A 284357-nucleotide genomic window follows, 5' to 3' on the forward strand; every position below is an offset into this window, starting at 1 on the left:
AATACAACATACTGTTACTATTGTTATTTTGTAGGCTTACTGGCTTACGTGGAGCAAGTGCATTTTTTTCCATTTTTTAAAATTACGATGCCGTTACCATGTAAAATTTTTAAAATTTTAGAAACGATAAATAGAAAATATTTAAAGTTAAATTAGGTTTATTAAATCTGACGACCAGGGAAATCGAGTGAAACGCCAGATATGATTAGTGGACTAACTAGTACGCAGGGAAACTAATCGTGTACGGAACATGTCTTGTAGGCGTTGGGCATTTTGTACTGTCCATGTGTCGTTGATCTTCCATTCCACTTCTTTACTAATTGCTCATTTCGTAACTACAAAATGCTCAATATATTAGACATATAAAGCACGATAAATTATTAAGTACAAAGGATAAGATGACAGATAGTCTTACAGATATTGAAACATTATCCAATAAAATGTCGCGAGCAGAGGGTGGCTTTGTCTGGGTTGAAACTACTATCAGTGTGATTGATTTTGCTAATCAGTCAAGCTTTCCTATTATCGTTCGTCCATTTCGGAGGTAAAAAATGAAAGGATAGCCTTCTGTTTCTTGATTTGCATGTTGGACATCCGACAACGGCACAATAACTACCAGACATTTTGCAACAAAAAGCAGATTGCTAATAAATTCAAGTTACAAAAGCATTATTTTCAACCTACCGGAAGTATTACACACTTCTTCGTGGCTTAGAAATCATGTGATCAAGTTGTATATCTAACTTCACTATCTTGATTTCTGCTGCATTGTGAACAGAATTAGTTGCTGTTATTGATATGTGTATGATGTTAAATCGTAATAATCCTTTCTTTTGCTACGGTATATATAATGAATAAAGTCGTAAGGCTAGATGTGGAACAGTTAAAAATAGTTTTTTCTTTAAAATAATTTTTGTAGTAAAATGTGTGTGTGTTTTCTTATAGCAAGAGCCACATCGGGCTATCTGTTGAGCCCGCCAAGGGGAATCCAACCCCTGATTTTAGCGTTGTAAATTCGTAGCCTTACCGCTGTTGTAATAATGAAAAGAAATAAAAAACTTCAGTGTGTCTATTTCTTTTGTATATCTATATAATAAATTGCTTACACTTTACATGACTGTTTGATCTTGTTCATTTTCAAGACCATTTTTCAAGGTTAGGACTTTATAATTCTCTCCAGCCTTTTCTTTTTTATCTCCAAAGAGAACCAATCACAGGCTGAGAAAATAATCTTCAAGTACAGTATTAAGAACCAATAAGAATAGTGCAAACTTAAATTAAAATCACTTATAATAAGAAAATAGCAACTGACTTACATAAAAATTTAGTGTTATTTAATTTATTAAATATCACGATATGTTGAAAGTATTTCTTCCTCCAAAGACCATGTGTATAGCCCAGCTATCCAGCTAAGCAACTTCAGACACAAACGTAATATTATCACTCCTACCTTGTCACATAACGTCTCAGCAGAAATTATTGACATGTACCACATCTATCACTGTTTGTTTTTTAATTTCGCGCAATCCTACACGAGAGTTATCTGGACTAGCCGTCCCTAATTTAGTAGTGAAAGACAAGAAGGGAGGCAGCTAGTCATCACCACCTACCGCCAACTCTTGGACTACTCTTTAACCAACGAATAGTGGGATTGAGAGTAACATTAGAACGCACCCACGGCTGAAAGGGCGAGCATGTTTGGTGTGACGGAGATTTGGACCCTCGAACCCCAGATTAAAAATCGAGCGCCCTAACCACCTGGACATGCCGGGCCGTCCATTTGTCTATTTCATGAAGAGGTATTATTGAAGCGGCTCTGAGGTACGTGGATATTCATCGATATATCATGCAAACTATAAAGTATTATGCTAATTAATTACATCATATAACCTAAACATTACGGTTTAAACGCCAAAAGAATGTACAGCGCTCAAAACTAGATGACGTAAGTGTTGTCATAAAGCTTAAAACTAAAATTTATTTATTCATTTTCATTTACCATCAGTAGATAAGACTAGTGGAAGTATGCTTGGTATAAAAAAATTTGTTCAAAAAAGTAATGATAAAACAGAAAAAAATTCACTAAAACCTAATAAAAACGTACGAATTATAACATTAACCTGTAATTTAAACATATTTTTTTAAAATTCGCTAAAGAGTTTTGAAATGCCTACATTAAGCTAAGTATGTGCATAAACTAAGGTTTTAATTATTAAATACATACTTTAGACAATAATATAAGGTCATCAAGGAAGGCTCGAACACCTGATGTTTGCTTTGTAAGTGTCTAAATCGGTTGAAAATTAGTTTTCATATAAAGAGAAAACTGTCATATTCAAAACTGCAAATCCCTGACTTGCTTGATTCCATTTTGTCTATTACTTGAGGCATAATTCGCACAACTGGCCCTATTATTGCTCTATTATCACTTCCATATGCTTCTTGACCTTAATGCTATAAATATAAAAATTGTAGTTAAATTATATTCGTTTGATAAATGTAGGCATTCTTGGTTTGTATTTTCTACATTAATAACTGATTTGGGTAAAACACACGAAATGTCTGTTTCGCCCGCTAATGACATTTTAAATGTTTTTAAACACAGCCACATTCCTAAAGTGATGAATTACCGCGGGTTATTTAAGTGACCACCTGGCACTTCCGTAGAGTAAAAAAGGAACTCCTACTTTCTTGAAAAGTCTCATTACGATAGATGGAGAAACGTTCTTTAACTCCATTGGACTTCAAGCTGATGATTGATTTTTGCCATTTCTAGTCTCTTCTTTTTATGTTCTTCAGCAGCACCTCTATCTATTTACGTCACGCGGTGTCTTGGAAAGTAATAGCTAATTGCAGAACACTGTATCCTAAGTTTCCAAGAATTGGTAGACACTATGAATAAAACTTTTCATTGAAATATGGGTTAGATATATAATAGGGTGTGCCATAACTTAAACAATACCCATTATGAATTTATGTAGTGCATAAATTGTTCAGAACTTTGGCCATTTTGAGAAGGATACAAACCTTCCTTGTTTTCGTTACCTTTCTACCTTATCTAAAGGCATACGTACAGAATAGTAATTTTTAAAGAAATAAAAACGAGCATTAATTATCATAATTATTATGTTGAGAAGCAAAATGTAGGTTTTTAAGCGTACACTATTGGTCGAAGCTACTGTCAGTCAATATGTTTTAATTATTTATTCAGAATAAATGACGTTCTTTCGATATTTTTTCAACATATAAATAAATTTCTCCTCTTTCATATCCAAGCGTACATTTTTTAAGCTCGTGAACGACCAACCGTCTGAAATGCGTCTTCACTGAAGTCTATGTAAGACTTCAAATTGTTATTATGAGTTCTAAAAACTATTACACTTGATTAATACACGTGCTGTAGAAAGTATAATTATTTCACGAATAAAATTAAAAGTGAATTTGTTTGTTTGTTCTTGAATTTCGCGCAAAGCTACACGGGTGCTATCTGCGCTAGCCTTCCCTAATTTAGTAATGTAACTGATTTCTTATGACTTATATTTGGATTCCATTCAGCGTGGAAACAGAACAGTTACTCCCATTGAGTTATGTGTCGTCTTATCTCATGTTGCACTGGATGCGGTCGTAACGTCAAAAATTATCGTCAGCTGTATTTTCTTTTTGTTTGCTAAATAATTAGATTCAATCCGAAATTAATTCCAGTTATTCCAGTTAACAAACTTTTTCTTACTTTAGTTGGTTGAATGAATATATTGGAAATTTGATGTATATACAAACGTTTCTTAAACATTCTTGTCTATGATCGATGATTATTTGTTTGTTTGTTTTTAATTTCGCGCAAAGCTACGCGAGGAGTATCTGCGCTAACCGTCCTTAATTTAGCAGTGTAAGAATAGAGGGACGTCAACTAGTCATCACCACCCACCACTAACTCTTGGGCTACTCTTTTACCAACGAATAGTGGTATTGACTGTAGCGTTATAACGCCACCACAGTTGAAAGAGCGAGCATGTTTAGTGTGACAGAGATTCGAACTCACGACACTCAAATTGCGAGTCGAGCGCCTTAGCTACCTAACCATGCCGGGTCAAAAGTGAACGCATTTCTTACAATGGCCTTCAAATTATCCTACCCGTAATAACAGTCTAATAAAATAACTTAAAGACAGAAAATGTAAAAACAAAAGTACTTAACCCGCAAAGACTCTTAAAGTAGTAATTTAATTGTGGATATAAAAACTACTTAATATAACAAAAACAAGACTGTTCCACACAAAGCTACTAACTAAGCCTTTTCACAAATAGAATATACATTGTTTCTCCCTATGATTCTAACATACTGAAATTGAAAAAAAAAGGATTTTGTAGCAGTTCTATTTGTTCAGTTATTTTTATACTATTATGAAGATTTATGCACGTTTCCTAAATAAAGAAAAATGTGTATTTATACTTGAAAACATGTAGTACAGATGGAAACAAAACAGCGAATAGGTCATTGTGTCGTTAAATATTTAATACATTGTACAGTAATCTTCATACTGTAAGTTAAGCAAATGAATGTTTAGCAGCAATTTAAGAAATTCGGAACGTGTGCTACATATATATATATATATATAAATGATTTTAAGACTATAAGCGTTGTACAGTTTTGAATGAAATCTAAATACACATTGATCGATACCCGCTGCAAGTTTTACTGAAGACGAAAAAATAGTAATAATTATAATTAAACGTGTGATTTCAAGGAAGGAAGTTCATATCGTAGGAAGGATTTTATGCAAATACGTTTCCAAAAATCTTGACTGTCAAGGATATGTGAAAAAGCAAGTTCTCAAATGTGAAATTTATTACTTTTTGAAAATAAAAATTAACTTGTGCCTACTTCTCACACCTTAGTTAATATAACTGGTATTAACTCTAACTAAACGTACTAGTTAAGGTAGCAAATACTGTTAGAAACAGAAAGTAAAAAAAAAAAAAAAAACACGAGGAAATACGAATAGAGAATTGGAGTCGTTCATTCTAAAGTGGCACTTTATCGCATGGCGACTAAACGACAAGCTGGTTTAGGTATAACTGCGTCTGAGTTTGTATTAATGACCAGAAGGAAGAGTGAAAACCAAAAGCACCCTCCACTGCAAGGTTTTATCTGACTCATCACTTTTTAAAACGAAAAATGGGATTGAATCTAATTTTTATAACACATCCATAACTAAAAGTGTATATTGTGATTTTGATTCCACATCTCAGTACATTAACCTCTGAGCAGCACCTGGTCCAAATATATATTTTTAGAGTATCAAAGGATAACTCTCTGGACGTAAGGATCAACTGAAACAGGTGTCTGATATTATTTTATAATAGTTGATTTGCGTTGTTAAAACATAATATTGCATATTCTGATTATCTTTTAATTGTTTTAAACAGTTTCACAGTATAAAAAATAAAGTTTAAGATAAATCTTAGAGTGGAAATCATTTTAGTCTTTTGTCACTCTAAAAGATGTTTTCCTTTTTACCTTGACCAAATTTAAGCATTTCAGAAGTTTAACTTGAATTCATCTATTTATATGAAGATGTTTTTAAAATGCAAACTCTATGTTACCAGGACGATAATACAAGTTGTACTATCTACACGACTAAAATATATATGCTTTCGACTTATAATAATTGTGCCACGGTTGTGGATCTACAGTATTTGTTAACAAACCATGCAACGATTAAGTTTGACAAATTGACAAATTTGACAAGTTGTTAGCATGATCGTAAAAATCGTTAAGATAGATATTTTAGCATTAAGACAACTGATTATCGTATAATCACAATTGTGAGTGCCTTAACTAAGCTTGGCTATTGAATATTTCAACTATTTTAAAATAGATTGAGATATTATTCCATATAAAGACGCCGTAGCTGATAAAAAACTCTCATAGATGAAAACGAATAAAAACTATTACATTGTGATTTAAGTATATCTTATTATGTTATTTAATTAGTATACACACATAAGATGTATGAAACATTTCACGTTTCCTACAAGACTTATATCACTCGTTGGCACATCGTTATTTATTTAATTTTTAACTTGTTAATACTACTAACACATACATCAGCAAGAATGACACTTTTTTTTTTAGAAATTAATACATCAGCGGATAGAAGATTAATTGTTTGTTTATTCTGAATTTCGCGCAATGCTACACGAGGGTTATCTGGGATAGCCGTCCCTAATTTAGGAGTGAAAGACCAGAGGGAAGGCAGTTAGTCATCAACACTCACAGCCAACTCGTGGGTTAAAGATGAGAATTAAAAAAAAGAATGACTTGAAGTCCTTCCTATCAAAGGCTTTCTTTGATTAACATCTCAATGATTAATTAACAAACTATAATATATATGATGTTATGAAGCAACAGTTTTGTGATTGGTATATAACTAAAGCTGTATAATGTAATTTTGAAGGCGTGATGAATTATCACCTAACGAACGTTTACTAAAATAAACGTGAACCAACTCACTTCCTTTAGCATTATACTGTTGTTTTTTTTAAATTTACCCATATCCATTGGTTTGATGTCAAATTCCTCAACTAATCTAAATATATTCTCTGTTTAAGTTTGTGACGGTTTTTATTCTTTATATTTCTGTTTAAGTTCGTAACCATTTTGTTGTTTTTTTTATATTCGTCTTTGATCGCTACTTTTATTTTATATCATTCTTGGCTTTAGGATATCTTGTAAGCGTTTGAGATTTGCTAAATCACTAGCTATGATAACCTGTAATAAAGTTTTTTTTATGAATACATTCCTAGTTGTGCTTATAACGGATAGGTGTAGTTTTGGCTTGGCTGAAACTTACCCTTCTGCTTTTGTCGTTGAAAGGGGTAAATGATATTACAGGGGCAGCGGCGTGACCCTATCCATATGTGAGGAATGTAAAATAAAACAAACAGGAATATCTCTCTTTTTTTTTAACTAAGCTTACATTTTGCTGTTTCTTAGAGATTTATTAGTTTGTTTAGTTTTATTTGTTACTTGTTTTATATAAAATTATAATCCAAAGGTCCTTACCTTGGTTGGGATATAGAAAGTTGATCTTATAAGAATTCGTTTTCAAAGGCAAAATATTTTAAATTTAGTTTTTGGAAGCTACTTAGAAAAGTTTAGTGTGAGAATAACACTTAAAATTACTTTATGTTTGTTGATAATTCTCTAAAAATTGGTTTTAAATAAAACATTAAATAAAAACTCTTCATGCCGTTTGAAAATATCAAACTAACTTAAGCCATTTTTCTGTTTTTAAATTGTTTTCATTATTTCCAACTCCATAAAAATTTATTTTAAGACATATTAAAAACCTAGGTATGCCAATGACCATACCAAGACACTTGATTTGAAATTTATATTTATGCCTTGTTTAAAACTAAGCATAATTTTCATTAAAAATTATAACAAGAATATAAGTGATGTAAGCCATGAAGTAGAATTCTAATTTAGTTCAAGCTGTTACATTAGAGAAACGGAATAAATCTTAATGAAAGTTTATTTTAGAACAAAAAGTACAATATTTTGAACTCAAACCGAATATGATAATATTTCAACAATCATCTGTAGAATAAAAATGAAAATGGTCTTGAATAAACGCTTGAAAAACCATTTTCAAATGTGTCACTTAAGGTGTCGTTCAGGTTGAAAGTGAACAACAGAAATTTCTTTTAAAAATTCCACATTAAAATTACAACAATTTTGTACTGAAATTTAATTATTTCATATGATTCTGCTCCACACACATGATCCTTATAGTATTTTATTTCTTGATAAGTATTACATTTTGTCTTTTGAGCCTCTTCACAATATATTCAGTTTCGCGTTTTACAGTTTTCTTCTATATTGTGCAGTTAAAATGTTTCAGTATGTTCATAGTAAAAGATGTCATGTTTATTACAACGCCCGGCATGGTTAGCTGGTTAGAGCCCTCAGATCGCAATATGAAGGTCGTGAGTTGGAATCCGCGTCATGCCAAACATGTTCGCCCTTTCAGCCGTGGGGGCGTTTTAATGTTATGGTCAGTTTTACCATTCGTTTGTAGAATTGGCGGTGGGTGGTGATGACTAGCTACTTTCCTTATAGTCTTACGCTACCAAAATAGGGACGGTTAGCGCAGATAGCCCTAGTGTAGCTTTGCTCAAAATGCAAAAAACAAACAAATGTTTATTAAGTATACAACTAACGAGTACAGTTTCTTATATATTTTAATTCTTACTTTTCAGAAAAAAAAGAATATATTTTGAACTTCATAAGCCTAGCAAAACATATACTTTATTGAAATGTATTAAAATAAAGCCTTATCCAATATAAAACAGCTCAACCAGTGTTGCATTATTATTACAAAATGTTTAAAACTAAAGCATAATAACAACAATTATAATATCACATACAATATATAACTTTCTATTTTTGATATGTATCACAATAAGTTTCTAGAATTATTAAATTAACTGGAGATAAGAAAATAACAGAGAGGGTTTTTCTTTTCTTATGATTTCACCAAGAAACTGTAATTGGTTCAATAAGATCTTCAGAAACCGGGTACATAAAATAGAGCGTATCTTTCTTAATTAAATGCCCCCCGTTAGTACAGCGGTAAGTCTACGAATTTGTAACGTTAATATCAGGGGTTCGATTCCCCTCGGTGGGCTCAGCAGATATCCCAACGTGGCGTTGCTATACGAAAACACCCACACAGCGTTCTTAATTAAGTTATTTACAGTAAAAGATTAGTGTTTCTCAAAGTATTGAAAAAAATTGCAGTAGGTTCATTGACCTTACTTTATGAATTTAGTTTACGTTAGTTTTTAACCCACGTAAAACGAATAAATGATATGAAACAGAGACTTAGCATCATATCAATAAGCTAGCTATGAGGAAATGTGTTTTTACGTTAGTCTGTCATGTTCCAAAAAGTTGGTAGAGTAGACGACGTAAAACTTTTTCTGAGTTGTGGTCAAAATTTTGGTAATCGCTGCAAGTGTCAATCATTAATATCACGTACAGAGCATGAAATTAAAATGCTTTTCTGTATAGTGTTTGGTGGTAAAATTGATTCATAGCACTTTAACAGGCGTTAGACTTAAAATTGCCTGTAATTTTAGGTAAGTTAAATTTTAAGCTAATGTAAATTTTATTTGACTTCAGTGTTTGTTGATATTTACCTCAATATTTTATGAAAAAGAAAACACTCATGAAATATTAATGGTATGTTGATTCTAATTTCACGGTAATCGTTTCTGAAATCTGAAACGTACAAATCAAAGATCTCTAAAGTATAAATGAATGGGTAACAACAAAATGGTGTGGTAAAATAACTGGATTTTAAGGTGATCAATTTCACCTTTCTTCCAAAAACAACCGAGTACTTTTTAAAAGCAACTTACTCAGCCATATTTAAAGCTAAACGTTTATTCGTTGCACTTGTTAACAAAGGTCCTCTTCCGTATTACTTTGAGCCACCTTTAAAAAATCGGATTTACCCGTTGGTGAGAAGTCATTTGTAATACTTTTTGCCAATTCCTTATTCTAAGGTTAGTTATGGGCTTATTCATAAAGCTTGACATTTTGAAAATAGTCTTAAGGGTTGTAACTAAGAATTAATTATAAGTAAAATTGCAACACCACAAAGTGTCTGTAATTACACATAAATCATGAAACTTATTTCCATATGTTTGTTCATTTTAACAAGACTCTCACGGTATTTGTTTATGTAATATATTTTTTGGCAGTGTTTTCTTACAAAAAGTAAGTCACTGCTCATTATGAATATTTTAAACAGAACAATTAAATTATAGAAGGTTTACGTTTTGAAAGATTAAATCCGTTACGGTTACCAAAACAAATTCTCAAATCTACGCTGCAATCTTCACTCTTTTATGTACAAAACAACCATGATAAACTGTGGATAACGTTCTAACAATTCTCTTCTTCATGAAGCACATTCTACTTTAGAAAAATTACAACCATAGAAGTAAGTACTCAGTATTTTTATTAAACCATTTATGTTATAGTTTAGAAAAAAGTTTGTACAGTTTCATATATATGTTCGGAATTCAAGTTTAAAATAAATCAATAATATTCAGATACATTTAGGTTGTATATGTATATATTACTTTAAGTTTATTTTGACTTTAACACCATAAAATATTTTTTATGCAGTATATTCTTATCTTGGACTTTGTAGCAATATTCTGATATCTGATCAATTAAAGTCGACTAGTTACATTGTAAGGCATTAGATGTTTTTTTCTAGTCATTAAGCCTCACAGACACTAAGAACTTCACAAAGATGAATGAGATCCACGCCCTTCTTGTACTCTTAATTTAACCAAGTATGTTTGTTGTTGTTTTTTTGTCAAGAATTGCCTTGAAAGAAGAGGGAAGAAGTTTCATGCTATCATTTCTGTAAGGTAACATCTTCCTCATTTAATTTTCCGCAATTAACATTCATTTTCTATTGTTAGATATACAAGCTCTTTCCTACCGTTTCTATGTTTGTTTGGCTACCGAAACAATGGTATTTGATCACTAGTAGCCTTATGAAATGATATTTCATATTGAAGCAAGACTAACTTTTACACAAATATCTGAAAGCCCGTGAAAGGAAAAAAGAGTTACAAAACTCTAAAGTAAATAAGAGACTATATGAAAAGAAAATATGAGCCATCATCACAGTTTAAAGAACTTTTTATTAAAACTATTTCATGAAACTGTGTGCGGTTCACGATTCTGATAATTATTTAATATTTAACACGCTTCACTAGTTTGGTCAACCAAAAGCCAAATTTATATAGCAATACAGAGTGTATATTTAAGTGGACATTATTTAATACAGAACACCCATAAATGAGCCTTATTTTACACAGAGCATTCATGAATGCATATTGTTTAATATGGAAAACTCATGAGTCAGAATTGACTAACATAGAACAGTCAAGAATCTTTATCGTTTAACATATGGAAAAGCATTTTCTGGAACTTGAATATATGTACTGTGTCTATATTTATTTTGTTTTTAAATGTTTCTTAATCTATTGATACTTAACATAAAAGTGAAAAATTCAAGTGTTTTTATATTTATTATGTGAAAAGCTATTTTTATCGAAATACTCTCTACAAGTTTTTCGTAATATTAAGCAAAAAAAAAAAAAGAATTATGATAGTAGTTTCTTAGTTTAACAACTGTGAATATTTTCTGAGGTGGGTAACAGCTAAATAATAACGAAGTGAGTAACAATGCAAGGAAATGTTTTTCTAATAATCCAACTAATGACGCAGTTATACAATAATTGTTAAAAAAAATTCCTCATTTATTTAAGAAATATACACGAATTCTTCTAAATAATTTAATTAAGAATATTAGCATTAGTTAGAGATAATGCACAAAATTTTTCTTTTTCTTTATGCTATGGACAGTTTAAATAACATATCAGTACTTAATACATCAAACAAAACTAGTACTATTAGCTATTACATGTTAATGTTTTAGTGATTAAGATTATGATTTCTGTAGTTCTAAATGAAAATCATGTCACTTTGATTTATTTTGTACTCGGTTATGGTTAAACTATTAATATTATATAGATCAACAACCACATTTTGTTTATTTTGCTAATTATCACAGTTTCAGCCAGTTTTTTTGGTATATTATATTACATTATTTTCTTTTTAATAGTAAATAATGATTTATGGCTGCATGTATCTAAACCTTTATGGGTTATCTATAATAATAAGTAAAAGGCAACTAAATTATATGTTTATGATAATTAATTAACAGCAGACAATATTTGTATCAATGTTCGTGAAATAACAAAACCGGATGTCTAAATTCTAAGCGAAATATATTATTAGCACTTAACAATAAAGGAAACTTTAACAATAAATTTTGTTCAGCATTAACAAGGTTTTCTCCAACACCCCACTGGTCTTGGTGCTCGAGTACCATGGGTGTCTCGACAAAGTTGTCATCTTCGTGTGACGAACCGGCCGAGTTAGTTTGTGGCTTTCATTAAAAGTTCGTTGATCAACTGTGTACCCGCTAACACTGTATTATATGGTTTAGACTCTAGCCCAGCATTTGCTAATCATATTTAGTCAGAGTAACGCTTGAGTCACACGTGAACATTTGTGGGAGGAGAAACTTTAAATGCAATCTCATGAGAGAATGGTGAAGCCCAGTACCATCTGAGGGCCAGCAGAGTGATTCACGCTACCTCAAGGGGCCTCTAAACTGCTGTGCCCTTAATCCCACAAGTTCAGACATCTTTGAAAGAAACAAAACGTTAACAGGATATCAACCTGCCCGACTGATTAGTAAACCATTAATAACCGTTCATGAGTATTTTCTAGAAAAACATACATTAACCTCCTCTGTAGACTCCTCACGCACATACGAAATTTAGCGTATATTCTTCTGTGATTCTGTGATAAAATGACACGAAACTTAAAAAAAGTCGTTTTTTTATTAGAAAAAGATACTCAACAGCCTAGCATGAAAAAGAAACTAAAACGCCAAAGTTTCGATTAGTTTGCAATTTCTGTAATAACAACTGTTTTATCTTCGTAGAGTTTCGTTAATTTTCTTTAATTTTGTTTTTGCACTTCTCTAGAATGTTTTTGTTGACGTTTCATGTACGTGAATGTATTGACATTCAATATGTCTGTCGTCTATCCTAGTTGCACTTACAACGTCAAAGAAACCTCATGAATCAGTTTGGAGAAATTGTTTTAGTTACTGATTGAGATTTATTTACGAACTAGGTATAATACCTCTCAATTTCCACTTATGTGAAAGTCAAAACAAAAACAGAATAACAGCCTCTACTCTAATTCATGATTGAGTCATTATACGTTTTTTACATAGTTTAAGAGTACCTAAACAAAACCGACGTTGGATTAAGACGCACAACAAAACAAGTATTTTTATTAGTAGCTTAAAACAAATTATTTTTATATTTTAAGATCAGTTTTCAATTATTAATACAACTGTCAGAAACGACTTTTGTGATCTTCAGAGGAAATTAACATCACAAAAATAGAGAACGTTTTATATTACTACGCTTCAAGATTACTTAAATAGTATGTATCTAATATGTTGTCATGGCAATCATCTACAAAGGATTCATTATATTGTTGTATAGTTTGCATATTACTTGCAGTTATTACTTTTATATACAAAAACATACTAAATTTTCCTTATTGTCTTTCCAACTCCATTCTAATATTTTTAGGTCATCTTAAACATAGTTTCTTATGACTTATATTTGGATTCCATTTAGCTTGTAAAAACAGTTACCCCCATTAAGTTTTGTGTCGTCTTATCTCATGTTGCACTGGTTGCGGTCGTGACGTCAAAAATTATCTTCAACTGTACTTTCGTTTCGTTTGCTAAATTAATTAGGCTCAATTCAAGGTTAATTCCAGTTATTCCAATGAACAAACGTTTTCTTACTTTGGTTGGTTGAATTAATATATTAGAAATTTGATACATATATATATGTAAGCTTTTCTTTAAAATTCGTTTGTATGAACGATGATTATTTGTTTGTTTCTTTTTGAATTTCGTGCAAAGCTACATGAGGACTATCTGTGCAAGCCGTCCCTAATTTAGTAGCGTAAGGCTAGAGAGAAGGCAGCTAGTCATCACCACTCACTGCCAACTCTTGGGCTACTCTTTTACCAACGAATAGTGGGATTGACAGTCACATTATAACGCCCAACGGCTGAAAGGACGAGCATGTTTGGTGCGACTGGGATTCAAACCCGCGACCCTCAGATTACGAGTCGAACGCCTTAACCCACCTGGCCATGCCGGGCCAAGGACCGAAAGTGTCTCTGTGACAGGTTTACACTAAATGATCTGGAATTCGTCATAAACCAAACATATATGTGTTAAACATGTTGCCTTGTGTCACATTTCGCAACTGCAGAGATGTGTCTCTACGCAAACAATTGTAAATCTTTCTCATAAAGTGTTATTGCCCCTTTGTAGTTTTATCTGTGAGAAATCATATAAACCGTTGAATAATATCCCTAAATTTTATACGAATATTATTTTGTGGGGAAAACTATGGAAAACTGTTTTAAGCCAAAATATGAAGAGGTTATGGTACTTAAGCCCTTTTCTATCGTTTAAAACAAAAGCGAAAGTAATTCTGTTCAGATAATTATAAAAAATGTTCTTTTATTCTGAAGCTCGATGACAAGCTAAAAACTAATTGTTTGTATATAGCTTTTCCTGTGAGAATGAAATATATGTCAAAACAAAGTTAATTTTACATTGGTTTAAATCGAAAGTTCTGAATTTGTGAAAGTTACTTTGTATCATACGTTGCGTCTATAAAAATGTAATAAACTAGAAATGATCAAGAATAAATCCCAATGGTGTTCAATTCACTGAACATACGTGACTGAAATTACAGTCTTTTGGTGTTTATCTTTCTCCTGTATCTGTTAAAGTAGCATACAAATTGCAGTATGCTTTTTGGTTACATTATTGTCTTTCTTTTTTAACCGTTAATACTCGTGTCGTCGTTAACATTTTTAAAAATTTTGCTGCTGTTTTTAAAACTAATTCGTAGGCTTACATAAGCTTACATAGATATTTTTACTTCCTTCATTTGAATTAAGTTAATTTAAGCATCCATATCACCTTAGCTACATGGATAAAACTGGAAAATCATAATTAAAAAAAAAAAGAGATGCAGCCTAAGTTGTCGTCTAAGGAATAATGTTTTTTTTTTTGTTGGAGACGCTTTTGTCTGGTACGTCATCTCAGGAGCGACACAGAATATATGAACATTCAACACTAATATTGTGAAAAAGCTTTATTTAAAGACTCAAACTTTCATATTTGATCATGAAACAAAACATTCAAGTGACTGTTGTAAAAGTTAGAGAGTTTCAAACCTCTTATGTTCTACCATAGTCTAACTGTCGACTGAAACAAGAAGTTAGGATACGAAGATAAATTATTTTGTTACTATTTTAGTTCTGACCATATCTTATCATTTTAACAAGAATTCTTTCTTTGTATAAGAGGTCGAGATCTAAAAAGTAGATTTCTTGTCATGCATTTTTTAGTTTTCTATCAATATCGGTAATTTAACATCTAAAAGAAACCCCCATTTTAATGCTCTCACATGTTACTATATTTTATATTGTTGAGGTGAAGTCCAAAAACTGACAGTGAAAAAATACAAATGAACTTGTCAAGACTGAATAGAGTTAGTTAATGCTAAAAGCTAAAATTCAGAGTAATGAATCTAATGAATACAAATGAGGTTCACGGTTAGAAATAAGTTTCATGCTTAGTTTGTGCGAGGGGGTCCAACAGGGTGAGTCATAATGCATTCAAGAACGAAAAGTACAGAATGGTATGGAAATAGTGGACGTTGCAACCCTGGTGAAGGGTACAGTGTTGAATATATTACCACTTCATTTACGATCGTTCTGGCTCTCATTATTAGTACGGTATGAGGCTCTAGCTAAACATTTATCGATTCTAACGAGGTTTTTTTTTCTCTCTTAACATTTAGAGTGTTAATCCGTACAAAAAAACATAGTTAGGCGATAGACGAACTGGACCACCCCTCTCATAAATCAAGATTAAATTTAAATACCAAAATGATATTTATTTAATTCCAACTTAACGTTTACGTGTTCTCCCTGTACCAAAAGTTTCATGCTTTAAATGTAGGAAAGATTTAATGTTTTTTAAAGAACACTATTCAAAGTATGAGTCACAGACAAACTATTTTTAGTGACTTGTTTATTTTTGTTTATTTTTGAATTTCGCGAAAAGCTACAATAGGGCTAACTGCTCTAGCCGTCCCTAATTTAGTAGTTTAAGACTAGAGGGAAGGATGCTAGTCATTATTATACGGTATCTTATGAAAAAAGGCAATCTCTAAACGTTTTATTTTGCTCTCTTTTTGGCTTCTTCACTTAGATTAGATAGATCTTTCATAAGAAACTCTGAGCCGATTCATTAAAATACGTCGGACATGTCTTATTTAAATCAACATGCTTAAAAAGATAAGCTCTCTCGTAGTTCTTTCGTAAGATTGCTGATTTATAATGCTAAAAATCGAGTTTCAATACCCGTATTGAGCATAACATAGATACTCCATTGTGCAACTTTGTACTTAATTACAAAGAACCAAAATTAAAGGGTAAAGGTTATCTTGAAATAACCCATTTATCGTTTTTACTCCACTAGACTGAGAATAGGCAACAAATTTTATATGGCATTAAACAGGAGTTAATTGATATCGATATTCAGTCTAATCGATTTAAACATTTCATTGAAAAGTATTAATATAAAAATTAGTTGTTAGGTTTCGTTGTTAAGTACAAACGTTCACAATGGATTAGATGTGTTGCTCTCGTTGCAGAGAGCAAACCTTGATCTTTAGCTTCATAATGAATTAAGTTGATTGCTGAGCTGTAAAAAAAATACGTTAATATTTGTCATTTTACTTCTTTTCAGACTGAAAGTAACTAAAAGAAACAGGCCATTCTACTAGTTAATATGTGTTATTTCACAGACGACTCAGAGGTAAGTCTGGAGCTTATAACGACAAAAATCGGGTTTCGATACCCGTGATGGGCAGAACATAGATACCCTGTTCTGTAGTTTTCTGTTTAACAGCAAACAAGCAAACAAGAATCATTATGCGGATCAGTGGTATATTTCTGGACTTATGATGCTGAAGTTCAGGGTTCTGTTTTCGACGGTGGTTGATTCTGTTAGCCCTGTGTGTAACTTTGCACTGGAAGAACAAAAACAATATATTGTGTGTACATTCAAAGAACACGAGCTTTAAAGAAAAGCTTAAAATCTCACAGTATTTCGCTTGCTTACACGTAATGAAAGAGTTGCTAAGAATACTTCACGATAGAGTTTACATTATGTTCTTAGACTGCATCTTCCTTACTTGTGAAATTCGTGTCACTTATACTAGCTGGTTGCTTTAAGTGCTTACCTCATCAGAATATTACAGGTAGGACACTGCCTCACTTATTTAATCAATTATCTTTCTGGTTCTTGAAGCATAAAATTTAGTCAGACAAGTAGTTCTTCACAATCTGTGGATTCGAAGTAATCGTTTTAGCTGAACGTAAGAAGTCGGACCGCCCGAGGAGACAAATAGCATTCTCCTGTGTCGTTATAACACGTGGTGACGCGGAAAAGGTGATTCATGTGAAAACTCTTTGATCAGCACCATGTCGTGATATGTTACCGTAATTTCCCTACAGAGCTTCTAAAGCCAGGCACCGTTATTTGAGATCTCTTCGAATAAAACTTAGATACTTATGTACGCATCGAGAGAGAACTTGAAAACTCACGAGATCCGGTTATTCTGCCTTTTCTTAAGAAGGTGAAAGACGAAGTGTTGAACGAAAGATTTATGTGTCTTGCCTGTGGCGTAGTAACGTTTTAGAAAGAGGTTCTTTTATTTTATTTTCAGACTAATTCGACTTGAAATTATATTCGAACAGTGAATCTATACTCTAAGATGATATTTAGACATTTGAAATTTATCAACTGTTATTACGTTGGCGGCGAAATTAATAAGCGTTATTAATTTTTTTTTCTTGCCTAGTAGATGTAAATTGAATCATGACATAGTAAAACGAGAAAATCGGTTAGTTAGATGAAAGTTCCATTTGAGAAAACATCTTATATCTGTTGCTTACCAAGCCATTCCTTACGCGGGTATTTCTTCATTCATATATGTACATGAAAGCTTCAATATAAGCAAACATTTTTGAAATAGTAAATCAAATAAATTTATTGAGGTAACAGTATTACAGTTAAGATAGCAGGATTATGAAAATAAGCCAGATGTGTATCTGTTTCACTAGAACTGCAGATATTTAATAGCGGAGATCTGAAGTATTCATGATGCGACTTCTTTGTCAAAACTGTTTCTTTTCAGAGACGTCACGTAAGTCCTTAAGATTTTTTAAAACAAGTATAACAAGAAACCTTTATATTGGCTGTATTTTGTAAGGCGTTATACAAGTTTCTTAATATTTATTCAGTCGCTACTGTTGACGCATCATATTTATACATGCACAATTATAAAACGTACTTTGACTTTTAGGTTCCGTTTCACCAACATTTAAGAACAATTTAAATAGTAGCCTCAACATTGCCACCTGTTAGGGTCAATGCATTTATCCTTTGTTTTGGTTATTAATAATATCCAATGATATTACTGCTTTGCGTGTAACACTTGTACTTCTATAGTTCCTAATTTTCCGATGCTTTTCTATTTATATGTCTGTACGTCAGTTCTCCTATTTGTATATCTAGATAACACTTTCTTTCTTCAGTTTCTAAAAGCAAATATCTAACTAAGACCTCTGCTTTTCTATTGTACACGAGTGTTAGATCTATTAAATACGTAGTCTCAAATAGATTTTGATTTTGTGACTAACCAGCTGTGAGAATTCTGAATCTGTTGTATTTTGAGGTGTTACTATAATACTTTGTGTGCACGCCGCCTGACAAAGCACTAGCACAATGCCGTTTTTATTACGAGCTGAATGGCTTAAGAGAATCATAATAGCTACGTCTCGGTGTTTTCAATTCAGCGATAGGATGTTACGTTATAAAAATAAAAAGCATTTGTCTGCCATTATCGTTTGTCACAGAAAGAACAAAATGAACTATCAAAGGTTGAAATGCTGCTCACGGTTTAGTTTTATATAACTAATCCATAATGTTGTCAATATAAAAATCCAGAAGTAGTTTGTTCTAAATTGTTCCTGTAATGATAATAAGACACTAGTTTTGTTTTTCTGATAATAAGACACTAGTTTTGTTTTTCTGATAATAAGACACTAGTTTTGTTTTTCTGTTGTTGTTTTGTTTTAGATTATAACTAACAACTTTTGTTTTCCAATTTCATTTGTACCTAATTGTACCTAAAGGTATATCTCGATAATTATATTTTTTCTAACGTTGATCATTAAAACTTGATTTGCTAATTCTCGCGTAATAGTCCAATCTATTCAAACTTCTCTCATGTAATTATAAATAAAAACTGGTCTTAAAACTAATATCATACTTCTAATTTTAAATCATCATCTTAAAACAATACCTTTGTCAATACTCTTTTTTTCTATTTCTGCTATTGATAATCATAACGTGTGAATGGTGTGTGTAGGTTAAGAAATGTTATCTTCACTAAAGAACTTAACCGTATTAGTTAATTATTATACAGTGAAAGCAACTGTACAGGCTCTGTTAGTTTGGACGTACGCATAAGGATATTAGAATGGTTACTGAGCCTCTAGTCCTGGGCCCGGCATGGCCAAGCGTGTTAAGGCGTTCGACTAGTAATCTGAGGGTCGCGGTTCGAATCCCGGTCGCACCAAACATGCGCGCCCTCCTAGCCGTGGGGACGTTATAATTTGAGGGTCAATCCCACTATTCGTTGGTAAGAGAGTAGCCCAAGAGTTGGCGGTGGGTGGTGATAACTAACTGCCTTCCCTCTACTTTTACACTGCTAAATAAGGACGGCTAGCACAGATAGCCCTCGAGTAGCTTTGTGCGAAATTCAAAACAAACACACTAGGAACAAAATCCAGAGATCTGTATATTATATTTTTATCTAAATGCAATACAGATATAACAACACATTTTGTATGCATTTTACATATTTGATTGAAGTGTATAAGTGTGATTCAAGGCCTAGAATGGCCAGGTGGATTAAGGCATTCGACTTGTAATCTGAGTGTCGCAGGTTCGAATCCCCATCGCACCAAACATGCTCGCCCTTTAAGCTGTGGCGGTGTTACAATGTGACGGTCAATCCTACTATTCGTTGGTAAAAGAGTAGCCCAAGAGTTGGCGCTGGGTGGTGATGACTAGCTGCCTCCCCTCTAGTTTTACGCTGCTAAATTAGAACGGCTAGCGCAGATAGCCCTCGAGTAGCTTTGCGCGAAATTCAAAAACAAAAAACAAGCCTCTTGTTCCCAGCTGCTACAACAGTAAGTCTATGGATTTACAACACTAAAATCAGGGGTGCGGTTCCCCTCGGGGTGAACTCAGCAGATAGCCCGATGTGTTATAAACACACACACACACTGAGCCTCTATTATAACTCTCTGATTTAAAAGTTTACGTTATTATTATCTCAAAAAATGTCAGCCTAAGATTACTGTGTATTAAAGAAGGTAAAAATGAATGACCATAACCAATAAATAAAGAATTCTACAGTTTTTTAAATACCATAAAAGGTACATAATTTAAAATCCTGGACTTTAAAGGTAAATTATATATTTTGTTAGAAGGCTTCAATGTTGTCATCTCTCTTCTAAATACTAGAATGCTACGGGAAACAGAACTAAACGATGTTCGTATTAAACTAATAGATATACTTAACGAGTACAATGTTTGTGGACTGATATAAAATTATCATGCTATCTTGCTCATACATGTTAAGATAAACTGTAAAATTAAACATGTTTTATAATCATGTACAACCCAAACAAAGAACACTTTTTAGTGGATGATATTAGAATTAGCATTAGTTACTTCTGCACTCGTTGTTATTAAGAATAATGGATACACCATGTTGAAAAAGCCTTAGTTTTTGGATGATGTATATCATAATAAAATGAATTAATTTCAAAAAAACAACTGAAAACGTAGCAGCTATTAATACCTTGTGAATTAACATCAGTAGTTTAAATATGTGTATGTAATATGTTTTCATGATGTTTATGAACATAGTTATGAGAGATGTAGAATAAAATATGTCATCAACATAGATCCATCTAATGTTTCGCTCAATACGTGCCTCATCAAGATTCTCATACAATACCTGGCGCAATTATTCGTATCACCAGCAACTTCCACATTCAGATTTCCCAACTGTTTTTCATTACATGTGCTGTTTTCTTCACAATTATTCTTTTAATCGTAAGTTGCAAACATCATGTATTACCTAGAAGCATCTTAATTATTTCTCAACTCACTTATAGCATCGAAAGATCAGAACTGGCTTCTATAATGATTATTTCTCTAACAAGTGTCGCAATGTCAGAAATGTTTTTTTTGTGTGTTTGTATGTGTGTGGTGTCGTATGGTGACAATTTTTACTCTACCATTTATCATTGTACATGATTCCTTCTAGTTAGTAATCTTACTCTGAAAGTTACAGAATGTTATTTAAAAGACAAAGTAAATGTATCCTGCACGACGTGCTGCTAATAAAGACTTGCAAGAATTATATTACAAGTTTATTAAATGAACGTACTAGCAACGTACGAGTTGACAACCATTAATTAATAAACATATTCTGAAAATGTTCAAATACCAGCCTTGTTTTGTAATGTTTGTCGAAACGTTCATTTACAGATTTTTCTAAATAACGAATTTAATAAGAAATTAAACATGCATGTGAATTAGTTTATGCAAAGGGAATATCACTATAAACCTTAATATTATGATAACTATATTAATAATAAAATCACTTAGTTTCGTATTTTTTTCCTTTTTGATATCTTCTTTATTTTATACTTATTTCCATTCATTACGAGAGACTAAATATATTGATGAAGGACTTAGGTTATTGATAAAATTGTATCTACTAGAAGTTTACAGCAAAAAAAGTGTTTTATTTCGTTAGATTTAGCCAGCCTAACTAAGTTTTAAAACTGATAGTGAATACATTAAATCACCAACACATAAACCAAACAAGTATAACTGCGTTAATCTTTGTCTCTTATCAATCTAATCCGTCTCATTTATAGATATATTAGTAAAACTGTACTGATAGAATCTGATTTCAAAACGACCAAGGAATCTCGACACGAATTTTTGTTGGTCCCGTAGACTCACAGAAAACTTGATGGCTTATAACGCTAAAATTCGATACTTTTGGTGAATGCCCATTGTGAAGTTTTGTGCTTGAACAAAAAAAATAATTAAAATATTAGTCTAAAATAGCAACAATTATTTCCGAGCTGCTAATCTTGCTGTCAGTTGACAATTTTAAAAAATAAAGTTATTACTTTTTGATTGGAAATGATTTTAATCATGTCTACGTTTAAGTTTGTTTGTTTTGAATTTCGCGCAATGCTACTTGAGGGCTATATTCGCCAGCCGTCCCTAACTTAGCAGTGTAAGACTAGAGGGAAGGCAGCTAGTCATCACTACCTACCGCCAACTCTTGAGCTACTCTTTTACCAACGAATAGTGGGATTGACAATCACACGACTGAAAGGGCGAGCATGTTTGGTGCGACCGAAATTCAAACCCGCGACCCTCAGGTTAGGAGTCAAATGCCTTAACCAACCTGGCCATGCCGGGCGTCTACACTTAGGAAAAACTTTCAGTAGAAAATAAATGCTGTCTATTTTTACTTTTGACACGAGGGGCTAACTTTTACGGTATTTATTACTTTTGTAAAACCATGCATATTTCTTTGTTCCCGATATGATAAAATTACGACTTGTTACCATCCTGTGAGTCGAAATTCGTGATCATGGTGTAAAAGTTTGATTAGAATTAGTCGCAAAACTCTTGATCAGAACGTAAAATTTTAAGTAAAATTAGTCGAAAAACGCTTGTTTGTTTTTACTTAAGCTCATAGCTATGCCATGAGCTAACTGTGCTGTAATCAACACGGGTGTTGAAACTTGTTTTTATTGTTATAAGCCTTTGGACATACCACTGAGTTAAAAGGACGAAAAGAATTTGGTCATAACGTGGAGCTTTGATTAGAATCACGAAAAATAACTGTGTAAGTACAACGTTAAATTTTATTTGATCAATCGTTTAGTTTTGAAGTCGTAAATGAAAGTTCTCAGGTGGGCGAGTGTTAAATTATAATGCTAAAATCTGAGGTTCGATTCCATTGTGATGAAAGAAAGGTGCATTATATAGCTTTCCACTAAAAATAAGCAATAACGGCATATTTAAAATAAATATATGGAGTTTTGTGTTTTTCTTGTCCTCTTAATGCAAAGTAGAATAATGTAGTATGAATTTTCTTAGCTACAGATGATTAAGGTTTTACTTGGACATCATTTATTCAAAAGGTTTTAGGCGGAACACTTTTACTCCAGTTTCTTGGATCGTTGAGATTTCCTCTCTATTACTTTATCATAAATTTTAATGTTCTTCTAGGCGTAACCTACATACGTTTTCCATATCAGATCAAGAAAGCTGAACAGGGGCTTTCGTTTGGCAAAAGAAGTATTAAGAATTGTTCTTTTACTGCTGAGCAACTAAAAGAAAGATCCCGCCCACACTGTCTCAGGTCTTAAAGTGAAAGCTTTGATCTCAAACGATGAGCCGTCTTTAATCCCACCGAGGTTTGCCCGGAATCGCCTATCTCGCTCAGGGCAAACAGTGGCCAGGCTCCACTAATGGGGAAGTTCTAGAGATGTCATGGCCAGCTTTAGTTGTTTGTGAACGACGATGACAAGATTGTTTCCTCTTGCCTCCAGAGGGAGTGACAGCCAGTACATTGGTATATCTTCTTCTTTGGTGTTTAACCGGTTTCTGAGAAGATAAAAAAAGCCCTGTTTACCCGTCAAGTCCTGATAGAAATTCAAAGATTTACTGAAATTACTGTAAACTTTCACCAAATATCAAGGCTGGGTGAAGGATGAGAAAAACTGACATTATTGTGAACTTTTGGACAACAGTTACTACCTGCCGTGAGTAAAAACCTATTTGTTTTCAAATTATTACATGATTCTTTAGTTATTACAGTTTATTGTTAATTAGAAATCCTGATGAAGTCGTTATAAAAAACTGGACAAAATTTCAGTTGTGTTATAGCAAAGAGTAATAATTTTAACTTTGATTCACTATTTTTGTTTAAACATGGTTAATGCAAAGAGTTTTAGAAAAGTTGTTCTGTAATATACTGAAGTTTGAAAAAATGACTGATTGTTCTTAGAATCAGATAATAATTTATATTTTTAAACCTTATTGGCTTCAATGCTTGATTATTCTAACTCTAATAGTAAAATAAAACCACTTTAAGACACAACGTTAAAATAGGAACAACTTTATTTTCGTAGCTCTTCGTCAGGTTTAATATGAAAAAAACGAAAACATTATTCTAAAATTCAAGTAATAATTTACATTAATAAGCACTGTTGCTTTCTAAACCAGTACTACAGGAGAGAGGAAGAAGAAGTATTTGTTTACAGAATCTGTTGTTTACAGCAAAACGTATTTAATTGTTTTAAGCGTCAATCAGTGTATATTTTTTTTGTCTTACAGCATTTGAACCGATATTCACGAATTATTGTTAAACTCAATGTCCTTTTATATTATTTTAGGTACACACTTTTTTGTAAAATAAAGGAAATTTCTATAAATCTAAAACTTCAGACGTTTTCAATTTTATGTTCACTATTATTATCAAAATTTTTGGTACATATTTTGATATAACTGTTTACAGAAACTGAGAAAAAGATTGAAGAACAATCAGTTTACACAAGTGTAGCAGCGTCATATTTTTAATTGGAGACAGTGCCTTTCAGTTGGGCTTTATCTCCAGGAAACCCTAAACACACTTTATTTGTTTACATGAGTTTGGTTAATAAAGGCTATTAGAAAATATCCGTAACACATTTTTTTATGTTAGGGAGAAATATTTTTGAGTACTTGGGTCGTAACAGCAATCGTCTTTTTAAAATGTAATTAACGAACGGTGAACCTTAAAAACTTAAAATAACAAACATTGTCATAATGATTGTTATATGCTTTGACAACTAAATTAAAACAGGAGATAGTTTTTTTATATCTCTGAGCTAGCAATCGTCAATTGTCGGCTAATAGTTCAGTCATAGCTGTCAAAATAATGTTTAGACATCTTATATGTCAGAAATAGCATTCCATATTACACGTAGATAAAAATGTATTTTTAGGTAATTTTGAAATATCATTGATACGTCTCAAAAATTATACATCATGCCTATTAATTAATTAATTAAGCTATGCGCCTGTATACTTTTACTTTAACATGTTAGTATTATCGGAATTTTCTTGCCAAGATTATTGTTAATACGTATCTAACAATACCGAAACTGTTCAACTGGAAATAGTTCTGACTCCAGCCAGTGGCTCAGTTTGAGAAATTATATTACAAAAACCTGATTTCGATAACTATGATGGGGAAAGCAAACTTTGGGCCAAGCTGATTGTGTAATTATTGCAGGTTATGGAAAATGTAATGCTTAGACTTTGCAGTATTTCTATGTATTTGTCAGACGTAAATCAGGTAACTTGTTTAGAATTTTGGAAAGCTAGAATCACTAGATCTGTTACATAAAACAGCATCGCATTTGTTTTTACCGTGTATTCTTCCACTGCTTATTCATTAAAAGTTATCAAGGGCTTGAAAGATTTACATTTACTTCAAACTTGACTATTTTTAGTTAAAACCAAAGACCGTTGCGACTCAATATTAAATGCCATATAAATGCACTGGGTTAAGAGAAGATGGTTTGGTTTTGTTGAATTTCGAGCAAAGCTACACGAAGGTTATATGTACTAGCCGTCTCTAATTACTAGTGTAAGACTAGAGGAAAGGCAGCTAGTCATCACCACCCACCGCCAACTCTTGGTCTACTCTTTTACCAACGAATAGTAGGATTGACCGTAACATTATAACGCTCCCGCGGCTGAAATGTCGAAGATGCTTGGTGTGACTGGGATTTGAACCCGCGACCCTTGGATCACGAGTCGAGTGCCTAACAAAAAATGATTTGAAAAAATATTACGTCAAACATTTACTAGTCTTGAGTAAAACTGGAAATCATAACGACATTTTATATTAGCATTTGCTACCGTAAATTTAAAATAATCCTATATAACGTAAAAGTAATAAAAGTACCATCTTTTCAGTTTATTCAAACGTATAAGATGCAGTGATATAAAATAAATTTTAGGTTAAATATCCTTGAATAACTTATACTTACCTGTTTAGTTTACTGTAAAATAATGAACAGTGAAATATGCTCTCTGTTTTTTTTCTTTCTTGAAAGTAGAGTTTTATGAGAGTTTCGCTTTGTGTTATTCAGTTTTGGTTCTTTCTGTCGAAAGTGAAAATAATACGTTTATTCGGTTACTCAGCCTCGTTTTCCGGTAATTTAGAGTGATGTTCTTAGTCGTAAAAATGATCTAAGAAGTAAGACATCTATCTTACATTCTTCACAAGCTCACACACAGTCAAAGTTACTGGTTATAATAAGAAAAAACTTGAAAGTGTATATCGCAGACTAACAGATCATTTCTTATGTTTACCGCGTGAGGTCGCTAATATGTAGTGTCTGCCAAGCCTATATAGTCGAGACGTTGAAGCTGTCGATTCTGTATGGTAAGATCGTCAGCAGAAGCGAGTAGGAGAAGTTGACGCTTGCTCCGGCAGTCTGTTACGATATCTAAACGCTAGATGCTTATATAAAGTATTCAGCTATATCTATCATTTTGAGTTAGAACATCTTATTATCTTATAGGCAACTTGATTTTTGTATATATATTGTAGTACTTCATTCTCCAAATTTTTGCTAGAACTATTTATGAATAATACCGTAACTACTGCAATACAACTCATGTTCATTGTAACGAAGACAACGAGAATCATTCTGAACATTAGAATGAAATTATATCTTATGAAATATATTTAATGCTCTGGGCGTCAAACTAAACGGAACACTGACCTCTGTAGTTCGGGGTGACATTTCATAGATTGTTGTGAAGACATTAAGTACCAGCACATCGGAACACGTAGCGCAGAACACTGAATTGAGAATGACTACTATACATCAGTTGTCACTTGTCTTCTATGTCGTTATGGTCAACTGTATAATGAACTCATCTGGAATGTTCGACCTGTTTCTTCAACCTCAAGAGCTTAAGAAGCTAGTAGGTCAGTAATACCAGTTTAATGTTGTTGTTTAGTTTATTTCAGAACTATGGAATGAGTTTCATCCAGACGTGGTAGTTAAGAGTCAATATTTGGAATCGCTATCACATATCTTTAGATTTCACAAAGATCTGTGTTAGCAGTTCCACCATTTCTGTAAACAAATACAAGTAGGCGAAGGTCATTTCATTGCGCTACTCTGAAACGATTATTATTAAACGTTAGAAACATTTGTTTGATTTTCATTTGTTACATTTATACTTATTGAATATTTCTCTTATGTCAACAGTTGATTGGTTTTTATAAGGTATAATTATTGGTATTCGTTTTGAGAAAATTCCAAAAAATAAGATTTCAGGTTTTCTCAATTTTTATTACACTTAGAGCATTTACGGTTCAGAAGAATTTAAAACAAAAGCAGGTATGACATTTCGTTCACTTGTACGATAATTCTCAAATATAAAGACTTTAACGGAAAAGTAGGATTGTGTGTTTGATAATATTTGCTTTGTTCATTTGTTTGGGAAATTTCTTGCAAAGATACTAGAGATAGTTAGCTAATTATAAAAGCGTCTTTAATTTAGAAGGGATAGACTAGAAGTAAGGTATATTTGGACCACTACCTACCGCTAACTCTTGTGTTATTCTAATCGAACTGTGTGATTAACCAAACCATTATAGCTTGCCCACAACGGAATGGGCAAACATATTCGAACTCATAGGTTTGAAGTCGAGCGTCCTAATCACCAGCTCATGCCAGGTCATCTTTCTCAAATGTAAAATCATTGGACCAAATAATTATGGGATTATACTTATTATCTCCCTCTAGTGATACAGTGTTATGTCTGCGGACTTACAACACCAGAAACCGGGTATCAATACCTGTAGTACACAGAGCACAGATAGCCCATTCTGTGGATTTGGGCTTAGCTAAAAAAAAAAAAACATATGTCTTCTAGTTTAGATTCACATTGCTTTTGAAATTGTTGTTTATTACTATTTTGTACGGATTTTATTTCATTGCAAACATTTCTCTTAATTCTTACACTATTTTAACGCAATTTGTTCACCGTGACGTTTCGCATACACATGTATAATGTTTTACTTTCTAACAGTTACATAATCTACATGTATGTTTCGAAATAAAACAATACCAAATAAATTATATTTTAATCAGTTATTGTTTGTTTTTTCATATAGCAAAGCCACATCGGGCTATCTGCTGAGCCCACCGAGGGGAATCGACCCCCTGATTTTAGCGGTGTAAATCCGGAGATATACCGCTGTACTAGCGAGGAGCTAATCAGTTATTAAGCTGAGTATATCAAAACGTATTTGTAACATTAATTAAGCAAAAGGCACGTATCATGTTCACCATAAGACTAAGGACCAGCCACGCTATTCTTCATAATCTGAAAGCTAATTATGGCGTTTCGTTACATTTCACGTTTTCTTTATTTCTAAGCAGTACCTTTCATCAGAAGCTTAATAACGTTTGTTTTTTTGTTTTTTCCAAAGCAACCTAATTGAAAATTTCTTTTAAGGAATATTGTTCTCAGGATGTATAGGCAATTTTATTTCAAAGTTTTGAAACAGAAATTGCTAAGTAATAAAACGGAAAATCTGGTATAATTTTACAGTAATATAATTTCTGAAGAATATAACACGATTTTACATAACACATAATTTTACAGGTGAGTGGGTTTCATTCTTGAAAGAAGTGGATTGTAAAAACAAATATATTCATAGTTTATAAGACTGCATTGCCCTTTACAAATGTGAACAAATTATTATTTTCCTAACTAGTTAATTTTTAGTGATGTTATAGAAATATAAGCATAAATATTCATCATTTAATTAAGCGGAATATTTTTTTTGTTTTACAGAAGAGCTGGATAACTGTAATTATTAACAAAAAGTATTTTTTTCTTTCTGTTTAATAACGGCTTAAGTTTTATAATTTAGGATGACTGATAGCTCACATAAAAACATATGTCTGAAAATATTCATATTAACCAAGTATTTTCACTGAACAATAATCGCAGAAGTTTAATAATATATATAAAAAACCGTTTAATAATGATGAGTTATTGGATGAAAATTGATGGCACTAATAAACAGTTTAAAATATTCCTTTATTAGTTGATAATCAGTTACATAATTTGCATGAATAATTCTTATTAATAAAATATCAGTATAGCGTTTACAACTAATTTATTTATAAGATCAAAATCATTACATAAGATGAAAATTGTTTCACTTGACTTTTCCTGTATCAAAATGGTTTGTTTTGTTTGTTTTTAATTTAGTGCGAAACTACAGGAGTTTTTTTTTTTTTGCGCTAGCCGTCCCTAATTTAGCAGTGTAAGACTAGAGGAAAGGCAGGTAGTCATCATCACCCACCGCCAACTCTTGGGTTACTCTTTTACCAACGAATAGTGGGATTGATCGTACATTATAATGCCCCTACGATTGAAAGGACAAGCATGTTTAGAGTGAAAGGGATTCGACTTAGCGACACTCATATTACGAGTCTAGTGCCTTAACCACCTGGCTATACCAAGCCTATCAAAATGGAAGAGAGACAATAGGGTTTCATATATTTGAGTGTGACGAACATGCAGTAAACGTTATTTATAACTTTATCTAAATATTTATTTGTAGTAATATCTATCTGAAAAATAGGTACATATATTCAAATATGTTTATATGTAACAGAAAATGTATCGTATTTGTGTTTATCAGTAACACATAGTAGCTTATGTTTGGTTTATCATACATATATATATCGGGTGGACAAGAAAAAGTGGTCTCGCTTGAAAATGTTGTTAATTTGTTATATCCTTTATTATATAACAGAAAAATATATAAAACTATATATTTTTAAAATGCACTCGCTCGACGAGATCTGTTCAAATATGATCTCAAATCCCAATTTTAACACTGGATTTCGGAAATAATACCTGTACTTTTCATGATTTTAGTTACATATTCTCATAATAGTTTTGTGCACCTGCTGTAGTTTATCAGATTTTCTTATTCTGATTGGCCTACAAAATGATCAAACAAATTTCTCTGCAATAGTCGAACCTAAACATGAAACTGAAAATAACACGAACCAGTTTCACAACTTAATATTTAATCGGAATTCCGTTGGAGTTCCATACTCCTTCATATCGACGTGGCACGTTTTCAATGCGTTAGTTCCAATATCCATATGTGATTGACTACCATCCTTCTTTAAGTAATTGACAAAGTTCATCTTTCGTGCTTGGCTTGCGAGCTTTCTTTAATCGGTTTAACTAAACCTGTAAATTTTCAATCGGGTTGACATTAGTTCGTTTCGTATGAAATGGCCGATTGTGTAGTTAAGAATCTAAATGCCATATTTTTAACAAACACCAATGTTATTAATCAAAATAGACTCCATTTGCTGCAGTAGACTTCTCCTAACGGAATACTAATGAAAATATCCTGTCTGTATAAAACTTCGTTGTTTTGGAGACAACAAACTCTTCAAAGGCTTCGACAATAGCTTCCTGATTCTTAAAATTTTGTTCCGGAGAAACGGCTCCAAGTACCGGAAAAGGTGATAATCAGTTGGAGATAGGCAGGTAAGTATGGTGGATACTCCAAAGTTTCATATTTCAATTCTCTCAATTTTGAAATGGTGATTTTTGAGATATGAGGTTTGGCGTTATCTTGCAGCAGAATCGGTTCATGCTTGTTCACCAATGATGGCTATTTTGTGGTTAATTTTCGATGCATTTCATCAATTTGTAAGCAGTAAGATCGTGCTGTAATTGTTTCACCTGGTTACAGAAAGGAATAATGAATTATCCGCTATGCAGGCCACCATACTGTCACCATAACCTATTTTGAATTCAAACAGGTTTCGGAGCATGTCTTAGAGATTCACCTGCATCTAACCACTGTTTCGATCTATTCTGGTTGTCATATAGGATTCACTTCTCGCCGCAGGTAGCGATTTGCTTCAAAAGTGACTCCCTCTTGTTCCTAACTTGTTTCTGCCAACCAATCAATTTATGCGGTACCAATTTGTCCACTTTTTAACCTTTCCTATTGCAGCCAAGTGACGAGAAACAATTGCAATGCTGCAAGTGTTCGTACTGTCGTTTGTGGATTAGTTACCACATTATCTCTTAATCTTTTTTTCATTCGCAACAGATTGAGGCCTTCCGCGAGGTTCATATCACCAGAACAAAATTTCTGAAACCAAAGCCGAACATTCCGTTGAAAAGTAGTCCCTTGTTCAAATGCCAAATTGATGTTAAAAGTGGCCTCGGCTGCATTTATCTCAATTTGAAATAATATAAAAAAGTAGTCTCAATTCTATTTAAGACATCATCTTATATAGTGTTCCAAAGAAACACAAATACAGTTATAATACAACTTAACGTGACATATGAGAAGCATAGCACACTGTCGTCAATTACTGTATCCAACTTATCATAATCGCAGTTATTCTTCAACTAAGCGAAAGTCTGCCATTTCATATGAAACAACCCAACATCACGTGATTGACTTGACCATTCCATAAAATCAGTTCTCTTATTTCTAATATATTTTGTTATCTTTTTTATTTTCTGCTCGATCTCGTTTAATACGCAAATTTGCTATAAAAAGGGAATATATTAAATTTTCTTGTGAAATGGTAATTGACTTTATATAAGCAATTTTGAACAGTAATAATCATGTAAAGAAATAAAACCGTGTGACTTACATTTTTAATGTCTTAAGATTCTAATTCAAATAAATAAAAAACAGATACATCATTTCGAAACACATCTGTAAACCTCCACTTTTGTTATCCAGGAAAATATTCAGGGTATTGAAGAAGGGTCCTCTTAAACCACGTGAGATGTAAACAGTTTTCAACAATGTTTAGATGTTGTTCTCTAAGTACAAGTTATAGTTATATAACTAAAGTGGTACTTTAATGTTTTTGTAGCCTGAATACCAAAGCTATGATGAAACCATTTTAGTAGTGATGATATTTTTCGTATAACTATAAATCTAAATTTAAGTGATCATCAGTCTTATAATTTTATTTTTTTTAGGTTTTTGGAACGTATTTCAGGTTATTATCATAATGCAGAGTAAATAATAAACCTGTTTCGATCACTTACAGACACAAAAAATACTTTTTAACCTTCATCAGTCCTGTTTATTTCTGACCACTAAAATGAGCGTGGAACGCCATATCCTGGATTCTAACAGGAAATGTAGTTAAACTAAAATATGTTTTACTCACTACAGATGTAGAGTTTTGATGCACGTTTCGTGCTTATTCTTCCAAGACATGTAGGAATATAATTATCTAGAATGTATTTGCTTTTTTTTAGTTACGGGTTCGAATCTCCGTCGTACCAAACATACTCGCCATTTCAGATGTTGGGGCGTTATAATGTGATAACCAATCCCACCATTCGTTGGTAAAAGAGTAGCCCAAGAGTTGGCGGTGGGTGGTGATGACTAACTGCCTTCGATCTAGTCTTACACTGCTAAATTAGGAACGGCTAGCGCAGACGGCTCTTGAGTAGCTTTGCGCGAAATTCAAAACAAACCAAACTTTTCTTATTAGCATGAAAGCGTTGGTATATTTACATGTTATTCAATGTTGTTCACGACCTTTCTAAAAGGTAACATGGATAACAGACAAAAGTTACTATGTCGTGATCAAATCATAGAGCATAAAAAACGATAAAACGGCGCAAGAATTAAAAAGGAAGTAAACTTTGATAACTTATGGCGATATTAACTAGTTATCCATAAACTTTCTATTTTATTTTTTCTGAATTAAAGTAATTTTGCAAGTTTTCACTTTTTTGGTAAATTCATAATGTCTTTTTTTAATCAAAAGTTACTGTATGATCTATAAAGTGTTGAGTTGATATATTAATATCATTTAAGGTACGTAGGTACATCTACGTATGAAATTATTAATCATTTCCATTATTCTCTTTGCTTCATACGTACTGGACAAATATTTGGTATAGATTATACTGACTGAATTACGCCATTCTAATTATTGACATTAGTTCGGCAGTAATCCGGTGATAATGTAAGGTACACTATGATAACACTGATATATCTGATCAGCTTATCATACACGATGTGAAAGTTACTGAAAAATCGTTAAATATATAAAGGAGAAGTTTATGAGAGTCGACCCACGATCTCGTGTCGCAATCTGGTGCTTGAGTGCAGATATTGGATCATAAGAACGGGAGGCTGGTGGGGTGGAGAGGTAAACCAATTACTCTACTGATATTACGATAATTTGTGACTAATATAGAGCACGCCATCTGAGAAGGAAACCAGCCTTATGAATAGAATATGTTCTGGTGTTAAGCGTTAGTAGTTGTGCCCTTGTTGAATAATGAGTTAGTGTTTTCGATGAAACAAATCTTTTAAAAATTACAAGCATTTTGTTTTGTCGAGTCTATTTGGTTTGGCACATCCTTTTACTGTAATTAGGCATTGCACTTAACTTTGATGAAATCCCTCTGTGCAATAGACAAGGTCATGGTGTAACGTTATCAGTAGTTCGTAGTTATTATTAAATAATTTCAAGTGTATTTCACATTTTCTTTGAAATAAAGCTACATAAACAACATAACAAAAGCGTGATTCAATTTCCAATGACACGTACGAGATACGCATCAAGAGTACATACAGGTCTTTATACACCAAGTAAAACTAATTTGTAGTCTTCCACTACAGGAGAAACAACTAAAGCAAATATTAAACTTATAAGAACTCCGGAAGAAGGTTGTAATGATACACTTTTTTTTACACATAAAGTGCATAATAAGCCCGGCATGGCCAGGTGGTTAAGGCACTCGACTTGTACTCCGAGGGTCGCGAGTTCGAATCCCCATCACACCAAATATGTTCGCCCTTTCAGCCGTGGGGGCTTTATAATGTGACGGTCAATCTCACTATTCATTGGTAAAAGAGTAGCTCAAGAGTTGGTGGTGGGTGATGATGATTAGTTGCTTCTCTCTAGTCTTACTCTGCTAAATTAGGGACGGCTAGCAAAGATAGCCCTCGTGTAGCTTTGAGCGAAATTCAAAAACAAACAAGGTGCATAATTCGTTCTAACTTTTTATAAAAAATGATTCAACTCACATGATTGGATTACATTTTAGTCATGCACCGACATGGAAACAATTTAAACTGAACTTTATGAATAAATGACCATTTGGAAGCTGTAAATTTTGTTTTTCCTGCTATATAGTTCTATTACTTTGTGTAGCACGTGCCTCTAAGGGATTTTTTTTTTTACGTAGCAATTTTGGATAAAATTGAAGTTCTACGTTACATTTAAGTCGGTTTGCGTATATATTATTTAAATACTTTAGCAAACTCCTTTGTATATAACATACGCTAAAGTAAAATAATAATAATAAAGGCAACGTTTGTTTAGAATGTATTGAATACAATTTGTATATATCTCAGAACGGCTGGTATGGGTATTAACACTTTTATTGATAAGCAGAAAACAACGTTTCGACCTCCCTAGGTCATCTTCAGGTTAACCTGAAATTAATACCCATACCAGTCATTCTGAGATACGTTTTTATTCCACGTGGATTTTTTTCAGAATGAATACAATTTACTAACTGTGTATACTTAAATGCAAAATAATATTATATTTCTTTAGAGATGGAAGAGATTTGCTTTCAACTGACGGAGATACAGAATGTAGAAAATTCGTGTGTTTAAATATTTTCTGCAGCATAGTTACAGTAAACCTGCTACACTTATATGTCTATGTATAATAGAAGATAAATGTTCACGTGCCTTTCATTACGTTGATGAACTACAAGCACATTTAATTCTACACTTGCGTGCACCTAAGTGCACGAATTTTATAACAACGTAGACCTTAACAGCTCTAATTTCGTTTGAATTTAGAATAACAACATTAACGATATTTATTAACGCATTATTCTGTATTTATTTTCCAGTTGCATAAAAATAAAGAATGATATATCAAAACAAAAGTTTTTATTTATAAATAAATCTTCCAAAGGTAAACAACCAAGTGGTGCAAATGTTCTTGATTGTTTAACGCAATGTTTTTTAATATACATTTACGTCTGACACTCATCTTTTATAAAACCTTTAGATTTATCACTTCATAAAATTCCTATAAAAGTTGTCATAATATATCTTATGTTTGTCTTTCTTGTCTGTGAACAACTTCATGTAAAATACCTTTGATATCTACACATGAGGTTTATAGCTTGATTTTCAGGAAGTGGTTGGTTCTATTACATTCTTTTAAAGTAGAGTGTTATTTGCCACAGGGGTAATGTTGAACGGTGTCACTTGGAGCGTCTAACTATTAAGAAGCCAAAACAAGTATAGATAAGTCGACAATGATTTGATATCAAGAAACACATTGTTCATAACTTCATTTATTTCGTCAAAAGATATTCTGATGATCCACCTTCTTACCGTCTTCAATCATAAAAAAGCACGGATTGTTTGGGTTTTTTTCAAATTGTGTACACATGTTTTCTGATGTATGTTCGCAATTGATTATTAGTGTACTTTTGAAAGTTTAAAACTGCCATTACTTCACAATTATAAAGCACTAGAAACTTTTTAATGTCTTTAATTTTTAAGTTTTCTATTAAATGTTTGTTTGTGGTTGAGACGAATATTTGTTTTATTTTAACTGTAAATGCCTTTGGTTTCTTTGTGCTATATTTTTGAGGATAATGAAACGAGAATGCAAGTGTTTAAAACTTGGAAAAGACAGACTAAACGGGCTACAGTTACGACAGTTTTATTTTTCTAACACGATGGTTAATTTATGACATGAGTTGCCGTTGGAAGCAGTGGAAGTCTGCACTCTACAGAGGTTTACAGAAGAATCTATAATTTCCTCAAAACTAAAGTGTAGGTTTAAATATTTACTTTTTTCAAGAGTGGATGTCCAAGTATAAACTTGAAAGATCAAATTGTCCCTTGTTATCAGTAACATGCCATGTTACTAGTTTGTGCATCCTGTACAAACTCTGCAAAGTTCTACGCAACTTCAATTTATCTCGATGAAATTGTAAAAAGTTACAAATAGTAAACTCAAATAGACTTTTGTGTGTATAAGTGGGAAGAGCATTGAGGTTGTACAGCTTAATAAACTGTGTTTTCAAATCGAAATAATATTTGCCATAGTAAAGTGGCTAAATAAGTTTTTTATTTGGATTTTAACTTAGTCAAATGTTTGGAAGTAAAGACTGTTTTATAATCTGAACCAAAAGAACCTATTACTTTTATAAAAACCTCACGAAAATACGGTGAAACGAGAGAAGAGATAAAGCCCATCTCTAGTGGTACAGCAGTATGTCTCCAGACTCATACCGCTAGAAACCGGGTTTCGATATTCATAGTGGGTGATGCACAGATAACCCACTGTATTCAAACAGAGATAATACATTATGGAACGTTTATTTCACATTGTCGTTTTCAATTTAAATTATTCTTTGATCGGAAATTATGTTTGTACGTAAATATTAAGAAAAATCTGATAATATGAAAGAAATTAGTTTACGTTTTATATAATTATTACGAATTATCGCATTATTTTACATTTTATTCCAAATTTGTTTCATTTCACTGGAAGCGGGCTTTATAATGCCTCTTACCTTATAAAGTAAATTATCAAGTAATGTATTCCTTTATGAATTCATCGGAATTAAAGCTTTAAAAAAATGTGTAATTTTCAGTACAAATTTTCTCAAGAAAACTACTACGAAATAACATATTACCGGTTACAGCACTAGCGTCAGAATTTATATTAATAACGTAATACTAAAATATTAATTTCATTCGTGTTTACATTTGATTATTTATTAAATCTTTGCTTTTTCTTAAACTTCAAAATGAAAGTCACATTGTAAGAGTTTTATGCGTAGCCTAAAATTATTTATTTCAAAATAAAAAGAAGTGAAAGCGATGTAAAATCAATATCTTTCGCACCTAGTAGCTCACTGATAAATCTGAAGGGTTACAGTGCTAAAAAACCGAGTTTTATATTTGTGATGGGCATAGCATAAATAGCCCATTTTGTTGCTTTGTGCTTAACAACAAAGTAACAAAAATCAGTGTATTTCTTTGTTTATTTGTTATCATACATAAGGTAAAGGATTACGTTATGCAGAAAATCTATGTGTCATCACAAGTTTTCTTACTTTCTGGAACATAAAAAGGACATTGTAAAGCCATCAAATCCAGTTATCACACTAGAATAATAAAACACGATAAGGGCAAACAGTATCAAATTACCTAGCACTCAGTGTTCAAATTGTTGTGAATCATCTTGGAGAATATAAAACAACAAATACACCGCGTTGTATAGGCAAATAATAAATGTTGTAGATAAAATGTTCCATGGTTCTCAAAGGATTGTATCACACACATTTAAAGTCTATATTAAGATTGTAACATTCTGTGAACTATGACATTTATGCATTGGTAACTAGTCTGAGATTTTTATTCAAGAACATTTTACTTATTTGACCAAAGCAGTTTGTTTCATAAATAATGAGTGATAAATACATTTTTTTAACTATTTCACTGTCATTTTCATAGGTAGGTAATTCTGCCAATGCGAAGTTTAATTGTATACACCGAATTAAAATCAAAAAGACACATTTAAGTATTTATTTGAATCTTGAAGTAAAATAAAATTTTATATTTGGTACATTATCACGCACGGTCAATATCACTCTTTTTAAGGTTATAGCAAAGGTTATATAGCATGTTCGATATTTGTGCCTATAAAAATGAAATAGATACGGCAACAATGTAATCACAAAGACACTGTTGGAGACGTTTATGAGCATGAAACATTTTTTTTCATTTTTTTAAGATTGCACTAAACATAATATACTGAAAACAAATCAGTTAATGAACTGCAGCACGCTCATAGCCCATTCAGTTTTCATCAATATTTTTAGTAGATATTTTAAAAACACTGGTTAGTCATCGGTAATTTAAAAAAAACAAAAACTTACAAACATCTTTATAGACACGTCAGCTGCAGATAACAAATTAGATTTATTTGCGTAGACAAAATGTTTATTCTTTATCAATAGTAAATTTACTTTTTTAAAGTAAAATAATTATAACGTCAGGTTGCTAGAGCACTCAACTCATAATCGGAGGTTCGAACTCCCGTCACACGAAATATGCTTCCTCACGGTTAATCCCACTATTCCTTGGTAATATATTAGCTCAAGCATTAGCGATGAGCGGTGATGACTAGCTGCCTTCCCTCTAGTCTTGCACTGAAAAATTAGCGAAGGCTAGTCAAATAGCTCTCGTTTTGCTTTGCACTAAATTCCAAAAACAAACAAACTTACTAAACTTAAACTTCTAAAGCATCCATTAATGGTATAGTATTAACTGTAGCTTTGTGTTGATAATAAAAAAACACAGGATTTAACTAAACACCTACCACAAAGTAAATTTCATTAAAGCAACTGATATTCAGAAACTTTTCCAGCGAAAGTTTATGCATTTAAATAATTTTTGCCCCACGATTGGGTCAACGGTAATTTACAGATTTACAACGTTAAAATCCGTGGCTAGATTCCCCTTGATGGACACAAAAGATAGCTCAATACGGTTTTGCTCTACAACAAACAAAGTTTTTTTTTAATTGAAGGAAGACGGAATCCCAATTAGGATGACTTTAAAAACATAAACCTTTTTTGTGTTTAGTTCTCAATTACAAACATTGATTGTGATTTAGATAAACGTCTGTTCTTAAGATAAAGGTTTTATCTTAGGTTTCTACAGTTTCATAAAAACTATTACTTTGTTTTTGATTAAGATCGGAAGTAGGTCATACAGAACTGCAAGATGAACTGAGATTATAACAATGTCTGTTTATAATTTTTGCTCAAAACTACACAATGACCACCACTAATTTAGATAAGATAGATACGAACGAAGTAAATTAGTTAACAGCACCCTTTACTACCACTATGACTGAACCGTGAGATATGATCGTATTTCTGTGTTCCTGTGTGTGCCACAGGATTAAACGAGTCTTGAAACTTCGGATTCACAACCCAAACACGTTAACAATCAGACAACTCCCGACCTCTATAAAAATATTAACTTTGTTCTTAACTAATATGTAGTCATGCAAAATATTAGCAATAGTAACGAAAATAAAGTCTAATTTTGAAAATCTAATCAAGACATTTTTAAAGTACGGTATGAACATTTCTAAGAAAACTTCTATGGCCAATAAACTTACCTTTTTTTCTTTATAAAGATGATTTTTTTCTATTAAACTCAATAATAAGTTCTTTGTTCAGCATGACGTCCAAAACCTTTAATAATAACAAAGTAAGTAAATACGTTCCCTTGAATCTTAAAATTTTTCTATGAACATTAAGTATCCGTCATTTGTTTGTTCGTTCTTGATTTTCGTGCAAAGCTACTCGAGAGCTATCTGCGCTAGTCGTTCCTAATTTAGCAGTATAAAACTAGAGGGAAAGCAGCTAGTCATCACCATCCAACTCTTGGGCTACTCTTTTACCACCAACTAGTGGGATTGACCGTTTTTTTAACGACCCCACGGCTGAAAGGGCGAACATGTTTGGTGCGATGAAGATTCGAGCCCGTGACCCTCAGATTACGAGTCGAGCGCTCTAACCAACTGGCCATGCGTGGCCTTATCCGTTCTTAGATACATAATTATTACTTTCTAACTTCCTATAAGTCTATTTGACATGTTCCTAATTGTTTAAACTGAGAAGATACAGTCATATTTTAGGAGTTTTCGAATAAAAATTAAAATGTTAGTGCAAGGTTGCAATGAATTTATATATTAACTTAATTTGGAAAAGTAGTTGCAGGAATGCTTAAATCATCATTGGCGATGTTTTCTCTCTTTTTTTTCAATATTCATAACTTCTAATTAAAAGGAAGTTGGCGAAGGTAAGATTTTGATTAAAATGTTTCAAATATCTTATTGTTATTACGCCTATTCATTATTATTATTAGTGTGTTATATTATTATTTTATTTGAAAAAAATAATTTATAGTATAATCTTTGCATATGGATTTGTAGCTAAGCTAAATCTCTTAAGCTGGTTGAGCCTCGCGATTTGAGGTTATGAACAAAAATATCTCTAACAGAGAGCTCATCAAACTGTTTGTTTGTTTTGGAATTTCGCACAAAGCTACTCGAGGGCTATCCGTCTCTCATTTAGTAGTGTAAGACTAGAGGGAAGGTAGCTAGTCATCACCATCCACCACCAACTCTTAGGCTACTCTTTTACCAACGAATAGTGGGATTGACCGTAACATTATAACGCCCCCACGGCTGGGAGGGCGAGCATGTTTGGCGCGATTGGGCGCGAACCCGCGACTCTTAGATTACGAAGCGCACACTTTAACGCGCTAGGCCATGCTCATCACACTGATGAAATAATGCATTCGAGTTTCTAAAAATAAGAATATAAAAACTATATACATATATTTAATTAGCTACAAAATATCAGTTTTTAGTTATGATCTATATAATTAACGTACTTTTATCCGAAGTTGATAATATAGATCAGAAATAGAACGTAATGTATAAATTACTGAAATCTATATTATACGAAGCAAACTAACAAGAAACGCTTGACTTTACAGGTCAACATATAAAAAATTGTGGAAAAATCAGTTAGGTGTGCACATATAATCGATATGTTTAGTCATAATAACAGTAACATTTCACGAGATTCGACTAACTTAAGAAATTTATATATTTTTCCATATACTAAAATAACAGTGGAAAATAGCCGCCACTAAGTGTAAAATATATAACACTAATAGTAATGATACAAATAAATCTAACTTTAAAAATTAATTAAATTAGTTACAAAGTACATGAAACTCAATTGTATGCTTCTAAGCTTCCAAGTACACTAAACCTGAGTGTACTTACGTTTATTTGGAGCATTACCGTGGTATCAACAAATAAATAGATCCGACTTACAAAAAATAAAATCAAATATGATGAACACAATAACAGCTCCTTATACGAAAATTTAGACCGAAATTATTTCAATACATGTTTAAAATTATGCTTTAGAATACATCGAAACTATTTATCATGATAAAGAACAAACAAAATTAGAAGTATCTATACAACTTAGTGTACAAAAGCGGTTTAATGCTATCAAGCAGCAGTTAATAAGGTTTCTACCATTTAAATATTACTTGCATATTCTTTTTTTATTTTACGGAAGGGGTGATAAAGTTTATATGAAAACATTATCACAAAACAGCTCCATTCTAGTAGAAATAACATGGAAACAATTGGACAGCCGAAGATAAACAAAAAAATAATAATTATTCGGAGACCGTCTGTTACGGAGCAGAAATTCTTTATTATCTGTTATTTTCTGATAATCCATCTAAAGGACGGAGTTCAAGCGGAAAATCCGTTTATTCCGGATATGTTGATACGCGGACGTCCTTCCGTCATTGGACTTTGTCTGTGATAATCATTACTGGTAAATAATGTTGACGTCTAGATATATGACATGACAGTTGTCTAGTGTTTATCTTTACAATACTTCACTAGCCTAGTTCAACGGAAATAAATACTAAAATATATATATATAATTTCGAAGGTTCAAAAACGATATAGAATCAGACATTTGCACAGATTAAAAGCAAAATACTATCAGTTATTTCTTATTTATGTAATGATTTCTGGGCTATTGTATACATGGTTTTCGAAATTTGATATTTGTTTTCAAGAAAGAATTACACAGTTTTTATCTTATCAAAAATACTTTTTTTCTGAAACAAAATGTGTGTGTCTACGTTTCTTTATGTTTTGTTTTAAAAATTAAACATACACAATGGGTAATCTACCCTATATCCACTGTGGAGGAATCGCACCTCAGATTTTACTATTGTAAGTTCTTACGGTTACCGCTGACCCATCGGGGGACACTTTATTTCAAAGCAATGCGTATAATAAACCATTTACATACAAGTGTATCTAAATAAAACTAAAATACTTGATGAGGAGAGACTTACGTGCAACAAAAATGTATCCTAGAGCGGCTGGTATGGGTATTAACATTTTTATTGATAAGCAGAGAACAACGTTTCGACCTTCCTCGGTCATCTTCAGGTTAACAAAGAGAGTTTTGAGAAACAAAACTGAAGCAATTTATATCGGCATTATGTTTAGCGTGTTGAATAAACACTAAATATTTTTGTTGCTTAAAAAACACAGAGTTAACAACGATTTTTACAGTAAATTTAGAAGTGTTTTCTATGGTATTTTCCAAGCTTTTTTGTTTTATGATAAATAAATAACACACTGTAGCTTACTACTAATTACTGAGTTTGGTTGATTTATAAGGTATAAGTATGCTTCGTGATGTCCTTTTAATTTTTGGCATGGCCAAGCGTGTTAAGGCGTGCGACTCGTAATCTGAGAGTCACGGGTTCGCATCCCCGTCGCGCCAAACATGCTCGCCCTTTCAGCCGTGGGGTGTTATAAGTTACGATCAATCCCACTATTCGTTTGTAAAAGAGTAGCCCAAGAGTCGGCGGTGGGTGATGATGACTAGCTGTCTTCCCTCTAGTCTTACACTACTAATTTAGGGATGGATAGCCCTCGAGTAGCTTTGCGCGAAATTCAAAACAAACAAACAAACTTCTCTGTTTCTTCTTTTCTGCATTTAAGTTTCGGATTGAAATCTCTCTGTCAACTCCTATCATCATTAATAATAGTTGCAAGCTTTTATGTTAATCAGTAAATATTAAACGAGCTAAAATTAAATTTTTGCTTTTCTCCATCTCTTCACTCTCACAGGACCGTAATCCATATATTATTTTGTCTCTTTTAAAAAAATGTTATTTTTTCGGACAAGATCTTAAATCTTAACGTTTAATTTACTTATAATTAACTTGCTAGGCGAATTAGTCATCATTTATTTTTGCCCTTAATGTTCTTTTTTATGAATTAAAATTTCATTGTTCCCAGAATTCTATCCAATTTTTTTAGAATCACTGAATAGTTGTTGTTCTTGAATTAAGCACAAAGTTACACAATGGGCTGTCTGTGCTCTGCCAATCACGAGTATCGAAACCTGATATCTAACGTTGTAAGTCCGTAGATATGCCGCTGTTTCACCAGGGGACCACTGAATAGTAAATTTTGTTTCTCCATAGTATGTCGCTAGTCACTGAATAAAGTTCTCACTCTCCAATCTTTAACGATTTTGAATTGAACTCAAACTTGGACTAGGATAGTTTTATTAACAGCAATTAATTCATTTTGCAAAATATGAATTATGAAAATAAACAATCATCAACTAATAAATGTATCTTCCAAAAGTGCCCAGTTTCATGTGAATAGATTATAAAATGAATCTATTGTAACAATGTAAAGTCCTTTTGACAAACGCAAATGACCAGAAGAGTAAATTCTGATACAGTTTACCTGTAAACATTAAAAGACAGCTGTTATCGACAACTTTAAGCCTAGGTCCGTTAAGAGATGTGTTTGACAATGCTATTTAATTATTCTGGGAACTGAACCTGCTTGTTACTAGACAATCTGTCGCTGAAGTGTGAAAATGAAGTATTGACTGGGAACTGAATGACTGGCTTACAAAAACATATATGAAAATAAAAAAGAATATGAATTAATATCAAGCCGAATATAGACGTGATAAATGTTATTAAACAAATGATTAACAACAGACGAATGGAAATTATAAGTAAAATATGTATCTTATAAAATATTATAATTTATTTCGGACGAGTCTCGATTTATTATGTTACGTACGTTAAGTATTATTATTTCAAATAGCCTGAAATTTTAATTTTAATTCAGAAGTTAATTGAATATCGATATGTATCACATCTATGATACTTTTCAACAAGATTAATACACACAATTTTCTTTCTTAACACAAATATATACAAACAACAACATCATTTATAATAACCACCCATCGCCAACTCTTGAGCTACTTTTTTACCAACGAATAGTGGGATTGACTGTAACTTTATAACGCCTCCACGGCTGAAGGGGCGAGGATGTTTGCTGCGATGGGAATCGAACCCGTGACCCTCGGATTACAATTCGAGTGCCTTAATCACCTGGCCTTGCCGGACCGTAAGTCTAGGATTTTACAATACTAAAATCAGGGATTCGATTCCCCTCGGTAGACACAGCAGACAGCCCGATGTGGCTTTCCTATCAGATAACGTTCACACTTTTCTAACGCTACAATTATGAAATATGAGTAAATGTTAAACTATGTGCATACAAAATTAATAGCTCATATTTGTGAAAACCTGCGTTCTAAACTTTTATAACTAAAAGTCTTCTCTTTAAGGAAACATTTTTATGTATTTTTAAAACTTTTAAATACTAATCAAGTTATCGATTTTTGTGCTTGATAAAAATGATTTTAAAAGAAAAGTCTGGAAATTAAATAAAAACCTTTCTGTATCAGCCTTAAACAATTTATATTAATCTTGAATATAATAAAATAGTTTGGGTATCAGAAATCTTTATATATTTATTTTTAATCAGGTTGGTATGTTCTGGTAATATAATTAATATTTTGTTTTTAAGTTACTTATATCAACTAATAAAGTTTTGACTTCAAACTAAAGTAAATAAACCTCAGTTTAAATATTTTTTTCCCAAAAACATACGTAACCCGCTGGTACAGCTGCAAGTCTACGAATTTTCAACCCTAAAACCAGGGGGTTCCATATCCCCTGGTGAACTCTACACAGGAGTGGTATTTTGGTAGTTCTCTCTTCTATCATGATATATTCTATCGTCTTGAGTGCTTAGTTTCTAGTCTTAATTTTTGTCCCTCTTTTGCTTAGAGACAGAAAGAGAGAGTGGAGATGGAATAAAAAGAATGAACAGAATGTATAATAATATTAAATTCAACTTTACTATAAACTTGAAGATCTACCAGTATTTAACTTGGGTTGGGTTGGCTCCATAATTAGTTTGTCTGAGAAGATGGTTTCCAAGCTCAAGCCCTGAAGATGCAAAAGACGCTTTCAACTATGAGCGCGTTTTAATAGTAACCGTCTGTTATTAGAGTAGCAGATCCGGAATAAAACCGTCGGATCCTTCTGACTTGTTACCCTCTCTGTGGCCAGTGGTTCAAAATTAGAAATGGCCATGTCCCAGCTTTAGAAGGTCTCTGACCGCTTAACTCAAGTATCGTAAAATAAGTAGCATTTCAGGTTGTGAATAGCAGGTATAGAATTTTCTGTGCAAAGTGTTACCTCAGTATATTAAGTTAAAGTAATACTTTGAGGCTTTGGTAAGTATAGTGTTAAAATAAAATGGTTCTGTGAGACCAGAGTAAGAGTAGAAAAAATAAATAATGTCTCGGAAACTGAGAAGTGTTTGGTTGAATTTCGCGCAAAGCTACACGAGGGTTATCTGCGCTAGCCGTCCCTAAATTAGCAGTGTAAGACTAGAGGAAAGGCAGCTAGTCATCACCACCCATTGACAACTCTTGGGCAACTCTTTTACCAACGAACAGTGGGATTGACGGTCACATTATAATGTCCCTTCGGTTAAAAGGGCAAGCATGTTTGGTGGGACGAGAATTCGAACCCGCGACCATCGGATTACGAGTGGAGTACCTTAGCCACCTGGCCTGGTCTTTTCGTGTATTATTTATAGCATATTTAAACCAATGCAGATTAAGTATCATCAATACATTCTTTGGATGCCTGCATCTCTTATTCACGTTTCGCAAAATCATGCTTGTTAAAATATGTTGTGAGAAACAGATAAAACGTGCTATATAAACGTTTGGGACTTTGATTTCCGATAAACCATATCAGTGGCGTCTCGTGGTCTGGAAAATTTTCAGACGTTGTGACAACGAACATTTTGATCTTTGACGAGCTCACCCTTGCAGTCCTTCACACTAATTAATATATCTATCTAAAGTTCTTGCTCCATCTACATTCCGTTACATCTTTTCTTACTAATTCTGTCCCTTGTACGTTCTCTGGGTAGAAATATATAGTACATTTACTATTCCAAGAAGACCTTAAAATATACGTTAGTTCTAGTAGATCTGGTCCTATTTCAATGTTTACTAGTCTTGCACTTGCACTTTAGTGATCTAAAAGGAACATAACAGTGTAACTTTTAACAACTAAATTAACTATTAGATAATACAGTTAGTGATCAAAAACCTCTCTTGCTAGCATTCACTATGGTTAAATTATAAGTTATAATAGTTCCAACTGATGCAAACATCTTTAAATACTTTGGAGATGACAATATCTTAAACAATAACGTTGTCGTAAAAGGAAACATGTTTTACATTCTAAACTATATATTTAAGATTATTCTATATATCCATCTGTCCTACCAGTCTTCGCCTGAATATAGATTCATTTATATTCTTTCCATTTGAGTTAATTGATATTGTGTTTTTTACACTCGTATTTCATTAGGAAATAACGATAAATACTGTTTAACATGATATGTTAGGTAGGTGTTAATTTAGTTCCAACCTGTAACTGCATTTAGTATATATAAAATTGATTACTAGGGTTTTGATTAATAGAACTTGGCACCAATGAATCTTTTTCAATTGTCGTGACTAATAGTTTTATCTCATTTAAACAGGAAATGGAAATAATATATCGGTGATACTTTAAATGCCGAAAGCATTTTCAAAAAGGCTTGATCATAACAGTTTGAACAAGATTGGTATCAGGTATACTTTATATCATTCATATATCGCTACTAATGTTTCACGATCACCACGATAAGTGAAATTGAGTGTATCATTTGAGTGGATTATGACATCGGTATTATTAATGAAAATGGAATGCAGCTTCATAATACATCGAAAAGAATGAGAATGTAATTACAGTAGATGTAACACAAACTTTCCACATAATCTTTAAAACAGTGATTTCATAAAATAAATACTTAACTCACTAGCTTTTGATTGTAGTATAGTTCTCCTGATAACAACACAGCCTCCTTACATGACAGTGTACTATCTCTGAGAAAAGAAAGACACAGAATTACATCTGTCTAGGGTGTTTTTGACGAGGTTTCGAGTTTCTAGCACAGATTTTTACCACAGTGACGTCATTTAAGTCATAGGTCTTTTAAATTTAAAATTAAAATTAGCACATTACTTTTTAGACAGGTATGTTTACTATTCTGCTTTTTTGTCTTACTTTCACATGGTCTTTTTTTGTTGAAAAGTATGATGGTTTTTACACACCGCATGCATTAAAACTACGTTTATTTGTTTGCTCACAATGCTGGTTAACGGTTTATCTGCGCTGTTCTTATTGCAGGGATCTAACGTCAAATTTGAACTTTATAAGCCTATAAACTAACCATTGAAACACCGGTGTACCATTCAAATTGCAAACAATTAAATCACAGTTTTGTCAAGAATCGCTATAATACAAGTTAGTTCTATAAATACCAATTAATATATTAGTGAGGTTAATTACATATTCCTCCCTTAACAATATTAAAAACATTTATTTTAGTTTATTCGTGTATCTAGTTAACTTAATTAAAATTAAAATGCATTCATCATGTATTAATTTTGAAATGTATACACCTGTTTCAAAAAACTTGAATTCCTTCAATACAGATAACTTTGAATATCACTTGTATTTAGGCTAACGTTTCCCACTTTAATATCTCACTTAAACTGCAGTGTATTTATTTCACTTTAGGCTTTGAACTAAAAAGAGTTGAACAATCTAAACTCGTCAATATTTTTTGTTTTGATCCAGCCGCAGGTAAAACCGACATTAGTATGACTTTCACCGAGATACCTTTACCAACAAGAAAAGTGTTTTGTTAATTTAAAACTAAACTCCAAATGAAATAACTTAAGAGTTTCAGAGAAAAATAAGTTAAGCTAAAAAAATAAAATCAGGTGTATAATGAAAAGCTCCATTTTAAATAAGTTTTAAAATTTATAAATACTGTTTCTCTCAGTATCTAGACTGGAGCTTTGATGTTGAACATTTTTAATCAACTTAAAAAGTATGAACTCTAGAAAATTATAAAAGTTGCTTCTTCCAACATATAGACTGGAGCTTATATTTTACAAAAAAATTTCATTATTATAAATCAACATTTATTACATTAGCCAAAATCACATTACACAAATAAGTAAACCTATAATGAATATCTATTATCAAATCATGAAATATAGATTTCAGAGCTATATCATCAGCATAATACACTGCCAAAAAGAACTGATGGCAATGAAAGCAAGTCACAGATATTGTCACTGCCGATATCCTATTAATCATGGTACCAATACTTCTGACTCAGTCATCAGTACGTCATGTCACGAAAGTTTTCCGATATATTTCCACTAATAGATCTCCCTCGATGGCAAGCAAGTTGTTACGTATTTCTTATTGATATCATCATTGTATGAGAAAAATTTATTATGTGTTTGAAATACGTTGCTCGATGTAATCACACAGATTTCGCAATCGCTTTTGTGGTTAATTTTATTTATGTTGATAAACAAAATGCACTCTATGTGATTCTGCAACCTCGTTTTATAATAAAAATAGGTATTTCAGTTAATTAAGTTCATAAATAATTGCATTTTTTATTCATAATTAGATAGCTTTTGTAAATCTAAGCCCTTAAACACGACCTTGGTAGCTTTATTAACATTGCAAAGGTGGGTGTTTGTGTCCCTTTGTTTGATAACATTAGTTAAAAGCATTTTTTAAAAACCACTGTATAACTTTTTAATTTAATATTCTCAGAAACGTTGCACATAATTGAATTTAACTCATACTAGGGCTTCCATGCGTAAATGGTTTGGGTGTTGGTGAGAAAATCTTGTCCATATACCGTGACTACTACACTCATGATGTATTCGTAGAAATAAGAAAGTAATGTCAAATACTAAATATTGCATAGAAACTTTTAAAGTACTAGCTCTTCAAATCTTTTATGAAAACTTTGTTTTGCTACACGAAAAAGCCAAGTAGTAGTAATTTGATGTAGACATTACAACTTTACAAATTTCAAAATTAATGATGTTATAGCATCTAAGGGTGTTAATATAATATTTTACTACTGCTAGGTGTCACTAGAATACATATTTAATTATGGAGACAATACTGAGGTGGAAGCTTCTAATAGTATCTTACCTTATTTACATGTGACGTTTTCCCAAATATATAATAGTCTCTTACAGAATAATGTGTAAAATATATGTTATATATAGTGTCGATAAGCAACGGGGATCTGTCTGGAATCCAAAGACACGGTAATAGTTGAAACACAACAGTAACAACACAAACTGGAAGAAATATGAAAAAAAAAATCTACCTATTTTTTTGCCATATTTGAAAATTTTTTGTCTTTTTTTACTGCAAAATCACACAGAAGTATATTGTGGTTTTTCAAACAATGAGTTCTGAAGAAAAAGTTTATTTTAAATGAATTACCTAACGGCCACTTTCGTCAGCGATCGAACTGAAAGGACGTAGGCCTAATTTAGTTAGATACCAATACGGAAAGGAATAAAACTCACCATCCATTTGTTTTCAACGAATTTAATGAGATAAACAATAGAAATTATAGCAATTGAACTTTAAAGATTTTAACTTGAATGACACATTATGGGATACATGGGCTAAACGGCCAGCTCAGAAACCCAAGGATTCGGGTATAACTGTCTTTAATTTATAAATACTGAACTGGATGAGACCTACTAGTAAGCACCATTAGTAATCTGCTGAAAATTGAGAGCTGCAAATAATTTACAGAGGAGCGGTTTATATATTGTTGTTATTTTAATTATTTAGCAACAAGATAAACACTGAGCTATCTGCACTTTTCATCGCAGGGAATCTAGCCCTGGATTTTAGAGTTGCAAATCTGCAAGTTTACCACTGACCTATAGAAATGAACCTAATACTATTTAAAGCAGAAACAATATAAGTGACAAACGACAATTATGAAATGAAATTCCGGAAGCAATCAAATACAAATTATGAAGTATGTTATAACAGTAAACAACTTTTCAATGGAGTCTCATAACTAGTAAATTCTTTTCAGCAAAGTATAAGTGTTGGAATAAATCTTCTGTAAAAGTGAGGTATATGAGCCTTACTAAATTAAAGTTTTTTTAAGTTTTGAATAAACAACTAAATTTTTACTCTGCAAGAAACGTACAAACGCGTGTTAAACGACAAACTGTTTTAGATAAATATCATTACAATGTGTTAATAAGGAGTATGTGTTTTCGTAATCATATATAAAATAAATGGCCATGTGGTTAGGACTCTCCACTCGTTATTTGCGAATCATGGATTCGAATCCTTTTACCGAATCTGTGCGTCTTTTCAGACTTATGGGCGTTATAATGTGACAGTTAATGTTTGATAAAAGAGTAGCGCAGGGGTTGATAGTGCACTCAATCGAGTTCTGGTTGCTTTCCCTCTAGTCTATCCTTTCAAAAGCAAGGACAGTTAGTGCAGATAGACCTTGTGTAGATTTGTGCGAAATTCAATATCAAACAAACATGTCGTTTAATATTAACCCATTGAAGCAATATTATTTAACACAAGCCACCATTTCCTTAAAAATGAGAAAAGTGTCTCTGGTGTTCAAAGTTCTAACTGCTAAAAGAAAATAAAACATATTTCATAAACTTCGCAAGCTATTTTATTCCCTGGTGGCTCAACAGTAATGTGTCGTTCAAAAGGCTCAGGATATGATCTAAGCGGCAGACACATTATATAGCCCATTGCTAACGAAGTAAAAACAAACACCTTGCCGTGGCAAACATAGTACACAAAACTCATTGTACAGTTTCTAATACAAACATTTATTTTCACATGTTAAGAATGTTCGATTTATTTCCGACGCTTTGGGTAATATATTCGTAAATTTCGCGAGCAATTTCCATTGTTTTCATGTCAAAATGTATTTGGTTTGGTTTGTTTATAATTTTGCGAAAATCTACATGAGGGCTATCTGCGCTAGCGTCCCTAATTTAGCAGCATAAGACTAGATGGAAGGCAGTTAGTCATCACCCCACACCGCTAACTTTTGGGGTACTCTTTTACCAACGAATAGTGTGATTGACCGCACATTATAACGCCCCCATGGTTGAAGGGCTCGCATGTTTGGTGTGATCTGGTCGGACCATTAAAGTTTATCAATTAACATAAGTGAACTTAAACATATTATAACACATTATCTTTCACTAAAGAGGTGACGGTGGGTGGTAATTACTAGCTGCCTTCCCTCTGGTCTTACACTGGTAAGTTAAGGACGGCTAGCGCAGACAGCCCTCCTGCATCTTTGCGCGAAAATTCGAAACAAACAAACTTTAAATAAATGTATCAATAAATATCTTTCAGATTATTTGAAACTATCTTGACTTGTTACAGTTTTAACTTTAATCTTCGATGAATCACAAAATTTACCTCCTAATTTGAAATTTTACCACACACACACACTGCTTTATTTAAGCTCTTAGCATTTCTTTCTCTTAAATACACTAATGGGTTTTCATTGGTAACAAGACGTTTTTAGTGAGGATTAAGGAGCATCTTAACCTTAAATGAACATCAAATCTATAGTAGTAATTAAAACTTGGAAGGATTGAGATAGTCTGTTCTTACTTTAATTTTACCTTTTTTAGCAAATAGTGGTTAAAATATTTGATACATTAGTTAATTATTATTATTTTATTTTTATCGTAAAGAATGTTTCGCATTTTAAGTGTAGTTTATGCATTTAGGACTAACCTAAAAATCTTCTAAGCTGGTCGGACATTGTCAGATATTATTGGATTTATTGCTGAAAATATCGACAACAGCAAAGCTGTCCATCCGATTACCTAGAAATTTTTAGATTAAATCTGAAAAAAGAATATTGTTCTAAACAGAACAGACAATGATTGTAAATCTCTTTGAAGTCATGTTTTTCAGCCAAGTATTTAACACTGAAATAAAATTTCATAAAAAATCTGTTTTATGGGTTACCTCAACATTTTTCTTGGCACCTTGTTTAGTTGTTCATCCCAAATGTATAAAGGATATTTACGTAGCTCTTCTTTTTACAAACCAGTTTCAAATACTTGAGTCCTGATGTTCAGAGAAATAGAAAAACAAATATTGATTGATGCACTTAGGAGAAAAAAAGTATTAAAAAACACAATTAAATAACTCCAAATACGGAACAGAAAAGAAGGCTTAACAAAGTTAACAAGATCTGCTGTTTCACAAAGATACTTCATCATATGGTCAATGTTACTACTCTTCTTGCTAGACAAATATCAACTTTAAAGAAAGATTGAATGTTTAAATTTTTTATCTTAAACCATTATTCATTGAATGATCAAACTTAAAGCCAAAATTCATCTAGGTGTTAAAAATAACGACGACATCTTGTTTTTTTATTCAGAAATAAGTTTCACATTGCTGTATACTTTTGATAGTATTTACTGTTAATACATCAAATTAAGTAAAATGTACGCTGTAGGAAGCGAATGTTCATTACACTCGCTTCACAATCGATATAAATTAATGTTCTTCCTTCCTATTTTATATAATCAACTCTTTCATGGAAAAATAATTATCAAGTAAAAGTACTAGTAATGAAAACGATAAGTGCAAACCGGAAACAATTTATTTTTGTAGGCAAACATTAGAAACTTGCGTCCTATCGCATAGATATATCAGCCAGTTTTCACAGCACTGTGTTTCGTCTGTTTCCAGATTTTAAAGTAATTACTGAAACGGAGCTTAGGGAATTTCTACATAACACGTAATACCACTGTAGTAAAAGATGTGTAGAAAATAGTATAAAGATACCGTGTTTGAAAACTACTTATGGTAAACACGTCTTTGTTCTCACTCTAAGCCGTTTCCTGAATAATTTAGTAACAATAGTATTTGTTATTCTTTGTTTGTTTTTCAATTTCGCGCAAAGCTACTCGAGGGCTATCCGCGCTAGCCGTCCCTAATTTAACAGTGTAAAACTAGATGGAAGTCAACACCACCCACCGCCAACTCTTGGGCTACTCTTTTACCAACGAATAGTGGGATTGATCATCACATTATAACGACCACGGCTAGGAGGGCGAGAATGTTTGGTGCGACCGGGATTCGAACCCACGACTCTCAGATTACGAGTCGAACGCCTTAACACGCTTGACTACTGCCGGGCCCACTAACAACAGTAAATCCAAAACATCAACGGCGTGATTCAGATCTGTGTTAGAGCTCTGAATTCTGGGTTTTAATCTGTGGGATACCTCAAAATACTCCCCACATTTTAAGTTGTGGACGCGTTATAAGAGTGACTGTCAACCCTTTAGACTGGATGGTGGATGACAGAGTGATCTGATTTTCACTCCGATCAATAATTCAAAATTATGGACGGCAGCAGACAGCCTTAGGTGTTTTTCCATAAATGGAAGTTTTTCAGCAAAGTTTCTTAATATAATTACAAACCACGGATTAAGTCCTTCTTAACAACATTTAAAAACTACAGAACATATTTCTGTTATATATTTTAAGAAACGCTTACTAGTCAACTGAAAGCAAATTTTAAAACTGTATTTGACTTAAAAACGAACTTTTGACCAGCACTGTTTACGAAGCTTAGCTTAGGTCTTTTGTACAGCAATTCAGTTGCTATTTGTAGTCGAGTGCTATTGGAAATAAAACTGCAATTTATTGTAATGAGGTTTCATTCTTTCTAAAGTTATGTGAAAAGATACTGTTTCTTATTGAAATAGAATTTTGATTATAAACTTAAAAACAAATTAAATCTTCTAAAATTCTTATTATGCACCTTTTACTTTAAACAAGTTTTAATAATGGAAATAAGTAGTGAATGGTACGTATTACAATTTGAAATAGCCTGAAACTGAGTTAAATTGTAACATAGACTTAGAATTTAGATAAATGTCAATATGTATCAACTTTATGATATTTGCCAACAAAATTGATACTCTCAGTTTTCTTTTTTAACACAAATATATTTTGATATACAAACAATAATATAATTTACAGTAACTGTTGTTATAAATAATGATCTATATACAAATGTTTTACAAGCTTAAACAATATTGAGTCCTCTATTTGGTCTGGAGCTGGACATCTTATCGAGGGTTCACGACGAGCGAATTAATTTTGAGTTGATAGGAGAACAATTAATGTCGAGCTTGCTAGCTCTGCTTTCTTGTCGAGTTTTCCATCGAAGAAGTTATGTGCTAATGCCCGATGTGAATCCATTGAAGTGACTAGTAAGTTACTGGCGAAAATTCACGAGATTCTGTTACAGTTCCGCAAGAATCTGAACATTTTTTTAAACGACTGTTTACACGTTCTAGTTAATTTTCAACTATTTCTACGCAGGCATTTTTGAGAAATGCAAATCCTCCTTGGCCATTTATATAAAATATGAAGGTAGATATTTATTTTAAATAAGTCTTTTCATGCCCATATCAACTTTTACCTAAATTAGTGCAGCCTGAGAGCGCACGAAATCCCAAGGATTCCACAGTAAGAGGCTTCGATACGAAAATTTCGAAAATATTTGCGTAGACATTTATTTTGAACAGTTCTTCACACACCTTCATATATGTAAATCCTTTTTTCGCGCATTTTCATGTATCTATTCATGAAAGTCCCTAATTTATCCTCAAAATACCACATAAAGTCTAAACTTTAAAAAATCTTAAATACGAATTCTGTTTGTTGTATTGAACGGCTCCGTGACCCTAATGGCACAGCGGACTTATTTATCGCTGCAAAACTGATTCCGATACCTGCGGTGGGCAGAGAGCAGAGAACTCTTTGTGCTTAATAATAAACAATTGCAACGACTCCTTACATGTTAATATAAATTCTAATTAAATTGGTTCAGTCGAATCTAAGGGCTCCTATCCATTCATGGGAAACATAAAATGTTGACTTCTCTTTTTAAGTTCTTTGGAGGACAAAAGTCTAGATAAAAATTACATTTATATTTGCCATAAACTGTGTGAAGAGTTTAAAAATGGAGTTGCATAAATGCAAAGCATAATAAGTAATTCAGGATCACTATATAGAATGAATTTTGTTACGGATAACAACAAAAGAACAATAGTGCTGTTTCATTCCTTGTAATTTAGTTTATGTCCATATTCTATAACAACAACGACAATATTTTTCTTTAAAATTACCACTAACAGAACAGTGCTGTTTCAGACTTTAATAACCATTGGATTTTTACATTTTATGGACTTAAGAGATTGACTCTCTGCTCCTTGGTACTGTTCTTGCTTGTAACTAAGCACAAAGTTATACAATGGACTATCTGTGCCCTACCCACCACGGGTATTGAAACCCAGTTTCTAACGTTGTAAATCCACAGACATATTGCTGTGCCGTTAGGGAGCATTTTGGTATTATGATAGACGAATATAGCATTTTAACATCTTAGTTCATTGCATTGTTTTTTTTCGTAGACAACTGAAGATGTCTTGTTAACTTGGTAAGGTGTTGTAACCATAGAGTTTATACTGTGTAATCTGACGATAAACAAGTGTTCCATAACAGGGCACTTCCTTTATTTAAAGTTCTAGGCTGTTTTAGTTTCATTGCATATTTCTTTTTTTAATAGAAAGGAAATTTAAAGTCTTAACGAAAATGAGTTCTTTTGACTTAATTTAAGTAGCTGTTAAAGTCAACCTACAGATGATGTTCTTTTATCCTTTTTGTTATTATATTTCGAACCTCAATTTTCGGGGTATCAAGTATGCTCTTTAACAGTGGAGGTTGTTTAAACAAAAAAAAACTCATTCTTGATGTTTATATGTCATCTAAACCAGCTATTACAAATTATCCAATTCATAATTAACAGAGGCTACAAAACACAAAACGATTTTGAATATGCAAATCAGTAACTAGTGGGACAACCAAAGTTCATATAAGTGATGTCCCTTGAACTTAATGACATCTTAAAACATAGGAATGTGGATCAGCAAGGGTGATCAGAACCATTTAAAAAGAGACCTGCAACAAGTTTACCTCTGTCATGGTAAGCAAAATGGGACGTCTTGTAACAGGTAAGAGCTCACGAACACGAATAGTCGGTAGCGAAAACTATCTACATGCTCACATTAACCAGTACGCAACATAATCGAGATTGATCTCCATCTGGAAAAGATATACAAGTCAGATCTATACAAGCTGTTTCCCCGAAATATAAGTTCAATCGTCATATACTTCGAACAACTTGAAGATGAAATGGGTCTTCATGGTAATTCCGAACGTAGACGTATAGCTGAATTTGTCGTCTCCCTAGTTGTTCAGTTGTAAGTCCACAGACTTACGACGCTAAAAATCGGTTTTCTATACCCGTGATGGGCAGAGCACAGGTAACTTATTGCTCTCTGCTTAACAAGACCCGAATGAAACCGAAGTTGCCGAATGAAGCGCCTGTGTATTTATATGCGGACTAGCTGTTTGAACGGAAGTTGGGAAATCATTGTCTTCACACACTGAATAGTCTGTGGAAAACAAGCAAGAAGGAGAGGTGTGCTTTTCACATGACAGCGTTATGACGGAGCCTTTTGTATTATTTGACCTGCTAAACTCGACATACAGTTTTAACGAACACAGAAAATTCGGTGCGTTTGAATCTATTTGAATACGTAGAAGTATGTTTTCATAAATTATAACTCCTTTCATAATTTTGTTTCCATTTAGTTTATGTATTTCATTATGAGCTATGAAACACTAGCATAGTGATTATTTAAATGTGCAGTGTGTTTACAGTGAATTATTATTCCAAAAAAATTCTATTCCTTTATGCAGCTTGTAATGCGTGAAAAGATCCATTAAGTGTTGAAATGAATAGTTTTGTCTGAGGTCGATATTAAACCTTTGTTTCTCTAAAGCTCTTATTCTTCTCAGCTAAAAGCCTCTTGGCACACTGGGAAAATTTGTTTCACTTAAACAGCATGAAAAAGAGATAGAAAAATGCTTTTCAGATAAACAACTTCAATGCATAAAAGAAAGGAAAAGGACAAGTGCTACTGTTCGTAACAAAGACAAAACTAGCTTCCTTTAATAGAATGAATAAATAATTTGTTGTTACATGATATGCTCATGTCACTGTCCCTCAAACAGTCTCTTGCTTCGAATTTTCATTAAATCTTTCTAATAAAATCTACACCAGATACTCTGTTAGTTTATCATAGTAAAATATTTAAGCCTCGTGAAATCTGGTAGAGGAAAATACATATGTGAGTTATATAATCACAGAACCTCTACACTGGCATCTTATAAGAAAAGTTATGAAGTTTGATAACTCAGATAAATATCTATAACCATAATGAGACTGATTAGATGGAAACGTAAAACTGAGCCTTGCGTCATCATTGGAGTCTATACGTCGTTTTCTGTCCTCCTATTTTTCAATTAAACATGCAACAGGAGGTGTAATACTGGGTTTTGTAATATTGTTTATTGATTTATTGTATATTAGTGACATTTTCACTAGGTATAGCAGACAGCAAAATTGTAGATTCAATTTTTTTACGTGTTTACAAGAGTATCATAATAAAAGCGATACGCCTTTTGGAGATTAATTTAATTTTCTCTTTAAAATTACGTGAAAATGTATCTACTACTTGCCAAAGATTCTCGCACAAGTTTTGTTTATAAAGTTTTAATGAAAATAACTTCTTTGAACCTAACAAAAAATTATTACTCTAGTGAATTACTAAGTAGTTGTAATACTTTAATTAAAAGTTTGGGTAGAGAGTTACGTATTTATAAAATCGTTTTAACAAATATCTATACCCACATAAACCTCATGAAACCGAACATTTAAATACAAAATAGCTTATAAACACCTTCTGCTTAGGCTATTAGATCAAACTGTCGATAGATTGTCTTTAATTCCTGTGAACATTTGGCATTGCTGATAGATATTAACAGCTATATATAACAGCTATAGCTAACTAGAAGGTGTCTATTGAGCTAAAAAATACGTAAATTTCAAGTTATTAATGTAAGGTGGTTTTTGAGAGTGCCTTCTAGAAAAGACATCAACAACGTGCAAAGCCGACTATTGTATTTTAATAAAAAAACACTGTTAACTTCAAATTAATGAATTATATTCTTTGCAACTTAGAGATAACTGATAATAAAATTGTCAATACAGTATTTCTCGTATATTGTCCCTCCTGTCTTATCAGTTGGTAAATTAAATTTATGTAACGTATGAACAAGATTTCAGGAGATATAAGGAAGTTACTAATTAATTAATAATTAAACATCACCACACTTTGAGAAAAGTGTAGTCATATTTCACCACTAGGGTTCTATTTAAATAAGGAGTGAAACCGATTTTAGCATTAATGGCAGCTCAGACTCTGTTACTAAAACGTACCACGAAACATTAATGCAAACTTCGTTTAAAAAGGTCCCCCGTTGGCACAGCGGAAAGTTTACTGATTCACAACGCTAAAGTCAGGGGGAGGCCTGGCATGGCCAAGCGCGTAAGGCGTGCGACTCGTAATCCGAGGGTCGCGGGTTCGCGCCCGCGTCGCGCTAAACATGCTCGCCCTCCCAGCCGTGGGGGTGTATAATGTGACGGTCAATCCCACTATTCGTTGGTAAAAGAGTAGCCTAAGAGTTGGCGGTGGGTGGTGATGACTAGCTGCCTTCCCTCTAGTCTTACACTGCTAAATTAGGGACGGCTAGCACAGATAGCCCTCGAGTAGCTTTGTGCGAAATTCCCAAACAACCAAACAAACAAAGTCAGGGTATCGAGTCTTCTCGGTGAACTAAGCAGATAGTTCGATGTTGCTTTGTTATAATAAAACAAAAAAATAATTTAACAACTGCTACTTCTCTTACAATGCTAAAAATAGGATTTCGATACCCGTGGTGAGAGCCACAGATAGCCCATTGTGTAGCTTTGTGCTTAATTCAAAACAACAACAACAACCTCATTTAAATGTTGGAATTAGTTTATTACAATTATTCAACTGATTTAATTTTATGGTTCTAGATGATCTAAGCATATTTTGATGTTATTTACTTGACACTACTCTGAGCATTGACAGAAATATAACATGATACGTTTAGCAGCTGTTACAGTGGTTCCCTTTCATCGATACAAATAGTGAATAATTGTGTATATAATTAGTTACTACAGAATCATTATATAAAAGTTCAAAAAGCTTAAAGCTACGAAATACAACTCAACACAGAACAGTTTTGTTGTCTAATGTAAAATTAATATATTTTAATTAGATCTAAAAAAAGGGGTTCAGAAAATTCGAATGTTTAAACCTGGATTTTAGCGGTTTGAGCCCTCACACGTACCACTGAGTCCTTTAGGGATGTTACTTAATTAAAGAATAAAAAGATGGGTTTAAAAACAAATTAACTAAACTAGATCCATATGATGATACCATCCTCACCACTCTTCAAAGTTTGGGTGAGATATCGATATGTTAAGGATTCTTAGATTGTTGTTAAACCTATACTTTACATAGTGATGGACTGTGAGATTCACATGCCATTTTGACTAATAACTTATATAACCCTTTTTTCTATTTACATCATTTTACAACACAAAATTTAAAAAAAGGAATGAAATAGACTAATTCGGAAAGATTCGATATTTTACTCTGTTTTGAATAAATGTATATATCCATCATATATATCTACTTATGTTTGTTTTGGAATATTTTTGTGTACACCGAATTTCGATAGCTCAAACCAAACCCAAAACACTTACCAAGGACTAAATCTGTTATTCTAAAAATGTTATAATGACAAAACCGGCTTACAAAACGCCAAAGAAACTCTATGAAATATTGTTACTGTCCAAATACTCTAACTTCAGTAAATGAAGTCAAAAAGTGATGCGTTTCTAATAAGGTGATATTGGTTGTAATAAAACCATTTCATATCATGTTTACTGTCTTACTGTGTTCGAACTGGAACAGTGATAATCAATAAAAATTAGAAAAGGTAGAAGGAACTACATTTCAACCTGAAAACGAAAGATGTAAGACTTCGTTGTCCTTAGGCCCGGCGTGGCCAAGCGTGTTAAGGCGTGCGACTCGTAATCTGAGGGTCGGGGGTTCGCATCCCTGTCGGGCCAAACATGCTCGCCCTTTCAGCCGTTGGGACGTTATAATGTGCGGTCAATCCCACTATTCGTTGGTAAAAAGAGTAGTCCAAGAGTTGGCGGTGGGTAATGATGACTAGCTGCCTTCCCTCTAGTCTTACACTGTTAAATTACGGACGGCTAGCACAGATAGCCCTCGAGTAGCCTTGTGCGAAATTCAACAAACAAACAAATCGTTGTCCTTTTTATCTGAACTACTTTTATAGATTAGTTCTCCAAAATATTCTGTATCAATACCTTTTTGAACCTGATAATTGCCTTCCATTTTTCCCTTGTATATTTAAGTGATCTACAAAAGAACACTAAGACACCTAAAATGGTAAGTGAAAATTTAATTTAGGATTTTTGTTTTTCTCTGTTTGGCCCGACATGGCCAGGTGTGTTAAGGCGTTCGACTCGTAATCCGAAGATCGCGGATTTGAATCCCCGTCACGCCAAACATGCTCGCCCTTTCAGCCGTGGGGGCGTTATAATGCGACGGTCAATCCCACTATTCATTGGTAAAAGAGTAGCCCAAGAGTTGGCGGTGGATGATGATGACTAGTTGTCTTCCCTCTAGTCTTACACTGCTAAATTAGGGACGGCTAGCGCAGATAGCCCTCGAGTAGCTTTGCGCGAAATTCAAAACAAAAAAAAAAAACTTCTCTGTTTCTTCTTTTCTGCATTTAAGTTTCGGATTGAAATCTCTCTGTCAACTCTTATCATCATTAATAATAGTTGCAAGCTTTTATGTTAATCAGTAAATATTAAACGAGCTAAACATTAAATTTTTGCTTTTCTCCATCTCTTCACTCTCACAGGACTGTAATCTATATATTATTTTGTCTCTTTCGTTATTGATGCAGAAAGTAGTCTTAATTAATATTTTATATTCAAATGATTGATTTGTGTCAGAATAATCGCTGTTTTTCACAAATATAGGCTTGAAAATGCTTCTTATTTCTTCTCAAAACTTATCTTCGTAAGTTTAAACACACGTTGTCTTATTTTTTAGACATTTTCAAACACGAACACACGTATGTACAAACACTTGGGTACCGATCCTAAACCTTTTTTATAAAATCGCCTTTTTTGTTTACTTTTAGTTTTGAGCAGTACTCTCTGTCTGCTGTTTATAATATATTTGGAAATGAAAAACAAATATCTGGATTTTTTGATGGAAACAGGAATATGTTTTTCTTTGAATTTTTCGTGCAGAAAAAATATTATAAATCTCTAACATCATTTATTAAGTAGTGTTAAGTAGCCAGCTTATGGTACTGTGAACAGTTGTTTCAAGCAAACGTGTAATATTTCTTTCCAAATGTTCGTGATTTATTTTTTCGAAGAAGCTCTTTTCAGAATATTTAAATCCACTAATGATTCAGCGGTAAGTCTTTGGATTTACATTGCTAGTATCAGGGATTCGATTCCCTTACGTAGACACAGCAGATAGCCCGATATGGCTTTGCACAACAAACACAAACACGGAGAATACTTAGATGTAACGCATGTATATTTCGTCTAAAAGTCAAATAATTAGAAAATTTACTATAACACACGAGTATTTTTTTCTCTCTCAAAGTAATGCCCGCATATCTTTTATATGTGTTTGGCTATTTTTTTGTAACTTTTAGATGTTACTGAATTTTATTCTCATATCAAATAGCCCTTTGTAATGAGTTGTTATAGTGATATTTTTAAACTGAACTGCGCCTTATACTTACATGGGTTAAACGACCAGGTCAGAAATTCGTAAGGTTCAGATCTAGCCGTTTCTAATTTTGAAGTACTAACCGAGGAAAAGACAACTAGTCAGTTAGAAATATCCACTACCAAACGGGCTTAATCCAGATTTAAACCGAATAAGAGGACTGACTGTCATTGTTGTAACTCTTCCACAACGTAAGGTAAGAAGCTAGTGCAGCAGTATTTTGATCTAAAACTTGGGTAAACTGTTTGCCAATTTAACATGCCAAAAAAAAAATGAAGTCCATCCTTTGCAAAGCAATAAAATCGAACAAAGTTCCCAATACGTTCTAAAATATTATTAAATAACTAAGCAAAGTTATTAATCAATTTTCACATTCAGATCATAAAATTTACTGAAATTAAAATATATTTAATAAAACCTTACATGTATTAAGCTAAGCTTTATTACTGTAATTTTGATACATACCCATTTTTACATTTCGGTTCTTTAGTTACTGTTCTTATTCTTCCAAATCTATTGTAATACATTACTAATTACGAAAACTTTCATTAGCATGATTTTGAACAAAACTATTATTTATTATAAGATGTTTAAGTTTCATGTTCTTGCTCCTTTAGTATTATAAGTTTTAACTTAACAGTTTGTTGGATAAATCTGCCTTTTCAATTCACTTTTATAATTTGTTCATAGTGTTTAACTAAAGTAAAAACGTGTAATTTATTGTAAGACACGTGTACTCACTACAGCATTCCTTATTTTGATATTGGTGTAATCACTCCTCCCTTCCATTGTTTTACTTGCAAACTGTAGAAATATTTTGTATTACCATTTTATCATGTAATTATTTCAACTAATTTAAAACAGTGTTGATGCATACCTCAGTGTATCTTGAACTAATCTCCTTTCCAAACGTATCAAACACTGAAGGGGTTTTTGTTTATTGGACACTCCAAAGAATAAAACTGCATATGATAATGTCGAAATAATAAAATATGAAGGGATTTCCCCACAAAAAAGACTATTTTCAGTTTTATCTCAATTGTAGAGACGGCGCAGATAGAAGTAACAAAGGTTCCAAATGAAACTTTTTATCCTGTTTTCTAGAAAAAAACTCCTGTGAATTTCCCGATAATTTTAGTTTGTCAAGTCATGCACTGAGTGTATAAGTTTAAAATAATGGTTCAGTTTTGGTGTTTTTGCTTATGCTTTTCTTAAATTATAGACAGAGTTTTGTAATCGGATAACAAACACCGCAGAAAAAAAATGTATCGTTTATTATATCGCTTGATTTGCACGCTTTGTGTAAAATATTGATATAATTTCTGCTCTCCCATTCGGTAGAGGCAGTGCAGAATGTTGCATTCTATTATAAAAAGAATGGTTTCGTTCTACAAATAACACGCTGCTATTAATATTTTTATGACTAGATTAAGTGAAACTCTGAGTTAAAATACCTTCATATATACATAAATATGTCAATTTAAAAGCTTGGTGGATGTTAGTATTATAACTATTGATTACTAGGAAATTCTTCAAACTGTAGCTTGCATTCTTTGTACAATTAAGAGCTTGTCATGATGATTTTATGTAGATTTTTCACTGTATCAAATGGTTTGTCCTTTAATTCTGTGAATTACGCAATATATTTTTAACATTCACAAATTATGTCACATTTTCAAAGGGAATTTGTCTTCTAATAAGATGTCTAAAAATGCATAGTTTTAAACTAGTTGTGTAAGAATCCATTAGTAAAATTGTTTTAATTCATGGTCTACTTTGTTTAGATTTCGCGGTCTAGAAGTTACGTTTTATGGTTTAGTAGCGAAATGAAACAACTTAAAAGCTTTTCTGAAAGACTTGGTTCATTAAGCAAAATGAGATTTTTCCTACACATGAAGGAATATGAAATTTCTGGTTCAGTATAGCTACTATCAATAACTTCCGGTATACGTTTTAAAAATAACGCGAAAACGTATATATTTTCACCGAACAAACGTAAACACCTCACTGTAGGACAATTCATGCTCTAAAACCTCTAAGTTTTTCATCACATTAACTAGAATAACTACAGTTATGTACCCATTGGTGGATCATCAAAATGTGCGAAATATTTTAGATTTATACAACACTATAATGTTTGTTTTGGTAGTTTTTCTTATTGATATGAAAGATACTCGACAAGGATAGACATGTGAGTACTTAACACTTATTATTTCATACGTGTGTTACTTGAGTAAGTTGGAGGCATTATTAGTAGGAAGCCGGTGCTTTGTTGGAATAGTAACAGGAGAGAAAATGTGACAAAGAAAACTAACTTAAGCAAATTGGGTTTCTTTTTTTTATCATAAATTACTAACAATAATACGTATCGATATGTTAAAAAGTAATGAAAACCAAAACAGAAACAATTATTTATTAATTTACACAATTTTATGCCATCTATCTACTTGTTGAAAAAATGGTTAACATTATGATATGCTGTTATTGTATTGATTCTGTATATACCCTAAAAATATTCTATACGTTAATTTTAATTCGCGAAATTAAAAAAACAGACAATTATTGGCTTAGTGAGGGACTTTTGTTTTAATAATGTCGATGCAAAATACAGATCTTTAATATATTACTCTTGAAGTGAGTTTAGCATATTAAATATCCGAATAATGCTGAGAATAGTTCTAAAAATATAAATGTCATTTGTTACTGTTATTGTGGTGTTTTTTCTTTGTTTTTCAAGTTGTGTTTTCCAAATGAAAGTTTTCGTGTTTCTATTAAATTTTGTAAGTTATTTGTGGCTATTGCAAAACGTAATAATCTTTAGTTTTGAGTTTGTTACACACAAAAATTTATAATTAATTATTTATATCTAGAGTCCTTGTAAATTTAGGCTAAAATATTTATAAAATTAATTACGTTTGCACTTTTTTAGTGGTGTCTCATTGAGGTTTACTTGAACAAAGCTATTTAATGAATTACCGCATACTTAGAAATATTGCTTTTATATATGGATAAAAGTGCGCTATTGAAATGATGCAATTGAATATAATAATAACATATTGTTTGTTTGTATATTAAGCAAGTTCATGGTCACGACCCATGGCAAGATAGTTAGGTCGCTTGACTCGAAATCTGCTGTTGGCTGTTTTAAATCCCAATCTTAACAAACGTGCCCTCTCTGCCGCGGGGGCGTTATAATTTGACGCTGGTAAAGGAGTAACCCAAGAGTGAACAGTGAGTGGTAATGAGTAGCTACCTTCTCTCTAGCCTTTCACTGCTAATCGAAGGATCTCTAGCTAAAGTAGCCCTCATATAGCTTTGAGCGGGCTCAGCAGGGCCAGGGGGTTAAGGCATCGACTCGTAATCTTAGGGTCGCGGGTTCGAATCCCCGTCACACCAAACATTCTCGCCCATTCAGCTGTATGGACATTATAATGTTACGGTCAATCACACTATTCATTGGCAAAAGAGTAACCTAGATTTGGCGGTGGGTGGTGATGACTTGCTGCCTTTCCTCTAGTCTTGCACTTTTATATTAGGGACGGCTAACGTGTAGCTTCGCGCGAAATTCCAAACAAACCAAACCAAGCTTTGAGCAAAGTTTAAACAAATAATCGTAGCGAGATGCATTTCGGAAAATACTTAATTTTTTTTATACACAGTTTAACATCTTCAGCATGTCTATGTGGTACTTGATACATCCGTGCTCACGATACTGTTAAACTTCGTGACTATTCCTTATATGTCGAAAAAGTTGTAGTAGTGTGAAATTTGAAGTAGCAAAAAAACATAAGATTATAATAGCTGATGTAATACGAAACTGCGAATAATTGAAATGGCAGAAGAAAATAACGCTTAAAGCGCAAAATTCGTAATAATCGGAACAACTTATTGTTCTTGAAAAACATTAACTGTTTTTCAGTTTTTGTTCCTATCTCATACCTCATACACGAAACTCTATACTTCATTATTCCTTTCTTATCACAGTAAATTCAAATTGCACGCGCGAGAACTTAAAAGATGAAAAAACAACAACAAAATGAAATCGTAAGTTTGCTTGGATAATCGACCATCTTAGTCACGTGGACCGACAACCACTTTCTCTGATAGGTATGGCTTTAGTCTCAGGTGTTCGGATCGCACACTAGGTTCATCTTGTAATTACCTTGGTTTAATCCTTCTTTATATTATGCTGTACTCCGAATCAGCGAAGAGATGCAATTTGCTGTTTTGAAGACTGGTGATGCAATTAGCGGGAATATAATGTTTGGATAAAAGGCCTCGAAATAATGAGCTGGTCTGCTTTGTTAATTAAGAATGTGTAATTTGAAATTAAATGTAATACATTGCAGTCTTGTGTTTCTAGTTTGTGTTTCATCCTATAACATGCGCGACCGACAACTGTCTATTGCATAGTGAAAGTGAATTGTTTCTGCAGTATATGAGAAAACGAAACTTGTACGAGTGAAGTAGTGAAGTAAATGGAAAATTTATCACAAAGAGAGAGCTATATAAAGCTTGGTAAAAGAGCAGCCCAAGAGTTGACGGTGGATGGTGATGAATAGCTGCCCTCCCGCTGGTCTTACACTGCTAAATTAGAGACAGCTAGCGCAGATAGTTCTCGAGTAACTTTGCGCGAAATTCAAATCAAAACCAAATCTACATTTGCTAAGTTACGTATTTGAAACCACAATATATAAATTTCTATGGAAATGCAATTCTACCAAGAAAAGAAAAGTTTCAAATTATTTAGTGTAAACTTTTTTACACTATTTACTTTTTATTTAGTGTAAACATTAAACTTTAAAAACGCTCTTATTTTACTTTATATGTTTCAAAACTTCCCCCTAACGATCTGTGAATCCCAATCTGAATATTATTTAAAACTAACAATTAAACTATACTTTTGTTCAAATCTGATAATTACTGTACATCTTTCAAATATGTTTCATTTAAAATTAGGAGAAGCTGAGAAGAGATTGCTTCTGTTTCGAAAACTATTAAACTATCAAGTTTAACCAATCGGTAAGAAGGATAAACTAAACGATAAGCACATTTCACCCTAACTGTGTGCCTCTCCTTCCCTTTAAAAAACAAGTGATTAATTATCACTATATGTATAGCGATGTAGTTAAGGCGCTTGACTAACAATCTGAATGTCGCGGGTTCGAGTCTCTTTCACTGATAAGTCTCACCCTTTCAGCTATGAAGACGTTATAATGTAAGCTCAGTCGTTGGTAAAAGAGCATTCCAAATGTTAATTTTAACTAACTTTCCTTCTCCTACCCTATTACTGCTACATTAGGGACGATTAGTGCAGATATATCTCGTGTAGCTCTGAGCAAAATTCAAACCAAACCTGTATGCATATATAATGAAGAAAAACAAAAACAATAAATAAAACACAAAAACACTTTCACTAATCCATTGATAAATGTATTCAGTAAAGTTTTCAAAATATCCTAACTAATTCAAAATTTATTAATTTCACTTGGTTGCCAGTATTATCAGAGATAATATTTAATTCTATGAAAATTAAATATAAATCCCTCTATTGATTTTCTGAACTAATAGACAAGAGAAAAGGCACCAGTCAACAGCCCTAGCAGATAACTCTTGTACTGTGTTTTGACCGTCGTTTTTGTAAAGTACTCATGGCCCCAGAGCATGGAGTGCAATTTTACAGCAGCAGGACCCTGGACCTTCAGATTCACAATCTTTCACGCTAACCACTAGGCTGTGGCTGCCTACTAATATTACATTGGATTAAAAATACAAACTTGTGTTTTAGAATACTTGATTTTGTGTTGTACCGATTGTTGAGTGTTTTGATTGTCATAGCCATAGGTAAATTATTCTAAAATCTTTATCTATTCTCCATTTTTACTTACCAATATTAATTACTTTGGTATGTTGGTTTTACACACAATTTTTAGTAATATTTATAATATTATTTTAAAAATAATTGTGCACTTGGATTTTATAAAATGTCGCTCTCCCACAGTTTTGTAATTTTTTTATTTAATTAAAAAAATAGTTATGGTATTATCCCAATAAACGTGTCAAATATACAAGAGGTTCAGTCTTTAATTTAACGTTAATAAAATAATTGGTTTCTAAATCATTGGCATTAGCGACGAGCCTGTTTGGTTCGAATAATGACAATATTTTTTTTACCCTGTTGTTAGTTTTAATATTTATCACGTACGTTTTACTAAGGCTAATGCTCTCAGCGATAAAGGATTTTGTCAACAAGGATATAACTAATCATAAAAAAATGTACCTTGTAGTTTTCGTGTTGTACAACAACACTCTTTTGACAAATGTCATGATCCAGTTTACTCAGTATTTATCATTTTCAATCTGAACGACTAAAAAATGTCAGATCAGAGATTCCTGACTTTCAATTAGTAATCAGAGGGAGAATAACCAGTCATAAGCACTTGCCGCCTACACAGCTATTCTTAAATGAATAGAGGATTGAAATGGAGAAGCGTTTTCAGCAGTACATAGTGGGTTTGAACCTTTGACTTTTCAATCAGCAGCCAAGCACTTTAACCCCTAACACTGGCTGTTCACTCGAAACACTTCGAAAAAATTGTTCATCATTATCAGACATCTACTTGGATCATAATTAAAGTCAGTGGCTAACTAAATAATATGGATGTATATATATATATATACCATATATTACTAAACAATGGGGGCCTGGCATGGCTCAGCGCGTAAGACGTGGGACTCGTAATCCGAGGGTCGTGGGTTCGCGCCCGCGTCGCGACAAACATGCTCGCCCTCCCAACCATGGGGGCGTTATAATATAACGGCCAATCCCACTATTCGTTGGTAAAAGAGTAGCTCACGAGTTGGGTGGTGATGACTAGCTGCCTTCCCTCTAGTCTTACACTGCTAAATTAGGGACGGTTAGCACAGATAGCCCTCGAGTAGCTTTGTGCGAAATTCCGAAAACAAAACTAAACAATGGTGCTAACATTCAGAGAGGACAAGGCGTAAAAATTGTTCCAAAGAATGATTTACATAGTACAAAATCTATATGAATTATAGCCTTAATTAATCACGAATGAAAACATAAAATGTGAGTTATTTCTTTAATTTTCTTCTTGCTCGTTTCGAACGTTTATTATCAGTTGCTAACTGGGAAATGTTAGAAATGAGTTTGTCTCATATAATGAGTCACATTATAATAATTAATTTTTCAACAAAGAGTCTGGTTATTACGACAAATTATAGGTCCAAAAGATAGGATAATGTACATTAGTAATACTTTATTATAATAAGACGAAAGATACGAGTTAGAATTCTCGCGACAGAAAAGAAAAATATTAGGTTCGGACAGTAACTGTTATCTATTATGGTTATTTGTTAGAAAAACACATACCCATGGTTTTTCTTTCTTCAACGTACGTTGTTAATATACTAATTTATTTTTTTAGAAATATTGTCAATATTTAGAACTTGTCGGAGCAGAATAGTAAATATGTGTAGCTTGTGCAATTAAGCTGGATTCCAAAAGCAATATTTCAAAATTATAGTTTATTGTAGAATATTAAACATTCTTTTGATCCTTTCCAATTAATAGCGATTTTCTGCTTTAACTGTAGTGTTGTAACAGTCTTGCCTTTTGGCAAGAAAGTAAAACCGAATTCCAACAGGTACTAATCCAATCTTGTCATTAATATTTTAATTTCTACCAAGCTACGAAGTAACCCTTATTGGAGTTAAGTCTATATATTATAATAACTTTCCCGCTAGTAGAAGTTTGTTTTCACTGTTTTAAAACACATTCTGGCTAAAATTAATTTCCATAATTCAGTTATGAACGTATGTCAGGAGTAGAGAATTGTCTATATTCAATTAGGACTTGCATAAGATTATTAAAGATCCAAAAGTGTACTCAGATGTTTGCTTGTTTTGCATATTCTTGCAGAACTACATAAGGAGTATTTGATCTAATAGACGGATTTGTCTGTCACTCCTATAACTGGGTTTCGATGCACGGGGTGGACACAACACAGACAACCCATAGTAAATACTGGAGGTTAGTAATCGAGTACAAATATGAATACTTCATATTTTTATGAATACGAATACCAAAACAAATACACAAAAAATGCTAATATTCGAATGCGAATACAAATGTATAGGAATATATTCATGAAAAGGATGACAGGCAATATGCAACGATAATAAAACAGCAGACGATAATATTTTAATGCTTCTATTTTACGAAACAAACTTGCTACAAACTGAAACAAACATATTTTGAGCAAATAACACCATTTCAATATTTTTATTTTTCAAAATGCATTTACATAGTTTCAGAACAATAAATATATTTTTGAAGGAGACTTGTAGATATCATAACTGTTCATGTTTCTTATCAACATCACTCTTTCAAACGTTTTGTCAGTGAGGCGGCAACGATCAGCTATGAGGGTTTTGTTTTCGATGCCATACAAACACTCTGCTGGTGCAGAAGATGACAGAACACTCAGGTAGAGTTTGGTTAGTAAAGATAAGGTAGGAAAGATTTTTTCATAGTTCTTCTAATAATCTAGAAAGTTCCTTTCTTCAGGAATACAAGGACTAATTGAGGTAGATGTTGAAGAATATATACCTATATCAAGTTGAAATCCAATGCAGAATAACCCTTTGCTGTTCATATTGAATCGGTAGGACGAGAACATATTTCTTCAATGCAAAAGCAAGAGTGAAAGTATACCTGGACTACATAATGTCAAACTCAGTCATCAGCCCATAACACAAGGCGCTACTTAACTAGAAGTTACAATTTTTCTGACCCTGGGTGAAATTTGTTGCTTCTTCAAAAGGTGTCAGTAATATCATCAAATCTGTAAACACAGTTCAATAATGAAAACTAAGTTTCGATGTATTAATGTCTAGATTAGCCAACTTCTCCTGAGGAATCTTCAATAAAGACTTAATGATATTAATTTCTGAGTTTTATCATGCTGTTATTGTCGACTAAACTCTTCGTTAATTTTCGAATTTAGAACATGATGGCCGATATTTTGGAAATTACTTTAAGTTTTTCTTCACGCCATCCCTGAAATATAACGTGTGTGAAAAGCACATGCCATGTTCAAAAAAACAATTCATATAAATTGTCTGCTGATTTACAGTTACGACAGAAAGTGTTCGTACCCCTGCGTCCCGAGTGGTTTTTTGCTCATAACTTAAAAAGTATCACGAGTAGGTAATAGAAGTAAAATATACTATAAATATTATACTAGCACAGATCTACATAAATTGCTATGTAAATTAAACGACAAATAAACTGTTTATAAACAAATAACCAAAAATAGGAGGAGCAGAAAGTGCTCGTACATTTCAGAACAGGTGAAAAAACTGATATTCCCGTAAAAAAATTGTTTAGTTTGGCGAATAAACTACATTATGCCATTCCAAAACTAGACACTGGGTTCATAATTATTGGAATTTAGCCAGCAAAAAATATACTTCCGGCAATTTAGCGCCGTCTCCGTCATTATCTGCTTGGTCATCATGGCGAACAGGAAACAACTGTCTAGTGATTTAAAAAACCGAATTATTGTAAAATATTGTCTCTTTCCGGTATTGCTACACAACGTAATGTGCTGAAATCTACTGTTCAAAGAATAATTACCAAGTTTAAGCTTACAGGATCAACTGCTAACCTCCCTCGTTCCGGACGCCCCACCAAAATTCCAGAGAGAACCAAGAGGAAGGTTCTCAGAGAAGTTAGTAGGAACCCTCGTTTAACAGGTAATGATATACAGAAACTGGTAAGGGAAACTGGGGTTGAAGTAAGCATCTCTGCATATAAGAACATGTTACGCTCTTCTGGGTTCAAAGCATGCCGTCCTCGTAGAACTCCATATTCAAAGCCTGTTCATTTAGAAGCACGACTGAGGTATGCAAGAGAGCACGTAGATAAACCCTTTACCTATTGGAAGAATATTCTTTGGTCAGACGGGATTAAAATCGAGCTTTTCGGCCACAATGATGTTCGCTATATTTTCTGTAAGAAGAGGGAACGAAATCTTCCAAAGAACACCGTCCCTACAGTTAAACACGGAGGTGGCTCGATCATGCTATGGGGTTCTTCAACTCTTCTGGTGTAGGCAGCCTTCACCGCGTCAACGGAAACATGAAAAAAGAAGAGTTCGTCGATATATTAGGCACTTATATGAGCAATGATGCTCGGAACTTGTGGTTTGAGCGTCGTTGGATCTTCCAGCACGACAATAACCCTAAGCACACATCGAAATATGTGCAATCCTGGTTGTAGAGGAATCATATAAGCGTTTTGGAGTGGCCATCGCAGTCACCCGATCTCAACCCAATTGAAAACGTTTGGCATGAGTTGAAGACCAGGGTTCATCAGCGTCATCCGAAAAACTTGCAAGAGTTGGAGGCCTTCTGTAAAGAAGAATGGAAGAAAATACCAGTCGTGTACTGTCAAACGATCATGGAGGGCTATGAGGAGAGATTGCGCCAAGTAATTCACCTGAAAGGCTACACAGCTGACCATTAAAGTAGACGCACGAACACTTTCTGCCTCTCATATGTTTGGTTATTTGTTTATAAACAGTTTATTTGTTGTTCAGTTTACATAAAATTTTATGTAGATGTGTGTTAGTATAATATTTATAATATACTGTACTTTCATTGTCCTAATCGTGATACTTTTTAAGTTATAAGGAAAAACCGCTCACGACGCAGGAGTACGAACACTTTATGTCGTAACTGTAGTTTCATCATTTGGGTCACTGTCTGTAGTTGACTATCACAATCTCTCACACTAGGTAGTGTTTGCGGTTTAAATCCAGAAAACATTGATCACACTGGATGCATTATCAATTGTCAGATATGATAACTTGTTGTTTATGTTAAAGAATTTATTATTTTATCACATTGAGCTGCAACGTTATCTAATTTGTAACGCCCCTTGAAACGCTAATATACTAGCGTTACTATCTGCATTTTCCAGTAAAGTATAAACATCCAGCGACTCCAAAAAGCATAGCATTTGTCTGCTATTCCAGATTTCCACAGTTACACTGAGGTTAGGTACAAGTTGCAGCAGAGAAATGACGTTTTTGTTGGATTTCATCAAAACTGGTCTCGATCAATGTTGTGGACAGATGTTTGCGACAGGAAAGAATATACCGAGAATCCATCATTATTATTTGATATTGAAAACGTTTTAATTTCACCACTGAAATTGGCGAGTTTTTTTAATTATGTTCTTCTGACGAGGGTGTGTACGCTTATATTTAGTTGATTCTCTACAATACATTGTTAATATAAGTTTCTGCAACTGGGCGGGAGTACCAGAGCCAGATATAGACTTGTGCAAATCTGTCTCACGATTGCGCTAGAAATACAAAAGTGTATCTCATTTATATAATATAGGATATAGTTTATAATAAATGCATATTTAAGCTATATAATATAGAGTATAGATTTTAATAAAACATAAATTACTAAATAAATGAAAATAATAAAAAATATAGTTTAATGCGCAGGAGAAACTTAGTTTACCTATATTATATTTTATGATTTACACAGAATATAATTCATACTAACAAAACTAATAAAAAGGTTTAGCTTCAGATGTGTCAGCAAGTTGAAAGTGTTTTTTTTTCCTAAATTAGAAATAGTCTGCTCACAATATTTACACTTTTAGTTGATGTGATCAGCTCTAGCAATAGGAAGTATGAAGTGCTCCTATACCACTGAAGGCAGTTTTAATGCCATCTCAGACTCTCTTAAGTGATTCGACTTAATGCATAACCATGTAATACAATAAAGTTTAAGGTGGTTGAAGAGTATTGGTCTGACTTGACGTGCTGCAGATGTAATAATAACAGTCTGGAGGTTGGATGAGTAGAATATTAGAATGTTAAATATTCACTAAATCATTCACTAAATAAGGATGTTATGTCATTGTATTTGAATACGAAAACTTTAAATATCTCTACTGTAGTATTCGAATACAAATGCGAATACTCTCAAAGCTGTATTTGAATACATTCTAATAAGAATACCCCATGTCTCTGATATATGTGATTTATTATAGCAAAGCCTCATCGAGCTATTCGCCGTGTTTATCGAGAGGAATCGAACCCTTGTTTTAAGAGTTGTAAATCCACAGACTTACTCCTGTTCCATGTGAGGAACCCAAGTTTACAGTTGTTGTGTAGCTTTGCGCTTAACAACAAACAAATGTATTTAATGCTTATATGGTTTTATAGCATAGAACACGATTTTGCGACGATCGGACGTGAACCATGGATCCTCTCGTTCAATTATAATTAAATACAATGATTAAGTAAATATTGCTGATATAGATTCTTGTCATATATTACCACGCGATTAATATTGCTGATATTCAGAAAAAAAACATTGATCTAAGTAGTATTTTTAGCTACCAATAGTTTAATATTTATTGTAGCCTTAGGTAATCCCGAATGAAATCGTAGAATATGACTAAACGAGTCTTCTCACTCTATAAGGATCTAGAGCATAACTTGTTCAGTAAAATACGTATTCTACAGTTTAATCTTGTTTGGTATCTGATGTAACAGTACAATAATTAATCTTCTGCTATACGCTTGTGTCCTGAAATAGATTACATGTCTCTTCTAAAAAAACGGACAGCATATCTTCTTGTGAAATATTTAGAATTTTTAAATAAATTTTCTCAACTTGAATTCAAAATACAAGTTACAAGATCAGCCTTATAACTTTCTGCAGTGTTTGAAAAAAAATCACAACAAATATTAAAATATGCATCAGGAAAAAAACTGAATAATTCGGTCAATTATGAAAGAAAGTTGTAGTTCTTTCATTTGTTTGTAGTTAAGTATAAAACGTACCAAATGGGCTACCAGTGTTGTGCCTACTAAGAATATATTTGTATTTTTTTGTTACGTTTACTTTTGTATGCTGATTTTACGTGTTTTAGACAAATGCTCAAAAACAATGGAATATTATATTCATAGTGAAGGAGAAATATAATAATAATGCTTTTACCAGTAAATTTCAGCACATGAATGACAATGGGTACTTTCTTAGTGTTTTTGTCTCATCCATGTATCTCTCAGCGTTATAACAACATTATGTCTATCGTTTTCGAAGCTTTCATACAAATTTACGTATTTTTTTCTTGTTGTTGTAATTTTAAGTACTTAAAAGTACTTTGCTTTCTGGTACGGCTTGTCATTATAAATGCTATTTTAGAGTTTGTTGGACAAAACGTGTTTCCAACACCCATTACTGTTTTTAATATTTCAATTTTCCTTTACTACTTAACTCGAAATTATTTTACGGATTGTTTAACATTCAGTTTTGGATTGTTCAGCCTACTAAGAAAGATCTGTGTAATTTCAAAAACCTTTTGTCTTCGATTCTGGTGGGTATCGTAAGTTATTTTTTCCATTATAAGTTTATGACACTCTTCAAGCGCATAATATTGTGAGAGGGCCATCAAGAGAACGAATTATTCACAGATGCCTTCAGTGATTTTCTTCACTACTGGATCAATTTATTTACTTTTATTTACCTTCCTGTTGAGCCTTATGTCTAATTCAAAACGGCACGTTCAATCTTCTCAAATAATACAAATAACTGACTTCCAATGTGACGTGACTGCTGGATATAAATGTTCTTTCAATGCTAAGATTAATAGGATACTGTGTAGCCTTGCGTTTAAAAAAAAATTTAAACAAGCCTTTGTTGAAACAGCAGTGATATATTCTACCCAACAAAGAATACATTTATAATAACTACACAGACTGCGATGTTTATCACCATGACAGACTCATGGATTAGAAATTTCGTCTTCCGCTAACCAGAAATTACTTAGTTCAGAAATAACTAACAGGTGGTTGTTGCGTTTGTTATTTTAGCAAAGCAGGGAACAAAACTTATTAAATGTAAAAAAAAAAATATATTTAATTAGTTTTCTCTTATAATTTCTTCAGTCGTTGTTAAATAACCTGAGCGAGAAATACCAAAAAAGATTTAAGTGCATATTATTTTCTATTGTGACTAAAACATTGCTACTATTGTATTAAACAATTAAAAACAGTTAGATTTATAAGATGCCTTCATTTGCACTTTATCATGCGTAATCAACGGAATGATTTATCTAAAAGCATTACAAATATGTATGGTTACATAAAGAACTTCAGTAAATGTGTAAATAATATTAGAAACACTGTTTCCTAAACACACCTTCAGTGAATCTGGTATATGGGGTCGGTCATCATCTATTACTTACTGGTTTGACTCATATACAAATAAGAACTTTTGTATCACAGACACCTACACTCTTGAAGTGTTGCTTTTCTTAATAATTTTGAACATGATCCCTATTCAGCGCTGACTAGCACAATTTAAATCAGACCAATCAATCTCACTCACTGTCAGGCTCACGGTTTACAGTTATTCTGATTATACTAACCCCAGTTCCGGTTAGTAAAAGTGTCAGCTATTTGACGTTCAAATGATCAGCGCCACCTTGGCGGGTAACTAATGATTAAATCTCTCATCGACCGTAAAAATGAAAAAAAAATGTATCCGACTCGGAAACGTTCAACGCTTTATAAGGATCTAATTTCCACTTTTAGTGAATAACTACAAGGCACTGTAGTTGATTTTATAAGGAATGAGAAAGATATTTATTACAAATTAATTATTGTAACTCTAAAGTTGTCTCTCGTTGCTTTTATTGTAATATCTACATATATAGAACCATCAAAATGACGACAAATAAAAACAGGTTGCTTACTTTTTGTGTTACTGTATTATTGTTTTTATTCGGAAATTAGAGTAGATAACATAATTTATGATCTGCTGTATGTAAATATTTTTCCATATGAAAGTTAAATATATAATACAGATACATATAATAGGATATTTTTAGCAATTTTATTGAAATATTTTGATTTAAAGACATAAAATTAACTCTTTATGGCTTAATTAAATAATATGAACACAAACAGTATATTGCTTTCAATTTTCAAGCAGCAGTTGTACTGTTAATGATATATTTATTGTATTACGCAGTAAATCTCAAAAATCGGTGATCGTTAAATTTTAAAAATATTTTATATAATTCAGTTTTGCACGTGTCTTAATAAAACTGTAAGATTTAGAACTAATATAAAATTTCGTTGGTGATTCGTATTTCTCTTTGTAAACCTTCTTCAGCTGTTATACTTTCTCTTTCAGCGCAAATAGCTTTATAATTTAGGAAAAGAGAAAACACGTCCTGAGAGAAAAACTAAACCCTTCCAGTTATGTTTAAACGCAAACCTGGATTTCTGTTTCTGTTTTCCAATCTCCTCGTAAAAATCTGTTTGGAAATAAAAAAGAAAAATCTTCATCCAACTTCAAAATCAAACGAAGTACAAAGTTACAAAATATTGGAACAATAAAAAGTACTTAAGCAATTCATTAATAATTTTTATACTAATGATATTGGGTGATAAAAACAAACTATTTGAACAATTTATCCAAAAGTACATTAATACATGCAAATTATTGCGCTTGCAAAAATTTTATCTTTTATGTTGCACAATACAATGTATGTGATTCAATCACTCATTCAATAAATGCATTTGTTTTGAATAAATAGCCCACATTAAATTTGGTCAGCACGTTTTCTCCATTGTTCTCTTCCCAATTCATTTGTTGGTTTAATTGTTTTCACCAATTCTTGTTTTACTTAATGACATATTTTTGAAATGTGATTGCTGATATCAATAAGTTTTTTAAAAAAGCAAAATATATTGTAGGAAATGAGCAGACCTAAAACTGTACTTGCTGACAAAAATACAGGTTTTACTATTTCTGTGAACTCTATGTCGGTAATGTATAAATAAAAATAAAGAACAAAGTACAGAGCAACAGCAAGGAAATGATTACAGTTATATGAGTGAGTATAGATTATCGATGTATGTCAAAACAAGTATAGAGTAAAATAAGTGTTTTATTATCAAATAAGATATAAAAAAGAAAGTAATTTTCGGTTTCCTGAGACACAGAGCATGTTTGAGTACAAATGAACATATTTGAGAAAGTCTATAGTGTGCGAATAGCCCATGTCATAAAAAAACTAGGACTTAAAGTCAGTAAGTAAGGGCTGTTCTTTAATAGTAGTTTCGAGAAACAAGAACAAAAAGTCTCTGATACTCATACGTTTTAGGGTTATCATTTATTTAAAATTAACACATTAAAAATATGAATAACTTTATTAATTGCCTTTTTTTAGAAGTAGTGCAATTTACTAAAATTTTGGTATTGCACTTTTCTGCAATATTTCTTTTTAACAAATGCATTTTTCAGTCATTTGTAATAATTCCTATTTAATTTAAATTCAAAAATTGAGGCAGTCGTATTTAAAAATGATGGAATTAACAAAATCAATATGATTTAATGAAACAACTGTACTGATGCAAATATGTCTACCTGTTACTAATTACATTTCGAGCCTGTTTGTACTAATTCAAGCTTTCATTTCCACATCATTATTCAAACTTTCTTGAAATATGTAGTTTGTTTAATAAGACAGATTCTATGGACATCATGAGCGATTTATTAGTACAGCAAACAATCTCATAAAACACCTGTAGAAAGATGAGTATTTTATCATTTCACATATCGCAAGAAGATTTTGCCAAAACGTATATAAAGATAAAGAGATAATCAGAGCTTTACAAATAGAATCTGCAACCATATATCAGCTCATACTAAACATTCAATGGTCGGTTGGTCCTTCTCCTACTATAATAACCTCCGCTAAGTGACGTGACATGCTTTTCATGAGGTTATTGATAAACTCCACCCTCATTTCATCCCAAATTGTCAATAGAAAACGCTGCAACTCAGCTGTAGTAGCTGGTTAATAGTCATGGTTTACAATTTTTCCGCTCAGTTCTTTTCAAAAGTTTTCAATGAGTATACAATCTAGAAATTTTGCTGGTCACAGCGATCTTGTAATATCCTAGTGGTTGAGATAATCCTGTACAATATACGCACTGTAGGCAATGGCATTGTCATCCTGGTACACAAAGTCATTGTCAAACTTTATCCTAGCAAATATTAAGAATTCTTCCTCTATGTGATGTTTGTAGGAGACGTAATTGACATTTCTGGAAAGGATATGAAGAACAGTTTTTCCACTATGATAAATAGCTACTCGAGAATGTACTGCACTATATTCTGTGTGTTCTCTGTGAGAAGGACAGTTTTCCCTCATTTGTTCTCCAGACAAACAACTACTATCAGCTTTAACAAGTCGTAAACAGCATCCATCTGAAAAGATGACATGTCGCAAGTGTCATAATTGTAAGTTGGAATGCTGTCTTGCACAGGTAACACGGTGAAGGTGGTAAATTCTGGTTAATGTAGTTTACAGGTAGCTGTTCTTACAAAACAACCTTGTTTCATTAGTTTCCTATTATTGAGGATCCCCTGGGATGGATGTGTTCATTGCCATTCCTGTCGTGAGGTGTTACAAATCATTCTTCAATCTTGAAGTGTTAACATAAGCAAAATACTGTCATCTCGCGTAGTAGTTTTTCAGCATGTACCAGTAAACCTTCCTGGAACGACGTTTCCTATAGTCCGATGGTGTTTCAGGTTTCTGGATACAGTAAACTGTTCTGAAAATAACCGTTTGTTTCATACCATTTCTGGAAAGTCGAAAAATTTGACGCCTTATAACTTTTGGCACATGACGAAACATGATATTACACCAATTACAGAGAAATTGTCTGAAGTATTGACACGTTTTGATAACGGTTATAGTCACACCCTTTTATAGAAAATAGGTGTGTATTTGTGTTTTCAAGAACAAATCATCAAAACAACCTATACAGACCAGAATAACAACTTGTACATTTTTCATATCGTACGTTAGCTTCTCTGTTACTACTCGGGGATTTATTTAATAATTTCTCCATGCATGTAGAAAATAACATCAGTATAGAACAGTAAGCAAACATTTTGGTCAAGCCTATATATGTAGTCAAAGTAAAAGCAGTACTATTCTTCAACTGATCAAGCAGATGGGTAAGAAATGATATATTACAACTTTACTAGATAGTCAAAAAAAGGTTATGGAGAAATAATCATATCACAATTAATTCTTGTCAGCTTATAATAATAGACTGTAATAACTGGTAAACTCTAAACTTCGTTAGTAACAGGACAGAGAAGTCATATTTGATTATATTTAGATGAAAACCACATACGGATCTGGAATGAACATTTTGTTTTATAGACAACATTTGTTGGATTTTCCAAAAATAGTTATTCATCCTCTGTGATGGAAAGTGTATAAGGGTATAATGAACATATCTAACATAGCCTTCATGAAGGATTCAGAATACTCTGTGGAGAGACAAAATCTTTCATATATAGAACGTAATAACGTTATCGAAAAATGATCTATGAAGTTAAATCCCAAGCTATACCCACCAACAGAGACATACAAATTGAAAATGATAAATAAATAGTGTGTACAAACTTCTCTTTCATCGAAACTTAAAAAAAGAGAAATACAACTATGGCAGTTACTTCTAAGTCATATGACTGATATAATTAAAATTATTTTATTATTCAAAGAAAGCATATATACAATTGTCCATCTTCTTTCATAAAATTTGTGTACCGTTTCATTGTTCTTGTGACTAAAATTTATTTAAAAAAGGAGTCTCCAAAAGGCAAGGACAGTTTATCAAAAGGCTATCTGAGAGTTATAATGTAATAAGAAACAGCAAATAAGAAAAGTGGCTTCAAATGTCATATCATTCCTAACAGTAAGCGAAGAATATAATGAAGCCAATTTTCCTGGAAAGAAATTTCCTTTTCTTATGTCAGTATCTATGCACATGTATTTTACAGAACAAAAGACTATATCAAGATAAAAGCAATACCATTTGTAGGCTTAGTGATTAAATAATTTACTATACAAACGATCGATGGCTGTGGTTTAGGGTTGTTGAAAAAATCTTAGGCACACGTCCAAACTGATGGTGGATTTTTAAACTCTTGTTGAAAAGAATGAGATAGAATTAACGCTGGCATAAATTAGATATTAATGTAGGTTCGCAACGTGCGAGATATGTATGTGTATGTGTGTGTATACCGACGATTTCTGTCCAATATACACACACACGTATTATACCGACAATTTCTGTCCAATATACACACACACGTATTATACCGACGATTTCTGTTCCATACTGTTTTTACTATCGGTTAGTACAGGTCGTGTTTTGTTATCGCCAAAGGAAAAGAAAAAAATAACGTTACGCGCTTTGGGGCTGTTGGTGCGTTATAAGAATGACAGTTAAATAGAAACACCGTGGAAGATTAAACCTCTGTAACTGAGCTTATACACATATGACTATTAACAAAACACCGCAACTGAGTCTACACACATGACTCTTTGCAATTACTCACAAATGAAATCATCAGGTAGTCAGTCCTCTAAGTTCAGTACTAAGAGACAAACATGTGACACGGATCAAAAGTGTTCAAGACGTCAACTTGAAATACTTTTAAAAATATCCGATAATTGTTGCATGAAACTATAACACGTATGAATTATGATTTGAATTGGTTTTGCTTTTTATAAATCCAACAATAGCAAAATAATCTTTAAGAAACAGAAAAACAACACGTTCCAATAAAATATTATTAAGACGTGTCATTACGATCAATGTCATATTTTAAGCAAGAAATGTATGAAACTTTTGGAAAAAAGAGAGATCACACGAAACTTGATTCAAATTCAAATGGAAATTTTACAGAACTTCATGACAAACTTCCGTTAAATCTGAGAATATAAGTCAAAGCGTTACTCAATTCCTTAATAACTGTGAAACGTGTAGGAGTTGTAGTCAGATATATACCACACAGAAAGTTGTGTTCGTTGGTTGTTCATCACTTAGTGGTACTAACAAGAATGCTTTAGTAAAAACAACAATTGTTGGACACTCTGAATACGTTCTACTGTTCTATACTCTGCTTTTAAATTCAAATACCAAAGATATGTATATATTTATGCACTTTTCCAGTGTGGTATCATCTATCCCACAACAAGTACCAAGAAATTCTCTGGTGTTTTAAATTTTAACTTCGAATTTCAACAGAATTGGTAAAGCCATTCTGATGCCATACAAAACATGTAACCGCGGTTCAAGGAACGATTAATTCTACTTCTATGTATAAAGCCAAGTCTCTTCTACAACAAATGGATTTTGTTTTAACAATTTGGTTTATTGAAATTGTGCACAATAAGTTAAATGACTTTTAAATCCAAAAAGAGAGCAAACCAACATTTTTTATAAGTATTCTCTTGATTAATACGCTTCTAAAAATCATGAAAAATATGTTTTCTTTCATTAAATTAAAACGGAAATTAATTTTTTATGCTGACCTGGGGGACTTTTAAATTTATTTTAATAACGTTCCAAGCAGTCAGAAGATGTGTTACAGCTCTCTGTCTTACAAGAGTATGTGTGTAGAACTTTCTCACGGTTTAGCGATTTCTGTCTTGACAACGAATGAGACTATTAGCTTATTGGATTAGGCTTCTCTTCAACTAGAAGCTTGTTACAAAATATTTTTGTTTTGAAAAAATAAACAACGATAGTATAGAAAGTTGTTTCGAAATGTTGATAGCAGTAACCCGGTTATTGAGAGAATCCATCGTATTTACAGCTAAGGAAGAACTTTTTCCTTCGTTATTTTACTTGTTTGCATTTTTAAAACGGTAAAACTAATTATCTCGCATTTTGTTAAGACTTCTCATCAAAAATGTGAAAATTTATCCTTCAGATATACCGAAAACGATGTTACTCTTAATTTACTAGCAATAAAGATGTTAGAAACTTAAAAGTAGATGTAATATCATTGAACTTTTTTCTTTTATTAAATTTGGCTTACGCAACAAGAGAACGTGAGGGTTGTTCTCTTATCTGAAGGACATCATCTCACATCCTCTGACCTCCCGGTGGTTTAGCGGTAAAGTTAAAGACTCAGAAAGCTAAAAGAGTTCGATACCCGTGGTGGGCACAGCTCAAACAGCCCATTGTGTAGCTTTGCGTTTAACAACAAAGACATCCTTGACTACTTTTATTTAAAGATAAAAAAGACCGTTGTCTACCTATTTTTTATTTTACTGAAACAATGTAAACGTCCTGCTTTAATGTCAATCTCACCTAAATAAAACAGAATATGGATAACTTTCTTTCTTCATAGATATTTAAAATAGTCTCAGCTTGCGTTTCTTTGCCCCCAAAATGCGTTCTACATTTAAAAGCGTGAATAAGAATGACTGGGAAATTCCACCATAAGGTCAGATAAGTATAGGCCAGAGATGTTGGCGGGTGCCGTTAACAAATGCCTTCCTTCTGGTTTGATAGTTCATAATTATAGACGGCTATATGCAGATTTTCCTTAGTTGTGCTTTAATGAACCTTGTAAAAATATATAAATTAAGCACTATTATTAATATCAAGTTAAATGACTGTAATAAATAAAAAATGCATTTCCGACACCTTTTTTATTTTTTATTTGTTTTTTAAATTCGCACCACCTATTTAAGATTTCATTTCAAGACTTGCAATATTATCCCAAATTTGAAAATTTCAAATTTCAAAAATGAAAATTGTATAAAATGATACATGTTTTTTTTACGTTTAAAACATTTTATAAAGTAAGGAGTTATTTGCTCCGTGGCAAAAATAATCATTGGGCTTAGCGATACAATTCACTTCATTTAGTATCGGTAATTTGATAACAGTTATTGTAAGGTAGTCAAAGTTTTATAATGTACTTTTTATTATAAATTATTATACGTTATACTCCCACACGGCCATGGATGGCCAGGTGGGTTAAGGGGTTCGACTCGTAATCTGAGGGACAGGGGTTCGAATCTCCGTCGCAACAAACATGTTCGCCCTTTCATCCGTAGGTGCATTATAATGTTACTGTCAATCCAACTATTCGTTAGCAAACGAGTAGCCCAACATTTGGCGATGGGTGGTCTTACACTGCTAAATTAGGGACGGCTAGCGCAGATAGCCCTTGAGTTGCTTTCTGCGAAACTGAAAACAAACAATACTCACACAACTTGGCAGATCTCAAGGTGAGGGCCTCTAACGTATGTGGATGTACTTGTTAATCAAAATATGTACTTTATATTAATTCTGAAATAATTATAAGGATAGATGACAAAATCTGTGATATCATAGCTCATTATGGAGATTCGTAGAACAAAATCTGTTGCTTTGTACATCATAACAAACTTTTGTTTAGTGTAATCAGCTGAGTACTCGAAAGAATTTAGTTATGTGCATCACTGTTATCAGTATAATCCTAGTCTTAATCAACTGCATCGAGTGAACACTGCGCGTGAAGTGTTGAAAGAGGTAAAGATTGTGTCATAACGACGGTAGAAGCCTATGTGCAATAAAACAGGTGTCACAAAAGTACATCACCCTAACGTCTTTGTCTCTTAGTTGTATTAGCACACTTGGAGTGAGGAACTTATGTGCTGGAAATCCATATAGCATTATATCTTTACTGCTACTTTTCGTAATTGGAATTTAATCCATCACAAATGATTGTCATGTTTGTAGCGAAATAGAACACAACTGCTGTGCAGTGTTTCTGAGAACACGTACTGGTTTATTTGAGCGAATAAATATCAAAAGCAAGTCGCGAATGTAGTCTATATAAGGCAAGGTAAAGTTAGGCAATGCATTAGAGATAGTTCAAATGCCGCTGAAAACAACATTAATCCAGAACTAACAATACTGTCTTTATATGTAAAACAATGCCATCCACATGACCCCAGTTTGGTTTCAGGAAATCGTACGAACCTTTTATCTTTTCCCACACACATGTTGAAACCTGCCATCACATCTTCACATGCAAAACATTTATTTTGAACATTATTGCCAACGGAAAACCTTTCCATGTCAGGCTATGTTATTTCCTTATATTAGTTTTGTTAAGGTACATTTTTGTAGTATATTTTCATCAAAGTGGTGAAAGCACAACACGATATTTCTTGTTGAGATTACTTAACAGACGTTTAACCAACATCCTAATTTATTTCCTTGACTACATAAAGTTTTTATTTCTTTCAATTATTTCCTCGTTAATTAAATATTTTACCTAAGTTTGTGACCCTAACTTCATAACTTATATTACAGTCATACCTGAAATTTGTATTATCATATGAGTCTAAAATTATGTATGAAGTTTAAATATATCCTATAAAGATGTACGTCAAGAAAACTCGAGTGGCTTAGTACTAAAAAAAGAAAGTCTTATGTTCTAATGATGTTATAAAAATGACGTAGATTAATCTGAATACATTTAAGATTCTTCTTATTTGAACGCTAGGTATACATAACCGATTTCTTTCCTATTTTACTATAATTACAATGATGTTTTTACCCTCTTTTGAAAAGATATAATCCCAAACTCAGCTTCTTGTGAATAAACAGTTGAGTATACAAATTATAAATATATATATATATATCACAAGGAAATATGCTAAGTTCTAAACAGATTTTCAGTTAATTCTGACAGATTAAACAAGATAAATTATCCGGTTACATAAGTAAGTGAAACAAATTTTACCATTTGCAAAAATAAGCATCCCCAAAAAAAAAACAACTTCCAATTTTGTTATCCTAAAGTGTTATTCCTAACACTTTATATTTATTTAAGATTTTATTTCTATTTTGGATTTGTTATAATCCAATAAATGATGTGCTTTCAAAATAAACTAAGCTGAATAATCTTATGAACTCGTTAAGCTCTAAGTAAAACTTGTTTGCTGTAAGGTACATAATAACTTAATTTTTCTCAGTATATTCCTTCTGCTAAATTGTGCAACGGGTAATAACTGACGTACCATTATAATAAAACGAAAACAAAAAATTACTATAAACTTTCAGTATTTAGGAAACATAGGAATTAAAAGTGAGAAATATATCTGTCAGATTGTTTATTAAATACATTTCATTTTGAAAACAGCATATACTAAGTAATGAAAGTAGTTTAACTGATTGATTAAAGTGCAATTCTGTGATTATTGGAAATAACGTTATATTTTACCCTTCCTTGGCTTTTAAAGAAAATATCCTTGTTCAAGTATGTCTTATGTATTTCGCTAATTTTGTTTTCTAAATTTTCGTGCAGGTGTTTAGCATGTAGATACGACGTACTTGTAAGTCGGATGTGAGAATAAATATTAAATACTTCCACTAATCTTCTCTCTTAGAGAGTCAAGGTTTTCATATCACAGCAATTGTTCTCTATAACTTGTATTTCCTTGGCTCGGTTTCTGTGTTATACCTTCTTGCCGTAGTGAAATAGCACGTATTTCAAAGAGTGGTACAGAGATTTCCGTTAAGTTAGCAGTAGTTAAAGATTTATCTCTCTTGAATACATTTATTGAAAATGATCGTTTAAGTAGGTGATCTAAGAAATGTAGGATACTGCAAACACGAACCTTGGTCTAACTAACAGTATGACATCATAATTATTATTCTTGTCTTCATCTGTTATAGACCTGATTGCCACATGTCTCAGAACTGAAAAGTGTTTACAAAAGATATCTAGGGTGGCCAATATATGAACAATTTTCTTGTTCATTTCTGTTTCTTTAAATTTTCTTTGCTGTATTTGTTCACCTTATTATCTGGAAACAATTTTCGGAATGTGCATTTTGCGGATGCTTATGAATATTAATGAAGCTGAATGCCCAGTTCCAGAACATATGTACTGTAAACAAAGTAAGCCAAAGAAAGTGCAAATGCCGCTGAAAACAACATTAATCCAGAACTAACAATACTGTCTTTATATGTAAAACAATGCCACCCACATGACCCCAGTAGTTTCGAAACTGCAGTTCATTATGGGTAAACTTCAAGGTGTACTATTGTGTCTGTACAAAATGAACAGTTATGGTTTAACAACAAAAAACAATTTATTCAAAAATAACAACTAACTTCAACATTTGCCAAAACACAGTTAATAAACAAGTGTCTGGCCAGGATTTCGCACCAATATTAGTAAACAATACTTCATAGATATTAACAATATAAATATTATTTCAAACAATAGAATCAGGAAAGACAACCAGAAAGAAAAACCTAATTCCCTCCCCGGAAAAAGACAATAAAAACAAACAAACAGCAAATACAGTATTCCCAAAAATACCGTTCAATATCGGTATCGAATGATAAACAGCAATAATCATAAAATAGAATGTGCTATTTCACTTTGTAAATATTATAATTTTACCCATATCAACGTACTGCACTAACAGTACGTGCACAGACTCGTTGTATCTATTTGTGTGATAAGACGAACTAATAGCAGATTAGAAATTACAAGCGATATTGCCACATAAATAGAGAACCGTTGAAAGTATGATTATTTAAGTTAGCGAGTAATTTTCGTGTTATAAGTGCTCTTCTAACAATAATGGTTATGTTGCACTCGTTATTTCAGAAATGTAACACAATAACGACGGTGTGTAACTGTGGTCTAGTTTTGTACAATGCACTAGAGTGTCATAGTAATTCTTCGTTCCAAAAACAAAGTGAGCTGACACAAAGTACAGATTTCAGTAACGCGATTCCCATAACTATAAGTATATCATACATTTTGAGGCTGAAACCTGTAAATTTGATAGAAAATACCTAGGCAAGAAAACTAGCTTTGCTATAAATTTCATATGAAAAAATATTAAGACGCAACATTAGTAAACTTTTATCACATCTATTTATATTCTTAATAGCTTTGGTGTTAATTTGACACTGAGGAAAAATAACTTATAACAACAAATTTAGAACGAATATGCGTTTAAATTTAATTTGATACTGAGGAAAAATAACTTATAACGACGAATTTAGAACGAATATGCGTTTAACTTTAATTTTCCGGATGATTAATTTAATATGATAAATCACCCACAGTAAAGAGAAGGCTCTGATAAAGGTGCTGAGTTAAGCCTATGGCTCACATATATCACTTGTAAACGTGATATTTGACCTTCAAAGATTAAAGATAATAGATTGTACGTTCTCACTCTATTATCTTCGTTCTTTTCTTTCCGGCGGGAATATCCGTTATTTACGCTTCCAATTCCAGGTGATAAGAGAACGAAAAACAAGACAAGAACCACATTGTTCCAGGGATACCTTGAAAACAGAGAACAAACAAGGTAATTTACATTCTGTTTCGAAAATACAGTACACTGTATTTTAGTAAGTGAAGCAAATAATGATTCACTCAGCAGCGTTTAAACCAATTTATCTTTTGAGCAACTTTTAGAGACGTTTTGAATTTTAAAATACAACATCAAGATCACCATTTGCGTGCAAGCACCCACAGAATCTAAATAAAGTGAATAGAACGCAACCGTTTGACTGTCAAAAAGACTCTGACATTTCAATAGTAAATTCAAGCAATTTGCATCTCCTTAAGTATTCCTTCCAAGAATATATTTATGTCATGTCATCACACGTATTCACAGAGGCTATTTCTAAAGTATAGAAGACGTGAAACAAAGACTGACCTTTAACATATTTTTACTGAAATGTAATCGATTTGTCCATCATTGAGGTTAAACTAAATTACATTCCGTCTGAAATTCAGTTTTAGTTGGTTTCTTTGTTTTGTTTTTGATGTGAACAACGCCTTATTCAATTAGATCAGAAACAAGTTATATCCAGGAACGTATACCAAATAGTGGAATTGACTGTCACGTTTACAATATCTCCACAACAGGTAAATCAGAGTGTATTCAGCGAAATATCGCAGTTCAAATCATGGACCTTTTTATCAGAAGACCTGCAAGCGAACTATAAGCTTAATTAGTTTATGTTGTTTCTTACTACGCAGTAAAACTAAATAATAAGGTCAACAACAAACAGTATTCAAAGTTGAATGTTGCTTAATTTAAACACAAGTGAATAACAATGAATTAAGACTTTGAAATGATGAACACATAACATCTTTATCCTACTACATGTGCGTATGTTTTGGTATTTGATAATATCTCTAATACTTATGTCATAAATGCCTTGTATAGTATAACAGAATCTGATCCATGAGCTTTAATAATCTTCGAAAATTGTAGAGAAGTGTACGTCACGTTTTTGGAGTTTGTGCATTCAATATTTGTTTTTATACTAACGCTGACATGCATTGATCAACCCATATTATCTGTTTCAAGCACGGTTCTTTTCTTTTCGTACTCAACCCTGAACGTGTGTTCTAATGCATAAGTCGTGTTGAGTAGCTGTCGGTCGTATCGACTTTTCCTCATGAACAACCCTGAAAAACAACAACGCTGCTAAGGAATGGAAGTGCATCTTAAAATGTCTGGAATTCGAAGTTACGACAACAACAACTTTTTAATGAGTTTTGTTTGGAAATAACTGACATTCAACCGCATTAATCACAGCTGACTTACGATAAAGTTAGGAGGGCATAAAACATGGAGAGTATGACTGGAATCCACCACTACTCAAGTTTCATTGATTGAGTTCCCCGGAAAAAAACAAAATATGAAAAAAACAAGAAGAAAACAAGAACCGAAAAAATAACTTTGTACGAGCTAGACCTTTTTTCAACGATCGATGTTTTTCGGGATGTTTTCAGGTTTATTTAATATTATTGCATTGAAATCGAATTGTAGTTTATTTTATACAATTCAAATATGTAGGATGATTTTGTTTCTTATAATTAAAGCCACGTATCGTCCATTTATATTTCTAATGCAGAATTTATAGAACTTTACAGAAAACTATTATTATTATCTTCGAAAACATAATACTGTAATATTTCATGGAATTCTGTATTATTATAATACATCTCTTCTGTTTAGCCTTTTAACAAAAATTTGCTTTCATACTTTGTATATTGTATTTCAAGTTCATATTTCATTATAGAAAATAAAATGTGTAACACGATCGTTTTTACAAGGAATTTCTATAGACGTTATGTTTTTAATTTGTTTGAAGTTAAGCACAAAGCTGTACAATGAGCTATTTATGCTCTGTCCCCCACGGGTATCGAAACTCGATTTCTAGCGTTGTAAGTTCGCAGACATGCCGCTGTGCCCCTAGAGGTGGCTTTAATTTTGAATATTTTATAGCATTCTGGGTAAAAATAAAATTATGGATTTTATATTTGTATTATTATTTTATTATATGATACTTATACCATATTTTTTGCTTCTGAGATTCTAAGTAATGAATATATTTCAGTAGTATTGAAACCTAAACAGGGAATTTCTAAAATAGTAATATGAAAAGCTTTATCTTAAGGGAACAGAATGATATCTCAATGTATTGTAAATCATATCTTTAATTGTCGATCAGAAAACAAACACATTAGGTAATGTTATTTACTATTATACTTCTTGTTTGATAACTTCATAAAATTCTGTAAGTAAATCAATCCCAGCAAAGGAAAAATCATCACAAAAATCTGAAAAGACAGCCACTAAACCTTTCAAAAAGTGGTCTAGTTTGTTGATTATAAGAAAATTGTTGTTGTGGGGTAAATAAAGTGATTGAATAGAATGTTGGAATGAAATCAACTGATTGCGACGTGCAGCAACTTTTATGATTTTTGTTTTGGATTTTTTTCAGAGTGCCAAATCAGACAAACTAAACTTGTATATATACACACAAGTAAGACGCTAACTATTACTTTCTAAACGTTTATTCATTGTGTCTCTCTTAAAAAATACAACTAAATTTCACTCTTTCAAACTAGAAAATACAATAACTATTCGTGTGCCTTCTGGTAAAGTTTTCGCAATTTTCATGCAAACTTTTTGTGTGTAGCTTGTTTGTATATAAGCACAAAAGTACACACTTGGATATCTGTAGTGTGCCCACCGGAGGCATCGAAACTCGTTTTATAGCGTTATAAGTCCACTATGTGTGAATGGTGGGTATGCGTAGCTACTGGCGTACTTGTAATGTGGATGTCTGTTTTTCTTTCGTCTGATATGGGCACATTTCTGATCTGCTCCAACATCTTGTTGCATTCAATAACGAACATAAGAAGCTTGCCATTATAAGTTAAAAACAGTTTAAACTTACAGTGAATATACTCTGATCATTAAACATTATGAATAGAATACATACAGTTGCGAGCTAAACAAATCATAATAAATAAAATAAATTTATTATTATTTCCCATTTTCGTGTAATCTGACATTGAAGATGTCCTTGACATACATAAAAAAATCCATGAACTTTACTCCTTTCGTAAGTCAGCTGTAAGTTTATGGATGTTCAACACTAAAATTCGTGGTTCAAATATCGGTGATGGACAGAGCATAATAGTTTCTTGTGTGGCTTTGCGCTTAATGCAAACAAATATTTCACGGAAGTTTTCCTTTTATTACTTGCAACTCATTTAGAAATGAAAGCGGCTTTCTGTCAGCTTATGATGAGACTGTTTCCCTTTAAAGCAACTTTCCTAGAATAATTTCATTATAAAACTGTCTGACTTAGTGATACACACATATGCTCGTGACCGCCAGTTATATGACTAATTGTTCCATAATAACATGCGAGCTAGCACATACGAGGAACCTATATTCACATGGAAACTATCACATTCATCATGATTTTGACATGGGACGCCCAGGCCAGCTTATGACTTCGAATAGATAATGGACTTTTTATTATTAAAGTATTCCTTCTTGTAACACTTTTGAGCTATTTTTTGTGACCTAATTCGTTTTTATATAATATTTCCAGTCTAAAAATGTCTGAATTGCTATAAAATTAGCATTCAAAAAGTTTCCACTTGACGTGTTTTGTTTTAGATTTTCTTTACCACAAGCATGTGATTGGCATGAACATCAGACAATGTTTTGCCTACAGGAGATGCATGTCTAATTTGTGTGTCAGGGCAAAATGTCGAAGAAAGGTCCATCCTTCGAAAGCAATTTAATTAGGGGGCTTTGAATTTTTTTCTAAGTAAAAGTGACATGCTATACCTATCTGTGTTACCATTCGATAAAGCACCGCATCATTTGGAAACTATATAAACTAAAAACAAAGAACGACACTCTTGGTTGAACTAACACAGACTGAAAGATGTGCACGTCAGTAATCAATAAAACAATATACTAAAATGTGAAGAAAGAAAGACTAGATATTGTACTCAATATCAGTACATAAAGCAGTAGTAACCTGGTAATTGAGCAAACACAAAATGAAATATATTTAAGTGTGTACGAAATAATACAATAGACATAAACACGAATGTTAAAAGAAAGACTAGAAATTATACTATCCATCAGATAAAATAAAGTGGTAGACTATTGTTCGAACAAACAAGAACTGAAGAGGATTGTTAATGCAAATATATTTGAGACCAAATTAACTGAGTAAGCTGAAACAGAAAACTCCACACTATGCAATCAGATTGAACAAAACTTTAAGATAGAATACATGCATAAATTTACCCTGAAATGAACGCTATGTTGTACAAACAGGCTTCAACGTTATATACGCTATGTAGAACACACACAAAATTATTCAAGTACCTACCACATTACATGTAGCTAGTAATGAAGTAACTATTAAAGAAGCATGTGGTGGATGATGTACTGTAATCACCAGAGTTAAATGTACCTTTTCATGGTAACCATAGTAGACGAAACAAAGCATTTTTGGTTGGTATAAAGTTTTAGCAGGATTTGCTAAATTTAAATTATTTTTGAGACCAAATGAAGGAAAAAATAATAAGCATGTTGATTTTATAATTTCAAAATACTGTAACTATTTTTCGTCACAAATCAACGTGGAACGCCGAAGGCTAAATTGAGGAAAAATATTTTTATCATGGTCAGAGTTTTACTTTATATTGTATGGAAATTTGAGCTCTATTCCTGAATATTTATAACGAACTGAAAATATACTAAGCTCACAGTACTTTTGATTATTAACAGAAATATTACACTCATCTTAGAATACAAAACAAAGAAAAATAATTGATATATAAATTGACTACAGAGGTCGAGGACGTAATATTAATATTATTTCGAAGCCTCATCTTGTGATTAAAGTTCATGTCCTCATCTATATTTATGCCCTTTTAAACAATTGTGCATCTTTACAGTAGCCCAGCAACGTAATTTCAGTTGCAAAAGTCTCCGTGTTAAGAATATCATGTGAAATGCATACCCCTCATTTTGGTGTTTCTCCATTAGTTATCTGTTAGAGAGGAAAAATAACTAGCTCGCTTATTTTCAGCTCTTGGGATATAATTATTTTATCATCCAAAAGTGGAATCAGTCATCACATTTAACGCTTTTAAGGCATGTTAGGCACCGGTTTTTGATTCCATAACCAGCAGATTAGGAGTTGAACGCCATAATCATCAGGCCATGTGACTATTATTTCTTTGTATGAAATAAGCATTAGTGTTAATTTACAATTTTGTAGCTACTTGGGCTATGTGACAGCTCAACTAATATGTCGTAGACGTAGAAGCAACTTATTAAGTGCAAACTAATGTTGCATTTATAGTTGGTGATTTTACTTTGTGATGTTGCATACTGTTTCTTTGGGTACGTGGATAATTTTTACCACTGACCTTTGTATTCGTGGATTTACACATATAACAAGACGTCGCTCCACAGAGGCTCTTTCTGGATGGTCTTGGTACTCCAAATTGATTCATATTTCTCTGCTTTCCAATGGCATTAAGTACAAGGAATACCTTGTCTTCAGAACTCTAAATCTTCGATCTCAACACGTTCAAATAATCTGTTTGTATGAACATTTTGTCAAGAAAGGGTTATTTTATACACTTCCTAAAACTGATACGTTTTTGGTGGCATTATACTACTTAAAAAACGTTAAACGATGCTAAAAATATAGTTCTGATACACATTATTCCACCATAACTTTATATTGGTTGTGATTGTCACATAACTTAGTCATTCAATGTTTCAAGTCGTTTTAACACAATATATACAATCATACATATGTGTGTGTAAATATCGCCTATCTAACGCGTATTGAGCCTATATTAGAGGTAAAATGATTTTTAAACGCGAATTCTGAATTACATTTGCTACTCACAATACTACACATTCCAGTCTTCAGCTCATTTTGAGTCTATGTTTAAGATTGTGGGCTTCTTTGGATTTCTGTTATGTATTCCTTACCGAAAATAGACACATTTTCTTGACTATTCTTTTTCAGATTGTGAATAAGTTGTTACAATAATACCTTAATAATATGTTACAAAGGAATTAATAGAAATAATAATAATGGCTCGTCCTCCAAAGGACCAACGGTAAGCTTACGAACTTACAACACTAAAACCTGGCGCGCCCCCCCAGTGGCACAGCGCCATGTTTGCGGACTCACCCTGCTAAAAACCGGGTTTCGATACCCGTGATGAGCAGAGCACAGATATCCCAATGTGTAGCTTTGCGCTTAATTCTAAACAAACAAACAAAACGTGACGCTAGATTTTATGTAGTGGACAGCAGGTAGATAGCCCCTTGAGTAACTTTGAGGTAAAACAAACTCTGATATTGGTTCCTGATGTATAATGTATTCGGTTGAAAAAGTTAATTAAAATTAAAATTCTTTAATAAAATAAAATCGACCTTTCCATCTTAGCAAAAGCTATAGAATAACGTTCTGAAAACGTTCCTTATCATAAATGATAAATTGCCAAAGCGTGTTACAAGTTCTAGCGGTCCTATTATCGGTTATAAAACAACACAAAGGTTTATTAACCAGCCAAAATGTAATAAAAACTCCCAATATGTCATTTATAATCCTAATGACATACGAGACACATGCGCCATTTCTCAACATTTTTAAAACAACTGATCAGCACAAATATTTAAATCCAGGAGTGTATCTCAGAATGGCTGGTATGGGTATTAACACTTTTATTGATAAGGAGAGAAGAACAACGTTTCGACCTTCCTATGTCATCTTCAGGTTAAGAAAGAGAGAGTTTGCAAATGACCGGTGCCGGACACATATCTTAGGGACAAGAGTATAAACAGGTGTAGGGGGCGTTGCAGTTGGATGTTAGGTTATTAATTAGTATAGGTTTTCATTTATATTGGTTTAATTTTGTTTCTACAATAGTTGCTGTATTTTGCATTTGTTTATATTTGTTTCCCTACTTAGTATTTGGGTGTTTTCTATGGTTATGTTGTGTTTATTTGATTTACAGTGTTCAAAATCACGTGAAGGTGTGTGTTTTTTTGTTATTTGAATCTAGTTTTAATTTTTCTGCTTGTTTATCTAATATAGAAATCGTGGCAGTTGTTGTATTATATTTTATAAATTATGTTGGTGTTGTGTTTGTCAGTTTAGTTTTTATATAGTATGGACTTTAGTTTTGTACCTGGTTTTTGAATAAATTTGGTGTTTGCTGGAATGTTGTGTTTTGTTATAAGTTTTTTCCAAATGTTGGTTATTTTTTCACTGAAGTCGGGAACATATGGTATGCAGCAGTGTAAGGTTTTGTAGTTTGTTTCACCTTGGGATTTATTGGAAAACTATGATTTTTACTGAGAGGGTTGAACAACTATCTGAAACTATTTCTTCAGATAGTCAGAAGTCCAGTAACAAAAGAAGCAGCGTTAATTTATATCGTTAAAATTTACATGAGAAGTTTAAATGATGAACTGAAGAAACTAAACCAGATGGTTAACAGGGAAGCAGGTTTTTATTATAAATTTATAAAATAAAGTATGCATAAATGTCAATAAGAACGAAATAGGAGATTAAAATATACACAGATTGTAATACGAAAAGAAGTTAAAACATACACAGAGTATAATAAAAAACGTGACAGGAAGTTAAAACATAGAGAAAGTGTAGTAATAAAGGAATAAGACGTTAAAACGATCAACAACTAAAAATGAACTAGAAGAAAGTGAACTTATGAATGTGTTTTACTGAAATAACCTGGAAACGCCCATACAATAGACAATTGGTATAGAAACATTCGGAAAGCTACAGAGTGAGACTTTACTGGTGGTCAACAAAAGAACATTCACAGTATTCATCAGATAAACTGTAGATTCATTAACGATACAATCACTTTCAATAGTTGTAGCCTGAATGTATTGCCTCTTTATCGTCTTGTGTCAATTATACTAAAAGGGAACATCAAAGGATAAACTTCACATTCTAAAACCGTTTAGTTTATGTTAAGATACTGCTTGATTGTTAGTGCAACAAAACCAACAGCTCTGAACGAGCTCTTCACAGGTAGCTAACAGAAACGTTTACGTAAAATAATGTATTACTTATAATGTAGTGAAGTTAACTATCTTAAACAGGATAAAAAAGTGACCAGAAACGTTTAATAAGGAAGTAACCTGTCTAAAGCAGAATAATAAATATGAATATTGTGACTACGATAAATGGAACAACAAGTGTGACTTGTAATTAGAAAGATTTAGCAGGATTTTTAATCTATATAAATATAATAGTACTATCTATTCTACGTCCATGTAACTACTTCTCAGGAGTACATAAAAAACTTTAGTTTTACAGTTTTGATGCGCGTTTTTTACCATTACTTCGCCCCCTGTTAAAAGACATACACCAAATTTAGCTTGAAGGTTTTTTGGACCAGGCCGAGATGCATGCAAATTTGCATTTCGTGTTTTGCAGGTTTTTGGTTATGTTGTGTTTTTCTTCATTTTCAGTGTTCAAAAGAGTGTGCAGGTATTTTTTGTGTTCTTTGAATCTGATTTCCATTTTTTTCTGCTTGTTTCTCCAATATAAAAGTCGTGGTAGTTGTTGCATTATATTTTATAAATTATGTTGGTGTTGTGTTTGTCAGTGTAGTTTTTACATAGTATGGACTTTATTTTTGTACCTGGTTTTTAAATAAATTTGGTTTTTACTGGAATGAAGTGTTTTGTTATAAGTTTTTTCCAAATGTTGGTTATTTTTTCACTGAAGTCGGGAACATATGGTATGCAGCAGTATAAGGTTTTGTAGTTTGTTGCATCTTGGGATTTATTGTCGTTTGTTTGTTGCTGATCTAGGTGTGTGCGTATAATTTTTTCCACGGTTTTTTGAGGAAATTTGTTCATGTTGATGAAGTGTTGCTTTATTTTGTTGATTTCATTATTAATTTTATCAGATGAGCATAGTTTTGTGGCTGTGTGTTTTGTGATGAGCAAAGCACAGATAGCTCATTATATAATTTTGTGCTTAACTACAAACAAAATATTCCTCTATTTTAAGTTTCAAAATTTTAAGGCACTGTCTCTTTTCCTTTTGACGGATCTAGTTCCTGTCGAATTTATTTGTATGAGGCTTTTCAATTATAAAAACTCAGAACAAATGCACAAAAGACTTTTCTAATGTTGCAAAGAAAAATTCTTCCGGAAAAAAAAATCTTAATATAGAATTTCTTCCACATGGATGAGATAAAGTCTAGGGAACATTAGGACATCACTTGATAGTAGATCATAATTCACCATGGTGTATTTATGATGGTCCCTTCGAATGTGAGTACGTAAAGAAAGTTTCATCGTAAAATCATTGAATATTTTTGTTATAATTTATCGCTATAACTAGAACAGAAAGCCCTACCAAATGAACACTATATGTATGCCGCCAAAATAACTTCTTGAACCACTGTTAAGGTCAAGGATAAAAAAACACATTTAAATAGATGATAAGTGAAAGCTTCGAGATAAAATACAAGAACCTAGACGGGATTGCTCGTCTAGAGGATTTTGTTAATTGAAAGATATACTGCTGAATTGTTCTATAGGATCGATAGCAAGCGAATGAAGTATTAGTAGCGCGATAGCTGGTAAGTCTATTGTCTTAATTTATGAAATTGCTTATTTTGGACATCGATTATGATTCTTTTAAATAACATCTTTTATAGACTGAAAGTCGTAATTAAGGATATATTAAGTCAGGATCACAGGGCAAATTTCCCTATTGGAGGGTCAGGGTGCTGACCCCTCCGAAAAAAGTAACATCATATCTTTGTTATTAAGAACCAAAAAACGTAAACATAAATTTTCAGTACGCTGATTACTCCGAAGAAGTAACGACATATATTTGCTTTTAAGAATCAAAAATCGTAAACATAAACTTTTCATTATAGCTAGTGTTTTGACTTTTCTAACACATATAACATAAGACCAAATAAAATTCAAATAAGTAATACGTTTTCACGATTCTTTTGATGAGCGAAAGCACTGATCATCTCATCCATTTTGTTCTCCATCACAAAATGTGTTATTTCCCGTTCAATATTCGAAATGGCGATACGAGACAGTCTTTCTTGTCCAATGGTTGAATGTAAGTAAGTTTTGATTCGATGTGAAGCAGAGAATTATCTTTCCGTAGAAAAGAATGTGGCTGGAACAATGCTGAATATTTATGCCAACTGATATTAAGTCGAAGGAGTTGAGAAATGTCATTCTCATAAATCCATTTTGATAAATTATATCCCGAAGACAATTCGGGATTTTATTTTTCTTGATCAAGAAGACCAACTACAATCTTTCTTTCTGAAGATAATTGATTCTCATTTAGTTCATAAATGTCACAAAGTAATAGGACATCATCTGAAGTATCTTCGTTTTCTAGTTGTATAATGACAGAAGAAAGACCGCAAAGAATATTTTGATCATATTCATTCAAACTAGATTGAATTTGCTCTTTAAAAGCTTGAACAGTGGGGAAAAATAGCGTCTTTAGTATAAGAGTTTGGACTATCAAAACCTGCAGTAGCAGATGCAAATACAGCTTCTAAGGCATGTTCTGTCGGCATTCGGCGGTGAGGAAAAGTCAGTTTTTTGAAATTGATATCTTGTTCCTCTTTAATTATTTCTTTTATGTCTTTTATCAAATTTGTGGCTTCGTCCCATAGCTTCGAAATATTTTCGTTTGTTTCTAGTGATTTAAGGCTGTTTTGAATATACACAGTTTTGAATATACTTTGAAGCTCAGCGTGTCCACCTTTTATGTTACTGATGCCGTCGTATCCTCGGCCAACCATCAAAAAAAGATCAAGACCCTGTTGCACTAAAGTTTCTGTAACCAATTCAAAAAAGGCTTAGGCGTTCGTTGATTTCGCCAGGAAAAAGCCCTAAACTTTTCTTTAATGACACCTTTTGAAACGTAGCGAAGGCGGGACTGACATCCATGGTTTCATCTGCGATGGTGAAATAAATACTATTGGATTTTACTTTATCTGTTATTAATTCTTACACGTTCACCGTAACCAGATTCAAAATATCATTTAGAATATCCCAACTCAAACATTGTTTATGTTGGACAACAAACTCTGTGAACTTTTCATTAAACCATGGAAGATCCTTACTCCTTACAAAAAGTAAAAAAAATTCCTTCCATTTACATCAGAATAATTCCATACATTAAGATGTTCTCATCGCATCACTAATGGCAATGTTTTGCTTAGCAAAGAAAACGAGTATTTCTATCGCTTTTGAAAGATAAAATTTGTTCTGTTGTACTTCATTTTCCCTTTGTTTATTGGCTTGAACTAGTACCTCTGTGCTGATTAATCTCTGAATAATCTCTGTTGCTTTTAAATGGATACAAGTCATCATTGCATTTTAATGGCTTACATTTTTAGCATGTTTATGCAATCTTTCTGGTTTTGATTATTTAACAAATGTGAATGTCTCACAAGATTTTGGAGCAATTTCTCACAAAAGTAACAAGTTGCAGAATCAGAATCTTGATAATAAAATAGCCAAGGGAATTTTTTATTCTATTTAACTTGAAATGATCGGCAAATCCCGCAGATAATCCGAGATGGAAAGTTGTAGTTGTTGTGGACCAGCAAATTCAAAAGCACTAACTTTTCCTGCCGACTACACTTTTTGAAGTGCTTCATTTTGATTTTCTTCTGAATTACCAGTAGATGAATCAGAAGTTACTATGAGAGGTTCTACCTCTTCCAAAAGAGTTTCTTCCTGAAAATCGTGTACCTCTTTTGAAACATTGCTTTCGATTTTCATCAAAACTGGATCAGTCAAACTGATTTCTTGAGATTTTGATTTCCATCGCGAGTGACGATGTAGATGGAGCGGAACAAAAAACTTTGATATCTTCTTTTGTGATTCTGAGACGAGTTCAGAGAACTTTTGACTTCTATCGGTCTTCAACATATCACTGTTTTTTACTATAGTCATTGTCCACGACGTTTTCACATTCTAAGCTTTGTAACAACCACTTGCATGTCTTTTTCCCAGCATTTTTGTACTTATTACAATAAAAAGACGTAAAAGAGAAAAGGGTAGAAACTGATTAGTCCAAAAATGGGGAAAGAAATAATTGAAATGAAACTGACTTGTGTAATTTAAAGGAAAAGTCTAAATATTCATTATTCAAATGATCAAAATAAACATTTAATAATGCAGTTATGAAAAAAAAAATATTTTCTATTATCTCATTAAAGTGTGTGGGTGTGTTTTCTTCTAGCAAAGCCACATCCTGCTATTTGCTGAGTCCACCGAGGGAATTCGAACCCCTGGTTTTGCGTTGTAATCTAATTAAAATACAAAAATTAAAAAAAATATTTTTCATCTAAAAACTTTATCACCAGAAGAATATTAATTATAAAAACTGAAAAATTTATTATGTTAATATGTTTATCTTACAAATATTAATTAGAAAAATAAAAAAAATATTCTATATAGTCATTATTCAACCATAAACAGACGTAAAGAAAAATAAAAACAGTTGATGCAGAATAACATCGGTTATTGCATCATCTTGCTTGATCCACTGTTCAGTTGTTTACTGATATGCATACACTTGCGCTACGACGGTAAGGAAGTGTTTGTTTATTTGTTTTTGAATTTCGCACAAAGCTACACGAGGGCTATCTATCTTAGCCGTTCCTAATTTTGCAGTGTAAGACTAGAGGGAAGGTAACTAGTTATCACCGCCCACCGCCAACTCTTGGGCTACTCTTTTACCAATGAATATGGGGATTGACCGTCACATTATAACGCTCTTACAGCTAAAAGGGCGTGCATGTTTGGGGTGGCGGGGATTCGAACTCGCGACCCTCGGATTACGAGTCGAGTGCCTTAACCACCTGACCATGCGTCGCCTTACTATAGTTGTACACACGTGTACAACTGTTTTTAGAACTGTAATTATCTATGACCGAATACATATTAACAAAGTTTTCTTTTTTAATTTATATGTACCCGTTTTGTTTTCTTAAAAATGTTTTAGTTGCTTAAATAAAATTTTGGTTTTCGGTCATGTTTGACATCTATTGGTATTTAAACGAGTACACTGCGTTAATGCTTAAAGTGGCATTAAAATAACCCTGATTTGAAATCAAAACTGAAATAAAAAAATCACTTAGTTAAGTCTGACACAGCTGAACTGTTCTTTGAAGGATATTTTATCTAAGCATCATAATATTTTATTTGCTATAAAAATACATTAGAGTGGGATCAAAATCATTTGTGAGAACTTAGAATGAGTTTCCCAGTATTCCTAATTTGGTCAGTTTTGTTTTCAATTAAATTTTGACCACATAAACGAATTGAAGGCTATACCATACGAAAATTATAGATTTAAAAATATTATTATATCCCTTTTAAGCTGAGTTACTAATTTATTCTAGCAGATCTTAAGTACTATAGCGTCAAGTACTCTTCAGTCATTCTCTTGGTTTGGTGGCATTCTGCTGCTCATACATAGTTTGTTTGGTGACGTATTGTTTAACCAAGTTCCTTTTATTTCCATGGTTTAGGTTATCTCTTAAATTACGCTTTCAAATACATTTGTTGTAATATACTACAAGTTGACAAAGAAACACCTCTAATGTTTGCTCTATTAATCATTCCTGGAACATTATTAAACTTTTTTGAATTTGATTTGTGTTCTGGATATTTCTGTAATACCAAGCATGTAGTTTCTCTTTGTTAAGATCACCAGATTTGCAATGTCTCGTACAAATACAAATTGCTGTGTTTCCCATTTGTGTCTTATTACGATCTAAGCATTTTTCTTTTACCTCAAATCTCATGATATTCGCAACATTACTTCTCATCTAGAAATCCAAATAACAAGAACAACCATGTTTACTAATATCGTATATATTGTTTTTTATAAGATATTATTCAATTTGGTGTTGCTTCTAAATGTGATTAATAAATTCAGTTCAGGAATTGTGTAAAACGTACTGCCAGGGATTTAGTATTAGATATTTTTTTTTTAAGTTTCAAATCTTAATCTTAAGTTGTAGAGTATAGACTATAAACACGAACCACTCTGTTACATATACAGTCATATGAAAAAGTTAGGACACCCTATGAAAGCCTGTGTATTTTTGTAACATTTTTGGATATATAGATATTTAATCTCAATTTTAACAATACTGAGAGATTATAGGAATACAACTAAACAATTAAAACTGAAGAAAAGACTTTTCAAGATTTTCTGTAAATGTAATTCTACAAAAATGCATATTCTAACTGAGGAAAAAGTTAGGACACCCCCACATTTATTTCCACTTAAAATGGCTCAACTCACACACAGGTGTATCACACCAGGTGCACATGATTAGATCGTTACTCAGCATTTTGAGTGAGGCTAGCCCGATTTAAACCTCAGACATTTAGTTTGGTGTGCTCCTGACGTTGAAGTGAGAGTGAGCACCATGGTGAGAGCAAAAGAGCTGTCTGGGTCCTTCAAAAAGAAAATTGTAGCAGCTTCTGAGTCTGGTAAGGGATTTAAAAAGATCCCAAAATATTTTGAAATCAGCCATTCCACTGTCTGGAAAATAGTCAACAAGTGGAGGGCTTTCAAAACAACTGCCAACATGCCCAGGTCTGGTCGTCCAAGCAAGTTCACCCCGAAAGCAGACCGCAAGATGCTAAAAGAGGTCTCCAAACATCCTAACATGTATGTCATTACGGGACCTACAGCAGGCTTTGGCTATTGTTGATGTGAAAGTGCATGTCTCTACAATCAGAAAGAGACTGCACAAGTTTAACTTGCATGGGAGGTGTGCAAGGAGGAAACCTTTGTATTCTAAGAGAAACATCAAGGCCAGACTGAAGTTTGCCAGAGAGAATGTAGACAAAGACCAGGACTTCTGGAATAATGTTCTCTGGACAGATGAGTTCAAAACTGAATTATTTGGACACCAGAACAGAGGACATGTTTGGCGTAAACCAAATACAGCATTCCAGGAAAAGAACCTCATACCAACTGTGAAGCATGGAGGTGAAAGTGTCATGGTTTGGAGCTGCTTTGCTGCAGCAGGACCTAGATAGCTCATAATCATAGAATCCACAATGAATTCTACTGTTTATCAAAGGGTGATTGAGGAACATGTGAGTCCGTCTGTAAGAAAATTAAAGCTGAAGCGGAACTGAACCCTGCAACACGACAATTACTCAAAACATACCAGTAAATCCACCAAGGACTGGCTGAAAACTAAGAAATTGAGAGTCCTGAAATGGCCAAGTCAAAGCCCAGATCTTAATCCTATTAAGATGCTGTGGGGTGACTTGAAACGGGCTGTACATGCAAGAAACCCCTCAAACATCTCACAGCTGACAGAATTCTGCATTTAGGAGTGGAGCAAAATTTCTTCAGACCGATGTCAGAGACTGGTAGATGGCTACTAGAAGCGTCTCACTGCAGTTATTTCACCCAAAGGGGGTAACACTAGCTATTAGGGGGTAGGGTGTCCTAACTTTTTCCTCAGTTAGAATATGCATTTTTCTAGAATTACATTTACAAAAGATCTTGAAAAGTCTTTTCTTCAGTTGTAATTGTTTAGTTATATTCTTATAATCTCTCAGTATTGTTAAAATTGAGATTAAATATATATATATCCAAAAATGTTACAAAAATACACAGGCTTACATAGGGTGTCCTAACTTTTTCACATGACTCTATGTATCCAAACATTCGTTGTACCGTAACAGTAGCAACACTTGGCTATCGAAATGCCAATTTACTTGGCTTTCTCTCTTGATTATCATATACAATAATCAAACAATTTAATACGTAAATATTCCGTAGAAGACCAATAAAAATATGATTCTTAACTCTGAAATATATCACCATTTTTCAATGGTTGCTTTGTTTGTGACTTTCTGGTTTACTAAATATGTTTTCTATGAGTATTTCCACACTTTCTGAATAAATGTATACCCAAGTTCATTTTTTTTTAAAAAGGTTATTCTACTAAAATTTTCTAGTTTTGATTCTCCTTTATGAAAATTTTAGGGTTTTGTCTTGTCGCTGCTGCATATTAGATTATTGTTTGTAGAATTGTGTGTTGACTTTCTGTTCATATACATCTAATACATAATTAAAGCATTTCAGTATATGACCATCTATTAACCAAAATAATTTAACATACTCTAGTTAAGGAGTTTTAGAAATAAACTGAATCTTATTTACACGATTTATTATATTCAACCTTGAGTTATGAATCGCAGAAGTTTTCAAACACATTTGTCGCCAAAGCATCCTTGATAGTACGTATCATCACGGCTAATATTTGGTCAGTCTGAGAGTATTTCGAACGTCATTTTGATTATCAAATAGAATAACAAGAAAATAATTTCGAGAATTATCTGTAAAACAGCGTTGAACGACAATAGTAACTCATATTTTCACCGAGGTAATCAAATAGTTAAACAATAGCACAATAAACAAGCTCTAAGTACTCTTACTTTTTACATTCACTCCTACTAACACTGCTTTATAGATCTATACACAGCCATGAATTAAACTATTTGTACGCTGTTAAATGAGCCGCAACAACATTTAATTATATTGCTTGAGCGCAGGTGTCTGTTTATTTGTTTCTTTCGAATATTCACGCAAACTTACATGGAAACTTTCTGTGCTAGCCGTTCTTAATATTGAAGGCAACTAATTAAAAGCACCCACCGCGATCTCTTGACTTTCTCTTGATTGATGTCCCTCGATGGTACAGTGGTAAGTGTATGAAATTATAAAGGTAAAATCCGGATTTCGATTCCCAGAGGATCGCACAGCAGATAGACTAATGTGGCTTTGCTATAAAATACAAATAAACAAACTCGTATTTGATCGTAGAGTGAGGTTTAACTGCGTTCTTACAGCGTATCTAGGATTTCAAAGTGTAGAGCGCCTTTTTGTGGCAACATGATTATGAACCTATGAATTGAAAATCCGGACATGCATGCAAATCACTGGGCTATATCTTGCCCAGTACCATAAGAAAACTTAGTAACAACATTAGTTTTGTCTTTAATTGTTATAGTTAAAAGCAAATATCAAGGTAGTATGTCACGTTTTTGATCTCCCTTCCTATACTTATTCGTTAGAAGAGTTTTAAGTCACATTCTATGTCACTTTAAACAAAATCAGAAAAAAACATGAAAGTGGAAATGAAACGTTATGTTTCTATCTTATTTTTTCTTTACAAATCTTTAACTTTTTTACATGATATAAAAGTGCTACTTTACGACAGTATTTACAAAACACAATCATTAGTAGGTATTGAGAAAGTCAGTTTGTCATCATCTTCCACTGCGTCTACATGGGTTTGTTTACCTGGAAATATTATTTCGTCACTTTAAAGACTAGTTCTGTCCATTTACAGATATTTATGTAGATATTTTAATGGCATATTAATTTACCCAAAGTAACTGAGATAACTGACGTTTTTGTTTTGTTTTACTACATAATAATATTTTTCATTTTCCAATCAAGTTAATTTTCGATTGGCAAAGGATAGTTATATTTTTTATTTGTTAAAAAACAGCAACATTTATTCGAAAGCTTCACGCACATACCAAATACATAAATCTACTTCTGATATTGGATTCTGTTTCTTGCATTTCGAACCAGAAAGCTTCTGTCTCACCCTAGACTATTCTACCACGTCGCTACAAAATTACTCAGTGCTCAATAACTGCTAAAGTCCATTACCATCACTGGAGCTCGTGCGGCTTTGGTTTACGAGATAATTATGGAGCTCTAAATGAGGCCTGTATTAGCTTGGGTGGATATATATGTTCTACGAGACGTCATGCTGATAGTGCTTAAGGGTTCATTGTATTGTGATATTCAGCAATGGATACTGTAACGCTTTGTTGTTGCATTTTCTACTGTACTTTTCTTAAAGTAATATCAAATGAACCAAGAAAAAAAAGGTAGGACCTTGCTACTTTTAAGTGTTGCTAAGGTAATGCTAAACGTTCATTTTATATATCCTATAATGCTGTAAAACTAAGCTCACAATCCTGGGGAGACGTTTTTAAAAGGTATTACTGAATACATTCAGCTAAAAACTGCTATGGGGAGACGTTTTTAAAAGGTATTACTGAATACATTCAGCTAAAAACTGCTAAGCAGGTGGCATTTTTCATCTTGAATAGTGTATATGAAATATAAGCATACTTTTTTACATGCAGTGGTTTGTTGGTTAACTCACAAAACTCATTATGTCAATGTCAGATTAAACTAGAGTTTAAAATTCTATTTTTCTTTGAGATACATGTAACACGCAAAGCAAACATTTCACATTAAATATTTAGGATAGCTAACGTTTGATTGAGTCTAATGCTGTAAAACTGTGTACGTCACTAAGTAATCTCCACATAATTTTAGTATGTATGGAATTAGACATTTAGCAACAGATTCAGATTAATTCAATATAAGAGGCTTCTTAACCCACTATAAAATTGTTAATTTGCAACTATATCAGTAGATATCCAAATTTAATTGAGTTTTAAACTTATATGAATTTTCTATTATGAAATAATATCTGTACCATTAAATGGTCTGAATTAATTAATTTTATAAATCTTCGTTATTTTAACTTTGTTTTCAGCTGGAAGATCAGGGCAAATAATACACAACTTCTAGAATAATGGTACTATCTTGGAATATTTAAAAATATAAATGTTTGAAAACGTGCAGTGTTTTATTTGTTTGTTTTCTATTGTTCAACGTTTTTATTTATGTTGTAAATTTGAGATAATAGAACTTAGTCAGTTGATAAAAAATCAAATTTCTAATTTATTTATAGTAAACAAGATATTAGAAAACCACATATGTTCAAGTAGTCTTGAATATAATAGATGAAAATACAGTTTGCCTCCGAAGAAGAAAGGTCCACCTTTTGAAAGTGCTCGGGTTACCAGATTTTTATTCATTTCTATTAAGACGTTTCTATATTATGAACAAATAAATAAAACCTTGTTTAGTTTATCGAGTGTTCATTAAATAACAAATTTATGAATTTCAAAAAACATTTTAACTGATTAATTTGTACAGTTCTAATATATGATGATGAAATTCGAACAATATATAACCCAAATCCTTCAAATGTTCTTTTTATACAACAAGTTTTGCTGTAATTTATCCTATAATTGATATGATTCATTTAGTACATATATATATTGTTTCATAAATATTTAATCTATAGGATAAAGGCAACCAGTTCAAATGATCGTTAACTTGTTATTTCTTCTTTGTCGTTAGTGACTAACTAAACATTATGTATTATGTTCAGGACTTTAAATTTGCAGGCAACCAACAAAATACATACTTGATCTCGTTTATGAACTTGGTAGGTAGTAGGCGCACTATTCACTTGCTTATTTATTCAGACGTTTCCGCATTGCGTGACGACGTTCACAAACTCCAGGAATGGTATCGACCCAGCGACATGATCTCTTTATAACGTGCAACTATGCAATTGTCGGCCGGAACTGACCGAGCATGAAAGAACAAAGTGACACAAAATAAGGGCGGTAGTCACGTTTGCATTTGTAAGACAGTGCATCACTTTAAAAGCAGGTTTTAAGTATTAACTTATGACTTAAGGACGACCCTATTGCGCAAATGACAAAATTCTGATATATTGAAGCAAACATATAATCAAGATATGGGATTAAGTATAATTCTAAATATTTTTATTTAAGAAATTTGGATGGATTTTGTTAAAACTCTGATAAAAACGTGCAACTAGAAATATTATTTAATTTTGACTTCAACTAAACCAAATATGTGATATATATATATATATATAATTACGAATACAGTGGGAAAAAACATAAATAAATATGTAAACCATAACTTAAGCAACCCTTCAAAATTAGCCACTGTTTGACATTCTTTACATCTACGTGTAGGGTAGAATATTGGCTTAATGGAACTTGAGTATAAATTTAGTGTTTAATAATTATGATTCATACAGATCGATTTAATATTGGATACCTTTTATAATTCTGTCAATCATCTATGTATTCTCTTGAGATGTGCATTTGTTAGCCCATACAATTCTCACATAAAAGATCAAAAGCATTTCGACTAATACTGCTCAAAATCAAACCACATGAAACAGAAAATTTATTAACATACTATAAAATATCCGGCTCGCCATTTTTTACTTCTCTTTTTCTGAATCTGAGTATGAATTTTGTTTGTTAGTGTCTTTAATAATGGTAATGTTACTTTAACGAAATATTAAAACCTAAGCTCTGATTGTATATATATGATCAATCTCACAGCAGACACATTTACAGACGGCGTATACTAATATATATTTTGCGTGATATTTTATAATATTTCTTTGGTTTATAATAGCGATTATAATAGCGATTATAATAGCGATTATTAGCTATCTACTATGATGAAAAATAAAATTAAAAACCAATCAAGTAATGAATCTAACTAATTAAATATATTATTCTAAGTACGAGAAAGAACGTACGAATAATGTATTTAATTATTCAGTACTTGATTGAAGTTTTTCATCACCTGGGTACCCCTGCTGTTAACGAAATTTTCGGCTAATATTCTCATGAGATAAGCCGACTTAGGAGATCTGCGCTAGTCTAAATTAATATACTAAGCAAGAATTATTTCACTGCTTGATGTTACAATTGCTGCTCAGATTTGTTACTTTATGGAATGAATTTTTATTGAGATATTGAAGTTGTGATTATATTTGTATGACACGGGATTGAACCTACTGCCTTTAAAAATGTCAACCTAGAACTTTACTACCTAATGTAAAGGAGTAACTATCTGGGTATTTCTACTCACACTAAATGGTTATCACTTACTCCTTAAAGGTATTTCTTCTTCAAAGCTGCATGAATTTTGCCATTAATTTCTGAGATAAAAACGAACAGAATAAGTCAGCATCTTAAATAAAACTTTGAAATTAAACACTGAATAAAACATAAAGGCATACAAATGAAGTGGAACACATGAGTGGAACTAAATTATGATGTTATAATTCCATTAAAAAAACTGCGAGCCAGTATATTTATGTTGAATGATATTATGCTGGTGAGTATACATTAAGTGTGGTAAAGGTTTGAACTCAGATAAGAAAATTATTTGTGTATAGTTGAGATTGATAGATATTGCATTTAAAGCAAAGAGTAAACTAATACGAATCACGAGGTATAACTATAAGGAATGCGAAATCAAGACAGAAGAAGTTGTAAAAAAAAACGTTGACTTTATCACAATAGTTCAACCATCAAGAACAGAATTTATATATAGTCTCATGCACTGAAGAGCTTTGTTCAGTTGTCAAAATTAGACATGCCACAAGCTCATACGTTTTACAGTTTAAATTTTGCGAAATTAGCCAAAAAGTAATACTTATTGTTTATTGAATACATTATACCACCCTAGACAGAAAAAGTAATATTTTTAGAGAAAAGTGTTATAAGGAGACCGTGCCAGAAGGTTTTCAGGTAGATCGTTTTCTTGTGTGCATCTCCATAACAACCTGAGATCTGGGTGACGTTAGTGAGCCAACTGATGTTACAAAGTGTGATGTACTTGGAAAGCTAGAATATCGATTACTGTGCGTAGGAAGTAATTACATGACGATTCCCTTGCTTTAATGTCATCGAAGGAACTCACGTTCCAGATTCTCCTGTAACATACAATATGTCGCGTGTAGTACGTGGTTTAGGTATATTTCAAAGATTAAAGTAAACTTATTATTGGCAAAAAAAAAACATTTCCAGTGATATAGAACCTCAACTTTCAGCCTCTGGGGGCTGCATGTTGTTCTTCGGTAAATAACAAAGAAACATCTGTGTCTACAAAAGAACCTCATGTATCTGCAATGAAAAAACACGTTTAACAATAATGAAATAATAATCATCCAGTAGAATGTTGATTCATTCCACATCTAATAAAGCGTCTAAGCTGTGTATCTTTTACAACTATGTAAATGTTGAAAACGCTTAAACAAAAATACTAAGTTTGTAAGATAACGTGACTGAAAGTCTTTGGTTCTAAATTGTAAATTGGTAGGCTGAATATAGGATCTTGAATAAATTAATGAGTAATAATTCTTTTCTCTACCTGTAAAACTTCAGGAATACAATCATAAGTAATCCATAATGAACTTGAGTATAATGTAATGTAGATCACCCTGCTGGTATAACCAATCAGGAAGAAAGATAACCATCATTCTGTCTAGCATAGTCCTTTATATTGATTATTATAGGAGAGTAATATATAATTGTGGTATACAGTTTGAGTCATTTAATAAATGCTTTAGTAAGAATTGCTAGAAGGTCAGTAATTTATTTCTATATGTTAATCATATCAGGCCCAATCCTGAAACTTATAACTGTTATCTCAGTGTTACAACAGAACTGTTGTGATAACTTTGAATATCATGTAATTATTATACACTTCTTGATGCTTTTTGCAATACGAATTCAAATAAACAGTAATCATATTACATTATAATTTTACCGTGCTCAAGGAACCTGGCATGTTGACTGGTATTGTCTCTTTAACTTTGATCCAAAGGAGATGTCATCACAATTATCTCATTGCGACTGATTTATTCGTTTGATTTAACACCACGCTTAAGGCTACCTGCGCATAGCCATCTTCAATTTTGAAATGATTGACTAGAGGAAAGGCAGCTAGTCAACAGCAATTATCGTCAACTCTTGATCTATTATTGTCCGATCAAATTGTATAGTTTCATCATTCTGCGTGAGCACCCATGGTCTTTCTATTCTCCACTCATGTTCTAAAATTACGTAGAAGTTTTTATTTATTTATTCTCTTCTTATTACATTTAACATATTGTAAGATGCATTCTAATTCACTTCCTATGTTCCAATTCCTGTTTGATTTATTTCTTATATATCTTATACACTTCTTTTATATATCTTATCCACTTGTCATTAGTTCTATAAAGAGATTTCATTACGTCATTTTTTCACTAGTATACAATATGGATATTACACCACGTCATTTTTGTCATTCGTCTTTAGTATCAAAACTCGGATCTTAGCGATGGGAGTCCGCATACATACCGCTGTGCCACGTGGGGTCGAAATGTGTTGTTATTATTCTATAATCTTAGATATTATAATAACTTGATATTTCACTAATTTTAAATTAGATTCATATTTCGGGCAAAAACTAAGACAAAATAATCAGTATTGAATGAAGATTGGAAACTTTGATATTAATTTATTGATCATTCAGCTTCAAATTAAGAAGTTCAAAATTATTTGTTGCGAGTTGTTCTTTCTTGCTACAAAATGTTAGAAGAAAAATAGTGACACCTGTTATTGGTACATAGGAATCTAAATGTTCCAAATTTCACATATAAACTACTTGAGTATATAAAAATGTAATAACTCCAGAGCATCAACTTTCGCTTTCATGTACAAGAAACATGCAGAGAATAAACATAACGTAAGCAGAAATCCCTCTTATGTCAAGTTTTTGGAGCATGCACGTTTATATTATTGTAAATACCCTAATCCTCTCTACCAGTCTGAACATTTTACCAACACATTAGCTTCTACGTGTAAGACTGTCTGGAGTTATAGGTACAAAATATATTACTAATAATAAATCATGATGCTTAGTAATCTACCTGAACGTAAGTGAATTTCAATCAAACATCTTTGAACTAATGTTATCTAAGTCTTTCCAATATTATTCCATGCCAATAAATCTCGACTGCCAGATGAAGGATCACAAACGTAAGTCATAACGTTTTAGAATTCATAAAACATTAGTAGATTGAGGAAGCTAGTCCTTATTTAGGTGGTTTGAAGCTTCATATAACTGTGAATTGAAAATATTTTTTTAAGTACAGTTTTCTATTTGTATCTCTATCTCCACTTTCAGCAGACATTTTGTTTGTGCATTTTTTGTATTGGTGTATGGCAAAATATGTTTTAGCAGTTGTGTAAATCGAAAGGAACTAAATAACCTGGTACACTATATTGCACTAAGATATAAACAATGTCACACATTTCGTTTCTGGTACCAAAATGTATCATTTATTCTGTAGTACGCAGTGTTGTATAACTGTGAGATATACATTTTTTAATGTGTTTTCGTCAAACAAACATATAAGACAAGTTAATTTATTTGATGAGCATTTCTCTGCCAAACGTATCTGGAGACACCTCTTAAACATATGGCATGTTCTGTTACTTATAAATCTCTTCTAGAGAGTGAGAAATAATACGAAAACATTAAACAAGTAGATCAGGGATACGAAAGTATTCACAGTGTGCTCAAAGGACAGATAGAATAGAGTGTAAAATATTTCAATTTTACCTGCAACTTGACAGTAAAATATATATAAAAAAGATCAGATGGGCGAGAAGTGAGTGAAAAGTGTTCGGTCATCAGGATAGTGAAAAAAATGCTTAAAGTCGTATTTGCAGCAAATTAATATTGACATCACTAATTTTAGTCTTGTTGCATATGAAAAAAATCATTGCCGATGTTTGTGCAGTTTTTCTTCTGTGAATGTAATAGTTATGAAACAGTATAAATATATATCACTTAAAGAATATTCACTTTAGAAAGCATGTCATGCTTAAACATTTGCCGATTGTTAACAACGATGGTTATGTTTATTTTATTAAGCACAAAGCTACACAATGGAATATCTGTGTTATACCCGCCAGGAGTTTTTTAGCGCTATGGGCTCCAAGACTTACCACTAGGAGGCCTGTAGTGATTAATGCTGCTTATACAAGTTTCAAAGTGGTATGAAGGTAAGCAGGTGAAGAATTCTATTGTGGTTAAGTTCTAAGTTGGACCACTTGATAAAGTTCAAGGTTGGACCCTTTGGTTAAGTTCTAGGTTTTTGATCAAAATATTCGGGTTCGAATCCACAGATATCGCAAAATATTCCCCGAACTTGAAGCAGTGGATATCCTATAATAGATAAAGTCCAGTCCTTGGTGTGAGTGTTTGAGTGCTGCTGATTGATTGCCTAATCTCTGGTTTGTAACTCAAGAGTAGGTATTGCGGGGCCCGGCATGGCCAAGCGTGTTAAGGCGTGTGCTTCGTAATCTGAGGGTCGCGGGTTCGCGCCCGAGTCGCGCCATACATGCTCGCCCTCCCAGCCGTGGGAGCGTTATAATGTGACGGTCAATCCCACTATTCGTTGGTAAAAGATTAGCCCAAGAGTTGGCGATGGGTGCTATTGACTAGCTTCCCTCCCTCTAGTCTTACACTGCTAAATTAGGGACGGCTAGCACAGATAGCCCTCGAGTAGCTTTGTGCGAAGTTCAAAAACAAACAAACAAACAAACAAGGTATTGCGACGGATAGCCTTAGAAGTTTTATCACAAATACAAGATACAAATACTATGATTTTAATTTTTATTGTGTCAGCTGTGAATGCTTACGGTGACGGTGTTGTGGAGTTGGTTGCATTTTATGAATTTGGAATGAAATTTTATTCTGAAATGTTTTCACGTCTAAGTGCACAAGGATATCAAAATACTTTGAAAGAGCGTAATATAAGTATCTGTGCAGGGGGTTTTCTTTCTTTTTTTTGGTCAACAAACGAATGTGTTGTTCTAGTAGTATAATACCCTCTTATACTAGACTCTTATAACTCATGTCTCGTTTCAATATAAAAATATCAGCATTTTGATATGACATTTCAGAGCCAAGTTTTTTACCGTTTAGAACGCTTTGTGTGTAATGTGAGATTGAGAGAGTAGACTTAACATTCTTGTTATCAAAAGGTGGTCGAGTTTTCGAAGCAACAATGAAAATAAGTTCCAAAAGACACATTTTAAAAAAGAGCTTGGTAGAGTAGTAATCAATACTTGCCTGTATCATGAATGTGAGAGCTAAAAAACCCTATTACTACGAATATCTGAATGCTTTTGGCATTACATTGTATGTTAACTGACTAAACTCTTAAGGATTAGTTATTGATCAGCTATAACACAGTAAATGTTCACATAAATCTAAACATTTCTGCTAAAACGATGTTTCCTACCATCGACATTGTGCTGATGTCATCAAGTGGTCTTGACACAGTTTTTTGGTTTGATATGTGATTAATGTTTCCTATGAGACTACAGAGCACTCTCTAGTTAACAAAGTAACTTGATGCATTGTAACCAATTAACATATAAATAGATTCGTGGTTAATGATGAGCTTTTTTCTTCAAGAAAAAAAGTCGAAAACATCCAACATATTCAGGTTGTAACATGGAGAATTGAAGTGTGTTTGAGACACTCTTTTCTCTTTATTTTAACTTTATTTTCTCAATCCCAAATTTAACAATTAAATATATTGCATACGCCTCTTTTTAATATAATATAATTAATTACATGACTTCTAAATATCTATTCTTGTATTCCCCTTCCTTGCCATACATCCAAAGTTTATAAAAAATGAAATATTCCTAAACTCAGTGACTGAGTTCAACGAACCAAAGGCTTTAGGAAAGTATTTTTTTTTCATGTCTGGCATCAGTAGTTAATGCTTTTGTGATGCCTATCCTAAGTATGGATGATTGCTATATTTCTCTGTAAACGAGAAACTTCATTGCAGCGTGACAGATGATCTTATATGTTTTTGATTCTTTAACACGTAATGAAAACTTTCCTTCTCTATATAAACTCACTATTGACTAAGTATATTAATCATTATTTAAAAGACTCTTCAAGTCTTTCGAAAATGGAGGATTTTCATTTCCGCCGTACAATAAATCCATGCATTAAAGACTGGCGTGGCCTAGAGAGCTTGTCGATTTCATCGTGTACATTGGAGACATTTTCATTCCTTATTGAACATAGTTCAAACAAGTAATAAAGGCTTTCGATGCAAAATACAATTCCTGTACTTTGTGTAGTAAATCATATGCATCACACTTCTATCTTTTAACGATACTTTCATTTGTAATACAAAATTTTAATCCGTGAACTCGACGATGACCGAAGAAGGTCGAAACATTGTTCGCTCCTCTACATAGAGTTTTCTTTGTCCATACCAGCCGTTTTTACATATATAACACAAAATTTGATTTTATAAAATAAACAAATTGCTGATTAAATAAATTTAATGACACTTGAAAAACTATGCAAGGTTTTTGAACACAGGTAAATTTTGTGTCCTTGGAAGCTCAGCTAAATGTACTAGCCTAACGATATTGGTTTTCGTAATTTTATCTGGATTTCTCTGAATAAATTTAATTTTAACAAGATAATAATTGTGTGTTAGATCTTTAAAGAAATCCTTAGCACAGAAGATTTTCATTTTCTTATAACAGTAACTCTTTTAAATAAACAGCCAATGGGATCGTGTAGTTCTGAGCTTGTATACAGAATCAGCACGTGAAAGTCATTACTTACGAAAGGAAATTTATTCGCTCCACTTTGTTCGATTTCCATTAATTTTATCAACCGAAATAATGATGTTTATGCATTATACTGCTTTCCAAAACTGCTGGAAATTCTGAAGTTACCATATGTGACATATACAAATTGCTTGCGTGACAAGCGCCAATTAATAATCTTTTTGGAAAACTAGCAGCCCAACCACATGTTCCGCTTCTCTTGCATGAGTTTTCCTTACCATGCGTACGTCTCTGTGTGAGTGTGTGTTATGTTTGCAGTACTTTACCATGATAAAATCTAGAACAGAAATTGCAAGAATTAATTCGTTTTTTTTTATTTTCTGCAAAGAAAAGTCTCAATATATCTTTGTTAATGTATTACAAGACAGCCAGATTAAAAATATGGGTGTCTTCATTATTCGCTGTTCTTGTGTCATGGGTTGAGAAAGCACATTATTATGCTGTGTTATATGCATTTAAAAAAAAAGATTATTTAACATGTTAGCTGTTGTTAATGGTTGTTAATTAAGAGTTCAAATCTTATGTTGATTAACCAAGAAATTAAAGCATTTTTAAGTAAAGAGTAAATGTGAATAAACTGGTTAGGAATTTTTAAGCTGCACTACCAGTTATCAGTTGCTTTATTGTGAGTTAAACAGTAAACAGTAAATGTGAATAGTAATAGTTCAAAGCTTCTTATTACCTCATTTATTGCTTTATTGTGAGTTAAACAGTAAACAGTAAATGTGAATAGTAATAGTTCAAAGCTTCTTATTACCTCATTTATTGCTTTATTGTGAGTTAAACAGTAAACAGTAAATGTGAATAGTAATAGTTCAAAGCTTCTTATTACCTCATTTATTGCTTTATTGTGAGTTAAACAGTAAACAGTAAATGTGAATAGTAATAGTTCAAAGCTTCTTATTACCTCATTTATCTCGGATGAAATCTGATAAATAACTATACAAATAACGATCACGACACGAAACTTATATTTATCGATTGTTGTGTTTAAGTGGAAAGCTACGTCTTAAGCTACTTCCGATGTGCCCACCGCTGGTGTCGAATCCCGGTTTTTAGCGTTAATGAGCCTAGAAGCTTATTGCTGAGCCACCGCTTATAAAGATAAAATTATTTGTGTAAGTCAGAACGAAGTCCGTTCCTTATTTACTTTCTAATGTTTATTTCTACATTTTAGAAACCGTAACTTGTCTGTGTGAAAAGATATTAAAAACTAATCTTTCATCAACACAGTAGCTGCTTTCGATACTTTCGTGTTTGTATTATGAAATATTTTATCAGTAATACAAAAATATGTGCTAAAATGCTACTGCATAAAATGTATTAGGGATGTAATTTTGTACATAGAAGAGGATAGTTATTATGTTCCATTTTTCACATTAATTTTTTTTCAGTCCAATATTTACCTTACTTATTATAATTCTATGTTGGGTATAGGTGTCTTAACGATTTAAAACATAATAATAACGTTTTTAGCTAGTAATGCTATACATGTTAAGAGTAATTAGTAAATATTGGAAAGTTTATACCTCGCCTTACAATTTATATCTTCTCATTGACTACAACACACATCTTATTACTTGTATACTTCTTGTATAAGTAAGTTAAAATATGTTTTCAGGGCAGGTAAACTTAGTTAACTTTTTGACGTATTACGAAACAAGATAAGCAGAAATAGTATGCGCAGGCTATAAAAATTCAGAAATTTGATTTATTGATTGAAAACTACAGAAATACTGCAATAGATGTGTGAGCATGTCTTTGTGAGCACTACTTCCAAACGTACAAAACTGAAATTTCGTGCGTTAATAATAACGTAACTCCCAACGACAATACAAAACGTTATTTCCATGAATAATTTGATTTCCACGATTGGCATTTCTACAGACACAAAACATCCTAGATGTATTACCTTGCACAACATTTTATTAACCACACTGCTGCAGGTAAAACTAAAGTTATCTAGCTGGTGCTCTCCAACTTTATTGGAATTCGTTGTGAGGTTTCGCTAGCATATTTGAAAGATATATTTCATGTCAACAAATACTTTTTACACATTGACGATATTGCTTATAGAGCTTCATCTCAAAGATGAGAAATAAATTTTGTACTATTTTAGGTAAATTCATTCTAGCCAAGATAGGCATTGGGTTTTATGCTCTCTATTTTTCAGAATAATATAAAGTTTATCAGTTGTTAGTGCTGTTTGGAGTTTTGAAAACGTTGTATGTTGGAAGCAGAAGACGTGAGTGAGATGTTTGTTTGTTTTTGAATTTCGTGCAAAGCTACAGAAGGGCTATCTGCTTTAGGCGTCCCTAATTTAGTAGTGTCAGACTAGGGAAAAGGCAACTCTTGGGCTACTCTTTTACCAATGAATAGTGGGATTCAACGTAACATTATAACGTCCTCATGGCTGAAAGTGCAAGCATGTTTAGTGCGACAGAGAATCGAACCCACGATCCTCAGACTCGAGTGCTTTAACCAGCTTACCATGCCGCGCAAGTGAGTGGGATATTATTAAAATTATGCCTCACAGTCTTAATAGAGGGGTTGTTGTCGTTGTTTTGAATTAAGCACAAAGCTACACAATGGGCTATTTGTGCTCTGCACACCACGGGTATCGAGACCCGGTTGGTAGCGTTGTAAATCCGCAGACATACCGCTGAGCCACTGATGGGCCTTAATAGAGGGATGCAAACTATAAAGTCATTGAATAGATTAATATTTTTCCTTCATTAATTTTAATATTTCGCACCGTACTGTCAATTTACCGTCCTTTAACAACTTTTGAAATTGAGAAATTGTGTTGTTTCCTATACTAACGTGACATTTAAGACTTTTACAAATTATTTTCTGCTATTTTAATTGTTTTGTTAAATATTACTGAGAAATGCACACAAATAAAAGAAAATCTGAGAATCTAGTGAACTGTTTCTGGATGTTAGAGCAAAGTTACCCAAGTGCTTTTTACGCTAATCGTTCTTAGACTAAATTAAAGGGAATATAGCAGGTCAAAAGTACCCACCGTAAAGTCTTCGACTTCTCTACTCAAGGCCTGGCATGGCCAAGCGCGTAAGGCGTGCGACTCGTAATCTGAGGGTCGCGGGTTCGCGCCCGCGTCGCGCTAAACATGCTCGCCCTCCCAGCCGTGGGGGTGTATAATGTAACGGTCAATCCCACTATTCGTTGGTAAAAGAGTAGCCCAAGAGTTGGCGGTGGGTGGTGATGACTAGCTGCCTTCCCTCTAGTCTTACACTGCTAAATTAGGGACGGCTAGCACAGATAGCGCTCGAGTAGCTTTGTGCGAAATTCAAAAACAAACAAACCTACTCAAATACAAATATTTTTCGTCAATCTTATAACGCATTCATGATGTCAACGTGTGGGGCTCAATTTTATGGCAATAATAGTGCATAAATTTCAATTAAAGCTGAATTTTAGCATTTAATAAGCGTATTTAGTGATCAAATTGCAATAGTTATATATTAGACAGAAAGAAGTGAAGCTTTTTACGGAACTGTTGACATGTCAAATTTTCCTAAAAGGTGAAATGTTTTAGCTCAAGTATTACTGATCCCAGAGTTTAATTGTATAATGAATGAGCAGATAGTAGGTTTACAAGAAATAAAACAAAAAGTCGTTATTCAAGACCAAACGTCCAGAATCTGCTAACGAAGAAGTTTTAAAAGTAAGTCATTAATGCAATCGTTTTAAAAGTTAAAGTGTGAATAGGTTGTAGCTCTAAAATATATCATCAAGAGTAGCTGTCAGTTGTTTTAAGGATATAAAATCAAGGAACGGAGAAAAATGTTGAGAAAATTTAATTTTCTTCGTTGATTTCCAGAAGACCAAGAGTTTGCTCTATGAAAGGTAATTTTAAAAACCTTACAAAATGTGAAATACCCTTAAAATATTGTTGAAGTCAATAATATGTTAACAGGACAAATATATGGGACCAACACAATAGTGTGCAATTTAGGATGCTGCACTTAAATAAACTGAAGGTTTTTCATTTGTGACCATCATCTTTTGAAGGTTGTGATGTGTGGTGCTTCAGAATTTACCATTGGTTAAAACTTTCGGGGATGTTTCTTAAAAAAGTGTAATTTTTTTGCGTCATCAATTAAAGTATATGCTTTTTTTTTTAATATTTTGCCAATATCGCTCCAAATCCTCTTTTCGACACTGTTTGTTTGCTTGTTTTGAATTTCGCGTAAAGCTACACGAGAGCTAGCCGTTCATAATTTAATAGTGTAAAATTAGAGGGAAGGCAGCTAGTCATCATTACCCACCGCCAACTCTTGGGCTACACTTTTACAAACGAATAGTGAGATTGACCGTAACGTTATAATGCCCCCACGGCTGAAAGGGCGAGCATTTGGTGTGACGGAGATTCTGCAACCCTCAAGTTACGACTCGACTTAACCACCTAGCCATGCCGGGATTTTTTGACATTGGTTAAGAGTTAAAAATGAATATGTAAGATTTGTAAGATATGTAAAAGATGTAGGTGCGTCATTAATGAAACTACCCAAGACCTCGTGTGAAGCTGAATCATTAGCAAAATAACTATCATCATACTAATCTTTATTTCTTTATCAGTTATAATTGACGTGATTGTAAAAATAAATCTAGTTAGCAACCAGTCCAAGATCAGTTCTGCCCGATAGTGTTAGTTTTCTGCTGCAGAGGATGGTCCTTTTCGAGAGAATAATTTGGGTATTCAATATGTGCTGGAGCTTATAAATTTCTTCACCAATGCGGCAAAGCACATTCATTGATATATGAGTAAAGAGTCTTAGCTACACAACGAATAGCAAGATATGATGTGTATAGAGAAATTTACATGGATCAATGAGACCATTTTTACAGACATTTATATTGAGTGTGGAAAAGATGCACATTTTTTCATGTCACATACAATCTGATGTTTTGAAACAATTGCTGGCGCAGACTATCAAGCATATTCTTGTAAAATTTGTTAATACTAAATGCGTTGACTCGGATGAACTCATCTCCCTAGTACAGAAGTGCTACAGTATCCAAAGAGACAAGTAGAATAGTTGGAGTGTGTGTTAGTAGATTCATAGGAATTTATCTATCAGTAACTGAGTAAAGCCACCATGAAAGAAAATAGATGTTACAACAAGACAGTGTAGAAATGGAGGTATGACTAAGAAAACTGGGTAGAACTTTGGATGAAATGATCAATACCTCATTCTCAGATTACTGAATTCATCAAGAGCCGCGTGACACAGAAAAGTATACTAACAAGCTAAGGCCATAGATGACTGATGTGCCTCTTGTGCAATGGATGGACTAATAATCATATCTGGAAGACACTAGTGAGTCAAAAGTCAGAAAGAACATTGTTTTATATTGGTCCAGCTCAACTGACGAGAAAGAAGAAACCAGTACTATTATAACAAGCTGTCCAAGAAACGGCAGACGAGGAAACTTCACTGTATGAGTGATATTACAGCTATGATAACGAGCCAAGATACCAACATCTACATCTGATTAAGATGGTTAGAAACAGCTTTCAGATCATAAGCTAGGATGTTATTTAATCACTATATTAAAATATCAAAGGAGATGACATTCTTGTAATTTGCAAAATGTTTTTTCTTGGTCTGATGTATTCAGTACATCCTGTTTAGTCGCTCAAGAATAATACAGCTGGAACATTTAATGCAATTAGTTTTAATGCCTAAAACATTTTTGTTGGTGTGACTGGAAATCTCCGCTAGCTTTTCTAGTATACCCATATTCTTGAAGGACATTTTAACTCTTACTTTAAGATCGATCACTCAGGTCGACTTTTATGATAAGAATTGGCAGGATTTATACGAGAAAAAAGTCTGATATTGCTTTGATGTATGAAATTGTGAACTTTAAATAGCATTTGAATAAGAGGGTGTTGCACTCTTAATTTGCACAGGTGAATCAGACTGTGGTACATCATAGATTGAAGTATAATGTGGTGATAATTCAGCTACTGATGTGTGTTTTAGCTTGTGTTGATCTGAATGTGTGTTGACGTACGTAGAAACATAGATCCAGGTTGGATAAATTCTACCTGAAAAATATTAGTTCAGCTGAATTTTACTTAAGATTATTTGTCAAGATGCAGTGTAAGAGAGTTGCTATTTTGTATCACAGATACCAATGTAGCAGTGAGTAGCACGTACCTAAAGATACAGTTGAAAGGAACATAACCTAAGCTGCCATATCCCCGCCCACCTGTAGAACTTTGGCATTAGTGAAAGGCCTTGGCGGTACTGGATATATTAGATATACTTTCAAAAGTTCTTAACGGTGGTTAATGTACAGAATATGCAGTGTTGATATACCCGGGAATGACGAGCTGACCTGGCATGGCCAAATTTTTAGGGCACTCGACTCGTAATCTGATGATCGAAGGTTCGAATCCCAGCCACACCAAATATGCTCGCCCTTTCAGTCGTGGGGACTATATAACGTTACTCTCAATCCCGCTATTTGTTGGTAAAAGAGTAACCCGAGAGTTGGTGGTTAGTGGTGATGACTAGATGCCTTATCTCCACTCTTACACTGCTAAATTAGAGATAGTCCTCGTGTAGTTTTGCTTGAAATCATAAAAACAAAAAATAATGCCGAGTTGTAACTAGATGTGTGAGACACACCCTTCTATTGTTTTTTGTCATAACATAGAAACTGTTTATTTGATACTAGGGTATTCGTCTCACGCGTGGCATTAAGTATCTCTTTAGTGTGACGTCATATTTGGGCCCGGCATGGCCAAGTGTGTTAAGGCGTTCGACTCGTAATGCAAGGGTCGCGGGTTCGAATCCCGGTCACACCAAAACATGCTCGCTCTTTCAGCCGTGGGGACGTGATAAAGTGACGATCAATCCCACTATTCACTGGTAAAAGAGTAGCCCAATAGTTGGCGGTGGGTGGTGATGTCTAGCTGCCTTCTCTCTAGCCTTACACTGCTAAATTAGGGACGGCCTGCACAGATAGCCCTCGAGTAGCTTTGTGTAAAATTCAAAACAAACAAACAAACTTGACGTTATATTTATATATTTTGCTGTCGATTTCCTTGTTCACTTTCGTTTTCGTTTTTAAGATCATAAAATATAAATGGTTGTAGAACTCAAACCATTTCTCCAAATGCTTAACCACTTGAGGTAAATCTCTGTGTAAGGAAGATGTTCACTTCAGTTCTTATACTAAACTTCAATGACATTAATTAGGCCAGTTCCACACAGCAACTTGTAACACCAGACAGATAACTCTTCTTTACACGAAACGTTTCATGCAGATTTACTAAATAGTCAGTATTAAGTACTATCTTAATTTTTTTAATACAAATTGCACTTAGAATGTACATGAGCGTCATTTATGATTATATAACCTGAGAAAATAAATGACATCTCAGTAATGGGTCTCTTGTACTTGCTTTAAGCTTGTATCAAAATGAAGTCATATGAAGTTAAAATATTTATGTTAATGAATTCTCATAACCAGAAGTTAGTGGTTTGTATAATGTGTTCGTTTTTAGTTTAAAAGTCTGTAGAAATGGCACTTGACCACATAAATAATTTTATTACTTTGTGTTTTGCATTAAGTTATTTTATACGTCACAGCCATTATAAAGTACACATTTGTAAAAGTCGACCATCTACACATTAAAATATTTCTCTGAAGAACTAAATTATTTTGGATATCGTAGCCACGATATGGGGAAAATGTGAAAAACATTATAATTGGTAAATTTCATAAACTGTATTATAACATATTCACAATAATGTGAATTTTATTATTAATGTTAAAGAGTATTTTAGTTTCATTATTCTGGACGTTACTACACAATCTTAATTGAAGGGTAACAATGATGTATTTCTGTACTGTGGAATATTTATATTAAAATTATTGTTACATTGTTGTGTGTTTTTTGTTGCTGTTGTCTATTTTGTCTATGTGGCATACACAAATAGAAGATACCACATATAAACACCTAATTTATGTTTTTTCTGGTTTTTGTTTAATTTTGTCTGACTTTAGAGTTTCAAATTAGAGACCCCCAGTGGCACAATGGTATATCTGTGCATTCATACCACTAGAAATCGCTTTTTGATACTCGTGGAGGACAGACCACAGATAGCTCTATGTGTAGCTTTGTGCTTAATAACAAAAAACTGAATTGAAATCAAAGATGACCTGAAGTAAGGTAAAGAGAAATATGATATTTGCAATACAGCAAGTATTTCTTTTTAAGTTTAGAAACGTAATCATTTGTTCTTCATCAACATTTTCATACTATTTTGTACATCCGCACATGCGTTTGTCGCACATGTAGTATAAATAAACAATTCTGGAATGTAGTGACTTAATTTCGAGATAGTCACATCTACTGTAAGTAGTCATTCCACTGTTTTGGCAGGTGTCACTGAATACCTCCTTGCACTTGCTTCCTGCTAGTACAGCGCTAAGTCTACGGATTTACAACGCTAAAATTAGGGATACGATTCCCCTAAGTGGGCTCAACAGTTAGCCCGATGTGGCTTTGCTACACGAAGACACACACACTTGTACTTATGTGTAGATAATTATTAACACCAGAGGCTGTGTCCTGTCTACTTTTATTAATAGGATCACCAATGCCCTCTTAGAGAATTTACTGTACTCTAATATGCATATAGTGATTGGTTCTCTAAGCCTCCATAAGATTCTGACAAATTCTCTTCAGATTTCCGGCTAATGCAAAATCTTCTGCGCCTAGGAAATGCTGTCTCTCGTTTCGTGCACATGTGGATTGAGTTGCGTCGGTCTCGGGTATGTATATAAAGTAAATGAACAGTATTTTGTATTGCTGTAATAACGTCCAACCTTTATTCTTGAATTCAGTTTGTTAATAATTCAGGTTAATGCTGCAAAATTTATTTTTGCCGAACTTCTAATTAGAATGGTTGCTAATTTTACTTGAAATCAATCAACGTGTCTTGGTATACCATTCAGTCCTCAAGTTCATTTATTCATCAATATTTGTTTAACTGCTCGAATCACCTCTAACCTATTTATTTTATTTGATCCATTTAAAAATGTAATACGTACAATATTAGCACATATTGTTGTATTAGAAGTTTATTGCTACGGGGAACTGAGAAAATGTAGATTTCTTTTTTTCATTTTATATTACTATAAAATACTTGTATACGAAATATTAAATTTTTGTTGAAGTCCCTAATTCTAGTATTCCTAGTAAAATTTAAAATCTTATTTAATCAATCAAGAATATTTTATATCAATTATTTACAGTACTTCTTATTTATGAGTTAATTTATATTTACCTGAGGTAACTTTAAGTTACATATGCACCTATTTGATTCTTTGTTTGTTTTAAATTTCGCGCAAAGCTACTTGAGGGCTATCTGCGCTAGCCGTCCCTAATTTAGCAGTGTAAGACTAGAGGGAAGGCAGCGAGTCTTCGCCACCCATCGCCAACTCTTGGATTACTCTTTTATTAACGAATAGTGGGATTTACCGTCACATTAGAACGCTCCCACGGCTGAATGGGCGAGCATATTTGGTGCGACGGGGATTCGAACCCACGACCTTCAGATTATGAGTTGAGGGCCTTAACCCACCTGGCCATGCCGGGCCGACTGCGTGTCTTATTAGTTGATATCAATCATGGTATCTTCGTTGAATTATGCAGTAATCCTACAGGATTTACAGAACAAGCGATAAAACAAGTTCGCCAGTATCAAAATTTCCGATCTGATAAACGTTTGATATCATAAAGATTATTTTCAAAGTTTTACTGTTATTCTATTTTCAAATTATCATTGTTTCGTTTTTATAATTTTTTTTCAAACATTAGACAATATAAAATATGTACTTTATATGAAAAAAGAATGTGATGTTTTGTTCTTTCTAGAATTTTTCTCCAAATGGATATCAGTGTGTAGTTGGATCCCACACAAATACTAATTACAAAACTTAATACAAATGAGATAGCTAACATACAAAATTTTAGAAAAATTCCCAGGCATTTTCACTTTTTGAAGCGAGACTTGGCCACACCCTTTCGTTACAGCAAAGAATGATATCACATATAAATCATATTTGTTGTTCGTTACAGCTGATCAAGATCACAACGTTTCACGGAGAATAAAAATATTACGAATTTCGTGACTCAACTAAGTATGCTACACTTTTTATCATAGCTTTGTGTGTTTTTCATTAGTCAATGTTAATATTGAATTTAAAACTATACTTGTGTACTACAAGAAAGATTTGCTATTGTGAATGTAGTTCCTATATATTATGCAGTCAATTAATCAAGAAAATATAAACGTATGCAGAAAACTGAAATTATGTATTCATCAATTTTCTTCCAACTATTGCATATATACGTTAAAAATTTCAATGTGTATGTCTTCTTAATAAAGTTAGAAACAAAGTCCTGAAATATCTTATGTGAATGAGAACATATTGCCAATACAATGGAAATGTTCGAGCTACTAACTTCCTATATTTATTTATAATTTAAATAAATTCCTAATCCATAAGCTAAAATAAAAGACTTTAGTAATCTGAAGTCGTTTTATAATATCCGAATTCATGGATCCAAGAGAACACAAAGTTTGAAATTGAGTGCTCTATAAAGATGCAGACAGCCTTAACCATATACCTTTGAAATATTTTTCTGTTTTTTAAGTGGCTATTTTATTCATAAATTCTTAACAACTTACTCTGTGCTTTAAACTTTGTAATAATATTAAATTCTTTATTTTTCTATAAGAAGAATATGTTAAGTATTCCTTTATATATTATATAAGCAGAAAACTTAATTTCAAGGCGAAGTAACAAACGTGAAATAGACGACATTTCCAAAACTTTCAAATCTAACTTTTAAATATTCAAATCTATGTCACAAAGATGTGCAAAATTCGGAGCACAGCAACTTAAATATTCAAATAAGCAAGTCACATGACAACGACGATGGAGTGGTATGTTTCAGAACTACATTTTGACATAGTTTCTTTCGTTTCCTTGAAAGCTTTCGAAACATTTTATCTCCTACACATATACCTGAGATACTTTTGCAAATTAGTATTCTAAGATTTTCTCTGTAAGTGCCACTTTGAACCAAGCTATTTCTAAATATTTCACAATTCATTCTTACTCTTATATTACGGTATTAAATAACAGTTTATAGCCTGTTTTTCGTGACATTTCTCTGTCATTACCTTTTCTAATCAAATAATAATTGAAACTGAGTTGGTAGCTTTATTTACTACAATCTTCTGGGCTTTTTAATGGCAATTGCTATCATTCTTAACCTTTATTTTAGACAGAAACTGACAAAATTAATCTCCAGAGTTTACAAGTTGTACGTTTAGAGAAACTTTCTCTTGACAAAATGGATAATTCAAATACTATTTAATCTCAATTTAACTTCTTCAAGAACTTTAAAAATCGATTAAGACTTGTGGTTTCTAAAAGGTCGTATCAGGTCAATTAACAAGTAATGTCGAAACATTCACAAAATCCTAACAAAGGATGTTTAAGCTCAATAAGGAATCGATTAACGTTCTCTTCAGGGAAGAAAAAAAGTGCGAACTTTGAAGCTGTTATTTAATGCCGAGAGTTTAATACAGCTAATAACAAGGTTCATGTCTGTCTGGGTAAGATATTTCACTTCAGAGAAAAATATAACTGTGTTTAGTTAACAGTGCAATGTTTTCGTAGAGTAAGTTTTTCTTTGGTTGGTTTGGTTTGTTTTGAATTTCGAGAAAAGCTACTCGAGGGTCATCTGCTCTAGCCGTCCCTAATATTGCAGTGCAAGGCTAGAAGGAAGGCAGTTAGTCATCACCACCCACCGCCAACTCTTGGGCTACTCTTTTATCAACGAATAGTGGGATTGATCGTAACATCATAACGTCCCCACGGTTGAAAGGGTGAGCATGTTTAGTGTGGCAGGGATACGAACCCCGACCCTTGGATTGCGAGTCGAGCACCTTAACCACCTGGCCATGCAGGCCCGTTTTTGTGTGAACATTAATTGTTTACATTTTTTTCGTAGTTCATTTACGTCAGATACTTTTAGTGAAATGGAAATTTAAGACGACTTTATAATTTTTTGTGCAACAAAACAAGTAATGTTTCACTACAAGTGCGAGTCGGGGTACCAAGTGCGATACGTTTAACATACATGTATTTGGTCCATGGAGAATTTTCGAACATTCAACACTACAATACCGCTACGATTGGCAGGAAAAATGCCACAAAGATATGCAAGCCTCGAAGCACAGCAGTTTCAACAGCTATCTATAGCAATGAATATCATTATAAGATACTCTACAGTGTAACTTGCTCTGTAGATAAAAAAACCATACAACAATATTTTTTAATATAAAGAGAGTTCAGGAAATTGTATCAAAACAATTTGAAATATGCAAATAAGCAATCCACATGACAACAACAATAGTCATAAAGCCACAGTAAAATTATATGTATCAGAACTACATGTGATATTGTTTGGCGTATTATAGTTAGCAAGATGTTTCCGAAAATAAATTGTTTTTGGGAAAGGAATCTAACAACCTCTCTTAAAACAAAATGCTCATAGACTCAAATAAAAAAACGTGTATTTAAATTAATGATTAGGAGTTTATAGAAAATTCCTTGCACTTAATGGAATCAGGAAACAAAGAAATGTGAATCAGTTTGAGGTACTAATATCATCCTGAAAGAACCGTGCAACAAACAGGATCTCAGTCGTGGTAAAGTAACAGGTGAGATTCCATATATACAGAGGTCAGTAGAAAAAGCTATCCACCAGCAACAATAAGCAACATAATTAAGAAGAATATTTGTCTGACAAAGCAACACAAGTCACGTGCACACAAGATGCTTCCACGATGTATCCATTCCGTCGAATACCTTAAGTAGCTGGATAATGAAACAGGTATTTATGCTATTCCAAACGAAAAAAATATCGGTAAAGTCACCTAGAGATTTTTTCTGTGCAATCGAATTCATAAACGGGCGCTGGGATACTCGTTTTCTTATATTAAATACAGTATTGAAAACTACAGGGTGAAATGGTGTGTTTTGGACATGACCGCCTTACGCTGGAGCATTTTGTAATAGGCCTATTTTCATGATGCACATTCGTCAGATAGAGCATGACCGACTATTGCAACATAGACTGAAACTACGTAGTGATGCTCAAAAATAGATCTAATATAATGTATTAAAGTTGTGTGTACTTAGTAATAATATAAAATATTGCAGGTATGGCCTATGGCCTATGATCTCTCAATAAGAAAACCTTCAGTTGTTGTTGGTTTTTGTCATGTTCTGTCAACTACCTCTTTCACAGTTCTGTAAACTGCTCTACAGTAGTGCTTAGTTTGCTATCATATTTAGATTGTCATGAAAGAAATGTGTGAATTACGTTTTCGTAAGTTTACAATCCTGTTGTACTGACTAGTAGTGTGCTCTTCGTGTCCCGCTGGGACAGCGGTAAGTCTGTGGATCTGCAACGCTAAAATCAGGGTTAGATTTCCCTTGGTGGACACAGCAGATAGTCCGGTGTGGCTTTGCTATTAGAAAACACACACACAGTAATGTGCTCAGTCGAAACTGTATACATAGTTAATGCATTAGATAACATTTTAAATATACTGAGTTAAAAGAATTGAACATTACATTATGATCATTTCCAAGTCAGACTAAACATCTTAAATAAAGATAAACATGCTATTAAACACACACTTGTTTTTTTAACATTGATTACCTTGTGGCTAAGCCGTAAGCCGGAGGATTTATAATAATAAAAATCAGGTTTCGATACCCGTAGTGAGCAAAGCCCAAACAGCTCATTGTGCATTTTTATATTTATCAACAAACGAGCCCATTTATGTCGTTGTTGTTTTTGTGTGTGTGTGCGTGTTTGTAAAGGTGAAAATAGATCTATATCAAGATTCATGATTCGATTCAAGTTTTCAAATGTCACTGTGAAGGAATTGGTCTTAGGCTTTCATTTTAATATGTAATACAATAACAATTTTTAAAAAGTCTAATTCCAAAAATACCTTTATCTTTAAAATAAATTACACATTAAATCATATCCTAAAATAATTATTATCGTAAGAAGTTTAGATAGAAATATTTCTTTAACATGGGGTAGTTCATAATATTCGGGGAGGTTCGATTCCCCTCTGTGCACTAAGCAGATAGCCCAGTGTGGCTTTGCTATAAGAAAAATACACACACACGTAATATTCGAATAGAAAAACATTATAATAAATATGAAATTTTAATATGCTTTGAATTACAACATTCGTTTCTAAGTAATGGCTTAAAATATTTCGTGTATCTTAAGTGATGTCAGGTACCCGTGAATAGATAAATAGTTTTTAATAGTTGATTATTATCATTGAGACAGATATGAAAGTCCCAACTTTTCAGAGGACAAATTGCCTAAATTTTTACATGTTTTGTATGGAAATAATTGTATCGAAACCAATACACACCTTTCGTTTGTTTTAATAAACTTAGATAATGAATTAGGATGAGTATGTTTTTAACTTCTTGATAACAAACAAATTTCGTAAAAGCTCAAACAACTAAACCATGACCATAGAAAACCCCATTTCATACCTAATATTTCATTGCGATTTCTGCACGATGTCCTATAAATTTGGTTTTAATGGTTCCGAACTGCCACAGTAGAAGATTATGCTGAATCTGAGGAATTATTCAGTCAATAACCTCAAAAATCGAACGTTAGTTGAATGTTCAATTTTTACTTTTATAGCTCTGTGAACATGCCGAAGGGGCTGAAAATATCATTGCACGAACTAACATGGTTGTTAAAATAAAAAATAATTTCTGCAGGAAAAAAAAAAGGAAGAAGGTTACGTCAGGGTAATCAGTTCCAACAAAAGTTCGTTTTGAAATCTCTTACGGTTGTATCTTTCTCGTAAAAAAAAATAGCTAGATAATAACAATAATCGAAATGCGTAATAAAAAGCATCTTATTAGTTGAATGAAATAAAGTTTTTGCACAGAGGAACTCCAAGTTTAACTAATTATGCGACAAATTAACTGGTATATTAGCAAATACTTTGCAAGGGGAATAATGGACTACTCTTCCCACCTCAAAATTTCTAGAAGTTTTGTTCGTATTTCGTGGCCTTCCGTAGGCGGTGGTAAGTATATAGACTTACAACTCTTAAACCTGAGTTCGATCCCTCACAAAGAAAAGACCACAGATAATTCATTATCAAGCTTTTCACTTAAACAACAGCAACGACAATAATGTTTCCTGTTGCTGTTCTTTCGTTTCCTGCATTATTATCAACAAACAAGTTGATAATACACTTGTTATTGTAAACAATTTTATTATTACAAGTGTTATTGTAAGTGTTCACAAAACACAAAGCTAAAAAACAATCTTACAAAAAGAGACATTAATTCCATTAAAAACCTAAAACAAGACAAAAACATAAAAATTCTAAAAGCAGATAAAGGTAACGTTATAGTCATAATGAATACGAATGAATACATTCAAAAAATGAAGAACATCCTATCAGACACGAACACATTTAAACCAATACACACAAATCTAACAAAGACATACGAGACGCAACTAAACAAATTACTACTAAAAATGAAAAAAGCCAACACAATTTTACAAACACTTTATTCCTACCTACGTAAAACCGACTCACGCACACCACAAATATACGGCATCCCCAAACCTCATAAACCAGATTGTCCATTACGACCAATAATGTCCACATATGAATCGTTTAATTACAATCTTGGTAAATACATAGCATGGGCATTCTCCAAATATGTAACATCAGCCAGCTCATTCATCAAAGACTCTTTTAATTTCAAATCTAATCTAAATCAACTTAATCATAAAGCCTTAATGGCCAGTTTCGATGTTATATCCCTCTTTACAGAAGTTTCAACCACTGAAGCCTGCAAGATAGCCTTAGAACTCTATATCCGAGACCCTAATCCAACTATAGAAATTCCCAGTAACCAATTAGCAACCCTCATAGAATTCACCACGATAAAGACAAACTTCATGTTCAACAACCACAACTATATACAAACAAATGGCCTAAGCATGGGCAACCCAGTATCACCAGTCCTAGCCAATATTTTTGTGGCACAAGTTGAAACACAAGCAATTAACACAGCATTACATCCACCACTATACTGGTACAGATATGTAGATGACACGGTTGTGGGATTCAGATCTACAGAACACACTTAATTTTGTCAATTACATTAACTCTATACATCCCAACATTAACTTCACATGTGAACAGGAAGAAAGCAATCAAATATCATTTCTTAACCTCAAAATTACAAGAACCGACACACAATTTAAAACAGAAATCCACCGAAAAATAATCCATACTGGACTATACATTCCTTGGGACTCAGCACATGAAAAAACAAAACAAAAAAACTCAACATACTAAGAAACCACATAAACACAGCCATAAAACTATGCTCACCAGATAAAATTAACGATGAATTAGACAAAATAAAACAATACTTCATCAACATCAATAAGTTTCCTCCACAAACCGTAGAAAACATTATATGTACACAGCTAGACAGAAAGCAAAATCAACCAACAAAAGTAAATACATCTCACGAATAAAAAAATCACGAAACCATATACTGCTGCATACCATATATTCCCGACATCAGCAGACAAATAACCAACATTTGGCTAAAACTAGTAACAAAATATGACATTCCAGTTAATACCAAATTTATTCAAAAACTAGGCACACCAACATTATTTATAAAATACAATGTGATAACTGCCACAACTTCTATATTGGAGAAACAAGTAGAAAAATGGAAACCAGATTCAAAGAACATAAAAAGTCACCTTCACATGGTTTCGAACACTGCAAGTCAAATAAACACAACATAACCATAGAAAACACTCAAATACTAAATAAAGAAACAAACATAAACAAACGCAAAATTAAAGAATCCTCACTTATACAACAACATAAACCCAAAATAAACCAATATAAAGGAACGCCTTTATACCTATATTAAATATAATAAAATAAATAATATAAGATTATATATTCAAACATCTAACACCGCCCTCTACATTCCGACACTCAGTTACACAACCCCTTCCAAACATGTGGTCAGCTTCCGGTCAGTTATTTCTTTCTTTCATTGTGAACCTGACCATGATCGAAGAAGGTCGAAACGTTGTTCGCTCTTCTATGTAAAATATTTTCTCAACCCAAGCGAGCCGTTTTTGCATAAATATTTCTCTACAAGTGGGTTTTCTCGACATCACTAACTGTCACTACTCGATTAACACTAATAATCTAACTTAGCTATTTAATCTTGTGTGTTGATCAGACTTCAGTATAAGGCAATAACTGAAGTAGCATTAGTAATTTAAAATTAACTACTAATAAAGTGTTTTTTTGTTCAGATGGTTTCCATCTTTTCGGAACAAGTAGAGCCAGGAGTTGCCTACATGCCCTACATTGAATCTACATGGTGACACTCCTAACTTGTTTTAATATAATGTACTCAATCTCTCTAGGTAGACACGCTCACAGTGACATGTCTGAGGACTTAGAGTGCCGGGTTTCAATACCCGAAGTGAGCAGAGTACAAATAACCTAATGGGTAACTTTGTGCTTAACATCAACAGCATGTGGATGCTACATTTTTAGTCATATAAATGAATAATATATAAAAGTTTAATATTATTGATCATTTACATTTGCAACATATTACACTCGGGAAAAAACAACAAATTTCTCGGGGAGTTAGCAGTTAATTTACGAACATACAAAACCTGATCTTCGATTCCCCACAGTGAAAGAAGCACTGATAATCAACTGTGTAGCTTTCTATACCAAAAAACAAAATCTAAGAAAAAAGATGTGATTACGGTGTTGTTGTCACAAACACACTATTTATTGTTCACATCCTTAAACTAAGGTGTAAATTTCGACTAAGTAATACTTCTTTCCCTTACTATATGTGTAAAGTTAATTTATGAACAGAATGGCAAGTCATATAGATGACATCTGAAGCAAAGAAAAACAAAAACAACTGTTAACAAAATCACTTTTATTGATATAATTGTTTTCCACTAGTACAGCGGTAAATCTATGGATTTACAACGCCAAAATCAGGGGTATGATTCCCCTCGATGGACTCAGCAGATAGCCCGATGTGGCTTTGCTATAAGAAAACATACACACATTAATATAACTTTATTATATCACTGCACGTTTATGAGCATAATTTGTGTTCAAAAGCAGTAACCCTCCAAAATGTATACATTTACAATCAAGCTCATTCTTATGGGGTACGTCTATTACTATATAATATATCATAATTCTTCCATCTATGTAAAATTACTACGCTTAACGAGCGGTGTGAATTCACATTTCTTTGGTTGTAAATCCTTATACGTAGTCACACCTAATATAAAAAGAAAGTTATCCGATGGTCGCGGGCTCGAATCCCCGTTACACCAAACATGCTCGCCCTTGATACATACACATATACGCACACCCACACCTGCACCATATATATATATATATATATATATATATATATGTATGTATATACACTGCTGGCCAAAATCCTAAGGCCAATGAACATAAAGAAAAAATATGCATTGACGTTGTTAGACTCAACCACTTATTTGAGTAGAGCTTCGAAAGATTGTTTGTTTGTTTGTTTTGAATTTCGCATAAAGCTACTCGAGGGCTATCTGTGCTAGCCTTTCCTAATTTAGCAGTGTAAGATTAGTGGGAAGGCAGCTAGTCATCACCACCCACCGCCAACTCTTGGGCTGCTCTTTTACTAACGAATAGTGGAATTGACCGTAACATTATAACGCCCCCACGGCTGAAAGGGCGAGCTTGTTTGGCGCGATGGGGATGCGAACCCGTCACCCTCAGATTACGAGTCGCACGCCATAAGACGCTTGGCCATGCCGGGCCGCTTCGAAAGATGAAAATAAGAAAAGGGAAAATAAAAATGTAAAAACATTTTTAGCATTTAATAGGGAAAATGTGAACACTATGAAATTAGCTTAAATACTAGCTTGTCAAAAGTTTAAGCCCATATCATAAAGAAGTTCTAAACAGGGTAGGAAATGCTCAACAAGAGGTCTCAGTAGTGAGTTGCACGGCCGTCATCGCGAATAATTTCAAACATTCGTTTTGGCATGGTTGATATAAACGTTTGCAGAAGGCTGGCTGAATGTTATTCTAAGTGGTGAAGATGGCTTTACGAAGATCATGCACTGTTTTGAATTGACGTCCATTTCTATAGAATTCCCTTGTCACCCACCTCCCAAATATTTTCAATGGGGTTTAGTTCGGGAGAACACGCTGGATGGTCCAAAAGAATCACGTTATTCGCCATGAAAATATCCTTTGTTCTGCGGGCATTGTGGATTGCAGCGTTGTCCTGCTGAAAGATTCAGTCATTTCCACACAAGCGAGGGCCTTTAGTTAATAAAGATGCTCTCTCCGACATGCCAATGTAGCCAGCTGCTGTTTGACACCTTATCGTGCTAGTAACGTTCAAAGCCATCTGGACCATCCAGGTTACATTTTTTTCTCATCAGAGAACAAAACCTTCGTCCACTTTTCTACGTCCCATGTTTGGTGCTTCTCAGCAGAATTTAACCGAGCTGTTTCGTGGTGTGGAAGGAGACGTGGCCTTTGAAGACGTTTACGGTTGTTAAAGCCTTTCTCTCGTAGATGCCGTCTTATTGTTCTTGAGCTGCATTCTGCGTCCGTAAGGGCCTTAATCTGGTTCGACGATCGGCTGGTGTCTTGCCAGACAACCCGTTGAATCCTCCTGCTCAACGCCGGCGAAATTTTCTTGGACCGACCACTTGAAATTCTCGTTCCGTATCCGTCAGGGTCTTTTAAGAAATTTGTACTACGCCAAATTTCACCAGCGATGGTACGTTGAGAGAGACCTTGCTTTTGCAGCTCGACAATTCTGCCACGTTCAAACTCGGTCAACTTTTTAGCCTTTCCCATGTTTTTTACTCGATGTAACACAGGAGATGTCAGTGGGAGATGTTGACAACGCTAATGCTTGAACACAAATGACTAAATTTCGTTACATGTTTACCGATTAGCGCTTCATTTAAATATGGTCTTAAACTTTTGACCAGCTAGTATTTAGGCTAATTTCATAATGTTCACATTTTCCCTATTAAATGCTAAAAAGTTTCTTATTTTTATTTTCTTATTATCATCTTTCGAAGCTCTACTGAAATAAGTGGTTGAGTCTAACAACGCAAAATGCATATTTTTTATTTATGTTAATGGTCTTAAGATTTTGGCCAGCAGTGTATGTGTGTGTGTGTGTGTGTATAATATTATACTTAAGGTAATAAAATGCCCAGAAATGCCGTTCTGACATTGGCATGGCAAAATGTTTAGGGCTTTCAGCTCGTAATCCAAAGTTCGCGGGTTCCAATCCTTATTACACCAAATATGCTCGCATTTTCATACTTGGAGACGTTATAATGTGACGGTCTATCCCACTATTCTTTGGTAAAAGAGTAGCACAAATGTTGGCGGTGGATGGGGATGACTAGCTGCCTTCTCTCTAGTTTTACAATGCTAAATTAGAGACGGCTAGCTCAAATAGCCCGCGTGTAGCTTTGCGCGAAATTCAAAACAAACAAAATCAAACGTTTACGTTAATCGTTCTCAGACTAAATTAGTGGGAATATAGCAGGTCAAAAGTACTCACAGCAAAGTATTTGACTTCTCTACTCAAATATAAATATTTTTTCGTCAATCTTATAACGCATTCATGGTCTCAACGTGCGGGGTTCAATTTTATGGTAATAGTATAGCATAAATTTCAATCAAAGCTTAATGTCAGCATTTAATAAGCGTATTTAGTGATAAAATTGCAGTAGTTATATATTAGGCGGAAAGAACGGAAGCTTTTTACGGAACTGTAGACACGGCAAATTTCCATAAAAGATTAACATTTAAAAAAACAAACAAATAAACGCCTAACAAAACATAAATCACAACCATTTCTTATTATTTTACAATAAAACGTGTTTAAATAAGTCATCTTTTAAATACATGTAAATATGAATGAGTTGTAACGTATGATAATATTTTGAAACCTTTATGAATAATTGTTAATAACCCATTATTAGAACATACAGTTCCTTGATAGTCACAAAATAGTCCGTGTCTGCAAGGACAATAAATGCTCATAATTTATAGAAAAAACGACTTAGACTCCAGAAGAGACATTCCCAATGTTTTGGCTTATGCCTTTTTTTTCAAGGTATAGTATTTTGTCTGAGTTGCAAAAAAAGGAAAAAAAAAATAATCATAAAATAAAGTTTACGAATTTCGGTTTAACTGTACCACAGTGGCCTCTACATGAATTGTAATAATGTATATTATTAAAAGTTGTGGTTCAAATGCCACAAGTTATCGAAAACCAAGAAGCCTAACAATAAAAACAAGTTAACTATAGAAACATCTATATATATGCGATTTGTTGTCCATCTCTGAGTCGCATATTAAACCACTTATAAAATAGAGTTTTTTAGAACCTTTTGTCTCTCATCGTTCAGCCCAACTGATGAGTTCTGATATTTAACGAAAGGCTTTTTTGGACAAAACGTATTGGAAGACAAAAGAAATATCTGAAATGTTATTTCCACACACGTTTGACTGCGAAACGAAATGAACAAATTAAGAGTAATGTTAAGGAAAAAAAATCTGTAGTTAACTTGTTGATTGATTATTTGGTATTAAGCATAAAGCTAAACAATGAGCTATCCGTGCTCTGCCCGCCACGGGTATCAAACCCAGTTTTTAACAGTATGAGTCCGCAGAGATACTGCTGTGCCACTTGGAGGCAATTAACTTGTTTTTTGTAACATAATTATATCATCAGGTAAGCGGATACTATAGCTGGGATCAATCGACAACGAACTGGGAATTAAAATGTTATTAATTCACGAAAGTGTTAGCTCAGAATAAACAGTCTACGTTTAGAAAATTAAAATGTCAGAGGACAAAAAATCTCATTATTTTCACCAGTTCAATCAGAAACGATATACAAACAGTGGAGATTTTATGAATTGGTATAATTTAGTAAACAGACAAAAACTAAAAAAGAACCTAAAAAACTCTAAACTCTTTGATATTCAAATACATATATGTAGCGTAGCGAACTCATTACATTAACGCTGTTCAATAATATCAGTTTCTTGCACCTTTCTCATAATTTATTTTATTTGTTGAATCTATAATTGGTTCAGTCAAGCTTGGAACGCCACATACGAGAAACGACTGCAACTAATTTAAAATCTAGAAATAGAAAGATTATCAACGAGATGGAAGTCTGGGAGTTTCACGATTGTAAAAAAAAAAAAAAAAAAAGTCGTCATCAATACAAGTAGAATTTTGTGTTACTTTCATTTGGCTTGTTTTGTATAAGCAGCTTAAAACCTTGAAGATTAAAAAAAAGGTCGACCTCTCATTGCGAATCTTTGATATCGGATTGACGACAATATGGGAAAGGGCAGATTGCTAGCGACGCTCACGTTGCTAAGCAACATCTTTTGATAGTTTGTTCCATTTAGAAATCATGAAGCTTGAGTTTTAAAGCACAGTTGAAGATAGAAATGCTTTAACTTGGAAGGTTGAGCTGCTGTATATGCGCAAATATAAGAAAATTTTAGCATATGCACGTATCTTTAGTATCAGACATTTTAGGTGTTTTTCTAGGGTTATTAGTATTAAAGTACGTTGTTGAAAAAAAAAGCATTAATAAACAATTAAAAGAATCTTCTCACACTGCGTTATATATATTTCACCATTTTAATAGCAATTTACTTTATATTCCATGGACAGTGGATTTAGAGTTTATTAAAAATTATATTTTTAAAATTGTTAATATCCTATTAAAATACAAAATCTTCAGTGAGAAACATTCCATAACATGGATTATACATATATATATAGACACACACACATATCAAGGTCAGTAATGAAAAACACAACTTTTAAGATCAAATACCAGGAGAATATAACATATAAAACTTCCCAACTATTTTATTTATAAACCATATAACATTAACTACAGAAGAAGATTTCATAATTGGGGTTACATAAGACTATAGTTTGTGGCTACAGATCATTATGCAGTACCTTTATAAACTGTAGCTTACGTTAGCCTTTTCTTAAAAAGCGCGAAATAGTGTGTCGTTTTACGTGTCAAAAAATCCTATTTTTGTATGTTACACATTTAATTATAAAAATGAAACTCTTTTGATCCATGAATACCTGACACCGACATTCAAACTTTAACCAATTTTCTTATAAGTGTAATACTATAATTTTTTAGGCAAAAATTTAGACAAGCATAAAACGAAATAGAAATTTAACTTAATTCAGAACTAAAACATTCATAGTCAGATAAACTTCAGAGATATTGTTGTTGCAGTATACGTTGGCGAGATACGTGACTTGTATTGGCTCAGGGTGGAACCATAGAAAACTTGAAACTTCATTAATTGTTCGTATTTTATATAGAGTGGTTGTCAAGTCCACAAGAGTGTTTGGAACAATATGAAAGGTAAGCCGACTAAGGTGCTGATAAAATATTTTGATTACACCTATGATAAATCACGAGAGTGCATTCCACTGGTTTCTTGAAATATAACTAGGAGCAACACCATAACAACTGTCCAATGTTTTTCTATTATTTTCGACTACTACACAAATTTAAACAAAGTGGTGGACATCTCAGCTAGTAACATTTCCTCAGGAATAAGCTACACCTCTACTGTTATAGGATTCTTCAGCTGAAGTGTTGAACTGACGTGTTGGACTATTAGTCGAAAACGCAAGGTTTGAATACACCCCACAAATTCAGATGTAGTGTGTTATAAAAGTGACAGTCAATAACATTATTTGGTTCAAATATCTGTACAAAGCCCCTGCGACGGCGGATGTTTCTGGCTGCTTTTGTTCCTCATCTAAAAAATTAGGGACGATTAAAACCCCGATCCTATGAGTCTCTGAATCTTTAACCCATGTCAGTATACTAAAATTCCTAATTTTGAGGAATTGATCTGTTATTTATGATATAATTGAAAACCTGCATCCTCTGGAAGCCTCACAATTAGTCAGCACGGATAAGGAAGCCAATACATTGTGATACCCAAGAATAATGGAAGCAACGAATAGAAACTTTCTAACCTATCCACTAACAGCTACAGCTATACGTAGCTAACGTCTTTGTTAGTCCTGTAGCTGTATGCATGGACTGCTGATTTAAAGCTGTAGCCGCTTTGATAGCACAGCTTTACAACTATGATCCGTTTTCCCAGTCTTAACATCATGTTGTGTCTTCCCCTTGGTAGCGAAAATTAATGTCTTTTCTGTCTTGTGATTATATACCAGTCGAATTGGCATTTGTTGTGATTCTTTGGGTCATTAACAGATACCAATGAAACGCATACTATGAGCCCTTTTACAGGTACGCAAAATATTTCTCTGCTATATCACAGTTCTTCTTAGAGACATTTATCTGTCGCAATACTGCCTTTATAACCACTAAACATATGAGCACTTCTGCATTATTAACATTTTAAATACTCTGATATTTTCAACAACAAAAAAAAACTTTTACTTCTCAATAAGCCTTCGAGTGATCAATCAATTAATTCGTCCAATTCAATGGAATATTGAAATGTAACAAGAAAAATGATTTAGTTTAAATCACTATTTACAGAACCTCACTAGTCAAAGGAAATAACTCAGTTAAAAACAACTTAATTTTTAACTAAACAGAAACCAAAAAATTCAAACAAAAAACACTGTTCGAAAAAAGTATCCTAAAGAGATTAAAAACTGCTGAAACATTTGTGAAATCAATGGTAATTCGTGTATCCATTCTTACCTAAGTGTATCAGGAAGAGAGATGAACGTTAAACTAAAGACATATTTTAAAGTTTAAAGTTTTCCATGCATCAAATGCCTTGGTCTCAAATCAACGTTAGAATTACACAAAAGTAATGTACTCTAAAACAACTACAGCTCTTGTACTCATAAATGTAAAGCATAAATTTAATTGATATTCAGTTTTAAGCTAAACTCTTATAATTGAACTACTTGTAAAATATATTCTTAAATTGTAAAGCTTTATCATCAGTTCTTTTGCATTATGTGATAGCAGTTACTTATTTCATTTATTGTAGCTCTGCGCACTTTCCATCATTTCTATATTTAAATAATATGAAGTAAATTATGTATAGTTAAAACTTTGAACATAATAAAGGTGGCTGTCTTGCGATAGTATCATCGCACCTCTGCACAACATACATCAGATGTCAAATATACTATTAACTGCGCATAACAGAGGATACTGCCACAGTAAACTAGACAAGAAGAAACTTCAATGAATCTTGTTATGAAAAACAATTGTTTTTCTTTTATAATTTCGTGATTTTTTCTCCTTTGCTCTAGAAAAGAAAAAAATGTAGTTTAACAGGACAAGCAACTTGAAATTTACTTTTAAATTATTTAGTCAGGAAAGTGTGTTTCCGAAACCGAAACGGTTAAGAAATAATACCTTTTAAAGAGTCATTACTTTGCCATTGACAGTTCCAACTATTTTCGTATTAGTCTGTCAGCATGTTGACCTACGACGAGGTGAAGGATTTCTAGGGTACATCCACAAGGTAATGAAGGGATATGTCACAATCTCACTTCATTAAGGTCAAGATTTCTTTGGTCTCGATCTATAAAGCTTGGCATCCCGAAGTTGTCCTTAATGGCGCTAATTTTCGCTTATGTGCCGATTTATCTTTTGTTATTTTATTCTTGTTGAAGTATGAACGTGATGTATTTGCTATTGCCTGTTTTAAAGAGCGTTGCAGGTTTGGGTTAATTGTATTTGAGTTCTCATAGTAATGATTTGTCTTCAAATAAGGGACGTTCTAGGAAAAAGTCTTAAAAATCACTTTTCGGCCCGGCATGGCCAGGTGGTTAAGGCACTCGACTCGTAATCTGAGGGTTCCGGGTTCGATTACCCGTCACAACAAATATGCTCGCCCTTTCAGCTGTGGGGGCGTTATAAGTTACGATCAATCCCACTATTCCTTGGTAAAAGAGTAGCCTAAATGTTGGTGTTGGGTGGTGATGACTAGCTGCCTTCCCTGTAGTCTTATATTGAAAAATTAGGAACGGCTAGTGCAGATAACTCTCGGGTAGCTTTGCGCGAAATTTAAAAACAAACAAATATAATATTTTAATGATTACTTTATACATACAAAGATAACAAAAAATTCACGAATACAAACAACCGTAAAATCTCAGACCCTCTCTTGTTCTTTACGTTAATAGAAAAATGTTAATTTTCATAAACATTACCGCTTTGTTGCAAGCAAGCTTAATAACAATTTAGTTTGTAATTTTTAATTTCACGTAAAGCTACACGAGGGCTATCTATGCAAACTTTCTCTAATTTAGCAGTGAAAGACTAGAGGGAAGACAGCTAGTCATCACCACCCCCAGCCAACTCTCGGCCTATTCCAATGAATAATGGCTTTGACCGTCACATATAACGCCCCCACGGCTGAAAGGGCGAGCATGTTTGGATAGTATTCCAACCTGTGACTCGCCGATTGCGAGTCGAGCACCGTAATCACCTGACCACAGGACTAAACAGGTTAGGAACTTGTAAAAAAACAAACTATCAATCTTAAACTATTAGCATAACCAGTAACATTTTAAAAAATTATGCACTAAAACAGTACATTTTGTATAAAAATTTGGTTTTTATTTGTATGTTAACGATCTCAGAACTTATTCTAACATTTATTGACCTCCAATATCGTACTGAAAATGCAATGATTTATTTATAAGACCAAATAAGTCAGAACTATTGTTTTGTTTCGCTTAAAGCCGAAGTTACAACAGATATAGCTGATCATTTTATCTTCTTACTATTCTTATAGATAAATATAAAAATCATGAAGTTTTGTATTACTGTGATTCAATGCCATTTTTGCTATACGAAGAATACGCAGTCCGAATAAATTGCGGTCAAATTGCATGAAAAATCGATATGTAAAATTTGTAACAAAGTTTCTAGGAATGCGAAACTGTATTTTCAATCGATTCTTGCGTTGAAGAAATAGGATAAAAGCGACAATTACGGATTCATTTTGAAAACAAAAGTAAAACAAATTATTTCTAATAGTTTTCGTCGCTCACTCATAAATGATGTTCAGAGCATGTTCCTTTGGAAAAAGAAAATTATGAAAATCAAAACACAAATTTTTAATCGAATGTTTCATTGTTTACTCCTTCCTTACAAGGAGGGATAATACCTAATTTTTTTTTTAATTAGAAGCGGTGACACATCATATTTTAGCGACGTTATATTACACATTACATTATTTGTCTTGTAACAAGTAAACAGCTTGGATATGGACTATTTTATTGTAAGACAAATGTCCATACAAAATGGATGGTCTGTCTTAATCGCGAATATTCTAACTAGCGCTAGGAAATCAGTTACCGGCTTTTGTTTCCAATCGTACCACTCGAACAGCTGGAAATGTTGTATAACTTCGCTACAGAGACTGCCTCTCAGACCTCATATTTCTACAACCGAAAATCTTGTTGAAATTCATTATAGAATTTCCTTTCTAAATAGGTCAGGAGGCTGGGATGTTCAATTTGCACTCTGAGGGTCGCGGGTTCGAATCCCCGTCACACTAAATGTGCTCGCCCTTTCAGCCGTGGGGCGTTATTATGTAATGGTTAATGCCACTATTCATTGGTAAAAGAGTAGAACAAGAGTTCACGGTGGACGGTGATGACTAACTGCATTCTTTCTAGCCATACACTGCTAAATTACAGACGGTTAGAAATATTTTATGAATTTGATTCAGTGATTCTTTTCCAGATCTGTAAGTCGTACAGCTTAATGTCTTTTTTATATCAAAGATACAAGAACTTTCTTTCTCTCGAATATTGAATAATTACTTGTAAATTTATCACTATAACTTCTTGTACATGGTTATTGATTGTTATTTTGGAATACGTATAGAGTGGGAAAATTATCCTAAGAATAATTATGAAAAATAATATTATCTGAAAGAAAAAGAAACTGTTGTGAAACATTTAATATATAATTTTGCATACATATATATTTACTTATTGCTCAGACGTACTAAGAGACGTCTCCACCAGCATTTTACGAGATTTAAAACGTCATAATAAGTGAAACAAACATGTACTCTAAAGTGCTGAGCTGATACAGCCTGACCGTTACATGTTTTCTTAAACCTCCATAATATTCATCAACTACACGTTATTTACCATAAAACAACAGCACTGCCCTATCTCTTCCGATATATTCTGAGACAGTATTTCAAGTTCTAAATAACCCACTAGTATTTTTATTATATATAAAGAGATATAATGCGACATATTAAAAAACCCGTTTATACAATATAAACTAAATAAAACCTGAAAAGCAATCCTCTCTGAAATATTTTGTATGCTATTATTCTAAATAAATGTAATAATAATGTTATTAACATAGTACCTAATTATCTATACAGGAAAAGGGAAAAAAACGCATAATTTAACGAATCTAATTATAAAGAGTAATAATTCGTGTTGTGTTTGCAAAAAAAGAAGAAGAAGGAGGGTTTTATATCCAACAAGATATATGTTATTTTAAATGAATAAACGTAATTAGTTTATTCTTTATGGACAGAGACTTTCTTCGAAATTAGCTCATAAACCAACGTAACATTCGAGATACAGAAGAATAGAGGTAAACTTTGATAGACATGTTAAAACAGGCCATAATACAAGCGTATCGCTCAAATTTTTTTCGTGTGATTGGCAGATATAGTTATGTGTATACACATCAGCGAACGACAACGAGAAATTCATGGCCAGAGACAATTCTTATGTACTAAGTTTATGTGTCAGAATTATTCCTTATAAAAAACTCCAAAAGAAGTTGTTATTTGTTATGCAGAATAAGTAATACCTAAACTGTTGTAAAATGAAATGCTAGAAGAAGTGTGCGTGTGTGTAAAAGAATGGTAATTACATTTATAGACATCTTAGATGACACAGTGGGTTATAATTCCGGCCATTAACTGAATTTCATATCATCGTTCAAGCTAAATCTGTCTGCAATTTTTTATGTCTGTAACGCATGATGTTCTTAAAAGTGATTTATGTTTCATCCTCACGTGACATTTCAGTTTAATAAGTGCTGATATTGTAGAACTGCTTTATACTTAGCAGTCTTTCTAACCTAATTATTTTATTTTAAAAATATTGTTAAGGTTTTATTAGTTAGGTCTTTCTCAGAAATATTTCTTGATGAGGTTCTCATGAATCATTTATCGAAATCTTGTATACATGTTATACAAAACTGTAAAATCAACTCAGTAAAATGCGTCACGCATATAACAGAAATTAGAAATCTGGCTTGAGGGAGAACTGTTTGACTGTACTCGATTTCTGTGAATGTCCAATTTGTTAATTGAATGTAAGTGAAGATTTGTTCTTTTACAAAGTATTGATTTACGTTTATATCTTGATTCAGTTTCTTTTGGTGAATATATCAAACTCTATGGTGTTACCCTTGATTAGTTTGGAGAAAAACATATTTTCAAAAACTCAGGTCATAAGTTTTCACAAGCAATATTGAACTTATTAAGTTAAATGGTGTATGAGGGGAACCTCTAGGATCTGTCTGTTCAGAGACATGTTTTATACGTACTGTATACAAATACTTTGCTTTATTTGATACTTTGCTTTTCCTTATCATGAAGACTGTTTTATATATTTTTTCACTCTACAATTTACATAGCCTCGTTAATGTAAATGATTCTCAATTTAAATGCTGTTGATTAATATTCATATCCAAATTATTATGCCTTCACTTACCCTCATCTACATTTTGCTTTTGCTATTTAAGGATGTAATTATCTAACCAATTTAAAAAGCTGCAATGTTTGAAAAATAAGTTCTTAAAAATGATCACATTCAATAATTTTCCTACATCTGTGCTTCTTGTTATTATACAAATTTACGAAACTTGAAAGTTCATAATGTTGTTAGATACCGACTTTCTTTTTTACCACGGGTAATTATCATGACCGTACTTCCAAGGTTTTGACAGTTACTTTTGTAATCTTTCTCACATGCATAATTAAAATGTGAGATATTATCATATAAATTATCACTGAGATTGGTCTGTCACGATATGATGTAAATTTAGAGTTAGTAATGCAATACTTATTTAGAGTTTAAATTATCAGATATTTATTAATATATAACCATGCAATACTATAATTTTAGTAATCGATGATATATTCACAGTAAATGTACTTTCATTCTTTAATGAAATGTTTTACTTCAAGAATTAACACATCCTTGTTTTTATCAGTTTAGCTTTATCTACGTTTTGATATCCTATTAATAATTTGTCAGCACAATATGATTTGTTTTTTCATTTTTTATGGTACACATTACAGTTTTTTGTTTTACCATTTATGGTGTATATACCATCCACAGGTAAGAATGAAAAACAAACTTTAGAATTTTAGGTGACTCACGTGAGAGGCCAGATGTAGCCTAATGGTTAGAACGCAAGACATTGAACGTGAGGGCTCACGGTTCGCTCTTGCACTTCCAGACCGTAGGAACGTTATAAAAGTGACGGTCAAATCTCACTATTGCACCTAAGAATAACCCAACAGGTGGCGGTTGGCGCAGTTGACTAGATGCCTTCCCTCGAGTCTTATCAGTTGAAAATTATGGACAGATATGCGCTGATGGCCCTGATGTGGTTTTTGCAAACATTATAAAACGAGCAAGGAAAAAAAAACAGTTTAATACGAAATGTAAAACGTTAAAGCATACGCTAAAATCAGATCTTCAAATAAAACCTCATCTCTTTATAAAAATAAAAGAATCAAACTTATTTTGAAATTCACAAAGCACTTAAGCATAGGGAATTTTAATGCATGACGCAGAATTATTTTGGACAAAGAAAATCAGAGATTAAAGATAAATACATCTTCATTCTGAGATACTGAAATAAATCTCCTCCTAAGGTCACCGATGTGTTCGTCTCCAACGCGCGTGTTTTACTTTCCCTCTACTCCATTTGCCAGTAAAACAAGAACATAAAACTTACACAAAAAAGTTCTATTCATATTAAAGAGAACTAAAGAAACTACAAAACAACATCAAACATGCCCACAAACATCTTAAGTATTCTAACATCTTAGTAGAATATCAATTAAAGTAATAACCAGTGTCTATCTTTCATCAGCACTGATTCTCACATTAAAACAGTTCTTCAATGTCTTCTACACAAAACTGGAGTTAATAACTTATTATCTCTAGATATGTTCTTATATGTCTGATTATAAGTAAAAAGATCATTTGTTTCTTGTTTCTTTAATAGTTTTCATTAAAACAGTCGTGTTCAAGTTGTATATAGAACGTGGAGTTATATTTACTTTAGCTGTAGCATGGCAGATGATGCACCGTGCCTTTTCAAGATCTCGCCTTTAGTTACCTGATAACTCCAAATCTTTCTGAAGGTTGTCTTTCCGCCTTCAGCTCACTCGTGAAAAAGGATGGTCTCTCTCCTTAAAGCGTTTGGGTTATCATATTTCATGAACTGTGATTTATGTACTTTTTCACTGTTGTTTTTTTCTTCCAAGTATCGTGAAGATATTTGTCAGTCAGATGTGTACACAAGTAGCCAATAAAGGTATAAGCGCCACCTACTAAAAAAGGTGAAGATTTATTAAACAAAATATGCATAGCTCACAACTTATATTTTACAACTACATGTAGCCTGGAACAGGTTTAAAATATCAGAAAAGGTGAAAACCACAAACAAAAAGGTATATACAAAATACAGATTTAAATACAAATAGGAGAAATGATTGTTTATATACTTATAAGCACAAAACTACATTGGGCTGTTTGGAATGTTGGGGCAGCGACAACAACGAAATGAAACTGTCACATATAAAACAGCTAATGATATACGCGTGTGTGTGTGCAATAAATAATTATCATAATGCCCCATTCCCCACTTCCCTCCAGTGACTTAGCGGTGAGTCTGAAGGCTTCTGAGGTAAATTATATATTCGAAACCCATGGTGAGCATGGTACGGATAGCCCTTACTCTTGCTTTGCGCTAAACAACAAACAAACCCTCAGAATAATTAATTTTCACTGTAAACAATATATACATATATGTGTATATACTAAGTTTAGAAATAACTTGATGTTCATATTTATTTATACAAATTCACATTTATTTACAAAAGTAATCATAATTCTGTAAATTTGTTACTTCTCAGAACACAATGGCTAAAACAAGCAATCAGTAATTAACATAAGAAAAGCTTTAATTTAGAAATTATTAGTTGAGTGAGCAATCAGATAAGAACAGCTTCGTAATATATTCTGCGTTAGCATGCTCATTGCTTATTTTGAAATAGTGCTTTAAACGTTGATATAAAAATTGTGTTAAAAACTGTCTATATTTCTAAGTATCTTTCCACAAACATGGAATTGCCTTGATAGTTAACATGCTTGTATACGTATCAAGAGATACAACGTTCGAGTCGTGACACAGTGGTGAACACGCTCCACACTTTCGGCTGTAGAACTATCATAAGTGTAACAGTCAATCTCATTATTTGGTTAAAGGTAGACAGGTAGGAGGCTAGTGTTGCTAACTGGTTGCTCTCTCTGTGGTCACAAGTTCTAATTTAGGACGGTGATGTCTGATCTATGAGCTGAGATCCTTAACCTGCCCATTTAACTTATGTGTTACACAAACTGATAATGTAAAAAAAAATCTTTCCAAAAACAAACCTTTGCTACATATTCATGCTAAACTCTTAAGACCTTGTCCTGCCATTATAAATACAGTAAATTCAATATGTAAGGCAAACGATTACAAGCAAGTGTTCGGGGCATTTGAAATGTTATCATCTTTTATACATCTATTTTGTAATTAGTGATTATTTATTGTATAAGAGGAGGTTTTTCTGCAGTTATCAAATTGGCAAAACTTGTGCAGGCCTCTGTGTTTAAGAGGTGAGGCTTAGAAAATAGCAGCTGACTCGTTATACTAACTTGAAAATGAATAGCCTTTACTTACTTATAAATATTTCTGTATCGTAGAAACAGAAGCTTTATAGTAGGAAAACGTAACAAGTTTTGGTCGAAAGTTTGTGTAATGTTTCGCTTGACAATATTATTAAAGTATATTAAACGTTCTTCTGCACGTTGTGCCAATCAGATGAATAAACGCTGAAACACAAGCGCTCGTGTTTAATTACACGAAAAATTTCAGAAATTTTCAATATAACTGCTATTGTCAGGCCAATCTATTTTGACGTTAGGTTCCCTGGTGAGTGAGCGCTATGTTTACAGACATACAACAATAAGTCCGGCCCTGCATGGCCTTCGTAATCTGAGGGTCGCGGGTTCAACCAAACATGCTCGCCCTTTCCGTCGTGGGGGTGATATATTGTTCGGTCAGTCCAACAGTTTGTTGTTGAAAGAGTAGCTCAAGATGACTAACTGCTTTCCTTTTAGTCTTCACTGCTAAATTAGATACGGCTAGCGCAGATAACCCTCGTGTAGCTTTGCGCAAAATTAAAAAAAAACAAGCAAACAATAAATCCGGGATTCGATTCCTCATAATGGACATTGTAAAAATAATTAAATGTTAAAAATAAAACTTACAATAATTATTTGTCACGCAATTCTAAAGATAAGACTTTTTTCCAGTCTCAAAATTACAATAAAATAGAAATAACTTACTGCACGGGATAAAAAACAAAAACCCGATACGATCAACATGTTTCGACCTAAATCAATCCTCACCATCCCCCCAGTGGTTCAGCAGTGTTTCTGCAGACTTACACTGATAAAAACAGGGTTTCCATACCCGTGATGGGCAGATTGTAGTTAGGCCTTTGTATAGCAATGTGCTTAATAAATAACAAACAACTCCTAACAAGGATGAGGAAGTTAAATACGTTGAAACATGTTTAGTGTATTTCCAGTCGCATCGGATTTTTATTTGTTATATTTCACAGAAAATTATTTATATTTTATTTTAATTTCGAGACTTGAAACAAGCTCATTTTTAGAATTATGTAAAAATAATTATTGCTTTATAAAATGTGAGTTTTTAACATTGATACAAGCGCCAATGAATTTTAATGAGCTAAACGTTAATTAGTTGTATAAAACATGAAAAATGAGGCACCAAGAGATTACGATAGTCAGCCCGTAACTTTCCAAAATAATTTGCATCTTTCCAAGACAACTTTCTTTCATACTGGATGCATCACACTGAATAAGTTCAAAACCCATGTTTCTTAATATTAATGAAAACAATACAACATTAAGAAAGAATTGTATAAAAAGAGCTTATAGCAAACTTAAAAGCATTTGTGAATTTTTTACTCAAAAAATTTAAACACGAATATATGATTATTCTGATTATATATGTATTTTTATATACACACACAGATGTAAATATATATTTTTTATTTATTTATCAGATGAAATAGCCATCAGTGTTACTGCGAGTGTAAGTACCTGTAAAACCATAATAAGTTCATAAGCTACATCATTAAAAGTAAATTTCTGCCTTAAATTTTCTCGTTAAAAATTCATATACCAGCAAAGCAAATAAAAACATTTTAATATCTGAAATTTGCTTAGACCTTTAAGCGTGCTGAATTTCTACATTTAGGCTTGTATGATTATTATTATTCTGAGTCCATAATTACTATTGTTTTTATATGAATATGAATTTTTTTTTAATTAAGGATATGAAAAACCATTCACGTACATATATACGTATGTTCAATACTACAATATGTTCGGGTAAAATTGGAAGAACACATGCAATACGATGTTCTTATAAAAAGATATAAAACATATCTAATATAACCTTATTAATTTAAACAAAACTTAATGCGTCGAGTGTCTTAAATCACTTCAAATTATGCGTTGATCAGTGAAATCCATACTTATCGGTATATAGTACAACCTGCACTTTTCTAGAATTTTTAAATTATCAGATGAAACAGTACGATCTTTAAAACAAAAGTATTATAAGGCACTACTGTACTCATGTTGCGAATATGTTTGTAAAGTTTGAAAGAACATCATCTACTTTATAAGTTTTTCTTTTGTTATTCGTGCCCGTGCTCAGTTCTGTGTATATAGCAGCTTGCATGCGTATGTCAGTTTGTTTGTCCATGACACAAACAACTTTCATCTTCCCGACTTCTGATTATTATATAACTTTCACGGGTGTTTGTATTATGTGTCCCGGAGAGAATCTTAAACTCATTATTTTATTTTATTTTACCATTTTTAATGAGTTTGATGGTCATTTACTCCCTGGTCACGAATGTACGTTTCCAGTGATCCACGTGAAACCAACGAAATAAATGCTCTACGTGGCGCGGATACCTATTCCAATGTACGAAATACAGTTTTCCATAATATTTTACTCTTAACTTTGTTTCAATTTGCAATTATCTTATAAGCTGGACTAAGGTTAACTCCCCAGTAACACAGCGGCATGTCTTCGCACTCACACCGCTAGAAATCAGGTTTCGATACCCGTGATAGGCAAAGCTTTGTGCATTATTTCAAACAAATACACGTAATTAATTTTCATGGTTTCTTGACGCGGGAAGTTTGTTTGTAATTAATTTTTCAGAAGAAAACTGATACAGTTAGTTTTCTTTTGCGAATGTAAATAGAACAAAGTAACATCAATGCACCGAATGTCTTTTGATAGAAGGATTGTATATGAAAGTAGATATTAATAAAATACATGATATATAATAAACGAAAGAGTCTGGTATAAATACGATAACTTTATACATTATTTCGACGAGCTTGACTTTTAGCGGACGATGTTGGTCAGGTGTTATTTTATTTTCTGTTTGTTCTCTTATCACTTCAAAACAGATGCTTAGAGTTGGATGTCGCGTGGCACTTGTTCTCTGTCTACCCTTGAGGAGCGAAATAATTGAATCAACGCGTCAGTCCATTTTATTAACTATACACCGGTCTGCTGCTAACCATTCTCCGTGTAGAAATTCAATCGAAACTCGGTGGCAGCGCACACTAGTGACTGATTCTTCTTTCTGCAAGACTTAACATGACAATTGAGTATTTTCACCTGCCGGAGTCATCCGAAGATTGAAAGATTGATTCTATCGCTCTTGGATTAGTTATCTATTGTGAATGATTGGGGGGCATCCATATAGTTCGAAACACGATCTCTCTAAGGAAACCAAGAAGAAGAAACAACAACAAAAAAAGAAACTTTGCATTAATCTAACAAATTAAATAAAAACTAAAAATGTGTTAACGCAAGAGAAGCATCTATGTAGTGTAAATCACCTGTCTTCTGGAAAAATAAATAGTTTATGTTAATACAACACACTGAATAAACCTTTATTTTCATTTCCTAACTTTGGTTTACCCAAACGAAGCGCCGTTTTTGACTATTTCTCCTTTGAAAAACAAATGTTGGTGTGTGAACAACTAAGGAAATTGGAATGAATAAAGAAAATGAAAGAAGGAAGAGAAGTTGAAAAAAGATAAGAGAACTGTATGTCAATGGAAAAGAAATATGTGAAAAGAGAATCTAGAAAATAATAAAAAATATTCGTTTGGTTTCTTTCGAATATTCGCCCAAAGCTATACAACAGCTATCTGAATTAGCTGTCTCTAATTTTGAATTCACAAACTGAAAGAAAGACAGCTGGTATGAACATCATTACTTCACGCTTTTGCAATACCTTAATCAAGTAGTAGGATTTGTTCGTCTCTCTTATAGCGCACTCATGGTTCCAAAACGTGTAGAATGATATATATATATATACTGTGGTAAGAAAGCGCGAACTCCATGATCGTAACTTCACAGTCCGAATTTCTACTCACGAGGCCACGCCCAAACTTATAAAAAAAAGAGAGGAAAAAACAGAAGATAACTAGAAAGAAAGAACATTTAGAAAGATAAAACAAGGAAGAAGAAAATATAGATAAGTAAGAAAAGTAAATTATAAAAATTAGGAAGAACTGAAATGTTATATGAAACAAAAACTAAATTTTGATTCAGTACGAACATAACATTAAGAATAGTGTGTTTGTTTGCAATTAAGCACAAAGCTACACAATGGGCTGTCTGTGCTTTGCCCGCCACGAGTATCAAAACCCGGATTATAGGATTCAAAGTCCGCAGACATGCCGCTGTGCCACTGGGAGGCAGGAATAGTGTAATCAACTAAAAACGTTTAATTTAGCTTCAGAAGTTCACTTATTAAAACATTGATTTAACATCTTATACATCATTTATTGCTATTTAAACGGTAATATGCAATCACAAATATAACTTGGTTTTAGAATCATCATGTTCCCTTTAGATACGTTGTACAATAACCATAGAAAATCATCTAGAACTTTGGGATCGTCATGTGTTTTGATGTGGTTTGTATAATAATATTAAAATTTCAGCCCCAGTTTTCTGGTTTTTTTTTTTTATCACATTATATTACAGTTTGGAATAAATCGTTTGCTTCTTCATTTGGAATGAATACAGGGGCGAACCATCCCGGGAAATAGCGTATGCTGTACACTGGCTAGACAATTATCATTTGAAATAAATTTCCAAGTATGCGTCAAATGGACCGGCCCACCGGAAAATTGCCCGATATCCTGGAAACCAATCCGGCTCTGTATATGTATATATTTATTTATATGTAGTACAAAATATACAGGAAGCGTATTACGTTTTTACGTGCTATGGACAGGTATATATTACATGAATAAAACACTGTGGGTATTAACTAATTCAAAATTTTGACATTCGTGGAAAGTCGGTTAGACAAATATGTATATGGCCAAGCGTGTAAAACGTTTGACTCATAATCAGAGGGTCGCGGGTTCGAATCCCGGTCGCGCCAAAAATGCTCGCCCTTTCAGCCGTGGGGGCGTTATAAAGTCACGGTCAATCCCACAATTCGTTGGTAAAAGAGTAGTCCAACAGTTGGCGGTGGGTGGTGATAACTAGCTGCCTTCCCTTTAGTCTTACAATGCTAAAATTAGGGACGGATAGCGCAGATAGCCCGCGAGTAGCTTTGCGCGAAATTCAAAACAAACAAACAAACAAATATGTATATATATCGAGTGGTTTGGTTTGGTTATATTTGCTGCTTCATTTGTAAACTTGTGGTAGTTCAATTTTGAGTTCGGTAGTCTATGTACAAGTGCCCATAATCTCTTAAAACTGGATCAAGTTGTGAAAAAAAAAGTATTATCACGTAACGAATTTGTTAAAGAGCAAATTTGATGTTCATTGAGCAAAATCTTGTAAATGTTACTTAATACTCATAAGATAAAGTGATAATTAATAAAGCAACATTTTACATTATCTTATAAAAGTGCTTGTTATTAGTGCAAGTTCACTGTCTTTGTGGACTTGATATATTTCATATTATATTTTATTAAGCAGCCACTAGAGGTGTTAAAATAGAAATATTCCTGAGTTAGAATAATTCTCTATAATTTACTTAAGCCTTTCGAAACTTTGTACGAATATTTAAGACATAAGATCAATGTGCAAAGCACGTGTAAATATCTCAACACTATTGATCGAAATCATTTGTAAATTGTAAAAATATCCAAATGTACAGAAGCGTTTTAAGTCAGAAAATAATAGCTTTAAAATATCTGAAAACAAAAAATAATATGTGAATATATTTTGCTGCTACATACGCACGCAACACACAGACCTTATATACAAGAACTGGACTTTTAGAAAAAATCTCCTTTAAAATCTGTAAGAGTAGAAACTGTTTTCGTGTATTTATTAATTTTAAAACGTTCCTTATAATTGTCATGAACCGACAGTCGTGTTTCTGGTTTAAAAAAAGAAACTTTTCTCAAAACGTCACCAAGTAAACAAATTACTACCACAGTTTTTAAATGTGATTTTTATCTAAAAGTTGAATTTCTTTATTTTGTCACCTTTGGATTTTTTTTTTTACATATATATATATATGTACGTGTGTGTGTATTACTAAATAGACTTCATAACAGTTATTAATCTGTCATAAGGTGGAAATACAAATGTTATTTGCATATAAAACCAGTTCACTATCTTTTTCTTTTTCTTTCTTTTGTTAAGAAATCTTCAGAACATTTTTGACGAGGATAGCATGGTTAATTAACAATCCATTAACGTTCAAGATTTTGTTAATCTTATACATTTACCAAAAAAAAACCAAACTCTCTTAATGTTCCTAACTCAGATTCTTCTGTGTATCATTTTTTTTGGATAATCAGATGTTTAACCTATATATAGAGGGAGTTGACGAAAAAAGTGACCCCTGTTGAAAATGTTTTTAATTTCTTATATCTTTCAGTAGATAACAGAAAGATATGTAAAACTATACGTTTTCTAGAAAGACTCGACAAGATCTGTTTAAGTTTGATCTCAATTTGTAATTTTAACACTGGCTTTCGTAAATATCTGAACTTTTCATGATTTCAGTTATATGTTCTCATTAAAAGTGTTGTGCACTTGCTGTAGTTTATTAGATCTTCTTATTACAATTAGCTTACAAAATGATCAAACAAGTCTCATTATTATACCCAGATATAATTTTTAAGCGAGAAATGTAACTTAACTACGAGCAGATTCAGTGAATTTCATTAAAATAAAATATATCTCATTTTTTTTGTTTTTTGTTTAGAAAATGATGGTTAAGGCACTCGACTGGTAATCTGAGAGTCGCGGGTTCGAATTCTAGTCACACCAAACATGATCGCCCCTTCAGCCGTGGGGGCGTTATAAAGTGACAGTAAATCTCACTATTCGTTTGTAAAAGAGTAGCCCAAGAGTTGGCGGTGGGTGGTGATAACTAGCAGCCTTCCCTCTAGTCTTACACTGCTAAATTAGGGATGGCCAGCGCAGATAGTCCTCGTGTAGCTTTGAGCGAAATTCAAAACAAAAACCAAACCAATCAAGAACTTTTGAATAGTAAAGACATATTTTATCTTCCATACAACCTGAATCACCATTAAAGGCATTAACATATTATACAACAGCTCTAAAAGTGAGAAATTATGATTTTAAGTTTTAACAATAGCTTTGATACGGATGACATCTAAAACAAAGATTTCTAACACAAGCCTTCACGCTTCTCATCTGGTTACGTAGAGATTGAAACAAGAAACATTAAAATACTAAATAAGTTTAAGCGTTCATTACTTTGTAACACTGACGTGTTAAATTCATGAAAAAGAAGTTTCCATAACGTATTCACTGAGGATTTTACATGTGGATGCAAGATTTTAAAGTCGACACATTTGTTGCCTTTACTTTTTTTATAAAGTTCTATAAAGTCCTAAACAGAAAAATTATAAAAGGGGAAATAATCTCCCTAATCGCTCATCAAAAAAACGCTTTTAAATTATGTAAGTGAGTACAGCATATGTGTTCTCAAAGTTATCTTGAATTAAACTTGAAGTAACCGACAGAGAATTTAACCTGTTTTTACACAAGTGAATAAATAAGACAGAATCAGATAGCTCTAACTTAATTTCATGAAACCAGAGGGCACCACGTAGGATATAGTATTTTAATTTTTCGTACTTCACACAACTTGTTATTTGTCATTATGTGTAGCTTTAAGAGCTAAGAAAGTGCTTTTGAAAGCATCAGTTCTCCTGCCCTGTTGGTACAGATGTAAGTCTACGGACTTACACCACTAAAATCAGGGGTTCGATTCCCCTCAGCGGACTGAGCAGATAGCTTTGCTATAGGAAAAACACGCACACGTATCAGTTCTCAGTGATTATGAATATAGCAAGAAACACGTGTTTCTAAAAATATTTGCTGAGTTAAATGCTTTGGAACCTAATTTTATAGAAAAAAACAAACTATAACTTTGGTTTCGAATTTCGCTCAAACTACACAAGGGCTATTTGCGCTAGCCGTCCCTAATTTAGCAGTGCAAAGCTAAGGGGAAGCCAGCTAGCCATCACCACCCACCGCCAACTCTTGGGCTACTCTTTTGCCCACGAAATGACCATCACTTTATAGCGCCTCCACGGCTAAAAGAGCAGGCATATTTGGTGTGACGGAGAATCGAGAATCTGACCTTCAGATTACAAGGCAAGTGCCTTAACTACCTAGCCATGCCGATCCTCGAGTTATAGGTATTCTATTACTTAGTAATTGTTGAAACTTGAAGACATAATTGAGCAAATTATTTCTGAAGCTACTTAAAAAATGAAACTTCTTTCAAAAAATAAAAAAATTAAGACGTTTTATATTGCTTGAATCTCAATCTGTCATAATAATAAGAGAAATATTTCAGTTTTTGATTTGAAAACTAATAAACAAGTAAGAAGATTGCAATGTTTAACATGTTGAGGTAGAGTACTATAATATACTTTAAGAACATGACGCTTTCCAATGTATCATTAATAAGATATTTTGCGAAAACATAAATTTCTTAATATGTTATTATGATTTAAACATGGTGGACGAGTTTTGACTCCTAATAAATTTTCTAACGTATTGTTTTTGAGATAGGCTATGTAACTTTGTCACTGCACGTATAAACCTGAGAATGGTTTGGTACTAAACTTGTACGCTAGTTACTAGTTACTTCTTTATCTATCATCTCGAAATTAATAGTTAAACTTTTCCACTTTTCATTCTGGCTTATTGCATGATAATCATTTCTACTGAAGAAATCGTAATTCTGGTTTAAAATTGCTTCTAATTTTCAACTTTATCATAAGGAAATGTTTGTTATTGTTTTTTTATAATTATATATGATTCTTTCTTGTCTTAAACGTCACATAACACTCATTTTATTGTTCGACCTTTTAGTTTTTTATCTGTGAATAATAATAATAATAAAACAGAATGTCCAACAACTTGCTGCTTCAGCTTTCGGAACCAGCCTCGAAAGCATTATAGAAAGGAATGCAATACGCAATACACATTTATTAAAAAAAAGAAGTAGTCTCATCAAAATGCACAACCATTTGCATACTTTAGCTTACAGTTACAATTATAGCTTATAGTCTAAATGTGTATCTCATGAGAAGAGGAATCGATTAATTTAAAATTTCGTTGTCAAACTTGCATTTCAAGAAAAAAATAGAGAAAGAGCTAAAATTAAAAGTAAAATCTTTTTATAAATCTGTGACTTGGAAATCTTACGATAATAAACAAAATAAATGTTCATATATTGTTGTTTTGTGTAAACATCACGATATTTGCTGTGTTCACCGAGGGGAATCGAATCCCTGATTTTGAGCGTTGTAAATCCGAAGACTTATCTCTGTCCTAGCGGGGAACTCTATACACATGTAACACGTTTTACTATTTATATAACATATATATATATATATATATATAGTAAAGTTGGTAACAGCCCTATTTATAGTTCCGTGTGAACTTTAATTGTTTTATAAGATGGTAAGAACCTTTAATACCAGCATGACGTGTCGTAAATTAGAATTTTTCTGACGAAAAAGAATCTGAGACTCAAGATGCATAAATTTAGCTTAGCCAGGTAAAACGTTTGCCCGTTATATTCAGTCTGGTATTCAAATTCCACTCGAACCCAATTTTCACTTCTCATAAACTGAATGCACTATAATTTTATGTACATCAGATACCCTGTGCACCTTGTACTTCTAAAACCTAAATCATGTATATATAAAACACCAAAACGTACACAGAACCTTTGAAGTTAGTTTTCAAAAAATCCATTATTGATTTTTATGTAATGAATTATTTTCAACTGTATTGAGTCTCTCTTATTTTAAGAAAAAAATCAGGTATAATTATTTTTAAACGCCTAATTCTAAAATCAAAAATAAATTAGTAACCGAAATGTTTCTTTTTAAAATGAAAAAACAAACAACAACAATCAAAGTATCACATTTTGCATCCTCCCAGTAGTAATGTGGTATGTCTTCAGACTTACACAGAGTTAGAAAGTGGGTTTCGATAACCGTGGTGAGCAGAACACAGATAGCCCATTGTGTAGCTATGTACTTAATTAACTTCAAACAAACAAACAAACACATTTTGCCTCTATGATATTTCATCGTAGATAACTTAGTTACATATACAATGAAACATGTAAATATATATATATATATATAGCACAAAGAAAGTACGACGATTTTTTTTTAAAGTAACCATATTAAGATTTACCACATATAAGTATTTCACTTTTATTTAGCCACCATCGTTAATTCCTGGAAAGATTGGTAATTGCAAATTTACTTCCTTATCATAACTTTAAAACTTGGCTTTAAGTATTTTGCAAACCTTCAACCAATCAGCTTCAGCCATCACCAAGGCCACTAAGAACGCTTGTTGTGTAGTTGTACTAGCTAGTACAACGTGATGACTGTGAACAGAAGACATGTGATGAGAGTTGTGAACTTACTTGATTGTGTAAATTATGGCATGTCGAACGAATATTCGCAAGTTAGTGTGGACTTCTCCTTGAATTAGCTTTGTAAGAACACCAGATAATAATATGCTGGAAAGCATAACAGGTTAACTTTTCGGTAAACTAGTTTGTGAGATTGTGGATAATTCTGAAATTTTCGAACGAAAATAAACTGTGGTTCATATACCTTTAGTTTGATTAATATCTTTGGGGCCAGCCGCCAAGTCTTGTGTTGTGTTAACACTAATTGATATCTGACAGATATGTAACAGTATCAGTATTAGGTCCTTCAACTTAATTTGTCCAGAACATTACAGTTTCACCATTTTACTTAATGAGGCTAGAGCCCTAGTATCTCCAGAACGAAGTAGGCTGAAGAGAACGTGCATGTTATTTTTGGTACAACCTACAAGCAGCACCACCTTAATATTTCAACAGTCGTTGAGGGGAATCGCCGTCTCCCAGCTGGGCCTTCTATTCGAAGCTTAACATTTGTGTTCACGTTAGCAGGAGGCCTTGCTTTCTTGTTGCTTGTATACCGCAATGGCAGCCGAGGTTGTTAGACGCGATGAAACGTGGCCAGGGACCGTGTTTATAATTCTCTGCGTTTTATGCGTCAGCTTGTCTACTGGAGAGTTTAGCCTGTTCCTGAAGCCGGACGAAGTTCACAAACTCTTTGGTGAGTGAGGAGTTCCTAATAATTATTATGTTAGACCAGTATAAAAGGTCTTGAACGTGTTTTAACACTATCAATCTGAGGAAGCCTTGTCGTATTTAGGTTTGAATTAGAGTGGTGCGTATACTCAAACATTTAACTTTTAATTTTATAAGATGTGTATAAATGATCTAAATCTCGTAAGCTTGCCATAAATAATTGTAATTAGACTTACGTTACGTAAGCTAAAGTGGCAATACACTTAATAAGCATAAATTAAAAAAAGCTTGGTAATAATAAATATCTATTGACTACTATGCATAGACAGCCTCGCTATACACACACACACACACACACACACATACACGTTTACTGTAAACCAAGTCATTCAGTGTACTCAACCATTTATTTTTAATATTTTTTACGTGAATATTATAATTTCTAAATTGTGCATATCATTTTCAGTAAGACTGAGAATAATATCAACAAACAATAATCATAAATAAAAAAATAATATTGTCGTCCAGTAGAATTTGTTAAAATGTTAACAGCAATTTTAATACACTTTTCTGTTTTGTATCAAAATATTTTTTAGGAATATAATGTTGTAAGTTTTGATTAAATAAATTATGTTAATGTTAGTATTACTGTGTTTGTTTTGACATATTGCCTCATACATGTAATGCAGTATTTGTGATTCTTCTTTTATTAGAAAAATCAGGGTAACAAATGTTAAGAGTTGATTGTTCGTGAAGTATTAAGCGTAACTTATTACTTATTGCATTAATTTTACTAATAAAATATGTATAATGATTATACAAAAATATTTATCCTTTAAGAAATGCTCTTGAAATTCATTTTGAGTTTGATTTTTTTTGCGTGTTTTCAAAGTAATATACATAAAGTTTTCATGAAGTGGACTTTCCCCTATCAAAGTTTTATGAAGTTTTTAGCCTATTTCTTACAATCTACAAGTGGGTCGTCATTACGTTTCGTTTAAGGACAATGGTGTCACTATGCATTTTAGTACATTCTAAATTTTACTTTTTTCACGACGTACGAGTTGCTCATACAACGAACTAAAATTAAGTGTTCACGAAAACCAAAAGTTAATTAATATTTATGTTATAAACTCGTTTTGATTAAAATTTGTGTAGCATCAAATCTTTTAATTTTTTAATGATACACTTTTGTTTGGTAGGCACATTGCTTTGTATACTAACACAAGGTAAACTATAAACCAGTTGTGTTTATATTGTTGTAAGTTGTGTTTTAGATAAGATCAATACATGTTTGCTAGAGCACGCATGACACTAAAATGGAGAGTTCAGTTTATAAATATAAAAGGAACTTTAGAATTCATAGAAGTTTCGTGAATGTTAGTAATCGTGAGGTTTTGCGAAGTTCGAATAAACAAAACTACATTATAAATACAAGAATCAATAAAAAATTGAGTCACTTTTTCACTTGGCAGAGTGCTAATCATTCTGCGAGGTATTCGGATAACTGGTAAATTCAGTCACTTGATCGATTTAGCCATGAAATTGGACGAGTAAATTTATTTATACTGTAGTCGTAGTATCATTGGTGAGTATATTTCTGATGAATCTTATCTTATATAGGTCTACGAGTTTAACTCTGTAAAAGTGACAGTAGACTATGTGTTAAAGAAGAAAAAAAATTATTACATGGACTCGATCTCGCATTGTTACTATCAAATGATCCAAATATTAATATTGGTCGCCAGTATTTGTGGGTGATAATAATATTAATAAATATACATAATGTTGTTTTACTAACTTGTTTCACACCATAATAGTCGTTGTTCATGAAAAATTGATGTCGTGCGTGTATGTGTGAAGCTCTTGTATCTCAGCCGGCATGTTGATCGCTGATATTGAAAATAAGGGCTAGATACAACAGAAACTCTGGTGTTAGCATAACATATTTCCTTGCATTCGCTCATATGTTTTTAAAAATATCGTTATTACTATTTGTATTTCTGTGGTCAAGTTTTTTAAAAATAAAAGGTAAGTATACCAAGTGCATAAATTTTAGTATGTATTTATATTCATGAAACAATTATCTAACGATACTTAATTTCCTTGTGTCCATAAACCTTAACTGTACGAAATTAAAACTGTGTATTTGGAATTTCGTTAATCAAAACTGTAAATAACATTATTATATATTTAGGTCATTACAGATCATTTGCTAAGGTTTTTATTTGTTGTTGTTTTTCTGTTGTATCATGCAGAATTTTTATTCATGTTTCAAATAAATAATTACCAGGATTTTCAGTACACATACGTGTATATTAATTGCGAACTTGCCAGCACGAACTTTAAATTAATAAACATGAACATGGCGCTTATCAAGCTTCTGCTTGAGTTAAAGTGTTTTGTTCATTATCTTTAAATGACAAGCAGTTTTATACTTATCAGTGTTAAAATTATTTGTTTGCACGAGAGCGCACGCTTAATATCAAGTAATACATATATGTAAACTGATGGTTTGGTTACGTGTAATCAGTTTTATGCAGTTTTACTTGTAAATCCAACTTTAGTCTTTCCTCACAAAAATAAATAAATATTGAAGCTGGCCAGTGACATATGGTACTTATTACTTTTTACCCCATTTGTTAAAATAATAACAGGAAATGTATAGACTCGTATTACGTGAACTAGAAGTTACCACGCACTGCGTAAGCAGTGGGCTAGTTCTAGCTCTATTTTCATATTGTAATACAATTACATGTTTAACCCGCAGTCAAAACCTTACTCACAATGTGCTTATTAAAAGTTCTTTGAAGACTACAATAAAAGGCATCATACTTCTTTATCGTGGGCCTCATAAAGTGCAGCTTTTGCTTATGAAAATTATTTCTATAGTATCTCAGCTAACTTGTTGGACCATGGTAATGGGCGAAAGGCCTCGTCGACACTGGGTATAGAACTTATAGTATGTTTGATATATTATTATATATTATTTATTTTCACTAATACGTTCTTAGAATCCCTACAGTATGCACAGCCGAACAGTTTGGCTACGGTTTATTTTAATAACGGCAAACACTAGTGCTTACTATTAAAAAAAAGTATTAGTCGAGTATTTGCTGATGAATTATTTTATTTCAGCGAACTTAACTCTCAAAATAAAACGTCTTCACGTTTTCCATTGTCTAACAAAAATACATGATTTACGGTATTGCAACACACATTTTAAATAATGCAAATGTTATTATTTCGTGACGACTTAAATACATGTTTCTGGAATGTGAATCTGCCGTTGCTAACAAGATTCGGAGCAGTATGTTTCCATAAGTAATTCAATGGTGATTGAATGCTCACCGAACGTCGAAGAAGTGACTGAACTTTGATTGAAATTGCATCTGTGCGTGTAATATTAAGTCAATATTACTATAGCGATATATTTTTTGCCTGCAAGTATTTGCTTGCATCTATGGGCGAAGTTTTTATACTGTAAGACGTATTAGTGTCTCGTTGCAATGTTATTGGACTATGATGAACTGAATATCGTCTGGCTGTTTTCTCTTTTTGTATCTGCAACTGTCTGTCTAGGTTTTCTTTCAGAATTTAAAATGTATGACACGCTCTTGAAAATCGTATCTCTTCAATACTGTTGCGCCACCTAGTGCTCTGAATAGAAATAAGCATTTGACCACAACGGAAAGCAAAGCGTTCGAGTTATGACGTTATTCTTTTCAAAAAGGCACAAAAGTTTGTAAATGTTAAACACTGAACTGACGTCAAGATAGAAATCAAAAGTGTAATTTGATATGTTAATAAAAGCACCATTTTTGTTCTAATATTTCACAATGTGCTTTCGCAGATTTTAACTGTCGTATTCCAAGTAAGATGAAACTCGTGCACTAATTTCTTATTTTGTTTTTAATTTTATTGTGATTTTTGTGATGAGCTGCGTATCTGGGGTCACGCCATGTGCATCGCACGTGCGTTGTTACGTGTTTTTATACCGTCTCAGTGGCGTCGACTACTTCCATAGATAAACAGATAATGACATTCAATTGAATGTTGTAGCATTAATACGGAAAAAAAATCTTTTGTTTGAAAACAACAACAACAGAAAGGTTAGGTTAATAATGCATATGCAAAGCTTGTAGTTCACAAGTGCTTTTGGAATATTAAAAAAAATATATTTCACTTAAAGAACTATAGCAGTTGCTCAGATGTTATTGTTCTAAAATGTGTTAAACTTTTATCGTTTCTAGTCTATTGCATATTGTTAACGCATGCAGGATAACCTTTTACAGTACTTTTACAGCCCAGTGTGTCCTAGAAACTTAATTTGCTTAAATAGTTCTTATACAAAAAATAATAGTAAATCTCGTAAAATATGTTGTGTTAGCAACTGTCGTGATACTAAGTGAAACACGTGAGAGGACATTCAACTATGTTACTTTTTCAATTTATAGATATTTTAATTATTATATTACTCAGATATGTATACAAACTGCGTTTGAAAATAAGTCTTATTTTGAACTAGGTCCTTCTTACTACTTTTTGGACTTGTTTCTTTAGAGGTTTTTTAAAGAATTGAGCCTAATAATAGTGTTATTGGTCCTTTCGATTCCAAAATACGAAGAAATATAATTGTATATTTTTTGTGTATAAACTGAAACTGTATATTTTAATTAACTCAACGAGTATTTTTAACATTTTAGTATTAGAGAAAAATTTTGTAAAAGTAACTCTTCATCGAGTTCGTGATGGTTATAAAGCCACTTGGTTGCTCAAAACAAGAACAAACCTCATTTTAGACAGGTGTCGGCTCTAGAAAGTCTACTCCGTAGATTCCCATTATGACACGTTAGGTTAAGTTTAGACAACGCTGTATCCGTTCGTGAGACTGTCAGCCGAGCAGCTGTTCGTTGGGGATGCCGTTCGCTTCTCTATTGGCCTTCATCATTCTAGAAACAACAACGTAAAAGGTTCATCGAGGTTACTCGACCTGTGGAGATAACACCGAGATTTTGAAGTATCGAAGCCACCTCTTGGGAAAACAAAACGCACGCTCAGTGACTTTGAGTTATGATGCATTGAACTTCACCCATTGTAGTCAAACATTAGTTAAAACGTGTCAAACTTTCAAGAGCTTTCACCATGCCGAACTTCACACACGTTATGATTCAGACTTTACTCGTTGTTTTTTTTAACTATTATTCTGTGACTGGTATGCATTCTATAGCTTAACGTAAGCTATTCGATGATGTAAACTTTGTTTTTGAGTATATCCATACCTGTGTCAGGTTTCATTAGATTATATTGTGTTGTACAAGGGTGTCGTTTTATAAGTGTTACAGTGCAATTATTATAGTTTATCTTTTATGACTTCCACGTGCAAAAGTAAAGAAAAGTATTTTGGAAGATACATTTACACTGTTTGTGTAAACGTAGGTGTACAGATTTTTAATTTACCAGCTGTTATTAATTTTAGCTTTTAGCAGAACGCATTTAATAATTTTTGTGTTGTTTCTTGTTGTACTGGAAAACGACTAACGCTCTGCTCCCACATTTTTGAAACTATAAAACATATTTTAAAACATTTTAACCTTTATTTTCCCTTCCTTTGGAACATTCTTGCTCGTGAAAAACATACCTTAGTGCGTTTCAACACTTAAGTCCAAAAGTGAACCAAGATTTAAAATAATCTAACCATAGACAATGTAGCATTTTAAGGTGATTTGGCTGTAAACAGGTGACTGTGGATCCATAAGTAATTTAAATTTGGTAGGTTAAGATTCAGTGCCGATCGCTGCAATTTTAGCCCGAAATACATTGTAGTTATGCACTGGCTCATCTCACGCGACAGATGTGCAGCCGTGTAATGTCTACGAGTTTAGTTTGATTGAAACGAGGAGGAAATTAGTACGTACGTGTAACGACCTATGTTAGGGCGTTGTGCCAAGTTGTAGTGCTATTAATCGAGTCTGTATATTAACATCTTAGGAACTGTTGACAGAAGTCCGAATAATAGCCCTACAGAGACCTTGCAATATCGTAAAAAAAGTCGTATATATGCATTACCCCCCCCTTTCCCCAAACAAAAATACATTAAATGGTGGAACGTTTTCTGGATTAAATTCTTTCAGCTGTGTACTTTCACTGATGTAGTGAGCAACGTCAGATTTGTACCTAATAAATTAGGCTTTAAGAGTTGAGATTTGTACGCTTATGACGCGACTGAAATGTTGTTTAATGTAGTTTTAAAAACATTAATCACAAAAATAAAACAAAAGTATATTGCAAATTTGTTTGTCAGTGCACATCACAATATTGCAATTAGACAAAATACATTGAGGTAAAATACGTATCATAAGTTTGCGAATAAGCATAGGATAAGTTATATTTTGTGGAAAAAAATAGATATTTTATTTATCTGCGAAAGTAACGGAAAAAAATCTGTAAAAAAAATAAAATACAATAAAGGTATAAATCGTGTGATTGTAGGTGCACATCATAAAGCTGATATTCGACAGAACATAAATTGAGATAAAACAAATAGCATATTATAATTCCATGCTAAATGTTTCGCGCAGCCTCCCCGCCAAAAAAAAATACAGAAAAATATATGATGACTTAAAACATGGGGCCCGGCATGGCCAGGTGGCTAAGACACTCGACTCGTAATCTGAGGGTCGCAGGTTCGATTCCCGTCGCACCGAACCTTCTTGTACTTTTAGCCATGGGGTGTTATATCTTACGGTCAAACCCACTATTCGTCAAATAGTAACCCAAGAGTTGACGGTGGGTGGTGGTGACTAGTTGCCTTCCCTCTAGTCTTACACTGCTAAATTAGGGAGAGCTAGCTCTCGTGTAGCTTTGCGCGAAATTCAAAAACAAACGAACAACCTTGTTACATGAAAGTTATATACATTGTATGACGTAGTTTAACATGTTATTTTATATATAATAAAACTTGCAGCTATGGAACGCTACTAGTAATATTGCAACCACAAAACATATAACAAAGTTATATACATTGTATAACGTTGTTTAACATGTTATATGTTTTGTGGATGCAACACTATTAGTAGCGTTCCATAGCTGCAAGTTTTATTATATATAAAATAACATGTAAGTCAAGTTATTTATACAAGTTGATATAAAGTATTATTTGCGTAAAATAATACTTCGCTAAGTAGTTAACATTGATAAAGGTCATCAGACAGTATACTAGTAGTGGTAAAATGGTCCGAGTTATAATGAACTATAGAAGTATTACAAACTGTGTAAATGTAGTTATTTTGGGTACGAAATACTTATATTGTAATTTTTTTAAAGATTATGTTTCAACCCTTGCGTAAACTATAATGACGTATAAACTAAATGTGTACTTTTGAAAGTTGATTTAGTTCATTATTTATTTTATTAATTTCTCAGAGAAGTGGGGTCTTCTCTGTTATGATCACTACATGATCCTATCCTCGTCTTGGTGAGTTCAAATTTTTTCATGTGTTCTAAATTACTTTTTTTTTTGTCCTATTTGGGGTTTCGTGTAAATCGTACTGGGAAAGATTTCCATTTGGACATTTACGTTTAACTGCATAGTGAAATATTAAAACTTAAAGTTACTGAGATTATAATGGGTTGGAAAATCGTCAACAAACGTTCTCATTATTTTAACCACAGTACATTATAATGTTACAGTCAATCGCATTATTGTTGGTAAAGAATAGCCTAAATGTTGGCGGTGGGTGGTGATGACTTAGCTGTCTTCCCTCTGGTATCTTCACTTTAAAGTAAGAGATAGGTAGTGCAGATAGTACTTGACTACCTTTGCACGAAGCTTAACATAAGTTTAGCATGTTGAGGGAAAAATAGGTATTAATATAATCTGACTCCTCCAGGTCGCGCAAAACGACCGAATGCCAATGCTATCACAATAGCAGAAGCTTTAAACTTCACGTAACAGGTACAGGCTATCGAATTACAGTTAACCTAAACAATAGCAGGCATTTAATGCAGTTCTTATGAATTTAATTGAAAAAAGTACCAAAAATATGCAGCCTCTTTCAAAGTAACAGAATGTTACAAAATATTCTGATATACATCAATAGGAATTCAAGTACACTTTGTGATCATTAAGTTATTACTATTGAAATTATTTCTTCATTACACCCATAAATATTTCAGGTTTTATTATCGGTGATATTTTGAGTAAATAATAAAAAACAAAAGATGGAAAAAAAACGTTGAACACTGAATTTATACCATGTATAAATTGGAGTACGCTGATTCGTATTAACGACTTCATTGAATATTATGATTTGTTTAATAATAAACCAGTATGATCACGTAACTTTTAAATGTAAATTATGTTTCATGTTCTAGTTGTTCAAAATATATACACAAAATTACACATTTGAAGAAATTTATACAATGATGTTGGGGAGAACAAATAGCACCTTCAGTGGATTCCTTTACGTCAGAGGATAATAGCACATACGATAATTACCGCCAATAATGGTAACTACTAAAAATATTTATAAGGCAGTTAAGATACTTAGACTGTAGTTGCGTAAAAAAGCAATAACTATTTTGAAATACTTTTTCAATAAGAACTACTGTGGCATACTTATAGTATCACAAACACGAGGCGCAGTTTTCGTCATAAACTCATTTTCTATATTTCCACGTGTCTCTGTAAAATGATTTGGTTTATAATAGTAGACAGTACAGGGTGGCTCATAAATCATTCGACCTTCATAGAAGTCAGGATCATTACTGATTATTCAATTGAGCACATAACAGTGTTTTAGATTATTTAAATCGGTATTCGGATAACTAATATCAACATTAATTGAATGATGTAGTTTTATTTATTTATTTGGGCTAATATGGCCTGATGGCTAGAACACTCGACTCGCAATCTGCGTGTTGTAGGAGCAAAACCCGCTATCGAACATGCTGTTTCAGCCATGAGGATGTAATAATGGCGGTGAGTGGTGTTGAATAACTGCCTTCTCTATACAGTTTAGCATTTCAAAAGAAGGTACGGCTAGAAAAAAATAGTTCTTGAATAGTTTTGTGGTACGTTCAAAACAAACTTTTCCTTCTTTCTTCCTCCAGTAAACTCATTAGGAAATACATTCATGTGCTAGATGTACTTCTCAATTTTCCTGAAAGTGTTCTGTTTCAAGAGTAAATAAAACTAAAATTCAGGGTTACAAATATTTTTTTTCATGCTTTTCAAGTTCGCATGTCATGCTGTGTTGTAGCCTACAGAGTGCAGAATTCTCTGGTGATTCATGGTATGTGCACGTTCCATTAACGTCACGATAGTGCAACCTACAACGGTAAGCGGCCCTTATGTGACGTTATTTTATTGTTTACTAAACGAATGAAAGAAAGACAACACTACTGCTTGTTGGTGTGAGTAGTTTTAACAGGTGACCCTATCAGACGACCTTCGGACTCCCTTCAGGGAAATTACACCAACACTTATTTGCCTTTTTTAAATCGATAAGAAGCATTATATTCTGCTAGAACAGAAAACATAACTGAAATACATTTGATAACATAACTTATCAAGATGTTCTTTATTCTTTTGACGCTAAAAATGTGGACAGTGTTTCTTTAAAATAATAATTTTTTTGAAGCAGAAAGTTGGTTGGTTTGAATTTCGTTGCAAAGCTATTAATGTTATCTGCCATAGCCGATAACATAGTGGGGGGGGGGGGTAGGAATTCAAACCAGCGATGATCTTCTGATTGCAAGCAAGTGCTCTAACCACCTGGCCCATCCCAGGCTCAGTTGTGTAGTGTCCAGTGTAAATACGTACCTGTCCTTCAAGTTATGTTACTGTTTATTCATACTGTATTCATAATTTTGTGTTTATAGACACTAAGTTACTGCTAAAAAACTCGGGTATTTTAACAATGTTTTGTGTATAAAGCTAGAATTTTAAAAAATAGTGTGAGTTGAGATTTTTCTTTAAAAAAGGCCTTAACTTATGGATATCATCGGCACTATCCTGGTTTATCCAGTTATTATCGTTTGAGAAATCCGCTACGTTAAGGTCTTTTGCATGCTTGAAGATATTTCGTTTGGTCCTTTTAAAAGCATGGCTGACACCTCGCGGCATATCAACCTGCAAACAACCGCTGACACTCCCTGCCTTTGTCTGGATAGACTGCTACATCAATCATTCCTTATCGTCGTGATGATCTGGGATACTAGGGGAGTGTTCTTCGCGTAACGTAGGTGTAAAAGGTTGAAATAAATCAGGGAAAATACATTTGCTGTGTTTGTATAACTCGTGCATGGTTAAGATTTAGAACACTCAGTACAAATGGATTATGGATAAGCAACGTTACATGACAGTAACAAATTAAATATTAGAGAATCTTTGCTGACATAGAATAAATCTGTTTCTGTGAACTTACTTAAAATTATTAAAGATAGATAAGTTTAATTCGAACAACTTTAAAGTAATAAAACTTCAATTGAAGATATAAAAAATTAAAAAGACAGGCCTGTACAATACTTTGGAAAGTAATTTATTTTAAAAAAATTAATATAAATTTATTTTCGCTGCACATTCAAAGTTAGTTTAACCGTTTGTTGTTTTTTTTTTCAAATTTGACGTGATGTGAATGGATATAATTTATATTTTTAGAGTTTTTTTTACTTCTTGCTGATCACAGTAAATGATTTTTAATTGTATTGATGGTTACAGTTGATAAGTCGTTGTTATTCGAATTTTTAACAACGACTTTCAATTTTATTTCACTGGTTTAGAAAATGCTAATATAAAGTTTCCGTTTTCACGCGTATTGCTAATGATGATGCTATGCTCTCCACAGTGACACAGCGGAAAATCTCTTGACCTATAGACCTGAAAACCGGGTTGTGTTACTCATGATGGGCACAGCACTGATAGTCTATTGTGTAGCTTTTTGCTTAATAACAAACAAACAAACAAAAACTGAATGATGGTACTTTACAAAGAATTTTTTATGGCATTCATTTTCTACAAATTTGAATATCCAAAAATACTCTTGATTTTGGTTGTTGTTGTTGTTGTTTTGAATTAAGCACAAAGCTACACAATGGGCTATCTGTGCTCTGCCTACCATGGGTATTGAAACCCGGTTTTTAGCGTTATGAGTCTGTAGACATACCACTGAGCCACTGGCGGGGGGCAATAAATATACACAAAGAATGTGTGTGTTTTTCTTATCGTAAAGCCTCATCGGGCTATCTGCTGAGACCACCGAGGGGAATCGCAGCCCTGATTTTAGCATTGTAAATCCGCAGACTTACCGCTGTACTAGTGGAGGGCGTGATTTTGGTATAAACAACTTTTATTCATTTAACATTATTGCATAAAATAAAAATTGTTTTTAATTCTTTCAGTAGAGACCTTCAGTAGTAATTATTTAGTAGTCTAAAAAGACATTTGTGTACAGACTTTCGGCACCAAATGTAAATAAAATGCAATAAAAAATCAAGTCATTTAAAGAAGAAACAATTTTCCTTTTTATGTTTTTATAAAAACTGAATAATCTTTTTCGCAGGTTTTTTGTTATTTTTACAAATACTACTGAATGGGCTTGAAACAAATCCATGAAAAAGTTGTAACGTAGCTTTTAATAAATAAACCAATTAGCATGCAACACTTGCATGTATTTCTCTCACTCTCTATTTATATATGTGGAGGGGAACATGTCTGTCAACAAGTATGAAAATTTAGGTAAACCCTGTCTGGTAACGTGTGTAGATCCAGTTTATTTCACCTGTTTTGCTTAAACCTTGTTGTATATATAACCCAAGTCGTCGTTTATCAGTAGACCGTTCAAACACTACTTTAAATGGAAATGAATTTGTTCGAGTGGTTGACCTAACTACCGGTCATGTTGTGCAGTAAACAAAGTAACTAGAAATAGACTGTTGGTGTGCGTGCCTCTGCTGAAATTTCCACGCAGTATTGAAATTACAGCTTTGAATTACAACATAAATAAAAATAATAATAAAAGCGAAAAACAAAGAAAACAACTTCGATGGGCCAGAGTGATGAACGTAACTCAGGACTTTTCAGAACAATGTCCATGTATGTTGTATAGTTGTATGTTGTATGTCTAGAACATAGGTGACCTGTTTTATTTTAGCACTAGTATATATACTCCTCAAAACAAGAAACGCAAAAGGGATATTTTTGTTATTTTAAAGAGAAATATATGTAATAACGTTACAAGCTCAGAGTATGTGATGTTACACGTGTTAAGGCACTGATTGTCAGACGAAAATGACAATAAAAGTTGTGCACTTTGAAAACGGAGGAAAACATCGGATTTTTCGCCAAAACGCATGCGTGTCCAATACATTTGTTTGAGAGATCTGCATGTTCTGCAAGTGCAACATGTGCAAAATCCCTATAAAAATGACGGGTTCTCGGTTTCCATAGCTCATTGTTAAGCCACCAACACGCAATACAGTTACGCCAAGACTGACTGAAGCACAACGCAACAACGCCATTGGTCCTTTGGATGCAGGCGAATCTCGATCAGATGGTGCCAGAGCTGTAAATGTTCACCCAAGCACCATCACAAGGCTATGGAATCGTCACCAACAACATGGATCAACTCGTGACCGTCCACGATCTGGCAGACCTCGTGTGACCACGCCCGCACAAGATCGCAACATCCGGTTACGTCACCTTCGGGATAGGACCATCACTGCGACGTCTACTGCCTCAACCATACCAGTGCTGCGTAGGATTTCCGATCAGACTGTACGCAACCGTCTACGAGATGCAGGAATCCGACCTCGACTTCCAGTCAGAGGCGTCATCCTCACCCAGCAACATTGTCAAGCACGGCTGCAGTGGACTCGGGAACATCGGGTATGGCCTCATCGACGATGGAGGCATGTTTGGTTCAGCGATGAATCACGTTTTATGCTTCGTAGGCAGGATGGAAGGACCCGTGTTTACCGTCGCGGAGGTGAACGTTTTGCAGCAAACTGTGTGCAGGATGTTGACAGATTTGGTGGTGGCAGCGTCATGATGTGGGCTACCATTGCCTACAATGCCAGAACAGACCTTTTGCACATTCGAGGGAATCTTACGGCTCAACGATACGTCGACGAGATTCTTAGGCCCCATGTGCAACCCATCATGGTGAACGTCAACGACGTTTTTCAACATGACAACGCCCGTCCTCACATAGCCCGACTCACCACTGTCTTCTTGAGACACCACAACATCAACGTTCTTCCCTGGCTCTACGGATCAACAGATTTAAACCTCATCGAACATCTTTGTAAAGAGTTGGACCGACGTCTGCGACGGCGACAATCTCAACCGCAGACTCTACCTCAGCTTGCAGCAGCTTTGCAGGCTGAGTGGACAGCGATTCCACAGGATGTGATTCGTCATCTCATCGCTTCCATGGGCAGGAGATGTCAAGCAGTTATTGATGCTCACGGGGGGCATACTCGTTATTGACGTTGAGTGACGTTAAACTCCACCTAGTGAGCGTGGACTTCGCCTTTACAGACTTTGGATGTTCAGCAGTGAATGTGCAAAGTTTCACACATGTAATACAGAACTACCCGGAATAAACTTGTTAACAATTTGTCTCATATTTTGCCTTTTGCGTTTCTTTTTTTGAAGAGTATATATATTATTTTTATTGCTTTTTTAATACTTAATTTTAACTTAATGATCTAATGTATAAATTTATCGAGGAGAAGTGTTTAGGACTCTTCATCATGTATGCAATATCTGTCTAGTTTGTATAACAGCTCATTTTTTCCCAATTTTTTATGGAAATATTTTATTGTGCTATGTAGAAGTGTATCTGGTATTGTTTGTGTATGAGAGTATTTGTGCATGAACTTTGAGGAAGTGGTTTTCGGTACTCTTTATGCTGTTGTAATTAATGTATTTTGTATTGATTGTAATTTGGTTTGCAGTTGTTTTTTACTTACATTAATCCATGCAAGAGCTGCATAGACTGCTACTGATCTTATATACATTTTGTATATTTTAATGATGTTTTCAGGTGTTGTTCCATAATTTTTACCAGTTAAGACTCCTAGCAAAGTTTATTCTTCGCCAAATTTTGGTTTTTATGTTACTTGCATGTTTTATCTAGGTAGGCTTAGAATCATGTTATAATAACTATAAATGTTACTTGTTTCCATTACTTTTTTCAGTTGTTAGAGTGGTGGCCTGTAGTAGGGTTATTAATTCTAACGTGTGACAGAGAGTACATTATTTTTGAAATTCGCCAAATGTTCTATGAGAGGCTATCTGCTTTAGCCATCCCTAATTTAGCAGCACAAGACTAGAGGAAAAGCAGCTAGTCATCAACACCCACCACCAACTCTTGAGCTACTCTTTTACCAACGAATAGTGAGATTAACTGTCTCATAATATCGTCTTTAAGCTGAAGGGGCGAGCATGTTTGGTACGTGGGGATTTGAACACGTGACCTTAATATTACAAGTCGATCATCTTAGCCATCTGGCCATGCCGAGCCCAGTACACTGTTATCAAAGAGAAAAAAATTGTATATTATAGATGCATAGATATCGAAAAGTAAATATCATGTCAACAATTTTCCAAGTTAACCTTTAAAGTTCTTTCGCAGTAATCCATTGACTATAAATGAGTTTTATTATAATTCAAATTTATTAAATAATAACATCTGATCTGTGTAAGCTGTGTACATAGAGCGAAACTCAAAATATACCTAGTCGTAAAGTTAATTAGGCATACCTACCTTACCCTTCTAGTTATTAAGATTAAACGTCTTTGTTTCATCAATATTATCTCACAAGACTCGACTAGCTTATGAGATTTAGGTTGTTAAACACACATTAAATAGTCAATTCAATATTAATAATAAGTGTATTATAATAAGCAACAGAGTAAAAGCAATGAATTCTATATACCAACTGGTATATCCAATACTGTTAAAGAATGTAACAGTAGTAAGTAAGTAATCATACGTATATTGCGAACTGTTGCATCTGTCCTAGCTTTCATCTGTCTCTCGTTTCAGGCGGCTGTTTTCCGCGCTTCTTTCGAAAAGCTGCGCACATGAGCAAATCTCGACCTTCACTTTTGAAATGAGGGAAAATAGGCGTGTATAATATTGATGCCAAATTTTATTTCGCAAGCAGGATATTCTACACTAAATTGTTAGGAACTAATCACATTATTATTCACATATCAAAATATGACATAACTTAATGAAGAAAAATGTAGATATACCCTGTGTTGTAGTTGAGTGGTTCTTATCGTGACTGAAATGCTCAACAATTAGTTTTTACTGTAGACGGTATAAGTAACTGAGAGCTTTAGCTATGAGTGAAACCAATAATATAACACAATTAACCAGTTTATAGTCCATGAAATAATTGAAATGAATAGATAATAGGACCAAATAGCTGGTTTTTTATTAGCAGTTAACAAATATTGACTAGCATTTTTATTAACATTCAACATTTTAACGCTATGGTTGTTAACTTCAGCACTGAAAGTCTTAACTCTTCGTAAAGAAAAATGGGTAAATGATATCTTTTTGTTCTAATAACACTTTCATGTAACTTCATATCCTGGTATTTAATTGTACTATACAATGCATTTCATGGACAAAATAGTTCCTGGTATATGAAGTAAAACTTCAAGAAATATAAAACGCCTAAGCTGTCACAAAATAATGCATCAACCAGTGAAAGAAAGTTACTTGAAGATGTTGCAACTTAAATTGCCACAAATCGTTTTTCAAATAAATCTAGCTTACTTACTTCTTGGTTATGTGAAACTTCACCATTGGCTTCGCAATGTGGTCTACTTCTCCTTGGGATTTGAAAGAAAAAATGTCTAGTGGTTTTCAGCAGTAATTACCCCTATCACCGTGGGCAGTATTTACTGTGTATGTCACGAAGTTTATAATGGCTTATTTCAAAATGTAATGAAACTACTTTTTATTTGTTCATGTTATACCAATTAGTATAGCTTAAAATTATAATTAATAATCCGCATTTAAATATTTTATGAGATTTTAATTCTTAATTTCACAAGGCCATATTAAAAAAGATCCTGAATTTCCCTTATTATTAGATATGTGAACTTTTTTTCCTCTTTCGGCATCCCCTCTTTTCTAATTTATTTACCACTCTTCTAACAAGTAAGAAATTTAACGTCAGTTAATAATTATAATATTGTCATCGCTCCGGTAAAGTATAATTTTCGTAGTTTTTCATTTTGTTTGGTTCCAGAGCCATCGAATAGAAAATCAGACCCCTCTTGCCACACCCACCTGTCACATCCTGTATTTCAGGATTTGTTAATAGTTTTCTCGTACGTTTAATACTGTATTCTTTTAAACCAGTAGAAAGCCTAGGTTTTCATCTGTACAGTGACATATCACATTTGATTGTTTATTTGTTTTTGAGTTAAGCGTAAAGCTATACAATGGGCTATCTGTGCTCAGCCCACCCTGGGTATTAAGACCAGGTTTCTAGCGGTGTGAGTCCGCAGACATACCGCTGTGCTACTGGGGGGTCTATCATATTATGTTGTTTTCCGTACAGGAAAAAATTAAGTTTTCCTGTGGTACAAGTTTCCTTCTTACATCGACTATCTTGGTTGAATTTGTAACGGCAGTTGTCTTGTATACTCAGTAGCCACGTTACCAGGTACGCCCATCTGCTGTCTCCATAACAGCCTAAATTCTTCGCGGAATGGATTCAACAAGGTGTTGGAAACATTTCTCACGGATTTTGGTTCATGCTGATTCGATAGCGTCCAGCAGTTCCTGCAGATTCATCGGGCTCACATTCATGCTGCAAACCTCCCGTTCCACTTCATCCCAAAGAGTTGAGTTCTGAAGACTGTGCAAGCCATTGGAATACACTGAAGTCACTGTCATGTTCGTGGAACTAACTTGAGATGATGCTTGCTTTGTCACACGGCCCATTATCCTTCTGTAAGTAACCATTGGAAATCGGGTAGACTGTGGCCATAAAGGGATGCACATGGTCAGCAACAATGCTTAGGTTCGCTGTGGCATTCAAATGATGCTCATTTGGTATTAAGGGACCTAATGTATGCCAAGAAAATATTCCTCACACCATTACATCACTTGCACTAGCCTGTACCGTTGACACAAGGCAAGATGAATCCATGGATTCATGTTGGTTACTTCACATCACATTCTGACCCTACCATCTGCATGTTGCAGCAGAAATCAAGATTCGTCAGATCAGACGACGTTTATTCGATCTTCAGTCGTTCAGTTTTGGTGATCTTGTACCCACTGTAGCCTTATCTTCCTGTTCTTAGTTGGCAGGAGTGGAACCTGTCATGGTGTTCTGCTGCTGTAGCCCATCCGCTTCAAGATTCAACGCTTTGAGTGTTCAGAGGTGCTCTTAGGCACGCCATTGTTGTAAAGAGTAGTTATTTAAGTATTTGTGGCCTTCCTGTCAGCTTGAACGAATCTGGACTTTCTCTTCTGATTTTTCTCATTGACAAGGTGTTTTCGTCCACAGAAATGCTGCTCACTGGATTTTTGTTGTTGTTGTTGTTTTTCGCACCATCCTCTGTCAACTCTAAAGACTGTAGTGCGTTAAAATCGTAGAAGGTCCAGCAGTTTCTGAGATGCTGGAACTATCACGTCTGGCACAAACCGTCATTCCACTGTCAAAGTCGCTTAGATCACACATCTTCCCCATTCAAACAACAAATGAACCTCCTGACAATGTCTGCTTGCTTTATATATTGAAATGCAGCCACATGATTCGTTGTTTGGTTAGTTGCGTTAAAGAGCAGCTGTACCTAATAAAATGGCCACTGAGTGTAGTTAAATAGTCAGAAAAATTAAAAAGTTATAGAACATTGTCTGCTTTTTTATGTTGTTATTCTGTGCTCTTTGGTGCACTACTTAATTAAATAAAAGGTATTTAGTTTACTACTACCATTAGTATAAAAAGTAGTGTTAAGTATCATCGACAGTCGACAGCAAAAAAAGTGCAGTTAAGTACTGTATTTCTTGTTTATCACATATATATCTTCTTTATTTATCGCAATAAAACATGTAAAATGTAAAAACGGTAAACTTTTTAGGCTAGATTAGGATAAATAAATAATGTAATAAGCATTTCCACGAGGTATGCCTGTTGGTAATGTAATTCGATAGGCCTGGCATGGCCAAGCGCGTAAGGCGTGCGACTCGTAATCCCAGGGTCGCGGGTTCGCGCCCGCGTCGCGCTAAACATGCTCGCCCTCCTAGCCGTGGGGGCGTATGATGTTACGCTCAATCCCACTATTCGTTGGTAAAAGAGTAGCCCAAGAGTTGGCGGTGGGTGGTGATGACTAGCTGCCTTCCCTCTAGTCTTACACTGCAAAATTAGGGACGGCTAGCACAGATAGCCCTCGAGTAGCTTTGTGCGAAATTCCAAAACAAACAAACAAACATTATCTATTATTCGATAGTAGAGTTACCGCTGTTTTAGCGGGGGACTTATTAATAGATGTACGAATGAATAAGTAGTTAAAAATATAGTTCTAGTTATTTCTACTGGAGATTAGATGAGAAAGAACAATTTTTACCTGCCTTTTTAATTGCATGTTAAAATACTTTAACAAGAACAGAAATTAAAGATGACGAAAGCAGATAAAACATGAAAAAATAAACGGTGTAACGCAACACTTAAGGAAGTAGTAATCTAATGTCATTAGAATTAGTTTTTTTCATAAAATACGTTTTCTTTCACTGCTGTAACAAACTTCAGAAACAGATTAAGAAAGCTGTTAGGAAGTATATTTATTCACATGTTCGTGTATTTATCAATCAAGATTTTTCTACTTACCTTAAGGATTTGTTACTTGTTTTGTTAATATAATGTTCTTTACTTCGAGACAAAAACATCTAAAATTAACTTTTCAGGCTGTTTTGTTTAAACAAAATAATTATTAGACACAAGTTTAATTCTTTGGATGTGGGTTTCCTGTATGAACGTATAGAATAATGAAGTTCTTTTTTCTTCTTCTGATGGTAAACAATGTGTTACTATCACAACATTCTATAACTTAATTTATTTGAATAATATTTATTTTAGGTCGAAAAGTAGCCCTCTATACACACATAGTGTGATTCACTTTCAATTATTTATATCACGTAAAACATTCATCTTTTCTTTAAAAGTGACCAATTGCATATTCATATTTTATTTTACTTTTATCCTCTTAAAGGAAAAAACTACAAAAACCTGTGAATAACTTAATAGTAAGTTATAGTGCGAATATGAAATCACCGTGAAATTTTATAGTGACATGTAGCCTTAATCAGATGTTCTGTTGTTTTTTCTTCCTTTTCTGTCCCTCACAAAGAAATGTTTGTTTTTGAAAACCGTGACGAATATCTTTTCAAGTGTGACATGGCACAACGTTTCGCTGCTATGTAAGTGGTAGTAGCCGTATGAATCTTGTCAGAATAGTATTGTGTACAGTTTGTGTAAGTGTATCTCCTCCTGACAGAAAGTTAGCATTGTACGTCATATTGGTGGGAGATTTCTATCTTAATATCTAACAGTAATTCTCAGGGAGAAAATAATTCAATGATTTTACTCTCGCCCGCGTTATAGATAATATTTAATTATGGACTAGTTAAACTGTATATAAAAAATTACTAAATTCCCTTCAAACAGAAGTTAACTTATTCAAAACTAAGAAAACTCAGCATTGTGTTTCAGCGTCGTTTTCTGTAAACTTAGTGCCTTTTGAAATATATGTATATATATTATAACCATAAAATATTCAAACCATAAACCAAAACAAATTAACATGATTTTTTAAAATACGCTGCACATTTAAAAAAGAAAGAAAATGGGATCCTATATGTACACACACACACACATAGAGACTTGCGTGAAGGCTTTAAGATTGTGTAAAATTATTTGTAACATTCAGGGCTGGTCCTAGTTTACAAGGGGGCCTGTGCGCAAGAATTATAGATTCCCCTCACCCCCCTACAATGCACATGAAATTATATTTTTACGTATATAAATATAGGTGCTTGATGGAGAGGTTAATTAGAGCAAAATATAACCATTCTTGATGCATCTGAAACTTAATTTTAGTAATGACCTACCCTTGCAGTCTTGCTTCCTTTCTCCCTCATTTGACAAGACACAAATAATTTAGACGTCTTGTGTTATTGTTGATTCCAAATATAATTTTATTAATTTCAGTTTATTGAAAGAGAGGTCAGCACTAGGTGAACACAGTGGACTACAACAACTTTTGAGAAACTGAATCATTATAACTCTTATTTCAGTACAGTTCTTTTCTATCAGAATGGTTTTTTTAGAATGTGTAACTCATCTATGATTTCAGGACCAGTGTCTCTGAATGAAAATTGGATATCCTTTGCTACTTGCTTTGCAAGTCTTCACCAGAGCTGTTTCGTTCTATTGAATACTTAAGGAACTTGAAGCGATCCATTATTTTGGGAATATTACTAAATCGCTCTTGAAGTTGCATCAGTGTATTATCGTTTCTGTTTCGTTTTTTCTCTGTAATTTTTTAGATGGAAAATTAGGGTTACTACCAACTTCTTCAACAGTAACCTTCGCTTCTTGCAATTCAGAGCCAAATCTAATTTCTATTAGTTTACGAATTTTTAGTCTAACTGCACAGTTATCAAAGATTTTGCAGATTCCAAAGCAGCTTTACTCTACAAATATTTATTAATTTTATTTATAAAACTTATGTCATACAAAACATTTAATGAACTGGGAAGAGGCAAAGACTGGATGATTTTAAGCAAATTGTTTGTGTCAGAGACAGCTACATTATCATCAGATGTTTCATTAATTTCACTTCAACGCATTGTAGATCTTTCTAAACTGAAACCGACAGCTTTGACTGCGTCAGGACTTTCAACTTGTATCAGTTAATGTAAATAAAGAACGTGCAGCAGCGAGTTGTTTTAAGCCAACATTGAACAGTATTTTGTGCACTAAAATACAATAAATAAATCCAAAGAAAACCAGTCATTATATCAGTAGAAGGTTGTTGTTTTCTTAATGCATAGCTACACAATGGATTATCTGCATGCACTCTGCACACCTGGTAATTTGAACCCCAGGTTTTAAGCGTTCTTAGGCAGTTCAGTTACCGCTGATCCACTGTAGGGCATTAACAGAAGGCCCAAGCAGACTAAAGTATGTTGCATGTGTATCGTCTTTGTATATATTAAAACAACGTTTTCCAAAGCACTTTTACATATATGCAGTCTCACACTAAAAAATCTATGAAATTCCTTCGGTTACATTCCTCTTTCACATACTTAGTGTTCGCTTAAGCTTTATCTTTGTGACATAAATACGAAGTTAGGGGAGTAGCCACGTCTGCATATGGGGAATACTTCCTCTTCCTTTCCCCTAAAAAAAATGACTTTTCTTTTACACTATGAAAATATATTACTTGTATAAAAGTCCAGTTTTTTATGTTTGTTTTGGTTTTTTAATAGATGATAGTGGATAGTTTAGAATATTTTTTTAAATATTGGTTTGGTCGTTCGTTACTGACTACCTGGCTATGTCCTTTCAACAGTTCTGTGTATATCTTATATAAACTTTTTAACATAAAATCTATAATTGTGTGACATAAATCGGTATAAATGATTTTAGTCATTCAGAAGAAGTATCTTATAACAAAATATTTAAATTACCGTACTGGAAAAATTCATTCTTCATTGATTATTTGTCTTTGAACTTTAATATACATCATTGATCTTCATGGAAATGATAAATAAACTTGGTTGGTTTGTTGAAAGATATTTCTGTGCTATCCAGTGGAAACTCCTAGCTTTAACGAGTAAGAAATTACAACATCCTTCAAGCAGAATGTCAAACTTTATGAGTTAAACAGTATGATTCAAAACTTATCTCCATGCAATGCATCAGTTTATAATAATTTAGAGTTAATACTTTTTTATATACATTCGTCAGTATTTAGCTATAAACGGCAATTACATGTCAGTTAATTCTATATAATTAAAAATAAAGATGTAATGTGATATAATATTTATATGGACATATACATTTAAGGCCAATGAACATAAAGACAAAACATGCATTTTGCGTTGTTGGACTCAACCAATTATTTGAGTAGAGCTTCGAAAGATGATAATAAGAAAAGGAAAATAAAAAACTTTTTTAGCATTTAATAGAGAAAATGTGAACACTATGAAATTAGCCTAAATACCAGCTGGTCAAAAGTTTAAGACCATATTTAAATGAAGTGCTAATCGGTAAACATGTAACGAAATTTAGTTATTTGTGTTCAAGCATTAGCGTTGTCAACATCTCCCACTGACATCTCCTGTGTTACATCGAGTAAAAACATGGGAAAGGCTAAAACGTTGACCGAGTTTGAACGTGGCAGAATTGTCGAGCTGCAAAAGCAAGGTCTCTCTCAACGTGCCATCGCTGGTGAAATTTGGCGTAGTACAAATTTCTTAAAAGACCCTGACGGATACGGAACGAGAATTTCAAGTGGTCGGTCCAAGAAAATTTCGCCGGCGTTGAGCAGGAGGATTCAACGGGTTGTCTGGCAAGACACCAGCCGATCGTCGAACCAGATTAAGGCCATTACGGACGCAGAATACAGCTCAAGAACAATAAGACGGCATCTATGAGAGAGAGGCTTTAAAAACCGTAAACGTCTTCAAAGGTCCCGTCTCCTTCCACACCCCTCGGTGTGGATTCCTGTATGTAGTGAGGGGACCTCCAAGGGAAGGTTCTGTTCTTTCAGGTTACCTCCTCTGGGATTTAAACATCCACCCACGTGTTTGCCGTGCGTGGCGACCCGTGAAGGGGAGGAAAAGATCCTGGTGATTGAGGGGTCCAACCCCAACACATCACTTTGGCTTTGAATTCCTGTAGACGGGCGGTCTTTGGGTGGACCCCCTTGGGTCAGTTGGATGGTCCACTTGGGCTAGGTTCAACCAAGTACCAGTGTTGGTAGTTCTCAACGTGTGTTGTGGACATTGTATCTGATGCTGGTGTTTGGGTATAGTGCTCACAAAACCTTGTTGTTGCTGCAGTGTCCTTGCTTGACATTGTAGTGCGTTTCCTCGTAGGGTTCCATGGTGGGTGAGGTTTGTGGGCAACGGAATTTTCTTTCTTCCCATGGATCTTCCAAATTAATAATTTAAATAAAATGGTGAAAAAAACAGTCAATAGGTAAACGACCACGTCTTGAAGACTCTTCTCAGCAATCATCAACAGCTGTACCCCCAGTTGTACCTCATTTTCTCAACCTACATTCTCTTTCAGAGAAACCTTTAGGGCAAATTTCCCCTTTTTTTATCAGAAGGGACTGGAGGGACTTGGTGGCTCTCCAAGGTCAGTAAAGAAGCTTCGATCTGGCGACATTGGTTGAAATATCCACATCTCAACACAGTGAACTCCTCTTGCATTCAAAGGCGATTGGGAATATACCTATTGAGGTTACATCTTACGCTACTTTGAATTCATCACGAGGAGTTATTGTTGACAGGGATTTGAAGAACATCACCGAGTCAGAGATTCTCGTTGGTTTCTCCACTCAAAGAGTCTCTGCAGTGAGGTGCATCTCCACTCGCACAGATGGGGTTCCAATGCCGACGAATATCCTCGTTTTGACATTTACATCACCACGTTCACCTGCCACCATCAAGGCAGGTTATCTAATTTGCAGGGTACAGCCGTACATTCCAAACCCTCTCTAATGTTTCTAGTGTCAGAGGTTTGGTCACTCAAAGACGTCATGTCGTGGTTCACTGATATGTGCTCGTTGTGGAAGCAAGGACCACAATGCCTATGAGTGTGAAACGAACCCACATTGTGTCAACTGCAATGGTTCTTACCCTTCCTACTTTCGTTATTACCCTAAATGGTTGGAGGGAAAAGAGGTGCAGCATTTGAAAACGACTCATAACATTACTTGTCCTTAGGCTCAGAAATTGCTGTCCACCACTTCATCTCGGACGTATGCTACTGCACTTTGTTCCACAACTACAGTGGGAGTGCAAAAAGATATCTCTGTGCCTCCAAGAGAATCGTTCTCAAAATGAAAAGCCTTTTGACCTCCATGAATCAACTTCTACACCCATCTCTGTTCCTCCCATACATTCCAACAAATCCCAAAATCCACATCCTTTAGTTTCAGGTACAGGCATTTCTTCAGATACATATTTTTCTCCCACACCAAGATGCAAAACAATCATTCTTTCTCGTTCTCAGTCACTGGAATCCCTTTCCAACAACAAAGACCTGTCCAATCGACCCAGGGCAGGATTCATCCCCGAATAAGGACAGTAAGGAAAAAAGACGTGGTCATGAACAGAAGGATTCTCCAGCCAATGCGCCTATGCGTCATTACAAATGGCCACCTTGATACAATGGAACTGTCGAGGTTTACATTGTAATCTGGATGACATCAAAACACTGATTGCTTCCTACCATTCTGTATGTCTTTCCTTACAGGAAACATTTTTGAAACCTGCCGATACAGTCACCTTTTGGCAGTTTTCTCTGTACAGAAATGACAGGCTGTGTGATGGACGAGTACATGGAGGGGTGGCACTGTTGGTTGATCAGCATGTGCCCACCCTGTCCGTGTCACTTAACACACCCTTGGAGGCTGTATCCATCTTTGTTTCATTGGGTCATACCATCACTGTTTGTTCTCTCTACCTGTCACCTGGAGAGACATTTGATCAATCAAACCTTGATGCACTCATTGAACAGTTGCCGTCTTCCTTTCTGATCCTGGGGGACTTTAATGGACATTATACACTCTGGGGAAGTGCTGTTATTAATAGGAGGGTCGCTATGAAGAGCGTATGCTCTCTGATCACAACCTTTCTCTTCCACTTATTTTCACGCACCTAGTCAGTCCTTTACTGCTGTTGTTCTCTTGGTTTGATTTCCTTCATTATTCTCCCATTTTTCATGAACGGTTGACAATAATCCACGAGGCAGTGATCATTTTCCTATACTTTTGAGAGAGACTGGCCGTGGTCGATGCCACCCAACCCGCGTGCCCTGGTGGAAGCTGGATCAGGCAGACTGGTCCACTTTCACTGCTCTTGCAGAACTTGATCCTGCCATCATTTGTCAGCCAACATTAGACGACTGTGTGGCAGCACTACTAACTGACTGTATTATACAAACAGCTGCTCAATGTATTCCTAAAACCGCGACACATTTTCCACTATATTCTTGTCAATGGTGTAATTGTGCTTGCCACATGGCATAGAAGGCTCAAAAATGGGCCTGAGATACTTTCCATAGATATCCCACACTTTCAAACCTCATTGCTTTCCAGCGGGCCCGTGCACATGCTAGGTGGGTAAGATGTCAGAGCCAGAAGGAATCTTGGATTAAGTTTACAACTGGCATATCTTCTACCATCAGTTCCTAGGTCATATGGGACAGAGTTCGAAAGGTCAGTGGGCACTACAATTCTGTCTCCCTCTCGATCTTGCTCTCTGACGGCCAAGAAGTAGCTGATGTCCGGAGCATCACTGATACTCTAGGTGAAAGCTTTTGCTGGGTATCTAGCACTTCTGCTTGTTCCTCCACCTTCTTGGCCATCAAGACTTGGGCAGAGCATTCACCTTTTTCCTTTCGAACTGCCTGTCTCTATGACTACAATCGTCTCTTTACACTGATGGAACTGAAACTGGCCCTTCATCAGTCTGGCAGTACATCTGTTGGACCAGATGATGTACACTATGACATGCTGCGCTATCTATCTCCTGCTTCTCTTGATATTCTTCTAATTGTTTTTAAATGGATCTGGCAGGAGAATGGTTTTCCTAATGCCTGGCACCAGGCTATTATCTTACCTTTCTCTAAGTCTGGGAAAGATCCCAAGATTCCTTCAAACTACCATCCAATTGCTTTGACAAGCTGTCTCTGTAAGACCTTAGAGAGGATGGTTAATGCTCATCTTGTTTGGTTCCTCAAATCAAACAACCTCCTCTCGCCCACCCAATGTGGGGTCCGATGACATCAGTCCACCATGGATCACCTGATTCGACTTGAAATGTCAATCAGGGAATCCTTTCTCAAACGACAATATCTTGTATCAATATTTTTTGACATTGAGAAGGCTTGTGACGCAACATGGAGGTATGGTATTTTGCGAGACCTCCATATATATGGGTTACGTGGCCATTTACCCACTTTTATTAAAATTTTTTCATGGACGGGAAATTCCAAGTTCGTGTCAATTCGACACTTTCCCGTACTTTTCTGCAGGAACTTGGAGTCCCCTAGGGCTGTGTTTTGAGTGTCACACTTTTCAGTATAAAGATAATGCCATCACTGAACAACTTCCTCTTATTGTTGCAAACGGGCTCTATGTCGTCGACTTTCACATCTCATGTCAGTCGTCGAACATGAGATATATTGAGTGGCAACTACAAACTAAAACTGTTTGCATGCACTTTTGCCACCAACGGGGTAATCACCCTGATCCTGAACTCCGTATTGGTGAAGTTTCATTGCCTGTGTACCCTGAGAACAAGTTCTTGGGGCTTATCTTTGACCATAAGCTGATCTTTATAAGACATTAAGCAGTTAGGGATCAAATGTACAAAAGCACTGAACACAATCCTCTCTTCCACCACTTGGGGAGCGGTTCGATGTTCTATGTTAAAGATATATCGTGCTCTTATTTGATCGAAACTCGACTATGGATCACTGGTCTATGGCTCTGCGAGACCCTCAGCCTTAAAGATGCTGGACCCAGTTTATTATCAAGGACTTCGACTCTGCAGCTTTCTGCACCTCCCAAGTTCAGAGCTTATACGTAGTATCTCATGAACCTTCTTTGCACCTTCGCCGTTTGCAACTGTCTTCACTATATTGTTTGATACTTTGTTCCTTACCAAAACATCCCACCTGGGGTTGTGTTTTTCTTTCACTTACTTTTTAGAACAGACGATCTGCCATAGCTCCATTTGGCCTTTGTATCCAGGTGCAATTGGATAAATTGGGTCTGTCCTCGGATAACATTGGAGAATCCACTGATCAGCCCATCCCACCATGGCTTATTACAGTCCCCAAATGTGACCTTTCTTTAAATCATCTGAGAAAAGCAGATTCTCCTGATTGGAAGTTCCGTCTTCTATTTACTGGACATCTCTCGAATAATCTTTCCATTTCAATTTATACGGATGGTTCCAAATCAGGTGACTCTGTGGGTTCTGCCATGGTTTGTTGCAGTTCAGTGGTTGCACGCAGAATCTCCTCTACAGCTTCTGTGTTTAATGCTGAACTGTATGCCATTTATATGCAAAAACGGCTCGTTTGGGTTGAGAAAATATTTTACATAGAAGAGCGAACAACGTTTCGACCTTCTTCGGTCATCGTCAGGTTCACAAAGAAAGAGGTAACTGACCGGAAGCTGACCACATGTTTGAAAGGGGTTGTGTAACTGTGTGTCGAAATGTAGAGGGCGGTATTAGATGTTTGAATATATAATTTTATTTATTTATTATATTAATATAGGTATAAAGACGTTCCTTTATATTGGTTTATTTTGGGTTTAAGTTGTTGTATAAGTAAGGCTTCTTTGATTTTGCGTTTGTTTATGTTTGTTTCTTTATTTAGTATTTGAGTGTTTTCTATGGTTATGTTGTGTTTATTTGACTTGCAGTGTTCGAAAACGTGTGAAGGTGACTTTTTATGTTCTTTGAATCTGGTTTCCATTTTTCTACTTGTTTCTCCAATATAGAAGTCGTGGCAGTTATTACATTGTATTTTATAAATATTGTTGGTGTGGTGTTTGTCAGTGTAGTTTTTACATAGTATAGACCTCAGTTTTGTGCCGGGTTTTTGAATAAATTTGAATATTTGAATAAAGTTGAAACACAAGCAATTAACACAGCATTACATCCACCACTATACTGGTACAGATATGTAGATGACACGGTTGCGGGATTCAAATCTACAGAACACATACTTAATTTTTTCAATCACATTAACTCTATACATCCCAACATTAACTTCACATGTGAACAGGAAGAAAGCAATCAAATATCATTTCTTAACCTCAAAATTACAAGAACTGACACACAATTCAAAACAGAAATCCACCGAAAAATCACCCATACTGGACTATACATTTCTTGGGACTCAGCACATGAAACAAAACAAAAAACTCAACATACTAAGAAACCAAATAAACACAGCCATAAAACTATGCTCACCAGATAAAATTAACGATGAATTAGACAAAATAAAACAATACTTCATCAACATCAATATGTTTCCTCCACAAACCGTAGAAAACATTATACGCACACACCTAGACAGAAAGCAAAATCAACCAACTACAGTAAATACAGCTCACGAATCAAAAATCCACGAAACCATATACTGCTATATACCATATATTCCTGACATCAGCAAACAAATAACCAACATTTGGCAAAAATTAGTAACAAAATATGACATTCCAGTTAATACCAAATTTATTCAAAAACCAGGCACAAAACTGAGGTCTATACTATGTAAAAACTATACTGACAAACACCACACCAACATTATTTATAAAATACAATACGACAACTGCCGTGACTTCTATATTGGAGAAACAAGTAGAAAAATGGAAACCAGATTCAAAGAACATAAAAAGTCACCTTCACACGTTTTCGAACACTGCAAGTCAAATAAACACAACATAACCATAGAAAACACTCAAATACTAAATAAAGAAACAAACATAAACAAACGCAAAATCAAAGAAGCCTTACTTATACAACAACTTAAACCCAAAATAAACCAATATAAAGGAACGCCTTTATACCTATATTAATATAATAAATAAATAAAATTATATATTCAAACATCTAATACCGCCCTCTACATTTCCAAACACAGTTACACAACCCCTTTCAAACATGTGGTCAGCTTCCGGTCAGTTACCTCTTTTTTGTGAACCTGACGATGACCGAAGAAGGTAGAAACGTTGTTCGCTCTTCTATGTAAAATATTTTCTCAACCCAAACGAGCCGTTTTTGCATATAAATTTCTCAACAAGTGGGTTTCTCGACATCACTGAACTGTATGCCATTTCTCTTGCCCTGGATCATATTGAAGCCAAGCAGTACTCCAACTGCACTATTTATACTGACTCGCTTAGTTCTCTACTGGCCCTGGAATCACTTCACTTTGGTTCACACCCTGTTCTCGCTGATATTCAAAATCGACTGGCCCATTTCTCATTAACATCTACATCTATCCAGTTTTTTGGATACCAGGCCACGTTGGTATTCGCGGGAACGAGCTTGCAGACACGGCAGCTAAATCTATCTGCTCTGGCACTATCACCACTGTGTCTTTTCCATACATGTACTATGGTCCTGTATTCAAGGCTCAGCTTCGTGCCAGCTGGCAGTGGACTTGGAATGAGCAACGCGAAAACAAGCTTTTCTAAATAAAACCCTATATTGGACTTTGGCTGTCTTGCTTCCGTAAGGACCAGAAGGAGGAAGTTGTTCTAACTAGAATACGCGTTGGTCACAGTTTTTTAACTCACAGTTTTCTTTTATCTGGAACTGTTGCACCAATGTGTAGTTTGTGTAACACTCAGATCACTATAAGCCACATTTTACTTTTTTGCCATCGTTACAACTCTCAACGACGGCACCATTTTAACACTAGTCGGACCCAAGGTTTGTCCATAACATTAGACAAGTGTCGTTGGTGATGATGACACTGTCCACATTGATAAAGTTTTTAGTTTTTAAAGGCCATTGATCTTTTTAATATCATTTAAGTGTTTTAAATTTATACTTAAAACCTTTTTTAATGTGGTTCTCTTTTAAGAATCAAAATCTCTCTAGTTCGATTTGAAAAGCAGAAAATGGCCATAACATTAAATAACTCAACACCAGGAAAGGCCAACTTCAGGTGACTGACGGTGGTTCTTGTACTTACCTGTTAGTTTTCCTGGAAGGTTATGATAATTAACATTATGCTACAGAAAGTCCTTTATAACTTCTCTTTCTATAGTTTCTCTCTTAACATTGTAGACTGGATATCAACGTTGGTGTTATGCTATTTATGTTTTTAAATGTTTTGTTTTACCTACATTTCCTTTTATGAATTTTACTACATTTACTTTACTTGTCCGGTAAAAAGGTAAGTTTTGCGCACATAGCCTAGCTGCTTTCTGCCATAAAACACTAAATCAACCAACCAGCCTCCTTCCATACCACAAAACAGTTCGGTTAAACTGTTGAGAAGCACCAACATGGGACGTAGAAAAGTGGACCGCGGTTTTGTTCTCTGAAAAAAAAAAAATGTAACCTGGATGGTCCACCAGATGGCTTCCAACATTACTGGCACGATTAGGATGTCTCACCGGAGACATTTTTTTACACGACACAGTGGAGGATGTTCATTCATGATCTGGGGTGCTTTCTCTATCCATGAAACAATGGAGCTTCAGGTTATACAGGGACGTCAAACAGCAGCTGGCTACATTAGCATGTTGGAGAGAGCATTCTTATTGACTGAATGCCCTCTCTTGTGTGTAAATGATTGGATCTTTCAACAGGACAACACTGCAATCCACAATGCCCGCAGGACAAAGGACTTTTTCATGGCGAATAACATGATTCTTTTGGACCATCCAGCGTGTTCGCCCGAGCTGAACCCCATCGAAAATGTTTGGGGTGGATGGCAAGGGAAGTCTATAGAAATGGACGTCAGTTCCAAACAGTGCATGATCTTCCGGAAGCCATCTTCACCGCTTGGAATAACATTACAGCCAGCCTTCTGCAAACGCTTATACCGACCATACCAAAGCGAATGTTTGAAGTTATGTTTGAAATGTGATTAATTATTACTTTCATCCAGTTAATACATAAAATATGCTTGTAAAGTTTTTCTGTTTACCTTTCACGGCAAATATTTAATCGTGTTTTGTGTTTTTTTTTTTATCTAAGCCTAAATCTGTAATATGTACTTGTAAGTGTAATGCTATGCAAAAGTTTTAATAACCCTTGAGAGGTTTTTATCTATGTGTATACGCTTAACTATTTTATCTAGTGTTCATAAGGAGGCGTCACCCGCTAGTACAGCAGTAAGTCTATCGATTTACAACGCTAAGATCAGGGGTTCGAGTCCTTTCGGTGGACTCAGCAGATAACTCGATGAGATTTTGTTATAATAAAACACTTAAGTAGGTTATTGCACGAAAATGCCTGAAACCACCTCAAGGTTAGTTTTTGCTATCCCAAATTATGAATTGATCCAATTAGGGCTTTATTAATAGTTGTGATTACCTATAATGCCTCCCATCTGCACTTCTGGGTTTATAGAAAATGTAAAGAATGTTACTGAAGTTTTCGCCAGATTTCTGTATAGCATCGTCAGCAAACTTATCGACAATATCAAAATATTGTGAGTGCGAGTGGAAGATCCGTAACTAGGCATAATACCATGGTTTTAAAGTTGGCTCTCTTTCTTAATGCATAAAACTTGTTTAACTATATATTTCAAAATAAACTAGTATGATTAAACTGTTTTATTTATTTATTTGCCATTGACAGAGTATCTCCCGCTGACTAGTGGTATTCGTTTATACTTCATCGTCTACCATTTTTGGTGCATAGTGTTCTTTTAGTTCATGCATATGATAAAAAGTACGAATGTTTCCTTTAAGATATTTGTATCATGTTCAACAATAGCATAGCTATAAACCAATAACTTAATTTTATATTATGTTAATGTAAAATTTGAATCATACGCCATAGTCGTAGTTTTCAGGTGCCGTTTCGATTAAAAAGACCCCCAAGAACTCAAGGCAGCAGCAGCAAGAAATACACACCATATTAAGTATTAAATACAATTTCATATTAGCTAGTGTTACTCTTTGTATTGTACGAAAATCACGTTATCAAGACAAAGAATTAAAGTATTTAAAAGTAACAGAGCATAGTAACGTGAAGTGTAACGACGTCTGTAATAAAAGGAGAAACAGAAGTGAGAAAAGGGGAAAAACAACAACTGATAAATACTAGCGTCATAAGTGGGAGTGTCAGAAGAATCGTTGAAGATTTTCTTGTAACGTGCGTTAAAGTTCTTTAAAAAAAATACCCATTAACTTTAGAACGGAAGGAAATAGTTGTCATTCCAGAGAATAAAACAAACCTAAATATCATAAAAGAAATTGCAGTGGGTAGAGTAATGAAAATAGTTTTTCTTTTCATGTTAGTGTGTTAATGCTTTACTGACTGACTGCTCGTTTCAAGCGAAATTCTGTCTAACAGTGTATTTTACGTAACATAACATGTGACGAAATGTCATCTTTCAAAAGATGTTTTGGACTGTTTCAAATATTTGATGCTGAAATGAACCAGTTTTCAAAAATAATTTTTGTTTGTCTTTTCTAAACAGCTGAACAAAATACAAATACAATTTTTAATGGAAAAATTATTTTAGTATGAGAACAAAGATTGGATTGTGACCCGATTTTTCAAATGAATAGCTCGAAATACGTTTTTTACATTCTGCTCTTCTAGTGTTGAGATGATGTATGGTGCAAATTTGGAAGTATTGGCTAAATGTGAATTTTGTTTGGGTATAAGTGCGTATTTGCTAAATCCCCTGGACGAATGTGGCTAAGATAAAAAGAAAAACGCATTTTTATGTTCAAATACTCTGTGTGTATACAAAAGTTAAGACAGCCATAGCTCATGACATGGATCTGGGTTGTAACCTCGTATGAATGAATTGTGTGCATTGCATTTACTGAAATAAGTTGACTGATCATTGCAAACTGTTATGTATTATAATTTATCTCGGACAAGTCTCCGATATATACTCTTCAAAACAAGAAACGCAAAAGGGATATTTTTGTTATTTTAAAAGATAAATATATGTAATAACGTTACAAGCTCAGAGTATGTGATGTTACACGTGTTAAGGCACTGATTGTCAGACTAAAATGACAATACAATTGTGCACTTTGAAAACGGAGGAAAATATCGGATTTTTCGCCAAAACACATGAGTGTCCAATAAATTTGTTTGGGAGATCTGCATGTTCTGCAAGTGCAACATGTGCAAAATCCCTATAAATGTGACGGGTTCTCGGTTTCCATAGCTCAGTGTTAAGCCACCGACACGCAATACAGTTACGCCAAGACTGACTGAAGCACAACGCAACAACGCCATTGGTCGCTTGGATGCAGGCGAACCTCGATCAGATGTTGCCAGAGCTGTAAATGTCCACCCAAGCACCATCACAAGGCTATGGAATCGTCACCAACAACATGGATCAACTCGTGACCGTCCACGATCTGGCAGACCTCGTGTGACCACGCCCGCACAAGATCGCAACATCCGGTTACGTCACCTTCGGGATAGGACCATCACTGCGACGTCTACTGCCTCAACCATACCAGTGCTGCGTAGGATTTCCGATCAGACCGTACGCAACCGTCTACGAGATGCAGGAATCCGACCTCGACGTCCAGTCAGAGGCGTCATCCTCACCCAGCAACATTGTCAAGCACGGCTGCAGTGGACTCGGGAACATCGGGTATGGCCTCATCGACGATGGAGGCATGTTTGTTTCAGCGATGAATCACGTTTTATGCTTCGTAGGCAGGATGGAAGGACCCGTGTTTACCGTCGCGGAGGTGAACGTTTTGCAGCAAACTGTGTGCAGGATGTTGACAGATTTGGTGGTGGCAGCGTGATGATGTGGGCTGCCATTGCCTACAATGCCAGAACAGACCTTTTGCACATTCCAGGGAATCTTACGGCTCAACGATACGTAGACGAGATTCTTAGACCCCATGTGCAACCCATCATGGTGAACGTCAACGACGTTTTTCAACATGACAACGCCCGTCCTCACACAGCCTGACTCACCACTGTCTTCTTGAGACACCACAACATCAACGTTCTTCCCTGACCCTCCGGATCACCAGATTTAAACCCCACCGAACATTTTTGGGACGAGTTGGACCGACGTCTGCGACGGCGACAACCTCAACCGCAGACGCTACCTCAGCTTGCAGCAGCTTTGCAGGCTGAGTGGACAGCCATTCCACAGGATGTGATTCGTCATCTCATCGCTTCCATGGGCAGGAGATGCCAAGCAGTTATTGATGCTCACGGGGGGCATACTCGTTATTGACGTTGAGTGACGTTAAACTTCAACTAGTGAGCGTGGACTTCGCCTTTGCAGACTTTGGATGTTTAACAGTGAATGTGCAAAGTTTCACACATGTCATACAGAACTATACGGAATAAACTTGTTAACAATATGTCTCAAATTTTACCTTTTGCGTTTCTTTTTTTGAAGAGTATATTATGTAACTTAGGTTGGCATATATTGATTTCAAATAAACGAAAATTTGAACTTAGAAGTTATTGAATGTTGATATGTAACAAATTTATGATATTTGCCAACAAGTTTGATACACACAATTTTCTTTCTTAACATAAATATATTTTAACATAAGAACAACAATAGAATTTATAATAATGGTTCTTACAAATGATTTATATACAATTTTTTTACAAACTCACAAACAATATTCAGTTTTTTCTCTGGTCTGAAATTGAATATTTTATCAATAGTTCATGTCCTTGGAGAGCAAATTAATTCTGAGTTGATACTGTAACATTTTGCTTAACATAGCTAGCTTGGCTGGCCTTATGCTGCTAATAAGCTGATTTTATACCAATAAAGATATTTAATGTCCTGGTAGAAATCTAACATCTGAAATTAATTTACTCAAGTTAAACGGTTTGTAATGCTCAAAATCTTTAAACATCCCTTTTCAAATATCTGTAGTTTTCCAATTAATAAGCGTTTGTCACAGTTTGTGATGACGAGAAACCCACTTGAAGTAAAAAATGTATCTCAAGACGGCTGATACGAGTATTAAAACTTTTATTAAAATAGAGAACAATGTTTCAACCTTCTTAGGTCATGAAGGTTTTATTTTAATAAAAGTTTTAATGCCCGTACCAGCAATCTTGAGATACACAATTATAGCTTCCGAGGTTTTTAGTGTACTGTCTTTAGCAACTCAACAATATATTTTAAACTGTCTCTCGATGTGTCGGTTTATAAACTTTAAGGCAGCATTCTCAGAAGTTCATTTGGCAACAATATTCGAAGATATGCTAATGCATTTATGAAACATATGTTGTTGATTCTTACTCTTGAGAATCTTCTGCAGATTCAAAGAACAGGCAGGACTTGTGCAATACATATTTGAAAATATAAGTTGTATACATTTATAAATATCTATTAAAACTAAAACAAACATATATTAAAATAATAATAAATCCATTACAGTATATACATATGTAATATACATACATACCAGTGTATAGCTCATCAAAAATGTTTGGGAATTTAGCAGCACCTCACCCCATAGTATACCTTAACTTCACATTTTATTGCTAACTAAAATAAATAGATTTTGCAAAACCAAGATCAATCAACAAAGAGGTGGAAAAGTGCAGAAATATTCCTTTGTGAGCCAATCAGAATTAAGATCGTTCATGAATGAATTCATGGTGTATTCATAGAATAATTATTAGTAAAAATCAGACCAACAATTTCTAATGTATAGAAAAGCAAGTGTATTTTGATAACACTGTATTCTAACAATGGCTTTTATGTCATGTCATTTAGCAACAAAAATATAACCTAATATTGTTGTTCCTCTGTATATTGAAAACATTAGATGAAATTTTGAAGACAGCAAAACTGGAAAAAATATTTGTTGATTTTAATTTGTTAATAGAGTATCTGTTCATTAAAGAGGATTGTTTTTACTAAAAACGTTGGTGATATAAGAGAAAATATCTTAAATCAGAAATGATTTAAGTTTAAAATTGAATTATTATCTTTACTTTCATAATAATTTTTAGGTACTTGGCTCCAGGCTATGTGATCCCACACTACTTTTTAACTTTAGGCTTATTTTATCAACAATCACTACACTTATAAGGTTCCATGACCCTCTTGCACTTCTGTCACTAAACTCTTAATGAACAGCTTGTAGACAAACTATTCTATCTGGATAAATGTATTTTGGCTTTTATGATTCCTGTTTTGTGATGTGATGCACACTTGCTTTTATACATATATATATATACACACACTGAAAATTACTGTATTTGTATCATTATCATTTTATATCCATATTACGAAATTAATCATAATCCGAGGGGCATGGGTTTGAATCCCTGCCACACCAAACATGCTCGCCACCCCTTCAGCCATGGGGGCATTATAATGTGATGTTCAATTCCACTATTCGTTTGTAAAAGATTAGCCCAAGAGTTGTTGGTGAGTGGTGATGACTAGCTGCCTTCCCTCTAGTCTTACACTGCTAAATTAGAGACAGCTAGTGCAGGTAGCCCTCATGTAGCTTTGTGCAAAATTCAAAACAAATTAGAAAATGCATGTTAGTAACTGGAAGAAAATGTAGGAGGACTGAAGTTGGAAGTAGCTTACAATCTATCATGTTTTTGTTTCAGTGGACTAACAAAATATTGTAGAAATGAGTGAGAAGCAAAATTATTGTGTAAATTAGCAATTTAATAACCAAATTGCATGATTGTTTGGTTTTACCTTCATATTGTATTTTCATCTCTTTATCTTTGAGTCATAAATCTGAAATGAAAATATCCATTCTAGCTGAGTAAATCATAAACCTAATGATTTTTTTTTTCTTGGCAGGAAGGAGGACTTAGTAAACATTGCCCTTGTATTAAAGATTGGTCATTCTCCCCCTGTTCCAAAGTCTACAATAGAAAAGCAAAGATATCACTCTTTATAATCAGGCACTGGCAAATATGTTTTGATCATGTATTACATGCACACAAAATACATTGTTGATTCTTACACTCAAGACTTTTCTACATATTTAGAGAACAGGTAGAATTCTTCCAATACACATTTAAAAGTATAAATTACATGCATTTTGAAATATATGCTTCATTAAAACAAATATCAGTATTAAAATAATTACACAATAGTTTATTTATTTGCCTGTCTATTAAGAATGAAGCACAAAGCTACACAATGGGCTGTCTGTGATCTGCCCACCACAGGTATCAAAACCCAGTTTTTAGCAGTATGCATGTCCACAGACATGCAGCTGCCCCACTGGGGGATGTACATAATAGCAAATCTGTTACATCTCCCTTGGCATTAGACAATTTTTAACTAAGATATTATATACATAGCAAACAATACATTAAATATAGTACATTGTCAAATAATTATACAATTTCACCAATCATGACAATATAAAAACATTCAACACAAATAACCTTATAATCATGCACATGAAAGTACATAAACAGAAATGTTATCTTTTTGCTAAAGACCTAACACAAACAAATAATCACATGACTGAAGGATTGTTCAAAAGGTAGGATAGGTTTCAAAGGAGAATCAGTAATTTTCTGTTTATGTTTTTCAATCAGTTGATGTGTATGACAAGCTTTATAAAACTGAGAGGCATCTTGCCTAATTATTGTCCAAAAGATATGTTTTGTTAGTACCTAAATTACCTTCCATGGGGAGTTCATGGTCCCCTTTAAATATTAGAATGATATACTTTTGGAACTGCTTTGATAAAGTGCAACCCAGTCCTCTGAAGCTGATATATCTGGTAGTTTTTGTTTCCTCATTAGCACATCATTTTTGAAAAAGTAACTGCATGGAACACTCTGCAGTTCATTCTTTGGGAGTGCATATCTTAAAAATGAAGAGCTCTGTGGATCCTTTTCTTGCTTGGTGATCAGTTTACTTCTAGCAAATGGAACTTCATCAGGTAAACTATATTACTCACATCTGTCATTGTCACTCAGAAAGGAATTGCCAGTAGGATAATTATTCACAAGATCCTCATCATAACAACAAAAACTTCTGAGAAAAATTTATAATAATGTCCTCTGAATACATGTCTATCACATGTTTTTGGCTTAATTTCTTAGCCTGAGCTTGAGTCACAGCACTTGATTGAGAGAAATACATTTGGATTCTCCTGAACATCATCATCATCATTAAATGAAAAGGTGATTGGTTCACTAACTATTTTGGGTTTGCAAACAACATTTCCTCCAGCCAAATATTTTACAAGCAGTAATGATACACCCTTATTTGACAGAGTAGGTCTTACTCCAACCATAACTGGTTCTCAAACTAGGTCTGATGATAAATAAATGTCATGAAGAGGAGCATTAACAAAAACCACTCTCAATACCCTGAGTGATAATAGACTCATCAGTGGTAGGAAATGAATCTAAAGGCAATATATCTTATAACAACAATGATTGAGTCATCTTAGTGTTATGTGGCATGGATGCAAAAAGTCTAAATTTTACCCTAACTACATCAGCCATTTTATCATTGGCCAAATGAACAACAGCAAGTAATCTGATGAAACTACATCAAAATGTGAACAAAAACACACTGGATGTTGCATCTTTATCTTTTTCAAACATCAACAACTGGACATAACATGACCAATTTTTTTTTACAAAAATGGCAGATAGGCCTTAATGGTTTAGAAGTTTTTATCCTTACTGTTAAAATATTTCAAGCTAGAGGAGCTGGAATTTTTAGAAGAATTCTCAACTTTAGTGAATTGAACAGATACAGGTTTTTGCTGAGATGGCAGGAATATCTTTTTTGAAAGTGGTTTTATGTGTTAAAGTGTAATCATCAGATTACACTGTAATCAGCATCTGTTTTCCATATTGTTTCACCTTTCTTTTCATCCAAGTAAGTTGTGAAGCCATCATTTGGACAGCATGCAAGTTCCATAATTATATATAATTGTGATAGTTTGTCAAAACTGTTGCCAATATGCATAGAATTGCACTAGCAATCAAAATAAACCTCTTTTTCATAAGCAGATTCCATATAAGTTTGGCTATCTTGCTTGCTATAACCTTAACTTTTGATAATAAGCCTCTGGTACAAATTTGTATGCTTTAAGAATAGCTGCTTTAACCTTATCCTAATTGATGCTGTGTTTTAATGAGAGAGTAGCATAAGTTTGTTGTGCTTTAACAGTTAAAACACTGTAATAATAATGACCATTTTTCAATAAGTCATTCCATGTTTTGAGCAACCTTCTCAAATTCTTGGAAATATTTATCAATTTAATTTTCAATAAAGAGAGGTACTTTAACATACAAGTTGAGTTCAGTTGTCATTTTGCCTTGGTTGATCAGAGTAGAGACTAATTTCTTTCTCGATTTCAATATGGGCTTATTCAGCCTGTTTTTGTTTTTTTTTAGTTGTTGCTGGATTTCTAACTTATCTTTATCACTCAACTCTGATTGGCTATTGGAGATGTTAGAATATTCCCCTATTACTTCATCAAGCAACAAATCATTTTCGACTAATATTTCAATTATACGCATTTTTAATTCATTTGTTCTCATTGATTATGTAAATTTTAATTGTAAAACTTAGACAATTTCAATCAATTTATTGTTGTTATACCTTTTTAGTTATTTGAGGGAGGGTGATTCAAGAAACCCTTGATAATCTGAAACAATCAAATCTTGTTTGCACTGATAAATATAAATTGAATTATGACTTAAATTTTAATTTAGATCAAATTTTGTTTCTAATTCATATCATGGATATAAGCTTCCAATTTATTATGTTACATGTTATGATTTCAAAAAACTGGAAATTTTAACTTGCATTTAGAAATTAATTGAATGTCAATATCTATCAAATTATATTTGCCAACAAGACTAATACACACAATTTTCTTTCTTAATACAAATATATTTTAATATACAGACAATAATACAATTTATAATAATGGTTATTACAAATAATGATTTATATACTATATATAAAAGTTTATCAAACTTACAAACAATACTGAGTCTTCTATCTAGTTTGGAACTGAATATTTTATTGATGGTTCATGATGACCATATTAATTCATGTTTATACTCAATTACAATTAATTTGATTGGAAACTAACTAGCTGTATTCTTAATTAGCCTCATGTGGTTTACAAGCTAACATTTCACCAAGGAAGATATTTAGTTTCCTCATAGAAATACTATCATCCAAAGTTGAATGGTTTGTAATGTTCAAAATTTATGAATGGTCCTGGTTATATGTCTGTAATGTTCTGATTAATAAGCATTTATCAAAGTTATAACTTCCAGCAACAATATATACTGTCTCTCCAAGTTGTGTTGGTTATCTTTTTATAAGCTTTAAGAGAAGGTTCTCTAAAGTTCAATTAGTGACAATACCAGCAATCACTTTTATCACTTACACACACAATGCATTGTAGGTTCTCACACTCCAGAATCTTCTACATATTTAGAGAACATGTGGTACTTTTGCTATATACATTTAACAATATAAATTACATGCATTTGTAAGTATATATTTAACTAAAACAAACATTGATATTAAAATAAATACATAACAGTAAAGCCATTACAAATGCCTTTTTGTTTTTTCTCTAAAGACAACAAAGAAATGGCTAATTTGTAAAAATAATTACACTCAATAAAGTGAACAGTGAACCTTCTTTCTGGCATCATAAATATACTTTCATTTACTGAAGTAAAAAGTGAACCTTCTTGTGGCATCATAAACATAAAATAACTTTTTTCTTGCTTCAAAATGAGAGAAACATAAATGTAGCTCACCTAATGCTCTCCTTTTTAATGTTTGTTATGCTCAGTTACAAGAATTGTAGTGTTTATAAGTTTAAATACTGTGAAAAGCTGTACTTTTCATAGATGAAGAATGTGATGTAGTAGTTTTGTTTGTTATTGTTAGTAGTAGTAGTTTGTTTTTTTTTCAACCAGTAAATCTGTAAAATTAGTTAGCAATATCTGTTTAGTGTCTAGTATGGAAATTTAAGATATTTTCCCAATCTTACCCTATTAATTTGCTCCTATTTTAAATTCATATTTAGAAGAATTGCTTTTACCATGGTATCAAGCAATTCTGTTTTCTTTGCAGATTATCTGATAAAGATTAGCCCTTTGAGTAAAGAGTAACAAACATTATAGGAAGTTTTTGCAATAAAATTTGTGTTAGGTTACTTGTGAAAAATGTTAATTGAAAGTTTCTGCTGCATTGGAAGGTATTGAAAACTTTCAAGTTTTAACTGATGTAAAACATAAAAAAAGACTTAAAACACCACCAGATGCTTCAATATTCTGCTACAAGACATTGCATATAGTATAGAAGTTATGTAAAAAAAATGTACAATTTTATGTAGGTGTACATATTTAAGTGATATACTGATTGTATTTTCTCATAGTTGTATAATGTATTCATTTTTGTTTAAATGAAAATTTTCACTTGTACAAAATATTTAGTGTATAACATAAATTATATGTATAAAACGATTATAATATTTTGTTTCAAAATTTTATAAAACTACATTTTCAAAGGGGATTTCTATTCTTGACCAAACAGTCATAATTGGTAATATTTGATCTTTTTGTCTTCTTGAAGAAAAATGACCTTGCAGAAAGTGAAAGCACTATAGGTATGAAAGCATTGTGTATGTTATTATGTGTCCCTAAAATGCATATAATGTTTTTCTTGTTGTTATAGGACTGAATTCGGAACTGTATTATGTGAGAAAAGGAAAGGTTAATGATTACGCTTTAAAGTTTGAGGTAGTTGTACAAGCCAACATATCTGAGTTACATTTTACATGGCAGAGCCTCAGTAACAGCCAGGTAAGGAAACATTCCTTTGTCAAACTTCATTATGTTATTTTTTTAACTTTTAGCTTTTTAAACTTTTAAATAAATGCTTTCAATGTAAGATTGAACTTATGTTAGTATTAGCCTCTAATAAGTTTAACATTAATCAAATTTTAGTTTTTAGTTACTGGTATTACTTTCTAGGACTTAGGAGTGATTTTAACTGCAAAGGAGCTTCAAGTCTTAATTCACAGAAAGCTAAATTCATATGTTCAGCTGGCAGTTTCTGAGGAAGAACACAATCAAATAGAAGACAATTTGTCAATTTTTAGAAAACCTTCTTATTTTAGTCAGTCACATTTATACCTCTTCAAGAAATTTCACTTTCCACTAATTTTTGACAGCTTGTGAATCAAGTTTATGATATTTTACATGCTCATCTATTGGCTATGATGCCTTCCTTTTCTTATTGAGTGAAATTTCATCTTCATAATTTTGTTTTCCTCCTTTGCATGAGATTAAAGTATTATAATTCATCTCAGATGAGTCTCTGATTTATATTGCTACTTATGTATTACAGTTTCAAATAACCAGAAATGTTAATTTCAATTGAAGTTAATTCAATGTCAGTATGTATCAAATTTATGACATTTGAAAACAAGATTAACACATGCTGTTTTTTTAAACACAAAATATATTTTAACATGCAAAAACTAAAATTGATAATAATGGTTATACGAATAATGGTTTATATACAAGAGGTTTACAAACTTACAAACAGTACTCAGTCTTCTGTTTGGTCTGGAAGTGGACCTTTCATTAATGGTTCACAAAGAGCAAATTAATCCAATGTTAATACACACAACATTCATTTGATGGCAAAGCTAGCTAAGTGCTTCACAGATACATGCAAGTTTTTCACTGCTGAAGTTATACAATGTCTTCAAAGAAATACTAATGTCTGAAGTTAATTCTCTAAAGTTGAATGGTTTATAATGTTAGAAATCTGTAAATGTTTGAGGTCAAATATCTGTAGTTTTCCATTTGATAAGCATTTATCACAATTATAGTTTCTGAGGCTTATGAGTGTAGATACTGTAGTAACCCAATAATATTAAACTGTTTCATGGCATATTGATTTATAAACTTTAAAGTAAAATTCTAGAAAGTTCAATTGGCACTCATTTATGTTTTACATTCATCATACATTGTTGATTCTTACACACAAAAATCTTATACAGATTTAGAGAACTGGAGGGACTTACACAATACACATTTAACAATGTAAGAGACATACATTTCTAAATACATATATTTAACTAAAATAAATACAAATATTAAAACAAATGTACATTATTAAACTTGTTATACCTCTCTCTTTAGGGAATTAAAAATTGGTATAAATATCAAAAGTAAAGCAAGCAATCTAAATATTTTTTTCAGAACCAAATATAATGCAAGTATATTTTGTAATTCCTAGTTGTTGTTGTTATTCCTGGGGAAAGAGAAGTTGTATTTTTGGTTACTAATTTTGAATAAATATTTGATTTTTATTAGTGCTTTACTGTTGTGGTAATGGAGGAGAAGTTAAAATAACATATTGGATATGAACTTGTTATTTTCACTGCATTTCATTTGTTCAAGGCCAAATTAACTTTTTCTTACAATTGTACACTTGTATGTATGTATGCTTATGAATAATTCCTTATTTTAACATTTGTGTACATAAGTTGGAACATAGTAACTCAGTGTAGTTACCAGTTATTTTAATTGTATGTTTGTGGGTGGTCCCCATAAAAATGTTGGATCTGACAATCCTTTATAGTATTCTAAATCATACTTTTATTTTTCCTTGTAGTGTAAATTAGTGGTACAGAACTTTTTCAGTGTACTACAGTTATTTTTTTTAGAATTTTAATCCCTAAAAACTAAATTTAAGTCACAGTATTATCAGATATTTTATTCCAAAAAACTTAGCTGTACTTACTTTTTATCCCATTTTAATAAAATAGACTGAATAAATCCACTGCTTTTAAACTTTTTTTTTAAATTTTGTTATACCACAATGTTTTTCTCAACTGTACTTTTTTAATGTTATATAAGTAAGTATGTATCTAGGGGAGGGGTCTAGGAGGGTTGAATCTCTCTTCCACCAATTATTTCAGCAGTTAACAACTATAGTAATTATGTTGTAAAAGCAAATACAGATTTAATAGAGAAGGAAACTAGGAGGTCTAGACCTCCACCAGTGTTTTCATTGAATTAATTAACATCGTTAAATTTTGAATAAGCAGGCATGGATCAAGAGGTGAGGACTACAGGGGAGCCCAATCCAAATTCAGTCTTTTTTATTTTTGTAAGAAATCAATAATTATATTATTCAATGATGTAAAAGTAGATGCAGATCTAGAGTAGTCAAAATGCCTCCATTTGTTTCAGAAATCAATATAAACAAATAGCCAGGTGTCCATACACTACCATGTAGTACCAAAAACAAACATTAGATACCAATATTTTGATATGATTGGGCTGTGAATTACCATAAGTGCTTTTATTGAAGTTTTATGGAATTACACATTCTTATGCTACCATATAGTACCAAAAATGAAACATTAACTATCACTATTTTAATATGATTGGGCTATTAATTACCATAAAACTTATTTTAAGGTTTTCTGAAATTAACAGCTGGAATTTGCAGCAGTCCATTTAAGGCCTCTGTTTGTTGTTGTTTGTTTGTTTTTAGAATTTCATGCAAAATTACTAGGTTATCTTCTGTAGTTATCCCCAATTTAAAATTGATTGATTAAAGGTAATGTAATTAGTCAACAACACCTGCTCTGCTGCCAATTCTTGGGCTATTTTTGCCAATGAAAAGTGAGATTAACTGTCAAATTTTAATGACCCTATGTCTGAGAGGATGAGCATGTTCTGTGACAAGAATCAAAGACAAAAACTAATTATTTTTAATATAATGCAACAATACCAGTGTTAATTAAACAATTCCATGGTACGTTTTATTATGTTTTTACTAGATGTTTTATTATTTTTACCAAATAAAATGAAATAATCATAAAATCTTTTAAGTTTACCAGTTAGAGAGTATAGGAAATGACTGCAAGTTTTCTGAACTTAAATCTTTATTGAATATTTTTTGGGTTCATCCTATTCAAATAATATATTCAACTGTATGGCTAATTGACTACTTAATTATATTTAATAGGAGTCATGAAATGTTTTAACTAAAAAATATTATTCTTATTAGAGGTTACAAAACATATTTTATCACTTAATTATCAATTTGGTTTACTGAAGGCCACTGTTGAATTATTGAATATTTTGAGAATAAATGTAATGGTGACTTATTGGTAGTATTTAATCAGCATTAACAATTAATTTGCCAAATAAGAAATGTCAAAATTAGCTTCACAAAAAGTTATATCAAAATTCATTTTTAAACAAAAATATGATTTTCACACAATGTGCAAATGACAAGAGGTCTGTCATATTAAACAAAGGGTAATTTTAAATAGTACATTAAAAAGAAGAAAACAACATGAATGAAAATAGGAAAATTAACATCCTCTTAAAATAATGCAGTGAATGAAAAATTTATGAAATCAATGCACATTTTTTTTATTGCTTGTATGGAAGGTAGAGAAGGTGTTGTAGGGAGCAGATACTAATAAATTAATAAGTTTGTCGATTAATTGTTTCTACAATATCAATACATGTCATTTCCACTGGCTACTTCTATATATATCTGTATGTGCATGTGTAATGCTTAAATATTCATGAGTGGTCAGAAGCATACTTGAAGATGACCATTAATTTGAATTATCACTACTTAAACATTTAACTATTAACTAGAAAATCTAAACTTGTGCATAAGATGTCTTTTTTTTTTACAAGTCTAAATATGCTCAAAACAATGAATTATGTATATTTTAACAGATGTCCTACATAATAGCCATAGCAGTGAATAATACAGAGGCTTTAGGAACTCCTCAACTTAATATTACAAGAAATGGCATTGTTCCAAAAAAGCAGCAAGGTAAGTTGTATTAACTACATAATTAGAAAAGTTATTCTGTTATACTAATTTTACCTACATTAAAAAAGTATTCTTCTAGTCAAAATATATACAGTTTAGAAATTAGTATGAAAAGACTACCAGGTTATCTACTTTGATAGAGTTTCGTAGTAACATTTTAACAATTATTGTGAAATTCTTTTTATACTGTTCTTCTTAGCTTGCTATATTTTATTGTAAAATTTGCATAATGTTGTTGTTATTCTAGCATATTGCTCACATACACAATGGGCTATCTGTGATCTGTCATTGTTGGTAACTGAACTCTGGATTTTAGTGTTGTAAGTCCATAAACTTACTGTTAGAATTCATAAGAAGTAAAAATCACATTTGTTTATTTTAAAAATACCTCTTTTAGCATAGAAATAGTTTTATCTTTTTTGCATATCATGAGCATTTCTAGCAATAAACAATTACCTGTGGAAAAATTATTTATCTTCTAATTTTCTTTAATAATTCTTCAAGAGGTTAACCATCCATGAGCACAAAAGTATTATACAACTAACAACTTCTACGATTCAATATTTAAACAGTGTATTCCTAAGAATCATCATAGTTGATACCACATTCTAAAAGTGTAATGTAACAATGAATATTTTGAAATCTAGTGAATTATTGAAGAAAGAAAAATGAAAAACAAGATAAAAAATAAGTCAAATTAAAGAATACATACAATAATATTCCTACTTTAATTTGAAATAATTTTATTTGTTTGTCCTCTAATCATCCTAGATTTTTGCATTTGGATATGTCAAATATGGTTCAATCAACTAGGAATGAATTGTGATGTGTGAATAACAAGATATTTTTTTTTAATTTTAAAATGTATAACTTCATATCTCCAGTACTGGCTGAATATAGATAAATTAGTAGGGTTAGCTATTAGGAACACTGATGGGATCTTTCCAGTTTCCTATTGTAATATGTGAGGTATATTTACAATTTATGTACCTTCAGCCATTAATGGTATACTTAGGACAAAACAGAAGCATTACTTATATTCATAACTGGTAAAACATTAATTCTACATTTCACATTCAAACCAAATCAACCATATAAGAGATTTCTTTTTTGAAGCATTATTTGTACATACTTTTAAGATACACACACTTGTATGATTAATTTTATTCTTATGTACTTTCAGTCTTTATATTGCCAGTGGCATATTTTGGGAAAATTCAATTTTCATAAGCCTTTCTCTGTGCATATGTTAGTGGAATTAAACAAGTCATCATTATTAATAGATAGCTTGTTAAATATAATAAGAAAGAACTTCTTGTATATTATATTAATGCCATGGCATTTACTACCTGTTACAATATTGATGGGGTAGTAAGACTTATGTAAGCCAGGTTTATTATTAAAGGCCACTGATATGTCACTCTTAATACTTGAAACATATCACTGAATATTTGTGATCTACATATTTCACTAATGCAAGTTTATCAATCACAGCTTGCTTCATAGATCCAGATATGGCAGGAGAAATAAAGAGCAGTTTTTTAAAGAGGTATTCTGATAAAGGCTACTTTCTAGCTCTTTGTCAATAATTATTATGTAAATATATAAAAACCATAGTAATATTCCAGGTAAAGCATGTCAGAAAGTAGAACTGATATATGTATATGTGTCTGTGTGTATCTGGTTCAGAAACTAATTGAAGCAAATCAGGCTGCATAAATCATACCAAATGCTGCAAAATTTCATCAGTATGACATAATAACATAGCAGGTGGTTACCTACCACAATGTTACCATTCAGTAAGTCTTAGGTTCTATTTGATATACAAACATTATGCAAAGACTACATATTATTACTTATAATTTACTCTTGAAATTGGTAGTAAATCCAGTCCCAAACCTGAAAATGCTATAAATGTATGACATATTCTTAGAGTTTGTACATGCTAATTAGGGAAATCTTCAGTAGATAACTTTTGCATTATATTCTTCCAACACAACTATGTATTTGAATAAGGCAGTTATATGAAAGTTAAAGATAATAAAGTCATGAAGATTTTATCAGTCAAGAAGTTGAGTTTGATAAGGAAATCATAGCCAAATACCAGTGAAGTGCAATGGAAGAAACTGTTAGAGAGGGTCAAGAATTGTTCTTGTGATAGCTAATAAACCTTTTTCAGTAGGTGAACTATGTATACTAAATTTCTTTTAGATACAACCAGATTAAAAAAGTTGGCAAAGTTATGGACTAAAATTTTATTCAGGACTTTTCTAGTTTATATTTTTGTTAAATGAATGAGTTCTTTTTTGCTACTAATCTGAGGTATATACCAAAAGAAAATCAACAGCTACACAACTACTTTGAAAAGAAAAAAATAACTAAAATTCTCATTGTATGTAAGAAAAACATTTAGTTATTTTTAAAAGGGTTATTAAAAATATCAAATTAAAATAAACACAAGAAATTGTCTGAATATCTGGTAATTAGAATATTAAAAATAGGACTAAAATAACATAACATGTAATGTTTAGGAATAGAGAACAAGGGACCTATTAGGCCATCTTGGTTGTCTCATTGTATAAGCAAAACTAATACTATTAAATAAATAAATAAATAAAATCTTAAAGTTAGTCTTTATCACTCATACAGTTAGCAAGCTTTCTCTTAAACTCTTTAAGTTTACTGCCTCCACAACATCCAAAGGCAGCCCATTCCAGAGGCCAACCACCCTGATAGAAAAATAAAGCTGTCTTAGCTGAAGATGACTTCTACCTTGCCAGAATTTATACATGTGTATCTTATTCTCACTATTCTCACCATTAATATAAAGTAAAAAAAAAAAAAATGAAAAGGAGAATTTATTTTCAAGTTTGGCATGGTCTGGTGGTTAAGATGTTTGATTTGAAAACTGTGGGTCATGGGTTCAAATTTCCATCACTGAATATGTTTCCCTTTTCTGATATGGAGGTGTTATAATTGTGATGGTCAGTCCTATTATTCATTAGTAAAAGAGTAGCCCAGGAGTAGGTGCATTTTGGGTATAAATGGGTATGGGATTATAGGGGGCATTGCTGTTGGATGTTAGATTATTAATTAATATAGATGTTTTGTTATATTGGTTTAATTTTAGTTTGAGTTGTTGTATAAGTAGGGCTTCTATAATTTTGCATTTGTTTATATAGTTTTTTTATCCACAAAGAAGCACAAAAACATTTTAATAACTTGCATTTCCTTTCTTGAGAATAAGTAACGCACAGTGTTTTTTTTTTACATTCCATAGTCTTTATTCAATTTTCTTATCTGCTTTAAGTGATATAGTAAGTTCATAACTTCTATATTTTAAGAATTTAACATCTTTATTTTCTTTTAGAAAAATTAAAGTGAATGGGAGCTGTTTAATAACAATCTTTTTTTAATTTTACAGTGTTTCGTTTGATTCTTCCTTGTACTGGCAAAAAGAGTGAAGAAGTAGATGTGAGTCTGCATATTAACATAACAGCTGGATCACCAGTTAATGTGACTTCCCTGACTCTTCGAAGAAAGAAAATCTGCCTTAAAGGTAATATATTCATACAAGTAATTATTGTTTTTTTTAAATCTGGTATTGCACCTATTGTAAACATTCAGTGGAGAAAAAGGTTTTCTTTGAATCTCTTACCTAAGTATGTCTATATTGCACAAAAAATATTTTTGTGAAATATATATTTTGGTAAGTTATTAATAAGTATAGTACCTAGAAGTAATATTTTTAAATTGAAGAACCAGTTAAAATAATTTTATGGTTTATTTAAACTGTTACCTACAAGTAAGAACATTCTACAAAATTGAATCACTTGTATGTGTTATAAGCAACAAAGATAAATTTGTAATGTGCACTAGAGGGTTGAAAGCTCTTCAGTGTACACATTGTTTAATGAACCAAAGAGAATTGAAAAGAACTGTTGGTGTCAAACAGATAACTGTAATCCACGTGTACTTCAGGTTTGCCAACCTCAGCTGGTAAGTGGAATTTGGACACATATGAGCACCCAGATGTAAAACTGTTTGGTAGTTTGTTGAGTTTTAATAAGTTTTATTCTTGTAAATACTTAATTTTTTGTTTTTTCACCAACACATGCTTGTAAATTAGTAGAATAAATGACCCTGCATAAAGAGTTAGCAGTTTTATTGTACAATGGTTTTAAATTTTAAACTACAACTATTGTACCAGTATGATCAGTAGTAAGGTAGTTATTGTTAGATGTGCAAGTTTGACCCATAGGATACAAAATATGAAATTATTTCTTTTTTTTTTTCCAGATACTAATCGAAATGGAACAATGTTAATTGGTAAGTGAGAATCTGATTTACACATTACATAATCAATCTGGATATCACAGATGCAGTCAGTATATCTATCAGTTGGAAAGATACTTACTACTGTGCAATTTTTTACAATGAATTTTAGTGATGACTGCACAATAAACAGAATCAATACAGTAATTTATAATTTCTTTTATCCCTTTATCATGAAATTAAGTTTTTATTCATCTGAGCATAGGTACCAGCTCTATGGGTGTTGTAAGTCCTGAGCATTCCCCAAATATATTGATGTGAGTTCTGCTTAGCACTATCAAGCTGTGCAAAACATTCACCCAGCACTTCTGATCATTTAGAAAAGTTGTTACTCAGAATTCCCTTTTGAATATTAGTACAGTGAAAAAATCACATTCATACATCAATTTTGGATAATATAAATTACTGTCAATAAATCTGAGTAGGAAACATATCTTTTGTTATTCTTTGTAATTGTAAAATAAGAAAAAAAGTCTGTTTTAGTATTCCATTTATTTTAAAGGTCATAATTTAACTAATGGATGATAATACATATTGCAACATAATACATATCTGCGAAATAATTTATAAAACTAAACATATTTAAAAATGAAATATTTATACTGTGTTATGCTAAAGGAAGAATACCATTGTAATGTAAGCTATCTGGCATCCAGTTATTCATTAATACAAGCATAATATGGCTCAATTTCATCAGGTAGTAACAATTCCAAAAAATATAATTTTCAGTGGAGTTAGTTTTCCAAACAATATTTACAGGCAACATCACACAGTAGTAACATTTGGATGATTGCTAACATAGCTGTAATGTATGGTATTAAAATATAGTAAATGACCTTAGGCCAAATCAAATACTGGAATGTGAGACTACATTTCACTTATTACCAAAACTACTATCAAAGAAGTATTATCAATCAAACTAAATGGTACAAGGTTCATGCACTATATAATATTTATTTATTTTTTATGAAATAGGAAATTCAAATTAACATTTCTATTTAGGAGGATGACTTGTGACCAAAATAAATGTAGTTTTCTGCTGTCATTTAGTGTATCCTATTTATATGTTATCTTGTTGTTTAAAAGTTTCCATGATTTGATCTTTATTTTTAGATCCTTCAGCAGTGGTAGCATCAACCAGTTCTTTCTATGTTGCTGTTGGCTGTGCTAGTGCACTCATTGTAGTCATTACAAGTGCTGCTACCACCTGTTACATTAGAGCTCAAAAAGCTCGTCGGAATGAAGCTCTGAAGTGAGTAATCATTTTAACTTTTATTTTGGTCTTATTCACTCTAATACACAACATTTATGAAGAGAAAAAAATTAAAGACATTTTAATTTTCTGCTGTACTTTTTTTAACCAATTCCACAGATGGATTGTCAGTTTTTGTATGATTTAGATAAATTATTATAAAGGCTTTCTGAAGAAATCATATATCCAAACAATTCTTGATTTGCAATTTATATTGCTAAAAAAATATTTTTTGTCATTAACATTTTTCTATTTAATCTGTCATCTTCTGCATTCCCTGTTATTGTATACATGTAAAATGTTTACATTAATGTAGGGTGCAAATTTTTATTTTAGCATGCAGAAGTGATTAATTCAGTATGTACTCAATAATATCACAGTATAACTGAATACTGAGACTAAGCTTTATCTGAATTCACATAACATTTTTAAGCTCAGTACATGAACTTTGTATCATTTCTCTCAAAGTTCGTAACATATACTTAATGTATGCTGTTTGTAAATAAAGAACTGTTTTCATTTATTTTTAAAAGCTAGATTTAAAAAGAAAAAGTAGTTTAAGACACATCACATCTGTAATTGTTACCTTTTGAACTTTTGATTTCTGACTATCTTTTTTAAAGTTTAAAAACTAAGATATCTTGTATAAAAAAAATGCAACAAACAAACTATCCATACTCATGATTATTATGTAATTTCAAATCTGCTAGTGTGTCAAGTTTAGAAGATATTGCCTTAAAATGGGATTGATCAATTTTTTTTAAGTTTCATTTATAAACTATATTAAGAAATAGAATATGAGTTTATTTTCACCTTATTTTTTACTAAATAAAAGTTATGTTAAATTAACAAATCAACTTGTAAATGGTATTACTTCCTCTTCTTTTTCTCTGATCAATGTATTATAAAGTTTTCTAGAATGCATGTGTATGTGTTTAGTGAGTACACCTTATTAAGAATGGATCATGGATTCATGATCATGTTTGGAAAGAAAGGATCACTTAGTTCTAAATATAAAGCTTTTATATTTTAAATGTTGCATGTAACAGAAGTAAGTCAACATATCAATGATTTTACATTTGCTAGCTTTTAAAGCTATCTGTGTAGTTCTGACCATTTATGAGTCTAATTCATTTCTAAAAATCTCAAATCTACATTGTACTGTTCATTTAAAAGATTTTTTGAAAACATTCTTTGATTGCTTTTCAGGTATTTTATATTCAGTAACGTGTATCATATTGGTTTTCTTCAAGGCTTTTTTTTTGCTTTTTTCTGTTGGTGTTATACTTAATTTGCTTTAAATTATAATATGAACATATTTTTTTGGATATTATGTGTAAAAAAAGCCTGTTTTTATAAGTATACTGCCTTTGGAAAAAAAAAGATAGTTTCTTCAAACGTTTAGGAATACACCCTGAACCCTTTGAATCACTTTATTACATTTTGTTACTATTCAGAAGTATTCAAGCATAGTTTTATGGTAATGTTTTGGGTGAAAAATATTTTAAATTATTGAACTATAAATGTCATATTATCTCCTTTCATGATTTGCACCCAAGACAACATGTTGTAGAGATTATTTGCCTGAGTTACTGCAGGCAAACCATTTCTCACCATATTTTTAATTATTTGCCAAAATTTATTTGCATGTTAATTTGTATTATGATCAGAGCTTTCTTCATGGCATTGTAAATACTGTTTGTGGTAATCTTTTTCATTTATTCTGAATTATGGACCATAAACACTGAAGAAAATTACTTCTATTATTTACTGTAGTTTCATTAAAATAATATATATCACATCTAAATTCAGATGTTTAACATTTGTTATCAAGTATATTTTGTACAGAAGTATAATAATAGATCATTAAAAGAAACTGTTGTTTGACCTATTTATAAGTATCGGCTATCAGACAGCAAAATAATAATTTGTTTTGAGTTCATTATCAAATGCAGAACAGGTTAATTTTTTTAATCTTTCTTTATACTTTCATATTAAACTGTTCCTCTTATTTTAAATTAATGTGTAAAATGTGTATAATTTGAAAATAATGTAAACTTTTTATCAAAATTTCAACACCAAGAAAAGCATGAAAGTATTTGAAGTACAGTAACATTATAATTATAAGCAATGGATCTAAATTGTAAAAAGATGGTAATACAAGATTTAATCTATATTATTAGTTTACTATTATTTGTTTCTCAATTATGTTGTTAGTATTTTTCTTTGATAGTGAAGCTTAAAATTTTCAGTTAGAAGCAGGGATGGTGTTATAAACTTTGGTATTTGGTAGAAAAAGAACTATAAATGGTAATATCCAACAGAAACAAAACACTAGTAGAATTATATGACAAAACTATTATAAAGTGCTAAAATTCCTCCATACTTAAGATTAATAAGTGATCCCATATTTGTAAATTAGAAATATATATAACTAAATAGTTGCAATTAAATTCACAACTCTTCTAAATTGTATAGAAATTCACAATCTGGCTAATACTTAGAAATACAGTTTGTTGAAAGAACATTTCAAGCTCTTGGAAGTACCTCACTATTTTAGGATTTATTCTTGTGATTACAGTGGTTATTTTTCAGATTATTTTATTAAATAGATATCATTCATTTGAAAGGCATTGTTCATTTTATTATAATGCAAATCAGTTTAAAATAAATGTGGCAGTTTTTTTTTGTCATTTTTTCAAACTACAACCTACCATACTTCAGTTCTGCTCAGTTAATAGCAAAAAACACATTCTGATGCTTCCGTGTTCTATAAGAACATAGAATATAGTTTTCTCTCATTAACATTTCACTAATACAATAAATAAAGGAGTAAATGCATTCCAGATGTGGATCAGCAATAAGTTTACTGACTTACAACCAAGGATTTGATTCTCCACAGTGAACGATAACCCACTGTGTAGCTTTGTGCTGAAACGACAACATAAGAATAATTATAATACATATAAAATATGTGTGTGTGCAATGCTGAACCAATGCTGAAGATAATTACAAATATTATTCAGTTGTAATATAAAAGAAAGATTAAATGTTTTATCTGTAATTGGTCACTGGTCAGGGATTATGAAACACTTAAGTTCTCTAACAGCCTAGAAAACACATCAGATATTTTCAGAACATTATATGTTTAATGCCAAAGAGTCTTTAAGCACATTGTTAAATATTTCTATCACAATAGTTTTTGTTGAATTGCCACAAAATTTTTGTTTAATTTTAACCTTCAAAATTGTTTTTAACAACAGACATTTTGGACTTGTATATTATCTTGTGTCAGATATTCACTGATTAAAAACTGTCAAGGAAAACACTGAATTATGGGATGCAAATTTTGGGATATTTACAGTATTTTACAGGAAACATAAAATGAAAAAAATAATTGAAAAAATCATATCACAGTAGTAATTATCAAATTATTAAGCTACATGAATGCAAATCTTATAATCAGAACTCAAGTATTTAATGATGAAATTGCCTGAGCATAGGTAATATACGAGAGATAATTTTCTTTTGACAAGTCACACTGACAAATATTAATTCATACTGGTTACACTGAATGATATTCCAACTAAACACAATATAATATTGTTCTTTTTGTCAAATGGAAACCAAATGAAATTCAAAGTAAAATAACTATTAACATTTTGATGAAGATTTTACAAAGTGTTAAAAATAAATAATATTTCCATTATCAACATTTACATGTGGCTCCTTGTTCTTTTCTCTTTCCCATCTGCCCTAGCTACAGGGGGAACTCATCAGGACTTACTGCCCAAGGACAGACTTTTCTCAGAGTGGACACACCTAATAATGCCAGCACCACAGGAAGTAAGTTGAATTTTGTGTATAAAAGAAGTTTTCAGTGTGATATAACAAGAGTATAAATTTTGTGCCTCAATGTTATATGTTTTTAATCAATAATTTTTCTATTAAGATCTTTTAGAATTCATAAAGATCATTTATATCCTGACAGTGGAAACCTTTTAACATAATATTACATCTCCATATTTTGTTTAGGCCCAGTATGCACTAGTAACTATGGTATCTCACTTACAGTCTCCAGGTTGGAGGTTTGAATTTTGTTTGGAATTAGAATGTTAATTGGCTGTTTTCATGTCCATAATATACCATAACTTGTTCTGTCTTTAGAACTGGATCCCTAACAGGTTAAATGCTCTCATTAAAGCATTATTATAGAATTATAATAATATTAGGAGTACAGCATTTAAATTTATCTTGGTATGAAAGTGGCAAATTACTATCTTGTATAACAATGATAATTTGTTTGAAGGGTATTTTAAGCAGTCTAAACATAGTATGTGTTTTGGATTGAAGGAGGCCTCTGTATAGAAGCCAAAATGTCATCCTACTCTAGAAATAGACAGGGATTGGTTCTCTACTAAAATTGTATCAACAATAAGACTTTTACTGGAAACTTGTAAGCATTATTTAAATAAACAGGATCTGTTGCAACTTGCATAACACTCATTGAAGTTGTGATACAATTCAAACTGTGGTTGCTAATAGAGAGAAAAAATCGTTGAGAATAAAAATCAGTTAAATTGCCAAGCTTGTGGGACTTAAACAGTTAACAGCCTGAAAGGTCATGTGAGACATTGAAGATATACACTTCTACAGGCTTTACTGCTACCACGAGATATACATGAACGAGCAGCCAACATTTGCCACTATAATCCATGGTGTAAAATGTGATTCATACTTCAGGAAAAAGTAGTTTTGAATGAAAGTGAAATTAAACAGTTTAAGACTTCACTCTGATATTGCTTAGACTGTGAAAACAATTACTGAATCATACTTTAAAGGACTAAAGTAATCAGTGGTTATGTTTTTTACATATACCCAACATAGACTTTTTATCCCTGTTTTTTTGGTTATGGGCCTACATCAAATAATTGGCAAACTGTACTATAAACAAGTTATTTATCATCTTGATTTTATTTATTTATCAAGAAAAATATAGAAGGATATCCACAACATGTTTCTTAGCAGTTAAATATTATTTTCATGAATATAACTAAATTTGTGACATGCATAATCTGTTTATTTACTATTAGGAACTGTGCTTTAAAATATTGTGAAGTTCATTTTCTTTTTTTGCATTTCAATGATTTTTAGGATAATACTTGAATTGTGTTTTTATAGGTTACTCTAGCTTTCGCCGTCTAACTCCTGTTAATGTTCCAGTTCAGGTCAATGACCTACGTGCCTCTGAACTTACAGAACAGATAAGCGAAATTGCTGTTGAAAGGAGAAAGATTTACTTACATGAAAAATCACAGGAAGGTATTTGTTTTTGGAACTTCTGAATTTGTTTTTTTATACTAAGTAAAAAATATGCTAAAAACGTTTTTTGTTAAGCATAATAAATAGTTATAATTTGAACAATAGTTTTCAACCATGTAAACTGTATGAGAGAAGCTCTGTGATCTTCTACAAAAATATCTTAAAAGCATTTATTCCAAGAAATTTCCATTGGTCAGAAGGTTGAATAGAATGCGTAATTTAAATATTAAATTGTATGCAAAAGAAGAAAACCATTTTATTGAAGCTACCCATACATTAATTTTTATTTAATGAAAGAAGAAGACTGCAAATTGTTTGTGTGATGACATTTTAAGAAATTTTCAATTAAAAGTAGACGTAATAGTTCTTGCTTTAAAATATTTCATGCAAAATAGAACTTTCAGGTTTGTATGAAGAAATTTTTTTTATGAAAAAGTGGGTTGTTCTGTATTCTGATAGTGTTCAACTGATTTTCTGTATGGATTCAGTCCATTGGACTGACTCTGTATTGAATGTAGAGTATTAACTATAATTCTGTACTTACAACATATATTTGCACAAAATGTGACAAGCTTTTAGTAAAATATACAAGTCTCTTGTACCAGAAAATCAGATGAGTTATAAAAGTATTTATAATCAAGATATGTCTATGGATTTATTACATCAATGTGATTCAGACTTTTGCAAGTCAGAGTGCAAAGTAATGCTTATGTGAAAGATGAAGTACTTTTGTCCATGATACAACTTGCTGCATACAGCACTTGCATATCTACAGGTTCTTTTTTTAGTATCTCTGTATATTGTATTTGTATTTACTTTCCTCTCTCATGAACTATCTCTAAATCAGCAATGTAGAGTTAAATGAAACACTGGTAACTGTGACATTAAATACATAATGCCATATTCAATGGCATTCTGTAAAAGGTTGTAGTTTGTGCACTTTGATCCTCATCTGTTGTGCACATAAGTTTAATATTTCTTACAAACAAGTGATGGAAGTCATTTTTTTCACTGTTTAAGATTCTGAGGACAGTTGAAACATTAGAAACCATATGTAATAGAGTGGTTATGATAGCTATTGTATTGTTAATATTGCACTGTTGAAACTCTATCTAATAAAGTATCAGTGTTTATTACGTATTGCAAAGAATCACATTATTAGAAAATTTGGAAATGTTAAAAAAACTATATAGTGTAATAAGCATACATTATCTTGTGTACATGTGTGAGTTTAATTTCTTTATTTGATACAAAAATTGTTACATTATTCAACTATATTTAAATTATCATCTTATTTTAAATTTATCACCTTGTTATGGAAATTATGCTGTTTTTATTTGTTTCCTTTTGAGAAATTTCCTATAAAATCCATATTAATTCCATCATTATAAGTTAATTAGCATAATAATAAAGTTCTGTTTTATTGTATTTTTATATTTTTCTTTTTAGGCACTTTTGGTCAAATATATCATGGTGTATTGACAGAAGATGAAAATGAAGTTAGCAGTAAACAGGATGTCTTTGTTAAAACAGTTTCAGGTATTTACACCCATACATCATAATATTTATTAATTGAAACTGGTTCTCCAAATTTTATATGTAAAGTTGGAATCTAATTTGATACAATCACATTTAATAAAATATTTTAAAATTACCACTAGAGTAAAAATAAATATAATTAAGGTTGACCTCAATCAATAGTATGGCCTCAGTTAATGGCAAGTTTGAATAAGAATAGTCTATTTACAGTTTAGTAAGGACACATACCCAAAATTGTTTATAAAACAAGATATAATGAATAATGAATATGGTTGCCTGTAATTTGTATACTAATAATAATCCTAAGAAATCAAGAGTATTTTCTCATTAATACAGTTCATGTTTCTGACATTCTAGAAGGATTTTGATCCCAGATGGATTAACATTAGCTAAGTGCATGGATGTTTTCTGTGAGGATGGTTAGAATACAGATTAGATAATAAATATATGTTTTATAGTACACATTTATACCAACTTAATACATTTTAGTATTTTTATTTTGAAAACTTTCTATCAACATAACTATTTTTCTAACAGTTTGATTTTTGTAATATACTTTCAGCACTAGTTGTTCCCTAGTAATATACTTTAGAACTCCTAATGCTCAAACTCAGGGTTGGAACCCCATAGGATCTACAGTGCAGATAGTCTAATGTGACCATATGTCCCAGTTTTCCCAAAAAAAGTACTTGGGATCCACAAGACATTTCAGTTGTATCATAATGACATCAAACTGTCAGTTACATTGAATCATGATTGTAATAAGCCTACTTGATTTGCTTGTTGCTATAACACACTCTCCTGCACCGAATTCTAGAAAGCTCTGTCTGTATATGGTGAGAAACCCAAGTCTATTCAGGTCTGAATGTGGAGAGGGCTAAAGCATTGTTCATCTTCTAAACACATATATTGGATTATATGATTTAGTGACAAAAACAGAACTTCTATCTATGTTCCATTCATTCTTCACAAAAATGCATTTAGAAAGTTTCAGCTTAATTCTAAAACCTAAAAGTAGAATGCTCAAAATTGTAAAAATTACCACTGTAAATTTTATGTAATGAAAGACATTTTTTTCATAATCATTCAGTATTTTAATTATTCATAAAATGTCAGATTTTATTAAGGAAAGATTAGATACAGTTATTTTTAATCCTACCAAAGTATCTTTTGCTCGTTTACTGATAATCTTAAAATTGTTACAGAAGTGGTTGAGGTATGTATGGTAGAAGGACAATCTGTATCCTAATAAAGATTTTATTTAGTTGTTAATATAATCAATGTTTCTGGCTCACAAGCGATAAAATATAGGAAAATAAATTATATTAATACTGGTGTCAAATTAACATTATAATGCTGTTACCCGTAGTTGAATTTATGAAAACTATTCAGAGGGTGGCTCCAAAAAAATATACCTGCAATTGTAATGCTCATATGATTATAGTAAATACAACTAAAATACAGCAAAATTTCTTTAGTAAGTATTTTAGTAAAATACAGTAAATTTTTTTTTATATTTCATACAACAAATTAAATGTATTTACATTTCTGCATAATTTGAGATGCTCAAACCTGACTCCACCAGCATTCATACAATTATGATTTATATCATGGAGTGCCTGACATGCTGTTACACAGTTTCAACTTTTAATTTGACAGAAAGCATTTGTGATCTATTGCTTTAATTCATCAGTGTTTTTCGGTCATTTTTAAGACATCCTCCAATATTATCTGAAATCAAAATAAAACTTTCGGAATTGAAATACAAAAGTTGTATAACTTAAATGTTGAGTTCGTTTTTTCTGGGACCTGTATGATGGTGTCTAATACCTTATCTCTTAAAGTACAATTTTTTAATTGTTGTGATGTTACAGCATTTTAAGACATCCTCAATATTATCTGAAATCAAAATAAAACTTTCGAATTGAAATACAAAAGTTGTATAACTTAAATGTTGAGTTCGTTTTTTCTGGGACCTGTATGATGGTGTCTAATACCTTATCTCTTAAAGTACGAATTTTTTAATTGTTGTGATGTTACAGCATTTTTAAGACATCCTCCAATATTATCTGAAATCAAAATAAAACTTTCGGAATTGAAATACAAAAGTTGTATAACTTAAATGTTGAGTTCGTTTTTTCTGGGACCTGTATGATGGTGTCTAATACCTTATCTCTCAAAGTACGAATTTTTTAATTGTTGTGATGTTACAGCATTGCAAGACTAAAAGAATATTATAGCTATTGTCCATGAGCTATTTGTATAACAAACATTTATAGAAATTTTAGATTTTGCATATGGACACATAGTCCCCCGCTAGTACAGCGGTAAGTCTACAGATTTACAATGCTAAAATCAGGGGTTTGATTCCCCTTGGTGGACTTGGCAGATAGCCTGATGTGACTTTGGTGTAAGAAAAAACACACACATACAGACAAGTAAATATAAAGAGGGCATAGTTGTAAAAGAGATAAAACATGTGAAAAACAATGCTAAAGTCATTTAACTTTTGGCTTAAGTTAGCCCAAATATTTCTTTTAAAGCAGTATTTTGTTTCTGCACTAACAGAAACATTAACATTATTGAAATTGACTTTTGTCTTTAAAATGAAAAATTAAACAGAAAAATAAAATATCTTACAAAAAGAATATTTGTTAATATTTTCAGTTGTCTGTTGTTTTGGTACTTGCTTGGACAACATATACCTTATTCTAGTTCTTGGTAATTAATTGATTTCAAAAACTATATTACATTTCATGAATATTTTTATACTCATTTCTTTTTTTAGATCAAGCTTCCCAAGTTCAAGTTTCATTGCTGTTGGCAGAAGGAATGAGAATGTTCTCTTTAAATCATAAAAATGTGTTAGCTGTAGTTGCTGCATGTATGGATGACCCTCAGAGACCCCTGTTAGCTTATCCTTATATGAATCAAGGAAATCTTAAAAGTTTTCTTCAAAAATGTAAATTTTCAGCTGAAGGACACTGTCATGTAAGTCTCTTCTAACAATCATGAATGTGTAAATTAGACGTTATGTCAGTAAATAACATTTTCTGAACTTCAGTCAGTTTTCAACAGAGTGAGTTTTGTGACATTGCTCTTAAATCAATAATATAAAAATATTCAACATTTTTTGTATGTTATTTTGAATTTCTCCTGTGTATTGCTAAAACCTTGTGATCCAAGAGTCAGTGACAATCACTATAGGTACAAAATATTTCAAAAAAGTAGTACTGTTGATTCCATTTTAAAATAAGTATCATTCAATTCACCACTTTACATTAATTTATATCAATTTCTAGAGATTCCACATCTAGACAATGATGGGGGGGAAGGGCTGGAAGAGCAGATAACAGAAAAATAAGATTAGGCTTCTTATAATAGTGGAAAGTATGTTTATATAGATATTTAAATAGCTTTCAAACTATTGATTATATTAGTTGGTAATAAGCAATTGAATCAGAATTGTAAAACAATGATGAATTAAATATTACATTAACATTATCAGTTCAGTCTGTCAACTTATTGTCATACTGGATACTGTCTGTGGTAATAGCACTCATATGCATTATGAATATCCCATCTATCAGACAAAATCCAAACGCTAATGTTAAACTACACAGCTATCATGGAAAATCAAATAAGGGTACAAAGCTTAGTGGTTATGCCCACAACATTTCGACTTCTACTGCCTATTACTGTCTAGAGCCAGTTATGGGATGGCAGTTTCCCTTAAATTTCTTAAAATAGAAGTAAAACCACCCTAATGTTTTTACTAATTAAATTCCCTAAATTCCTATTTTACTAAATAAAAAATATATATATATATATATATAAAGATAGAGAGAAAATAAAATGGTACTTACAACAATAACTGAATATTTTTACCTGTGAAACATAAGATCCATTGTTTACCATACCAGTAAAAATGGCAACAGAATTTACAATTGCTTGGTGCATACATTGTACTGAATCGATACATAATTATTCAAATTAAAGGAAATATATATTGTTCTTCAAGTTTCTCCACTAATTTTTTTTATTCTATTTTAAACGCTGATTCTTTTCAAAACAACTTTAGGGTTTTTAAGACTTTTGAGTATATAATCTATTTTTATTTTTCATTACTAAAAATTTATAACAATACATATTGTTATATATATTAAAATTATAATCACATCATTATATCTTAGGGCTTTAATTGAAATCTAAAACGTACAAGTAAAGAAACATTAAAAAAACCCAAAAAAAACACCCCTCTGTGTGGATTCCTGTACTTGGTGAGGGGACCTCCCAGGGAAGGTTCTGTTCTTTCAGGTTACCTCCTCTGGGATCTAAACAACCACTCACGTGTTTGCTGTGCGTGGCAACCCATGAATGGGAGGAGAGGATCCTGGTGGTTGAGAGGACTAACTCTCACACACCACTTTGGCCTTGAATTCCTGTAGATGGGCAGCTTTTGAGTGTCCTCCCTTGGGTCAGTCAGCTGGTTCACTTGGGCTAGAGTCAACCAAGTACCAGTGTTGGAAGTTCTCAATGAGTGTTGTGGATATTGTGTCTGATGCTGGTGTTTGGGTATAGTGCTCACAAAACCCTAGCGTTGCTTGACATTGTAGTGCATCCCCTCGTAGGGCTCCATGGAAGGTGGGGTCAGTGGGCACTGAAATTTTATTTTTCTCCAATGGATCCTCCTAATAAAAATTTAAATAAAATAGTGAAAAAAACAGTCAATAGGTAAACGACCACGTCTTGAAGACTCTACTCAGCAATCTTCAACATCTATACTACCAGTTGTACCTCACTTTCTCATCTTGCATTCTCTTTCAGAGAAACCTTTATGGCAAATATCCCCCTTTTTTATTCAGAAGGAGCTGGAGGGACTTTCTGGCTCTCCAAAGTCACTAAAGAAGCTTTGATCTGGAGACATATTGGTTGAAACATCCACATCCCAATACAGTGAACTCCTCTTGAATTCAAATGCAATTATACCTATAGGGATATACCTATTGAGGTTATGCCTCATGCTACTCTGAATTCATCACAAGGAGTTATTGTTGAGAGGGATTTGAAGAAGATCCCAGAGTCAGAGATTCTCGTTGGTTTCTCCACCCAAGGAGTTTCTGCAGTGAGGCACATTTCCACTCGCAAAGATGGAGTTACACTGCCGACAGATATTCTTGTTTTGACATTTACATCACCACGTGCACCTGCCACCATCAAGGCAGGTTATCTTAATTGCAGGGTACGGCCGTACATTCCAAACCCTTTCCGATGTTTCCAGTATCAGAGGTTCGGTCACTCAAAGACGTCATGTCGTGGTTCCCTGACGTGCTCATTGTGGTGGCAAGGACCAAAATGCCTGTGAGTGTGAAATGGACCCACATTGTGTCAATTGCAATGGTTCTCGCCCTTCCTACTTTTGTTCTTGTCATGTCATTTAGATTGGAGGAATAAGAGGTGCAGCATTTGAAAACGACTCGTAACGTAACTCATTCTGAGGCTCGAAAATTGCTCTCCACCACTTCATTTCAGACATGTGCTGCTGCACTTCATTCCACAGCTTCAGTGAGAGTGCAAACAGGTTTATTTGTGCCTCCAAGAGAATCGTTCTCAAAACAAATGAACTTCAACACCCATCTCTGCTCCTCCCATACATTCCAACAAACCCTAAGATCCACATCCTTTGGTTCCAGGTACAGGCATTTCTTCGGATTCATCTTTATCTCTCACCCCAAGATGCAAAACAGTCATTTGTTTGTGTCCTCAGTCACTGGAATCCCCTTCCAACAACAGAGACCTACCCAAACGATTCAGGGCAGGATCCATGGAGATTGATAGACCTCCCCTGAATAAGGACAGTAAGAAAAAAAGATGTGGTTGTAAACAGAAGGATTCTCCAGTCAATTTGCTGACATGTCATTAAAAATGGCCATCTTGATACAATGGAACTGTCGAGGTTTACGATCTAATCTGGATGACATAAAAACACCAACTGCTTCCTACCATCCTGTATATCCTTACAGGAAATATTTCTGAAACCTGTCGATACAGTCACTTTTCGGCAGTTTTCTCTGTACAGAAATGACAGGCTGTGTGATGGACATGGAGGGGTGGCACTGTTGGTTGATCAGCATGTGCCCACCCTGTCTTTGTCACTCAACACACCCTTGGAGGCCATAGCCATCTGTGTTTCCTCGGGTCATACCATCACTGTTTGTTCTCTCTCCAGGTGACAGGTAGAGATCAATCAGACCTTGATTCTCTCATTGAACAGTTGCCGTCTCCCTTTCTAATCCTGGATGACTTTAATGGACATCATGCCCTCTGGGGAAGTGCTGTTATTGACAGTAGGGGTTGCTCTGTAGAGCGTATGCTCTCTGATCACAAACTTTCTCTTTTCAATACTTATTTCCATGTACCTAGTCAGTCCATTACTGCTATTGATCTCTCAGTTTGCTCCCCTTCATTATTCTTCCATTTTTCATGAACGGTTGACAATAAACAATAATCCACGAGGCAGTGATTATTTTCCTATACTTTTGAGAGAGACTGGCCGTGGTCGATGCCACCCAACCCGCGTGCCATGGTGGAAGCTGGATCAGTCAGACTTGTCCACTTTCACTGCTCACCAGAACTTGATCCTGCCATCATTTGTCAGCCATCATTAGACGACTGTTAGACTGTGCTGCTCAATGTATTCCTAAAACCGCGACACATTTTCCACTATATTCTTGTCAATGGTGTAATTGTGCTTGCCACATGGCATAGAAGGCTCAAAAATGGGCCTGGGATACTTTCCATAGATATCCCACACTTTCAAACCTCATTGCTTTCCAGCGGGCCCATGCACATGCTAGGTGGGTAAGATGTCAGAGCCAGAAGGAATCTTGGATTAAGTTCACAACTGGCATATCTTCTACCATCAGTTCCAAGGTCATATGGGACAGAGTTCGAAAGGTCAGTGGGCATTACAATTCTGTCTCCCTCTCGATCTTACTCTCTGACGGCCAAGAAGTAGCTGATGTCCAGAGCATCACTGATACTCTAGGTGAAAGCTTTTGCTGGGTATCTAGCACTTCTGCTTGTTCCTCCACCTTCTTGGCCATCAAGACTTGGGCAGAGCATTCATCTTTTTCCTTTCGAACTGCCTATCTCTATGACTATAATCATCCCTTCACACTGGTGGAACTGAAACTGGCCCTTCATCGGTCTGGCAGTATATCTGTTGGACCAGATGATGTACACTATGACATGCTGCGCTATCTCTCTCCTGCTTCTCTTGATATTCTTCTAATTGTTTTTAAATGGATCTGGCAGGAGAATGTTTTTCCTAATGCCTGGGACCAGGCTATTATCTTACCTTTCTCTAAGCCTTGGAAAGATCCCAAGATTCCTTCAAACTACCATCCAATTGCTTTGATGAGTGGTCTCTGTAAGACCTTAGAGAGGATGGTTAATGCTCATCTTGTTTGGTTCCTCAAATCAAAAAACCTCCTCTCACTCACACGATGTGGGGTCCGATGACAGCAGTCCACCATGGACCACCTGATTCGACTTGAAATGTCAATCAGAGAAGCCTTTCTCAAATGACAACATCTTGTATCAATATTCTTTGGCATTGAGAAGGCTTGTGATGCAACTCGGAGGTATGGGATTTTGCAAGATCTCCACATATATGAGTTATGTTGCCATTTACCTATTTTTATTACAAATTTTTTAATGGACAGGAGATTTAAAGTTCACTTTTGACACTTTCCTGTTCTTTTCTACAGGAACTTTGAGTCCCTCAGGGCTGTGTTTTGAGTGTCACACTTTTCAGTATAAAGATTAAAGCCATCACTGAACAACTCCCTCTCACTGTTGCAAACGGGCTCTATGTCGACGACTTTCACATCTCATATCAGTTGTCGAACATGAGATATATTGAGAGGCAACTACAAACTGCCCTCAATCATGTACTGAAGTGGACCACGGCAAATGACTTTTATTTCTCTTTCTCTAAAACCGTTTGCATGCACTTTTGCCACCAACTGGGTATTCACCCTGATCCTGAACACCCTATGTGTAAAGTTTCACTTCCTGTGGTCCCCGAGACTATGTTCTTGGGGCTTATCTTTGACTTAAGCTGACCTTTATACCACACATTAAGCAGCTATGGGTAAAATGTACAATAGCACTGAAAATCCTCCGTGTCCTCTACTACCAATTGGGGAGCGGATTGATGTTCTATGTTAAAGATATATTGTGCTCTTATTCGATCAAAACTCAACTATGGATAACTGGTCTATGGCTCTGCCAGACCCTCGGCCTTAAAAATGCTGGACCCCATTCATCACCAAGGACTTCGACTCTGCACTGGGGCTTTCCGCACCTCTTCAGTTCAGAGCTTATAGATAAAGTCTCATGAACCTTCTTTACACCTTCACTGTCTACAACTGTCTTTACTATATTTTTTGAAACTTCATTCCTTACCAAAGCATCCCACCTGGGATTGTGTTTTTCTTCCTCGGTGAGCCATACTTTTTCAGGACAGATGATCTGCCATTGCTACTTTTGTCCTTTGCATCCAAGCACAGTTGGATGAATTGGGTCTTATTACAGTCCCCAAATGTGATCTTTCTTTAAGTCATCTGAGAAGAGCAGATACTCCCATTTGGAAGTACCGTCATTTATTTACTGAACATCTTTCAAACAATCTTTCCATTCCAATTTATATGGATGGTTCCAAATCAGGTGACTCTGTGGGCTCTGTCATGGTTTGTTGCGATTCGGTGGTTGCTCACAGAATTCCCTCTACAGTGTCTGTGATCACTGCCAAACTGTATGCCATTTCTCTTGCCCTGGATCATATTGAAGCCAAGCAGTACTCCAGCTGCACTATTTATACTGACTCGCTTAGTTCTCTACTGGCTCTAGAATCGCTTCACGTTGGTTCACACCCTTTTCTCGGCGATATTCAAAACTGACTGGCCCATTTCTTATTAACATCTACTTCTATCCAGTTTTTCTGGATACCAGGCCACATTGGTATTCATGGGAACGAGCTTGCAGACATAGCAACTAAATCTATTTGCTCTGGCACTATCACTGCAGTGCCTATTCCATACATGGACTAAGGTTCTGTATTAAAGGCTCAACTCCGTGCCAGCTGTCAGTCGACTTGGAGTGAGCAACGTGAAAACAAGCTGGACTGAAAAGGCCAACTTCAGGTAACTAACCCTGCTGTTCGAACTACCCGTTAGTCATCCTGGCGAGTTATTATTATAATTTTGCTGCATGTCTTTTAAAACTTTTATTACTTTAATTATTGATAATGTCCATAATGATACATAATCCAGAACCAGGACTGGAAAGGCCAACTTCTTGTACTTACCTGTTAGTCTTCCTGGCAGGTTATGATAATTACCATTATGCTACAGAAAGTCCTTTACAACTTCTCTTACTGTAGTTTCTCTCTTAACATTGTAGACTGGATATCAACATTGGTTTTATGCTGTATATGTTTTCAAATGCTGTTTTGTTTTACCTTTATCTCCTTTTATAAATTTTACTACATTTACTTTATTTTTACCTTTTTACCGAATGTTTGGTGCAGATAGCCTAGTTGCTTTGTGCCATAAAACACTAAATCAATCAACCAACCAATTTAAAAAAAAAACAAAATATTGTACCAGAAATACATTTACATAAAATATTTACTGTACCAAGAAATTCCATGTTTAGAACAATCAAGTTTAGGTTGTTGTATGAATGTTGTCACAAACGTTTTCTTCAGAACAAGACCATTTAATGATAACTCTCTGATAACCATAAGTAAACTTCTATGTGGTAATCTGTCATGTTATAAAATAAGAGATATTAAATATTTTATTCACAGAAACAAATGGAATGCTTGTTTTTTCCTTCTTGTTTATTTACAGGTAGTTGAATAAATTTTATTTTAGGTAAAATGGAGTAAAAGTTTTGATTGTGAATTATTTTAGCATTTTGGCTTAGGAGAAGCCAGCAGTTAAGTTCTTATCTGTGCTTAGAATTTAATGCAAAGCAATTGCTAAATAGGAAAAAAAAAAAACACTAACCATCTTGCAGTATTGTACAGTCAGTTTTGGGGATCAGTGTATTATTACAGAATATTTAACTTTATCTGTTTGCATGTTTTTTAGTAAATGAATCAGTATGTGGATTACTGTATCATGTATAATATTAAAACCCATAAATTTGTTTGTTTTTTTTTATTGGAAAGCTACATCAGGCTATCTGCTCAGCCCCTGATTTTAGTGTTGTAAATCCAAGACTTACCACTGTACTAGCAGGGGGCAAACCCATGAATAACATTTCTGTTTAATCAATTTATTGTTCATGTCATTTAATTCATTTTTTTTTAATCTTATGATTTGAAGATGATAATATGCTTCCATACAATTTTGATATTAATGAGGTAATTTTATTAATGAATTTTTACTCTGCTTTTTCCAGGATGCACAAACTGTTTTGGTTAAGAAGTGCATAACTATTTTGACTAAAGTTGATGGATGTTTACTGAGTAATATGAGAGATCATAATACAACTTTTGCAGACTTGTCACTAAAACATATTCAACACACTGCATAGCTGTATATGGTCTTTATTATTTTTATTTTCATTATATTTATATGTGTGTTATTTGTTTCAGACCTTAGTTACACTGGATCTAGTTGCTATGGCAATACAGATAGTGCAAGGAATGCTTTATCTTCACAAGAAGAAAGTCATTCATGGAGACTTAGCAGCAAGAAATTGTGTGTATGTGTATATTTTTTTTATTATTTAATATATATATTTATAATTTATTATCACTTAAAGTAACTAGGAGGTGTTTCTTTTTATTAAAACAAAGGTGTAAATAATTAAGCACAAATATTTTTCATTTCTATGCATTTTAGTACTAAGGCATTACTTGCCTAGATTACAAGTCAATTACATTGTTAGAGAAAAAAAATTATTGATGATAAATATTATTAGTTTTTTCTAGTAAGTTTAAAGTAAACCACTTAAATAACCTGTTTGACTACATGATTCTGTAGTTTGTACCAGAGGTATTGTTTGTGTTTTTTAGTTTATTTCCAGTATTCAGCATTAAAGCAAAAACTGTTAAAGAAACTCAGGCTTAGTATATACTGTGATCTGGCTGATATTATTTTATTGTTTTAAAGTATACAAGAGACTTGCACACATACCCATTATCTGCAAGATATACAGACAGAACCAATTCATAATTGTTAATTAACAAGTTTTTGACCTTGTAAAGCTTGTAAGATTTCACTCTAAGAAGAAATCTGGCCAGCTGCACTAAAATTATGGCCTGCAGTACTAGGGCCAACAGAGAGGAAGAAGAAGGGGGAAACATAAATATAATGAATATTTGATATGTTTATATGAATGTTTCTGCTAATATATTATAATATGTTATATAATATGATTCATGCTAATGTATTATAACAAATTGTCAATCTGCATAAAGCCAAGGAGTCAATCCAAAGAGAGAACATCGTACACCAACTATGTATTTCATTAAACTAAACTGTTTCAAATAGGGCAATATTGCTGTTGTATATACTTACATCCATGATGAACATAAATAAATAAAACTAGAGAAATAGCTTACCTAAAGTCTTTTATTTAAAAGGGGAGAAATGGGGATCTTTATAAAATAGAAATAAGATAGCATATCTCAGAAAGCTGGTATGGGTATTAACACTTTTATTGATAAGCATCAGTAAAAGTGTTAATACCCATACCAACCATTCATGAGATGCATTTTAATTTCAAGTGGGTTTCTCATCATCAAGAAGAAATAAAAAGTAGCTTAAAGTGAAAATGCAATCACTTAAAAAGTAAACAAACAAACTGATGGTTTCAGACATAGTGTTGACTTTATTTCCTCAAGCTATGAATTTCTATTTTGACTCCATGTAAAAAAGCTGTAATATTTAGAAAAATCAAATTTGGGATTTATAGCTTGATGAAATGATGTCAACACTATGTCTCAGACCTTAAGTTTATTTGTTCTTTTAGCAATTGCATTTTCACTTTAAGCTAACTATCTTGTTTCTGTATTTTTTTAAGATCCCTTTTCCACCTATTTGAAATCAACAATTTTTAGTAATGTTATAATATTAAATCTTTATATTTATTTATTTATTGCAATAAACAATGGAGAAAGCATTTCTATTTACTGTATATTTTGTGGAAATATAGTAACAGATCATAAAAGAACTTTTCTTTCATTAATGCATGAGTATAGGCTATCAAAACATATAGCAACAAAGTTCTTCCTTGAATTAATTTCTTCTTTAAAAAAAAACAGAAGTAGTTAACTTGTGAAGTCTAAGCTATTTAGATTAAACATTTGTGTTATTTGGAATCATTCTAGAAAGATAAAACATAATTCATTTATTTCCTCATCTTTTATGAAGGTTATGAATACTGTCAAATCAAACTAACTTGTACAGAGGAACAGTAGTGAAAATAACAGATAAAATATAATGTTTTTTTCTAAAAACTATTTAGTAATAATCTGCAGATTATAAAGACTTTGCATGTGAAATTTGAAAATGTTATAATTCACAAAAGTATTTTTAGTCTTAAAATCAAAATTACTTTGCATGTGAGGTGGTCAACATCCTGAAAGAAGCAATTTACGAGATGATCTTTGATTCAAAAATCGTATCTACATAATATCAATGTGTAAAATAATATGTAAATATTTGTAAGAATATGCATACATTATAATCATAGTTTAATTACTTTTGTGGTTATTAACTAACTGGATGGATTCCACCCAACCTGTAAAGTAAAGGTTAAAAAAAGATAGATACATTAAGTTGTATCTGATTAAGAGATTGTGTAGAATAAGTCATTTATATAATAGTATTTCAATAAACTATATTTTAAAGAAAATAATTGTGTTTTCATGGTGAAAGGTATTCAATCTGTTGCTTCTTTATTATGCACTATACATAGAGAAACTATTGAACCATTTTTATTAACTTATCAAAATGATTATAATGTTTATACTACAAAAACTTTTTGCTTTTTATTTTCTGATTAAGGCAAATAATTTTACTAACTCCTAACTTCTGTAATAATGTTTTATCATCAGAAATTTTTTGTTTCAAATGTAAATATGTACATAATGAAAATTAAGTATATGTATTTTTTAGTGTGGATGATCAACTACAAGTTAAGGTAACAGATAATGCCTTATCACGTGACCTATTTTCAAGTGACTACCATTGCCTCGGTGATAATGAAAACCGACCAGTTAGATGGTTAGCTTTAGAAAGCTTACTTAAAAGAGAATTTTCTACAGCCAGTGATGTGGTGAGTATAATAATCACTTACTTAAAGTTTACTAGAATACTACTGTATTTTTATTTTATGTATATTACAGACAGTGTAAAATAATAAAAGAATCTAATACATTGTTAATTCAGCCTGAAGTTTTACTATCTGTAGCCAGTTTGATCAGGGAACTTATTTATTGTTTCATGGGATTGTTGTATTGTGTCCTGCTTTACGTTATCTGTGTAAGACCGTGGCTGTCATGTGGACAGAGTTCTGGATTCTTGTAATTCTATTTGTAGTTGATAATTTATAGAGAAAATTTGGACCATTAGAACAGTTTGCCATTTTGAAAAAAACAAGATTACTCTAAACTGCTATGTTTGTGTTTTTCATGTTGAACTTAGATTGCCATATTTTATTTCAAGTTCACTTAGTGTAAGATGACCCTGTGGTAGAATTCCAGATTTCAAAGCTGACCTCAAATCCTTGTGATATCACAAATAGCCTCCACCCCTCATTTTAAGTTGTAGATGTATTATAAGGATGACAATCAGTCTCTTACTATGGGTGAAGGGTAGTATGATAGCGCTAACGTCTGTCTGGTCATTTGTGCAAAATTAAATATGGTTGCAAATATACTTACTAACTTTGCTATAAAGAAATGTTGAAATGATTTTCCTTTTTAATCACTTATTTTCAAGGGAAAAATGAAACCTTTTTCAGAGTTCTTTATCAGAAATTTTTAGTAAAATGTAACACAAGTTTTATTTCTCATACCTATAGAAAAAATTGTATTTTGCTGAAACTTTTGTCTATTGTCTTTCTTCAGGAATAAACAGCATACACAATATTTTTTTGATGTGAGTTTAATATTGTAATTAATGCTGTGGATTATAAATATTCCTTATTTAGTTCAATTAGTATATTTAGAATTATGGTAGCAAGCTGACTTCTTAATTCTAATCAAAATTTCAAGTCTGCCAGGAATACTAATGTGAAAGGAAATTTTTCATATCATGTACTATACTAAAACTAGATTACCCATAACAGAACATGATATTCCAGTGAGGCTTTAATCAGTCCAGGTATCTATAAAAAGGCTGCAAAACGTTTTTTTATATTCATGTAGTGGTCATTTGGAGTAACACTTTGGGAATTGATGACCCTTGGTGAACAACCTTACGTTGAAATAGACCCATTTGAGATGGCAGCTTCTCTTAGAGATGGTTATCGATTATCTCAACCAATCAATTGCCCAGATAAACTGTAAGTTTGTCTTATTTGACACTTCATTAACTATTTAAAAAAAATCTTGCATAATTTTTATTCTCTTAAGGAAATATTGTTTACAATGTATAAGCCATATGATTTAGGAAAGAAAACATATCTTGTATGTTGTGCATAATGTATGAAACATATTGCATGTTGATGTTAGTAACAAAATTTTATTTGTTTGAACTATTTAAAATATAACAGCATATATATTCTAATCACATGATTTCAAAGCTAAAAATGTATCTCAGAATGGCTGGTATAGGTATTAACACTTTTATTGATAAGGAGAGAACAATGTTTCGACCTTCCCAGGTCATCATCAAGTTAAGAAGATGACCTAGGAAGGTCGAAACATTGTTCTCTCCTTATCAATAAAAGTGTTAATACCTATACCAGCCATTCTAAGATACATTTTTATTTCAAGTGGGTTTCTCATCATCAAGAATTCAAAGCTAATATTTATAAAACATATAATTGAAGCATCAAGTCATAAAGTTTCATAAGTTTTAGTTTTGATGAATATCTTGTATTAAATCCATTTCCTTTCGGTTTTGTATCTTCTTCTATGTGGTGAACAATAAAAGAATAAAAAGACAACAAAGAAAACAGTAAAAATAAATATTAAGAGGTTTTTGTTTCTTTAGGTACAGACTGATGGCTTTCTGCTGGACAGCCATGCCAGAAGAACGACCAACGTTTAACCAGCTACTAAGCTATCTTCAAGATTTCCACACGGCCTTAGGCTGCTACATTTGATAGATATACTTTTCATTTGTCATCTGCACATGCACAAAAGCAAAGTACTCTCATAAGACTAGATTTTGCTACATGTAACCTTACCAGATGACCTAGGAATGAACCATTTTAGCCTGGTTCCTGCATAATGCATCTCCAGTTGGGACTTGCTGTAACTGACAGAGAACTGGAAAGCAATAAGAATATGTTTTAGAAGACTTATTACTAAGTCATAGTAGCCTCAATAAGTTACTAAAATTAACCCCTAGAAACAGTTACATGTTCTAATCCAATGTGAAATTATAACTTTACTAAAACATCATAAAAATGTGACACAGTTTAGACTGTACAGATTATAATATAGTTTTAATGAAAATGTACATGATTAGTAGTTGCATGTAATTTGTAAAACAAAGCTTGGTGATATATCAAATAATTTTTCATTCAATGAGAGAACATTCTATCCATTGAAATTTATCTAAGATAGCCCCAACAGAGTTAGTTAAGAATTGACTCCTGAACTGTCTTTAACCTGGTTTATTGACATTACACTGCATAGCAGCTACAATGTTCAAAGTTATTAAGCTCATGTTAACATAATAAAATATTTATTGTACCCAAATTTAGTGTGAACCACAAAGGGTGAGTATTATAGAAATGGTGATTAACTAATCTCTGGGGTTATAAGTAAAACACATCTAGGCATACCTCTTACAAAGCACATTTTATCTTGCCTTCTGTTAACTTTGAAATGTGGTATAGTGGATGTTATTTTTCCAAAAGGATCTCTCATCTCAAAATTAAGAAATTTTTTTTTTTTTATTTTAGGTTTTAGAAAATTATTGCAATTTGCACAACATTGACTATTCTAATTGGAAGTTGCAATTCATTTTTGTACATATTGCATTGCATTTACAAGTACTACAAATAAAGACTAGATATTTTTCTACAAATGTAATAGTGGTTGAAAAAGTTCTAGAAGAAAGACGAGAATTTTTTATGTTTAAGTCAAACAAATTATAGGTATGAAAAAGGTGGTTCAGCCATACTATGCCCATATTTGTTCAAAGATTGTGTCGTGTTAGATATTCTTCTACTTGCAGTGGTTAAAGTAATATCAGAACATGATACTAATATTATAATTTTTATAATGGTGAATTTGGTAAAAAACTGAATTTACAATGTATCAGATCAAATAGTTGAACTAATTTCATACAAGGTAATCATAAAATATAATGTTCTTTTACAGTTAGAAATTTCTACAAAAGATTCATCTTTATGTTTTAGATATTCAAGTTTCTACAAAAATCCTTGAGATTAGATTCAAAATGAAATTTTGCTCTAATCCTTTCCAAATAGTATCATTAAACCTTCCTTTGATTAATTAATTCATTGCCCTATAAAATAAGGATTTCTGAGAGGGATTAATCCAAACTCATAAGATTGTCAATTGAACATTGTCTCCAAACTTTTCTTAACTGATAAAATGACAGTATCTGTATCCTAAAATTGACCAATAACATTGTGATGAAAGTGAAATGAAAATTCTAAACTAATTTGATCATGTACTTTACAGTCAATCCCACTGTAGTTATGTTCAAAACTTCAAGCATTATAAGAAATTTGTTTTTAAAAAATCGAAATCCAGTATATGAAGCATTTGAAGATCAAGAATGGGAATGCATATGAAAACTGTTGTAAATAACAATGTCAAGTAGCACTTAATATCTTTCAAAAGTATAGTAACCAAACTGTTGACTTTAGAAAAAAAGAAACCTCAGTTTTAAGTTTCTATGTTACTAAATTACTTCAAGAATAAAAACAAGTTTCTTGGTAATCTGGTTGATTAAAATTTGAAACTCCCAACTAATTCAGTAATAGTCTGATATATACTCCACCTACAGTTCTTGTGGTTTTATAATGTTAAATGATGTTGTATTTTACAAAGTTACTGGTTCATTTTAAAATTCAACACACATATTTGACAGCAGGCATATTTAAGTTAGTTAAGATTAAGATTTTATGAAATATGTTTTATTATTATAACTCAACTGATTAGCAAATAATAAGATCAACAATTACAATTTACCTATATTTTTAAGACCCCTTTCTGATTGCCTTAATTTCTTAATGAGTGGCCAAAGAATGTGTGTCAAGATAATGATATTTGATCATTTTACACCCTAACAGAACATCAGATTGGTTGGCTTGTTTGTCTCTAAATTTTTTAGTTTATTTTACCTCACATACTTATACATTGTTGCTAAGATTAATGAGATAAAATTTACTGTTCTGTAAGGATTGTTCAACATTTTCAAAATATACTTGTTCTGTATATACAACCTTAAAGCATCCCACAAACGAATGTGATACTGACAACCCAGAATCGTGTTCTGGTGTGAAAAACTTTGTAAAAAGTGCCAACTTTATTGCTTTTTTTCTAGGGTCCACAATGTAGCATTTGGAAATTTATGAAAATGTGAAGAAGAAACCAGAGACTTACCTCTTTATCAAGAGAGGTGGCATTGAGGAAAAAATATACATTTGGAAAATTTAGAATGAAGACACATTTAATGTTATTCACATAAGAATTCTGAAAAAAATTACAGCTTGAAGGTAAACATTGTTTCATGATGAAGGTAAGACTCTGTGAACTACCTAGTGCATCTGTTGAATATTAGGATCTTCAGCTTGATTATCTTTTCATAAATTTCTGTGTAGTGTCTGCATTTCTTATACATCTTTATCTCTCTGACTTCGTAACACTTTTTGTTCTGAATGTGTATTGATATTATAATTATATAAAAAGTCAAGTTTTAATAATCAAAGGAGTCCAATTTTCAAGTTATGTTTTAGTATTGAAAATTGTTTGTTATATCTGTCTGTAATGTTTTAAATGTATATCTTTCCACCATTTTGCCTATTTTTTAAAATAAAAAATTATTTATGAATGGTCAGATATAGATGTTTAGTAATTGTAATGCTATGTTTTAAACTACATATACTATTAGCACCCTCAACATCAATTCGTTTTTATGACAATGGGCAAAAAATTTTCAATTTCATAACTGTACTTGTAATTTCCCTTTATCATCTTTACTTGATTAGTATCATTAGCTGTACCATGGATTATAGTGATGAAACTTTCCAAGTCTGTGTACCCTTAAGTTAGTTTAAAATGCATTTTCGAATTTTATTTAGAATAAGCTATATGGCATTGTCACTTGTAATCACAGTTATTGAAGTAATTTACTAAAATGTTTCAGTTTACTTTTACTTACTATTGAAATTTCTGCTGTTTTGTGTAATTTTGTTTCCTAGAGAGATTTCAGTGCACTTGTATAAACCATATTTCCTAAACCACATCTGTTGCTAATACAAAAAAAATATTAGGACTAACAGTTGAAGTTTCTCTACTGGATACATAATTACTCAGAAAACATTGGAACATAATTCCCATTATTGCAACCTTGCATTGAACTTCAGAAGAAATATTTTATGATGATAATGAATATTTTCATTTCAATGCTTTTAGTTTATTTAACTTGTATGTGAAAGTTAAAACAGATTTTTAGTTGTCAATGAAAAATAAAATAAGTTGTGTGTATAAATCCTAATTTACAAATAATTAAATATTTCAACAGTACTATTCCAGTCACCAAAATGCATTGACTAAATTTGGTATAGATTTTGAAAAAACTTTTTTAAAGATTTCTTTTTAACAGAATAATTATTTTTATCATTGTTTTACAGTAATCAAATGATATTAACTAACAATAAATTTAGATTTTATGCTTTTTACGTTTTAATATATGTAACATCTAAATAGTTTCACAAAATCATGAGTAAGTAGTCACTGCTTGGTGAATACAAAACACATTACAAAAGATGTACCAGAAATGAGATGTATTATTAAAAATGCTTAAATGGTTTCAGAGGAAATGTGGCCTTATGCTGTTAATAATGTGTATGTACCAAGTATGGGCTTTGGTAGCTCTAGAAAACCATCATCAACCTGTTTTCAAATTAGTTGTATATAATTTCACATTGAGGTACTAATGGTAATGTGTATGTGTGTACTTTCTCTGATGCTCTTGCATTCACTCTAACTGGATAGAATTCAGAATAGGATTCGTTCATAATCGAGATTACTGTAGTTTATAGGAAAAAAAAATTTAAGATCGTAAGATAACGGAAGTGGTGCTGTACCATTTGTGGAACTTGAGGTACTTGGTAGAATCCAGCCACACTCGATTTGTATCTTTTAATATTCCATTATTCTTGGACAAACTTTCCTTTATTATGCCCATTTTGAAGCAAAGCACTAGTCACTTTTTATGTGGACATCAAAATCTTTTTCCTTATGATAGGTGTTGTTTTGATTAAATGTATCATTTCTGTATTAAATTGCTGAATATATGTGAATATGCTCAAGGGTGTTTATTAATGATGTGTGAAATGTTTGTTGCCCATTGTACATACTTGTGTGTGTATATAAATATATATATATGTATATTGTACTGAAATATAAATCTTGTTCCTTGCTTTTTCTGAAGTCTCTTGTTCTCTGTTATAAACATTTGTTGCTATAAATTTTTGCTTGCCATTTTCAGATAAGTTCATAAATTTTGAACACTGTGATGTAAAACAAATTAAAATGATAGACCACCGGAACACAGCCTCTCGTTAGCAAAAAATAAATAAATAAAAATAATAACTGGGACAGTTTTCTATGCACTTCAGTTGTTTTTCTTTATCTTGATGCTTTCCCTTTTTTAAATATTATACGTTAAGAGCTTTTGGCATAAACTATGTGTATATATTGCCGTTTTACCTTAATCAAAATATATTATTTAATAATGATTAAGTTTCACACTTTAAAATACATTTTAATTAAACTTGGAGTAGTTTCACAAAAATATGGACAATTAGTTAATGAAACGTACATAAAAGACCTCATTGCCTCGGAATGGAGAATAACACGTTAATTCTAAATTCGCTGAACGTGTAGAGCACTACCTAAATTCATTTTCAAATAAACACCTTGCTTTGGTATTGTACAAACAAACTATAAATCATTCGAAATTTACACCAACTGCTATTTGCCTTTTAAGTTGTAACATCTATCTTATATATAAAAAATGATTTAAAAGAAAACAAATGTTTGGGTATTATGATACTGGTCAAATCCTCTGTAGGTTAATACTGGCAGTCCTCGTAGCTTCAACTTCATAAAGCTCAGGATTACTACGATTTACGTTTTACACATTTATTTATGAAAAAATAAAATTTCTGATTCTCATTATGCAGTTTTTATGGGCCCTTTTATGCGTTTCTTGCCGCTACTTCGTCCCCTTCTGATAGACCTTAATCAAATTTGATAGGAAGGTCCATTGGTAGATTTTTGTGGGTGTTGTGCATTTTTAACACCTCTTACCCTCCTGTGGGTGGATCTTCATCGAATATGGAATGGAGATTCAATGGATCCATAGGTAGATGTATACAAATTTTTGGTTTTGCATTTTGTGGGCATTTTTGCGTGATATTATTACGTTGGCTCCTCTGGATGGAACTTAAGTAAATCTGTTACAGGAATTCATTGGATTAATGAAATGATACACAAATTTTCGGTTTGCATTTTGTGATATTTACGTGCGTTTTTACCTCTACCTCACTTCCTCTGGATGGATCTTCATCAAATTCGGTGAAGAGGTTCACTGGGCCCATAAAAAAAAAAAAGCAAACAAGTTTTCAATTTCCTGTTTCGCATTTTGCCGTTTCTATGGGTATTTTCTTCATTCTTACCACTACTTCGAACCATTTACATAAATCTTTATCACATTTGACCTGAGAGATTCATTAGGTCTATGAAGAGATACATATAAATTTTTAGTTTTGCAATTTGCGACTTTTATTGGCGATTTTGCGTTTTTACCACTACTTCACTCCTGTGGATAGAGTTTTACTAGATTTGGTATGGATACTGATTTGGTACATGAAGAGATACGTACAAGTTTTTTCCACTATTTCGTTCTCTCTCAATGGTGTTTCGCCACATTTGGTATGGAGGTTCAGTTAGACCATGGATAAACACATAAATTTTAAGTTTTGCAATTTAATAGCAGTTTTACTTTTTTAGACACTACTTTGCCTTTATAAATGGATCTTCACCAAATATGCGTGTTTTTTTTTGCGTTTTTGATAACTAATTTGTCTCCTATTGATTATATTTGCTATGGAAGTTCAATGGATCCATGGATACATACAAAATTTGAATTTTAAGATTTGCGTCCTTTGTTGGAATTTTACGTTTTACACCACTACTTCTTTTCCAATTGATGAATTTTCACAAAATCTGGAGTGGAGATCCATTGAGAACAGGGGGAAATAGATACAAATTATCAATTTCGCGATTTTATGTTTTTTTGTCTTTTTTACTATTGCTTCGTTCCTTGTAGATGGATATTTACAAAATGTGGTATGGAGGCTCATTAGGTGCATGATGAGATAAATAGAAATGTTTAGTTTTATACTGTGTTTTTTATGGGCGTTTTCGTTCCTTACCACTACTTCGCCCCCTTCTAGTGGATCTTAATCAAATTTGGTATGAAAGTTCATTGGTCCACGGGGAAATATATAAAAAGTTTTAGTTTTGCATTTCGCTTTTTGTAGTTTTTATTGGCGTGTTTGCATTTTTTACCACTTCTTCGCTTCCTGTTGATAGGTCTTCAATAAACTTTGTTCATTGTATATATGAAGAGATAGCTACAAAATTTCAGTTTTACATTTTGCGATATTATGGACGTTTTTGCCTTTTCACCTGTACTTCGCCTCCTGTAAATGAATTTTCACAAAATTCAGCATGGAGTTTCAACGGACGCATCGGGAGATACATATAAAATTCAGTTTTTCATTTGGCGTTCTTAATAATTATCTACTGAAATAAAGTTGATTTTTATTGCAAAATCTACAATACGCTAATTGCGCTTTGTCCGTCGTGGTTGACTCCCAGTTGCACAGCGGAAGGTCTCTGGACTTTTTATGATAGAAATTGGGTTTCGATCTCCATGGTTGACAGAACTCATGTAGCCCTTTCTGCTGCTTTGTGCTTAATAATAAATAAACGTCAACATCCATCACGGTTAATTTAACCCTGGATTTTAGTGTTGTAACTCTGTAAACTTATTTCTAATCTACTGGGTGTATGTCCCAAAGTTTTCTGTCTTGTGATAATCTGAGAGATTAAAACAAGCACCTGGCATTCGAAGCAGTAAATTTACATGTACTAAATGATATATGATAGGTCAGCGTTGAAGAGAAGTTCAATTCTTTCTCAATATTCAGAAAAGCTTCCAAAAACGTAAAATTCACTTTTAAACCAGTTTTTACGGTAACTTTTATTACGATATTTCGTTGGTTTCTGATTTCGCAATACTACGTGTTTTTTTTTGTTTTTTTTGTTCTACTATTGTTTTTATTAGCGTTTCTTAAACTTGGGTTCACAAAATATAGAAATATGGTTTTAAAAAAATATTTTTCGTTAAAATAATTTTGGAAATTACATAACTTACGATCCACTCTTTACAAATTTGTTTCTTAGAACGGGTGGTATGATTATTAACACTTTACTACACTCCGAGGTCATCTTCATGTTAAGAAATTCTAAATGTTTGGATTCCTGCAAAGCCAGCTAAGAGATGGCGCTTAGCTTGCTATACCTTGTACCTAACATTTATTTTTCTCTACTAATTATGTGACTTTACACAAAGCACAAAGACACACCAGTACAGTAGAGATCAATATTAAAGGCCATTAATATAACGTTCGACGTAATATTACACTCGAAAATTTACAGACACCACAGAAGTTTTGAACCCAAGTGTTCATCGTGGTTACTACACGATTAAACCTTCTACCCTATTCACCCATATAAAATTTATTCTAAATTAAAAGTTAAATAGATTTACTTATTGTGTAATATAGTTATGTCTATTTTATAATATCTTTAAATGTTTAAGATTGCAAAATAAAAGTAACTAATGCTAATCCACGCTGCTTCATTACAAAGTAACATGTAATCATGTGTAAACGCGAAGATTAACATCTTTGATAAACCTACGTTCAATTAACTAGTAGCATTTTTCAGAATCTGTAGTACATACTAGAAAGATTTAGACATTTTATCAATAAAGTTAGAAAACAAATACGACATATTTTCTCCAGAAAATAATAAAACCTTTTACTTCAGATAATGTTTTGCCATTCCAGGTTCACCATAACTGGTACTAGTAGTAACGGTTACTAACCTAATTCGTGATGACGAGAAACCCACTTGAAGTAAAATGGTGTGAGTATTATCACTTTTACTAATAAAGCAGAGAACAACGTTTCGACCCTCTTAGATCACATTCTTTGTTAACCTGAAGATGACGTAGGAAGGTTGAAACGTTGTTCTCTGCTTTATTAGTAAGTGTTAATATTCATACCAGCCGTCCTGAGATACAGATGTTAACCTAGTTGGAACTGTGAAACTAGAAGTAAGATTGTATTACAACCATTACTAGTCACTATAAAATGTTATGCCGACCTTAATGAAATATAAAGGCACTTCAGAGCGTTTTTTTTTCTGTTAAATAATCGTGAATGATGTTCCTTATTCGAGAACGTGTGGTCACCTTATACCATTATACTGTTTTTAGTATTTAGTAACAAATGCATTTTAAACAATAACATCATTTTTCACATTGCACATACGAACTGTAAAGCGTTACCTTATTTCACTAGGTATTTATGACAGATATAATTATAGGGGAATGACAAAATCTGTGTTTTGTTATTTTCTCTTTAGAGTTGCTTACGTAAAACTATTGCACAGGTCACAGCCTAAATTAAGGATAGTATTCTCACTGTCTGTTAAATTATATTATTAAAAAAAATATTTGTGACAGTTTTTAGCACTATTGAACAACAGTGTACTTCTTTTTTATATTTATTTGAGTCATAATTTTCTAAGGAATACCAGGAAGTCTGTGAACATTTTTAAAAGAACATTTATTGTTTTTATTTTACATAGCTGTTATCTTCTGCCTATTGGTGGTAGATATGAATTCGTGCTTATGTCCTTTGATTTATTTCTTCCATTTATAACATAAAATGGTCACTCTACTTACATCAGCAAGAAAGGTATATATAAATGTACTGTAGGTTATGCATGACCATGAGTTTATGAGGTAAAACATATTTATGATAACACTGTGAAAAAACTAATGCTGAAAGTAAACAGTTTGAAGTTTTTGTGGGCTTTATTCTGAGAACATGCAAATATACCATACTTACTTTTTTTAATAAGTGAAGTCTATCAATTGAGAAGAACATGCAGCAGGTCATACTTTATATGTCTTTATAGAGAATAAGTCATTTATAGGATAATATTTTCTGCAATCCATTTTAGATATTTTAATGGTAAAATGAACTGAAACTAGTTAACCTATGTGTTATGCAGTTTTTTTTCCCATTTCTAACCGATACAAATGATTTATGTAACCACTAACTATGATATTGTAATTTATTTTTCATAAATTTTATTTCAAATATAAAATTCACCTGCATCTTAAGCATATATATATTTGATGCTGTGGATCACCATCTAGAAATTAATGTGATAGGTAATACTTTGTTGTGTCTTTTTCATATTGCCACATTTACTCAATGATAATGAAAACCTTCCAGTTAGTTGATCAGCTTTGGAAAGCTCACATCAAGCAGAAGTGGCCAGGTGGGTTAAGGTGTGCGACTTGTAATCTGAGGGTCGTGGGTTCGCATCCCTGTCACACCAAACATGCTTGCCTTTTCAGCCGTTGGGGCGTTATAAAGTGACGGTCAATCCCACTATTCATTGGTAAAAGAGCAGCCCAAGAGTTGGCGGTGGGTGGTGATGACTAGCTGCCTTCCCTCTAGTCTTACACTTCTAAATTAGGGACAGCTAGCGCAGATAGCCCTAGAGAAGCTTTGTGCAAAATTTAAGAAAAAAATCAAGCAGAAGTTTCTATAGTCAGTGTTGTGGTGAGTATAATTATCATATATGTAGAGTTTACTAGTATGTATTGTGTACTGCCTTCTTTGTTTGAATTTTACATTACAGAGAGCATAAAAAGATTAAGGAACTGGATATATTATTTATTAATTATACTTGCACATATTCACAGTGTTTTTATAATTTATTTTACACTGGCTTATTATTGATACTTTTTAGAGTTCCTATACTCACAAATACAAAATTCATGTTATAAATATTTAGTATTCAAATTATTCTCAAAAATGCTGTTTAAATGAAGTAGGATATATTTATGCAAAACTGAGTTAATTCCTACTTAGAACAAGCTAATATTTTATTAAGGTGAATACTGTAGTAAAGTTTTTGTAAAGTTGTGATTTGAAATATACTGATAAATCCAGTCAGTGTCATGTGTTGAACTTAGCCAGGTGTATTACCTTCTGTGGCTACTCCATACAAGGAACTTATCTACTTGTTTCATTTATGTATGGCTGCTTTACAACTGTCACATAGTGTAGATACAATACTGTTTCTAATTGGTCAGCTATAAGAGAATATGGATTCTGAGAGTAATTTTGACACTTTCAGGGAGTTTAACATTTTATTTTGAAAGAAACAAAATGTACCATAAAATGCTGCACTTTTGTATATGTTCTTTATTATTTATGGTAATGTATGTTTTCACATTTTAATTTTGCTTTTTAACCTAAAGACTTGATGCAGTTTTAGAATGTGAAATAAATAGTACTTTGTGTCCAATAAATCATGCTTGCTTCTTTTTCTCTATAGTTGTTCTTACATAAACATTCCTTGTAACCAGCACTTCAAACCTCTTGTTAAGTGGGAATAGTTTACCTGTGTGTTGTTATTCCTTTAGATAAGGAATACTACAGTATTAGCTAATAGTACAAAAAGAACTGTTTAGTGCTTCACATTAGAAACTGTACAATTCAATAGAGAAACTAATTGTTCTAGGTCTGCAAGGCTAATATTAAAAATAGACTGTTTTGATGTACAGTATATCTGAGTAAGAACAACTGTAAAATGAAAGTCATTATATTCTTACTGTCCAGTTATATTACTAGTTTAATTTAATTTTGCATTATATAGTTTTGAAAAAAGGTTTAGCAGAAACTTGTTAATATTTCTTATTATTTAAAAGAAATAAACAACTTATATTTGCAGAAAAAAATGCTTTTATTTGTTATTGTCATTTTTCAGGAACTTTTGCAAGCATGCACAATAATAGATACCTTAAAAAAACAACCTGGAGATATAAGTCATGATATTTATTATAATGTTAGTTTAGTTCTGTAGTCCAATAGTCTGGGGGCAATAGAAAACTATTGAAGAAAAAAAGACAGTTCTTAACTTTGTAAATTGGAAGCAAATCTTTAAATATGTGAAGGACACAAATGAAAAAAAAATATAGAACTTTCATTCCACATGGCATCTTTACTTGGAGATGACTATCTTAACTGTCCTAACACACTTTGACATTTCATTAAGTACTCAAGAAATCTCCATAAGCCTCATTCTCTAAGAGAATGCTGTTAATTTACACTATAGTTTATATATAAATCATCTGGATATAAATATCACACAGTTGCAAAACAGAAAACTTACCTTATACATTAATGTATGAAAACAACACAAGTGAGTCTCGGAAATTTAGCTACTGTAACTTTTTAAAGTGTAACAGTATGCATATCCTACGTTTATCAATTGAAAGAGAATATTTACAAAATATATTTGAAATTCCAAGTCTTAATAGTTTCCTAAGTTTTTGTGACTATTTTACATTAATGTTGAGATTATATATTTTCTTTCATCTAGTGATGTTTTTTTTTCTTTATTATTTAGCACAAAGTTACACAAAGGGCTATCTGTATTATGTCCACCACAGGTATTGAAAATGGATATTTAGCAGTGTTAAGTCTACATAAATACTGCTGTGTCACTGGGGGGTTCATTTAGTGAATAGTAAATGATAAATCAATAAAAATACATTTGTCTCTTTAGACTTTCTGTTAGGCTTCCATGCCATAACAACTAATGTTTAACAGGATTTTTGCTATTGTTAAAATACTGATACAGCTTTAGACCACAATATTTAAATGATCCTCTTACAGTATTAGATATTTACTCCTTGTTCTTAGTATTTGCAGGTTCTGCATTGCACAGGGTCAAGAAAACCTTTAAGCTGATCTTGTTTGAAGTTTTCTCCAAGGATGTAATACCTGTTATTACCCAGACAAAACATTACTTAATGTGGTGGGCTACCAAATGGGAAAAAATTTGCTATTAATATCTTATTTTTGATAAATTAAATTTTACTATTTCATAGATCTCTCCTTGGAGTACCTTTAACATCTTGATACTTTTTTTCTCAACATTTGGATTCCTGTATGTTCTGAGGGGACCTCCCAGAAAAAGGTTCTGTACTTTCAGTTTACCTCCTCTGGGATCTAAACATACACCTGCGTGTTTGCCATGCGTGTGACCCGTGAGGGGGAGGAGAGGGATCCAACTCCAACACATCATTTTGGCCTTGAATTCCTGTAGACAGGCAGTATTGGGGTGCCCCCCCCCAAGATCAATCGGCTAGTCCATTTGGGCCAGGGTTAACTGAGTGACAGCATAGAACTCCCTCAACGGGTGTATTGGACATTATGTCTTATAGTGGTGTTCAGGTATAGTGCTTACGAAACCCTGGCGTTGCTGCAGGGACCTTATATGGCACTGTAGTGCGTCTGTATCTCCTTGGGTAGTATCATTACTGTTTGCTGTCTGTACCTTACCCCTAAAAAAAATTATCCTCCATCAGACCTTGATGCTCTCATTGAGCAACTGCCAACCCCCTTTTTAATTTTGGGGGATCTTAATGGGCATAATCCCCTCTGGGGTGGTTCTAGTATTGATGTGAGAGGTCATGCTATAGAGCATGTGCTCCTGAATCACAACCTGTCTCTCTTCAATACTGGCTCTTACACTTATTTTCATGCACCCAGTCAGTCATTTACTGCTATAGATCTTTCTGTCTGCTCCCTTTCGCTCTTCATTTGCTTTTCTTGGAAGGCTGACATCAATCCATGGGGTAGTGATCATTTTCCTATCATATTAAGAGAGATTGGCTGTGGTCAGTGGAAACTGGACCAGGCCAACTGGCCCTCTTTCACTGCTCTCGCGGAACTTGACCCTGCCATCTTATGTAAACAATCAATAGATGATTGTGTAGCAGCAGTAATGAATTGTATTGTCCAAGCAGCTGTTCAGTGCATCCCCAAAAATCTCAACATCTTTCCCACGGCACCCATGCCCTTGGTGAAGTTCTGCTTGTTCTATGACACGAAAAGCTCAGAAACGTACTTGGGATAAATTTTATAGATATCCCACGCTTACAAACCGCATTGCATTTCAGCAAGCCTGTGCACAGGCTCGGCGAGTTAGACGTCAAAGCCAGAAGGAATCTTGGATTTCTTCAACCACCAGTTCAAAAGTCATATGGGACAAGATCCGGAAGGTGAGTGGACGGTATACTTCTGTCCCCTCTCTATCTTAATATTCAATGACCATGAAGTTGCTGTTGCTCAGATCATTGCCAATACTCTTGGTGAATGTTTCACTCATGTATCTAGCTCTTCAAACTCATCCCCTTCCTTCTTAGCTATTAAAACACGAGTAGAACATCTGCCTCTTTCCTTTTCAACTGATCATTCCTATGACTACAATCGCCCTCTTACACTGATGGAACTCAAACTTGTGCTTCATCGGTCTGGCAATACATCAGTTGGGCCTGATGATATACCTTGTGGGTTGCTACGCCACCTTTCTCCTGCCTCTCTTACTATTCTTCTGGCTGTCTTTAACCGGATGTAGCAGGAGAATGTCTTTGCTGATGATTGGCGCCAAGTTATTGTACTCCCTATTCTTAAAACTACGAAGGATCCAACTACTCCTTCGAATTACCGACACTTACACAAACTTAGAGGATGATTAATGCTCGTCTTGTTTGGTTCCTTGAATCAAACAACCTTCTGTCACCCACTCAGTGTGGGTTCTGAAGACAATGATCCATGATACCGTGTTTCTCCGATAATAAGACCTACCCATAAAATAAGACCTAGTGTGATTTTTGGGGATAGTTTTAATATAAGCCCTACCATTAAAATAAGCCCTAGTTAAGAGTGGCAGGAAAAGGAAAGAAATAAAAAAATAATAATTTATTAATTAGTTTAATAGTTAGTTAATTAGTTTGTTTAAGTATTAATCAGTTAGTTTAATAGTTTAATAATAGTTTATTTTAAATGGTTAGTTTAATAGTTTGCAACATTAAATAGAATATAATTTTTTTAGTCATTTTCACTCCAGAACAAGATGAATGTAAGAAAAAGTTATTCGATCGAGTATAAAAGAAGCATAGTGAAGGAATCACAGGGCAAGAATCTTACTGCTTACTGTAAAGAAATGTTTTTCGTAATTTCTATTTATTTAGAGGTCTTATAATTTTTACTTTGAAACTTCATTTTTAATATATCAAAATAAGACATCCCCCGAAAATAAGCCCTAGTGTCATATTTTGGAGTGAAAATTAATATAAGCCCTGTCTTATTTTCGGAGAAACACGGTAGAGACCACTTAATTCGTCTTGAAACATCAGTTAGAGAAGCCTTTTTGAAGTGATAACATCTTGTTTCTATTTTTTTATTTAGAGAAAGCTTATGATACAACATGAAGATATGACATCTTGTGAGACCTTCACTCATACGGATTGAGTAGCAATTTGCCACTTTTTGTTAAGCATTTTTAATTCCAGGTCTTTGTGGGCTCAACACTTTTCCTGTGTTTTCCCACAGGAACTTGGAGCTCTTGAGGGCTGTGTTCTGAGTGTTACACTTTTCATTATAAAGATTAATGCCATCAGTGAACAGCTATCCCCTACAGTTGCAAATGGTTTTTTCGTTGATGACTTTCACATTTCATGTCAGTCATCAAACATGAGGTTTATTAAGCGGCAGCTACAAACTGCAATCAATCATATACTTAAGTGGATCACAGCAAATGGTTTTCAACTTTCTCTCTCTAAAACTGTTTGTGTACATTTTTGCTGCCAACGGGGTATTCATCCAGATCCAGAACTTCGTATTGATGATGATGTACTTCCTGTTGTCCCTGAAGCAATGTTCTTAGGTCTTATACTTGACTGTAAATTAAACTTTATTTCCCATATCAAGCAACTTTGTGTCAAATGTATAATAGGACTGGACATCCTCCGTGTTCTCTATTCCACCTCTTGGGGAGCAGATCGATACTCCATTATTAAAATTTATCGTGCCCTTATCCAATTTAACATTGACTATGAGTCTATGGTTTATGGTTCTGCCAGAACCTCAGTACTGAAAATGCTAGATCCTATCCACCATCAGGGGCTTCAGCTTTGCACTAGGGCCTTTCGTACTTCTCCAGTCCAAAGTTTGTATGTACAGTCCCATGAACCCCCTCTGTATGTTCGTTGTTTGCAGCTGTCTTTTATGTATGCTTCCAAACTTTGCTCTTTACCACAGCATCCTACTTGGGGTTATGTTTTCCATCATTAGTGGGCCACACTTTTCTATAATAGAAAATTTGCCATTGTTCCTTTTTAGACTTCATATTTGGGCACAATCAGAAAAATTGGATATATCTTTGACTAGCATAACCTTTTCCACCATGACTAACTACTGTCCCCAAATTAACCTATCTTTGAGTCACCTGAGAAATCCCGCCACTCCCGATTGGAAATATCGCTCTTTATTTGCTGAACATCTTTCAAACAATCCGTCCATTCCCATTATATACGGATGGTTCAAAATCATGTGACTCTGTAGGTTCTGCCATGGTTTGTTACAGTTCGGTTGCAGCACACAGAATTCCCTATACAGTTTTTGTGTTCAGTGCCGAATTGTGTGCCATTTCTCTTGCCCTAAATCGTATTAAAACTATACAGTATGTGAATTGTACGATCTATACTGATTCACTCAGCTGTTTGTTGGCCCTGACATCATTCCATGTTAGTTACCATCTTATTCTTATCAATATCCAAAACAAACTGGCCCATCTCTATCATCTATCTCTATTCAGTTTTTTTGATACCAGGTCATGTTGGTATTCGTGGGAATGAGCTAGCTGACAGAGCAGCAAAATTCATATTCCTGTTCCATACATGGACTATGGTCCAGTTATCAAAACCCGACCGTACACCAGTTGGCAGTCAACCTGAAGTGAGCAATTAAATAAGCTTTTTCAAATCAAGCCTTCTTTAGCTCTTTGACCATCTTGTTTCTGTCAAGATCGAAGGAAGGAAGTTGTTTTGGCTAGGCTACACATTGGTTAGCTTTTTAACTCATCCCCTTCCTTTTATCTGGTACTGATACACCAATGTGTAGTCTGTGTGGCACTCAGGTCACAATCGTACATATTTTATTATCAGGCTGTCGTTACAACCAAGAACGACGACGCCATTTTAAACATATTTTTAAGGTAGGTTTACCCTTGACATTAGCCAATGTCACAGGTGTTACTGGCCGCCTCATTCATGTTTTTACATTTATAAGAGCCATTGGTCTTTTTAACTTAATTTAAGGTTTTTATTGGACTATATACTGTTTTAGCATGATTTCTTTTACAGATTTTACTTTTATTTTGACCTGAACTCAGGACTGGAAGGGCGAACTTCAGGTGACTGACAGCAAGTTTGAACTTAATGCTTCAGTCTTCCTGGCAGGTCTTAATTTTACATATTTTTACCTTAATTTCCATATACCATTATAGTATACTACATCTTGTTTGGCACAGATAGCCTAGTAGCTTTGTGCCAACAAACATGAAATACCTACCTGTCTCAATATTTGTTAATGTCATAATGACGTAAGAAGTATTTCTGTGAATAAATTTTAGTAATTATAGAAGTCGAATTTCTTAGATTATGTGTTATTACTTAAAAGCTACTTGACATCTTTAACTAATATTCTTTCAAATGAACCTATTTCAAACATTTTGCATATTTTTGAGGTAAAAAAAAAGAATCAGTTACTTAGTACTTATAATGCTGCGTTTAAAACACATCTCATTATGTCCTAAAACAAATTAGGACAAAAAGATATCTGGGAGAAGAAACCAAAGCTATTAAAGTAATATATCACTGATAAATAGCACTTCCATTACCATATAATTTTTTTAATAACAGTGAACAATGACATTAGCGATATTGTTTTAATTACTGTTTTTCTTTTTACTTTTCTAAATACATTTTTATTGTAAACTAATTATATTTGCAGTTTTTCTTCTCACAATCTGTTATTTCATAGTTTATTGTTCTATTTATTTGTGTTTTTCTTATAGCAAAGCCACATCGGGCTATCTGCTGAGTCTACCGAGGGTAATCGAACCGCTGATTTTAGCGTTGTAAATCCGTAGACTTACTGCTGTACTAGCGGGGAACATTTATATCTATATATTTTTTATATCACTGTTTTTTAAAAACGTTTGAATGTTTGCAGAGCCAGCTATTAGATGGCGCTCAGCTCGCCTTTGTCTTGCACCTAATTATTACTTTCCCATCTAATGTCTTAACATAGCGTATAGAACAAACCATTATGGTAGTAGGAAGTATGTTATATATTGTAAATATTAGTTGAAACTAATTCCTTTTTATTATTACACTTAATTGTCACAGATCTGCTCCAGAGTTGAGGTTTGGACATTTAAAATGTGGATTACATTATTTAAATATATTGCTATCAGAAACTGATATACGTAACGTCACGTTTTGATGTTTGAGAGTAAGAAGCTTCATTGGTCCACACACACTTAATTAAATAATCCGATGTGAAAATAGAAAGCTCATATTATTTACATTGCAATATGTTGAAAGAATTCTCCATAATTTTTTGTTTCGAGCTGTAAAGCTTTAAGAGCTAGTTACAGTGTTCTTTCATATATTGCTTTAATATAATGTAAAATTGTTCAAGCTTAATTTAAGTCACATTACATGGCATGCTTAAAAACGTAAGTTTGTTACAGATGGGAGAATGTTTTTGGAATTTCGCGCAAAACTGCACGAGGGCTGTCTCTGATAGCCGTCCCTCATTTAGCAGTGTTAGACTAGAGGGAAGGCAGCTAGTCATCACCACCCACCGCCAACTCTTGGGTTATTCTTTTACCAATGAATAGTGGGATTGAATGTCACATTATAACGCCCCCACAGCTGAAAGGCGAGCATGTTTGTTGTGACAGGGATTCGAACCCGCGACCCTGAGATTATGAGATGTCGGACTCCCAGATGGGAGAAATAGTATGTTCTACAATTTTTTGCTAGACATATCTGATAGCGGACCCAATGTAGTGGTTCAAGCAAAGACGACGCCTATATCTATAGACGGCAATGGATTACAGTATTTTATTATTTAACAGTTTTAACTTATTTGTTAGAAGTTACGGAAATGAGTGTGTTATTTTAAATCATTAAGACAAGTATGAGCTTAGTTTTTATAGTAGGTAATTTTGAATAGTTGATCTGTATTACAGGAACATTTTCTTTGGAAAGGGGATATTTACTGTGTTCCTATGTTTTAATACTTTAGTTAGTTGCAGTATCTGTTACATAATATTATTTTAAATGTCCAGTGTAAACTAATTTCACATAAAATATTTAATTGTTACGTTCTGCTATACTATTACAAACATACTAAACAAAAAGCCTATTTAAAACCATTTGATTAATTTTAATTTACATTTATTTTCCCTCTCTTTTGTAGGCTTACGTATTGTTGCTTGATTAAAGCAAATACGTATCTTAGCTAACAACTATAATACACTAACATACAAATTATAAACCACTCGAGCGTTCCGTTGTTATTAAAGAATATTTTAGACGCTCAGTACGAATTCGACTGTATTTAATTAAGTTGATGACTGATACACACGACACGACACTAATTATTTTTTATACCAAAACACTCACGGCCAATTTACTCGGGAGCAACAAAAATACACGTATAGATTATTTCATGACAAACATGCCGTGAGATGTCTGTGACGTAATTTACTGATGTTATTCTCGTTAAAGATTTGTTGAACTGTTGCTTTACCAAATGAATATAATATACTTTAATATAATTTAGAGTATTATCCTCAGTAGGGTTACTTAAAACTAAAATATATTTCAGTTAATCTTATTTCTATAAAAAAAACAAAAACACATAAAACGAAGTGTTACTTATGACATATAATTCACTTACTTCCTTGCTTTATTAAATAATAGCTGTCATTACTGGTGTTCCCCGGGTATTTCTTGAACAGAGAGGTACGATATTTAGCTATTTTTCAATAGAAACAATCAAAATTTCGCTTTTCATTTAACAATACACATCAAATGCATAAAAGTACTAATACTGAAAATAGCTATACTATTTTCAGGAATTCTATGAATATGAAATTAGTATTAACAAACGTTTAAATACAATCATTTTTACCAATAATATGAATTATATCACTTTTATGCGTGCTTTTCTTTTTAAACTTGTGTTTAAAAAAACTTGTTTAACATTATTGACGAAAATAATAACGGGAACTCTAACATTTTTATGTGTGGTTTCTTTTTTTAAAAAAGTGTAAAACATAACAATTTTATAACATGTTTTTTTAAAAAAAACTTATATGCGTGGTTTCTTAATAACAATTTAGGAACAATAGGTTTTTTAAAACAATATTAAACAGAATAAAATCTAAACTCTTGTTTAGTCTTCTGTTTAATTATTATAATCAATCACTCTGAGCTGGAATACACATCCACCAGTGGTACAGAGGTAACTCTATGGATTTAAACGCTAAAATCGGGGGTTTGATTCTAGTCGGTGGACACAGCAGATAGACCGTTATGGCTTTGTTATAACAAAGACACGCTAACAGTACTCAACATACTTTGTTATTTAAAATCACACACAAATGCAATATCCACATAGCTTTGAGATAAAATTAAACCTTTAATTTTACTAAGTATTATTTAGATAAGGAAAATCCCTTTATTTTTCGACATAATATCTATAATTCTATTTTCCTTATATCGGCGCACAATTTGTATCGTATACCAGCTGGAGAACCTGTACCCAGGACGAAAGTCATGTAAATTCATGTTTAATGAAAGGTTAGGTTATGACATGAAAAGTTGCTCCCCTTAAATATAATTGTAAAAAAATACCCATAGAAACTGCAAAACAAAATATGAAACCGCAAGTTTGCAAGTATCTCCTCATGGGCCCAACAAACCTTCATACCATAGGAGGGCTGTTCAAAAAATACGCGGACTGACGTCATAAAACAAAATGTACTTTATTTAGAAGTTACAGGTCTGGGACCCCTTCAAAGTACTCTCCTCCCCAACGCACACACTTATCCCAACGGTGTTTCCACTTGTTGAAACAGTCCTGGTACGCTTCTTTTGTAATGTCCTCCAGCTCCTTCGTCGCATTTGCCTTAATCTCGGAAATCGTCTAAAATCTTCTTCCTTTCAAGGGTCTTTTGAGTTTGGGGAACAAGAAAAAATCGCAAGGAGCAAGGTCAGGTGAGTAGGGGGGTGGGGAAGAACAGTGATCGAGTGTTTGGCCAAAAACTCACGAGTTCTGAGGCACAAATTTCGCAGCAACGCGGTGCATCTTCAATTTTTCGGTCACAATCACGTAACAAGATCCAACTGATATCCCACACTCTACAGCAAGCTCCCTGACAGTCAGACGTCGATTTGCCCGCACCAGGTTGTTGATTTTGTCGACGTGTGGGTCGTCAGTTGACGTGGAAGGACGTCCAGGACGCTCATCATCTTCAATGGACTGTCGACCATTCTTAAAACGTTCGTACCACTTGAAACATGCCGTACGCTTCATAGCAACATCACCGTAAGCCGTGTTAAGCATAGCAAAAGTTTCAGTCGCAGATTTTCCAAGTTTAACACAATTTCACAGCTCCTTCAGGTCATTCATTCTGAAATCCGCCAAACGAAAAAAATCGCACTTCACTTAAAACCGCGTAGCTAATACACAAATAAAGATATCTGCAATCGGGAAATGGCGTCGTAATCAGCTGATCTGTGCGAACCTAGCGACACCAAGCGGATTCCCCTGGAACCAACTGGAGCCGCGCAATTCAAACAGTCCGCGTATTTTTTGAACAAACCTCGTATGTTGTAAAGATTCATCAACAAGGGACAGCGAAGTATAAAAAACACTCATAAAAACCGCAAAACGGAAAATGTGTACGTACTTTCCTATGGATCCAACGAACCTTCATACAGTGTACGTCCATTTTATTTTAGTTTGTTTGTACATTTATTAACAAATGTAATAATATAAAAAAATGTTCATTGTAGGGAACAAAATAATAATTTAATCGATGTAAGAGCGTTTTCTCTTCCCGATTTAAAAAAGAAATCCTTATGTGATAGAAAAATAATAATAATGTTATTTTAAATTTGTTTAGTTGAATTATGGCAAATACGTTGTTAAAAGGAAAACAACTGCTACTAACTATAACAAATAGCTTTCTCAAGGTGCATTTTATTGTATAACAGTGTTTAATTGATCTTTCTATCTGTCTCGTTTGTAATGTATGTGATTATGAGGCCTCCTATGGAAGATCCTTAAATTAGAAAAAAAAAAAAAAAGCCGGTTCTCGTCCAATGCCTGAAGCTGATTAATGTCAGGCCCGATTAGTACTTAGAAGGGTGATCACCTGGGAATACCGCGTGTTGATGAAATTAAAAATGGAACCGGCATGGCTAGGTGGTTAAGGCATTCAACTCGTAATCTGAGGGTCGCGGGTTCAATTCCCCGTCACACCAAATATACTCGCCCTTTCAGCAGTAAGGGCGTTATAATGTGACTGTCAGTTCTACTATTCGTTGGTAAAAGAGTAGACCAAGAGTTGGCGGTGGGTGCTGACGACTAACAGCCTTCCCTCTAGTCTTACATTGTTACATTAGAAACGGCTAGTGCAGATAGCCCTCGTGTAGTTCTGCGCGAAATTCAATACATATAAATCTTACTTCAATTATTATATTGAGAAAACATTTGACACTGTATGGCACAAGGGTCTACGGTTCCGTATACATGAAATGGGACTACCGCGTCGAATTATTCGTTGACTATCTAACTTTTTGGAAAACAGAAAATGTAGAATAAATGTAGAGGGAACCTTTTCCGAGTACTTTACTCCAGAAGCTGGCGTCCCTCAGGGATGGGTGGTTAGCCCTATACTCTTCATCATGTATGTAAACAATATGCCACTGAAGGAACCTAATTATGGATTCTCCTCACAGTTCGCTGACATATGTGGCAGCCTGGAAAAGTGCTCCAACACCAGCAATAGCAGCCACAAACATACAGCCACGATTAAACAGAATAAATGAATACTGCCAAAAATACAGAATAAAAATAAATACAGCAAAAACACAATTAGTCGTAATTACCAAACTGACAAAGCACAAGAAGTACAGCCGCAAATATATGTAAATGGAACACTACTTCAGACTGCCATATCGGCAAAATTTCTTGGTCTAACCTATAACTCAAAATTAACATGGATTAACAACTTAAACGAAATTAAAAATAAAGTCTGGCGAAGAACCAACTATGCTAGGAATCTAATTGGCAAGAACAGTGGAGCATCTACAGACAATATACTAAAAATTTACAAAACATATATTAGACAAATAATTGACTATGCAGCTCCAGCTTGGATTACTGTAAGTCACAAAATAATCAAAACCAAGCTACAAACAATACAAAACATACTCTTCACAACAGCATACAGAGTTCCCAGAACTACATTATCTACCTTAATACACAAATAGTCAAACATACCAACCATACCAGATAGACTCCTACATAGCACACTAACGCACTTTGATAAAAATTGGATGAAAAATGAATTATTATGCGATCTAGACAGGTACCGCATATATGACGAAGATAGTCTTAAACATCTCTTCCCGATCGACATATATTTTAAACACAAAAGAATAAAAATAATTTAAACAAATAATGATAAATAATATATACAAAAGGGGGGAATGCCACCATCAAACTAGACTTCCTACTGATTGGGCAAATAATATCTATAAATGTACGAAACTAGTACATGGACATTGCCCTGAAAAGGGACGGAGTAAATTCAAACTACTCTGACCCTAAAGCAGTAGCTATACCAGCCTACACTGCATGATCATGCAAGTAAAGGAACGAGGAAGAGGTCAAAGCGTACCTTACTCTTCAGGGTGTATATAATTACCCAAATCCCGAGAGAAAGAGAGATCAATTATTATTATTTTTTACTGCACGGGTAATAAACGGCTTTTATTAAATAAATTATTTGTATCATTTTAAAATCAGAAATACAAACGAACAAACATTTAACTATAATCATCTCCGCTAATAATTCAGCTGTTTTTTGTTTTTCAACTTGTTTTTATAAAACTGTTATTGTTATTGATCACTTATTTCCTAACAATTTCTTATACTAAGCGACAGATGGCAGCATATATTTCTCTTTTTATGGCTTAAAGGCTGTAGAGCGAAATTATAGGCCAAAATAATAAGCCAACACTTCTTTCAGAAAAAAATAATACTCAAGTGCACACCCTCAGAATTTCTTTCGTATCAATGAAAAGTTTCAGGTCTTTAAGTTTTCTTTTCTCTTGGAGCTGACTGCCGTTAAGCGCACACATACTCACAGGCTGTTCTGTTAGTATAGATGCCGTAAATCGCCGGTGATAACACAACCATGCAAAGGAACAGTAACATAATGAATTTTGAAGAATGTTTATTTGGTGACAACGAAAAGCTACACAATGGGCTATTTGTGATGTGCTTATTGAAATCTAGTTTTTAGCATTATAAGCCTTCGGAGTTACTATTGAAGCACTGTAAGACTGGAAAAATCGAGAAAATTTAACTAAATAACAATTTTCCATGCAATTCTTTTTGATTCCCTACATATTAGAACATAATATCTGTGGTATTTTGTGCTTTATTTCTGAGTTTTTTATGTACGTCGAATTTGTAGTTTCTCCTACTGCAAAAGCACATCTTTGAAGCAGTTAGGATAACAAAACATGAGGCCATATGGTTGAGGCGCTCGACTCGTAATCTGAGGGTCGCGAGTTCGAATTCACGTCGCACTAAACATGCTCGCCCTTTCAACCGTGGAGGTGTTATAATGTTACGATCAATCCCACTACTCGTTGGTAAAAGAGTAGCCCAAGAGTTGGCAGTGGTTGTTGATGACTATCTGCCTTCTCTTTAGTCTTACAGTGTTAAATTAGGGACGGCTAACGCAGATAGCTCTGGTGTAGCTTTGTACTAAATTAAAAAACAAACGAAACATGATAATTTTCTACATTTTAAAATAGGATGTTACGTCAATATAAATTAATAATAATTTTAACAGTGCAAATCTAATTACTTCCGTATGGAATCCAATTTCAAAGTAAAATAACATTCTAACAACTATTTTTTGTTTATCGAACGATTTCAAACAATTTCTCAAACACAGTTTTCAAATTCTAACCAGTAGGAGCTATGAGGTATTGACAATAATAAACTAGTAATTTAGTCTTATAAATTGAATCTAATAAGTCTGTATGCACAAAACAGTTAATATGAAATGCAGCTAAGATAAAAAAACTAATATTTTTGTCTGTGTGTAGGAAGTCTATATTTAGGTCTATAGAGGAGACAAACAGAAACATGGTTTACTTTTACAGAAATGTCTTGTGAAACTGCAGCTTCTTTCGAACACATTACAAGTAAAAATAGTAGTCGTAGTGTTATGTATTGTAATTATTGCGAATGAGTCTCCGATTTATTATATTACATTTGTTAGTTTTAGAATTAAGCACAAAACTACACAATGGGCTATCGGTGCTCTGCTCACCACAAGTATCGAAACCTGGTTTTTAGCGTTGTGAGTCCCCAGACATACCGCTGTGCCACTGGAGGGGGTTTTATTGCGTCTGTTAACGTATTACTATTTCAAGTAACCAGAAATTTGAATATGAATTTAGTAGTTAATTAACTGTTAATGCGTATCAAATTTATATTATTTGCTGACAAGATTAATAAATAAAATTTTCTTTTTAACTAAAATATATTTTAGTATACAAACATAAAAACGTAATACAATTTCTAATAACGGTAATTACTATCAATCACAAATGATAATTTGTATACAGTAGTTTTACAAGCAGTACTGATTCTTATATCCATTCTAGAACTGAGTAATTCATTTCCGACGATCCAGGTTCACAATGAACAAATTAATTCTGAGCAGATATTGTCACACACCTTGCTTGGTTTGGCCTTCCTAACGACGTCTTTCTTGGCAAGCCTCACGCCATTACAAGTTCACTTCTTCCGATGATGGAGATATTTAACGTCCTTGTAGAAATAATAACGTCCTAAGTAGTTCACTGAAGTTGAACGGTTAGTAATGTACGAAATATATAACTTTCCTGGTCAAATTCTGTAGTTTTCCGATTAGTAGACGTTAATGAAAATTACAGCTCTTTAGACCTATAGCGTACTGACAATAGCTGTCAGCAATGTTTTCTTTTCTTTTCTTCGCGCGTTACTTGTATTCAAATCGTGCGACTTTCTAGAATCTTCACTTGTATCTTGTGCACGATACAGTCAATCACTAATATTATATACTCATAGTATATTGTTGATTCTTACTCAAGAACGCCCTTCAACTTTTGAGAAGAGGCTGAACTTGCATAATACACTATCAAGAATATACGTCACATTCAAAAAAAGAAAACTATGATAGAAACAAGAGTAGGCGTTACAAGAAACATATAACGATAAATCCATTACAGTAAATAAATAGTTATATCACAGTCTATTAAAATTTAATGAATCTACATACAGAATGCATAGAATACAAATGTATACATTGTTTAAATTTAAAATACTTTTCTTCTAAAGCTGAAAGAAAGATTCACATGAGTGGTAAAAAACAAAAATATTAAATGTTGGGATTGTAAATATAAATCTATTCAGAAAACAATAACAATGAAAGCAGAAATATTATAAATAGATTGTAAGGCAAAATATTATGAATAGAGTGTAAGGCAAAATATTATAGATGACGGTTCGACCAACAATATTATACACGGATTTTTTTAAACAATACCGAATAATTTGCAAACGATATACGGCTAACCAGTTTCATTGAGAAAGAATGTATATAAAAACTTGAACATAAGATACATGAAAAATGTGTTACTCATACCTAACACCTCATATATTGCTACTGCATAAGAAGTTTATATGTTACAACTATTACTAAGATACAAGTAGCAGCAGCGAACTTACAATTTATTATTTTGTGTCTGTAATTAAGCACAAAGCTACATAGTAGGCTATCTGTGCTCTTTCAGGGTATCTAAAACCAACTTCTAGCCTCGTAAGTCCTCAGACATATCGCAGGGGAACCTAACTTATGATAAATCGGACAAAAGTTAATAAACTAGAACTGAAAATAAATATTAGCCAAATAAATCTACAAATAATTAGGGTTATTAACTGAATGTAACATTATTAAAGATGCCCACACACAGAGGTATAGTTTAAGTGAAATTGATCAAATATAAATGTATTTCAGGACATTCAATCTACCTATTGAACATGGTAGCTACACCCTTGTGCATATTAATTGAAACAAATGGTCATTTTACAATATTTCAGCATGGCGGCCGGTGTAGGCTCGCTGGACCCACTGATTTCCTCTAATAGTCATTTCTTCACACAGACGGCGTCATTAGCTGTGTTTTGCAGTACGATCGATCTATTTTTGGAATATATGACGAAATTTTGAGGAATATTACGTCATTCGAAATTGCGTTAGAAGGGCAAGGAGACGAGTCAAAAAACAGCTTCATACCAACTCAATGAAGAAAAAACGGTATCAATGGGGTCTGAAATACAAGAAATGGACGCAAGAACAATGGAGGAAGGTGTTATTCAGTGACGAGACTCATTTCTTCGTACAGGGTCAAAGAAGTCTGCATGTTCGCAGATCTCCAGGTGAGAAACTTCGAGAATCTCACATCAATCAGTTCGTAAAACATCCGTTCAAGATGTTTTGGGGCTTTTTCAGTTACTATGGCGTCGGAGGCTTACATATCGTAGAAGGTATGATGCAAAGACCACAATACATCGAAATTTTGCAGAAAAGAGTCGTTCCAGAATTGAAAAAGAGATTTCTAGATGGGTGTGTGTTTGTGTGTGTTTTTCTTATAGCAAAGCCACATCGGGCTATCTGCTCAGCCCACCGATGGGAATCGAACCCCTGATTTTAGCATTGTAAATCCGGAGACATACCGCTGTAATAGCGGGGGGGGGGGCATTTCTAGATGGATCTGGCATTTTTCAGCAAGATCTGGCTACATGCCACACATCGAAACTTGTGAAGAATTTTATGACTACAACGCGAATAAAGGTGCTGGACTGGCCTGGAAACTCTCCGGACTTAAATGCTTTGAGCGATTTGTAAAGAAAGACTTCGGGGAAAAGACTGTACTACGAAAGATAAGTTAATTGAGACCATAACTGAGGTGTGTTACCGCGATCCAAAAATTAGTAAAGATTGCAGTCAACTCGTGGACTCGATGCCAAAGCGGATTAATGATCTTCTGAAAAATAAAAGCGGTCATATCATGTATTAATTTGTGAGTAAGTTTTGGAGTCTCAGAAATAAAACGCAAAAAATTGAAAAAATCGTAATTTTCCGTCTTGTTTCAATTAATTTGCACAGGGTGTAGTCCAAGAGTTAGCGGAAAGTGTTACTAACTAGCTTACTTTGTTTTTAGTCTATCACTTCAAACATGGGAACGACTAGCACAAACAGTCCTCGAAATTGCTTTGCTCGAAATTCAACAAAATAAATAAACTTCAACTCTTAATTATACATTTAGTTTTCCACTTTAATATACTTCGTAATAAGAAATGCGAAAAACAACGTTTTCCATTGTAAATTCCACATTCGAAAATCTACGAAAAAAGAAAGTAATACAAAAATATTAATATACGAATACAAAGCTTATTTTTTTAATTAAAGTTTAGAACAACGGTTTAGCCTAATATCAGCTACACAAAGAATAGATTCAAATACTCATATTGAGCTATATAACCCAAATGTGACCTCAGAAAATATTTTTAAAGATGCATAGCCCATACAATAGTCACTTAAGAAGCAGAATAACAGTACGATATTTTACGTGATTATAAATAATAGGGCTTTAGATACATCAAATTCTCCAGTTTTTTCACGAAAACGAACTGTCCAATTGATATTATTTCACTAACTTCATCAGTTCTTTGTCTTAGCAGTCTTAACTACAAACATGCCTCCATTTCTGGCGTCATTCATATTGGTATAGTGATTAACAAAATTGTTTCACTTGTGGTGCCATGCTGATTTTATTATCCCCATTTGAACTGCATGCCCCATACCCAGGATAAATATGAAGAAATGGAAATAGCGAGGCCTCAGCTTCAAATTGTTGCACTTACCACGTGGGCTATTTCTCCAAGTTCACACTACCCGCTTTTACAGTACAGTTTTACTGACAGTGTGAACACTGGGCTCAAATCATTGCTGATTGAAGATAATAATAAACAGAAACCTCACAAACTGGAGTTTAACATAAATGTTCGGTCTGTCGTCTTTTTTATCTTTGCCCTCTTTCGGGTTTAAACCGTTAAATTCTGATAATAAAATATATATATTTTTTTAGTAAAAGGTGGCTGTTGTAACTGGAGTACTTCGTTGATCCAAACGCCTATAGCCTATATACACCAGTTTTCGCCGAAATTAAGCATCTTTTAACTTTTGTGAAATATTTAACATAAAAACAAGTATATTCTTATGAGTTAGTTTTAACATTCAAAATTTAATAATAAATCATGACACACATGATTTATATTATATTCATATGAGTTAGTTTTAATATTCAAAATTTAATAATAAATCATGACACACATGATTTATACACATAAATAGGATATATATATGGCCAGGTGGGTTAAAGCGTTCGACTCCTATTGTGAGGGTCGCGGATTCGAATTCCAGTCGCACCAAACATGTTCGCCCTTTCAGTCGTGGGGGCGTTATAATGTGACGGTCAATCCCACTATTCATTGGTAAAAGAGTAGCCTAAGATTTAGCGGTGAGTGGTGATGACTAGCTGCCTTCTTCTAGTCTTACACTGCTAAATTAGGGACGGCTAGCGCAGATAGCCCTCGTGTAGCTTTAGGCGAAGTTAGAAAAAAACAAAAAAACATAAAGTTGTCAATTGCGCGATTGTAAAAGAATCACGTGGCTAGTAATAATTCAGAAGTTAGAAAAGTAACTAGTGACAATTTGCTAGTGCTTTCATATGTTTAGGTGAAGAACTATAGTGAAAGCAGCAAATTTAATCAGAAAGAGATATAAATATAATCCAGTTTAATTCAAGTTTAATCACTGCCAAGACATACTAGATTGCAAAGCTTTTAGAAACAAGTCTCATTGTTGAGAAAGGGAAACCAAAGTTTTTGTTTCTGCATACATCCTACATATCAAGTGTTATAAAAAATAATCAAAAGCCGATTTAGTATGCTTACCTCATGCAGAGACTAAAACACGTATAATAACCCTAATCATGAATAAACATTATTGGGCAGAATTAAATGTAGTTGATAGCTGGACTCATCCTGTTCGTCTAAGTACAGTTCTATATTGAAGCTTTGGAGAAAAGACATAAAATTAACTGAATAATCATGTTTTTGAAAGGGTTTAAGCAATAATACTTACATAATGCAACGCAATCCATGGCTTTTTATTGTGCTTGAGTAAGTCTTATAATGCCCAAATAGTGAATGTTGCTGTAGCATCGTCATAAATATCTAAACAAGTGTTCATTTTCAGTTAGTGTGCTTGTGAAGTACCAAGTCAACAAATATAGAAATCATATTAATTTTGAAAGTTATTTTTATTTTATGAATCTAAACTGAATTTTCAGTATTGCTCCTTTCAAGAAATCTCCAGACCATATTTCAGCTAACTCGTTTCTTTGTTTCTAAATACTAACACAAAACTACATAATGGTTTATCTTTGCTGTGCCCAGCACGAGTATCGAAACTTGGCTTTTAGCATTATAAGTAGATTTATTGATGAGCCACTGGGGAAAAACATATTTCTGCAATATATCTTTATGATTCTGTTATAATCGAGCTATTTTTGATTATAACATTAAAGTTTGTTTGTTTGTTTTTTGAATTTCGCACAAAGCTACTCGAGAGCTATCTGTGCTAGCCGTCCCTAATTTAGCAGTGTAAGACCAGAGGGAACGCAGCTAGTCATCACCACCCATCGCCAACTCTTGGGCTACTCTTTTACCAACGAATATTGGGATTGACCGTCACATTATAACTCCCCCACGGCTGAAAAGGCGAGCACGTTTAGTGCAATGGGGATTCGAACCTGCGATCCTCAGATTACGAGTCGGGCGCCTTAACCCATCTGGCCATGCCGGGCCTAATGATAGAGTGATGTGAAAATCACAGTGCTTGAAACAATCTTCATCCTTTATATCATACAATAGTCTGATAGTGTTAACTATGTCTTGTATAAAACGTCAACAAGTTGCATTTTCGTTCAGTACTAAAGTACACAGATAGCCCTTGTGTAGCTTTGCATGAAATTAAAAAAAAATACAGTACTAAAGTAAACAAAGATTACGAACTTTAAAAAATATGAATGATGATGTATCATATTAATAATCTATGTGTTACTACAGCGAATATGACAATGGAACAGGTTAATTCTAAAGCTGAAGTCATGGATAGCTATAATAAACACAGGTCAGTAGCAGAATCTAGCTGAGTAGAAAGTATACAAGAATTGCGTATCAAGTGTGATGTGCTAAACTTATATGAAAGTTAATTTAATCTTGACAATCCAATATTTTCTAGTTCATATATATTTTAGTTTGTATCATTCCCAAATATCAAAACTTATCGATCTCTCAGTGGAATTTGCCCCTTGAATAAGTTTGAAGAACACAACCCAAATTGTAAAATGGACAATTCTGTTATTTTTGTCGTGTCTAAACAGTTACAATATTAAGAAGTTAGACCTTGGTACATTATATTTGTAAACAATAGTAGTTTTAAACTATAAATATGTAAGTTATAGATAAAAAACAATATAAAATAAAGTCCTATTCTCACAAATATTGGGAACGTCACGAATATAAATTTAGCTTTCTGTATGATAATGCAAAGTGAATAAATTCATTTAACTGATTGTCAACTTCATGACGTACACAATTGATTCTTCATTATTAGACTTACATAAAACTTATTTTAGATGTAAAGTGTTTTCTGTAAAGATAATCAGTAAAGGGCCCGGCATGGCCAGGTGGGTTAAGGCGTTCGATTCGTAATCTGAGAGTCGCGGGTTCGAATCCCCGTCACACCAAACATGCTCGCCCTTTCAGCCGTGGGGGCGTTATAATGTTACGGTCAATCCCACTATTCGTTTGTAAAAGAGTAGCTTAAGAGTTGGCGGTGGGTGATGATGACTAGCTGCCTTTCTTCTAGTCTTACACTGCTAAATTATTGACGGCTAGCGCAGATAGCCCTCGAGTAGCTTTGCGCGAAATTGAAAACAAACAAACCAAACCTAATCAGTAAAGGTGATGCATTTATAAAATGTGGAAAAATAGTCTTTTCCAGTTTACCATATTTTTTATCATAAGAAGTAGCATGTTTTTATTGTTATCACAATTACTTTAAATATTTTATTCACAAAGTCTTCAAAGATAGAATAAATACACATTATTTTTGATAAATCATGGATGAAGTAATCTTTTCTCAATTTGAAGTTAAGAGTGACAAAATTTGAAATTTTACTAATATATATATATACTGATGACAGAATATCAGAAGTCTAATACCCGAAATTCCAGCACAATGTGGATATTCTGCTTAGTTAGGAATATTAAATGAATGACATTTTTTGCAGAGTTTCTGAATTTAGGAAACGTTCTATGGTCATGTTAGCTCGAATCACTTTTGAGAATGTCTCTTATATTTATTTACAAAGATTTGTTATATTTAACCAACAACATTCTACCTTAATTACATTTGTTTGTTTGTTTTGAATTTCGCGCAAAGCTACACGAGGGCTGTCTGCGCTATCCATCTTTAATTCAGCAGTATAATACTAAAGAGAAGGCACCTAGTCATCACCATCCACCGCCAGCTCTTGGGCTACTTTTTTAGACACGAATTGTCCGTAACATTATAACATCCCCAGGTCTGAAAGGACGAGCATGTTTGGTGTGACGGGAATTCAAACCCGCGATCCTCGGATTACGAGTCGAGTGCCTTAACCACCTGGCCATGTTAGTCCTTTTCATTATATTCAACAAATGTTATTACACTGTGCTGTATTCAGTATTTTAAAATTTAAGATGTTTTTGTAAAAAATATATTAGTGTATCATTAAGATGTTGTTGAGAAACGTTCCAGTATGTGTGATACTTGAATCTGTAATTTTATTACACACATTAATGATAACATATTGAGTTGCGGGTGAATCATGAGGTTTACATATAAAATATAAATAGAAAGTTATATTAGATGTTCCAACAGACTTGGATGAAAATGATATTCGTAGGGTGCATCTTCCCCCCCCAGTGGCACAGCAGTATGTCTGCAGACTTATATTGCTAGAAACCGGGTTTCGATGCCCGTGGTGGCCAGAGCTCAGATTGCCTTTGTGTAGCTTTGTACTTAATAACAATCATGGTGTGTAATTTATAAAATACTAAGATAAATAATTGTCTGAAATTTCATCTTTAGTCTGAACACTGATTTGTATAATTTTTTTAAGTTAAAATATAATACATGTTATCAAAACATTGTTTCAAAATTCCTGTGAGGAAAATATCTGTTTTGAAATAGTCAAAAAACTAGTTTTATCTGAGTCTGTAAATTGAAATACCACATGAATTGAACTGTTGTGTGAACAAATGAACAAATAATACTGCTGATGTCACAGAAGAATTATGTTTGACTGTATTGCATATGTGACATCTTTACTATATAATAATGTTTATTATGTTACACAAGTTAAAAATATAAACTGTAATTGAGATAGTAATATGAACATTATGTAAAAAAGTTGGATAAAAGCTAATCCAGAATTTTATAAGGTGAGATGTTTACAGTATATTGAACATTTCGAAAGCCTGTCAAGCCTATGAGCTTACACTGTTGTTGTAAGTATACTTACGTAATACACTATGCTATAATAGTTGTTTTGTTAAAATAATGGTTTTATTTCTACGTTTATAGGACATATAATTAAATATAGACCACAATGCCAATGACGTAATCACATGTTGAGATACAGTGAACTCATCAACCTGTTGAACTATCTGTTTATAGAAACTTTATTTACCTATACAAGCATTAGCCTTAGTAATACAGTTTATCTACAGAAACATTATATTTAGCAACTATCCATCATCCTATTGAACTGTTCACTTAGTAATACTATCAGCGTGTTTTACAGATAAATATCTAAACGCAAACTATAAACCTAAGTCGAGACAAAATGAAAATTGTATGCAGCTCTACGGAAATATTGTAGCACTTTCCACCTATAGAAACACTACTCACCTTAGTAAACACATATAATACGCCAAGTAAGACCATCCTCCCATACAACCTTAGTGACACTATCCGCCTAAAGAACCTTGATAACAGCATCCATTTATAATGATAGGTTCCACCCTTCCCCTAAGGCAATAGTATCTTCTGGTGCCACTTCGTGGAATTTGATTCTAGTAATGCGCCCTTTAGTGCCACTTTGTGGACGTCATCACTTTACGATACTATAATATAGTTATGGAGCTCTCAGGTATCGGCTTAATTTGCTTGTTACGTAATAGCTATGTAACCTTCAGATTGTGTATACACATATAAATCACATAATGATTATTTAACTCTTATTTGTTTTATTTATTGATGTATCGACATAATTTGCAAATTGCATAATATTTATTTAACTTTCAGGGGCAGCATCCACCCTCCTTAAGATATCCGTATCCTCTGGTGCCTATTACGTAACAGTTATGTAACTCTCAGGTGTCGACACATTTCACGATAGTTATGTAACCCCAGGTTATTTCACGTTACACGATCTTATGTAATCTACAGGCGGTATCCTTTTGATCCCCAGTAACCTAACGACCTCTCACTGAGGCGGCATCTTTTGAGCTCAGGACAAGTGGGATAACTAGTTACATATTAACATTTTTTTATGGTAAAAAGCCCGCAGAATCGACATTAATAGGAAAAAAACATACGAGTTTGTGATGTAATCGGTTAATAAAACATGTAAATATTTCATTTCATACACAAAATGTAAGTCTAAAGCAAAAAAAAGAGAGGAAAAAATTAAAATTGAAAAAAATAGAGATCGTATAAATTTAATAAGAAGAACAAGTAAAGTACTTATAGCAATTCTACTAATAACCAACGATAGAATGAACACAAGATCTATAACTATTCAGTTTAGCCATATTCCTGACAGCTATAACGTTTACAAGAATTAAAACCACAATTACAAATTTATAAAATGTAATCCTTACTTTGACCTACAGATAAGTGTATAAGGCTGTCAGGATAAGAATAAAATTCTATAAATTAGTGATTGTGGTTTTAATTTTTGTTTCATTAATTTTTATAGTAGAATCTTTACTTCATTTTAAAATTCATTATTTTTAATTCTCTTGTTTGTTCCCTTTTTATGTGTTACCTGCAAAAAATACATACTTTCAAAGTTGTCGCATGTTCATTTATCGATGCTCCCCAGTGGCACAGCGTCGTGTCTGCAGACTCACAAACCCTAGAAACCGGATTTCGATACCTATGGTAGGCAGAGCACAAATAGCCCATTGTGTAGCTTTATGGTTAATTTTCAATACACCCTAGCCATCGATATATAGCGCTGTTAGGTTGGAAAGATACTTAAGTACGTGCATGATATGTTTTACCATTTATATAGAAACCTCTATACACTTATTGAAAAATCACAAACCAGTCAAATAAGCTGGAGCAATAACCCGAACCGTCTATAGACTAGCCCCTCTGACGTAATCGGGAAGGTAATAAAGCTGTTGTTTTATGAATTTTTGAATTGCCATACCGGGAAAGTCAGCATAATATACCGTAACCAATACTTTAAGTGGTCGATATTTCGCTTAGTAATTTAATATAACGGTTTTTGGGCGCGTGAATTGTTTGGAAACCTTGTTGATCCCTACTAATGGAATATTAGAGAAACTTTCACAATAAAACTTTAAATAAGAAGATATTTTGGATGTAATAACATAATAAAAATGAATAGAATGTCTGCGGACTCACACCGCTAAAATCAGGTTTCTATACCTGTAGTGGGTAGAGCACAGATAGCCCATTGTGCAGCTTTGTGTTTAATTCCAAACAATCAATCAATTAATCTCAACAGTACCTTGAAGGAATGTATATTTTTTTGTAAAGTAAAAACATAAAAATGTATGAGGTGAAAATGGGCTTTGTTTTCCCGGTAGAGGATTAAAAATTACAATTCGACATCTAACATGCAACACCATGGCTACATTTTAGCATTTCAAATAGTGCAGATCAAGCTTACACTTCAGTCTGAGAATACACGTAACGTACTTAGAAAACGTATTACTGAGGAGAGATGTCTAACTAAAGATTATAATAACAGCCTGCTTTCCTTTAAAACTATTAATTCAACGTATGTTAGCATCATTAATGATGTGAAAGTTCCAATGACAATTTCTTGTCGATTTACAAATTAAACAAGATTAACTTACTTTGAAATATCGGCAAAAAGCAAAAACAGAACCTACATTCATGTCAGTGAGTTGGCCCGTCGTGGGCAACTTAGGTTCAACTAAAGGAGAAGTTTTGTAATTCGCATTAGATTGACATTAGCTACAAAAACTGTTACGAAACGTTATAGCTGTTGCAATATATGCAAATATGTCAAACGTATTCTTCAAATAAATAAAATAGCAAGCTGTCTAATTGACTGTTTATTGTTAAATACAAAGCTACACAATGGGTTATTTGTGCGCTGCTCACAGCAAGTATTGAATTTTAGCGTTATAAAATAAACTAAATAAACAGCTCAGTCACTTGGAGACATATCTGTATTGACCAAACATTTGCATGGTTTGCTGAAATATTGACCACGGCTCCAAATGATTACCTGTATTATGTGAACTAAAACATTCCTAAAGCAGTGATACATTTTTCACAGTTTATAACACAAGGTTCACTGAACGTCCTACATTACCTGACAATTAGTAAATCCCATAGCTTAACTTGGCTAGTGATTAAAATATTAAATAAATTTATACTAAGGAACTGTTTGAGTGTAATTGTTTTATTAAGCTCCCAATTTATTTTTTCACTAAACCGTCTGTTTGAAACAATATTAACCTTTATGGTGAAAAAAACGAACTCATTTTAATCACGTAATTGTATCTCAATTGGATTGTTGTAAAATGCTTTTTAAAATATACAAGAACTTTCTGTTAATGAGATTCTTTAGATTTTTAACAATCGAAATGAAAGTATAAAGCTAAGTCTAAAATCATATATATCAAATTTATTTGCGTTTTTATTATAATTTTTCAAGCAAGACATAATTAAAGTATAACAAAGCACCGAATGTAATGGCTCCGTTGGTGTAGCAATATGTCTGAGGGCTTATATTGCTGAAAATAAAGTTTTACACCCGCAGTGAGAAGAGTACGTATAGCCTATTGTTTATTTTGAGCTTAACAACAAACAAGCGTAATGAAAACATTCATTACACTATGTAACAACATTTTTACCTTTTCTTGTTCTTGAGCAGAAAGTGTTACTTCCCAGTTGCTTATGCCTATAGTAAATGGAAAAGACCTATTTTTCACTTCAAATTTTGCTTTTGTGACCTGGGAGCGTATAACGAAAACATGATGGAAGACTATATTTGGGGGCTGATACATGAAAGTTATTTACATTACAGTTGCAAATCTCTAAAAACTACTCACTTCTAAACATTTTTGTTCATTTTTCTATAAATTTAATTTCAATAATGTAAATCTTGATTCATATGTTCTTTTATTCAGACCTTATGTAAATGAAAATGTGCAAATTTGTCCGTTTTTACACAGAAAAATAGATTAATTTCTAAATTTCATTATCCAGGTCACAAAAGCAAAGTTTGAAGGGAATAATTGCCATTTTCTGTACTTTTACAACATAAGCAATTAAGAAATAACACATACTATCCAGGAACAAAATTTGTGTTACATGGTGTTATTCATTCCATTTTAATCGATAATCAGTTCACAACTTTCCTTATTCACTGGAACTTTGTTACTAGAAAAAATGATACTTATTACATTTATTAAGATTTTAAATCATAAAACACGTCATGCGGTAAGGCGCAAAATCTTTGATTATTTTAAAATATTTGATGTAAGGTACACAAATAATTATTTACCCATAGCCGTTCCAGATTTTGAACTCATGCCCAAGAGAGAAAGAAAATAGTCTACAGTTCTCATCACTCTTGGGCAACTCTTGGCTGACCTAATAGTGCTCTCATCGTTCACTTACGGCCCCAGTATATAAAGCGCGTTCCTGTGACAATGGTTTGCCATGAACCATCTGATTCATAATTAAAGCATGATGAGCGCTATACCACGCCTAGCCCAGCTGGAAACTCCTGGTATTGTTAATACTATTTTATTTACTAATAATTTCTAAAAATACAGCATAAATTAGTTCAAACACTTTGAATAAAAAAATCTCAAACATAATAAAAGCCTTGACCTAAAACAAAAAAGTACGTTATGAACAGCGTTATGGCATCAATGAAATTATTATCTATTTATTCGTCATAATTTTATCAGGAATTATGATTATTTACTTTGAGATAATGTTGAGTGTTACTTATGTGGTCGAAATTATCATCAACATTTCTAAATCGCTTATTTTTTCTCTTCGTCCATTACCTGACTTCCATTGAAACTATTTGATTGGTCTATATTCATTATTATGTTTATCAAAATTCATTACAAAGCTTCTTTATTTAACTACTATAGAAGTCACTTGATAAAACTAACTGTCGTGCCATCAAGCAAATCACAGTACCAAAATGACGTGTTAGGTGTTTGATAGTCACCACAGAGGATAAAGTAACTAGATGCGTATACATCTGTTTATTCTTTGCATTTGTTCTAGTTGTTTGCCATACGTTTTGCAGAAAATATCAAGAGATACAGTGACTGCAGATTTATCACTGTCAACATTAGATGTAGGATATTTTTCATGTTCTGTTGAAAGCCAACACAAAAGAAACATTGAGTCATCGAATACATAGTAGTTGACAACAATGTCAAAAATCTGATGGATTGGACCCTAGATAATATTCCAGTCCTTGTTTCCTCTCCATTGGTTCAGTGGCTTGATGTATTATAGAAACCTCATCTTATATATAAAAAGTGCAGAGAATGAGGTTAATTCCACTAAGACACTCTAGCATACTGATCAGTTCCCGTGTTTGGTTATTCACTGGCTTATTTTTTTAAGTACGAAACCTTAAGCAATAATCACACACATCATGTCACCAATAATGTGTCCAAATGATGGAGAAAGCGGTGATGCGTAATACGTATCGTCTCTCTTCTAGGAAGCTGGTAAACTGGTTAACACCTGACTCTCCTGTCCATCTCGTTAAGCTAACAGGTCTCCAACCACTGAAGTAGTTTATCACGAGCATAATGCTATAGGCGCGAGAATGGCGTCACATTTGGATAACTCGAGAGAAAGGAAGGGAAGCACTTGCAGACAGATTAATGTTTCTAGTAGTGTTCAACCGTGCCGAATTTGTTTGTATAATGGACAATACGAAATCAGCCAGCATTTTGATGTTTTTTGGTTGTTTTTTTTTGGTGACATTTCGATCACTTCGAGAAGATTGAGCAAAGCTGTCCCAGGAGGCGTGTTTGGCAGGCGCATCAGTTATTCAGCCGACATTCCATGCAAAGTCACAAGTTAAATATTTCGATCAGATTATGTGATTCGAAACTACTGAATACGAAATGTGTGGCATATGAATATATTTTAGTTTGTTGACTGAGGCAAGTCTGTGCAAGAAAAGACTGTCAGGGTATTAAACCAACTTAATGAATTAATGGGAATCGTGTACGTGACACTCATATAAACGACTGACTAAAGTTTTCATAAATACCAGAACAAAACTGTCGTTAAAATTTGTTGTGGTAAACATGAGTTAAATAATTAACTAACTTCATTTCCTACCTTAAAACACGTCAACTTGAAGAAATAATAAAGGTATTACCGTAAGTATCAGTTAAATGAGATCAAATCTCATTTATTGTATGTTTGGATATAATAAATGATAAACACTGGTAGATTTAACACACATATATATTGTTTCCTATGATATAATGTTTTTATTTCACTATGGCCACGTCGTTTGGGCGCGGGCCTGGCATGGCCAAGCGCGTAAGGCGTGCGACTCGTAATCCGAGGGTCGCGGGTTCGCGCCCGCGTCGCGCTAAACATGCTCGCCGTCCCAGCCGTGGGGGCGTATAATGTCACGGTGAATCCCACTATTCGTTGGTAAAAGAGTAGCCCAAGAGTTGGCGGTGGGTGATGATGACTAGCTGCCTTCCCTCTAGTCTTACACTGCTAAATTAGGTTCGGCTAGCACAGATAGCCCTCGAGTAGCTTTGTGCGAAATTCCAAAAAACAAAAAACAAAACGTTAGGGCGCCTGATTCGTAATCTGAGGGTCGCGGGCTTAAATCAACGTCACACTAAACTTGCTGGCCATTTTAGCGGTTGGGGCGTTATAATGTAACGATCAACCACACTATTCGTTGATAAAAGAATAGCTCAAGAGTTGTCGGTGGGTGATGATGATTAGCTGCCTTCCCTCTAGTCTTACACTGCTAAATTAGGGATGGTTAGCACAGATAACCTCGTGTTGCTTTACGCGAAAATTCAAAACAATCAAATGACATTTTTATTTACTATGATTGTCCAATAAGAGATGTATTTCAGTATAGAAATCTAGTATTTAGTTATTTAACATTTTTTTTCTAAATCCAGTTTAACAGTAACGTCATTGGTGCATTTTTATGTGGTATTTTATAAACTACATGTACAAAAAATGAAGCTGTGTTTATAATTTTTAATCATGCTGTATCTACTTTGAGTTTTAATCATGCGTTTAACAATTAATAAAACTTTACAGTCTATTACACAAACCTGCGGACTTACACTTCATAAAAGGTGTTTGAGTTTAAATAACGGATTTCCATAAATATCTTACATTGATTTCGAAGAGAATATTCATATTTTTCTATCGCGTAAGAATTTTTACAAATCGGTAGCTAAAAGAAACAAACAACTTTTACTTAGATCACTTTAAAACAAAACTACTAAACATATAATGACACATATTTGAGTTATTTATACAACCTCATGTTACTATAGCAACGAATCAGTAATAGCAGTTAATTGATATTAAAAACTCATCTTAAAATGCATACACAAACAAATACATCCAGAAATGACACATCATGCGGTCTTTTAATCGTTGTGTATTAGTGATGTGTTTCTCATGGGTTCTAGATCGATCGATAAGATTCTCACGTCGCGATTGGTCTAGAAAAAATTATAGTCAGTGATTTTCAACATTTTAAGCATAGCAAAATGTAACTTAATTTCAATGAAAATGATTCACTTATGTAAAAGTACATGTGACGTTTTGTGAAAATTTTGCACGTAATGGAGAAAAATTGATATCATTTTCGGTTTCAGCGTACAGAACTTACTGTAGAAAATGTGAAAATTTCTAGACAACAAAAACCATTGAAGACCTGTGTTATTAGTGAATTATTTTGTATATTTGCCTTCATGGTTAAAGTGGTAAATAGTTTTGTTTGTTTTGAAATTTCGCACAAAGCTACTCGAGGGCTGTCTGCGCTAGCTGTCCTTAATTTTGCAGTGTAAGACTAGAGGGAAGGCAGTTAGTCGTCACCACTCACCGCCAACACTTGGGCTACTCTTTTACTAACGAATAGTCGGATTGACCGTCACTTTATAACGCCCCCACGGCTGAAAGGGCGAACATGTTTGGTGCGACAGGGATTCGAACCCGCGACCCTCAAATTAGGAAACGAACGCCTTAACTCACCTGTCCATGCCAGGCCCCATGTTAAATAGAAACATGTTTAAAATAGTAAATAAAAACTTTGCGTTTTTGTCAATCATACCAATTCTAGAAAGTCGAAACTAATGGTAGATTTTGGTTAAGCACAATAGACTGTCTCTGCTCTGTCCACCACGGTTATAGAAACACAGTTTTTAGACTATAGGCCTATTCTAATCCAAAACTAATCTCATCTCTAAACACCGCTTTTCCAATATTGGATGTGAACATGGATAATAATATCCTAATAACCAATATGCGGAATAGCTTTAGTGATGCTTGTTTTAAAATCATTGTTTTGTTTTTCGTTAATCTTATACGTGTTTTCTGCCTGTAAATGGACACAATGATTGTTATTAATTACGAAGCTGCACAATGGCTTGCTTTTCTTTTTGACAACCGCAAGGACAGAACCTTGAATTTTAATATTGTATTCTCTCATCCTTCCTGATAAGCCCCTGAAAGTTAATATAATACATTTTAAGTTTCATGAATCAAAATGTATTTAAAATGAAAGTTAACACTAGCAATAAAACATGAGTGGACTTGTTTCAGAATAAGAAATTTATCTGCAGACGTAAACTCTAATATTCACATTAACTAGCTTTCTGCGTGCAAAGAATTAATTGGAGCTCTTTTTATTACATTAAAATAGCAAATATAATTGCATACAGAATTTATCAAATTTTGAATCACATTTAATACGAATAGGAAACAAATGTAGTACAATTTCATGACGTCTATTTATATAAAGAACTGATTGAATTCGCACAGAAAATGGGTAACCAAAACGGAGTTCCTTGTAAAGAACTAAATGTATGTATGTTACGTTTGCTAAAAGTTGCACACATATTGCTGGAACCGTTACTCAGATTTCTAACATTTGACTTATGTATACCAGTTGTAGACCTTAAATTCTTAGTTTGACCTTCACATCTTTGACGAAAAGTTGGGCAGAAAATGATATAGATACAATTCTTAGATACTTGGTATGGTGTGCAGCTAAGGCACTCAACTTGCGATCTGGGAGTTCGAACACTATTAATGAACGTACTCGCCCTTTCAGCCGTGGGATCGTTATAACGTCACGGGCAATCACAAAAGTTGGTAGTGGGTAATGTTTATCAGTTTGCCTTTCCTCTAGTCTACCACCTCTTTATTAGGCATGACTAATGCAGGTAGCCCTCGAGTAGCTTTGAGCGAAATTCAACAAACAAATAATTATTTTAATTTTAAATGAGGTGCTTTTTCTTTGATTAATATCAATCCGCTAAGATCTGATAGAATTGCGAAAGTAACCTAAAGCATAAAAATTGACATTTTGAATATTATTTTTTACGCTAGATTTAAAAATAACAACAAACCAATGTGTATAATGTTTACATTTGTCTTAGTAAGATAGGAAGGATTAGTTAAATTATTGTTGGGGACAGTGGTAAATCTACATGCTTACAACTCTAGAATTGGGATTTCAATTTGCCCTCGGTGTACACAACAGATAGCCTGATGTGGCTTTGCTATAAAACATACACACACGCATTTGTTTATATTATTAACTTGTCGACAGGACACAGTCAAACTAATGTTATTTACACAAGGTATAGTTCGTTAGATGCTTAAAATTTGCAGCTTATAATAAAGTTCTAGTTTTTTTTAAGATAATCATTGTATCTATAAGTAAAGAGTAAATTAAATGATGTACTAATAATTAAGCGCTAAAGTTAGTATTGAGTACAACGATCCTTGAGTAATTTATTTGTGTTTGTTTTTACGCACAAAGTTACTCAACAGGCTATGTGTAAAAGGCTTGATTTTGATCAGAACTTTTAATTTTTCGATCAAGTTATAAAGAAAATGTAGCATATGATCTTCTAGTATGAAGAACAAAATCAAGACAATATGTACAATTCATCGTATCATAATCTTACACGCATTGAAAATTTTTTCATTTGAAATTTGCCCCCTCAGAAAAATTGCTTAAGTACGAGACATCGTAGCATCCACATCCATACCTTTTATTTACTGACAAAAATCTCCCTACCAAAGTTATTTTTATTATTCAAAAATACTTTAATAGATCCAAGTATAGATATTTTAAAGATTTTGATACGTAAGAGTTTCCACAACAAACAGTATATAGCACATTACAAAGTTCACATTCACTACTAATAATAAGGGTGTAATGTCTAGAGTAATAAAAATAGATTATGCGTAGTTACTTTAACAAAAGCACTAGCCAGAAAAATCTAAGTAGTTTCGTAAAGATAAAAGGTTTCAGTGTTTGTAACTAGAAAAGCGATTTTTAATGGCAACAGTAACACTTATCATCGATTAAATAAAGTGTACGTCGATTCAAGCGTCGAATAATTTATACTTTTATATAATATTATATTCAAGATAAATAATCATGCACGTACGTATGATTCTGTTGACCCCTTTATTTTTGTGATATAAAAAAATGCTTGTATAGTTAAAACGTAGCTGCTTATAGTATTTAACGTTTTCTACATAGTCCACATTCTTCCTATTAAATATTAAAATATTTTGGCTTGAAATAGACACATCCAGTGGCTTTTTTTTACACTCTGTAATTGGAAGTCCGAAGCCGTATTGCTACTGTCAGGTGTTTTAGGCTAGATTCTTTACACTAGATGTCTATGACTTGTTTGCGATAACTTTGAACAATAAACAAACAGAAGCACGTCCGCTTGTGTTAAAACAAGCCAAACGTGTGTGAAAACGTTTGTCACATTAATCTCACATTATTAGTATTGGCTCAGCATGGCAAGGTGAGTTAAGGCGTTCGACTCCTAATCTCAAGGACGCGGATTCGAATCCCCGTCGCACCAAATAGGCTCGCTCTTTTAGCTGTGGGGGCATTATAACGTGATAGTCAATCCCACTATTCGCTGGTAAAAGAGTAACCCAAGAGTTGGCGGTGAGTGGTGATGACTAGATGCCTTTCCTCTAGTCTTACAATGCTAAATTAAGGACGGCTAGCGCAGACATCCTTCGTGTAGTTTTGCGCGAAATTCAACAATAAACAAATTATTAGTATTACTAGTAATATTATAATAAACAGTTTTGTCTACATCACATGTATAACAGATTTACTAATATATATTCATTTTAATAATGATGTTTGTTTTAGTTAAATATATATTTAAAAATGTTAAATGTGTATTGCAAAATTCCCGCCTATTACCTAAATTTGTAGAAGATTCTCGAGTGTAAGAATCAACAATGTACTATGGTGTGTATTTAAAATACTTGTGACTACCAGTATTATTGCCAACTGAACTGTTAAGAACCTCGCCTGAAATTTGTAAATCGACGCGACGAGAGACAATATGTTGCTGGTTTACTACAGTTAGAGTACTATAAATGTCGGAGGTTATTACTGTGATAATTATTAATCGAGAAACTACAAATATTTGACCAGAAACGTTTATAAATTTTGAATATTACAAACCATTTGGTTTCAGTGAATTAACTTCAGACGCTAATATTTCTACGAAGGTATTGTATAATTTCGGCTGTATAAAACTCACATGATACCAGCCAGAAATAGAGAGCTAGCTAGTGAAGTGTCTGATATCAACTCGAATGTAATTCGATCATCGTGAGTCGTCAATAAAATATTTAGTTCTAGACCAGATAGAAGTCTTAATATTGTTTGTAAGTTTGTAACACTTATGTATAAATCATTATTTATAATAACCGTTATTATAAATTGTATTATTGTTTGTATATTAAACTATATTTGTGTTAAGAAAGAAAACTGTATCATTTTTGTTGACACATATCATAAATTTGATACATCTGTATATTTAATTAAATTTTATATTATAATTTGGCTTAGTTTCAGGCTCTTTGAAATCGTAATACATAACATAATAAATCGGAGGCTCGTCTCAGATAAATTATAACATACGTAAGTGTATGTGTTTTTCTTACAAGAAAAGCCATATCGGGCTATCTGCTGAGCACACCGAGGGGAATCGAACCTCTGATGTTAGCATTGTAAGTTAGTAAACATACCGCTGTACTAGTGGGTGGACCTCACGTTAGTAATACTGATGTGATGAAAAATATACAAAGAGAGACACTGAAAGTAATACATTGTTTTTAAATTACTCACCTAAAACAATAATCCACCCTGAGTAGACGTAAACGGTAGTATTTTTATTGTTTGTTTTTCAAGTTCTTTACACGAAATTACTTTTTATTGTTGTATCAATTATCAGCAAATTCCTCTTAACAGGAGTCTCCATTTTCACACGTGTTTAGTGAGAACGATTCTCATCCAGGATATTTAAATATATGCTATTTTTGTACCTTTTATGATGTATTTTTGATTTCGTTTAATAAAAATATATAATTTCAAGGTAGACATATTTATATTTCTAACTAATATATTTAAAATAAATAATAACCTATAATCTGTACAGTGTAGATTTTCACACAAAATTCGCATTGACTTAACACATTGAATCGTGTATTGACGGTGGCACTACGATCTTATTGTGTGGTTGTGATAATTAATTACACTATGTAACACAAATTTTGTTCCTGGATAATATGTGTTATTTCTTAATTGCTAATGTTGTAAAAGTACAGAAAATGGTTATTATTCCCTTCAAACTTTGCTTTTGTGACCTGGGTAATGAAATTTAGAAATTAATCTATTTTTCTGTGTAAAAACGGACAAATTTGCACATTTTCATTTACATAAGGTCTGAATAAAAGAACATATGAATCAAGATTTACATGTATTGAAATTAAAGTAATACAAAAATGAACAAAAATGTTTAGAAGTGAGTAGTTTTTCGAGACTTGCGACTGTAATGTAAATCACTTTTATGTATCATATCAGCCCCCAAATATAGTCTTCCATCATATTTTCGTTATACGCTCCTTGGTAGCGGCGTTCAAAGAACAGAATATCTTGGTGGAAGCGTTTGTCTTGCTCCTCTGATATGCTCTCATGTTCTCCTTGAATTTATCAAGATGAGCGTCAAGGATATGGACTTTCATAGACGTCCTGCAGCTTATTTTGTAGTAGTTCTTCATCAGAGCCTCAACCAGTTCCATATCATTTTCGGCCTTGTGAATGACCAAGAAGCCCCGAATCACTACGACAAAGCTGCCCCAAGCTTTTTTCCCTTTCTACTGAGCTTCTTGGGAATTCTATGCACTCCAGGATCTTCTTTACTTGTGGTCCAACTTTCTGCATAAGAACAAGTAAAAATTTTGTTACATAGTGTTATCTGATACTAGCAGACACCAGAAAAACTTTTGCAACAGTACTTCTTCAAATACTGGATTTCTAGAGTAAGACAAAAGAATTCTAATTGCAGACACTAAAATCTATAAGTTCATTTGCCTTAGTTCTAACATCAGCTAAGCCTTTATGTATGGCAAGTATTCGATAAAGAGATAAAGTAATACTGTAACTTTTGTACATTTTTAATTTTAGTTTAGTCAGGGCTAAATCTTACCGCTCTTAATACTATTAATAAATAATCTTCCAATATTATTCTATGACGTAACGTTAAACATCTTTTGAAACTTTGATAAACTTTTAGTGTGTTATATAAAAAGTCTACCGAAATATATTTACGTCATTTATGGCGTAACTATCTAAACGATTTAACAAAGATACGTTTTCCGTGATGACGAGAAACCCTCTTGAAGTTAAAATATATCTCAAGATGGCTGGTATGGGTATTAACACTTTTACTAATAAAGCAGAGAACAACGTTTCAATTTCTTAAGTCATGTTCTGGTCTAAACGTTATTCTCTGCTTTATTTGTAAAAGTGTTTATACCCATATCAGCCATCTTGGGATACAAAGATACATTTTCACAGTGCAAAAGTGTGCAATTTTTTTACATTTTAGTTCAAATATATCTTCAATTTTCGATCAGTCGTAGACTAGTAGTTTCTTATTGACGGGAAGCCAAACAACTTAAATTACGTAATATGTTATTGTGACATCAGTGTGTGATAGAGAGACAGACAGAATGAAATACACTGTTTTATAGTATTGTATGCTTAAGCCCAAATAAAGGTAAATAAAACCTATTGGTGTATTGAATCATTTTTCAGGACAAATGCAGAAAAATAAAAATAATATAAAAATATGTACTTTTAATATTCATATTTATTATTTTCAACAAACATGAATCATATAAAATTTTAAATTAAATTCATTGTGGAAAACGTTTCTATGAGCGTACACATTTCTATAATGCTGAAAACTATTTACTGCACCTTCATTAACCAAACTTTTAATAACCAATTTATAAATATATGAAATACGTGTAGGGAGTAAATTCAAAGAAGCAGAGTTATACAACACCTATAGAGCTTGTACTGAGAAGAGTAAAAAGGGAGTAAATTCAAACAAGCAGAGTTATACAACACCTAATAAGCTTGTACTGAGAAGAGTGAGAAGGGAGTAAATTCAAAGAAGCAGAGTTATACAACACCCAATGAGCTTGTACTGAGAAGAGTGAAAAGGGAGTAAATTCAAAGAAGCAGAGTTATACAACAACCAATGAGCTTGTACTGAGAAGAGTAAAAAGGGAGTAAATTCAAAGAAGCAGAGTTATACAACACCTAATAAGCTTGTACTGAGAAGAGTGAGAAGGGAGTAAATTCAAAGAAGCAGAGTTATACAACACACAATGAGCTTGTACTGAGAAGAGTAAAAAGGGAGTAAATTCAAACAAGCAGAGTTATACAACACCCAATGAGCTTTTACTGAGAAGAGTATAAAGGGAGTAAATTCAAACAAGCAGAGTTATACAACACCCAATGAGCTTGTACTGAGAAGAGTAAAAAGGGAGTAAATTCAAACAAGCAGAGTTATACAGCACCCAATGAGCTTGTACTGAGAAGAGTAAAAAGGGAGTAAATTCAAAGAAGCAGAGTTATACAACACCCAATGAGCTTGTACTGAGAAGAGTAAAAAGGGAGTAAATTCAAACAAGCAGAGTTATACAACACCCAATGAGCTTGTACTGAGAAGAGTAAAAAGGGAGTAAATTCAAACAAGCAGAGTTATACAACACCCAATGAGCTTGTACTGAGAAGAGTAAAAAGGGAGTAAATTCAAACAAGCAGAGTTATACAACACCCAATGAGCTTGTACTGAGAAGAGTAAAAAGGGAGTAAATTCAAACAAGCAGAGTTATACAACACCTAATAAGCTTGTACTGAGAAGAGTGAGAAGGGAGTAAATTCAAACAAGCAGAGTTATACAACACCCAATGAGCTTGTACTGAGAAGAGTGAAAAGGGAGTAAATTCAAAGAAGCAGAGTTATACAACACCCAATGAGCTTGTACTGAGAAGAGTGAAAAGGGAGTAAATTCAAAGAAGCAGAGTTATACAACACCCAATGAGCTTGTACTGAGAAGAGTAAAAAGAGAGTAAGTTCAAACAAGCAGAATTATACAACACCCAATGAGCTTGTACTGAGAAGAGTAAAAAGGGAGTAAATTCAAACAAGCAGAGTCATACAACACCCAATGAGCTTGTACTGAGAAGAGTAAAAAGGGAGTAAATTCAAAGAAGCAGAGTCATACAACACACAATGAGCTTGTACTGAGAAGAGTAAAAAGGGAGTAAATTCAAACAAGCAGAGTTATACAACACCCAATGAGCTTGTACTGAGAAGAGTAAAAAGGGAGTAAATTCAAACAAGCAGAGTTATACAACACACAATGAGTTTGTACTGAGAAGAGTAAAAAGGGAGTAAATTCAAACAAGCAGAGTTATACAACACCCAATGAGCTTGTACTGAGAAGAGTGAAAAGGGAGTAAATTCAAAGAAGCAGAGTTATACAACACCTAATGAGCTTGTACTGAGAAGAGTAAAAAGGGAGTAAATTCAAAGAAGCAGAGTTATACAACACCTAATAAGCTTGTACTGAGAAGAGTGAGAAGGGAGTAAATTCAAAGAAGCAGAGTTATACAACACACAATGAGCTTGTACTGAGAAGAGTAAAAAGGGAGTAAATTCAAACAAGCAGAGTTATACAATACCCAATGAGCTTTTACTGAGAAGAGTAAAAAGGGAGTAAATTCAAACAAGCAGAGTTATACAACACCCAATGAGCTTGTACTGAGAAGAGTAAAAAGGGAGTAAATTCAAACAAGCAGAGTTATACAACACCCAATGAGCTTGTACTGAGAAGAGTAAAAAGGGAGTAACTTCAAACAAGCAGAGTTATACAACACCAATGAGCTTGTACTGAGAAGAGTAAAAAGGGAGTAAATTCAAACAAGCAGAGTTATACAGCACCCAATGAGCTTGTACTGAGAAGAGTAAAAAGGGAGTAAATTCAAACAAGCAGAGTTATACAATACCTAATGAGCTTGTACTGAGAAGAGTAAAAAGGGAGTAAATTCAAAGAAGCAGAGTTATACAACACCTAATAAGCTTGTACTGAGAAGAGTGAGAAGGGAGTAAATTCAAAGAAGCAGAGTTATACAACACCCAGTGAGCTTGTACTGAGAAGAGTAAAAAGGGAGTAAATTCAAACAAGCAGAGTTATACAACACCCAATGAGCTTGTACTGAGAAGAGTAAAAGGGAGTAAATTCAAACAAGCAGAGTTATACAACACCCAATGAGCTTGTACTGAGAAGAGTAAAAAGGGAGTAAATTCAAACAAGCAGAGTTATACAACACCGAATGAGCTTGTACTGAGAAGAGTAAAAAGGGAGTAAATTCAAAGAAGCAGAGTTATACAATACCTAATGAGCTTGTACTGAGAAGAGTAAAAAGGGAGTAAATTCAAAGAAGCAGAGTTATACAATACCTAATGAGCTTGTACTGAGAAGTGTAAAAAGGGAGTAAACTGAAGTTACTAAAATACCCCCTGTCAACAGATTTAACTGGAGCAAATATACTCCTTTCGAAGGAATAAGTTACATTCCCATGTTATATTTGCTGCTTCAAGAAGACTAAGAGTACTGTTTACTCCTTTTTATTCCTATTTTTTTCCAAGAGCGCATGCGTATTTAACATCAACCAATTTATTCATAACGGACATATTTGAAATATTGAAAAGAAAAACGAAAAAGCAAAATGTTTTTTATTCCGAATACGATATATATATTCAAACATGGTTATAACTTTTAAAGTAATGACAAAATTTTGTCTCTAATACTATAGCTTCAAGGTTTTATCCATTTTACTTGTATTTCAACAGATAATCTTGAAGAATTGATTAGAATAAAGCGGATTATGAAATTAGGTTGCTGGAGGGAAATGTGAATGCTGGTGATTAATGTGGTA

The 284357-nt window shown here is 33.1% G+C and overlaps 1 protein-coding gene across 2 annotated transcripts; it reads left to right on the plus strand.

Moving 5' to 3' along the window:
• Positions 1 to 26415: 26415 nt before the first annotated feature.
• Positions 26416 to 238142, plus strand: LOC143240791 (tyrosine-protein kinase RYK-like). 2 transcript variants are annotated; one of them, XM_076483851.1, is made up of 14 exons: positions 26416 to 26957; positions 201661 to 201788; positions 205710 to 205809; positions 209234 to 209368; positions 210109 to 210138; positions 211258 to 211396; positions 215163 to 215242; positions 216578 to 216718; positions 218168 to 218257; positions 221046 to 221248; positions 228930 to 229039; positions 231460 to 231619; positions 232713 to 232849; positions 233503 to 238142. In XM_076483851.1, the coding sequence occupies exons 1-14, from the start codon at positions 26840 to 26842 to the stop codon at positions 233612 to 233614; spliced, it is 1683 nt and encodes a 560-aa protein (XP_076339966.1). In that variant the 5' UTR covers positions 26416 to 26839; the 3' UTR covers positions 233615 to 238142. The 2 variants fall into 2 exon arrangements, with proteins under 2 accessions (XP_076339966.1, XP_076339965.1); XM_076483850.1 differs by lacking the exon at positions 26416 to 26957 and adding an exon at positions 159261 to 160009.
• The last annotated feature ends 46215 nt before the right edge of the window (positions 238143 to 284357 follow it).

The sequence above is a fragment of the Tachypleus tridentatus genome, chromosome 13 (genome assembly GCF_004210375.1).
Source record: "Tachypleus tridentatus isolate NWPU-2018 chromosome 13, ASM421037v1, whole genome shotgun sequence".
NCBI classification, from domain to species: domain Eukaryota; kingdom Metazoa; phylum Arthropoda; class Merostomata; order Xiphosura; family Limulidae; genus Tachypleus; species Tachypleus tridentatus.

Excerpts from the sequence above, each read along its gene's own strand:
- LOC143240791 (XM_076483850.1), top strand. The coding sequence starts at position 159,874 with ATGGCAGCCGAGGTTGTTAGACGCGATGAAACGTGGCCAGGGACCGTG. Across the intron at positions 211,397-215,162 it reads CGTCGGAATGAAGCTCTGAA|GGGGAACTCATCAGGACTTA; the intron begins GTGAGTAATCAT and ends CCCTAGCTACAG. Across the intron at positions 215,243-216,577 it reads TAATGCCAGCACCACAGGAA|GTTACTCTAGCTTTCGCCGT; the intron begins GTAAGTTGAATT and ends GTGTTTTTATAG.